At 38.5% G+C, this 242,726-nt stretch overlaps 1 protein-coding gene and 1 long non-coding RNA gene across 9 annotated transcripts in view; both read left to right on the forward strand.

The window, feature by feature from the left end:
• LOC144312938 (uncharacterized) overlaps positions 1–713 on the forward strand; it is a 6,115-nt gene extending 5,402 nt beyond the window's left edge. Inside the window, exon 2 of the long non-coding RNA XR_013378594.1 lies at positions 104–713. This is a non-coding gene — a long non-coding RNA (uncharacterized LOC144312938). The remainder of the gene's footprint in view (positions 1–103) is intronic.
• A 41,606-nt stretch (positions 714–42,319) lies between these two features.
• Positions 42,320–226,719, forward strand: PLCXD3 (phosphatidylinositol specific phospholipase C X domain containing 3). 8 transcript variants are annotated; one of them, XR_013378592.1, is made up of 6 exons: positions 125,042–125,136; positions 141,008–141,193; positions 147,443–148,151; positions 201,853–202,029; positions 204,277–204,383; positions 226,549–226,719. XR_013378592.1 is itself a non-coding variant. In XM_077896109.1 (4 exons), the coding sequence occupies exons 1-3, from the start codon at positions 42,572–42,574 to the stop codon at positions 202,004–202,006; spliced, it is 966 nt and encodes a 321-aa protein (XP_077752235.1). In that variant the 5' UTR covers positions 42,327–42,571; the 3' UTR covers positions 202,007–202,029; positions 226,549–226,719. The 8 variants fall into 8 exon arrangements, 4 of the variants coding, with proteins under 4 accessions (XP_077752237.1, XP_077752235.1, XP_077752234.1 ...); XR_013378589.1 differs by lacking the exons at positions 125,042–125,136; positions 141,008–141,193 and adding an exon at positions 42,328–42,674; XR_013378591.1 differs by lacking the exons at positions 125,042–125,136; positions 141,008–141,193 and adding an exon at positions 99,872–99,911.
• Positions 226,720–242,726: the final 16,007 nt, after the last annotated feature.

The raw sequence follows: 242,726 nt of genomic DNA on the forward strand, positions 1-242,726 counted from the left end.
TAGATTTTTATGGCAGCCCTGGCAAACTAATAGAGTACATATCATGCCATATAATACATATTTTGCATGTTTGTTGTGTTTATCACCTGTCTCTCTAATACAGTAATGTTAACTCCATGGAGGACACACCAGTTCTGGTTCTCTTCCATGCTGCCCTGATCTCTGCTGGGTTCCACCCAGTTTGACTTCTGCCTAGGATTAATTGGTCCTAATGCTTCTGAATGAACCTGCAGAGGAATTTCATGAAGATAAGAACTGAGCTCAAAGAAAGAAGTGGAAATTCTATCTTCTAAGGATAGTAGAAGAATAATTTGGAATTGGATAAATTTGGAGACTACAATATAGGAAGTCATCCATTTGGACTCCCAGATAATGCTGACCATGTGCCCAGACCACAAAATGAAAAAGGTTAGGCAAGTGCCTACGTATTAGATGAAGAAAGTGCTGATGGATTGATTGGGCACAGAAGGACACATACACAGAAAATTCCTGACAGTTATGAAGATACTTTGTCAAAAATTTACTTGTTTTGGGGATGCCTGGGTGGCTCAGTGGTTGAGCATCTGCCTTTGGCTCAGGGCATGATCCCGCAGTCCCGGGATCCAGTTGCACATTGGACTCCCTGCATGGAGCCTGCTTCTCCCTCTGCCTCTGTCTCTGCCTCTCTCTCTCTATGTCTCTCATAAATAAGTAAATAAAATCTTTTTTAAAAATTTACTTGTTTTTAATTTCTTCTCAGTATTGGTTTTAATAGCTTTTAATTTTTTCATAGCAATGAAAGTGTCTAACACTTTGCCCCAAAGGAAAATGTATTATCTTTGTAACACAATAGGATATGTATTATTGAATTCTGAAGCTAAACATGTTAGAAGAGCAATGCATGATGTACAAAGCATTCTCTAGAATGCTTTAGAGCATTTCAAATAACACCAAAAAGGAATGTCTATCCAGAGGATGCCCTATTCCTTATTCCTGGTTTGTAAATACAAACAGAAAGTTATAAAGGGGAGAAAATAAAAAAAAACTGAAAAATGAAGTGAGAACTCAGGGAAAAATGTAGTACAAAGTTTGGGGGAACAGACTATGGAGTGAGAGCTGGGTCTGAGTTCTGGTTCCAAGACTGATAGCTGTGGATAGTCACTAATAAAGAGTTGTTGTAAATTAATTACAGATAGAAAATACTTAGCTCAGTCCTCAGAAAGTGATACCCATTATTGTTACCTCTCCTGATGCAATTCTGCTCTGTAGGTGAGATTTATTTTAACCTCTTATAAAAGAACATTAAGAGAGAGAGAGACTTGGCTTACAGATGTAGAGCTGCTCAGGATCTCCTTTCAGGCAATGATCTGAATGTGCTTGTTGACAGTAACTATGATTGGGAGAAAGGAATCATGCACAGCCTTCCTCATTAACTACTGTATCACTTCCCATCATTATCCTTTTCATCTTACTTGAGATAAATATGTAATCTAATGATCCTTTCACTTAAATGGCTCCTTTGATGATGGGATTTTCAAAGTGCTTTTCAGCCATTCTTTAATTAGGCAAGTCCATCCATTTTTCTAGAGCTTGCTGAGACACTTGAAGAACTTCAGGGAAGAGGAAATTCCCCCTCATTTTGCAGAGGAAACAGAGAGACAGCTTCACAGATTTCAAAATATATCATGTAGGGGAGGGAAAGGCTATTCTAGGAGTTAATCTTATTACTGTTTCCTTATTAATGTTTATTTGCAAGTTCCCTTGAAAAGCCTTCACCATGTGGATGAATTGACCACAGTCTGTCACATGACAATTACAACTTCCTGGAAACTGTGCCTCCCTATTTTATCTTCCTCTTAAGGCTTGGTATCATGGATTCTGATTTCCCAGCATTACTTTTACCTCTCTGATTTCATACCATGGCTAAGTAATTACCCAGCTGAGGGTTCAATTTTCCCTGTAACTATGTGGGACTGGCTATTAAATAACTGAATTTAAAACTACTCAGCTAAAGGAAAACACGAGCTTGCAGATGATCCAGGAACTTTACTGGACCTGAGCTGTGACTGGTAATCTGACCAGGGAGTTTGGCTGTCAACAAATGAAGCATGTTTTAATTAAGAAATTGTGTTACATCATTACAGGGAGTAAAGAGATCATGGGCTAGATGCTTAAGAAGATTCTCCTGCCATGAGACCCTTATCAAAATCTGACCTTTGCCATTCTGGAAGATGATAAGAAAAAAAATGTACTATGTTCCTTGGTTTGCACAATGGTCAAGAAAATAATCAGATTTTTTGAAATTGCAGTAAAAGCACCCTTCTTCAGAATTATTTTGAAAGAAGTGTGAGATTATCACTGTGCTCTATCCAAGGACTCCACACCCTAAGATTGTGTGGCAAGCTCCTCACTTTGCTTAGATCTATCTACTCAAATATCTCCTGTTTTATCTTTCTTTGTGGAACACATCACAACCTTCTTATTACATTTTATATTTGTATGGTTATTTATTATCTTAGTGCCTGTACAGGAACGTGAATTCTATGACAGCACAGACTTGAGATGGTCACCACTCCATTGCCAGTCAATAATTGTTGAATGAAAATTGAAAGACTCGAAAGAGGTGGTGGAGAGATGAGTAAGATGCATCATATACAATAATGAAGTGGATACAACTAGCTGGTCTGGGAGCTATTAGGCCTAGTCTGAAAAAATTTCTATGAAAACCTAACTCTTCTTGTAAGAGCCTAGTTTCTGTCACTATGATACTGAGTAGGAAGAATTATAATCACAAATAATCTTAAGACACTCTTGAATTTTAGCCAATAGTTTAACCTCTCTGCCAGACTGACCTACCTCCTATTTTCTGCATCCTTTGTCCTCACCCCAGGCAAGAGAGAGAAGAGTTGAGCTAGGGAAAACCATCAGAGAGTAAGAGAAGGTTGGATACTGGATATGTTGGAGGTGGTAGGAATTTGGCATGAATGGTAGGTGTTGAGGCTTTCTCTCTCAGGTGACTGGTGACAACAGTAGGATACGTGGGCAACTAGATTACTCTCCTGTTTCTCCCTAGCTCTCCCCTTCCTCCCTCATTGCTAAGCCTTATTTGAACTTTCCTCCTTTGCTTCCTTCCTTATTAGTATCTTTCTTTTCATCCTGCCTTCATGACTGGGCAGCAGAGACCCAAGCTTCCTCTGTGAGAAGTCAAGGTATAAGATTTGGAACTAAATAACAGGGACACCAAAATAGTATCTGTTCTTTTAGCTATTGGCTGACCTGTCCAGACTCTGGGGAAAGGGTTAGGTATAAATCATTTGTTTATCTAGTTTGACTTTTATCCAGGGTGTGTTAAGGGTAGAATAATTCTTAAAAAAATTTTAACAAGTCTACTTATGCTCTTCACTGTGTGTCTGCTTTGAATAAATTTATTGTCTACTTTAGTGACTTTAGTGAAAAATATCAGATGATGATGGTGGTGGTGAGAGCTACCATTTTTCAACATGAATGTTTCAGGTCTTGTACTAAGTGCTATATTTGCCTTATTTATTTAATATTCTCAATCAAGGTAGGCATTAATATTAGATCCATTTTACAAATAAGGAAATTAAAAAAAATAAAAAAATAAAATAAATTAAAAAAACAAATAAGGAAATTAAAATTAGGATAAGAAATTTGCTCAAAGCCAATAGTTAGTAAAAAGCAAAGTCTGTGGTTCAACATTTGTAATACATCACATTAATAGAATGGAGTATAAAAAACAAATTATTTCAATTGGTGCAGAAAAAGCATTTGAAAAATTCAATACCCTTTCATGATAGAAACACTCAGCAAACTAGGAATGAAGGAAACAACTTGAAAATATTGGCAAGTATGTAGAGAAACTGGAACACATGTAAGTCATTGGAGGGGATATAAAAGGGTAAAGCTACTATGGAAAACCATACATCAGTTCCTCAAAAAATTATAAATTGAATTAACCTTTGATCCACCAATCCGAATTCTGGGCTTACACAAAAGAATTGAAAGCAATGTCCCAAAGAGCTGTTTGCATACCCACATTTATAGTGGTACTATTCACAATAGACAAAAGATAGGAAGCAACCCAAACGTCCATCAATGGGTGAATGAATAAACAAAATCTCATATATACAGATAGTATAATATTATTCAGCCTTAAAAAGAAAGGATGATCTGACACATGGTATAACATAGATGAACCTTAAGGAGATTATTCTTAAGTAAAATAAGCTAGTCACAAAAGAACAAGTACTGTAGGATTCCACTTTTATGAGGTACCCATATTAGTCCAATTAAAAAAAAAACCACAAAGTAAGTAGTTTACAGGCACTGGGGGAAGGGAGAATGAGGAGTTAATATTTAATGGGTATATAATTTCAGTTTGGGAAGATGAAAAAAGTTCTGGAGATGGATTTATCATGACTTGCACAGTAATGTGAATGTACTTAATGTCACAGAACTATGTACTTACAAATGGTTAAAACATTTAGTTTTAAGCTATGTAAATTTCATCACTTTTACTTATTTAAAAAAAAAATTAGGACTTACACCTAAATTTGTTTTAAAAAATGCCTTGAGAACCCGACATGTCCAGAGCACTTGGGAGAATTACAAAGGAGCGACTCTGCTGTTAAGCCCATGGATTTCCAGTGGCAGCCTTCTGTGTTTTGGTCCAAGATGCCTGACCAACGTGATACAGAAGCCAGTATGATTAAGACTTCCATTTCACAGTCAGAAGGCCTGATTTTAAGTCCTATAGCACATGTGTGAGATTGTGCCCTCTGTTTTTTTTTTTTAATTTTTATTTATTTATGATAGTCACACACAGAGAGAGAGAGAGAGAGAGAGAGAGAGAGGCAGAGACACAGGCAGAGGGAGAAGCAGGCTCCATGCACCGGGAGCCCGATGTGGGATTCGATCCTGGGTCTCCAGGATCGCGCCCTGGGCCAAAGGCAGGCACTAAACCACTGCGCCACCCAGGGATCCCTGTGCCCTCTGTTAATCTGGTACCATCCTTCTCATGCCCTGACATGAGTGGTAATTTCAGAAACTTGCCCGGAAAAGCATACTTCTTCTGGGGCAAGTATCAGTTGCACTGCTTATTTGGACTTCATTTGGGTATGATCTGTACCATAAACTTATGAGTGACGCTTTGAGGCAACAGCTCTGCACTAACACCTTATGCCCTGGCACTTAAACAAACCTTGTTGACCAATTTAGTAGGTAATGGGGCGGATGTAGATGTGGTACAGTCTAGCCTTTCAAAGTCTAGACTTAGCAATATGTGGTAATTCTCAGTAGGGTATTGTGAAAGAGTTTTTTATCAATCTGCTTAACAGAAACTAAATATCTAACACCATCTTCAGCCTCTGCTTTAATGACTTCAGTCACCAATATGGAAAAAAGGCATCCAGATATTAGGACATTAGGAAAATTAAAATTTATTCAGTGCATGGAGAGGACCATATACACAACTCCAAATTATGGCCCTCTATACTATTTGTTGGCTGTGTGACATTAAGTAAGTTATGTAATTTTCTTGCAGCTCAGTTTCTTCATCTAAGGTGGGTTTTATAGTAGTATCTACTGCACAGGGTGGTGGTGAGGATCGAATGACATGATCCTAAATGGCCTTTCTATTTCTATTCTTGTTCTCTTAAAACTATTTCAGTACAGCAGTTGTAGTTACAGGCATACTTTCAGGTCAGACTATGTCACATCTTGGCTTGATACTAGAATGGCTTGCCATTTTGCTCAGAGTGGAAACCAAAGTCTGCAAAGTGGCCTACAGGGCCATATGTGACCTGGCCCTTCTAATTTCTCTGCTATCCACTTTTACTATTTTCCCCTTTCTCCTTGTTAGCAGCATGTTAGGGATATTCCTGCCGGGAGGCCTTTTGGGGGCTCCTTATCTATGGGACATTCTTTACCCATAGAGCTCATTCTTGCTTTAAAACTTTATTACATGTCACCTTTCAGTGAGGCCTAGACTAACTACTGTAGTCAAAATATAATGCTGCCTCCCTGGCATTATCTGTCCCCTTTGCCTATTAGGATCTTTTGTTGGCACCTATCATCTTCTAATACACTAAGTGATAAACCTATGGATTGTGTATTTGTCTGTAGCCACTAGTAGAATTTAAGAAAATGAGGACAGGGATGTTGATCTATTTTTTCACTATTGAATCCCCAGTGCCTAGAACAGTGCCTGGTACATGGTAGTCATTTAATAGCTTTGAATGAATAAGTGGTTCCATATAAAGCACTTAGCACAGCTACTGATACATAGTAAGTGCTTAATATATAGTAGCTATTTTAAGGACTATAGGTGTCAAATTTGAGACCAGGTGTGGTGCTTTATACTTCTGTTGCAATGGATTTGAGGAAAGCAAATTTATCAAACACAGATCTAGGAAAAGTCCCATGATGCCAAGGTCCTGAGCATATTTTGTCCTATTCCCTAAATTTAGGAAACTAGGGCATTTTTTTTCTTTTTAAAGATTTATTTATTTATTCATGAGAGACACAGAGGCATAGACACAGGCAGAGGGAGAAGCAGGCTCCATGCAGGGAGCCCAACGTGGGACTCGACCCCCGGACCCCGGGATCACGACCTGAGCCAAAGGCAGGCACTCAACCGCTGAGCCACCCAGGCGTCCCCTAGGGCATGTTTTTGAATGTTGTATAATTTTAAAAAAGCAAGGATTTCATAAAGTATATTATTACTACCAGGCAACCAAATTCTTGGAAAGAAACTTAATATATTTTTACATTAATCTCTTAAAGAACAACTTTTGGTTAACTGTATGACTTTGGGCAAGTCATTAATGTCACTGACCCTCAGTGTCATGTCTGTTAGTGTCAGGTGACTGGGGATTGATGTCCTACCAGACTGGGATGCAGTTCTGGGGGTGGTCCCTCCAGGACCATAAATTGTACCATCCAGTATTTTCATGGGGTAAGAAGGCTGAAGGTTTTCATTCATATCCACTCTTGATGGGACTAATACTAAGAAAATAAATTAATATTCAGCACTAGGTAAGGTGTAACTACCAAGCCATACTTTGTTTGAGTTCAAATTAGCCTAAGAAATTGGCTGTCTGTAAACTTGTTGCTATGGTTTTGTGCTTCACCTTTTGTTAGTTCTTTCTCTCCATGTTTTTTCTCCCTTGGTCCTCCTCTCTCTTCTCATTCTTCCTTCCTAAGATGTTATCTTTCTTCTCTGTGGCTGCTCTGCTTTTTGGGGACTTTGATGCCTACTCCCAAGATGAGGAAGTCTGCATCTTTATCTAGCACTAAAGATTTTCCTAAACACAATAAAATAATAAGAACATTATGAATAATTTTATGCAAAGAACATACATGACAACTTACATGAAATAGAAAAATTCTTTAAAAGCACAACTTGTCAAAACTGACACAAAAGAGAAGATTGGAATAAGGTTTATATCTGCCAAAGAAATTGAAGTCATAATCAAAATCCTTCCCATGAGGAAAAATCTAGGCCTAAATGGCTTCACTAGTTCATTCCTCCAAAATTTCAGGAAATAATACCATTTTTTTTCACATATTCTTTCAGAAAATAAAGAAAGAGAACTCACACAATTCATTTTGTGAGGTCAGTACAACCTTGAAACTGAAACATGACAAGGATATTATAGCGGAAAAAATTACATACCTTTATCTATCATGAACATAGAATTCCTAAACACAGTATTAGCAAATAGAGTGCAATATAGGAATGACATAATACTCTGTGACCAAGTAAAGTTTATTTCAGGAATACAATAACAGTTTAATATTTAAAAACTAGTTAAAATAATTTTAAAAGTAACTTTATTTTTATTTTTATTTTTTTTAACTTTTATTTATTTATGATAGTCATACAGAGAGAGAGACAGAGACAGAGGCAGAGGGAGAAGCAGGCTCCATGCACCGGGAGCCCGACGTGGGATTCGATCCCGGGTCTCCAGGATCGCGCCCTGGGCCAAAGGCAGGGCCAAACCGCTGCGCCACCCAGGGATCCCTAAAAGTAACTTTAAAACAGAGAAAATCATAGTGTCATCTCAATAGATACAAAAAAGGCATGTGACAAAATTTAATCCCATTCATGACTAACACAAAACAATGGCGAGAAAATTAAGAATAGAAGAGAGCTTTCTTTTTCTTTTTCTTTTTTTAGAGAAAATCTTTTTTTATTTTTAATTTTATTTATTTGACAGAGAAAGAGAGCACTCATGAGCACAAGCAGGGGGAGCTGCAGTGGAAGAGGAAGAAGCAGGCTCCCTACTGAAAAGGGAGCCTGATGTAGGGTTCTATCCCAGGACCATGATTCAAGCTGAAAGCAGATGCTTAACCGACTGAGCCACCCAGGCACCCCAGAAGAGAACTTTCTTAATGTGACAAAAGGCATCTACAAAATTCTACAGCTGATACCATATTTAATGGTGTAATATTGAACTCTTTTCCATTAAATTTGGGAATGTCCAATGATACCATGTATATTCAACATACTTTTGAAGGTTAAAGTCAGAAGGAAAAAGAAATCAAATCATGAAAATATTATATAATAAAAGGAATAAAATTGTCTCTATTTACAAATGATATAATTATACAAGAAATTCAAAAGAAGTTATAAGCTACTAGAATTAAGTTATTTAGTAAATCTGCTGAATGGGAAAATCCATATATAAAAAGTACTTTATTTCTACATAGGCAAAAATAAAACAATAAAAAGAGGAAAGTAATACCATTTGAAACAGCACCTAGGGACACCTGAGTGGCTTAGTGGTTGAGCTTCTGCTTTTGGCTCAGGGCAAGATCCCGGAGTCCTGGGATCCAGTCCCAAGTCGGGCTCCCTGCATGGAGCCTGCTTCTCTCTCTGCCTGTGTCTCTGTCTCTGTCACTCTCTCTCGTGTGTCTCTCATGAATAAATAAATAAAAATCTTTAAATACATAGTATCTGTGGGTTAAATTTAACAAAAGATTTATAGGATGTCTATAATTAAAACTACAAAATGTTGCTAAAAGAAAGAATACTTACATGGGGAAATATATCAAGTTTGTGGATTGGAGGACTCAATATTTTTAAGATATTATTTTTCCTAAATTGATCTATAAATTCAATCTGACCCCAATCAAAATTCTAGCAGGATTTTGTGTAGAAATTGACAAATTGATTCCAAAATTTTTGTGGAAATGAAAGGACCTAAAAAAGCTTAGATAATGTTGAAGAAGAACAAAGCTGGAGGGCTTATACTACCAGACCTCCAGACTTAGTATAAAGCTCTAGTAATTAAGACAGTGTGCTATTATGCAAGGAGAGACAAATAGACCAACTGGACAGAATTATGAGTCCAGAAATAGACTCACACGTATAGAGTCTCTTAATTTATTATAAAGGTGCCACTGCAGTTCAGTGGGAGAAAGTTGGTTTTGCATTAAACTGTGCTATAGCATTAAGTATTCATATGAAAAAAAATGAACCTCTTATATTACAGCATACAATGAAATTAATTTGAGATGGAATATAGATCTCAATGTACAAGATAGAAAAATAAAGCTTCAAGAAGAAAACAGAAGATACATTTATTTATTTTTATTTTTTTATAAATTTATTTTTTATTGGTGTTCAATTTGCCAACATACAGAATAACACCCAGTGCTCATCCCATCAAGTGCCCCCCTCAGTGCCCGTCACCCAGTCACCCCCACCCCCCACCCACCTCCCTTTCTACCACCCCTAGTTCATTTCCCAGAGTTAGGAGTCTCTCATGTTCTGTCTCCCTTTCTGATATTTCCCACTCATTTTTTCTCCTTTCCCCTTTATTCCCTTTCACTATTTTTTATATTCCCCAAATGAATGAGAACATATAATGTTTGTCCTTCTCCGATTGACTTACTTCACTCAGCATAATACCCTCCAGTTCCATCCACGTCGAAGCAAATGGTGGGTATTTGTCGTTGCTAATGGCTGAGTAATATTCCATTGTATACATAGACCACATCTTCTTTATCCATTCATCTTTCGATAGACACCGAGGCTCCTTCCACAGTTTGGCTATTGTGGACATTGCCTCTAGAAACATCGGGGTGCAGGTGTCCCAGCGTTTCACTGCATCTGTAAGAAGATACATTTATGACCTTAGGGTAGGCATGGATTTCTTAAGATACATAAAGCATTACCAATAATAAAAGCCTGATAAACTGGACTTCAATAAAATCATAACTATTGATTCATCAAAAGATATTAATCATTATATAATGAAAAGACAAGCCATATCCTGGAGAAAATATTTGTAATTTATGTCAGGCAAAGATCTAGTATCTTGAATATATAGAGTTCATGCAAATTAATGTGATATAAACCATACAATTTTTTTTAATTTCAGGCATTTAATAAATGGGATATCCAAGTAATAAACATATAAAAATCTAATCAATATTATTATTTATCAAGAAAACAAAAAGCAGAATCAGACCTATAAATATTGAGAACAAACTGATGGTTCTCGGGGAAGTGGGTCATGGGCAAAACGGGTGAAGGGGAGTGGGAGATACAGGCTTCCAATTATGAATGAATAAGTCATGAAAATAAAAAGTACAATATAGAGAATATAGTCATGGTGATTATAATAGTGTTGTTTGGTAGCTACACTGCAGTGAGCATAGCATAATATATAGACTTGTCTAATCACTGTTGTATACCTGAAACTAATGTGACATCATATGTCAACTATACTCAAAAAAAAAGCTAAGAAAATGTAAACTAAAACCACAATAAAAGAACACTTTACATCACTAAAGTGGCAAAAAGCTAAAGTATTTACAGTATAAAGGCATATTCTCATACATTGCTTCTGGGGAGGGTACCTGATATACTAACTTCAGAAAACTGACAATATCTACTAAAACTGCATCTTATAATTCAGGAATTTTACTCTTAGTTATATAAGCAATAGAAATATATATATGTACTCACCAAAACCTCTAGCAAGAGTGTTAATAGAACTATTATTCATAATACCGAAAAAAAAAGAAACAACAAAATGTCTATCAACAGGAGAATAGATAGAAAGCCATGGTACGTTCACACAATGAGTGCTATAGGCAATGAAAAAGAATCTACTACTAATCAACAACATGGATGAATAACAAAATAATTATGCTTTAAGAAGCCAGACACAAAAAAGTATATCGTTTTGATTTTGTTTATATGAAGTTCAAACACGTAAAACCAATTTATTTGTGACAGAAGTCAGAATAGTGTTTATCTCAGGGGACTATAATTATTGGAAGGAGGCATGAAAGGAATTCCTTGGGTGCTGGTAATATTCTCTGCCTTGATTCAGTATTGGTTCCACAGGAATATACATATGTGAAGATACATCCAGCTTTCTGGCCAAGATTTGTGTATTCTATGCATTTTGCTGGATGGGCATTAAACTTCAAAAGTAAGCAAAATTAAGAATTGGATTTTAGTAAAAGTCAAAAGCATTAGTTAAAAGAACATAACCAAACGATAAAAAATATCCAATAGGAAAAAAATAGTCTCTTCAACAAATGGTGTTGGGGAAATTGGACAGCTACATGCAAAGGAATTAAACTAGGGGATCCCTGGGTGGCTCAGCAGTTAAGTGCCTGCCTTCGGCCCAGGGTGTGATCCTGGAGTCCCGGGATCAAGTCCCACATCGGGCTCCCTGAATGGAACCTACTTCTCCCTCTGCCTGTGTCTCTGCCTCTCTCTCTCTGTATGTGTCTCTCATGAATAAATAAAATCTTAAAAAAAAAAAGAACTAAACTAGACTACTTTGTTACATCATACACAAAAATGAATTCAAAACGCATTAACGAACTAAATATAAGACATGAAACCATAAATATCCTAGAGGAGAGCATATATATACAGTAACCTCTGATATTAGCCATAGTAACTTCTATCTAGATATGTCTCCTGAGGCAAAGGAAACAGAAGATAAACCACTGGGACTTCATCAAAATAAAAAGCTTCTGCACAGTGAAGGAAACAATCAATAAAACTAAAAGGCAGCCTACAGAAAGGGAGAAGATATTTGCAAATGACATCTCTGATAAAGGGTTAGTATCCAACATATTTTTTTTCATATTTTTAATTGGATTTAAATTTGCCAACATATAGCATAACACCCAGTGCTCATCCCATCAAGTGCCCTCGTCAGTGCCCTTCACCCAGTTACCCCAACCCCTCGCCCACCTCCCCTTCCACTACCACTTGTTCGTTTCCCAGAATTAGGAGCCTCTCATGTTCCGTCACCCTCACTGATATTTCCCACTCATAGTATCCAAAATCTACAAAGAACTTATAAAACTCAACACCCAGAAAACCAAATAATCCAATTTAAAAATGGGCAGAAGACACAAATAGACATTTCTCCAAGGAAGACATCCAGATGGCCAACAAAGATGCTCAACGTCACTCATCATTAGGGATATACACATCACAAATTCAGACAGGTATCACCTCATACCTGTCTGAATGGCTACAATCAACCACACAAGAAACAACAGGTATTGACAAGGAGTGGAGAAAGGGGAACCCTCTTGTGGTGTTGGCGGGAATGCAAACTGGTGCAGCCACTCTGGAAAACAGGATGGAGATGCCTCAAAAAACTAAAAATAGAATTAGCATACAATCTAGCAATTGCACTACTAGGTATTTGCCCAGAGAATACAAAAATACTGGGATGCCTGGGTGGCTCAGCAGTTGAGCGTCTGGCTTCGGTTCAGGACAATGATCCTGGAGTCCCTGGATCGAGTCCCACATCAGACTCCCTGCATGGAGCCTGAATCTCCCTCTGCCTATGTCTCTGCCTCTTTCTCTGTGTCTCTCATGAATAAATAAATAAAATCTAAAAAAAAAAAAAAAAAAGAATACAAACATACCAATTTGAAGGAATACATGCATCCCGATGTTTATAGTAACATTATCTACAATAGCCATATCACGGAAACCATATCTTTTGACTGGTGAACAGATAGAGAAGATGTGGTCTATATATACACACAATGGAATATTACTCAGTCATAGAAAAGAATAAAATCTTGCATTTGCAACAATGTGGATGGAGCTAGAGAGTATGATGCTAAGTGAAATAAGTCAATCAGAGAAAGACAAATAAAATATGATTTCACTCATATGCGGAATTTAAGAAAAAACAAATTAGCAAAGGGGAAAAAAGAGATAGAGGTAGATAGAGATAGACAGAGAGAGAAAGAGAGAGAGAGAGAGAGAGAGAGAAAGAGAGGCAAACCAAGAAACAGACCCTTGACTCTAGAGAACCAACTGTTGGTTACCAGAGGGAGGTGGGTGGGGCTGGGTGAAATAGGTGATGGGAATTAAGGAGGGCACTTGTTATGAGCACTGGGTGATGTATGGAAGTGTTCAATCATTACATTGTACACCTGAAACTAATATTACAGTGTATGCAAACTAATTGGAATTTAAATAAAAACTTTTAAAAGAACAAGATAAAATAATAAAAGATAAACCAACATGTGGAAGAAGACAAATCTCAAATTCTCACACCTCTGCATGGGCAGACCACCAGGTTACAGTTTTCTGAGGTAAACAGAAGGCAGTGTACACTGAGGTCTGGGCAGGATTGAAGTTCAGTAGGGGTCAGCTAGCCCCCTGAGCAGCAGACTTTAGAGCTAACAGCCCTTCAGCTTCTGTGGATGACTCAGCTGATACAAACAGGCACGAGTACCTCAAAGAGCAGAGAACTGAGCAGCCTCAGGCAGCCAGCTAGACTCTGCAGCCTCGTAGCCTGTAGCAAGCAGAAGGGGACTTTTGGACTTTTGTGGGACTCGACCCAGGGACTCCAGGATCATTGTCCTGAACCGAAGCCAGACATTTCCTTATCTCACCAGCAAATCCTGGAGGGTGCCCCTGGCATAGATTGACACTGGACCTTGGCTTTTTTGTTCATTTTCCATAAAAAAGCAGTTCCATTCTGGGCAAACATTTTTAAGGATGAGTTTTTAGGTATTGTCAATAAGATTGCCATTAGGTTATCCATTTTAGGACATTGGAAAACTATTTTAAATTCATTCAATGGACGAATTTGTTCAAGAAGTAAAAGTACTCTATATCTGGTTTTTGGATTTTATATCACATCCTCGAACTTTGCTGTGGCTGGAAGTAAGAGCCAAAAAGTTCTGTCTAAATCATTGCTTATTGTTGCCCTAAACTTGCTCAGTGTTGGACGCTGGCTTAGATGCCAAACTGAACCAAGAACATCGTAAAATTCTAGTCTTTGGTGTCATAAATTATAACGACTAAAACAATAGCCCTGTTTCATAAAGGCCATCTCAGACTCTAATCCATCTCAAGCTATAAAGGGAGGCACGTTAGTATTTGTGGTCACATATTGGCCAGTTGAAACCTCATAAATTGCTTTCAAAAACAAGAGAATAAGTGATTTTTAGGGACAAGGCACTGCAAAGAGCTATAAAACATTGTAATTGGTAGTTCTTTGTCCAGTACACATTCACCCTTGCTAATATTACCTTATATTTATATAAGACTTCACAATTTCAACATGCTTCTATATACATTATATATATATTGTTTCATTTGATCTTCATAAATTTCCATAAAATAAGGACCCTATGCATTGGAGGTCCATTCAAGGTCACCCAGTAAGTGGAGAAGCTGGGACTAGAAGTCATCTGATTTAGTCACTACATTCCATTTCAGTGGTTAGCAAGGCTAGACTTTCACATGAAATCCTTTGCTTTTGAGCTTTCAAATTAGAGAGTTTGAACTAGCAAGCAGCCTTTCCCTCTTCTATCTCATACCAAACCTTGCAATTCTTGATGTTATACAGGAGGTGTTCATTACAACATTCCAAGAAGTAGGAATCTCATGGAGATCTTGTTATATTGCCTCAAATTAATAGACACCCATGATAAATGTAGGAAGCTTATAAAAAATCATAAACAAAGCTCCGCATTTTGCTTTAGGTTTAGAAAGTATCAGACAAACTTTAGTTGAATCATTAGAGAAAGAAAACAAAAGCATAGCTGCCATCTCAAACACCTAAGTGACATTATTTTTTTAAAGTATAAAATACAGGACTTAACTCTAAGGAGGAAATAAAGTCTAAAAACTAAGTTGTCTATAAGTTCAGCATCTGAAGTGATTAATAATAGATATAATTCATGTACTATCAGAATTGCCTACATTGGGGGTATATTATTTTTCTTCCTTGTTTTTTTAAAGTATACTTTACATTCAGCAAAATTCCCCCTTTTTAGTTGTTCAGTTCTTTAAATTTTGGCTGACACATAAAGTTGTATAACCACCACCCAAATAAAGATCTGGAACAATCCTGTCACTCCCCCAAAATCTTACATCATTATGTTTTATGAGTTTTACTATTACCTACAATGTATTGAAAGACCAAGACATCCAGAAACAGAGAAGTTAAGATATGTATATATATACCAAATATGTGTATATTTGGCATTATTTCTCCTATACTTATAGATTCAGAAATTGGGGCCCAGAGAGGTCAATAATTTCTCTAAGTGGTGAAAATAAGGTTAAAACAATGTCTGTCAGACTCCCCAACTCTTATCACTATTCCAGGGTACACACTGTCGAGATATGGAGATATAAAGTTAAGGAATTATCCAACTAATGTAGACAGACCCAAGAAAGACCATCTGTCAGAAAAGTGAGACCTGTTGAGGTAGTTTCCAACTCCCTTGTCATAAAAAAAAAAAACAAAAAAAAAACCCAGCTTGTTCTTCCTTTGACAACACAAACCCACCTTCATCAATATTTTTTGACAGCCTAGTGTGAGGCTTTTCTCCCTGTATGAATACTGCTCTGATTTTTACAGTAGCAATTTGAAGAGAGCAGAATTTACAGACTGTGCTGTACTTGTACAAATGGTTAATTCCACAATTCTACCATGCTAGCCACAATTTGACCATAAAGTATGTGATGCCTAATTTTATCAATGGGCAAGCTATCCTGGACTGAAACCCCACAGTGGAAGAAGAGATGATTAATAGGACAAGTAAAAATTTTCTGCTTATAGTATCATCCAACTGTGTATAGAGCAAGCATCATTATGTTTTAACAGGCTGGGAACACTCGTCTTGATTGAATGTTAGTCAATAAAAATTCCCATTTAAAGGATTGCTGCTGTGGGGTCTGCCCTTGTTCCTAAAACTGCAGAGACATGCTGAGAATTCGAAGAAAAGCATACTGCACAATACCAAATAAAGTGCTATGAAGTACTAAAGAGGCACAGTCCCTTGTTCATTAAAAATGGAGCAAATTTTTCTGAAAATTAGATTTAATACTGTGCACTATTTTTTTCCTTCTTGAAACCATAGATTACTTAAATATTTCCATTAGAGCCAAGATAGAGTGATTTGATAAGAATGATGAAATGATTTGATAAAAATAATGAAATGAAAGATTGTGGCTGTTCACTGAATATCAGAAGCAAAAGATTGGGAGAATTATAATAAAAATAAAACTCAAAGGAATTCAAACTCATTGCATTTGCAATTAAAGCACACATTTAAGTCATAAGGTTATGCAGCTCTGGAAGAGGAGCTGTGCTAATTTATAGGTATTTAATTAACTCCACAGGGTAGAGTCTCTGTTGTTACTTTGTGAGTATAATATTTATATTGATAATTATAAAACTAATTTAAAATACTAAAAAAGACCTAAGTGAATACAGTAAAGCCCATTCTCTTTCACACTCCAAATGGCCCATATCAGATTATGAAAATGGACCCAATATTTAGTAAGATCTTTATTCAAAACTTCAGTAGTAGTTGGACAAGGATGAAGAAGGAGAAAAGGAAAATGTGGCAAGATTCCTTCTCTTTGTTCTTTGGATGAAGGAATCTAAAGAGTGTCTTGTTTGGACCGAAATGTGAAACCTGAAACTATAAATATCCTAAAGGAGAGCATAGACAGTAATTTTTAGGATATGGCCTTAGCAACATTTTTCTGCATATATCTCCTGAGGCAAGGGAAACAAAAGCAAAGATAAATTATTGGGACTACATCAAAGTAAAAAGCTTCTGTACAGCAAAGGAAACAATCAGCAAAACTAACAGAGAATCTAAGGAATGAGAGAAGATATTTGCAAATGACATCTCTGATAAAGAGTTAATATCCAGGAGTGAATGGGTGACGGGCACTGGGTGTTATTCTGTATGTTAGTAAATTGAACACCAATAAAAAAAAAAAAAAAAAAAAAAAAAAAAAGAGTTAATATCCACAATCTATAAAGAACTTATAAAACTCAACACTCAAAAAACGAAATAATCCAATTTAAAAATGGGCAGAAGACACGAATAGACATTTCTCCATGGAAGGCATCCAGATGGCCAACAAAAATGCTCAACATACTCATCATCAGGGAAATGCAAATCAAAACCACAATGAGATATCACCTCATACCTGTCAGAATGGCTAAATCAACAGCAAGAAACAACTTGCTGTTGGTAAGGATATGGAGAAAGAAGAACCCTTTTGTAGTGTTGGCAGGAATGCAAACTGGTGCAGCTACTCTGGAAAACGGTATGGAGGTTTCTCAAAAACTTAGAAATGAAATTACCATATTATCCAGTTATTCCACTACTGGGTATTTACCCAAAGGATGCAAAAACACTAATTTGAAAAGATACATACACCGCTATGTTTATTGCTACATTATTTATAATAGCCAAATTATAGAAGCAGCCCTAGTGTCCATCGATAGATGAGTGGATAAGGAAGAAGTAGTATGTATACACGATGGAATATTATTCAGCCATAAAAAGAATAAAATCTTGCCATTTGCAACAATATGGATGCAACTAATGAGTGAAGTAAGTCAGTGGGAGAAAGACAAATATCATATGATTTCACTCATATGTGGAATTTAAGAAACAAAACCAACAAAAAAGATACTAACCAAAAAAGGGAATCTTAACTTTAGAGAACAAACTGATGGTTACCAGAGGGAAGGTTGGTAACCATCAGTGGGGAAGGGGTGTGTGTGTATGAAATAGGTGAAAGGGATTAAGAATACATTTATCACGATGAGCACCTGGTAATGTAAAGAATTACCAAATCACTATATTGTACACCTGCAACTAATATAATACTGTATGTTAACTATATTGGAATAAAAACAATAAATAAGTAAATAAACGGATAGATAAATACTGTCCTGTTTGCTTTCCACCATCTTGGCTGAAATTAACATAAGGCCAACAGGAAATGCAATTTTTCTTTAAAAGACACACCTTCACAAACCAGTCAACCCCTCAAGTAGTATGTATTCAATGCAATTTTTAAAAATTTCTTTTGTATTTCCCCCATTCCCTCTAAGGCACTCCCGCCCCCCGCCCAAAGTCATCACATGACTGTTTTCTCCTTTTTGTTTAGGAACTTACAGTTCCTAGAGTTTGCTGGAGCATCAGCCAATAGGGCTATAGAACTCAGGGGACTGTGGGCACATCCATGTTCTCCCAACAGTGGGAGCAACATTATTGAGTTGAGAGGCAGAACTCTCCCGAAAAAAATCCATTAAACTCAAAGTTCTTAGAGGAAGTAATGGAACTGTAAAAAGAGGTATTAGTTGACAATATTTGCTGAGCATGTAACGGACAGTATTTATACAATTATCTCTAAGCTTCCTCCTGCCTGTCTTTGGAGGGAAGAGTAAAGTGTTATTTTCTAAATTGTCTCTAGTTGAAGTCTGATTGATTCCAAAAATATTAGAGAAATTTTTACTAGAGTAAATATATTTTTCAAATAATAGACTTTATTCATTACTCAGAATGGTATGTATACACTAGATCTATTACAGTGGTATTTAAATACAGAGATCTATTTAAATCTCCCTCTCCTCTGCTCTGTCTTCCCCATCTCCTTCTTGGACTCTGACTCTTCTGTCCTCATGCATCGCTCTTCTAAGGACACTTATAATTCCACTGGGCCTACCCTGATAACTCAGGATAATCTCCCCATCTCAAGATCCCTAACATATTTACATCTGCAAAGTTCCTTTTGCCATGTAAGGTAATGTATACAGAGTTTCCGGGGATTAGGATATGGATAACTTTGGGGGAGTCATCATTCTCTCTGCCATACACGCCAGTTGCTAGGCTGTTTTTCCTTGGTGACAAATCCTGCTTTCTCAATCTCTGATTTGAGATAATGGGACTCTGCAAACTATTTCTGGTTGCCTTGCTGACTCTCTCTTAGGTTCTGCCAATAGGGGGCATTAAAGGATACTGGAAGGCAGGAAGAGGAAGGGAATTTGTTTAGCTCTATGCTCTTATTGGCATTGCCCCAGAAATGGTCCTCCCTGGCAGCAACAGATGGTGTAGATCCTAGTTTTTCCCACATTCTCAGAATGGCCACATTTCCAGAAGCAGTCTCATTACCCTCAAACTACACACATAAAATGGACAATGGCTCTCTTCAGAAGTTCGAGTCTCTATTCAGCAGAGCCACTGCTCCAAGCATCTGGCTTCTAAAAACCTCAAATTATTTTCTTTTCTTTCTCCATCCATAGAGATGACAACAGCTTCTTGCAATAATTACTGCAGTGTGTGTTTTTAGGTTTTTTTAGTTCTCTAGCATCTGTTTAACTATTTCCCAACATTAAAATCTCTTGTTTGAAGTACCTAGTATACTTCTGTTTTCCTATTACATTTGTACTGTGATCAGTTTTTAAACTCCCCCGACAAATGGGTACAAAACTAAATGGTAATAGCCATAGGAGAAATGGCTAGAAAGAGCTGTGAGGGAAGCGAAATGATCTCAAACCTGTCTGATGCAGTTGTTTTGCAAGAGACATTTGATGTAGAAATAAAAATCTACCTTGCCAATAAAATCATTTCACAGGATTATAAGGTCAAACTTTTTTCTAAAGGTGAAGCAATAAAAATTCCAAAGACATTTACTTTTTAATAGAAAAATCATTTAAAAGAATACAACACAGGATTACTAGAAAATCTTAATCCAGTTAAAAGTTAAAACAATGCAAGAAATTGAATTTGTCCAGATTTAATTCAATACTTACGCAATTTTATTTATTTATTTATTTATTTATTTATTTATTTATTTATAATATTTTATTTATTTATTCATGAGAGAGAGAGAGGCAGAGACACAGGCAGAGGGAGAAGCAGGCTCCATGCAGGGAGCCTGCCGTGGAACTCGATCCCGGGACTCCAGGATCATGCCCTGGGCCAAAGGCAGGCACTAAACCACTGAGCCACCCAGGGACCCCCTGCAATTTTTTTTAATTTTTTTATTTTTTTATTTTTTTATTTTTTTTCACTGTTTTCAAATATTTACTTTTTTTAATTTATTTTTTATTGGTGTTCAATTTACTAACATACAGAATAACCCCCAGTGCCCGTCACCCATTCACTCCCACCCCCCGCCCTCCTCCCCTTCTACCACCCCTAGTTCGTTTCCCAGAGTTAGCAGTCTTTACATTCTGTCTCCCTTTCTGATATTTCCCACACATTTCTTCCCCCTTCCCTTATATTCCCTTTCACTATTATTTATATTCCCCAAATGAATGAGAACATATAATGTTTGTCCTTCTCCGACTGGCTTACTTCACTCAGCATAATACCCTCCAGTTCCATCCACGTTGAAGCAAATGGTGGGTATTTGTCATTTCTAATAGCTGAGTAATATTCCATTGTATACATAAACCACATCTTCTTTATCCATTCATCTTTCGTTGGACACCGAGGCTCCTTCCACAGTTTGGCTATCGTGGCCATTGCTGCTATAAACATCGGGGTGCAGGTGTCCCGGCGTTTCATTGCATTTGTATCTTTGGGGTAAATCCCCAACAGTGCAATTACTGGGTCGTAGGGCAGATCTATTTTTAACTGTTTGAGGAACCTCCACACAGTTTTCCAGAGTGGCTGCACCAGTTCACATTCCCACCAACAGTGTATGAGGGTTCCCTTTTCTCCGCATCCTCTCCAACATTTGTTGTTTCCTGCCTTGTTAATTTTCCCCATTCTCACTGGTGTGAGGTGGTATCTCATTGTGGTTTTGATTTGTATTTCCCTGATGGCAAGTGATGCAGAGCATTTTCTCATATGCATGTTGGCCATGTCTATGTCTTCCTCTGTGAGATTTCTGTTCATGTCTTTTGCCCATTTCATGATTGGATTGTTTGTTTCTTTGGTGTTGAGTTTAATAAGTTCTTTATAGATCTTGGAAACTAGCCCTTTATCTGATATGTCATTTGCAAATATCTTCTCCCATTCTGTAGGTTGTCTTTTAGTTTTGTTGACTGTATCCTTTGCTGTGCAAAAGCTTCTTATCTTGATGAAGTCCCAATAGTTCATTTTTGCTTTAGTTTCTTTTGCCTTCGTGGATGTATCTTGCAAGAAGTTACTATGGCCGAGTTCAAAAAGGGTGTTGCCTGTGTTCTTCTCTAGGATTTGGATGGAATCTTGTCTCACATTTAGATCTTTCATCCATTTTCAGTTTATCTTTGTGTATGGTGAAAGAGAGTGGTCTAGTTTCATTCTTCTGCATGTGGATGTCCAATTTTCCCAGCACCATTTGTTGAAGAGACTGTCTTTCTTCCAATGGATAGTCTTTCCTCCTTTATCGAATATTAGTTGACCATAAAGTTCAGGGTCCACTTCTGGATTCTCTATTCTGTTCCACTGATCTATGTGTCTGTTTTTGTGCCAGTACCACACTGTCTTGATGACCACAGCTTTGTAGTACAACCTGAAATCTGGCATTGTGATGCCCCCAGATATGGTTTTCTTTTTTAAAATTCCCCTGGCTATTTGGGGTCTTTTCTGATTCCACACAAATCTTAAAATAATTTGTTCTAACTCTCTGAAGAAAGTCCATGGTATTTTGATAGGGATTGCATTAAACGTGTATATTGCCCTGGGTAACATTGACATTTTCACAATATTAATTCTGCCAGTCCATGAGCATGGAATATTTTTCCATCTCTTTGTGTCTTCCTCAATTTCTTTCAGAAGTGTTCTATAGTTTTGAGGGTATAGATCCTTTACATCTTTGGTTAGGTTTATTCCTAGGTATCTTATGCTTTTGGGTGCAATTGTAAATGGGATTGACTCCTTAATTTCTCTTTCTTCAGTCTCATGGTTAGTGTATAGAAATGCCACTGACTTCTGGGCATTGATTTTGTATCCTGCCACGCTACCGAATTGCTGTATGAGTTCTAGCAATCTTGGGGTGGAGACTTTTGGGTTTTCTATGTAGAGTATCATGTCATCAGCGAAGAGGGAGAGTTTGACTTCTTCTTTGCCAATTTGAATGCCTTTAATGTCTTTTTGTTGTCTGATTGCTGAGGCTAGGACTTCCAGTACTATGTTGAACAGCAGTGGTGAGAGTGGACATCCCTGTCTTGTTCCTGATCTTAGGGGAAAGGCTCCCAGTGCTTCCCCATTGAGAATGATATTTGCTGTGGGCTTTTCATAGATGGCTTTTAAGATGTCGAGGAATGTTCCCTCTATCCCTACACTCTGAAGAGTTTTGATCAGGAATGGATGCTGTATTTTGTCAAATGCTTTCTCTGCATCTAATGAGAGGATCATATGGTTCTTGGTTTTTCTCTTGCTGATATGATGAATCACATTGATTGTTTTACGGGTGTTGAACCAGCCTTGTGTCCTAGGGATAAATCCTACTTGGTCATGGTGAATAATTTTCTTAATGTACTGTTGGATCCTACTGGCCAGTATCTTGTTGAGAATTTTTGCATCCATGTTCATCAGGGATATTGGTCTGTAATTCTCCTTTTTGGTGGGGTCTTTGTCTGGTTTTGGAATTAAGGTGATGCTGGCCTCATAGAACGAATTTGGAAGTACTCCATCTCTTTCTATCTTTCCAAACAGCTTTAGGAGAATAGGTATGGTTTCTTCTTTAAACGTTTGATAGAATTCCCCTGGGAAGCCATCTGGCCCTGGACTCTTGTGTCTTGGGAGGTTTTTGATGACTGCTTCAATTTCCTCCCTGGTTATTGGCCTGTTCAGGTTTTCTATTTCTTCCTGTTCCAGTTTTGGTAGTTTGTGGCTTTCCAGGAATGCATCCATTTCTTCTAGATTGCCTAATTTATTGGCGTATAGCTGTTCATAATATGTTTTTAAAATCGTTTGTATTTCCTTGGTGTTGGTAGTGATCTCTCCTTTCTCATTCATGATTTTATTAATTTGAGTCTTCTCTCTCTTCTTTTTAATAAGGCTGGCTAATGGTTTATCTATCTTGTTAATTCTTTCAAAGAACCAACTCCTGGTTTTGTTGATCTGTTCCACAGTTCTTCTGGTCTCGATTTCGTTGAGTTCTGCTCGAATCTTTATTAACTCCCTTCTTCTCTTGGGTGTAGGATCTATTTGCTGTTTTTTCTCTAGCTCCTTTATGTGTAAGGTTAGCTTTTGTATTTGAGTTCTTTCCAGTTTTTGAATGGATGCTTGTATTGCGATGTATTTCCCCCTTAGGACTGCTTTTGCTGCATCCCAAAGATTTTGGATGGTTGTATCTTCATTCTCATTAGTTTCCATGAATCTTTTTAATTCTTCCTTAATTTCCTGGTTGACCCTTTCATCTTTTAGCAGGATGGTCCTTAACCTCCACGTGTTTGAGGTCGTTCCAAACTTCTTGTTGTGATTTAGTTCTAATTTCAAGGCATTATGGTCTGAGAATATGCAGGGGACGATCCCAATCTTTTGGTATCGGTTCAGACCCGATTTGTGACCCAATATGTGGTCTATTCTGGAGAAAGTTCCATGTGCGCTTGAGAAGAATGTGTATTCAGTTGAGTTTGGATGTAAAGTTCTGTAGATATCTGTGAAATCCATCTGGTCCAGTGTATCATTTAAAGCTCTCGTTTCTTTGGAGATGTTGTGCTTAGAAGACCTATCGAGTATAGAAAGAGCTAGATTGAAGTCACCAAGTATAAGTGTATTATTATCTAAGTATTTCTTCACTTTGGTTAATAATTGATTTATATATTTGGCAGCTCCCACATTCGGGGCATATATATTGAGGATTGTTAAGTCCTCTTGTTGAATAGATCCTTTAAGTATGATATAGTGTCCCTCTTCATCTCTCACTACAGTCTTTGGGGTAAATTTTAGTTTATCTGATATAAGGATGGCTACCCCTGCTTTCTTTTGAGGACCATTTGAATGGTAAATGGTTCTCCAACCTTTTATTTTCAGGCTGTAGGTGTCCTTCTGTCTAAAATGAGTCTCTTGTAGACAGCAAATAGATGGGTCCTGCTTTTTTATCCAGTCTGAAACCCTGTGCCTTTTGATGGGGTCATTAAGCCCGTTCACATTCAGAGTTACTATTGAGAGATATGAGTTTAGTGTCATCATGATATCTATTCAGCCCTTGTTTTTGTGGACTGTTCCACTGAACTTCTTCTTAAAGGGGAATTTTAAGAGTCCCCCTTAAAATTTCTTGCAGAGCTGGTTTGGAGGTCACATATTCTTTCAGTTGCTGCCTGTCTTGGAAGCTCTTTATCTCTCCTTCCATTTTGAATGAGAGCCTTGCTGGATAAAGTATTCTTGGTTGCATGTTCTTCTCATTTAGGACCCTGAATATATCCTGCCAGCCCTTTCTGGCCTGCCAGGTCTCTGTGGAGAGGTCTGCTGTTACCCTAATACTCCTCCCCATAAAAGTCAGGGATTTCTTGTCTCTTGCTGCTTTAAGGATCTTCTCTTTATCTTTGGAATTTGCAAGCTTCACTATTAAATGTCGAGGTGTTGAACGGTTTTTATTGATTTTAGGGGGGGATCTCTCTATTTCCTGGATCTGAATGCCTGTTTCCCTTCCCAGGTTAGGAAAGTTTTCAGCTAGAATTTGTTCAAATACATATTCTGGACCTCTGTCCCTTTCGGCGCCCTCGGGAACCCCAATTAAACGTAGGTTTTTCTTTCTCAGGCTGTCGTTTATTTCCCTTAATCTATCCTCATGGTCTTTTAATTGTTTGTCTCTTTTTTCCTCAGTTTCCCTCTTTGCTATCAACTTGTCTTCTAGGTCACTCACTCGTTCTTCCACCTCGTTAACCCTCGTCGTTAGGACTTCTAGTTTGGATTGCATCTCATTCAATTGATTTTTAATTTCTGCCTGATTAGCTCTAAATTCTGCAGTCATGAAGTCTCTTGAGTCCTTTATACTTTTTTCTAGAGCCACCAGTAGCTGTATAATAGTGCTTCTGGATTGGCTTTCTGACATTGAACTGTAATCCAGATTTTGTAACTCTATGGGAGAGAGGACTGTTTCTGATTCTTTCTTTTGAGGTGAGGTTTTCCTTCTAGTCATTTTGCTCAGTGCAGAGTGGCCAAAAGCAAGTTGTATTGGGAAAAAGAGAAAAAGAGAGGAGAGAAAGAAGGAAAGAAAAGAGAAAGAGAAAATAAAGGGAAGAAAAAAAAACGAAAAAAAAAAAGAAGAAAAAGAGAAAGAAAAAGAAAGGAGAAAAAAAAGGGGGGTGGGGGAAGGAAACAAATCAAAAAGCAAAACAAAACAAAACAAACAAAAAAAAAAAGAACCACGGGGGAGTATCTTCTGATTCTGTGTACTTTAAGTCCCTTGGCTTCTCCTGGAAGTTGTCAGTCTAGCTGGTCTTCTGGGGGAGGGGCCTGCTGTGCTGATTTTCAGGTGTTAGCAGTTGGGGGAGCTGCTGTGCCCCTGCCTGGTGCAGGGCTCAGTGGGGGTTGTTTACCCCGTGAGGCCGCAGGAGGAACAGCCCCAGTGGCGGGGCAGCTCTGGAAACCTGGATTCAGCCCCCGTAGGAACTCCGTCTGCAGGGCCTGGAGGCTCCGGGGCGGGGCCGCTGATCTGCTCAGCTGGGGCAGGAGCGTCCTCGCTGTCCTGGGCCCTCCCGGCCTCTGCCTGTCCCGGGGGAGGCGGGATCCTGGGCTGTGTCCCGGCGCCCTGTGCTCCGGAGCCTGCGCTGGTGGATTCGCGCTCCCGGGCCGCGCAACCCCCTCCGCGGAGCCGCCGCCCGAGCCCCTCCGAGCTGCTCCTGGAACCGCGCAGCCCCCTCCGCACGGAGCCTCTTCTTCTGCCCGAGCCCCTCCGAGCTGCTCTGGGTCCTGCCGGGTCCCGCCGTGCGCGCTGCAGCCCTTAGGGAGCTCGGCGCACTCTCCTGGGCGCGCAGTTGCTCTGTTACTGTCCAGGGAACCCGAGGGCATCCTCGCCCTCCTGGGTCCTGCTCCAACTCCCCACGGGCCCCTTTCCGCCCGGGAAGGTCGGTGCAGCTCCTGCTCCTCCGGGACGGGGCTCTCCTGTCCTGGGGACACTCGCCCCGGCCTCAGCCCGGCTCCTCGCTGGCCCCTCCCCCTTGGAGGCCTTTGTTTCTTTACTTCTTTTTCCCCGTCTTCCTACCTTGGTAGAAGCGTGAACTCTTCTCACTGTTGCATTCCAGGTGTTCTCTCTTTAGTTCTCAGGCCGAATTCATAGATTTTCAGGATGATTGGAAGGTTTTCTAGGTAATTTGGTGGAGACAGGTGATTTGGAGACCCTGCTCATCCGCCATCTTGCTCCTCCCCCTGTTTTCTGCAATTTTTTTTTAAAGTAGGCTCCACACCCAGTGTGGAACCCAACATGGAGCTTGAACTCATGACCCTGAGATCAAGACCAGAAGTGAGATAAAGAGTCCTACAATAACCAACTGAGCCACCCAAGGGATCCAATACTTATGTAATTTTTGATGCCAATAGTTTAATAGTCTTCTCAGTGAAGAGCTTAATAAAATTTCATACATGTGTATATGTGTATGTGTAAGAGAGATTTATGTTGTAGAGTCTTATAGTCTTTAAGCTACCAAAAGAACGTATGCATTTGAATTTCTACATGTGTGCTATAATGCAACTATACTCAAAATTTGTGACCTCATTGCATGTTTGAACATCCTTTAGATTACACTCTTGCCAGAGATAAATGCACTCAACATAAAATAATAATGTTTCAATCATGGAAATGTGATCTTAATCATGTTTAAATCTGCTTTTTATACTCTGACATTAATTAGCAACGCAGAACCCCTTCTAAACCTCCACACCCAGTCTTTCAAGAGGTTATTCATCAGATACGAATGATGGTTGTCTAGGACTGCACTTCTCTTAATGGATTTAATATCATTATTTCTAAAATGTCCAGATCCTCATCCTCTCCTACTCCCCCACTTCCTACTCAAGTTCAACGGCCTACATAGGTCTTTGAGGTCATTGAGACACTGAGAGGAGATGATGTGATTTAAATCTACCAGAAGTCAAAACAATCAAGCACATGTGTATTAAAAAGATGACACCTTGGGGGCTGGTAGGAGGAGTTGGGGGCATGGAGCAAGTCACACTGAAGGCTACCAGATATATGAAATTCAGTTACATGAACAATGGAGTTTAAAGGGAAAAAAAAATTTACAAAAGGAAAAACGGAAGTGATGTGTGTGTGTCCGCATGTGTCTAGACTAGAACATAGATAATACTCTTATGTTCCAATCCGAGGTCTCGTGCTTGTAGTAAAGAATGTAGGGAATGTAGGGAATGTAATGGAGTTTCAGGTGTGTAGACTCTTTCTTGCTGGTTACTAGTTGCTTTCATCAGTCACTGCTCATCCTTGGCTACACTCTCCTCTGAGCACAGAGCTCAGAGTTATCACAGAGCTTTCCCATATCCTAAGATAGGCTTGTTTACTGAGAACTTAATGAGCTCTTAAGATGAGATTAGTTATGTCATTATCTAATAAGTCGACCTATCATAGAAATGACTTTAACAATATGAATTATTGTGTACTATAAGAGATTCATAATGCATGCTAGTTAGAAAAGAGAGAAGAGGCTCTGGGAAAATATTAATTTTGATTTTAAAATATAGATATAAGGACAAAAGCAAAGAAGAGTAAAACCTACCCATAAATTAATTTAGAGTTTTTAAAACCAGATTTATAATTCAAGTCCACAGGCAAAGGTTTAACTGACAACCTTAGTGCTATACCCAGACTCCTATATACCCTTCTCCTTAATATCACAGGAGAGTGATCATGGGAAAAGTGAAATTTTTAAGAAAACATACAGTAAGGGGTATAAAAAGACTATGATGGTAGAGAGAGGGTTTGAGGATTCTTAGCATATCAGCAAGGGAAACATTCACTGTGGCCTCAGTAAGCTAAGTGACAAATCAATTTGAGTGGCTTATATATTTAGTCATTAGGACTTTTGCATTTCTCTGATGACTCAACTGAAAAGTCAACCCTGGAGAGAGGATCTTGGGTACTAATGGGTTAATGGATCTTAATCCCCATGTGAGGTACTAACAGAATCATATATATGCTGTGCTATTTATCCTCATGCCTCCAGTAAGTACTAAGGACTCAGTAACTATACCTAATATTATTAGATGTGCCTGCCTTCTTCCCTGGTAGTGATTTGCAGGTAATCTATGGTAGAGAGCCTGGATCACTGAGTGAAATATGGCTGATTAATTTCTCTTTTAATTATTATGTCAGATGAAGGTATATTTTCTGACAATGTTTAAAAAATATTTTAGATTATGTTTTAGAATGTTATTTTTTTTAATTTTTATTTATTTATGATAGTCACACACAGAGAGAGAGGCAGAGACATAGGCAGAGAGAGAAGCAGGCTCCATGCACCAGGGCCCCGACGTGGGATTCGATTCCGGGTCTCTAGGATCACACCCTGGGCCAAAGGCAGGCGCTAAAACGCTGCGCCACCCAGGGATCCCTAGAATGTTATTTTCTCTCCTGGCAAATGTTCCTGGGGAATTACACAAAAATTTACCACTTGGGTCTAATTTCTCTTGAAATGATATATACTGCCAAAATATCTAAATGAAATAAGAAAAAAAATTCAAGCTTTACTGATAAAGGCAAAACATCTGAATAATTGAATGAATCACCCCATTTTCATCTGGGTGTTTTGTTAGAGGGTAGCTTTAGGCATAACTACACAATAGAAAGTGAAATGAAGAGGAACGAGCTAATTAGTGTTGTCAAATAAACAAGAGTGTAGAGGGGCCAAACTTGGTGTCTTGATCCAAATTAATCAGCGAAATTTTCTACAGTAACTGAATAATTTCCAAATTTCAATTTTTCTTTTTGTTGTAAAGAATGATCAAATAAATTCATGTATTTTTTGTCATCATTCTATTTTACTCTTGACCATGCTTTACATCCAACTTTTGTTTTTGTTCCTCTTCTTGGCTTCTTCTACTTTGATTCCATGATGGCTTCTGCTTTTCTTCTCCTCTGTTCATTGCTTGCAGTATAGATTATACAGATGGTCTATAATTCAATCTTAAAATTGTCAATAGTGATCAGTGACAGATACTCAAAATTATCCTTTGATAGTCTGAAACCATTATGTCATATTACTAATTAGCTGACCCGCCACTATGTGCCTCATATGAAATTTGTTCACATAATTTCTAAATTTTTTATAATATATTTTAATTGTTCCTATAACTGTTAAGTTCAACTGATGTCCTCACCATCAAACCACATCATTAAATACCTTTGTATGTGGAAATGTGCTTATTTCAAATAACCTTATTATTATTTCCAACAGCTATTTCGTATAGTTTATTTCAAAGTCATTTTTAACAAGGTGAAGGCTTCTCAATCCCCTTTAGAGCCATTGTAATCAGCCTAAGTCAATTCAAACCCATTCTTTTTACATGTTGGATTTTCCAAATGCCGCGTCTTTTTGGTACAAGCTAAGAGCCACATCTAAGCTTTTTCAGTGCTTGTGAAATAATAGTGGCATGAATAATCATAATAGATGTATTCTTTTTCAATCTCACTAATCAAAGTTAATAATGAGGTATAATGAGTAATATCTTTGTGGAAAATTATACCAACAATTGTCATGTATGAAAAATTCAAGTTTTATAATTACACAAAGGGTATGATAATGCTGGGTTATAATTTTCTTACTATAAATTATTTTAAATAGGAAATAACTTCCTTCTTATTAGCCAGTGGATACTGGGATATTCTTCTGTTGCTTAACCGCCTGCAGGTGGCCAGGTTACTCAACCATAACTTTCAGTATTGCATTTTTTAATTTCCATGCAAAATCCAGATTAGTCCTGTGACTCTTTTGGTCAGCACACCAGCATGATTCACTTTGAGAAATGTGTCACTCTTCAGTGCCCTGACCGCATGAGTTTTCTGCCAATTTCATTAAAATCTAGAGGTTGCATGCCTACTGATTTTTCTGTTTCTGGAAGGTAGCTCCATAACTGCTTTATCCCATAGTGATGTAGGAAGCAGGGGAGAAGGTCTCCTCTTGGATTATAGTTTCTCAGCTCCTCTCCTCTTCCAGGTGCCTTACAAATTAGAATCTCTCAGCCAGGGAAGTAAGCATCTAACCATTTGTACTATCCTTTTGGACCTTTTTGTCAGTTGCTATGGAATGCATTATGGACTTGGCACTCATGTCTTCCGGGTCTACAGTTATCTTTGCTGGGGGCAGGGAAGCTGCTCTTTAACTACCTTGTATTAATGACAGTTTGTTCTTATTTGATGTAGTATAAATTTCATAACCATAACCATTTTCTGCAGTGTGTATAAAGGCAAGTTTGTTTACAAGCTCTTTGTATAAACTTAAAGATACTTTGATTCCCAATATAGCCATTTAGCACTTAGAAGTGTGATTTCTCTATAACTGTGAAAGGGACTTTATATGTATCTTCAGAGACATGTGCAAATGTATTCTTAATTTGTCAAATGTTACTTCAAGCTATATGCGGTTATTAGCTTATATACATGTGATGCATAATAAAATGACTTAGTAATCATGTGGATGACTTGGTGTGTAGTGAACAAAATGAGGCCTAAACCTTACGATTGTTTTTTTTTTTAATTAAAAACTCAACACGCAAGACACAAATAATCCAATTAAAACTGGGCAGAAGACATGAGTAGATATTTTTCCAAAGATGACATACAGATGGCCAACAGACCCATGAAAAGATGCTCAACATCACTCATCATCAGGGAAGCACACAATACAACTACCATGAGTTGTCACCTCACAAAAGGCAGAATGACCAAAATTAACAGCACAAGAAACATCAGGTGTTGGCAAGGATGCAGAGAAAGGGAGCCCTCTTACATTGTTGGTGGGAATGAAAACTGGTGCCTCAACTCTGAAAAACAGTATGGAGGTTACTCAAAAACCTAAAACTAGAACTACCCTATAATCCAGCAATTGCACTACTAGGCATTTTACACAAGGAATACGAAAATACTAATTCAAAGGGATACATGCACCCTGATGTTTATAGCATCATTGTCTACAATAGTTGAATTATGGAAACAGCCCAAGAAGATGTGATACACACACACACACACACACACACACACACACACAGTGGAATATTAGCCATAAAAAGAATGAAATCTTGCCATTAGCAACATTGTGATGGAGATAGAGTGTATTACGCTAAGTAATAAGTCAGAGAAAGACAAATACTATGACTTCACTCATATGTGGAATTTAAGAAACAAGACAAAAGATCATAAGGGAAGAAAAGAGAGAGGCAAACCAAGAAATAGACTCTAAACTATAGAAAACAAACTGATGATTACCTGAGAGGAGGTAGGTGGGAAAATGAGTTAAACAAGTGATGGGGATTAAGGAGTACACTTGCTGTCATGAGCACCCCGTGTTGTATGGAAGCACTGAATTACTAAATTTTACACCTGAAATTAATATTATACTGTGTGTTAACCAACTGGAATTTAAATAGAAACTTTACAAAAAGAAATGCATGCATTTTTTTGCTTTAAAAAAACCAGACTTATAAAAATGCACAAAATGATAAAAATACATAAATTTCAATCATTTTAAAAGAGAAAGGTTTTAGATTACAAAGAATAAATGCAATGATTATGAAACACACATATTCAGGGAAATTAGTTATCTTTTTAATGGTATATGCCTACAGTAATTTTATAACCAGACGATGTGATTACTTTGAATTTATGATAGTCTATGTAAAGTTTTAATTTTGCATTTTATAATTTTCCTACAAGTTGTATTTAGGGAAATACAACATCCCCAAGTTGTATATGTATTATATGTATTTCTGCACATGCAGTTTGACTTTAACAAGAGAATTTAGAGCATCACATTTATATTTCATAGGTTAATAATAAATGCAGTCAGAAAAATTCTGTTCATTCAATCATTGGTAATTTTAAAAATATGAATTGACTGATTGCTTGACCCAATTAAATAATCAGCTCAATATGTCAAATGAAATTTTTTATAATAAAATGATATCAATAAGAAACCAGTTGTGGCTGTAAATTACACACACACACACACACACACACACACACAGAGTTTGGTGTTTAGCACCAGGACAGTGTAGTGACAGGTTTATGACAGCTAGCCATGATAAACACATGCCCAGGGCAAATTATGAATTTGTTTGTGTTCAAGACTAGAATTGTGTACAGCTGCTCCGAGTGTCTGTAGTTTATGGCTTGGATTAAAGATCTCCCAGGTTTATGCACTTACTAAGACAAATGCAGGATCTGGGCATTTTATTATATCTTTACTTATTTTTATGTTTTTGAAAAAATAAATAATTCACATAAGCTTTTTTAATGGAATGAAGAAAAAATTAAATGCCTTCTGCTTTGCTTTCCTCCATCCTACCCTCACTCTTGTAATCTCTGACAAGAGAGGTGTGGCCAAATATTACAATATTAATTTTAAAAAGTCAAGGCACTATAAATGATGTGGAATTCACCTTTCCAAATAAAAGGGATGTGGTAATATTTCTTCCTTCTTTTAATCTTAATTCAATTAGCCAACATATATTACATCACAAGCTTCAGATGTAGAGTTCAGTTATTCATCAGTGGCATGAAACACCCAGTGCTCGTTATATCACGTAGCATTTCTTTAATACATGGTTACATTTGAGCCATTAAGCACAAGCACGGAAAAGAGGAGTTTCAATCTTTAAATCATTTGTTATATAATGAAAGCAAAAAGAAAAAAATTCATATAGGGTCTAAGGGTTGCATAAAGTTGTAAGGAAAGATTTCGTATTGAATGAAGACGATGGTCTCATCATTAGAGTAAACCTCTATTAGGCCAAGGTGTATCTTAAATGATGCCAGACCGGTAATTGGAAAAATGAATAAGCACAAACAGTCATTGTCTGTAATTCCTTTGTTTCCCAGTGCTGCACTTTGCTCAGAGCTTCCCAGACAGCCAGAGACCTGTCCTTCCCTTCACACTGTGCCTGGATTTCTGACACACGCTTCCCCAGCAGTTCTAGGAACAGGGCTAGACTGAAGAGCTTGTAATCTGACTTTTCTCCCCAGAATCTTTCTCCAGGGTGTTAGTGGTGTCCCACAGTGTTACCTGTGCCTGTCAGACAGCCACAGATCTATGCGATTGCCTTTGGGGGTTGCAAATTGAGTGAGTTACCCTGCAGCAGGGATAATCTTTGTTTCTGTGTACCTGTACACAGAACCTGTACCTATTCAAGGTTGGCAAGAAGCTACAAAAGGTCTCACAGGCCATACTTGTGCAAGAACCCTCATGAGGTTCTATACACAGACATATAATTTGCTTTATGACATCAAGCTATTTGTGCCATAAAGTATAAATGAAAATCTTATCGATAAGGAGTACATATCAAGGCTGCCAATAACATCCATTGTTGACAAAGGCCTACTAGACGAGGACTCTTAGAACGCCAGATAAATTAGATTGGGCCATGTCCTTCTGCTTAGGGGTGAGGACGAGAAAAATAGTACCTGACATCCAAGTGCTCTTCTCCAGGTACTACTGTCAGCTTGGTCTTGGTGTTCACCTGTGGAATGTAATCACATTCACAGAACATCAACAATAGATGAGGCCACTCTGTAACCTTGACGAATAACAAAAAAGAATATGATTCCTCTGTAATCAGGTCTGTAAATAGACAAAACATTGGTAATATCTATGCTACAAAAATGATCCAATATCCCACACTCTCGTGAGTGACTCCTGCTTCTTTACTTACAGCTCTAGCCTTAGTCTAGTCTATCCTCCTAGATGAGACTTACCAAGATCCTCATTCAATTACCCCCTACACCATTTCCTGGCAGCATCCAAATCAGAGCAAACACCACTTCCTTAAATCCATCCCCCAAATCGCATAACAGAAGAGCAAATTTTATAATTTCGCTCCCCTTCTCGGGGAGATGTTCTAAGGTTCCCATGATGTGTGTTTTTCCTCACAACAAAAAGTAATAAACCCAATTTATATAATTTCAGGTATGTTCCTGGTAATCATTGGCTAGAAGATAAACTTACTAGATGATTATAATGGGAACTTTATAGGTGATGGAACAACTATGGTGCTTCTGATGACAGTCATTGGTCATAAGGGTTTTCTTGTTATGTTAAAATGTACATAACATAAAATTTACCATCTGGACTATTCGTAAGTATATAGTTCAGCGGCATTAAGTACATTTACATTGTTGTATAGCTACATCACTATAGCTACATCACTATCTATCCATCTCCAGAACTTTTTCATGATGCTAAACTGAATCTGTATACCCATTAAATCATAATCTTCATTCTCCATTTCCCTAGCCCCTGCCTGATACCACAGTTCTGCTTTCTTTCTCTACATATTTTACTATTTTAGGTAGCTGATATAAGTGGAATCACATAATAGTTGTTCCTTTTGGGTCTGGCTTATATCATTTAGCATAATGTCTTCAAAGTTTATCCATATTGTAGCAGGGGTCAGAATTTCTTTTTTAAGGCTGAATAATATTCCATCGTGTGATTATACCACATTTTAAGTATTTATCTGTCTATAGACATTCATCTGTCAATGCCTTTTAGCAATTGTGAATAATGTTGCTATAAACACTGGTGTGATTATAGTCATCATTTTTTTTTTTTTTTAAGCAAGGATGAGTGAAAATGTTTTGGAATTTTTTTTTTTTTTTTTTTGATTCTGCGCATGAACCTACAGGAATCTCTTCCTTCCCAGGCTACCCTCCACCTCTAGCAACTCCCATGCCATAAAGAAATCAAACGTTTTGCTAGTGATAGTCCTTCAAAATCTACATCATGTTATTTCTAAGTGTCATCACTGACTTTACCGAAATAGTACTAGGGATGGGACAGATTAGGGGAAATGATAGAGATGCAGAACAATTTTGAACCAATTTTTCTTTCAAAATGTATTTTCAAAACTAAGTTATAAGTCTTTTGGTACTCAATGGGGTGCTAAAAGATAGGCATGCTAAGGGAGGTTTATTGACATCAAGGCGAGAGATACAGCCTTGTCATTTCTTTATTCAGCCATTAAGCTGTCACTTGCCACTATCTGCTGGAAACAAGTTCAGGGACTTGCTGCTCTATCTTCTCTCTCTAGGACAGAGCACATAAGAGATACTCACGAAATATTTATGAAGTGAGTAAATGAATAATTATTACAAGCCCTTATGCCTTAGTACTGTGAGAGGCATTACAGGATATCAGCACCATCCCTGTCTGCATAATGCTTTAAGACTAAATGCAGAATTAGAACACACAAGATAGCTATAAACAAACTGCAGTGGGCGTGCAGAAAAAGAGATTACCTCTACTATGGATAGGAAGGGGAGTAGCAAAGATGAGTTTGAATGGGAAGAATTTTGCCAGAAAAAAGCAAGAAGTGCATTCCACAGGGGTGGTAAGAGGCATAACTATAAACTACACTTTACTGAGTTCCCATTCTGTTCAATAAACTTTAAATTCTCCACTTCATTTAAGCTTCATAATGCCTTCCGTCTTCCCACTTTCTCTTCACACTTGAGTTCAGGAAATACTTTCTCTTCACACTTGAGTCAGGAAACCAAGAAGCAGGAAAACATGGATTTGAATCCAGGCCTTCAGATGCCAGAGCCTGTGATTCCAGCCTCTAGATTACATTCAGTGGGTGCTAATTAGCTGCTTCTGGGCTGGCACATAAGGTGCAGACATGGGCAAAGAGAGAAGAGAAAAGACTGAATACTGTAGGGTTAAGATGGTGGAGGGAAGTGGGGGACACTGCTTTTTACCTACTTTGAACTAAGTACAGAGAGCATTTTTATACTCAAAATACAATAAAGTTCTTTGAATGGAATATTGTAGAGAATAGTAAAGCAGCACTGATTATTAATAGTTACTTTTACAAAGGTTCTTCCTTGCCCTTTTATACTCCTTTTCTTCAAGTTTGACTCTATACACATATATTTCCAAACACTGTGTTTTTTAATGATCCGGCTGAGATCATTAAACAGAGTTCGTCTTTTAAAATATTGTACAGCTCAAATGTGTCCTAATGTTTCCTGGCTGAGAAGAATCTTTGTTTTTCAGAACATAATTTGAGGACAATTTAATTGTAAAAATAAAATACATATATCTCCAGCAATTAGGAAATACTGTGAACTACCGAGAGAAAACACATAGCAAAGAGCCATGTATATTTTTTCCTCTAATATATTTTACTTTTTCAATTGAAATATGATTAACATAGAATGTTATGTGAGTTTCAGGTGTACAGCACCTTGATTCTATAATTCTATATATTGCTGAGTGCTCACCATGATAAGTGTAGTCACTACCTGTCACCAAACAGCATTGTTACAATATTATTTATTATATTCTCTATGCTGTACTTTTCACCCCCTTATTTATTTATTTATTTTAGAACTGGAATTTTGTATCTTTTAATTTCCTTCACCTATTTCACCCACTCTCTACCTACCTCCCTTCTGGCAACCATCAGTTTGTTCTCTGTATTTAAGAGTCTGCTTTTTTGTTTGTTTGTTCATTTGTTTTGTTTTTTAGATCACACTATAAGTTAAATCACATTGTATTTTTCTTTCTCTGACTTATTTCACTTAGCATAATATCCTCTAGTTCCATTCATGTTGTCACAAATGGCAAAATCTCATTTGTTAACTATGAAATAATCTATTATACTATATATATGGTTTAATATACATGCGGTATATTACATTATACCACAAATTCTTTATCCACTTATCTATCAGTGGGCACTTGGGTTGCTTCATTATTTGGCTACCAAAAATAATGCTGCAGTAAACATAGGGGTGCATATATCTTTTTGGATTAATGTTTTCATTTTCTTTGGATAAATACCCAGTAGTGGAATTACTGAATCATATGGTATTTCTATGTTTAATTTTTTTAAGGCTCCTCCATACTGATTTCCACAGTGGTTGTACCAACATACATTCTCACCAACAGTTGGATGAGGGTTCCTTTTTCTCCACCTCCTTGTCAATACTTGTTATTTCTTGTCGTTTTGATAACAAGTGTAAGGTGATCTCTCTTTGTGTTTTTTTTTTAAATTTTTATTTATTTATGATAGTCACACACAGAGAGAGAGAGAGGCAGAGACACAGGCAGAGGGAGAAGCAGGCTCCATGCACCGGGAGCCTGACGTGGGATTCAATCCCGAGTCTCCAGGATCGCGCCCTGGGCCAAAGGCAGGCGCCAAACCGCTGCGCCACCCAGGGATCCCCTCTTTGTGGTTTTGATTTGCATTTTCCTGATGATGAGTGATGTTGAGCATCTTTTCATGTGTCCGTTTCTATATCTTCTTTGGAAAAATGTCTCTATTCAGGTCTTCTGCCCAGTTTTTGATTGGCTTTTTTTATGGTGCTGAGTTGTATAAATTTTTTATGCATTTTGGATATTAACCCCTTGTCAAACGTACCATCTATAAATATCTTCTCCCATTTGGTATGTTGCCTTTTTGTTTTGTTGATGGTTTCCTTCACTGTGAAAAAGCTTTTTTATTTTAGTGTGGTTCCCATGAGTTTACTTTTGCTTTTGTTCCCCTTGCCCAAGGAGATATATCTAGAAAAATGTTGCCAAGGCCAATGTCAAAGAAATTATCTATATTTTCCTCTAGGAGTTTTATGGTTTCAGGTCTCACATTTAGGTCTTTAATTTTGAGTTTATTTCTGTGTATGGTGTAAGAAAGTGGTCCAGTTTCATTCTTTTGCTTGTAGCTATCCAGTTTTGCTAGCACCATTTACTGAAGAGACTGTCTTTTCCCCAGCGTATATTCTTGCTTCCTTTGTCATAGATTAACTGACCATATAAGTATGGGGTTATTTCTAGGAAGAAAGAGCCATTTATGTTTAAGAGTGGAAGTGGCTATGAAGTAAGGAAATGTTCCAAACAAACAAGTAGTAATGTTTATAAACTGGGCACAGTGTGATTTTGATGAAGAGCTAAGGATTATACACATGAAAGTTTTAAAAGTAGCATGAAAGCACTGCAACAAGTCATTTTGCTCTTTCCACTTATGCTTAAAACATTTTTTTAAGATTAGCTATTATTGACACCACAATTAAAAATCTTTGGTATTTTCTCACTTCTGTTGTAGACATGAAAATCTTTTTTTTTTTGGCTCATTATGTATTTATTGGCTCATTGTACGTATTGACTTATTATATATTATATTGGCACATTAATTTTTCCTATTTTTTTATTATGGTGAAATATACATAATGTAAAATTTACTATCTTACCCACTTCTCTTTTTTAAAGATTTATTTATATGAGAGAGAGTGTGTGTGAAAGAGAGAGCCAGGGGAGGGGCAGAAGGAGAGAAAGAATCTTGAGCAGGCTCCCTGCTGAGCATGGAGCCCAATATGGGACTCGATCTCACAACCCTGAGATCATGACTTGAGCAGAAACCAAGAATTGGATGCTCAACCAACTGAGACACCCAGGCGCCCTTTAACCATTTCAAAGTGTATATATCAAGGGTATTTAAGCCATTCATAATGTGCAATCATCACCAACCATCCATCTCTAGAACTCCTTTCATCTTGTAAAACTGAAACTCCATACTCATTAAACAATAACTCCCTATTCCTTCCTCTCTCCCAAGACCCTGGAAACCACCATTTTACCTTCTGTCTTTATGATTTTGACTACTTCTAAATATCTCAGATAAGTGTACACATTCTTTTGTGACCGGAGCATGTCTCTCCACATAATGGCCTCAAGGCTCATTCATGCTGTAGCATGTAGACATGAAAATCTTATTCCACACCTTGAGTTGTCTGGATAGAGTAAAAACAAACAAACAAAACAAAACAAAAACAAGGGAAATATTTTCATTCCTCCTCTTGCTATTTCCAGCAACTATACACAGGAGAAAGAATCCCAAAGGAAACAGAGCTGTAGAATAATAGAGTCACAGGGGGCCCTAGAAGTCAGTAACAACTTCTAGTTTAGTTTATCAGTTGATTGTGATGGTTAATTTTATGCATCAACTGGTTAGGCTATGATGCCCAGTAGCTTAGTCAAACACTAGTCTAGATGTTGCTGTGAAGGTCTTTGTGGATGTGGTTAGCATATATAGTTATTTGACTTTGGTTAAAGCAGATTATTTTCTATAATGTGGTGGGCCTCGTCTAATCAGTTAAAGGTCTTAAGAACTGGGACAGGTTTCCTAAGAATTCCTCTTCAAGGCTGCAACATAGAAATCCTATCTGAGTTCCCAGCCTACTGGCCTGCCTTTCAGGTTTTCTAGCCCTCACAATCACATGAGCCAGTTCCTTAAGGTAAATCTGTCTCTTCCTTCTCCTTCTATCTTTTCCTCTCTTTCCTTCCCTTGCTCCCTCTCTCTCTCTCTCATAAATAAATAAATATATATAATATGTATATTTCTCTAGAGAATCATAACTAATACAGTGGGATAACTAAAGTCCAGTGAAATTACATGATCTTCTTAATGTCATTTAGTAAGTGATGGCAGAGCTGGTAATAGAGAGATGGGGAAACTGGGTCATAAAATTGCCTACAATATTGATTATAAGGCTGGGAAAGAAATCCAGAATTATCAACTTCCAGCCCTGTCTTTTCTGGTGGGTTGCATGCTGAGAAATGTGAAATTTCATGCAAAACCAATATATTAGAAATTCTGAAACTTAAAGCAGATAAAACAGGGGAGGGATTGTTGCTTCACCAAAAGGCAAGTGTACAATTCTTTATAGAGACAACGTTCCTCAACATTTAAAGTAGTTTCATTAAAAAAAAGCTTCACAAACCTTTTAGAGACACATAAGTTCAACACACTTGAACAGGGCACTTTTTTTTTTAATAGTAAATGGAGCCTAAAGCCAAAAGAAGGAAGTAAATAATATATTTATTTTTTATTGGTGTTCAATTTGCCAACATATAGAATAACACTCAGTGCTCATCCCATCAAGTGTCTCCCTCAGTGCCCATCACCCAGTCACCCCTCATCCCCTGCCCACCTCCCTTTCTACCACCCCTAGTTCGTTTCCCAGAGTTAGGAGTCTCTCATGTTCTGTCTCCCTTTCTGATATTTCCCACTCATTTTTTTTTATCCTTCCCCTTTATTCCCTTTCACTATTTTTTATATTCCCCAAATGAATGAGACCATATAATGTTTGTCCTTCTCCGACTGACTAATTTCACCCAGGCCACGTTTTTAAAGTGTATTTTGTTTTAAAATATCCCCAAAATCCAATAATTATTTCATTCTTTTGAAGATGAATGCTCTGTGAGGATAGAAACGGCAATGAGGGAAATAAACATATGTTATCTTAATAGACATACATCTCACATTTTGTGTGATGCTTTGCTGATAACAAAGTTTTTTCAGATACACTCCTTCCTGGAAGCTTCACCACGAATCTCTGAGTTATTATCACCATTTTATAATGGAGATAACCAGGGCTGGCAGACACAAGAAGACTTGCCCCAACTATTCTGAGACAGAGCAACTGATTCCCAGATCTGAGCTCTCTCCTCATGCACGGCCCTCCCACGATGCCAGCAGAACACCAATATTAGTCAGAAGAGTGGTATTTGTAGGTCTCTTGACCTAGAATCTTACAGCAAGCTAAATTCTCATTCTAATCAGAAGGTTTTGCGGGCTCCTACTGGGCTAGCAAGAATATGAAGATTTACCCCAGGGAAAAAAAAAATCCTAGGACATTTCTTAAAGATAACCCTACCATGTTCTCTCGAAGCTATGAATTGATTCTAGGAAGCAATGGAAATTTTGATCACAAGGATGAGGAATGATCTCTTCTCCCCATCTTTTGCATAGTGCATCCCATTTGGAGTAAATACTCTGTGAACCCCAAATCCTCATACAATAAGCAACCTTTAGTTGTGGTTTTTAGTACTGTAGGGTTTGCTGAAACGAAATGATCATTCCCAGGTTTTATAGCTCTCTCCTACCTTGTTCTCATCGCCCCAACCCAACAGCATTTACTTAGGAACAGGATCTACACACCACTGCCTCTACATTCTTTGGGTTGCAAAGACCTAGCCTGTTTTCACTGTACTGCTTATACATTCCTCAGGCCACCGCTGGCCTCATCACATTTGTAAAACACGATTTCCCTTCTCTCTCTCATCTGAAAGCAGGTGGACCAAGACAGTTCTTTGGAGGCTCAATGAGTGATTTCTCCTGAGAGAGACACAATCTCTCCAGTCTGCCAAGAAATGAAAAAAAAAAAAAAAATCAGACAATGGCATAAATCATTTTGAATGTTGCCAAATAAATTCCACCAAATGCTACTGGCAATAATTACAGTATGTCGCTGGGAAATGTGATTTGCTTCTAGCATCGGGCCCTAGCCTTGTCCGGAGTGCCACGAAAAAAAAAAAAAAAAACCGACACGGAGAGGACACAGGCAGCTCTCTCCATAGCAGGCACAGGTTTTGCACCGTCCAGGAAACGAAGGGGTTGAAGTGCTTCTTCACCTTGCAGAGTCTGGAACAGGGTGCCAGGGATCAAGCAGGGATCACTAGGATTGCCTGCTCTTTGCACACTTGCCAACTACTCCAAAGATCGAGGGGTGATTCAGGACCCCCATTTTGCCACGAGCAGCGCAGTGGCCCCGGCTGAGCAGGGGCGCAACCTGTTGTAGCGGACGGAAAGCAAAGCTCTCGGCTGAGGATGCGAAGTCCTGAGAGCCCAGGATGCCGCACCGCGTCCCGAGGCATTTTAGGTCCACCCCCGAGGCGGCCTTCCCCCAGGCGGGACCGGGGAGTGACCCCAGAGGGCCGAGCAACCCCCGTCTGGGTGAACCAAGTTAGAGGCGAGGCGAGGCGAGGCGCGGGCCGCTGCGGAACGGCGGGGCGGGGCGGGGCGGGGCGGGGCGGGGCGGGGCGGAGACGCGGGGGGCGGGGGGGGCGGGAGGAGGGCGCGCACCGCGGGGAGCGAGCGCGGACGCCGGGAACAAAAGCTCCGGCGGAGTCTGGCGGAGGCTCCGGGGGAGCAGGGGGTGTTTTGAATAATTATTAAAATTAGCATGTGTCTGCGCCATCCTGTGGGTGTGGCGCCGCGCCGGGGGTAACTCGGCGGGGCCCGAGCGCGGCGGGGACTCGCGGCCGCAGCTGCCAGCCTGCCCGGGAGCCGGGAGCCGGGAGCCGGGAGCCGGGAGCCGGGAGCCGGGCGCCAGCGCGCCACGCCGACCCGCACCATGGCCTCGTCCCAGGGGAAGAACGAGCTCCGACTCGCCGACTGGATGGCCGCCCTGCCCGCGAGCATCCACAGCATCCCGCTCACCAATCTGGCCATCCCAGGTAGGCGCGCCGAGCCGGCGGGGCGCTCCCCCTCCGCGCCCTGTGCCCTGCGCCCTCCGCCGCGGAGCCCCAACTTGCCTGGCGGCCCCCGGGGAGGGAAAGCGGCCCCCAGGGGAGGGTGTCCGGCCCGGCCGCCCTCGGGCCTCGGCGCCCGGCGAACCTCTGGGGCCCGCGGCGCGGCCAGTCAAGGTGACTGCTGTGCGCTGGGCTCTGGAAGCTGCCAGGCTGCGCGGCAGGGCTGGGGCGGGGGGGGGGGGGGCAGCTCCCCGCGCCCCTCCCGCCGTGGCCCTCGCAGACTTGGGGGCGAGGGCGGCTGCCGGGTCTGCGGGGCGACAGGGCGCGGGCAGCGCGAGCCGCTGTCCCGAGGGCCCGGCTGCCGCCGCGGGACCTCCGACCCCTCCATCCCGGTGGCGGAGTCGAGCGTCTTCGGGAGGTTTCGCGGTCAGACCGCGCCGAGGCGTTCACACTCGCCCCGAGTCTCCGTGAAAGGCACAAAGCGCTTCGCGAAGAGCGAGGAAAGTTCAGGGACCCGCGGCGGCGGGATCGCTGCCCTTGACCGGCCGCCGGAGGGACGGGGCGGGGGCGGGGGCGCCGCTTCCCGGCCGGGCCGGGCCGGGCCGGGCGCTCGCCGTCTGGGTCCCGGCCAAGTGCTGGAGGCGCCGGGGTCGGGAGGGCGCAGCCTTGCAGTGGCTCGGGACCCTGCGGGGGCAGCGGCGGAGGGCTGCGGTTGGCGGGCCGACCCGGGGGGAGACGGGGTCGTGCGAGCGTCCCGACAGCCCAGGAGGAGGTCGGGACAAGGCGGGGCAAGGCCGCCCGGATCCGGAGGCTGCAGCCCGGCGCGCGCGGCTGGCATCGGGGGACCCGGCAGGTGTCTGGGGCGGGAGCGCGCACCGGCCCCCAGCTCAGGTGTGCCCGAGACCGGGAGCGGTGCTGGGTGACAGCCGGGGACACGGCCGCACGTCCCTACCGGTTTGGCTTTTCACCTGGGCTGAGGGTGCAGACGGCCGGTTCTCCCAGGACCCGGCTAGGCTAGAGGGCGGTTGACCCACAGGTAGTCCACCCCCCGCCCCGAGCCCAGCGGGTTATCAAGTTCGACCTTCTGGTCTGTCTCCTCGTCATCTACCACCCCATCCAGCGCCCCCTCTCAGCCACTGGAGGAAGACAGGATAAGGGGGGGGGGGGCGGGGGGAGAAGGATTCCTTTGAAAAATCCCAACAGGCTCCCAACCAGCAGCGCTGGAATTGATCAGTAACTCAAATCACTGGTCTAGTCAAGTGATGTTTGGCTGCGAGGACAGGCACAGGCTGCACTCTGAGCGCCAACCCCTGAAGGAAGGATTTGTCTCCTTTTGCCCTTTTCATTTCTCAAAAGGTAGCTTCCCGAGAGCCCAAGTATCTCCAAGGGAAAGAACCGCCCAGCCTCCCCACTTTGCACTTACTCTGCTACCTGGGTGAGCCTGGGGATTGGCCTTTGGAAGGAGACAGTAGGAAGTACCCAACTTTGTTGGCGAAATTTCACTCTCCCTTCCACAGGCGCTCCTATCCTCTTCCTTTTTACTTGGTCTTTAGGCAGTTGTTTTCATAGGATCTCACCTGAGCATTTCCGTACACATCAAAGGTAATACAGGCAAGGATTCTGATGCCAGCCTTCTGAGGGGTGACTTGCCAGATACCTAGGGAGTTTAAAAGCCCGCGTTCACAATGCTAGTTCTGAGGGATGGTATGATGCTATGTCAGAATCTATATAATATTTCTGTAATTCTTCAGTTTTCAGATCACCAAACCCCTCCCCAAACCTCATGAAGGAGGCAGTGCTGGTACTACGAACTCCATTTCATAGATATAAAAATTGCAGCTTAGTAAAGGCAAATGATTTACCCTCAGATCAGTGATCTGACCCCTTACATGGTCCTTAGGGAAAGTCTCCTAGGGATTTTCTTTTTTTTTTTTTTTAAGTTTCTCGTTTTTTAAAGATTTTATTTATTTATTCATGAGAGACAGAGAGAGACAGAGACAGAGAGACAGAGAAAGGCAGAGACACAGACAGAGGGAGAAGCAGGCCCCATGCAGGGAGCCTGACATGGGACTCGATCCCTGGTCTTCAGGATCACGTCCTGGGCCAAAGGCAGGTGCCAAACCGCTGAGCCACCCAGGCCGCCCCTCCTAGGGATTTTCGAGGGAAATGCATTGCGGTTTGTATCTGGGTAGCTCAGTAGCAACAGCTACTAACCAGGGTGAGGGGACAAGGAACTAGGCATTAGCAGGATACAGGGCAATTTTCCTTTTCTTTCCTGAGGTCAGAGACTTTGATATTCTGCGTGTCTCCCAGTAGAGGCGTTGGGGGTAAGAATGGAAGCCTTTGCATGGGATTCATTTTGAGTATAATACTAAGAGGGGTTGTGGCATTGATTGCAGTGGGAACTTTCACTGCTTTCCCAGCCCTTCTTAATATGAATCTCCTGCAAGGCCTCCCATTCTTAGCCCCAGTACTTCTGAGAAGAAAAAAAAAATCATTTCACCAAATCTACATCCCTGAATTTCCCCATGATTTTGTAAAGTTGGTTTGGTAAATTCATATATATAAATCTAGGTGTAAAAATGGGTTTGGTACTTTTCTGCATTATTCAACTGTGAGAATTTTTGGAGGAAAAGAGACATTCAAACTTTGATAGAGAAGGCTAATTGGAGACTATTAAACACTAATGGAATAATTGCCTTAAAATCATGCTAATAGCTTCCTGGCTGCTACATGTTTACTTGGCCAGTTGCTACAGCTTGAATTAAGTAATTATCTCCACCATTTAAAACCACTCCTGATGCACCATGCAAGTGTTTTTGTGGAAGGGAATGACTGCTCGGTCATCCTCAAAGTTCAGGTTTTCTTAGGTGAAGCAACCAGAGAGAGAAGAGCTGCTTAATTAAGAGGCCACCCACCTGGGGCAGCTGACCCAGATTACCCGGGGCTAGTGCAAAGAACAATCTGCAGGTGTGGGATATTCCCCACCATGCGTACTGTTCTGGCTTCTCGAAACATTTCTCAAGTGTCTGCAGTCTGCATCTTGAATGCTACCAGAAATGTTGTTTATTTTATTTCTTTTAAAGATTTTTAATTAATTTATTCATAGACACACACGCACAGAGGCAGAGACACAGGCAGAGGGAGAAGCAAGCACCATGCAGAGAGCCCATCGTGGCACTCGATCCAGGGTCTCCAGGATCATGCCTTAGGCTGCAGGGGGTGCTAAACCGCTGCGCCACCCCACTGGGGCTGCCCAGCTGTTTTGCATTTAAATGGCCTCATGATTTGGTATTGACTGGCCTAAGGGATTAAGTTAGTAATCTGTATTAGTAGTTTTACTTCCAGTTTATCTTTCAAAGTCATGGTGCTGTCAGAATACATAGACAGTTACTCAGATTTTAATGTCATTCGTCATTTCTTCCAGTCTCTGATGACACCAAACCAAATTTTCATTCATATATGTTTTTTAAACAATATCCTGGCATTTGGGTTATGCGTGATGCTTCCTGTCACGACAGGCAGGTGAGAGAGAATAGACAGAAATGGAGGCGGGAAGACAAATGGTAAAATTCAGGTGAAAGTGAGGCTGATCAATTTCTGGCATCTTTGCAGGAGAGTTCTAACCCTATAATCCTGGCACCTCCAGAACCGTGGTAAAGAGATCCATCATGGGAGGAAGCAAGCTTTTTGCTTGGTGTGGGTAAGGTGTTGGTGATCTGGGTATACGGTAGGGAATCGTTCTATCCAAAATCTGAAAGACCAGGAAGGATTTTTTATTCCATGGGAGGGCTTCTCCATACCTTTTCTGATAGGCGATGAAAATCTTCACAGAAGACAGCAAACTGACCCTATGATAATGAAAGATTGGCCAAGCTATTGTGGTATTGGGACTCAGAGAGAGTGTATGTTTCCTCGGTATTGGAGTTCATGGAGGGGCCGAGACCTCCAGTTGACCCTAAAGATGGACCCCCAGCAATCAGAAGCTCCTCACACCCTCCCTACCCTTGGCACTGTGATCACCCACTGTTCCCACAGTTGGAGCTCTTTCCAAGGACACCGCCTTAAGAGAGTAAGTTGTTATTGAGACCATCTGGCAGTACTACACGTGACCAAGCCCAGGCACTGCCTCTATATAAACTCTTAAGATTCCTCCGGTCGGTGGGTGTGAAGATGGACTCTTCCTGTGGCCACCCAAGACAAGCCTTGTATGTAGGTTCCCTTGCTTATTAAGCCTGCCACATGCCACTCTGGGGTGGCCTGCTTCCTTCTTTGGTCCCCTGTTTGTCCTCTGTGGTCAGGGGTCAGTTTTCGAACTGCCACTTAAACAGGAATTGTTGATTGTACTTTAGATAAGGAACACAGAAATGCTTTGGAAATCAATAGTTACACTTGGCGATTTTGTTCATTTCTTCCAGAAAATGCCAATGGCAATGAAAAAGAGCAGTTTCACTTAGAGAAACTAGATGTTTATTACAGTTCTGATTTCTGTGTTCTTGTGTCTCTTATTACTTTTTCGTTTCTTTCCTCCCAACAATCTTTTCATGTTCCAGTATTTCTGGAGCCAGCTGTCTTCCTTTTCCTTGTAACTTACTATTTCTATTTTGATTGGGATGAGACCATCTACAGGACAAATCTAGGATTGGGTCTAATTGTACAAATTTCTTTTAAAAAGCAGGGTTGGAAAAAAAAATAAAAAGCAGGGTTGGGGTTTTTTCCTCATCATTTCAGTCAGGACGGTGATGCTGAAGTTAATCTTTAAAAGCAACCAAAAAGCAGCAAAGTTGTTTAGGATGAATACCTTTTTTGTGTTGTCTTTCCCATTCCCTGTTTTGTTTTTGATTTTGCTAAAAAAGGAAAAATTAAAATATGTGGAACATCATTTATTCTAGGATTTTTTTCTTGATGAGTTGAACTGAATCACCACCTATTAATATAAAGTGATACTGATGCCATTTTACAGCTTACAAAATGTTTTCCCATGTACACACACTTTTTTCTACATGTTCTATCAATAAACCTCCGAGGCCTTGCCACTCAAAGTTGGTCCAGGGACCAGGGGAGGTAGAAATGTACCTCAGACTCCACCCCTCAGGCCAGTTTAATCAGGATAGGCATCTAACGAGATCCCTAGGTGACTTTTATGCACATTTAAAGTTGGAAAAACACTGCTTTAGGGTAGCTCTATGGGGAACCTTTATGTAAGCGACAGAGCCAAATTTAAATATACATCTTTGACTAAGCTCTTTCTTTTGGACCATGCAGTCTATTTATGAGTGTTCAAATTTATAATCAGGCTTAGAGCCAGAATGTGAGTATTTGACTCAAGGCTAATGGCCCAGGTTGGGAACATACTGATAACTCATATTATAGTTCATCATGCACCTTGAACATAAATGTGACTTAATTGCTACCTAAGTGTTCAAATTAGGTCGCTGTGATAAATGTAAAACCTTTCCCCTCATATCCTTAAAGTACTGCTATCAGCCATCAACAGCACTTAAAATCAGCCTATTTGGTGATGCTAGTGGTCGGTCACTAATGGCAATTTAGGAAACATTCCTGTGTTGGTTTTTTGTCCATTTGGTCTCATTCTTTGTTGTACAGGCCCAGTTAGTATTGTTGTATTTATAGGCTATAGAGTCATTCAATTTATCTAGAAGCTAAACTTCAATATTGCTCTTGAGCAACAGTGGTATTATGAAGGCAAATGTGTTAATAATCAGCATCAGAAAGCCATCAAAAACAAAGGTAAACAGTAAGTTGATTTTTTTATTAAAAAGGAAATGATCAATCTTGTATTTGCAAACTATACCTCATTTATTTGAAGCACCATTGACGTAGAATGGAATAGAAACATAAATGTGGTCATAACTCACTTACTTGAATTGTAGTTATTGAGTGTAATCAGTATCCCAAACATTAAAAAACCCCTCAATTTGCTAAAATGGATAACACAATGTTTGTATGTTAAGGCTTACACACCCTTAAGAAAATTTCTCATGTCTTTACTTAGAGTTTCTCATATTTAGTTCCAACTCCACCCAATCAAAATGGAAAGCGTGGTTACAAAGAAGAGGAATGAGACTGTTGGGTGCCATACATCATTAGTAACATAGGGAATATTCATGAGCAAAGGCTAAGAAATGAAGACGCACGGACACAGAAGGTAGGTGTTCCTAAACCCTGCCCAGAGTAAAATCAGAATCATGTTAAATTGTCCATTTTGGCCTTTCCCAAGCACCTCTTCAATGGATTTCCAAGTAGTTCTAGAAATCTCTGGACAAATTCTTTTTTTTTTTTTTTTATTTTATTTACTTATTCATGAGAGACAGAGAGAGGCAGAGACACAGGCAGAGGGAGAAGCAGGTTCCATGCAGGGAGCCCAATGTAGGACTCGATCCTGGGTCTCCAGGATCAGGCCCTGGGCCAAAGGCAGCGCTAAACTGCTGAACCACCTGGGCTGCCCACAAATTCTTAAGTATGCATTATAAGCCAATTTTGGGGACTACCATATACATGGTATCTGCCATTTTTCTTCCTTCCTATTTCAGGGAAGCCTTGAAAAGTTGTCACTTTTGCTGATGGGACATCTAGAGGAAGTGTGCTTCCATAATTTGTATACCTAAAATACCACTGCTGTTGGCAGTCCCACCAGGGCCCGTGCTACATCTGCAGAGACCCAACAATGAGGATGTTAGTGTGTAACAAGGTCCCTGGATTCTGCTGTGGTCAAAGGTTCCCAGAGCTGGGTTCTCCTTTGTGGAAGCTGTGGATACCCACTTCTGATCTTGTCTGCCGTCACTGCTAGAGCTGTGAGTGCCAACACTCATAGAACCCTTCAATCTTGGTGCCTAGTATGGATCTCAGCCAAAGAGCTTTTTGAATTTATATGGATTCTTTTGTTGTTGTGCCCTAACTGAGGTATGAGTTTATGAGGACTGGAGAGAGGATAATATGTGGGATAGACTTTGTTCTGTACTCTGCATTATTCTCAATTTTAGCCCACTCTCTGTGTGCGCCTATTTGTGTGTGTGTACACATATGTAGTGTGTATTGGCTTTACTACTTTTCCAAGAAACTTGTCCCCCCCCCCCCCCCCCCCGCACTATAAGTAGACCTCTGGTGGATGCTACCTAATTAATCCTATCTCCAGACAGGTCCAGAGTCGGAATATGGGTGGGATCCATATTATTATTCCTGGTGAGCAGCCTGGGACAACACAGAGCCAAATAAACTGACAGACCTAAAGTAATCGCTAACACCTCCATTGTTTAAAAGCAGAATAGTAGGGTAATAGATGAACTCTGAGCCTTAAAGAAAATGTTAAATCTCATGCATACATGCCTATATATGCACACATTTTAACTAATGTTGATCAAAGGGGTCAGCTCTGTTAATCTAGAAATTTTTACCTATTATGATCAACAATGCTGTCTCTTACCTTAAAGCGTTAGTTTTGGAAAACCCTAATGGGTATTCAAGGAACTTCTAGATGCAGCATTTGAACCCACAAGAAACTTATATATTCTCTTATTTCTCTTTCTCTGGGTGGGGTTAGGATCTGTCTTAGAAGACTGAAGGCCAGAAAAATATCAAAATTATATATTCCAGAAGGCAGGGAAGAGTGAAGAGAGAAATTTACCATGTTTCAGATGGAATTCTGCTTCCAGAAGCTTTCTCCAGAGCCATATGCTTTTATTATGCTCTATTAAGAGAGGAAGATAGGTCAGGAAGAGGGGCAGGAGGAGATGGTTAAACATTTTTGAGAAGCAGCCAGGATTAGTCACCTCCGGAGACCAGGTACTGAAGCAGATGGCACATTGATTCCTTAGATGTGCTCTTGTAATGTTCCTATATTTCATCACAAACCCGGGAATGGACAGCTCTGTTACCACTTTATCTTAAATGCCAGCTAACACTATGTTTCACGTAGAATTCTTCCTGTGAATTAATTTTTAGGAAGCAGCCATGTTTATCCTTAGTCAATGTTATAAATGATGGTTATGTTTCTTGATTCACTTGGAGAATTAATTTCATGAAGAAAAGTGGACTATGATGAATGGCAATTTTAGTTGCCTGCTAGGCTTTCCTGGAAGTTCCCTCTGGCTTGTTGGGTGGTGAAGAGGAAGATGTGCTCAAAGACATTCTAATGGGCAAATGGGAACTTACTTCAACGTTACGTCTCAAGCCACACTCCTCTGTGGAGGAAGGAGGAAGAGAAGGATACCAGGGCCGCCTTTAGCAGAGTTAGCTCTAAACACACTCCTGCCATATCCTGCCCTGGGCTTTTCTCCAGGGGAAGGGGTGGGAAGTAGGGGGTGGGGTGGGGGTGGGGGGGAGGTAGTCAAGAGGATGATTGACTTGAAAGTTGCTAGAAGGGAAGGCTACAGGACTGTTTTGTTTAGTTCTTATCACTCCCTCGTGTCCTTATTTCTCTTTGTATCTGCTCAATTTCTTTGGGTCTGATATTAGAGTCCCAGTCTTGAAAATGTCCTTAATTCTTTTATCTCACTCCTTTTTGTTTTGCTTACCTGGAAAAAATTTAACTTCATTAACCTCTATTTTTTACCTATTACAATCCCAGAAAACTTCAGTGGCTAAACATTACTGAGCCTGGATGCCTCAATTCACTAGAAATTTCTGACCATATATCTTCTTGCATATCCCCTGTAAATTCATTTTTCTGTTCTCTGAGACGATAGTTTAATATATCTTCTTGCTCCTCAAACCAATATTCCTTCCCACCTCACTAAACTTAGGACCTCACCTTATATTTTACATAAAAAAATACAGAGAAGAACTTTCTCAGTTTCCCACCATTAACCCAGCAACCTACCTGCATCTGTTTGTGCATATTCTGTATTTTCTTTATGTAAGACAAATTCCTGAATCTACTCCTTCCTAAGTCCACCTTCTCTATTTGTGGTCTGGATCCTACCGACTCAGATCTCCTCAGAGTTTACTCCCAAACTCATCCCCTCTCTCTTCTATGTCCCTATTTTTCTCTACCTCTGCGGGATCACTCTAGTCAGTACACAAACATATTATTATTGCCCCTGTTTAAAAAAAAAGAAAAAGCCCTCTGTCTCCATACCAGTCTTTCTTTCCATACCAACCTTTCTCTCCATGGTACTAGTTCTCCCTGATATTTGTAAAAACATGCCCTCTGTCTTGAAATTATTTCCTTCTCTCTCTCTCTCTCTCTCTCTCTCTCTCCCCCATGCTAATCTCATTATTTCCCTACCACTGCACTAAAATTGTTTTTATCAAGGTTGCCAGTGACCTGTATTTTGCCAAAGCTAATGGTTAATCCTTTATCATCATCTTTGATCTTTCAGCATCATTTGATGTGTTTGACTACACTTCTTTTTTTTTAAGATAAACTTTTTTTTAAAAGATTATTTATTTATTTATTCATAGAGACACACAGAGAAAGAGAGAGAGAGAGAAGCAGAGACACAGGCAGAGGGAGAAGCAGGCTCCGTGCAGGGAGCCTGACGTGGGACTCAATCCTGGGTCTCCAGGATCACACTCCCAGCTGCAGGCGGCACTAAACTGCTGCGCCACCGGGGCTGCCCTATGCTTCTGGTCTTAAGCATGTTCTTCCTTTGGCTTATGACACTTTAAAAAAAAATTGTGCTAAAAAAACATGTAACATGAGATTTACCCAGGTTTTTATAGTATTATTAGCTATAAGTATAGGGGTGTATAGTATATCTCTAGAATGTTTTCATCTTGCATGACTGAAGCTTTATATCCATCAAGTAACAGCTCTTCATTTCCTCCTCCCACCAGTCCTTGGCAACTACCATTCTATTTTTTGCTTTCATGAGTTTGACTACTTTAGATACTATTGAATGTAATATATTTTCCTTCTGTAACTGGCTTATTTCACTCACCATAATGTCCTCAAGGTTCATTCATGTTATAGCATATGACAGTAGTTACTTCTTCATGGCGGAGTAATATTCCATCGTATGTATATTCCATATTATGTTTATCTGTTCATCCACTGATGGACATTTAGGTTGTTTCTAGATCTTGGCTGTTGTGAATAATGGTACAATGAAAATGGGAGTGCTAATAGCTCTTTGATATCTTTTTTTTCCCCATTTGTTTGGATAAATATTCAAATATGGAATTGTAAGGTTGTAAAGTAGTTCTGTTTTAATTTTTTTGAGGGACTTCTGTATTATTTTCTTTAGCACCTGCTTCATTTTACAATCCCACCAGAAGTAAACAAGGGTTCCAATTTCTCCATATCTTCACCAGCACTTGTTTTCTGTTTTGTCTTTGATAATGACTGACCTAACAGGTATGAGGTGATATCTCATGGTAGTGATTTGAATTACCATGATGATTACTGATGTTGAACATCTTTTCATATACCTACCTGTTTGCTATTTGTAGATCTTTTTTTGGAAAAATGTTTATTCGAGTCTTTTGCCATTTTTAAATTGAGTTACTTGGTATTTTACTATTTGGTTGTAGGAGTTAATTATATGTGTGGGAAATTAATTCCTTACAGATATAAGGTTTGAAAATATTTTCTCCCACTTTATAGGTTGCCTTTTCACTCTATTTCTTGCTTGATTGCTTTCTTGCTGTGTGGAAGTTTTTTTTGTTTGTGGTCCCACTTTTCTGTTTTCCTTCTGTTGTCTGTGCTCTTGGTCTCCTATACCGGAATTTATTGCCAAGACCAATGTCCAGAAAACTTTCCCCCATGTTTTCTTCTAAGAGCTTTACTGTTTCAGGTCTTATGTTTAAATCTTTAATTCACCTTGAGTTAATTTTTGTGTATGGTGTAAGATAAGGGTCCAATTTCATTCTTTTGAATGTAGGTACATAGTTTTCCCAACACATTTATTGAGGAGTTTATCCTTTCATCATTGTGTATTTTTGGCAATCTTATCAAAGGTGAGTTGACTTTATATGTGTAGGCTTATTGCGAAGAATCTATGGATCAGTTTGTGTAGTCTGGGTGTTATAATATGGTCTTCCATCGAGGAATAGGGGATGTTTTTTCATTTATGTGAATCTTCAGTCTGTTTCACAAATGTTTCACAGTTTTCGGAGTACAGATCTTTTCCCTCCTTGGTTAAGTTTATTACTAAATATCTTATTCCTTTTAATGTTGTTATATAGGATTGTTTTCTTAATTTCCTTTGTGGATAGTTTGTTTTTAGTAAGTAGAGATGAGATTGATTTTGGTATATTAATTTTTGTATCCTGCAACTTTCCTAACTGCAATGTATTCAAACAGTGTTTTTTGTGTATTATCTTTAGGGTTTTCTGCATATCAGATCATATCATCTGTAAGCTGAAATCATTTTAGTTCTTTCTTTCCTATTTGAATGTCTTATTTTTCTTGCTTAATTGCTGTGTCTAGGTCCAGTACTATGTTGAATAGAAATGGTAAGAGTGGGCATACTGGCTTTGTTCCTAAGAGCTTTTAGTTTTGAGTATGATATTATCATGGACATTTCATATATAGCCTTTTTAACATTAGAGTCATTTCCTTCTATTCCCAGTTTGTTGAGTGTTTTTAACATGAAAGGTTGTTGAGTTTTTGTCAAGCAGTTTTTCTGTATCTGTGAAGATGATCATGTACTTTTTATCTTTTATTCTGTTAATGTGATGTATCACCTTGATTTTTTTTTTTAATATTAAACTATCCTCACACTCTTCACTTAAATCCCACTTGGTTATAGTGTATGATTCTTTTAATGTGCTGTTGAGTTTGGTTTGCTACTATTTTGTTGAGGAGTTTTGCATCTTTAACTCATCAGGGATATTGGCCTATAGTTTTATTATCTTGTAGTATTTTTGTCTGGCTTTGGAATCAGAGTGATGCTGGCCTCACAAAATGAGTTTGGAAGTGTTACTTCCTCTAATTTTTTGGAAGAGTTTAAGAAAGATTGGTATTAATTCTTTAAATGTTTTGTAGAATTCAGTAGTGAAGCAATCTGATCTCTGGCTTTTCTTTGTTCAGAGGTTTGAGACTACTGATTTAACCTTATTAATTATAGATTTATTCAGATTTTCTGTTTATTCATGATTCAGTCTTGGTCAGCTGTGTGTTTCTAGGAATTTATCTATTCTAGGTTATACAGTTTGGCATATAATTGTCCATATTAGTCTTTTAAAATCCTTTTTATTTCATGGCCTCAATTGTAATGTCTCCTTTCTCATTTCTGATTTCATTTGTTTAAGTCTTCTCTTTTTTCTTATTTAGTCTTGCTAAAGGCTTGTCAATTTTGTTTACATTTTCAAAAAACCAACTCTTAGTTTTATTTTCTATTTTTCTATTCTCAATTTCATTGATTTTACTCTCTAATCTTTATTATTTCCTTTCTCCTACTAACTTTGGGCTTAATTTGTTCTTTTCTTAATTTCTTGAGTGTCTAGAATTAGGTTGTTTGAGACTTTCTTCTTCTTTTTTTTAACATTTTATTTATTTATTTGAGAAAGAGAAAGATTAAGAAAGAGAGAAAGAGAGCATATGCATGTGGGGGGAAGGGGCAGGGGGAGAAAGAGACTCTTAAGTAGGCTCCATGCCCAGGAAATGAGCCTGATGTGGGGCTCGATCTCAGTGCTGAGATCATGACCAGAGCTGGAATCAAGAATCAGATGCTTAACCAACTGAGCCACCTAGTTACCCCCAAGACTTCCTTCTTTATTAATGAAGGAATTTGTTGCTATAAATCTTTCTTAATGCTTTTGATGTATCCCATATGTTTTGGTGTGGTGACTTCATTTTCCTTTGTCCCATGATATTTTCTAATTTTCCTTTAATTTCTTATTTGACCTAAATTAATCAAATTTCTTATTGGTTATTAAAGAATATATTGTTTTCACATATTTGAGAATTTTTCAGTTTCATTCTACTGATTTCTAGTTTTATTCCATTATGGACATTAAAAACATTTGATGTGATTCTCATCTTTTAAATTCCTTGAGATCTGTTTTGTGGCCTAACTTGCGATCTATCCTGGAGAATGTTTCATGTGTGCTTGGTAAAAATGTGTATTCTGCTGCATTTGGATGGAATATTCTGTATATGTCTGCTAGGTACATTTGGTCTATAGTGTTCAAGTTCTCTATGTCCTTACTGATCTTCTGTTTGGATATTCTATCCATTATTCAAAGTAGAGTATTGAAATTTCAAAGTAGAGTATTTCTCCTTTCAGCTTTGTCAATGTTTATTTCATATATTTAGGTACTCTGGTGTTAGGTACATGTATATTTATAATTTGTATATTTTCCTTGTGAATTGACCCTTTGTGGTTATATAATGTCCTTCTTTGTCTCTCATGAGTTTTTGACTAAAAGTCTATTTTCACTGTTATTGGTATGGCTACCTCTGTTCTCTTTTGGCTACCATTTTATGGAATATCTTTTTCTATCCTGTCATTTTGAACTTATCTGTGTTCTTAAATCTAAAGTAAGTTTCTTTTTTCCACAGCACATTAAACGGATCATGCACCATTATCAAGTGAGTTTTATCCCTGGGATGCAAAGATAATTTAATATCTACAAATCAGTAAATGTGATATACTACATTAATAGAATCAAGGATAAAAATCATCACCTGATCATCTCCATAGATGGAGATAAAGCTTTCACAAACTCAACGCCATTTCATGATAAATTCTCTCACCAAATTGGGCATGCAAGGAACATATTTCAACATAAAATAAAGATTATAAATGACAAACCCAGAGCTAACTTCATACTCCTTGGTGAAAGCTGTAAGCTTTTCCTCTAAAATGAAGAATAAGACAAGGGTGCCAACACTAACCATTCCTTATTGATTCAGGTATGGAAGCACTACTTACAGCAATTAGACAGTAAAAAGAAATAAAAGGTATACAAATCAGAAAGGAAGAGGGAAAACTGTCTGTTTGCAGAATACCTGATCTTATATGTAGGAAACACTAAAGGCTCAACTAAAAACCTGTTAGAACTAATAAATGAGGGATCCCTGGGTGGCGCAGCGGTTTAGCGCCTGACTTTGGCCCAGGGCGCGATCCTGGAGACCCGGGATGGAATCCCACGTTGGGCTCCCAGTGCATGGAGCCTGCTTCTCCCTCTGCCTATGTCTCTGCCTCTCTCTCTCTGTGTGTGTGTGACTATCATAAATTAAAAAAAAAAAAAGAACTAATAAATGAATTCAATAAAATTGCAGCTTACAAAATCAACATATAAAAATAAGTTGCTTTTCTATACACTAACAACAAAATTTCTGAAAGAAATAAAACAATCCCATTTACAATAGTACAAAAAAACCCCAATAAAATACTTAGGAATAAATCTAACCAAGGAAATGAAAGATTTGTACATTGAAAACTGTAAGACATTGATGAAAGAAATTGAAAACGACAGATGAATGGAAAGGATAGTCTTTTCAATAAATGATGTTGGGAAAACTGATATTTGCATGCAAAAAGAATGAAACTGGACCTCTATCTTAACCATACACAAAAACTAGCTCAAAATGGATTAAAGACCGAAACTGTGACACTTATAGAAAAAAACATATGGGAAAAAGTTTCTTGACAGTAGTCTCGGTAACGCCTTTTTTGGATGTGACACCACAAGTATAAGAAATAAAAGCAAAAATGAATAAATGCAGGACTACATCAAACTAAAAAGCTTCTACACAGCAGAAGAAATAATCAACAAAATGAAGCAATCTATGAGATGGTAAAAAATATTTGCAAACTGTATCTGTGATAAGGGGTGAATTTCCAAAATATGAAGAACTCCTCACAATCCAATAGTCAAAAAAAAAAAAAATCTGATTAAAAAATGGACCTGCATAGACATTTTCCAAAACATATAAATGGCCAACAGGTACATGAAAACATGCACAAATTTACTAATCATCAGGGAAATGCAAATCAAAGCCACAACGAGGTATCACCTAATACCTATTAGGATGGCCATTATCAAAAATACAATTAACCTGGCTAGAGATTCTGGAGAGCCTCTTAAAACTTTTTTGTGGATAGGTCTTCCCTGGGCTTATGTCTGTAGATTCTTCATTAGAAGGATTTGCTGGTCCCCCACCTCCACCCTGCCAGCATCTTATAATCTCTCATTCCCTCATGTCTGTTATCATGCCACTTAGCTCTTTTTTGTTCTCAACAGTTCTTGGACATCTATAGAATGTGCCAGGTCCCATCAAGAGGCAGGCAAGGCAGCAATCCATTCCTTGGGTAGCCCCTTGAAAAGCCAAAACATTGGACACATGCTCTACTCTTCTTACCTCCTCAGGGCGAGTCTCCCAAGCTGTATTGGCCTCTGTGGAGCAGTAACAAGCCACCCAGCTTTCTTGCTCTCAGTGGCCCCCAGGCATTTCAAATGTGCTGGGTTTTCCATTAGGGCTATGAGACAGGTGAGGCAGAAGGTAGTCGCTGGGGAAGCCCTTCCCTTGCGAAAGCCAGAACATTGGAAGTGTCGTCCAAGCTTATGTTTCCCTCTTTAGAGAGAACCTGGGAGTTCACTCTCAATCATGTGGCACTGTGCCAGGGAAGGGACTAAGGCAAGAGTGTGTCACAAAGTTTCCTACTGGCTTCAGTAGTCGGTATGACATTTGTGTGGGGTACAGGAGCCTCTGTACTGGTGTCTGGATCATTTACAAAGGGAATTAATTCATGTATTGCTGAATTAGTGTCTCCATGGGGGGAAGAAGGGTTTGGGGGTTCCAATTCTGCCATCTTGCTGATGTCACTCATTACTACCTTATTTTTTCAACTTTACTGCCTATTTCCCTTAGGTCACCTTTGCTGGCTATGCCTCCTTTTCTTTACATCTAAGGAACTGTTGGGGTATCCAGGGCTCAGGCCTTGATCACTTTCTTTTTTTTTCCTATAGCTATACTTTTCCCTAAGGTGATACCATATAAACCAATGGCTTGAGATAATATGTGCTGATGACTCCTAAGTTTCTATTATTAGCCAGACATCTCTGCTGAACTCTATCCTCAGATATCTCACTGCCTTCCCATCATTTGCATTTGAAACCTCAAATTTAACATGACCTAAAAACTTTTGAGTTTATCATCCATCGCCCAGTTTGTTCCTAATGAAGTTTTCCTCATCCAAGTGTTTTGCATCATTGTTCATCAGTTTCTCAAACCTTGGAATGATTCTTCACTTTCCCCCCTCAAACCCTAAAATCATCCTAACAGTAATTCCTGTTGAATCTTTCTCCAAATGTATCCCAAATCTTTTCATTTCTCGCTGTTTCCATACTACAATCCTAATTTGGTTACTGTCCCCTCCCACATGAACTACTCCAAAGGCCACTAACCCGTATCACTGTCCTCAGGGATTTGTTCCTCTACACAGAGTAGCTTTCAAAAGTATAAATGCAGTCAGTACTATTATTCACCTGTTAAAAATCCTCTGCATGTACTTACTAAAATTACTGATCCCTATCAATCTGACCTCAACTCCTGCCACCTTTTCCTTACGCACTGATCCTAGCCATTTTCTTTTTCTTTTCTTTCTTTTCCTTTTTTTTTTTTTTGGCCCTCATGTCCTCCAGATTTCCTCTTGTTTTAGAGATCTGAATCATCCTCCAGATTGTCACCAGTCTGCCTTCTTCCTCTTCTAATGATATCCTCTCTTCAGGAGACATTCCCTGACCATGCTAGCCATGCAGTTTACCTCTATATTCATAATTTTTCCAACAATTCCTTAATCTATCCTCTTCGTAGTGCTTAAATAGTAACAACAACTTTAGTTACATATTTATTATGTCAACTTCAAATAATATAAGCTCCTAAGAATAGGAACTTGTCATTCTTTCCAGGTACCCAGAATATGTCTGGGCTGCAGTCAGTGTGCAATAAATATTTGTTGACTAATAAATGACAATGTAGGGGGAGTCTGATCTTGCACAAAGACCTTTGTTCAGTTAATTTGAAAATAAGGCAACCCGACTAAAGTATTCAAGGCAAATCCATTATTTGAATTCTTTATAAAGTCCTAACCCAAAATAGGTTAATTTCAGCAAAGGAATGGTTTCCATGAACACTACTTAAGATTATACTTGGCCTAATATCCAATATTTTTGTGAATAAGACACATGACAATTGAACAAAGTAAAATAAGAATTTGTTTTATATAGCAGTTTTTAGCCATTATGGCACTACATGTTCAGCCAGTTTTCTTCTACGTTTACATACTAAGTTGATTGGTCATACTAAAGACTTTGAAGAAATATTAGATTGGACTGTGATTTTTGGAAACAAAAAACTGCTATCTTTAATACAGCTCAGGTTTCTAAGTTCTGTATTCTAATTGTAAGTTGGTCACTTAAATGTGATCAGCATAGTGGCTTATTTAACCAACACATAGTGATAATACTAGATTCCACAATTACTTTGGAAGTTTTATTATATACTAGCCTCCATAAGAAATTTGTGATAGGGGACGCCTGGGTGGCTCAGCGGTTGAGCGTCTGCCTTTGGCTCCGGGCGTGATCCCAGGATCCTGGATCGAGTCCCACATCGGGTTCCTTGTGGGAAGCCTGCTTCTCCCTCTGTCTGTGTCTCTACCTCTCTCTTTCTCTCTCTCTCCCCTCGTGTCTCTCATGGATAAATAAATTAAAAAAAAATCTTTTAAAAAAGAGAAATTTGTGATAGACTACAACAAAAGTATACAGGATAACCACAGGCAAAAAAAGAGGATCCAAATAGGAGCCAATATAACAGATTTTAAATGGCATGTACAAAAGATGTCAGAGCTGGTATTTAATTGCAGAAATGTGTCAGTATGACTAAAGTCCAGAAAAGGCAGAGATTGAAACAAGACAATACCAACACCTCTCCTCGCTGGCTGGAGCCAGGTGTAGTACCAGAGGGCTGGAGCACTGTTTGGGGTAGATCATGTGACATTAACAAATGATGACAAGAAATAACCATTCCCTGATGCAGGCAGGAGACACATAGTTTAAAAATTCAGGTTCTTATTTCAAATATCTTTGTTTGCAGCATGGCTTTGCCATTTATTAGCTCCAGGAATTTGGGAAAATTACTTCATCTCTCCATGCTTCAGTTTCAGCAACTAAAAAGTAGCTAATAGGTTGAGTACTTCATAGGAATAGTAATTCATGGGCTGTTGCAAGGACTAAATGAGGATACATGGAAAGTGCCTAACAGTGCCTGGCATATGTGATGCTACCTATTCATATTTTATTTGTGATTTTCAATCAGGATGAATAATCTTCAGAAGCAAAGTGAAAAAAGAGGAAATGTTTTCAAGTGTATTCAAGCTTTTGTGCCAAGGCAATATGTATCTCCAGGTCCTAAGGAAACTGCAACATCAAAAAAACCTGACAAAATATTAGAGAAATAAACAGTCATTTCTAGAGATTGTAAAAACCGAAGCATAAAGATATACAAATGTCACAATTTTCAAAAGAGAAAAAAAAAGTGGGTCCCAGCAACTTTACATAGTAAAGATGAATGGTTTGCGAGTAATTAAAAAAGAAGTGATGATAATCTACGTCCTGGGTGGATCAGGGATCACCTTCCATTGAGAAAAGTGAACTGCCTGGGAAATACGAGCTCCTGACTGCAGGCTTGATTTGCAACCAAGTCTTGGGGAAGTCACTTATCTCCACTGGGTCTCTGCTGTTACTTCTGTGGAACTACATAACAGTTGACGTCATGCACCACCTCAGTCCCGACTTGTCTCTACCATTTACCAGCTCACTCAGGGAAGCTACTAAAAACTCTATGGGTTACAGTTTCTCTAGCTCTAGAATGGAAATAATGGCAGTACCAACCTCACATTCTTCATTGCAAGGATCAATATGTGTGTGTGTATATGTAGTATACCTATCACAGAGTAAGTGGAGTGCTTTTTATCATTCCATCATATCTAAAGAATCTCCTAAATAACCTCCTTTACTTTGCTAGCAGGGTACCTGGCCAGGCCTTCCTGGTTCTCTGCCTCTCCAAGCTCCCCTTTACTTGCCTCCCCTGAGTTAAAGCTTCTTGACTTTTCTCTCTTCCCTGTTCAAGCTCAGCATTGCCTTGGGCTCCAGAACCAGTCCAACCATAAACAAGGGAATGTGAAAAGGGCTATTTCCATGCTTACCTTGCTATGTCCAGCAATCAGGTTCCTGATGCAGCTGAGTACAGAAAATGGGCAGCTGTGGGAGGGGCAATGTGAGTGATGCGGAGGGAGATTGGATCTCACATTGGTGGAAATGGTGACATGGTAGACAGAGTGAACAGGTGGTTGTGAGAATGTCCATATTCAGAGAGGACAGTGACCAGTGATAGTTCTGGTGTGGCAGAGGGAATGGGTTCCAATATATGGACAGAGATAATAGGAAATCTACAAGCAGATTTTCCAGAAACACAGGGAAGCTTTTAGTCAGATTAGACTTCCTCGTATGAAGCTTACTTGTCTGCATTGGAACTTCAGACACCACCTAGATAACTAGATTTTTCTAAGATTAAGCTCTTCAGCCCCAGATTGTACCCATATCATAGTATAGAAAGAGTTCTGTATGATTCTTTCTACCCAGTTTAGACAGCTGCGCTCTCTCACTGTGATTTATGACTAAATGCTCTCAGTTGTTACAATTTGATCCACTAGGTAACAGAGCCTAAATTTTAAAAAGACTTCCAAACTTGAAGATTAATTGAAGTTATTCTGATGAGCTTTAATAAGAATCAAACTAAAAAATAAAAGCAAATTAAAATACAAAATATATAATAGCCAGTGAACAGAAACCTGTGGTTTATGAGAAAAAGACCCAGGACATATGACCACTGGAAGCTGATTATGAATTAGTAGTGTGACCTGGCAACGAAAATGTATATACATGCTTGGGCTGCATAGCTAGCTACAGTTTACAGAGCAATGGGTGTGATAACCTGGCTGGCCCTGACTCAACTGCGCCATCTGCAGCACGGTGCTCAGTTCTGAGCTCCAAACTTCTGGAGATTTTGGAAAGTGGCAGTGTTTTGGGGTAGCAAGGGAGTGGGGATTGTGGGGAGGGCTTTACCAAGCCATTGACTGACATTTCTGAAAGCCAAACCATATGGGAATCTAGCCACCTTTCTTCAAACACATGAAGGAGTCGTCTCTAGAATTCTAAATGAAAGCAACCATAAATAGAATTTCAAGGTATGAAGGTTTTGGCAAGCTGAAAGGAAAGGAGAAAGGAAGCCTTTATTAATGTGACTTTCAAGTAGTGAATTCACCCTCTCTGGTAGAAGTGTGTAAAGAGAGGCTGCATGGTCATCTTCCAAACATCTGCATTGACACTAGGAGTTTGAGCCAGATGACCCCTAAGGCCTTTCCTGGCTCTAAGATGCTGTGTGGTTTGGGGTATGTTACAGTGTTTTGGAACATCAGTTTCTTATATGAAAATAGGAATAGAAGTAGGACCCATCATCCTGTGGCTGTTATGCAAATTAAATGGATTAGTTGATGTGAAACATTCAGCATAGTGCTTGACCCCTAGTAAGTTCTCAGTGCAGGAGTTGTGAGTTATATAAAGTTACCTAACGAGTTCTTCACAGACAGAATAAATCAAACCTTCTTATAATCACTATTTCTACCTTACCTGTCCTTCAGATGTAGCGTATTTTTGGTCTATCACCTTCATTTTTTATAGTTTTACTTATTGTTTAATTGCCTAGAAGGATTTAGCAATCTCTTTTAACAGGCAGGATATGAACTGAAAATTGAATATAGCAGGAACAAAGCCTATTTTAATTTAGGACCTGAATATTATTTCCAAGGCTATTAGATTAAGAAAAATATTTTGGCATATCAGTAGTTGGAACTTATTTTTCTCCTGTGTCAATATAATTATTGGGACTGACCTCCTATGATAGAAGATGTGCAGACTCCAAGCTGCCATCATTCCATTACCCATACACAGACTGGGATCCCCTGGGCCTTTCCTGAAGTCAGGCTGCTAGAATGACCCTCAGGGCCTGACTTCGAGCAAAGTACTTGAAGGCGAAAGCAACAACCCTGACTTCAAAATTTTTGAAGAATGTTTTCCTCTCTAAAGCCAGCTTATTCTTCATTTCATTATGTCAGTGGACAATTCATCGAAGGGCCATTTAAACAGTTTTAATGGGGGCACATTACAGTATTTGGCAACAGTATTTGTTTATTCAATGTTGCTAAAATGAAAGATTGACAATAGAAAAAACTGCTGGACTTGAGAGCTTGCAAAAAGTTGTAAAAAGTAAAGGTGTGTGGGCACCTAGGTGGGTCAGTGGGTTAAGCATCCAACTTCTTTTAAATTTATTTATTTATTTTTTTTATTTATGATAGAGAGAGAGAGAGAGAGAGAGAGAGGCAGAGACATAAGCAGAGGGAGAAGCAGGCTCCATGCACCAGACGCCTGACGTGGGATTCGATCCCGGGTCTCCAGGATCGCGCCCTGGGCCAAAGGCAGGCGCTAAACCGCTGCGCCACCCAGGGATCCCCACCATCCAACTTTTGATTTTGGCTCAGGTCATGATCTCAGGATTGTGATACTGCACCTCACTTGGGGCGGGCTCTGTGCTGGGTGTGGAAGATTCTCTCTTCTCCACCCATCCCCCAAAACTCGTGTGTGTATGTGTGTGTGTGTGTTAGGATCTTAAATCACACATTTTATAGGCATAAATATTACCAAGTCAACCTAATTAAACATTGGAAATCAAACATATAAAACCAGCTTTCCGTCCTCCCCCCAGCATCCCATGCACCTGATAAAATGCGCATTACTTTTTTGGTGACTGCTGGCAGTCTGGCCTCCTGGGATGGAGCAAGTCACTCAACCTCTTTGTGTTTGCTTTTCCACCTACTTAGATGGTAATATCAATAACTGGATGGTGATTCTAAGTTAATGCATTTGAAGCCTTTACAAAATGTGTATGACAATACCAAGATGAGTAAAATTAGACTATGTGTGCATTTGTGATGCTGAGAATATTTTGGATAGAGGAGGCCATAAAAATGGCAATTCAATGGGATCCCTGGGTGGTGCAGCGGTTTAGCGCCTGCCTTTGGCCCAGGGTGTGATCCTGGAGACCCGGAATCGAATCCCACATCGGGCTCCCGGTGCATGGAGCCTGCTTCTCCCTCTGCCTGTGTCTCTGCCTCTCTCTCTCTCTCTCTCTCTCTGTGTGACTATCATGAATAAATAAAAATTAAAAAAAAAATGGCAATTCAAAAATCTAAACATACATGACTGAATTTACATAGGAAAATAATGTGATTTTTTTTACCTCCAAAATATATAATCTGATTGACCAATCATTTTTCAAGATGTAAACTGTTTTATACATATATAAATTCAAAGATTCATACTTTAAAAATAGTGGTAAAATACACATAAGACAAGATTCACCATTTTAACTATTTGTAAGTGTGTGGGTCTATGACATTAAGCACGTTCACGTTGTGCAACCATCACTGCCATTTATCCACAGGACATTTCCATGTTCTAAAAGTGAAACTTATTAAACAATAAGATTTAAAAATTACTTTAAAAATAATTTTATCTTTTACCTATAAAGCACTTTTGATACTGCAAAAACATCATATATATTTTATCATACTTGCATCAACAATCTTTTAAGAAAAATGGGGGCTCAAGGCTCAGAAACACTTGGTAGCTTGCTAGCTCTCTGTCTTTCAATTATTTGGAAAGTCAGAACTGAAGCTCAGGACATCTGGCTTCCAGTGCCTATTTTTTCCTGTTTAATCCATTAATAATGCAAAATGAACTAACTGCTGTTTTCACCTGTGCTCAAGTAACTGGGATTTTTTTTTCTTTGATTGTGCTAACTATTGTAAACTTTGTATTGCTCTCCAGGATCTCTTTTGATCCCTAGTATTTGAGGTTTGTGTTTTTTTCTGATGAGATCATATGAGGTTCACTTTAATTGAGACCCTTTTTGCTTTCGATGATCTATGTAGAAACTGATGTTAAAATGAATCTGCAGAGTGGATGGATCTTGAGAACATTATCGTAAGTGAAATAAGCCAGTCACGAAAAGACAAATACTGCACGATTCCACTTGCATGTGTTATATCTAAAATAGTCAAACTCATAGGAATCAGGGAGTCGTTGCCAGGGGCCTCTGTTGGCAAAAGGAACTGGGGAAATGGGTATGACTAGAGTTCCAGTTTTGCAACATGAAGTAGTTCAGGAGATCCATTGCGTAACAATGTGAATAGACTTAACACTATTGAACTAACTGTATGCTTAGAAGTGGCTAACACATGGTGAGTCTTATGCTGTGTGTGCATGTATTTGTTGTTGTCATTACCATAATTGGTGGAGGGGACAGAACTTGCCCAATCAGATCATGCTTTATGGGCTTTATGGGTTTTGACATAAGCACCTGGAAGTTTGCTCTACAGGTTCCTGTGGTGTTTTAATTCTTCAAGGTTCTAACACCAAGAAACAGCATTTTCTTTAGCTTTGCTTCTGGCTATGAGACTAAATAATCTTCTTTTTCCCTCTTATTTCACTCATGATTTCACTGATTGGATATGGCCAAGTCACATTACCTTCTTAGGTCTCTGTTTTAGTGTGATATCAGACTAATGTACTTTGGCATCTTAAGTATCCTGCTGGTAAGGATTAACAAAACAATATTTGACAAGCTTTCAAATTCTTTGTATTGGAAACATCTTCCTGGGTTTGTAAAACACATTAGGATTCACATTGCCCAGAGTTACCTACCAAGGACAATTTACCTTCTTGGATGGAGTGAGTGGCTGCCATATTACAACTTGGACGAGATCAGGATTCAGGATTGGTTCATTTAGAAATTATTTACCAAACAATGTATCTGGAGCTGTTCTTAGAGCTGGAAATGGAAGTCAACAAGCTAGAACAGGGAGTTCCATTCAGTAGTAAGAAGGAGACCATAAACAGAGAAGAAGAGCCTTTGAAAGAATTGTCAAACAACTGTAAGTTGCAAAATAAAATATATGTGTTTACCTGGGGTCTTAGAGACTGCAATCCAGCAGACAGAGTTGATGGAAATAAAAATTGAGCTGAGGAGAGACAGAGGTTAGAGGTTTTAAAGACAAAGAGGTTTTACAAAAATTGTTTTGAAGAGAAGATATTTGGTGCTGGCTTATCTACAGTTACATTAATCTGTGTGTGATTGGTTGCTGGGGCTAGTGGTAGGCAGAAAGTCCATTTATGTCCATTATAATCATAAGTAGATGCCTTGGCTTTTAGCTGAATTCGGAAAAACAAAATCCAAGAGAATTTGAAACAAAAGATGTGCATAAGTCTTACTTCCTCAATGTCCTGTTGGCTCCGTTTTAAATAATTCTATTAGCGATGGTTACTCCATCTTATTTTCTTCATTGTCAGAATTCACCTAAATCAGAGGATCATGTTGATTTTTATTGATATATCTAAGCTCTAGGTGAGAACAAGTCCTCTTGGAAGATTTCACTCATATTCACATTAAAATATAGAACATGGTAACAATGGTTGGGGCCCCATCCTATGCTTCCATAAGCACTCTTAGGTCATTAGCTGGGGCCCTGAGTAGCCGATTAAAGACTGAAATTTTCACTTAGATAGTTTCAACTATCCAGATGAAGGCCTGAACGTTTTACCTTTCTCAGGGGTGTTTTCGTGGACTCATTCTCTGATCTTTGTGCTGGAAAGTTTAGGAAAGGGAGGGAGGCCATGGCTGAGGTGCTCATCCCAGAAGACTCTCTGCCTGACTTTAACCTCATTCCCCACTGGGTCTCAGTTTCTTTTAGTCTCCTTGCAGGCTAGGGACAGCTGCTTGCAATTATATTTCACTCTTTATTTACCTGCAAATACAGTTCCAGGCCCTGACCACAGTAATATCAAAAGACAACATCTGTTCTTTCAGACTGTCCATCTGACTCAAGAACACTTGCTGAGTTCTGGGGTCACCCTGCACAAAGAAGTTGTTTCAGAGGTGATGGAAAGGCAGTTGTTGGTTTTGTTCCCTGTGTGCGAATCCAGAAGTGTGACGTGACTCATCTTCAGTAGGCTGGAAAGCTCTCAGGCAGGCAGAGTTTAGTTCTGGGAGGTCTAGGTGGAAGTCCTATAGAAGTATGTTCATACGAAGAGCTGGGAGTAATAACTGCCATTTATCGAAGACTTGCCTTCTGGCAGTCACAGGTATGAACTCTAATCTTTATAACAACCCTGTATGGTCAGTATTACTCCCATTTTACAGAGGTGCAATCAAAGATTAAATACTTGGGCTCACAGAGGTATTAAGTGATGGAGACACTGCTGTCAAGTTTCCATGTTCAAGTATTTGTTTTCTTTTCTTTTCCCAAATTAGGTCTTTTATCCTGAATAAAACTCCTAGGTCTTGTGTAGCAGTCCTCATTATTCATCCAGAATTATTTTCATTGACTATTATGAATTATATTTGTCTGTGTTATTCTAAGTAAAGAGCTTATTTGAACTCTTTTTAAAACAATCACTATTCATGCGTTTTAATGTTTTGACTTACTTTCCAGTTGTCCTATAACTTTAAAAATGGACCTAGATATTTTCTAAAATCCTTAAACAAGGAAAGCACCAAACCTAATGGAATTAAATTCAGCAAGAGTAAGATGAAAAGTTTGCTTCATGCCCAAATTGTGTTTTTTCTTTATGCCCTATCCCTGGCTGCAAATGTCATCATACCATTTTCTATCAGATGAGAAACAGCAAATGTTATAAATGAGAAAAATGTTCAGTGCAGCTACATCAACCTCACAAGTGCCTAAGTGGAACTTTAAATCCCAGTGTTACATTCACAAGGACATTGCTGTGTAGTGCAGCTCAGAGAGCCTCTCAATGGGTGATGCATTGGTCCTTGACCCGGAGAGATGGCATTTTGATTTTGATTGCTTTTTTATGGAGAGTTTAGAACCTTTTCCAGAATATTGCTTTTAGGGGATTTTTCTTGGCTAATGTTTGGGCAAAAATCATTTCTCTTCCAGCTGAAAGTCATCTTTTTTATTTTAAAATCAGAATTCAGAATAGAATATGGCAAAGCGTTGGCTCCCAGCTATTTAAAATTATTTCATTTCGTTGTCACATTTGCTGATGGTCATAACAAATATATTTTCCCAAACTTTAAGACAATATTTTCATCGAAAATTAAATGAAAGAAATGCATTTTGCCAGATTTTTTTTCCTCCATTAAAAAAAGAGAAGCCTATGGAAACAACATTTAATGATTGCTTTTTATGTTCTACGCCATGTGTTAGATACTTAGCCAAATATTGGCTAACATTTCTATGTAATGAATTTGTGTGTTTTTTTTTTAATTAGAGAATTTCTCCCCTCAAGGCTGATACCATGATTAATATCAACTCTTTGAACAAAATTTTTAAAAAAGGACCATACTCTCTTTTTTCTTTTTTGTCTTGTATTAAAAACCAATATAATTTAATCATTTTTATGATACAGGATAATTATTAGCATCAATTACTGAGCTGTGTAACACACAAAGATATTTGGAAGAAGATATCGGTATGTGCACAGCTGTTTGCACACACTCACTGGACTAGACATCTGTTTTTTTCTTGCATTTGAGTATTACAGTTTTTAAAAATTGTGGTGAATATATAAAATGTAAAATTTACCCTTTCAACCATTTTCAAATGTAGAGTTCTATAGCATTAAGTACATTCACAGTGTTGTGCAACTATCACCACCATTCATCTCCAGAGCTTTCTCATCTTCCTAAAACCCATTAAACACTACTCTCTACCACCACCCCCATTCCTTAGAAATCACCATTCATCTTATACTCTCTCTGAATTTAACAATGCTAGGAAGCTCATATATGTGGACTCATGTTATATTTGGCCTTCTGTGATGGCTCATTTCACTTAGCGTACTGCTTAAGACTCATCCGTATTGTAGTCGAAGTTTCTTTCTCTTTTAAGGCTGAACAACACTGCATTGGCTGTATATATCACATTTTGTTTATCCATTCCTTCGTCGATCGACACAGTGTGTCTACCTTTTAGCTATTGTGACTAATGCTGCTATGAATGTGGTTGCACAAGTATCTGCTCAAGTTCCTGCTTTTCCTGGTTTTGTGTACATTTCCAGAAGTGTAATTCCCAGGTCACACGATAGTTCTACGTGTAATTTTTTGAGGACTATGATTGCTATAGTTTTGGTCTCTTTTCTTGCTGCCGTTTCTTTGTAATGCTAGCGTGCTTGTCTTTAGAAACCTCTTCCTACCTAATTACACCTCTTTATTTGCTGTTTATTTTCTCTTAGTTGAAGAGGGATTTAACTAAATTGATTACAATTGTGCTTAGAATAGAAGTAAATAGGCTCTGAGGGACATTTAATTAAGTAAAGTTCATCAGCTTTAGCGTATAAATGTTATCATATCTACTTTAACACTGAAAGGTCCTTTTATACACTTTCAATGTATATAATTGAAAGTGTTATTGATGGTGTCTTAAATAATTAAGACATATGAATTGTGACTTATAGATAAGCAAGATATTACAGTTATTTGAATTAAGATTCCTTAATCTAGATATTAACTATGTATATTCTCATGATGAACCAAACACTGGATACTACCCATGGCAGAATTTTTTTTTTGGAAATTCATGAATTATTATTATAGATGCTTATTATGTATCTATGTCAGTTTCTAAGCACAATTTCAGATTAGCTATGTGGAAGTAGTCTAGATTTTGAGTATAAAATGCAAACTTAAGCCATTGTGCATCTGCCAAAACAAAACAAGACATAGTTTACTGGTGGTACAAATAATTTTAATAATAGCCAATGATTTCACTAAAAATAAATAAATACCAATACATAACATGGCCACATGGAAAGGGGATTTGTTATGACTATTAAATATTAGATCTTTAGGTATGATATATGTAAGTCATTCTAGGATAATTTGTCAATTGTGTGTGTGTGTGTGTGTGTGTGTGTGTTTTTAAGGATTACCATTACTACTGAAGCATTTTGGCAAATTGTCTTCCCTGACTTTTTTCCTTTTTTAGGCAAGCCAGGCTACCCAGCTGGCACTAGGCACCTCACACCCTAGCACTAATCAAGACCTTTATTTTGGACCCTGTTTTTTTGTCATCATTCCCACTTGTGCTCTGGGTCTATATTTCTATTCAAAGTCTATTTGAATTCTGACCCATTTGGCTTTTCTCCTATTTCTACTTGTCTCTCACACTTGATGACAGGGGAAAAAATAGACCTCTAGAAAATAAAATAGAAAGAATTATCTACATTAGAAACTTCATCAACACCAAAACCAAAATGGAAAAGACTTTTTTTCTCCAGAAATGGAGAAGCTACTTTATTGAGGATTAGTAGGAGGAAATCAGTATATTCTTACTCCTCCTCTCTCCCTCCCTCCCTCTCTCCCTCCCTGTCTTTTATTTACCCAATGACCATTTATCTTAAAGAACTTATCAAACACTACTAGGTTCTATGCCCTTCAGTAGTTCATAGCTTTCTGGAGGAAGCACATGCGTCAAAAAATAAAGATAATATGGTATGATCAGAACCAAAGTAGGGTTCGGCCTTGCTTCTCTGCAATGTATAAGCTGTAGGGGGAGTGGACAGAGATTTACCATAAAAAGTAATGCTAAGGTTGAGTCTTAAGGAATTGGTTTTCTTGGCAGAAAAGGAAACCCAGGGCAATTCCAGGCAAAAGGTAAATATGTGGAAAAAGCATCAAGGTGTCAAGTAATATGGCCCATTTAGAAAATCATTAGTTGTTTGACACAAGGAGACATATTTGAAGATGAGAACAGAATGGAGAAGGAATGGATAAGAACTAGAGAAGCATGGGACATTTTTAGCTAGAGCTGGTAAGAAACATCCTGGTATCGATGCTTAGGGAATGATTCTAAGATAGTATGTAAATATGACATAATGAAAAGAACTGCCAAATAAGACTTCATATTAGAACAGCTATAAGTCTGGGGAATCTCATATCACCGCATTCCTTGATCTTTGGAACTAGGACCATTAAGGTTTCATTTTATAGGGTTTCCACCTCTAGGAAATTCATCTAAAACTTCCACCTCTAGGAAATTCATCTAAAACAAACTTGTCTTTGGGCAATGGCGATATCTCTCCCAATGGATTACTTAACATTTATTTACCTGTACGTTGATTTCTCAATATAAAAGAGGCCTTGGATTGGCTTCTCCATCAAACTGGTGATCTCACTCTAACTTTTTGTACAAAGTGCAAATGGGCTTTTCTTTTTTAAAGATTTTATTCATTTATTCATAAGAGACACACACACAGAGAAGCAGAGACATAGGCAGAGGGAGATAAGCAGGCCCCCTGCAGGGAACCCAATGGGGGTGGGTACTCGATTCCAGGATCCTGGGATCACTACCTAAGCCAAAGGTAGATGATGCTCAACCACTGAGCCACCCAGGCACCTCAGCAAATGGGCTTCTTAATACAGAATCTAGAGTTAGCTTGGCTAACTCTTCAGGACTCTAATTGTCATAACCTGACAGAGAAGGAAGTATAACACATTTTCTGGTAGGACAGGATGTCTAGCAAGAGAACGGGAAGTGCTATATGTGATGGAGTTATTCTTGTGCCCTTATAGGGAAAAACCGATAAGTAGGCATAAAGAGGATGAAGGAATTGCTCAGGTTTCCATAAGACTTGAGTTTTGTCATTCCACAGAATCTTCCAGAAGACTTAAGTTATGCTTGCAATCATGGTTTCCATATCAGTCCTGTCATCCAATTGAACACTAAGGAGACTGCCTTCATCTTGACTTTCTTTCCTTGCCTCTTGTTTAAATTTCCCCTGATTGCCTTCTAGGTTTGTCTCAGTTTTATAACCTGTCAACAAAGCCTAACAGCAAGTATTGTTTTTAATGGGTGATTTTATTCAGTCTTTCCAAGCTCTTATTCCTTTAGAGGGCTGATCATGGTATGTGTGATTCACTGTGTGCAAAAAAAATGGTTTCCTATGGCTAGCTATCACTTAACTTTTCTGGTATTCAGAGTTCTTGTTTTTAAAATCTGAGGATTGGACTAGATGATCCTAGGATCCAGGAGGCTACTTATCCTACAACTTCATAGTAAATTGAAATTTTGATCCCTTTTCTTCATGTCTCCATTCAACCACTTGACATAGCCTCATTATGAGCAGAGGTACTTCCCTACACCTTAACTTTGCAATCAGCCATGTGACTTGCTGCAAACAGAAGGCACAGTTTGCTAGTTCTGAGCCTATGCCGTAAAGATGCCTCTCTCCTGCAATTTTGCCATGATTATGAAACTGGCTTCTCTGGGCAGCCTGCCAGTCCCAAGAGGAGGATGAGAGACAAGTGGAGCAGAGCCACACAAGCCACTGCTCCCTCAGGTCAGGCCATCTTGGCTACTTCAAACTTGTGAACAAGAAGTGAATATTTCTTGTTGTGTGCCACTGAGATTTTGAAGTTTTTTATTATAAGAATTATTCTGATAACACCTAACTGATTCAGTCTGTATGGCTATAGTATTTTGTATATAGTAGACTTGATAAATAGAGGATTGTTTTTTGTTTTTGCATGAAGCATTATGGTCAAAATAAAATATCCCCTTTGTTATAGGTGTTATCAATGCAAACTGCAATGATTAGGGATTCTTACAAAACTTTTTTGTAAGAGGAAGTGGAGTAGTGGTTATCGAGCACTCTACTTTTCTTTTCTTTTTTTTTTTTTAAAGATTTTATTTATTCATGAGACACACACAGAGAGAGAGAGAGAGAGAGAGAGAGAGGCAGAGACACAGGCAGAAGGAGTAGCAGGCTCCATGCAGGGAGCCCGACGTGGGACTTGATCCTGGGTCTCCAAGATCACACCCTGGGATGAAGACAACGCTAAACCGCTGAGCCACCTGGGCTGCCACCCCCCCTTTTTTTTTCACTCTACTTTTCAGATGTTTCTGGAAGTACTTTTACCCTTGCATCTACACCCAATTGCACTCCCATTACTACATGTCTGTCATCAGTCCTTAGAGACACCACTCCCTGCACACTCCCTTCAGAAGGTTCTCAAGTGACTATGTAATTTCTCCAGCTGGTTGGATTGGGCCATGCTGACCTAGATCATTTGGGGGAGAAAAGAGAAGCTGCTTGAAGAGATGAAGGTTTTTAATGAGACTCTTTTCACTGGAGTTTTTACAAATTAGGTCAGTTATAATCTGATAAAAGCAGGAGAGAGTCTAGTGGATAATTAGGAAATTGCACAGAGATATAGGACAGCCTCTTAGAAATGACTTCGAATGCCTTGACAAGTTTTTCTGGAGCACACTACAATGCTGAGAAATTTGGAGGTTGGAAGTTACTGTGGTGTAAGGGTGCTGGATCTTAGGTATCATGGGGAGACCTCTTGATTCTGAGTACCATCTGAGACCAAGTATCTGAGAAAAGAGGTATCTGATCCTTTGAAGGACCCTTCAGAGAGAACCAGGCAGTGTCCCTGGCCTTTTAGCCATGAGGATGCAGAAACTCAATCTAGGAAATTCACCCAAATTCTTCCTACTACCTAGTGATACTCTTAATTATTTTGTATAATGCCATGCTAATTATGTTTTTAAAAACTGACCATCCGGGAAGCCTGGGTAGCTCAGTGGTTTAGTGCCACCTTCAGCCCTGGGTGTGATCTGGAGACCAGGGATCAAGTCCCACATCAGGCTCCCTGCATGGAGCCTGCTTCCCCCTCTGCTTGTGTCTCTGCCTCTCTCTCTCTCTCTCTCTCTCTGTCTCTGTCTCTCTGTCTCTCATGAATAAATAAACAAAATCTTAAAAAAAAACCTGATCATCCACAATAACCTCTGCATGGTACTAAGAGATGAAAAGATTGTTGGGTATTATAAAAACTACAACTGTCACTCGTAGCAAATACCATTTCTTGAGTTCTTACTTTGAGCTAGATGATTATATCTGTATTATTTCATTTATTTTTCACAATTTTATTGTAAGGATGATGGTATTATTACGATTTTCAGATGAGGAAATGAAACCCAGAGAAAAGAAGTGATTTTTCTTTAAGTTCACAGGACCAGAAATATAAAACGTTGGCGCTCTGGCTTTTAGGAGATTGAGGGAGTTTTCTCAGGATAACAGGGCTAGAAAAATTATATGTGGGGGATGATAGCAATACAAGTGGTGTACGATTGGCTGGGAGAGAAAGGCCTTGACATGAAGGGTCTAGAGGAGGGAGCTCAATCTTTTTCTATAAAGGGCTTTGAGGGCCATATGGTTTCTGTTGCAATTTCTCTGCCAGTAACATGCAGGCAGCCATAGAAATATGTAAACTAATGGGCATGAATGTGTTCTAATAAAACCATATATGAAAAAGAAAAAACCATATATGAATACTCAAATTTGGATTTCTCAATTTTAATGTCACCTTATATTATTCTTCTTTTGCCTTTTATTAACCATTTAAAGATATAAAGCCATTCTTAGCATGAAGGCTATACAAACACAGGTGGTAGGCTAGATTTGTCCTGTGATCTATAGTTTGCTGACCTCTGGTCTGGTGTTCAGCAGTACGTATTTATCAATATGTATATGTTTTTATTATTTATTATAGCAGGAAATGAGAACAACACTGTTACTGAATACTGGTAAAACAGGGAAATCTGTGGAAATCTCGTTCTGTAACCATCTCAAAAGCAGTGGAAGATTGGAAGGTTCAGCATTGTTATATCCCCTAGCATCATCTTTGAACTTTACTTAAAGCCTTGATGAGAACTTTGGGATTTCCTTAACCTTTCTGCACTTCAATTTTCTCCTCTGTATGATGTGGGTAATAAGAATACACCTGTATGTCAGGTTCCCTGAAACCAACCCCAAGTTCTGGGGAGGAGGAATCATAGAACTCAGCATTTGGTCATATTCACAGCTGTGATGTACTATGGTTGAAAGGATACAGGCCAAAATCAGGAAAGGGAGAAGGCACATGGGGCATAGCTAGGAAAACCAGGTGCAATCTTCCAGTGGTTCTCTCTCAGTGGAGTCACATGAGACATGCATAATTCTTTCAGCAATGAGTTGAGACAACACCTGTGAGGTATTGCCAATGAGGAAAGAGCACTAGAGATTCAATAGGGTTTTTACTGGGGGCTGATCTTGTAGGCATCTTCTGTCTGGCATGTGTCAAATTCCAAAACAGGTGTTTAATGTAAACTATATCATTTGCAATAGTTAGGCGTAGTGAACAACTATTATTTCTGGGAATGTGAAACCCCTCCTGAAGCCCAAGTTCCTAGATGCCAGCCAAGTGAAACTTGTAGATAGGCCTTTCAAAGGGTAGCAGTCAAACCTGTTAGGTTAACTCTTTTCTGTCCATTTTCCCAAAGTGGTGAGGATTAAATGAGTTAATATATTGTGCTTAAATAATGCTTGGCAGAGAGTGAGCCCACAAAACTGTACATTTCATTCACAGAAGATTACCCAGGAGGCAAGAAGGCATCATGAGAAAGTCTCATAGGATTGCAGATAAGGCACATTCTTTCATTAATATATTTTTGTGGTATGAATCATTATACATACATATAAACACGTGGGAGAGTGTCATTAATTTTACCTTTTAAACTGTAGCAATTAAGAATATGCCTCCCCTGCCAATAATTTATTCAGTGTTATGCCTTATAGGTCAAGCAAATACTCAGAGGGGTTCACACACAAGAGACAATGTCATCCTGCTGTTCAGAACTCCATTGATAGTGGAGGACACTCATGCTCATGGACTCTCGAAGATTCAAAGATTTGTTTGAAATTAACAAAGAAAAGGGGGCATTTTGATGTAAGTTTCCACTGAAGGACTGGAGGGGGCATCCATGTCATTGTACAATAGTAACTGACAAGGTTACCTCTATGGACTGTTCTACTACATCCCTTTCTCTCTACTAAGGAAGCCTGGATGCAGAATGGTTCTTCTACTGGTTCAGTCATTGTGTTGCTTAAAATTGGTACCAAGGAGGGATGATAAATGCGCTATCAGTTTGTATGAGGGAGCAAGTCATTACTTTGTTTTGTGCAGCAGAAATCCTAGTGATCATAAATTGATTCATTAAAGGCCTAAGATGTCAGAGTTCCCCTTTTATTCTGTTGAGATACTGTTAATCCTCAATTACCCGCCAATGCATTTTCCACTTTATGGCTAATTTAGATGCTAATTTTTAATACTGGGCAGTTTCCCTTGCCATCCAGAATATTTTCCTTTATGTGAAGATATTTTTTTAGACAATAAAAATACTTTAGAAAGTAAAGCATTTAAATATCTTCTGCATAATGGTATCATATAAATTAAGGAAATAGACATATTCTTTACACATAATAAAACAATTCTTTTTATAATGGAGATGTTACTTAAGAAACATATTATTATCTACAATGAACAGTTCTTCCCTTTTTTTTTTTTTAATTTCCTAAGTATTGAGCAATTGATACCAAGCTAAAGATAATCAATTCTCTAATAATCCAGTGCTTTTCTGACAAAACCATAATAACTTTCAGGCCATCGTCACTTTTTAGAAAGCAGAGCATTAAGCCACGGCAGTGTCATCTCTGAAAGAGAACAATATGGCCTGTCTACTCTGGGATGAGAGTTCATGTTATTTTATTATATAGAAATGATGGTCTAGATTGTTTTCTTTTTAAGAGCCTGCTTTAATTACTGAAGGACTTTAAACAAACAAACAAAAACAACCCTTGGGTGAAAACTAAAAATGTAGCCATTTCTAATTCTATCATGTACAATTTAGTACAATTTATGGGTTTCTTCATCACCTTAAATATCTTCTTTAGTTTTGTAGGACAGGGACTCCTAAATCATGAAAAAATGGTATTTAGTCAGATAATGAAGAGAATGAATAATTTACCCAAATTTCAGGCCATACTGTATTTACCAAATGGTTCAGAAACTAGGCAGGGCAGATCGAATGCAACTGCTGATGCTTACAGATTAACTGCCTGTTCCTGAAACGTATGGAATGGCAGAAGCATTACAGTTAGAAAAATGAAAACAGAAACTGCCTCAACAATATATCTTTTATAACCAGATAGGGTACACTTTATGCCATAGGCCTCTTTGAAACTTTAAATTGTGGACTCATTACATTTAGCAACTTAAGTGGGAAATAGATCCAGATTTTAGTTCTGTGGCATTGTTCTGAGATTGAGCCAAAGGTTTAGAATCTTGGTTATGAATGTCTAAATCCAATGAGCAATTCGAAGCTGGATCTCAATACCAGAACATTGGTTAGTGAAGTAGGGGGGCCGGTTCATTTACCTTTAAAGATGGGCTTATTTAAAAATAAACAAATAAATAAAGATGGGCTTAAGGAAATGTTCTGGCTTTGTTGATTCAACTAGACTCAAGGTCAAAATGCTTGTTTTATTAAAATTTATATAGGTTTGTTGCAGGTGTTCACTTAAGTTATCCAGTCAAAATCCGACATTAGGTTAACTGTAACTTTCAGTATGAACACACTTTGAAACTTGCTTTTACCTAGAAAGTCCACTTCTAGGAATATATCCTGTATGTGTACCTTTGCAGTGTTGTATGTACTAAGATATTTCCACATTATTTGTGGTAGTAAAACATTGGAAACCAAAATATCCACTAGCAGAGGTCTGTTTAAATAACTTGTGAACAATAAAATACTTTTCCAGCATTAAAAAAAAATACTGAGACAGCTCTCTATGTTCAATGTGGAATGATCTTCATGAAATTTTAAATGAAAATCATCATGCAGAAATCTATATTATGTGCAACCATTTGTATACAAATATGTTTTTAATGCTTATTTGTGAATATATATTTATATTCATGCACAAAATGCATAGAACATATTTGAAGGGTACATAATAATTGGTAATAATCATTGCCTCTTGGAAGTTGTAAAGATGACCAGGATAAGAGAAAAATTTAGATTTCACCATATGTACTATTTTCTATCTTTTGACTTTTGCAGTGTGTATGTATTATCTAGGCAAAATGTTGTCTTAAAAAACTTACCTACTTGAGAAGAGAAAATGGATTTGTCCCATGTTCTCCAGAATACTTTGTTCATATTACTATTATCACATTTATCAAATTGTCTCCTGTTAAGAATTTTCTGTTGAATTCTCTTGCTAATTTGTAAGCTCCTGAAGCTTAAAACTGTTTTATGCATTTTAACATCAGATCTAACACATCTGGCATATGGCAGGCGTTCAATAATGTTTTAATGAATAAATGTACTTTTATATGACATGATTTACTCTAGTTACCTTAGTTTTAACTTTGTTATTTTGTGGTAAATTGTAAACAAAATAACAATTAAATTATATAGTACCAAAGGCTTCTGTTTTGAGAAGCAGAAGTCCCCTATCCCCATCCAGTTTTTCTCCCATAGAGAAAACTACTCAACTTCCTTTTTACTGCCTTTTCTGATATTTACCTCCATACCTCTAAATAATAATCTTATATTGATGCTTGCTGATTTGTCCTTTTTAGGCACCATCTATTGACTTCTTGGATGTCCACTCATATGTAAGAGAGAGACCAGATAAAAGTTCATAGGAAGTTTGATAATAATGGTGATGATGATTTGCATGTGTGTTGGAGGGATGCAGTTTATGGACTCTTAGGATTCATTCTAAGGTGATCAGATGGTAAGCATGTCTACTCACTGAGGTAGGCACCTCTCCAGGTTGTTCTGTGGAAGTATTTTAAGAAAATTCTAGATTTTTTTTTTTTTTTGCCCCTTAGGCTTCTAGCATTAGGGAAAGTAGGCCAGTAAGGGAGCTGGGATTTTCCTTGTTGAATGGCATTTACCCACCTTCGATTTCCACAATATACATGCCCCTCCTGGATCAATTCCTCTTGAGCAAAATTTTTGTTCTTCCAGTTTGTGGGAGAAGAAATCCTTGTGTAGTTGTATGGTATGGAGGAAGAGACCTATGGGTCTAACTTCTCTGATTCATAGAGTTTTAATTAATACTTCCCTCATTTCTACCTTCTCTCATTGCATCGTCCATGATACTTGGTGCTTCTAAATCCTATGCATTTTAGGCTTCTAGAAATGTCATTTTTTCCATAAGTATCCTCTCTTCAAGCCCTGGGTTTCTGCATCCTCTGCTCTTCTAAGTCATTCATTCATCCACCTTTTATCTTCCAGATATTTGTTGATGTCTGTTTCTTTTTAAATTTTCATTATTCTTGTAATTTTTAAATCTCTTGATAAATACATATTTAGTTTGCCATAATTCCTAAGTTTATTCTGTTGTCCATTTTTTAAAAAATTGAAGTATAGCTGACATACAATGCTATATAGGTTTCAGGTATAGAACACAGTGATTCAACAAATCTTTACATTATGCTATGTTCACCACACATCATGTCTTTTTTAAAAATATTTTCATGTATTTGTTTGGCAGAGAGAGAGAGCATATGAGCACAAGCAGGGGGAAAGGGAGAAGCAGGCTCCCTGTGGAGAGGGAGCTCTGAGAGGGGTTCCATGCGGGGCTCGATCCCAGGACTCTGGAATCATGACCTGAACTGTCGGCAGTTGCTTAACTGACTGAAAGCCACCCAGGTGCCCCCACATCATGTATTTTTAATTGATATCTTGGTTAGCAAAATTACTGGACAGAGCTGCTGGTCCAGATCATACCAAAGAGGCTTTGTTGAGTGTTTTCTAAACTAGCTCCTTTTAGCGCATAATCACCTAGGTCCCACCATTCTTATTTTTCATCTCCCTGAAGGGGAGCAGAGATATTTAAGATAGAGACTATGAATAAGGCTGTTGGTGCCTAAGACCTTTCACCATTAGGGTGAAAGAATATGGTAGATAAATTTGTGACTCATACCACTAAGAAAAGTAATAAAAACAGCATATGGTCTGATACAGAAGGAACATTTTCCTACTGAGATAATATATAAGTATCAAGATGAAAATATACCCTAATTCTTTTCTCACTCATTATTTCAGTGATGGTAAGTTTTTAAAAACATAATTACTGCTGTTTTGTAAAAATTTAAGTATGATACCTTTTATAGTACCTATGCTACTTCTTCCCACATTGCTAGATCCAATTATTAAATCTATATCCATTTTTAGATCTGCTTTTTCTGTCCAGTGCTCAATTTTCTTACACATTTGAAAATATTTTTCTTTTCTTTCTTCAGTTTTTTTTTAAATTTACTTTTTAAAGTAATCTGTACACCCAATGTGAGGCTCAAACTCACAATCCCGAAATCAAGAGTCACATCCTCTACTACCTGAGCCAACCAGGCACCCCTGAAAGCACTTTTCAGTGAAATCTTTTAAAAAGTATTTTCTGACCCTCAAGATCTGTTTTTATTAAACAATTATAGAGCATTTTAATGTCATATTCTTATTAGAATTTTAATTCTATTTGGAGACTACGACTCTTTAGGAGATTAGAAAAAGAGGGCATGAAAGAGAGTAATACTTTTTTTAAGTGTTGGTTAATGAGATCCAGGGAGAAAGATGAAAGAAGTGGGTTTCCTTTTGTGTTTGCAAGGAGGATAGGGGAGAAAAGGAAGAACAGACTTAATTGGGTAGTCTTTTTTCTTACTCAAGATCCTGTTTTCATGGGTTAGGAAAATTTGGGTCTTAAGAAACTCTTAGCCAATCTCATAGCAGAGGTGTATTTTCAAATTGAATTGAGGGGAAAGGTCTTTTGAGGTTAGTAAGAAGCATCAATAGGGAGCTGAGACAGCAGCTTTTGCCCTAGGCTATTTCAAAAGTCAGGAGCAGAGCTAAGAATAGATGTTTGTAATGGCCTGTCCAGTTTTCAGACCACAGACACATGTTCCCTGATTCCCCCTCCTGCTTAAAAGATCATTTTAGAATATGCAGTGGTTGGATATCTCAAAAGAGAGTGAGTCACTTGCCTACTCAACCTCAATTTTTCTTTTATGCCCTGGGTTGGTTATGGGACTGAAAGCAAAGCCGAGGCAAGGACCAAGAGCAAGACTTCTGTATCAAGAGAGTGAATTGAGAATTGAGCACATGCTGACTCCTCTCTCATCTGCTTCAAGCTCATAAAAAATATTGGGTACTTATAAAAATTAAGAAAAAGCATAAATTTTAAATGTTAGAAAAAGGAAATCTCTGGAGACTCTAAGCAGAAATACTTAAAAATGGGGTGTTTGGGTGGCTCAGTCTGTTAAGCACTTGCCTTTGACTCAGGTCATGATCCCAGGGTCCTGGGATCAGAGCCCTGAAGATCAGGGAGCCTGCTTCTCCCTCTCCCTCTGATGTTCCCTCTGCCGTGCTCTCTTGCTCTCTGTCAGAAAAATAAATAAAATCTTTAAAAAAAGAAGAAGAAGAAGAAAAAAAAAGAAGAAATGCTTTAAAAAAGAAAAAGACAAGCATCTATGGGGATAAGTAGACACGGAAGCTTAGGAATGTAAAATGCTTTTCTTTATTTAGTTCAGTTTCCCTAAGAGGACCTGAATGGCGGGCACTACACCATCAACACTGGGGACTTCATGAAGCTATAATGGGTTTATACAGAGGACAGCCTCCCTGCGTACAGAGAAGTTCAATGCAATGAAAAGCACACAATAAATTTAACAAGTTTAGAAATCTATATTTCCCAAATGGGGAGCATTAAAAAACCTGAAAAAAACTTAAGTAAATGATTTCTATGTCCCTTAAAAGATAAATAATGGAAGAGGGACATAAAAAGGTATCAGTAATAATAAAACAAGAACGAGTAACTATGAAACAAGCAGATGTATTGAAATTAACATTATGATTCCTAGAACTTTGTAAAATTGTTATAGGAATAAAAGGAAAACAGATACAGTGAACAGAAGACTGGAAACAGCTGAAGAGAGAAGGATAAAGTAGGAGAACACTGCACAAAGATACAGAAATGGAAAGTAGAAGGTAGTGAGGAGACATAGAAAATTTAGAAAGTCCAATGTACATCTGCCACAAATTGAGAAAGGAGAAAATAAAAAGAGCAGTGTAGAAATAATATTTCAAGAGATAATAGTTGAGAATTCCCCAGAACAAACATGAAAGTATTTGGATTAGAAATACCTTCTGAGTACTGAGCAAGATAAACAATGACCAGGGGAAAATAAAGGAGTGATTTTTGAAAGTGGACCCTGAAGACAAAATTTTTACTCATATTTATTATACCTCATCTCCTCTCTTTTTACTATATGCATTATACTGTTCACAGTATACAAAGCAATGGTATACACAAATATTATTATTTTTCTTTTTTGTTGATTGTGGTACAGAGTCAGTAAAGTTTGGAACTCACTGATATTTGTATCTCTTTAAGTATAATCTTAGAATTTTTAAAATAAATAGGTAATTAAGTTCAACCAAAACTGTGGGAACTTGATAAATGGGTCCTTGCATCTCCTGAAACTAGACCACAAAGTTCTTCATATTAAAGCTGACAGATAAGTCAAAACAGTGTAGACTGAGGGATCCTGTCAGACTAGAAAGATAGAATAGTGATCATTTTGCAGTCAGTACTGAGCATGATGTTGGACTGGTCTGTAAGGGGCAATTGGATGGCTTAATTATGGAACCCCAGGTGATTGGCAAGAACCTGACCAAAAATGTCTAGAGCAATGCTTATAGCATAATTACTAATAAAACATTTACATTAAAAAGTGTTGTCACTGATTTTGTTGAGCTCCAAAGGATTCCGGAAGCCTAATCCTCCTGGAGAGGGTAAGTATTTAAAGAGGAAAGGTAGTCCTGAAAGCAAATGCTGTGACTGGTAGAATCAAGGAAGCTCAAGGAAAACCAAGCCAGTGATCAATGCCAATGCCCAATACAGAGAGGAATGGAAATAATAGTGCAGCAGCAGGCAGAGACACCTGCCATGATCAAGAATGCAAACCTTATGTTATGGTCACTTAATTCTGGGGAAAATTTAACTCATGGAACATTTGCATCCAGATAGCAAGATCTGGGAAAATCCCTAAAAAGTTGCAAATAGGGATTGGAGGTAGAAAGCAAACATTCAGACAAAGACCAGAGATGTGAATCTCTTATCAGTAGAAGCAAGTACACATGACAAATTCTTCTTGAGGTAGGATTTGTGTTTAGGTGAAACCACAGTTGTTTTATACAATTGGCTGTAAAACACACAATTTATAAATGTTTCTCAAAGTCAAATTTGCTCAGAGTTCTACATGTGCTGTTTCCAGTTTCTTACTTTCCATTCATTTTCTCACTCAAACGAATCTGGTTGCTGCCCTCACTATCCTACTAAAAATGCTTTTTATAATTCATGGGTAACTTTTGGTTGGCAAAGCAAATGTACACTTCTTAATCATCTCAGCATCATTTCACAAAGGTGACCATATTCTCTTCTTTTTTTTTTAAAGCTTTTATTTATTTATTCATGAGAGACATAGAGAGAGAGGCAGAGAAACAGGCAGAGGGAGAAGCAGGCTCCATGGAGGGAGCCCGATGTAGGACTCGATCCCGGGACTCCAGGATGACGCCCTGGGCCGAAGGCAGATGCTCAACTGCTGAGCCACCCAGGCATCCCCCATACTCTCTTTCTTTTAAGAAGACCCTTATTCCATAGGCTTCTGCTATAGGCACTCTCATGGATTTTCCTCATGCCTACGAAGCCACTCCTCCTCAGCCATCCTCTCCTATCAGATTTCTAAATATCAGATTTCGGCTTTATCCTGGACCTTCTCACCGCTCACTCTAGATGAGATCACTGAACACCACCTATATACAAATAACTCCTGAATTTCTCTGTCCAGTCAAGATCTATCATCTGTATTCCAGGACTATCCAATCCCCACATGCCGTCTCCATTGGATTGTCTCACAGGTATTGCAAATATGTTCGAAACTGCGCTTCTCAAACCCCATTTCCCCTGCAATGTCAGAATCTGACCTTTGGGTAACTTGCTAGCTCTGTTCCCCTGGTAACCTGATCAGAGCAAAATGTCAACCATATTTTTAGGCAGAATTGCTTATGAGAAAATGACCTTGAATTTCTAAACTGAATCTTGGCTAAGAGCAATGCCATATACTCAGTGTGGTCATCAGGGCTTCAGGCTTTCCTGAATATGGCACCTCTTATAACTGGATGTGTCCCTTGCAGAAATATGACAGTGACTTGCCTGGGCTGCTAAATGGCTTGCTAAAGAATGAGCCTGAAATCACATGTGACCCTGAGGCTCTCAAAGGCTGCTCGATGCAGTGTTAATATTGTTAGTTTCTCAGGGCTGTGGGTAAAACAAAGTTATCGATTGTGAGGCATGTACTTCTTCAGTGGATTTGATACCTAAATTAAAATAGACTCTGTTAATGTAAAACAGAAATATGGACCCAATTTATCACAGTTCAATTTCTGAAGCATTGTCCCTGAGATGGGAGGGTGACATGTTGGTGTGGAGCCCACTTGTGTTCTGACCATGACAATGAATTTGTCTGCTGCTGCTGATTTGGAAGTAGAACAAGCCACTTCATCCTCTCTCTTCTGAGTGTTCTGAGCAACACTGTGGCTGATGTCACCACCCCTTCCTCTCTTGACAGTCTTTTCACTTAATCATTTGAAAGATGATCAGACACCTGTGAAATACTGTAGAAATAAAGCTAAAGTAGAAATATCAGTGTAGGTGATCTCTGGGTGGCTCAGTGGTTTAGTGCCTGCCTTTGGCCTGGGGCATGATCCTGGAGTCCTGGGATCGAGTCCCACATTGGGCTCCCTGCATGGAGCCTGTTTCTCCCTCTGCCTGTGTCTCTGCCTCTCTCTCTCTCTCTCTCTCTCTCTCTTTCTCTCTGTCTCTCATGAATAAATTAAAAAAATATTAAAAAAAAGAAAAATATCAGTGTAGGTTAACAAGTAAGGCAGTGATGAAAAATGTTTTTTGTAATCCAGTGTCTTAGAAAGAAACAGAAGAAAGAAAGAAAGAAAGAGAAAGAGAAAAGAGAGAAAGAAAAAAGAGAAAGAAGAAAGAGAGAAACCACCACAATTTTGCAGCACACTGTATAGAGGAGAGAAAACTAAATTCTCAAGTGTGTGTGTGTGTGTGTGTGTGTGTGTGTGTAAAACCAATCTCAGTGACTTAGAAGAGAGTCATTATTTCAAGATAACCATATTATTCCTCCTCCTCTCCTCTTTTACAGATTTTAAGGGTAGGAGGAACAATTTCCTGATCCTTTGTAGGATACCAAAAAAAAAAAAAAAAGGGGGAAATTATTTCAGTCATGCATTATACTTGCTAGCTTCTTAGCATTACACTTCCTATAGGCTTCCCTAGCTTAGAATCCTCTGGCCTTCATTCGTAATTCATAACACACTAAGGTACCCCTTTTGGTTTTATCTGTTGAGTCAATTTATTGATTATATAGAAAAGTCTGCTCCAGTTTCTAAAAGAAATGTTTTGCTTTAGTTATTTGTAAATAAACCAATATAATGCCAAACTGTATTATATAATTTGATTATCTAATTCAATTTTTAGATGTAGTCTGGATAACTATTGGTCCTTTCAGAAAATAACAAACCAATTGTTAGAGGGCAAAAATGTGACGCCACTGAGAATGTATTTGCTGATAAAATATTAAAAGATTAACCTGTTACTGAATTTAGAAGCCAGACTTAATATAATCCCTTTGATCAAAGACAAAATAGGCAACAACAATAATTGCGCCAAGAATAAAAACTTGGCAATTCCGAAACACTGAAAGAATAGTTTCAATAACTTTATACATTCCTAATAAGAGTTTTAAATAACTTGCGGAATGCAGACTGTAAGCCACTTGTTAATGATAATACATGAAATCAAATTATCAAAGATTTCAAATGAAATTTCATTTTATAAATACATTTTTAAAAACCTGTCATAAATAAAGCAAGGAATCTTTCAATTCTTCCAGGGTAAAGAGGACTCACTAGGTAAAACTATTTGTTTGAAAACACATTTAATTTCTCAGTTACACATAGTTCAGTGGCACTAAAATAGAAGCATATGTAAAGCACCTCATTTCTTTCAGTGCACCAGGCACTCTATTCTAATCGTTGATGAGCTCCAGTAAACCCTAGAGTTTCCAAGCTGGGATTTGGTACTTTGTGTTCAAACGTTTCTTCAATTTAAGAAAAAAAAAAAAAGTGATTCTGATGATGCCCATGCCTTAGTCCATTAGGGCTGCTATACCAAAATTACAGACAAGGCAGTTTGTGAAGCACACAGAAATTTATCTCTCACAGTTCTGTAGGCTGAGAAATCCAAGATTAAGGTGTCTGGTGAGAGCCTGCTTCCTGGTTTATAGATTGTTATTATTATTATTTTTTTTTTAGTATCCTCGCATGCAGAATGGGAAGGGAGCTTTGGGGCCTCATTTATAAGGTCACTGATCCCAATCGCATGACCTAACACCTCCCAAAGCCCCACCTCCAAAGGCCATCACATTGGAGATTAGCTTTCAACAAACAAATTTTGGGAGTACATGTTCAGTTTATAGCAGCACATATTCTAACAGAAGATGAGCACCTCTATTTAGCCACATTCTGAAATATTTAAGTACAGTTCAGCGGGAGCAAAGGTGAAGTGTATTAAAATTCAGCCAACATTACTGAGAACTAGCAGTGGGATCCCCACTGTGGTAGCCACTGGTGTGCTGAAATAAAAATTCCTTGTCTCTGAAAGGCTTATGATGTAGATGGGGAAAGAAAGCACCTGTAAAAGCACCTTTTAGAGGAGACTGGGAATTATTATGTTATATTTTATATACACATACCTTTCTTGGAAAATATAGCTGAGTTAACTCCTTTAAATTGGAGTTCCTTTTCTCTCTGCACTGTATAATTAAGCCTTTGTTGCATATGAACTTGACCTGGGATTGTTTCTGGAAACTGTACTTTGACCTTCATCATTAGTTCCTTGGTAAGATTTGTATTTATGTATCTAATCATTTCTCCCTCCCTTCTTCTCCATGACATCTTAGCTCATGCAGAATAGATGCCCCGTCAGTTACCTGTCACTCACCTGATTCTATGTTTAATGGAGGTAAGCCTTAAGTTGGTAAGGAGAAGTCAGAATCTGACAGGTAGTTGAGAGTGCGATATTGGCAGAGAACATAATGGAAAACTGAGAAATTGTAGGGAAGTGTCTTAAGGAATGGAGTGGGATGTGTTAGGAAGCAATAAGAGGTAAATGCCATTGACTGCCATTGGCAGTCTTGAAACCAGGGCTATGAAGTCTTGTTATTGACTTTATAAACATGATATTTTAGGAATATTAACTGGACGTTGATGTGTTAAAGGGACTTAAGTAGTGTGATGCTAGTTGGACATGTCCCATTCATTCATATGAATATACCATTCTTTCAAAATTACTGAGATTAAACTGGATTTGTAGTATGTATTCATTGTGTGGTGTTTTTTGTTTTTTTTTTTTTTTTGTCTTGGGTTGTGTTGACCAATTTCTCCCCTCCATTTATAGTAATGGAATCTAATTGAAGGACTTTTAAGCAAGAAACTCTGCCACACTGATGTGGGTGATTTGTTATAACATTTTTGAATTTTTTTTTCCCTTTTATCTAGTCTGAATGCCATTTACATTTGGAAGAATCAAGACATGAAATCCTCCTAACCTCTTCAAACATGAAAGTGGCTGTGAATGTATTTTTGTTATTTGTCTTCTTAAGCTGTATTTTTCTCTACAGCCTTGAGCCTAAGTGAGGAGACTTAGAAAAAGAAGAGAATGTTTAATCAATAACTTTACTGTTCTTTTATTTAGTCATTTGAAGAGTACTTGGCATTTAAGGGAAATATTTTTCTTTGAAAAAAATAGGTAAGAAAAAAAAAACCTCAAGCAATGCTCTGTGGAAATGTCTAAACAAAAGATGCTTTTATAGGGAAATAAATTGTAGAAACAGACACTGAAAAAATAGAAATATGTCTTTTTTAATTTGAAAATATATGCTAACATGTAGCATGGGTTGCATATGTGTGCATAACATCACTGTGTTTCTTCATAAATTATTTTACATTCTGATAAGGAAGTTGCCCTGTGAAATGTGTATGTAGCTCCTGAAATAAATGCAATTTATGTAGGTGTCTTTGAATGTCTTCCCTCTGGACCCTTGTTTTTCACTTCAGCCCATTTTTCCTGCTTTAGTTTTCTCTGGCCTCACAGCCTAAAGAACAGCATTTGGATTTCCAGGGGAACTCAGCATTACTGTGAAAGGACCTGAACCTCTACCCTGGCCACTTGCTTTTAAATCCTACTGCTTTGCCCACTATCAGACCCCAGTAATTAGCACACTTCTGGCACAAGATTGGCATTAAGTTAACACTTATCGGATGAAACTTATTAAAGTTCCTATTATTTACCCCAATTTGCCTCATCACTGATAAACGTCTGCTCCTTTTTTTTTTTTTTTAAGATTTTATTTATTTATTTGAGAGTGAGAGATGGCAAGAGAGAGAGCCCAGGCAGAGTGGGGAGAGGGAGAAGCAGGCTCCCCATTGAGCAGGGGGCCCAACGTGGGGCTCGATCCCAGGACCTTGGGATTGTGACCTGAGCCGAACGCAGATGCTTAACTGACTGAGCTACCCAGGTGCCCTGATAAGCTTCTGCTCTTCAAGGTAAATGACTCTAATTCCTTATTCATTCTGGTCACATTTCTTCTTCCCTCTTACTAGGCAGAATTACTTTTTCATTACTTTTGGTTTTATTTTCAACTTTATGGTTTCAGTGTCTAACCTTTTATTTCCACTGGGGATTCTCAGGCTGTTCACTATGTCCTTTATTCCTTCTATATTCAGTTCTTTAAATATGGAATCCCTAAAGCTTCATCCGGTTGGATTGCATCTAAATCTGTTTTCTAAAATACTGCACTGACCATCCTCTACCCTTTCATCTATGGTCTAATTAACTTTTTAAGAATTGAAGTATAATTGGCATATGATCTATTAGTTTCAAGTGTATATAATTGGCATAAGATATATTAGTTTCAAGTGTACAACATAATGATCCGATATTTGTATTTATTTGGCCTAGCTAACTTTTACCACCATGGATTTTATCTAGAATGGGGAGAGAGAGAAGGAAAAGCAACTGATACCTGATGGTTCAACATTGTTCCAGTGACAACACACATTTGTTCTCTCTCTTTGAAAGTTGTCCTGTTTCGTTGTGCATAACGATGGTTCATTCTTCCCTAAAGTTGCTGCCTCTGTTGGTTCTGTCCACTCATATATACACAATTTTTGTTTGTAACCACCCACAAACAGCATTCTATTTCTGTGATTTATGAACTGTTTTTCTTTCTTGGAACTATAGAACATCACTTTTTTGGAAGAATGAGCTAAAAACAATGGTCTATGAAGATAGGTCAGACCAAGTCTTTTTGAGTTCCTCGAAGAAACATATGACAGAGTCCCAGAAATATGATACTGGTCTCAAGAATACCAGGGACTAGCTGAATGATGCTGAGTGATTCCCTCTGGGGAAAAGTGATTGAGACATAAATCTCCTACATGAGAATATGTTCATATGAACTTATTCTCATGTTAAGGATTGGAGTCTGGTTGTCACACAACCTTGTGCAGAGAAAGCATCTATGTTCCATTAAGGAAATTTGGGCCTACTATATTAGTGCCTACTACATGCCTGGAGCTATACTAGCCTCTTTATAAAGCATAAGTAATTCATCTATCTCTCAAGACAATCCTGTAAGATATTTATTAGCTCCATTTTACAGAGGAGGCAAAGGTATTATTAAGAAAGTTAAAAACATTTTTCCCAAGATAAATAGTCCTAATGAATCACTGGACTAGGATTTGTACCTACATTTGTCTATAGTTATGCTGTACGACAGAAGCAAAACAAAGCAGACAAACTCCAGGTGAGTGGCTAAATGAGAGAATGTACCTGTGAAAGAATACAGACCTCTAGGAAACCAGTTCCCATGTGACAGGAAAAAGGAGATAGAAAATAGTGGGCTTGATAGCAAAAAACACTCAGGCAAGAGTCTGTGATGCTTGTATCAGTTCTTTGGCAGAAGAATATTGAGAGACTCTCTGGCAGGTGGGAGCCTCAAAAATGTGTTGCTTTAACTATAAATACTTTTAAATTTCTGATATTTGCTGGGAGTGCCAATATCCCTCAAGAGAATCACTAACCATTGTTTAAATAAATATGTCTCTACCCACACTGATCTTGAAGCAAGACTACACAGAGATGCCTGTGAGGAGGGCAGCTCACCGTATTGTGTGTCTCGTCTTGAGATTTTTCATTTGGAGGCCATATTTAACACTATCTTTGTTGTTTTGTTAATTTTTTCTCTGTTATCTGTGGCATTGTCTCCTTATCAAGAGTTACACAGGGCTTGTGGACTGAATTTCACCTGCTCTGGGAGATCATGAACTACTCATTTTAGGTGCTGCCCTGGATGAAAGCCTTATAAACCTCAATTTACAAAGTTTAGACTTCTCAAACATGCCTGATAAGTCTGGTGAAAATCTTACCAGCTTCTTTTCATGTATGAAGATTTTTCTTAAATAATATCCCCTTTCTTTGCCTTTAATATTTAGTAAGGCTCCAGACTTGTGAAAGTCTTGTGGCATAGTATGAAAGAGAACCAAAGGAAGTCTTGTCCAAACTCTGACAAGCAATTTAACAGGAGACAATGCCAGCAGAATTGGGAAGAAGAGAATACTGTGGGAAGGGCAAAGTTGGGAACCCAAATCAGAGCAGCTCAGTCTGCTTTTCCCATCAAACTCCTTCAGGCTCCAGTACCTTGGGCATTGGTTTTACTTCAATAAAGAATGTGATACCAATGAGAGGAAAGAAAAAACTAGGCTGACGGTACAGCCCCCGAAACATCAGTGTTTCTCAACATAGCCACAAAATTCTCCTCATCTGAGAGTTGGGTAAATATTCCACTTTGTGTGTCAGGCAGGTCTTGGGAAGCCTCTACACCAACAAGAAAATGATATTTTATCTTACTGTTCAGTGAATCAGTTGATTATATTGTTTAAAGAAAATTGCTAGCTGAAAGCTCTAGAATAAAGTAATAAATGTGAAAAAAAGGAAAAAAAAAAAAAAAAAACAAGGAGAGCCAATTCGTAGGGTACAGCCTCTCTTCAGTGTCTTCATTCAGTGAGTTCATCTGGTCCTTTGCTGATAACAAGGATTAGAAGCTGATGCCCAGTGGAAAATAAAAGGAGCCCAGCTTTACCGGACAAAATAATCACTCTAGTCCTTTTCTGAGGGGCTTCTCCAATGTTCTTGACAAAGCAGTGCTTCTTCATCTCTGCATTAAGTGTTCAAGGTACATCACCTTTATTATTACAGTGGTCTATACCCAGCTTTTCTGTTAGACTTTGACCTTGTTGACACCAGGGACAGTTTGTGCTCATTTTTGTAATGATAGGCACATAAAAATGTCTATCAAATTGAATTGTAAATATAATCCTACCATTTTCCTCCTCAAGGAGAGATCATTCATATAATATCCCAATGATCATCAGACGGTGAATATTCTATACATTTCTTCTGGCATGAAATTTCGCTGGCTTACAAGATATTCTGTATGTGTATCTCAGGACCCCAAAAATAATAAAACAGATTTAGATGTGCACTTCTTTTTCATTGAGATCTTAGGATACCTTGAAGTATCTGGAACCTTTGAGCCTTCAGTATCTTAGGAAGAGTTTGCCCTAGAGTAAAACTCTTTTTTCATCATGTATCAGAAGAATATTATTTTCCCAGATTCCACTTATTTCATCTGAAGCTTACACCTGAAGAACATTCTCTTGACTCAGAGACTTTCACTAGAAACAAGGACACAGAATTATATTCCAGGGTCATACTACTTTGGTATAGAGACAGCAGGAGGCTCCACTTCCAGTTTTGCTAAACTGCCTCCTATTCTTCCTCCATGTTTCTGCTTCTGCCCTCCCCAGGATAGGTGGGTCTGTGCTGCAAACTCTCTCCTTCTGTACCCCCTTTCTATTTGCCTCTCTTCTCTCTATCCATCTGAGGAAACCTTTGAACAGAGAGGAGGGAACGAGTTGATGCCACCCGTCTTTCTCTGCATTCCTCACAGAGAAGGATGTGTATCCATGCATCAGAGGCAGCCCAAGGATTCAGGAGACTTGCATTTAGAAAATGTGCCACTGATAAGGAACTTCTATAGAAACTCTCATCTCCCCTTAATGAGTAAAGCATTCCTGGGAGATGAGAATTAAATGGGATGACAGTAAATTTGCCTCTTTGCCAATGGGGAGACCTGAAGTCAGATGTGTCTTTGCAAGAAAATTTCAACCTGTTTCTATCAGTGCTGTCAACTAGTAAAGTCTGAGTAAACTGACAGCAGCTCTCTTGACAGCCACCTTTTCCAGGGGGTGCCCAGTGAACTTCATCTTTAAGCTATTGAGGAATAGAAGGTTAATTTTTAATTTTCTGCCAACTGAAACTTGCCAATTAAAATTTCATGTTCCTTTCCCTAAAAGACCGTTGAAAAATGGAGTATAGAAGCTTGTCTAGAGTTAGCATAACTACTATCTGGGTTGAAGCTTTTGTACCTAAGATGCTATAAATGTTAATTTCCTACCAATTGCAACTTGCAAGAAAATCCACAGCTTTCCTGTTTTCTTTGCATCAGTCTTTTATATGACATCTTCTCAGGCCTGTCCTTTATCCCTATATTCACCAAGCTCCTCAACATCTTGATCCTAGGAAAATCAAATTAAAACCAAGGGCAGCTTTGCAGATTAAAGAAGGGATGAAGTTCATTGTATAGAGTCACTTTTGGTTTGTTTGTTTTCAGGGTACCACTGCTCTATGTAGGCATATTTTTTTAAAGATTTTTATTTATTTATTCATGAGAGACACAGAGTGAGAGAGGGAGAGGCAGAGACACAGGCAGAGGAGGAAGCAGGCTCCATGCAGGGAGCCTGATGTGGGACTCGTCCAAGATCAGGCCCTGGGCTGAAGGCGGCACTAAACCACTGAGCCACCCGGGCTGCCCCTATGTAGGCATATTTACTACATTGTTGCTGTCTTGAATACTTCTCCAAAGAATGCCATGGACATCTCCTTTAGGATGAAAATTATAAAAGTGTTTGGTGTCAGTATCATTTCTCTGCTAATAGTTATACTTAGGCTTTAAGATACACGGTATAGCAGACACTATTGTTGTCTTGCATAGATATCCCCTGGCACTCCCCATTCCTGTGCCTGCCAATGGCTTCAAATTGCAAATTTTAATCAAGTTTGGAGCCTCGGTGTCCATCGAAAGATGAGTGGATAAAGAAGATGTGGTTTATGTATACAATGGAATATTACTCAGCCATTAGGAACGACAAATACCCACCATTTGCTTCAAGTGGATGGAACTGGAGGGTATTATGCTGAGTGAAGTAAGTCCATCGGAGAAGGACAAACAGTGTATGTTCTCATTCATTTGGGGAATATAAATAATAGTGAAAGGGAATATAAGGAAAGGGAGAAGAAATGTGTGGGAAATATCAGAAAGGGAGACAGAACATAAAGACTCCTAACTTTGGGAAACGAACTAGGGGTGGTGGAAGGGGAGGAGGGCGGGGGGTGGGGGTGAATGGGTGACGGGCACTGGGGGTTATTCTGTATGTTGGTAAATTGAACACCAATAAAAAATAAATAAAAAAAAAGTTTGATTAGTGGGGGTGGGATGCCAGCAGAGATTTAACCCAATGACAAAAGGAAGTTGGTAGATAAATATCCCAGTTTCTTCTACCACCACCACCCTTGCCCCAGGCGAGACAGCTCTGAGGCATGTTCTCATGGCCCTTGTCTCCACTGAATCCTGCTCATGACTGCACCTTGTATTGGCTTCTTTCCCTTTCCGGTCTCAATTCCCCACTCTCCTGGGGCTTCTGCAGTCGCCTCCCAAATAAACTACTTGAGTTAAAATCTTAAGCTCCGCATCTGCTTTCGGGCAATCTAAACTCAGCTACAAGCAAAGAAAATACATTTTATTCTTTGAAAATGAAAATGTACAGTGTCGTTGATAAAGGTAGAGAAATCTGTGTATAATTTAGAAAATTAGAAAGTTATCTTGAAAATAGACTGGGATCTATGCTCTAAGATTTCTGCTTTATAATCTCAGCAAAATCTTGTTTAGTCACTCGTTTAAAAATCTTTTCCTGAGCTTTGATATAAAAGATACTAATGCAAATTGCTATGAGGATATCAAGAAATATAATATCTTTTTGTGTTTATAAGAATAGTAGATTATACATAAGAAGAAGTTAGGGAAAACATGAAAAGTAACAAGATAATAGATAAAATAATATGCAGAATGTCAAGGAGTAAATGTTAAAATAGAACAGGAAAATGAAGACAATATATACCAGAAAAAGGATGTGTATATGGAAAGTGTCCTGGAAAATACTATGGAAGAGAATTCCTGACAGGCTAAAGGAAGTTTTACGGGTAAGAGAGGAAAAAGTGTGTGTGGCATTCTGGATCTGGTTGAAATGGAAGATTCTTTTAGAGAAGTGTTAAAGTTAAAAATATGTAGGTACATTGTCCCAATTAAGAAGAACCTGAATATGTCCAAGGAGTTTGGAAAGTGAATACAATTTTTCTTTTCTTTTTTTTTTAAATAAAGTGTTAACATTTATTCATTTTATCCTCTGTTCTTTACACACATACTGAACTTCTCTATTTAAGGCATATACTTGGTTTTGTTACCTGGTGAAAAGAAAACAGAAGAAAAGGATGACTCAGATGGTATAAGAAGTTAGGCAACTTAAGAGAGAATTGAGTTTGGTTTGCGACAAATTATGTATTTATTTAGTTATTCACTAACTTTTCCAGAAACATTTAGGGCAGTCCACACTTAACCCATGTACCAGCCCTGTGTGGTTTTTACAACATGAGAAGTCTTTACAAATTCATCTTGCTCTGATTCTATCCATTTTTTCAGTCACTTTTTGAAAACCTCATTGGCACCAATTCTTAAGGCATTTTTCAAAGGATTGCAGTATTGGTCAGTGGCCAGATTGGGATGTGGGATGCAAGAAGGCTCCAGCCAAAATAAATTTGCTTGAAGCTTGGCCCTTGACCTCTCCTCAAGGGCAGGTGGCATTTTCATCCTGCTGGGTTTGTTGAAGTCCACAGGGCTTCTGGCTTGGGTCAGCTCTGAGGCTCCAGGAGTGATGGGAGAAATGGTCTCCAGGTGCCAGTCAAGAGCTCCTTGTTAGATGCATTGATTTTTACAAAATCTCTGATATAGATTTGGTCTTGGAGATCTGGGGAAATAGCATCTGTAGAGTTGGTGTTTCAACACTTTCTGGCATGTTAAGAGCTACTATGAGGCCTTCAGTTACACTTGCACTGATGTCTGAGGTAGGTTTCTCTCTCGCCTCCTCCTCTCTCCCTCATAATTTTGGCATGTGAATGATTGGTGGTGTTTGTATTTTTACACTGCACGTCAACCAACAACAGCCAGAATGTTTCTGAATCCTTATTTAATTTATTCACAGCACTGTGTACAGCCAGATGATGATAGCAAGTTAAATGGGCTTTGCCTTAATGAAATAACTGCCTCCCAGGTTTGGAGGTTTTTGTGTTAGTTGTATGTGTCAGCATTACCTAAGTGGATACAAGCAGAAATTGTGGCTTTATGCTGACATATTATCAGGTCCATTTGCAGAGAAAGACAGATGTTATGGCTCCTACTGCTGCTCTGTTCTTTGAGCCATTTCAAGTTTTATCCTCCTTCATTCCTGGCAATTAAATGCAACATCCCTGGGGGCTCACCTCTGTGGCTCAGATGAAGAGGCTATTCAAGTTACATATTCCAGGGAATTGCATCTTAATTCCAATATGCTGTTACCAAGCAGAGTCTACTAAGTGTACTGGCTCTGTTTCTCTGTTTCTCTCTCCCCCATCCCCTTCTCCCTCTCCTTTCTTCTCTTTTAAACTATCAGCATTTACTATCCTGAAAATAACATGACAAAAAAACCAGTGCTTCCCAAAGAACAGGAAATTGACCAAAGGCTTGGCCTTAGCTTTTTATATATATTTTGACTTTGTCCTTTTTCTCTCAAATTCTTTTTTCTCCATTCACTTCAATTACTACTGAGTCTTTAAACCCAGCTAATGACTATGCCTTTCCAAGTCTGCCTTTCTGGTAACTTATTAATGCTTAGCATTGAGAAGAAAAGGGCAACAGCTCTATTAACACAACCAAATTGATTCATAATCAGACCTGAACCAGGAATGGGTAAGAGTTTTACAAGCACTAAAGGTTAATAGAACCATTCTTCAGCTCATTTTCCAAACCAATCTTCATGAGGTTTCCTGACCTCTACCCCTAGATATACAGCCATTGCATAAGAGCTTTTGGCAAGGGTAGCATGTAGGTGGAAGTTATTTATGAACATTAATAGCTTTTTCAACTATTGTACAATTATTAGAGCACCCCTACATGTAGCCCTCGCCAGGATCAGAATAAAGCAATTATATAGTTAATTTAGCATTTATCTGGAAGACTGGGTTCCAAATTAAAAAGCTTGTTCAGTTGAAACTAGCACTTATTCATTTCATGGGGATTTTTACACAGGCTCTATTGCCAGTATGAAATACCCATATGAAGCTCTTTTTTGGAGTTGACTAGTTGAGTCAGATCACAGTCCAATCAATCTCAGAATGAACAGCCAGCTGGATAGAAGCCATACTTTCCATTACTGGTTAATTGTCTCAGTATGAATGTGATTTGCTAATCCATCCTCCAAAGCCAAGAAGACTCTAAAATTGTATGTAGTAATTCACTGGTAAGAAGGAACCAAACATTGACATTCCACCTCAGCCACCCCACATACGTTATTTTCTGATTTTTCTGAAGAATAGTTTCACTTTCTCCCCTCCCCCCTCCACATAGTTTCTCTTGCATTTTCATTTTTGGGGATATTATTTCATTGCTCTTTTTCTCAAGAAAGATGCAGCCACAGTATCAGTAAGGAACTCAAAGAAGTCTTTGCCCTTTGAATTCAAGCCTTGCTTCCTAGTGAGAATCCGTGGTAATATTGCCATATTCCCATTGAAGGAGTTTTAAAGACTTTAATAATCCTCTAGCTGCTGAATGGCTCACTGTCGCGCATTTGAGGTGTGATATTAGTTTTCTTTTGACTCTGGATAAAATGTGGCATAATAAGAACACCCCAATCAGCATAATTCCTGTGTTTGGAGCCAGGATGATCTGATTTATGTGCCCTTCCTTAATAAGAGACCCTGAACACTGGATATAAATAAATTGGTACTTGAAAATAGTCTGTCACCAAGAATTATTCCCCGCAATGCAATAAACCAGCCTTGTTATGAATTCAGTTGGCAGGATCCTAGCGTCACAAATCAAAATTGACCTTACCCCTGTCAAGTGTGCTCAGCACATTAATATAAAGAAACAGGTTTCTCTTCAGGGCCATGGACTTAGATCCTCATCAATGGAGAGTTTTTTCTGGAGCTATGTCCAGGGAGAGCAGGTTACATATTTGCATGTTATTACTAGCTGTCTCTGTGACAAAAGGTTATTGGATAAGCTCTTTCTCTTCCTTTCACTTTAGGAATATAAACCATTTATTACTACCTTCTCTCTTGTTTTATTCTTTAAAATATACCACTCAAATAATACACAAAAGTATTCTACTAATTCCACTGCCAAAATTAATACCTGCACCAAAAGGAGAATCTTACATAGAGGTTACTATATGCTACCATAGTCAAAATGCCTACCAGGTGCCAATAAAATAACTGTGGCACAGATTTGCTCTGAGTAATTTGTTTGTGACTGTTTGCTTTGATGCACAGTTAATGGGCTTCAGGCCATGATACCTATTTAATATAGAATTAGCCATTTGATTATTCATTTTTATTAATATCATTATCTGCCATTATAAAACCACTGCTTAAAACGTGTCCTCTTTTATTAATTCATGTATTATTAACCTTCCAGCATAGTATTGTGGCTTAACTGGTATTATAGGACCCAAGTCATTTGTTTAGGTAATGAGGACAAAATAAGAAGAGTTGGGCTTCTATTCCAGCAGGAGGAATTTAGTTCAATTATAGGTAAACAGGCTGTTCTTGGCAGACAAAGTTGATATTGCTGCCCAGGTGGAAGATACTGGCTAATGCTATCTGAGAAGCACTGAATGAGTCCTTGTAACCCCAACCAAAAATGTGACTCTACCTATTTCTGCGGGTGTCTGAGGTGATATCGTTAGGATTTCTTTCCTTTGAATATAACTGCCATTCTCAGACAGAAGCGTTATAGGATCAGATTCCTAAGAAAGCCTGAGGAGTCTTGGGGACATATATGATGAAAGCCTAATCAAAGGGAGATAGCCCTGGGTCCACTAGGAGACTGAAGTAGCAGACAACCAAATGATTGTTATGAGACATGGCTGTCACCGCTGTTCACTTGGAATTAAGGCCACCAAATTACAGAGGGAAACTTAATACTGGCTGAGAGATGAGTGGTAAAACATGAGAAGGAAATATATACACAGATTGATTTACACTTCACTATTTTTCTTGTTTAAAAGAAGGCCTACAATAATTAGGAAAAAAAAAAAAGAGAGAGTAGATTCTAACCTCTTACCAACCAAATAACTCAGGAAAAGTACCAAGGCAGAAAAAGGTTAAAAAAACAAAAACAGATCCTCCTACTCACATGAAGGAGCATTCTGTCTCTGCTGACTTTGTTTTTGTGACTTGTGCAGGTTGGAGCAAAGGGAAGGATTAAAACAAGCCATGGTGAGCTGAGTCACACTGGAAGATAGAGAAGAAGGGACAAGAAAGACAACAGAGGTCTTTGAGGGGTTTACTGGAGGGCAGGGGATATAGGAGCAGCTAAGGAGCTAGGGAAAGAAGACAGTGAAGTTTTCTTCTGTGCAGTGAATGGAAGTCCTCTTTGGCTTTGTTTTGCCACTACGACACATTTTTTTTTTTTTAAGCTTGCTTAGTTTCATTATTTTTGGATGTCGGAAAAGTATTATTTCTCAATGGTACTGTGTGCTCAGGCAAAGCATAAAACACCCCAATGATACATTATGTACAGTTTACACATTCATATCTCATTTATTCCTATTAATCTTCACAATGTTAACTTTTATTTTTCTTCTATTTTACAGAAAAGTGTGGCTTAGAAACATGGAGATATGGGCAGGTTGACAGCAGCCTCAGGTACATTATGACATTAATGTGTGTCAGGATACATAATAGGCTTGGGATGCACCGACCTACCAAAATGTTTTAGAGAACTTTGTCAGCATTAGAAAGTGTCAGTGAACATGGAAGGCTGTAGAACATTATCAGCTAAGTCAGACAATGAGTCTACTGTGTGCATCCACTTCCCGGTGGGCTGATACCTGAGTTGTTTATTCATTATTACATAGGGACTTAGAAGGGAAATTCACTATTATTCTGGCAGATGAGAGGTTTACTCTTTTTAAAGGTATGAAATTATTAAAATTGCAATATGATTATCTAAATAAGACTCTGGTAGCCTTGCTGATCTGCATAATGTTCTTTAAAAATTTATTTTTTTAAATTTTTATTTATTTATGATAGTCACAGAGAGAGAGAGAGAGAGAGAGAGGCAGAGACACAGGCAGAGGGAGAAGCAGGCTCCATGCAGGGAGCCCCATGTGGGATTCAATCCCGGGTCTCCAGGATCGCGCCCTGGGCCAAAGGCAGGCGCCAAACCGCTGCGCCACCCAGGGATCCCCATAATGTTCTTTAATGGACATCAACAATAGAGTTGACTTGGGGCAAAATCTGAAGTTGTCTGTGACTCAAATCTATATTTTAATTTCACAAACATGGTATAAGTTTTCAAAAAGAATAATTTAAATCCAGATACTGAGAACTCCACAAAAATTAGGCCTCATATAGATTTAAACAAGATTTTAGAGGTGGTCAAAGCAAGCATCCGTGTCTTGTATGTGGAGACACTCCTGGTTTTTACATTTATATCATGGACTGCATATGTATTTCATTTTCTAGGCAGGGAGCTTGAAACATAAGGAAGTGAGATCATTTCTCATGTTCGTTTGGCAGAACTGAGATTATCCCTAAGGCCTATCCAGGACTTCTCCTACAGGTGATACATAGGACATGCAGAGAAACAAAAGAATTAAGAAACTACCTTAAAAGTATATGGTGAAGTCCAGATTATGTAAATGTACACCATGCATGGTGATGCCTTTGGGCAAATGAGGATGTCCTGGAAAAGTCTCTTGGACCCTCAGAGAAGGTCCCTGGGAGAATGTTTAGAGAAGTTATCTCAGATGAGGAATATCTCTTGGCCATTTAAAGAAAAACCAGCTTTCCATAAGAATGGGGAGAAGGGTGAAAATCAGAGCAGAACTGTTGGGTTCTGATGCATTTGTACTTTTCCTTGTGAGAAATAGTGATCTTGCAAACAGTGGCAGAGATGCCTCATCTCAGCTACACATTTAATGATTGGTGACACTGACATTGCATAAATGGGTTTTCTAAATCACTTCTCTTCTGGGGCTTGGCTCGTGCTCTTCCTTTTTGCCAAGTATCCACTCTTCTTCCCCGCAACTTTCTTTAAGGCTATTTTTTGGTCTATCATCATTTTGGGTACCAAAAGTCCAGTTTGAACTATCTCAAGTAAAAATGAATGAATGAATGAATGAACGAGTGGACAAATGGATAAAAACTTAGTGGCAAGATGTTGGAATAGTTCATAAAACTAAAGGAAGGGCTTCAATAATCAGGCACCTCTGATTCTGTGGGCCTGAACTATCACTAGAATTGTCTCTGTTTTTGTCTCTACATCTCCCTGTATATTGCCTGATCTTATGTATTCCTGGAAAAGAGACCACACTGGGAAGAAGTAACATGAAGGCAGGGCCTGGGCCTTGGGATGACCATGTAGATACAAATACTGATCAGATGCTCAAGCCTATGTGCAAGGATAGTGGACTGAGAGCATTCCAGATGGAAGAGACAGGGAACAGGTACACATGTATCTACATCCAGGCTCAGGGCTCACCCAGATGACCCTGCTAAACCCAACTGGTCTCAGACTCCATAGGGGCCTTAAACATGTCCAGGAGGCACTCCAAAGTGTAGGGTCCTGAGGCACATAGCCTGGGGCAGCGACCCTGCTTGCTCAGGACTATCAGCTTTTTCCTCTTAAAATAGTTTCTTCAGTAAGTTTGGAACCATAGCTTCTAGGTTCATCTCTAACTAGTCTCCCTAAAAGAGGAGAATCCTTCCTTCTCGGCTTCAGTTCTAAAAGTCCTAGAGAATACCCTTTCTGCCTCAGGTTAGGTCACATGTTTACTTCTTGGAATAATCAAAGTGACCAGAAGGTGAAGTATTCTTTGGCCCAGTTTGCATCCTCTTATTCACCTGTGAAATGGTCCAGGAGAGAAGTACTATGATTACCCTGAAGTATGAACAGTTTCCGAAAACCAGGAGAGTGATGTTACTAGAAAAAGTGTCCAAATCAGAATCATTACAGCTAAAACCTACAGAATATTTATGGTATGTCACTCTATGTACTTACATATATTAACTAATAGAATCATTACAATTCTCTATAAGGTAGGTATTACTTCCTCTATATAATCTATATAATAGATTAGAAAACGGAGGCATAAGAGATTACATAATTTGCTCAAGGCCACATAGCTAATAAGTGGTGGAGCTAGGATCTGAACACAGGTGGTCCGGCTCCTGAATCCATGGACCTAATCACTATATTCCACTGCTTTTTAAAATTCAAGCCTGCCTGTCTATGAATTTTTCCCTTATTACCCTTGTCCCAGTTAGCTTATTCGTTTCCACTTTTTAAAAGTCATAGTCACTTTCCAATTTAGCACTAGTTACTATTATTTTTTACTCTTTATTCTCTGAATTTGTCCTGTTCACCTAGCCTGAGCAAATGTATGAATAAAGACAATGTATATGATTCTTTTGTGTCTCTGGAGAATCCAGTACTTAAAAAGGGACCAATATACAACTCAATGGAATCTTAAGATACTGGAAGTTTTAGAAATTAGGTTTGGAACACCTGGGTGGCTCAGTCTGTTAAACATCCGACTTTTGACTTCAGCTCAGATCCTGATCTCAGAGTCCTAAGGTTGGCTCAGCTCTGAGTGGGCAGTCTGCTTCTCCCTCTCCTTTTGACCCTCCAGGCTTGCACACACACACATTCACATGTGCATGCTCTCTCTTTCAATAAATAAATGAATGAATCTTTAAAAAAATAAAAGAAATTAAGTTTGAACATGGGATATTGTCAATCTAAGACTAAGTTTCACTACACGAAATAGAAAAAAATTTCAAATAATAGTAGCTTAAACAAGATTTTTTTTCTTCTTGCCTGAAGGAAGCTTGGAGGGAGTTAGCACAGGGCTGAGATGAGAGTTTTATGATTCTTCAGGTACCCAAGTTCCTATCTTTGTATTCTGTCATTCTTAGTACTTGGTGTCCACCCTTAAGGTCACTTCTGGGTCAGATATTACATCTGCATTACAGACAGCAGTGAAGAGGAAGGGCACCCCCTAATGGGAAAACTTTTTTTAAGAAGACTTCCTGAAGGTCTCAAATAATACTTCAGTTTTACATCTCACTGGATAGAAATCTTTATATGGCTACTCCTAGCTGCAAGGGTGGAGTAGGAATGTAGTCTTTAATTTAGCCTATCAATGTGCCCACTTAAAAATCAAGGTCTTAGTAATAAATTGGGACGAATGGATGTTAGATAAGCAGCTAGTAAGTTTTGCTGCAAGAAGAATGAAAATAGTCTTCTATCAATTTCTTCTCAGCTACCTGTTATATTTTATGAAAAGATTTTCCATTCATGACCCATGCAAGAAATTAGAATGCATTCTGGATAGGTCCTGGGAGGTGCCTAGACACCTGCAGAGCAGCCTGGTCCTCTTTCTATGGAAACAGGTATCAGCCAGTCACTAATGGTGCTGCTTTTGTTTGCTTAGATTATTAAAGATGAGGGTTTATTTGCATTCAAACAAGCAAAAAGCCTTGAAATTTACCTTGATAAATGTATTTTTATGGTTATAGGGATGAACACAAGTAGAACTTTTGCTTTCTTTGGCTGTTTTCCAAGAAGGAAAACATTTGGCTGATTACTTAGATTTTTTTTTGATGCTCCGATTTTAGTTGATATAAATAGCTTGTAAAGTTGCTTTTCTAATCTGAAGTTCAGTACTAAATAATTTCCAAAGGACACTCCCCAAGTTAACAACCTTGTGCATTTCTAATGGAGAGACTTGCACATGTGTTTGCATGCTGCTCTTATTGCCTTGTGTATTTATTAAGGTAATGATAAAGCAACAGAAATAAGAAGCCCAACAATACTTTCAGTTAAAAAATGAGGAATTTAATTTCCCTCTCATGTAAAATTCTGATGTGGGTATAAGTTGGCAGCAAAGTAGCTGCCGACTTACAAGTCCACATTGTCATTCAAGGACTCAGGAATTATTTGTCTAGTGATCACCTTTCCAGGCAACTTAAGGCAGAAGAAACCAAAGTAACCAAAGTTACTTTTCTCACATTCCAGTGATAAGCACTACACATGGCTACAAGAAGCGCTAGGAAATGTCTTGTAGCTTTGTGTCCAAGAAGAAAAAACTAGGTTTGAGTGAATGGCTAGCAGTATTTATCTCACATTGATGGACAGTAGTCTCCCTTCTTTCAAGTCTCTCTCCACATCATAATCCAGTCTCCCCCAATACCAAAGAGGTCTTTTGGGGTTTGTTTGTTTATTTTTGTTTTTAATTTAAATTCAGTAGCCAACATATAGTACATCATTAGTGTCAGATGTAGTGTTCAACAATATATCAGTTGTGCATAACACCCAGTGCTTATCACATCACATGCCCTCCTTCATGCCCATCACCCAATTACCCCATCCTCCCACCCGCCTCCCCTCCAGCAACCCTCAGTTTGTTTCCATAGTTAAGAGTCTCTCATGGTTTTTCTCCCTCTCTGATGATTTCCCATTCAGTTTTCCCTGCCTTACCATATGATCCTCTGTGCTGTTTCTTAGATTCCACATAGGAGTGAAACCATATGATAATTGTCTTTCTCTGATTATTTAACTCAGCATAGTATCTTCTAGTTCCATCCATGTCAATGTAAATGGTAAGATGGTCATCCTTTCTATTGGCTGAGTGATATTCCACTGTGTATATATATTCCACATCTTCTTTATCCACTCATCTTGATGGACTGCTCAAATCCTTCCACAGTTTGGCTATTGTGGATATTGCTGCTATGAACATTGGGGTACAGGTGCACATTATTCCACTACATTTGTATCTTTGGGGTAAATACCTAGTAGTGCAAAGAGGTCTTTTGAAAAAGTAAATTAGATCATACAGTTCTTCTGATCCAGTCTCTTGGATGGCTGCCCCTAATACTTGAATAAAGTGTAAACTTTTTGCTGCTATCTGCCAGACAGGGCATCATCTAGCTTCTAGCTCTTCTTCACCCCACCCTGTCCATTCTTGCATTGTTTGGGTTCTGCCACATTGGCTTCTTTCTCTTTTTTTGACCTCAACAAATGTTTTTCAGCTTTAAAGCTCATGAATTTGTTATCATGAGTCTGGACTACAGTATGTTGACATGATCACATTGCTCTTCCTTTTCATGAGTTCATTTTCTCTTCAAATGTCACCTCTGCAAGAAGGCCTTCCCCAGTCATTTCCCACTGTCACCAAGTACTATCATGAGACTTTGTCATTATGGTCTTCTTTAATACTTAATATTTTCTGAAATTGCCCTTTTAAATATCCATTTACTTATTTATCGTGTTTGCTTATTTACTATGTGTTTACCACCACTTGGAATGAAAGTTTATTGTGACTAGAGCCTCTCTAAAATTGGCTCCTGGCCCTTTCTAATGGGCCTGATATCTCAGTAGTTCATATTTCTATTTGTTTCATGTGTGTTGCTTTTTCCTGTTTTTAGATTACAAGCTCCACGAAGACAGAAGTGATGTCTTCCAACTTAATTATATATTTAAATTTCCAGTAGGGTGAGTTTATTAAACAAAAGATAAAAGGGAAAAATATAGAAGGTTTTAAAGAGAAAATGGCCTAAGGGGCTAACATTTCAATCAGAAGATCAGATTACATACCACTTCTCTTTCTAGTCTCATGAAATTCTGGTGACAAGGCTTGTACCTATGATGCTTAAGTAAAAGAACTTTCAGAAAGAATTAAGGTGACATTTCCTATTAAATTCATACTTTTTCCTTGGCTATACCTACTAAATATTCCAAAGTATAGAATCCACACAATAAAATAACTGAACTTTAGTCAAATTATATAGATATATTATTTTGGCTTTCAATACTTTAAGTTTGGTTTTCAAAAATCTGTTCTGAAGTAGGTTTATATCTTTTGTCCAGTACAGCTCACAGAAATGTGTAGTAGTTTTTTGCTTTTGCAAGATCTGGATTTAGCCCTCTATACCTTCTTTCTGTGTGTCTGCTGAATAATACTGGATTGAATTGAAAGATGTCATGTCTGCCTGTCACAATGGGCAGTAGAGGGTCCCAACCTTTGATTGTTGGGATTTCTTAGTAGAATACCTGCTGATGCTATTGCCAAGAGATGCCTAATAAGAACCTTTCAAATAATGCAGCAATAGTAACAGCTAATATTTATTGAACTCTGATAAAAAATAGTGAAAGGAAATAAAGGGGAAAGGAGAGAAAATGAGTGGGAAATATCAGTGAGGGTGACGGAACATGAGCGACACCTAACTCTGGGAAATGAACAAGGGGTAGTGGAAAGGGAGGTGGGCCTGGGTGACTGGGTGATGGGCACTGAGGGGGGCACTTGGTGGGATGAGCACTGGTCACTGCTATATGTTGGCAAATTGAACTCCAATAAAAAAAATAAGTAGCAAACTCTGAATTTGTGTGTAATGTAAATCTTTAACCAAGTCTCTGGTTGGAGATGAGTCAACCAAGGGTTAGAAACATTAAGTCACTTGCAAATGATCACATGGCTGGTGAGAAATGAAGTCAGAATTTGAACCCAGCTTGGGTTTATGACTGAGTTTTAAACAATGCTAAATTGCCTTGTATTAGTGGGCATTTACAGGGATGGTGCTCAGATATCTTAAAAAATGTTGTATTAGATAATTGCTAAGATAGTTTTCAGGGTTGACATTTATGGATTCAACCAGTTGCAATATTTATTTATTTATTTTAATTTTTATTTATTTATGATAGGCACACAGTGAGAGAGAGAGAGAGAGAGGGAGAGACACAGGCAGAGGGAGAAGCAGGCTCCATGCACCGGGAGCCCGATGTGGGATTCGATCCCAGGTCTCCAGGATCGCGCCCTGGGCCAAAGGCAGACGCCAAACCGCTGCGCCACCCAGGGATCCCCCAGTTGCAATATTTAAATGATGTATCAGGCATTCAGTTAGAATGGATACTGAACTAATCTAAATGGATGCCAGCACATCTTACCTGATTCATGTTTCCTGAATATCATTCTTATTTCAACTACTCTTTCAGTATCTGCCACTTCCTCGGAAAATACACCAAGCACCTCTCACCCACAACTAATGTGTTGGAATTGAGTGGTATCTGCAGGGTGAGCCAAGTTGTAAGGTACAGGGATGCCATTTATAAGGTAGTATAGAATGACTTCTATGGTCCTATAGAGGGTTCTGTATAGTATGATGCTGAATAATGCTTCTGTTTCTTCATGGTAGAAACAGAGTCTCCTTTCTCTGCTAAATTCCAAATAAGAACCTCTGTTCCTTTAATATTTCTTTCCATTATGTCTCCATAAATAATTTTTCCAAAATTTATCCAGTGTTTTAAAACTTATTTTGCAACAGAACCATTATGTTTACCAAAGAATACTTATTAATTTTGCTCTGAATTAGTGTTTTGGGAAGTGCTATGTAATCTGAGTGTCTTTCCCTTCTGTATATGACCACCCTACTCTCCCCGTCTGTCTCAGTTACATCTGAGAAAATTCAGATTCAGATAGGCTTGGTGACTTTTCTAAATTTATCAGGCAAAAGCTGAGAGTCTTGAGTTTTCAGAATCTTTACCATCTTAGCCTAGTGCACTTTCTACTACATCCCCCTGCTTGTACACTACAGCTGACCAGTGTCCATGTGAATAGTACCCAGTGAACCTCAACCAGACACTAATTTTTATGTGTCAATGGCAAGTTGACATTTTTTGCATACCCTGGTTTCTCTAAAGATGTTATCAGAAAGTTAGTAATAGGAGTCAAAACTTGAAAAATAATATCCATCAACATGGGACCGCTTATATAAATTGTGGTGCAACCATATAGTAGCATCCACTAACTTCATAGAAATGATGACAACATTGTACACTTGTTGAATTGAAGAGATGCCCAGAGCATATCAAAAAGGGAAAAAGGCAGTTTACAAAATAATATTCTCAATATGACATAATTTAAAGTCATATTGTATGTCTTTGTGGACACATATCTGTGTGCCAAAGAAATCTAAAATCTGTATGCCAAAATATTAATAGATAATTATTTGAATAGTGACATATTTTTTTTTTATTTTCTTCATTTACCTTTTACAGTGCTGGAAGTGTTTTATGAAGAGTGTGTACTACCATTAAAGCTAAGAGGAAAAAGCTATGAATCTATTTTCATTTAGAGAAACAAAACATGAGCTGCTTTTCATTCCCTCTTTACCAATTCTAAACCCACACACTGTCCTCGGGTCCTTCAACATTACAGGCTAATGCTAGCTAGCTCCAGGCATAACCCCAGGAGCCCTCTAGAGACAATTCCTCCTGCTCCCTCTCTCACTGGCCTCTCTTTCCCCAGGTCTGCAATGGTTGGTTTCCTTCTTATCTACACAATGTCTGCCTCTTCACCTTTCACCATATTATCTCCATCCATCGATAATCTCTACCTTTCAAGATCCATTCCAAGATTCACCTCTAAATAAACAGATGCTTGGTGCCTTTGAAATCATCCCATCTGTTGTATTTTTATGCTGCTTTTACAAGATTCCATATAGCAGGATTGGATACAGGGCTCTGTGCTTTTCATGCCCTGCATAAAGGCACGTGATGAAGGGAGTGAGTGGAGAATGAAATCCGGGCTGCAATCTGATCACCAGCCTGAGGCCCCCCGACCTAGGTCAGATCTCCCTGTTATTAGCCACTGTGCCACCTGCAATTATGCATTATCAATAATCATCTCTTCATAACCCAAAAAGGAGAGGGTTTGGGTCTGCTTTTCCTCACCATCATATCCCCAGCACCTAGTACAGTGTCTGGCATGCAGAAGGTACTCAATAAATATTCACTGTGTGAATAAAAGGTCAAGTGACTCATCCAAAATCACACACAGAAATCAAGCCTGGGCTGCTTTCTAATATAGTAACTTGGGTAGCTGCCATCAGGGCAAATAGAGGTAAGCAGTGATATGTAGAAGAATCACGAGGGTTTCTAGCTTTGAGCAAGTACCCCCAGGGGCTTTTTTTAGTGCCACCTCCCTGCGCAGTGGGAGAGGAGTGAATGGCTCTGGCGCTGCTACTGGAAGTGTTTGCAAGGTGTGGGCTGCCCTTGCTCAAACTGGAGCCATCCCATTGGCTCCAGTCACATCAGATGACCTCACAGCTACACAAGTGACCCATTCATTTTCTTTTCCCACCTCTAGGCTCTTGAAGGAAACAGATTAGAGGAGGGAAAAAACCAGATCACCTCAAGGGACATGGCTCATTTTATGTTTTTGTTTCTGTGCATTAAAGAATTGATTCATGAGGTTTTAATGTATTACTGGATATTGCAGAAATTTTCTTTTCCTACTGTGAGAGTGCTGATTAGATCAACTGACATGAGCAAGGCTGCATTCACACCACTTTAATCATTCTTGAGATGAGCATTTTTTTTCCCCCGATTTCTACTGTGATCCTTATGAGTCAGTAATAGAAGAAACACTTTGGCTCCAAGAGCTCAGATCTTGTATCTTCTGTTTCTAAGCAAATATGGAAAAAAACCTATAAAATTGCTCTCAGAGGTTACTGAGAAATTAATCTAGCTGCCTCCAGCTTGAGACTGAAGAAAGGGGTGTTTTAGCAATTATTGAGTGGGATACTTTACTACAGGGAGGTCCGGGGAGTCAGTAGCAGTCCTTTTCTTTTTTGGCTTTCTCGTTAGCACTACTGAGAAATGTAATAGGTGGGTAAAGGGGCAAAAGAGAAAGAGAAAAGCATCATTTAATGGTCATGGGGCATATTCCAGGTTATAAGTACGAAATATTTATTGTCATATAATTCTTCCTCAAACGGAGGGATGAATGAGGTGGATGTGGTTATCTTCACTTAGGGTCTGGGTTCTGAAGCTTGGAGAAGCAAAGATTTGCCCAAGGTTACTTGGTTGGTAAGTAGCAGAGTCCAGATTCTCATGCTGGCCTGACTCTGGCAGGGAAGCAGTGACAAAGGCATAGAAGAGAGGCTGGTGCTGTGCATGGTGCCCCTGAACTCTTTGATGCCATAGTGAGAGCCCAGCAGGCAGGCTGGCAGAACGGAGCTTCAGGTGTGCAGCCTGACCTCACTAGCAGCACTGGCTTGCTGCTCTGGGACCTTGGAAATAAGGTCGAGTTCTTTGTGAAATAAAAAAATGATTCTGGGCTCAAAGAAAACTTCAGGCAAGACAGAATGAGATGAGGACAGGGTCAGCAGCCCTTTTTGTCCTTTCACGGGAAAAGAAAAAAAATGCATCAGTCAATGCAACCTGTAAGCAGGTCAGCTCAACAAACATATCAAGACAGTCGCTGGGTTGTGGCTATTTAAGGTATAACAACTGGTTGGTTACATTTTTTTCTTTTCATCTGTTGGTTGTGTTATTATATTAAATAGAACCTTGGTTGTGCTATCATATTAAATAGAATCTTCTTGCTCTCATTTATTTACTCAACAAATTTCCATTATGCACAGAATGGGAAGATTTTTCTGGGTGCTCAGATGTTACACACATCATGTCTTTCCACTTGGAACTTGGTTCTCTTACCTGCTTTTCTTTGGCAGGTTGTGCTTTGGGAAGTCCAATTTTAAAGTCCTTTCTGGAGAAGTAGGCATTGAAAGAATGCCATGCCACTCATCACTGAAATTTCTAAGCCCTGACAAAAGAAATCAGGAATAAACAACATCGGTTCAGTACATCTTCCTTCCTCTTCCCTCCACTTCCTCCCCTCCTCTTTTTTTCCCTTCTTCTTCCTCTATCTTTTGAATAAATGCATGCTGGCCACCAGAAAAGCAGAAGTAGTTAAAGAAATGAGAGCTTTTCAGCTTTGATAATCTTACCCAAATTACACAGTTGAAATATTCAGATAGAAACTCTACTTTTGGCACCAGTGTAAGAATTGCAATTTCTGCATTAGAATTGCTTTTATTTTGAATTACATAAGAGGGTGAGGAGGCTTGTAACAATATCCATGGTGGGGGCCTCCTGCAAGTCTTCATCGCGCTGGATCATAAAGTCAGTTGAAACACTTTCATAGCATCCAACAGCAAGAAACCAGGGAAAGTTGAGTCCTCTGTGGGGAGGTACAGGGTAGTTAGAAAAAGTCTGTCTTGTCTCCTGGAAAGAGCTCTCACTTCATCTTCCTGTCTCCTGTATTCTCTGCTGGTCCCTGACCGGCTGCTGCTTCTCATTCCTCTCGTTCAAGGTCTCATATGGTTGACTTGGGCTCTTTATGTACCAACCAATCTCAGGGGCTTAGCACCCATCCTGGACCAGTTGTAAAGAGATAGCCTTGACATTGGAGGTAATCACATTACTGTTTCCCTCTTGAATTTCTGAAAACAAAGTTACATCTGAATCCTGCCAAAATGATCTGCTTCTCACCTCCAAATCTAGTGCCTATTAAAGATTTGTGAATAATGGCTTACCAAGACAGCCAGGTCAATGAGACCTCCTTTTGTGGGTTTTAATGTGGGACTTTTCATATATATTTTTTTTAATTTTATTTATTTATGATAGTCACATAGAGAGAGAGAGAGAGAGGCAGAGACACAGGCAGAGGGAGAAGCAGGCTCCATGCACCGGGAGCCCGATGTGGGATTCGATCCCGGGTCTCCAGGATCGCGCCCTGGGCCAAAGGCAGGCGCCAAACCGCTGCGCCACCCAGGGATCCCATTGTGGGACTTTTCAGATTCCACATTTAGTCTGCACACAAACAAAAAGGATGATTGAATCCTGTTCTGCTAGTTTTCCTTTAGAGTGAAGAACAGAGAGGTAACATATAGACAGGCAGACAGCCTCTTAATGTAGTATCTAGTGACAACTTCCCTCCCAATTCATGTTGTATAATTTCTAGAACCTCTATATCTATAAAGTTATCTACTTTGACAGGAAAATTTAGGATGAATTTCTTATGAAAATGATTGTGTTATATGAATAAATCTATAACCTAATACTAAAGTTACCACCAAGCAATGTGTAAGAATTGGTAACTCTAAATATTGGGATTTTATGGATATATATATTTTAAAGATTTTACTTATTTATTCATGAGAGACACACAGAGAGAGGAAGAGGCATAGGCAGAAGGGAGATGCAGGCTCTGTGGTGAGCCCAGTGCGGGACTTGATCCCATGACCCTGGGATCATGACCTGAGCCGAAGGCAGACACTCAACCACTGAGCCACCCAGGGGCCTCAATTTTATGGATATGTTTATGGCAAGAGTTGTGATAATGGTTTCACAGATGTATATTAATCTTCAAACTCATCAGTTGTTTTTATTACATGTGAAAGCATAGCTTTATGTAGGTAAATCATACTTCAATAAGGTGGTTTAAAATGTAAATATAAAAAATAAACATCAACAATTTTATATACTCAGTGTGCATTTTGCTTTTGCATGATCTTAGCACAGTCTCTTGTACATTCAGAGAAGCATATATAATAATATAATATAATATAATATAATATAATATAATATATATATATATATAACTTTTTCTGAATCCTATTCAAACCAAAGAATGGGCCAATAGTTCTATCTATGACCATTCTTTAGTTAATAAAAGTGCTTGGAATTCAGCACATCATTAGTGAGAGATAAAAGCTCTACATGGAAATGGATTAATGATCTCCAGCCTGGGGATTTGGCATGGATCTTCTCTTAACTGACATTCTGTGCATCTGTTTGGTGACTCTTGCCCACGGTATAATGAGATCTCAGTAGAGAATTCCTTTCTTGCTTATTTCCAAGTGAAGACAGTTTGGTCAAACCCCCAGTAGAGGACCACCAATTGGTTAGCCAAAGCAGGGGGCAGTAGTTGTTCCCAGAGCCAGTTTGGATAAGCAACACATGGAAACGTTGTAATGGGCTAGAGTGACAGCTTTGGGGTAGCAGCATTTCCTCTTTCATGGTCACTTTCCTTTCCTATTTCCCTTACACCTGACAATAAGTTTTTAAGGCTTTAAATATTTCATTCCTCTTTCAAAATCTCATAGGTAATTTATATCTTCAAATTATGTGAGTGTCAAGTATGACGCCGACCCCCTTAAAGGTGTCCTGGAGAGAAACTGGGGAAGGTCACCCGCTAAACAAATTAGTGAGTACTTAGCACACATCAGGTCAGAGAATTCTCTTGTAGGCTTGCCAAATTAATTTTAGAAAGCCAAAGGCCCAAGCAGAGAGGCTGGTGAAAAGCTAACCACACTTGTGAAACATTTCGTGTCTTTCCTAAATATTCCTGCCTCATTAAACTCCGTTATCGCAGGAAGATGTGGAAATGTTTGCTACTTCAAGCTGCAGTTATTTTCAATGAATTGAAGTAGTGCTGTTTTCATACTTAACCTGGGAAAACTATAAACAGGTCTCTCTATGAGACCTTCTCTATGAGTTCACTATTTTGATTTTATAATCTAAACTTATCAGAATTCCAAGCAACTGTTTGATTCAATTCAGACTTTCCTTGGATTTATTCCTTTCTTGTGCAAAGCAAATTAATTAAACATATGTATTTACTTTATTGACAAACATATAGCGTTTGCTAAGTACTAAATACCTGTTAAAAGTGCTTCATAAATGTTAACTCATTTAATTTACAATAACCTAATGAGGTAAGTACTATTATTATTCCTATGCTATATGTGAAGCAACTAGGGCACAGAGAGGTTAAGTAATCTGTTCAAGGCTGCACAGCTGGCAAATAGCAAAGCTAGGATTCAAACTCCGTCTTGCTCTAGAATTTGCTCTCCTGCTTTAGATCACTAGGAGATGCCTTGCCAAGTTGGCATTAGGTCCTGTCTTTGACATTTGCTTTCTTCTGATATATAAAACAGTATTTACAGAGGTATCAAGGTTGATGAGAAGCTGAATATTTTTCTAACATTACGATACTGGTGATTAACTGGTGCTGAACAAGACCATTAAACATAAGTTAAGGGGCACCTGAGTGGCTCAGTTGGTTAAGCATCTGCCTTTGGCTCAGGTCATGATCTCAAGGGTCCTGGGATTGAGCCCCATATTGGGCTCTCTGCTCAGCGGGGAGCCTTCTCCTCTCTCTACCCTTCTCCCTACTTGTGTGCTCTCTCTTTCTCTCTCTCTCTCAAATAAATCAACTCTTATTAAAAAGTTAAAACTTGGGATCCCTGGGTGGCGCAGCAGTTTGGCGCCTGCCTTTGGCCCAGGGCGCGATCCTGGAGACCCGGGATCGAATCCCACGTCAGGCTCCCGGTGCATGGAGCCTGCTTCTCCCTCTGCCTGTGTCTCTGCCTCTCTCTCTCTCTCTGTGTGACTATCATAAATAAATAAAAATTAAAAAAAAAAAAATTAAAAAATAAAAAAATAAAAAATAAAAAGTTAAAACTTTAGCTTATGTGACTCCTAAAATGGCTTTCATAGATTTTTGGGTTAATTTGGATGTGAAGAGATGTTGTCTCTTACAGAAAAAGTCTCAGATCTGAATTTCTTCCTTCCTCATCCTTTTTTCTCTCTTCCATTCTCCTTCCTTATCAGGTTTGCTTGTTTGTCTTTTTTGAGGACATTTATTTCCTAAAGCATCCACATATTCACAGCATCCACTCCCAATAAACCGAACCGTGCTTTTTTTTTTTTTCTTGTGTGAAATCATATGAACACATTCAACTTCCAGGTGATTTGGATCCCAAAGTCAGTGACACAAAAATCCCAATCCAGTAAGATACAAATCCACACATTTCCTTTCTATCACTTGGCATATACCCATGTTTAATCAGTCTTTACAATTCAATTTGACCAGGTAGTTGCTAAGACAACACAAGATAACATCTCTAATGATCTCTTTCTTTCTCCTTTTTTCTTTTCCTCCTCCTACCCAGTATAATTTCCAGATATTAAATCTATCCATTTCTCCCCAGTAACAATGTTGGCTTTGTCCTATTCCATTCAGTGTTCAGTCTCATCCATTCCTGATGTCATCAGAGGATCACTTGGTCACTAAGTAAATCCTAGCAGAGAACAGGTCATGCATGCATGAGTCCAGTGGCTTTTCTGAATGGTGAAAGATTTTTTAGGTTATATTGCATGTTTGTTTTGGTGATTGCTAGTATGATGTGATACTGATACTGATGTGATAGATAGAATGAATGATTTCTGTGTTGAGGGACATTCCAAAGTCTGGGCTGTTTGGGTACATTCTGAGTGGTATAGATACAGAGACTTTCTAGGAAGCTGGAATAACTCAGTACTTCTCCAAGGTAGAAATGCTTTCTCCCAGCTCTCCCAAGTCAGTCTGTAGTCTGACAAGTCCAGTTTCTGGAAATAGTCTGAACTCAGAGAGTCTTTGAAATACTGTGTGGATAAAACTGGCAGTTCTTTTACCCTCCCCATGTATCTTACTGAGATACCTTTAAAAAAAAAAAAAAACTACCTTTGTCACCGTTTATTTGCTTTTTTTTTTTTTTTTTTTTTGCTTTTTAATAGCATTGGAAGCTCCTGTAAAGCGTTTTCTTTGTGTGGAAAAGTGCACTAAATATTATGGAATGGAAGTCAGGAGGATGAGGGTATTGATTTTAAAAATTAAGCAATTTCTGAAAAAAAATCAGAGTAAACTAGGATGGAGATAAATGTGTTAAAACACTATAATTGTCTGCCAGAACCGTCAAAACAAAATAGTATAAATGAGTGGCCATATAAAATAAATTTATTTTCCTGTAGTTCTGGAGAGTAGAAATCCAAGATTAAAGTGTCAGCAGATTTGGATTCTTCTGTAGCCTCTTTCTGTGGCTTGCAGATGGCCACCTTCTTGCTGTGTCCTCATATGATCTTTACTCTGTGTGTTCACACCCCTGGTGTCTCTCTTTGTATGTCCAAATTTCCTCTTCTTATAAGGGCACCAGTCAGATTGGATGGGGCTCACCTTGAATGGCCTCATTTTTACTTAAGGACCCCTATGAAGGCCCTGTCTCCAATTACATCTGCATTCTGAGGTTAAACTTAAAGGGTTAGGGCTTCAACACATGAATTTTGCAGGACCACAGTTCAATCTATTATAAACATCGAGGTTTACTGGTTGAAATATAATTTTTAAAATATATGTCCAAGCTTAGGAGAAAGATGTGGAAATTCCTTTAAGCCAGAGATAGGAGGGCGCTAACAGCTAGAGGAATTATATTGCATTTAAGCCATGGCAGAGTGGAGTGCAATGTGTGGGGGGAGGGATAAAGCTTAGGTTTGAATGTCTTCCCAGGGATAGAAGATAAGACATCTGACCCAAAGAGATCCCACAGAAGGTGTGAAATGGGTGCTGAGACTCCCAACGAAAGATGGGAAACTGAAGCATTTCTGCCCAAAGGGGGACTACATGGATTCACTGCTTAGCTTGGGAAAAAATACAAGATATGTGTTTCTTTTTCTGGTTTTGAGTAGAATAAAAACATATGTCCATCTGTCTTTAATGAGTTTGGAACCCAAATTTATCCTACCTAAGAAGTACTTCAAGCCCTACCCTGAAAAGTAAGCTTAAAGGTTTTCCCCATGTGAATGATACTCACGGGGTGAATGGAAGAAGAAAATCCCAAAATATTTGAGAGCAACACTTCAACTATCCAGACTCCCTTACGGATGAGAGTCAAGATTCCCTTAGGAAAAACAATGCTTAAAATGACCTCCCAATAAAAGTTTCAAAACGCACCTGGAAATTATCTACCATGAACATGAAGCAGCAGATAATTAATTTGTAAGGCTGGCTGAAGGATTAGAAACCAAAAAACTTGATAATAATAGACAAACTATCTGAAAGAGATATTCATATAAGAGAGCTAAAATTATTTAAAAGATTAAAATAAGATTTAGGAGCAAAAAAAGAACAAGGTGTTATTTACCAGAATAAGAAAAATGTGAACAAAAAACTCCGATATATAGAATATTCTTCACTGAACTTAAAACCTAATATACTGGGTAAATAGTAGATTTATTTTATTTTTTTAAGATTGTATTTATTTATTCACGAGAGACACAGAGACAGAGAGAGGCAGAGACACAGGCAGAGGGAGAAGCCATCTCCATGCTGGGAGCCCAACATGGGACTTGATCCTGGGTCTCCAGGATCAGGACGTGGGCTGAAGGTGGCGCTAAACCTCTGAGCCACCCAGGCTGCCCCTAAATAGTGGATTTATATAGAGCTAAAGAAACTTAATGAACTAGAAAACAGAGCTGAGAATATCAACAAGACTGCAACACTGAGGGAAATAAATGGATACACAAATGATAGGGTAAGAGTCATAGAGGATAGAATGAGAAAATCCAAAATAAAGGTAATAGGATTTCTGAAAGAAATGGAATAGAGAATTCTCAATATTCAAAGAAACCATGACTGAGAATTTTCCAGATTTGATTAGCAACATGAATCCTCATAATGAAAAACGCTATGAGTGGAAAAACAAAAAGCAAATCTACATGTAAACGTATTGCAGTGTCATTGCAAAACAACAAAGAGAAAAGTCTTAATAACAAGAGAGAAAAGATCAATGTGTTACAAATAATAAAATCAATTAGCAAAATCCTTAATAATTTCATTAATGATCAGAAAAGAGTGAAATAAGACCTTCAAAATACAAATACCAATAATAGCCATTTTAGAATTTTCTATTCAGATAAATTATTTAAATAAGAACAAAATAAAGCCATTTTCAGAAAAACAAAGACTGCAAGAACTAATCACTCAAAGACCCTTGCCAAATGAATTACACTAAAAACGATACTTTAAGTAACAATGGGATGCAAAAAGTAATGTGGAGCAAAGAAATTAACATACATATGTAAATCTAAATGAACATTAGATGCAAAATTTAATAACAACAATGGTAATTTGGGCAGAGGATTAAAAGCAAGATAGAACTAGGATTGTTGACAATAATAACTGAAAGGATAATCAGTTTTCTAATATGTTTTTCTAGAGAGGGATAGAAGCATTAATGTTAGATTGTTGAATTAAGTATGCTTGTTAAAATTTGAAGGATAAGGACTAAAATAGAAATAGAACAATTTTCAAACCAGTAGAAGGACGAGAGGGAAATAAACTTGATTAATACAAAAGAAAGCGGAAAATAATTAGAAAAAGTAAGGCAAATAGAAGGCACAGATAAGATGGTAAGAATAAATCCAAATTCATTGCTACAATGAATACAAACAAATTAAAGGACAATTAAGAACCCAATTAAAAAATGGTTCTAAAACCTTAACAGATACTTCACTAAAGATGATATATAGATGGCAAGTAAGCATATTAAAAGATGCTCCACGTTATAGGTCATTGGGGAATTGCAAATTAAAACAACAGTGAGAGGCCCCTGCACACCTATTAGAATGGCTAAAATCCTAAACCAACATTTGACAGCAGCAACTGCTGGTGAGGATAAGGAACAACACGAATTCTCATTCATTGGTGGTGGGAATGCAAAAATAGTACAGCCTCTTAGGAAGACACTTTGGCAGTTTCTTATAAAACTGAGCATACTCTTAAACCACACAATCCAGCAGTTGTGCTCTTTGGTATTTACCGAAAGGAATTGAAAACTATGTCCACACAAAAACCTACACATGTTTGTTTATAGCAGCTTTATTCATAATTGCCCAAACTTGGAAGCAACAATGACGTCCTTGGGGAGAATGGATAAATAAACTGTGATACATCCAGACGGTGGAATATTATTCAGCACTCTAAAGAAATGAGCTATCAAGCCATAAAAAGCCATGACAAAGTCTTAGATGCATATTACTAACTGAAAGAAGCCAATCTGAAAAGGCTACATACCATATGATTCCAGCTGTAGGACAGTCTGGAAAAGGCAAAGCTCTGGAGAAGTAAAATGATCAGAGGTTGCCAGACATTAGGCAGAGGGGAGGAAGGGTTTAGATTGATGGATAGAGTATGTTTAGGTCAGTGGAAACTTTCTGTGTGATTCTATAATGGTGGATACATGTCATTATATATTTATCTAAACCTATAGATGATCACACCGAGAATGAACCCTAATGTAAACTAGGGACTCTGGGTGATAATGCCATGTCACTGTAAGTTCATCAGTTATAACAAATTTTCCACTCTGGTGGGGAATGTTAATAGTGTGGGAGGCTCTGAGTGTGTGAATATAGGGAATATATGGGAAATCTCTGTACCTTCAGTTCAATCAATTTTGCTGCAAACCTAAAACCTCTTTAAATATAAGGTCTATTTTTAAATAGACTTAAAAAAAAGACTATTAAAAGGCAATTTCAGAGAGTCCTGTTTTGATGATCTTATGGGAGACACACCTGAGACATAAGGACACAGGAAAGTAAAAGGATGGAAAAAATATGCTAAGTGAATATTAACAAAGAAAGTTGATTTTTTAAAAATTTTATTTATTTATTCATGAAAGACACAGAGAAAGAGAGAGGCACAGACACAGGCAGAGGGAGAAGCAGGCTCCATGCAGGGAGCCTGACGTGGGACTCGATCCCTGGTCTCCAGGATCACACCCTGGGCTGAAGGCAGCACTAAACCGCTGAGCCACCTGGGCTGCCCAACAAAGAAAGTTGATACAGCTATGTTGATATCACAAATTAGACTATAAAGCAAACAGCATTACTAGAAGAGAAAGTTACTACACAATGATTGAAAGAGCAATTCACCAAGAAAAATTTTGAACAGCCCTAAGGATGACATACCCCTAACAAAACAGCCTCCAAATATATAAATAAAAGCTTATTGTACATACTTCAATAATTAAAATCACAATTTTAGGTGAATAATTTTAGTAAATTTTCATATTATGTGCTAGATAATGCAGTTAAGAAATTAGTAAGGGTATGTGTGACTTGACAATACAATAGAAAAGCTTGATATAATGGGTATATAGAATCATGTTCCCCTCAAATTAAAGGATACTCATTCTTTTCAAGCACATATGGAATATATTTAAATATTAACTACATATTAGGTCACATAGCAGGTCTCAGCAAAAGCAAGATTACTTACCAGTTTCCTCATTTTCAATGCAAAAAAGGAGAAGGAAATAACAAAAACATAGAAAAAGAGATTTTTAAAAAAACATTAAGTCACTAAAAAAATCAAAATATTTCCTGTGTTGAAGAAAAAAGTAATGGACAGTAAAAATAGGTATAAAAACTTGCATAGAAAAGTTAAACTGGTCATAAGAATGAAATTCAGAGCCCTTTATGCATACATTAGAAAAGAAAAAATGCAAATTAATAAGTAATCATCTAACTCAAGAAGTTAGACAAATAAAGGGAAATTAAACCCAAACAAAGGAGGGGGAAACAATAATGGTAGATATTATTGAGAATACAGAGAAAATATTGAGAATACAGAGAAACAACAAAATAAAAATCTTTTTTTTTTTTTTAAAGAGAGAGAGAGAAGCAGAGTCATAGGCAGAGGGAGAAGCAGGCTCCATGCAGGGAGCCTGGGGCTCGGGGATCACACCCTGAGCCAAAGGTAAACACTCAACCCCTGAGCCACCCAGGGCGTCTCAACAAAATAAAAATCTATTTCTTCTAATAGAATAGATTGTCCTCTGGAAAAAATAATCAAGAAAAAAATAACATAGAAATAAATAATTCTCGGGATCCCTGGGTGGCGCAGCGGTTTGGCGCCTGCCTTTGGCCCAGAGCACGATCCTGGAGACCCGGGATCGAATCCCACATCGGGCTCCCGGTGCATGGAGCCTGCTTCTCCCTCTGCCTGTGTCTCTGCCTCTCTCTCTTTCTCTCTCTGTGACTATCATAAATAAATAAAAATTAAAAAAAAAATTCTCAAAATGAGAAGTCATAACAGTGCAGTAGAATTTTAAAAGAAGTTCATGAATTACTTTATGCCAATACATTTGAAAAACTTCCTGTTTTAGAAAAATATAATAACCAAAAATAACTCATTAGAAATAGAAAACCTGAAAGGTTTTTAAATGATTAAGCATTAAAAAAAAAAAAAAAAAAAACTTGGAAAAGAAGTCTATCCTGACAGATAAAACATTTGGACCAGACTATGTTCCAATTATAATCTTCCAAACCAACAAAGAATATATAACCCCTATTTCATATAAACTGTTTTGGAGAAAGAAAGCTTGAAATAATAAATCAAAGCCAGATAGTGCTTATGTCAAGAATGCAAGGATATTTTCAAATTAGAAAATCTGTAAGTGATATTTATCACCTTAACAAATTTGAAAGGGAAAAAAATTTGATCAACTCACAAATACAGAGAATGTATTTGATAAAATTAAACAGCTATTCATAATTTTCAAAATATATGTACTTATTAGCAAACTATAATAGAAAAGAGATTCCTTAACGTGATTGTGTTATCTACTAAATATGTAAATTTATCACACTAATTAGCAATAAAGAGATTATCTTTAATTTTAGAAACAAAGCAAAGATGCCCACTGTCGTTACTGCTATCCAGCAATGTGTTGGAGATCCAGCTAGTATATTAAGAAATAATAACACCTATTGGGAAGAAAGAAAACTACTTTTTGTAGCAAATCAAGTTATAACATAACTGAAAATAAGTTTAACAAAAGAAGCATAGATACTTCATGAACAAATTATAAAGCCTTAAGGACATAAAAGAAGAATTGAAGAGTTCAAAATGATGAAGATGACCATTCTCTCAAAATTGTTCTATCAATCAATGTAATCCCAATCAAAATTTCAACAAAAGCAAATGAGTTTACCAACAAGTTTTGTCAATTACATTTCTAATATAATCTAAAGTTCATAGGAAAGAATGAAACTCCAAGATTAGCCAAAGCAGTTTTGACCAAGAAAGGGAAGTGGGAGAGGTGAGACCCAACCTATCTAGATATGAAGAAACAGTGGTTGATAAATTTCCCAAGACTAGAGTTTATTAAAAGTCAGAGCTAAGATTGAATCTTGGTTCATATTGCTGCCAAACCTACATTCTCACATATCATGTTCCTCGACAACATTTAAGGCATAATTTAAAGTTATTTCTAGGATTGATAAAATGGATAAGGTACATGTAAAATAACAATCAGGGATAAGGAAATTATTAATAAGAATGAACAAGCTAATTAATTTAGCTGACCAAACTTAAAAGCTTGGACCACACTGAAACTACATTCTGGAAACTATTCAGAAGTATAGAATTCTAAGTCTTTACACAATAATACACGCTTTCCGTTATCTATCAAGATCCAGAATAAGAATAAAAAATACAATAAGCATGTTAAAAAGAATACATATATAAGTAATTCTTAAAGCAAAGATGACAACTTTTTATATGCATTAGAAAAAATACATAAAATATATATTTGGAAGAAATGAGGTCATTTATCCTTTTATGAGTGATATTGAGAATTATAATAAATATGTGAAGAACAGCATATCGTTACATCAGACTTGTTTTTTTTAATGGATAACTAGGACATGAGAGCTCACTGCTCAGGACACTGGAGATGACTTAAATCTGAATTTTTGTTAAAATCAGCTGAAATTAGAATGTGCATATATTTAAGTTTTCCCTTCATCAGGTTTCTGCCAACTAGGTTTTTTTTTTTTTTTTAGATCTGTTAAACATCCAATGCTATAATACTCTGTAGGCTCTTAAAAGAAATATAATTCATGGACTCTACCTACCTTCAAATTCCTTATCTTTTAATTAGAGAAGTAGAGTCTAGAACACAATTAAAAAGGAATTAAGGATTGAGCAATGTGAATCTGGTCATAAATGTTATGACAGAGATGCACAAGCATACATATTAGTAGGGAAGAATTTAATACATTCTGGTTTTATTATTTGGAGCCCTGATACTAAACATATTTTTCTATTTTTATGTTACTGAAAACTCTCTGGGATATCACAGCAGATACTGTTACTGGAAAGGGGTCTGCTTGGTGGTTAGGACTCAACTGAAAGAACCAGAGAATGCGAGAGAAAATGTCCTAGTCTGTGAGCTTCGTAAGATAGTAGGGTTTGATTATCTGGAGGCTGGCATAATGGAGTTAACTGGCCACATGATTGTAGAGAAGCTGCCTGAAAACAACCAGTAACTTGTTACAATGCAGAGGTGATATGACAAAATTCAGGGGTGGGGGAAAGACTAGAAATGCAGGAATAATGTCATTTTTTATCTGTGTCCCATGGCCTGGCCTATTGCCTGTTGATTATCCTGCTGGGAAAAGATAAATTCTCTTCTGAGCCTTGGAGGTACCACTTGCCACAGAGGAGTGGAAGGACTTGCCATGCCAAACATTGGCAGAAGCCCAGCCCAAGAGATGTAACCTATTTGCAGACTAGCAGGGGAAGGAGGTTGGTAGGTAGGTACAGACAGTTAAGCTTCTTTGCATCTTTTCTTGTTACCCTTTACATTCCTAATAGAAAATGTGATTATTATAATCTTGTTTCATGTGGCATCTGAAGTTGACTCTTTTGGTGGATGCGGACCACTGAGTTTGTGCCAGTACATCTTTGGGTTGTTACATAGCTCGGGCTAAGATTTCCCTAACAGCCGTATGACTCGGAAAGATGTGTTCTTCTGGGCTGAGCAATAGAGACAAACAGATATAGTGGATTCATTTCAAACACTTAATGACACCTATGTGTTTTCTTTTTTTTTCTCTTTTGTCATATTCTCTAATTGATATAAATCCAGAAATTCCTTTCTGTTCTATGGATAATAATTAGATATAAAAAGAAGTCCATTTAAGCACTCATAGATGAGGTATTTGATACGGGTACAATCATGGTCTTCATTTTTACTTGTAATTTACGCCCCACATATTTTTTGAAAAGATTTGAGCAAATTATAGCAACAACATATCTGACACTAAATAATCAAAATAAGAAAGAAGAGATTAGTAATTAAAGGAAAGAGAAAAAAAGGAAGTACCGTGCATCTCTTGCTTTGAACTATTTAGCTATCAAAGGAACTTGCTACAAGACATATTTTCTGACAATAATCATAATCAAAATCATAATATTAATTCTTAGGCATTTAAGCACTGTGCTGAGTGCTTTAATGCATTACATAATTTAATTCTGCTGATGGCCCATTGGTATTTTCTCCATATCACAGCTACAGAAACTGAGGCACAATGAGATTAAGTCATTTAACTTGTCACATAGCTAAGAAGTAGTGGAACTGGGTAATCTAATTCTAGAATCCATGTCCTTCTTTCCAGCATGATCATTGATGTGAAATGATTTAGTGGAAATAGGATAATACTATTCAAAAAACTAAGGATTTTGCCCTGGCTACCTGGGGTTCAGTCTCAGAATTTTTTAAATTGCTTCATGGTAAACATAGAACAAAATGCTATTTACCATTTTCCCCAAATTCCAACTATGTCTTGGCATTATGGAGATCTGTCTGATTTGCCATATATGTTGTTCTCTATTGAAAAAAAATATCATGTCCTAGGAAACCTCTTAAAATCCTCCCCCAGCTCTTTGATTCCATCGTTCCAGGAAATTATTCTAAATAATGCATGCACAGTATAGAATATAGGCTCTAATTTTCTGTGAGATCCTTTTTTGAATCATGAAATCTGAGGATAGGGAGTTTTCAATGATTTAGAGGAAACTTGTGGCTGTACTATCTTCAGCAGAACTGGGTAGGGAAAGACTCTTGCTGCTGGCTGCATTTGCCTGGTTTCTTCTCCCTGGAAATCCCATCAGAGGATATTTTTTCTCAAAATGACTAATTTCCAACTCCTTCTCCGCCCAACTTCCAACTTTGATGTTTTTAATCTACACAGTAGGAGAAAAGGGAGCTAATTATGACATAAAGTAGGATCCATTACCCAACAATCAAGGGTTGTGGCCTCAGTCACTCCTCCAAGATGGCAGAACCTTGAACTCTGTGGCCAAGTCTCAGCTTTGGCCCCTTGCTGACTCTACTTCTCTCTACACCCAAGGTGATTTTATAAGGCACAGAGTAACCGTGTGGGGTGTAATGGTTCATTTCATTGTGAATCGGAGGACATAACAAAATATTTGAGAGTCATATTCTTTCAAAAAAAAGATGAATGATTTAATGTCACTGTTGGAATAACAAATGGCTCAGGTACTTTATGAGTAAATATGTTTTCATTGGGAAGCTGGGGTGGAAGGTGTGGGGAGGGGGTGGGGCAGGAAGAAGAGAAGGAACAAGAAGATATTACTTCCATTTTAGGAACACTTCATCTAGTCTAATTTATAAACTGGAAGACTTGTGAATGAGGTGATTGTAGTATTCAACTTTGTGTTTGGTTCAGTGTCTGGGATATTGCCAGGCATATGTCAAATATTAAGTAAAGCTTACCAAAAAACTAATATAACTCTTATGTATTTCTTTTTGTATTCAGCTTCTTGGTTTATAAAAGATTGTGAGGGCTATTTCTACTCTCTGTCCCTCTGTTTTCACGTAGGGCTGTACATTTCCAGAATTTCTTGGAATTTTCTACCCCAAAACTTCTACTGACTCTTTATGAACAGCAGCCCCCAAACAGTAGTGGGGGGAGTGTGTTGTTCAGGGTAGCTGTCACAAAACAAAAAGTCTTTGAAGCCTCATGTTTTATCTTAAAAACAAAAGCAAATTTTGTCCTCATCTTGGTGTGTGTGTGTATATGTGGGTGCATTTGATGAAAACAATCTGATTCTCCTTAAAAAATCAGACAGAACTGGAGGCCCCTGAGTCTCTGTCAGTTAAGGACCCAACTCTTGGTTTCAGCTCAGGTCATGATCTCAGGGTAGTGGGATCCAGCCCGGTGCTGGGTTCTGCACTCTGTGCTCAGCACTCAGAGCAGAGTCAGCTTAAGATTCTTTCCCCACCCCCTCCCCCTGCTCGCATGCATGCATGCTCTCTCTCTCTAAAACGGATAAAATCTTTAAAAATTTTTCAGGTAACATGGATGTTCTAGAAACATATGCCATGCTTATGCATTGGCTTCTAGAACACCACACTGTCATACCTATATTGTCATTTGAAAAGACCATCTCAAGCCATCCTGGACAATGTTTTCCCCTAATAATGAAGGAACAATTATATTTTTTAAAGATTTTATTTATTTATTCATGAGAGACACAGAGAGAAAGGCAGAGACAGGCAGAGGGAGAAGCAGACTTCTCGCAGGGAGCCGGATGTGGGACTCTACCCCCAGACCCCAGGGATCACGCCCCGAGCAGTTAAGGCAGACGCTTAACCACTGAGCCACCGGGGGTCCCACAATTATATATTTTGTCTGATTATTTGATAGGGCTTAAGTTCGGACACTTTAACATATCATTTGAATTCCAAACACCAATATATAGATAATTCCAAACCGTTAGCAAGTAATGAGATGAAACCGCACCTGAGGGTATCTTCTCTTCTCTATCCCATATATCCTGCGCTCCAAAAACCTGCTTGGTCTGTTCAGCCAGTCTGACATGTGCATCAGATCTGACTCCACTTTAGGCAGGTTTCCCTGGCCACCCCGCCCGGGTGTCTATGGCCCTCTCACGGGAGTCCAGTCATTGCAAGCTTATGTAGCACAGATCTATGCCATGGCTTGACAGCTTTGTAATGGCAGCACTCTCCTAATTGTCAGGGGAAAGGTCTGTAAACTCATTTGCAACAATTAGCTGCCAATCAGAGAGTAGTTAATATTAATGTGTTATTCTGTTATAGGATTTTTTTTCTTCTCATGGGATTTCTCTAAGGATTTTCAGAGGCCTGATTGCCCCCGTCTTGTTGATTGTTCAATCACCAGCTCTGTCTTCTTGCCTTGCTAGCTAGAACAAGAGACAAGGAAGTACTTTCTCACAGTCTGATCAAATAGCACCCTGAGTCCTTTTCTTAGTATCAAGCCAAGTGTTATCATCTGCTTCTAGCTCTTAGTTCCTGGGGTGGGAAGAAGGAAGCTGACCCATGAATTCAGCTGGGGCTTCTAAGAAGACATGTTCCATCAACTGCCATCCAACCACAGGGGGGAAACTCTCTGTAATGCAGGCAATAGTAATGGAACCATCTTTCAGGATAGAAGCCATGCTAAAGTATAGAAATGAGTATTCCTTCCTGGGACCATTAGGCAGTCCACAGTGGGTAATAATAACAATTGTCATATGTAGAGAGCCCTACAATTTACAAAGTGCTATTTCATTGTTTCATTTAATTATCATAATAGCCCAATGAGGAATATCTACAAAGGACTAATGGGCACCATTAGTGTTAACTACATATTTGAGAAGGAAAGAGAGAGGTCTAGTAGACATCTACTAGATCATCCTGAAATGTCCCCACCATTGTTCTTGTCATGCCTATGCATTATCAGTGTTCTCAGCCTGATGATTGGTCCTAGAAAACGTTTTTGTTCGTGTGTAGGATTAATTGTTATCCCTAGGACTCTATAGTAGTACAGTTTGAGAAGAGCTGCCTTCAAGCCCACACATAAGTGTAAGTCTATTCCTGTCTTCCAGAGTTCAGTTCCACCTCTGACTGGAGCAGTGTTCTTAGGTGTGGGCAAAAGGACACCAATGGTTCTTGAACTCTTACCTCCTGCCAGATCCCTTCTCACATAGAAAGACACCTCACAGAGTTAACTCAAATTCTGAAATTTAGCATGTCTCTTTCAAATCCAACCAGATCTATCTTTGGCTATGGTCCCATGCTTCACAGAGTGTCCGGCCTGCCATATGCTGGGTTGTGTCACTGTTTAGCAAAAGGGGATGCTGAATGGATCTGGTTGTTTGGAACATTCCACTCACTTGGCCCTGGGCACTACACTGGCTTCCCATCTGCTTCTGAGTACAGCTCTTGGATCTGATTCTAATTCTGAAAGTAAGAGATGGTCTGAGACCCACCCTCACTGGGCTCTGACTCAACCTTATGTGCACAGAGCTTCCTTCTTTGGGGAGAGTTTTTATTCAATTTGGTCAAACTCAAAGCCATTATGCATTTTGAGCAGTATGAGAAGAATTATGTTCTAACTGGTAGTAGACTCGGGGTTAGGAGAACTCCATTCCAACCAAAGCTATATGTCCTACATATTGGTTTTTTTTTCCCCTTCAGATCTCTCTACCCATTCACTTGTCCTTGGCTCCTATTATGGAATTCATCAATCAGCTCCTGTGTTCTCAAGTTTTCATTGTTTGACTAATGGAGGTAACTTGAGTGGATATAGGAAAGTGATGTTGGGGTCTGGGGTATTTATTGCTCTGGATCCCTTTCTGAGCTTGCTTTGAGATGGATGAATTCCTTAACTAAAGATTCCTCCCAAGGAGCCTTTAGAGCCCTCTTCTACCAGTTTTTTGTAGTATTCTTCATCCTTACCCTTTGCTGCCTAGCAGTAATAGCAAAGTATTCAACTGTTACTAGCCTTGAGACACTACATTATAGTCTGTGGTTTCTCTAAACCTCATTTACATGGTCCCATCATATATAAACTTCCCCTGAATTATCCTAATTGGATTGTGCCATCTGTTTTCTGTTGATATTCTGACAAATGCATTGTGTGATTTGGGGCAAGCCCCTTCACAGAACTAGTTAACCTCAAATGTTATATGAGAAATTTAAAGCAGATAGCATCCCTTCCAGCTCAAAATTTGCTTGGTAATGTAGGGACTGAAAAGTAAATCTCTTCTTTAGGAGCTTCAGATCTCATTAAGGAGATAATCTATAGACCTCTGAAGTACAGAATAAAACAGAGTATCCAAGTGATTAGGATACACAGTAAACACTCTAAGAATTTGGAAATGGGCAAGGTCACTAGGAGCTGACTGGCCAAAGGAAACATATGGATCTGCCAGTAAATTCTGCCCCAACACCAAAGAAGGTGTTAGAGGATTTTCTAATCTAGATCCAATTTGGATGTTGTATTCAAGGCTGTACCAAGCAAAAAGCCTATTTTGGAGCTATTCCAAAGAGCCCACACAATATTAATTAACCTTAGACGAGGCCTTTTGCAAATGATTTACTCAATTACATCCCACAACAAAATTTAAAACTTCTAGGATTTCTTGAATTGAAATATGCTTTTTCCAAAAAAGTGTAGAAAAAAGCAGATTAGGAGTCGAGAGGCTAGAGTTCTAATTTCAGTTGTCTTTTGTTAGCTCTACCTTAAATGTTTTTTGATCCAAAAATAATTCTCTTTTATTTGATTTGTCATAGGCTACTTTTTTCTTTGATTCAGCTATATTAAAGACATACACACTGATGTAAGAATAATATAACAATCACCATCATATCTATCATATAAGTTAAAAAATAAAGTATTATCAATACGTTTGAAGTCTACAGTATATCCTCCCCACTTAGATACTACTTTTTTTTTCCCACCAAAGATAATCCCTACTCCGTCTCCACCCACCCACCCTAGCCAAGGTCAAGATGGACACAATGCTTTCCAAAATCCCTTTGAGTAGTGAAGCCTCACTTTCTTTGAAGCTATAGGGATAAACTTTTACCCTCAAAAGATTTTAGCTTTATGTGAACACTACTTGCTCTGGCCCAGGCCTTTCTGCTGTGTATCTATAGAAACCCAAAGCCTTATCAATTTATTTATTTATTTTTATTTTTATTTTTTTTAGCCTTATCAATTTAAAACAGTAATATTTTCATGACATCCAAAGTTTCAGGACGGGCTCCCCCTATCAGATTCTCTCTGCTTTTTGCTTCTGTTTTGATCATTGGAGATTTTCCTTATTTTCTTACTGGTTCAGCAGCACATTTTAAAAATAAAATGGTTTAAAAATATATCTTCACATATTTCTCTTGTAGTAAAGACTGTTAAAAATATCTGGTTTACCACATTCTGCACCAGGGTGGAGAAGTGAGACCCTCTATTGAGAATCAAAGACCACTCATACCGAAAGTTTGAAAACCCTTCTCCCATTTCATAGGCAAGATGACCATTGCCTAACCTAATTATGAAACTAGAAAAACTTTCATAGCCAAGAAGCTAATTTGGCTTAGCCAAATTCAAATACACTATTAGAAATGAATAATATAAAGTAAAATAATAGTCTCTTCAGCAGTATTCTGTAGAACCTCTCACTTAAAATTCCTTAAAGGCAGGGACCTTTGTTTTAAAAACCATTTATTTGAATTCATTAGAGGCAGAAATAGTCTGATTTATTTTTAGATATGGTGCTTAGCACCTTTCTTTCATATTGCAGGTATTCAATATGTATTTACTCATCTGATTTGAATGACTCAAGTTCAATGTGAAAACAAAACAACCCTCATGGTTTCTCTTGTTTTGCTTGTCCTGACACTAAGATGGAGCCAGCTCACAGCAATCCCTTCTGTATGTTCCAGAAAATTTGTGACTTTCATGATCTAATATTGGGCTCATTCAGTTGCAAAGTATTTGCTTGGCTTGTACAAAAATAAATAACTTTTAACTAGGGAGTTGTTTTTTAATTATTTGCAATCCTGTGTGGTTGACTGTTAACTCCCAAATTAAACATTTAACAAGTGTAATACAATAAGTGGCAGGGTTTATTATGATTACGTTTCTTTTGTTCTCATCTGAGCCTGGGATCATTAGAAATGACTGGTTGGTGTGGGATCATTCCATCTATTGTTAAGTCTTTTTTTTTCCTGAGGAGACCAAAAGTGAGTAAGAACATGGAATGCACATTTGACCACAATTTAAATCCAGTCTGAACAGTTCCTACCTGAAGATGACACAAATGGTCTGGTACAATAAGAAGGGTTTAAAAAAATTTTTTTTTCCTTAAGAAGTAAAACAATTGGTTGAGATTCACTTATTTTTGTGTGTGCTCTACAGAGTACATGTCCAAGTCCAGAAGCCTTGAGGTAGGGCCTTGAGTAACTAGACATAGGAAGTAAGGACTAGCAGAAAGAAGATAAATGAAAGAATAGAGATATGAGGCATTGAGACTGAAACAAGAAATGTGTGTCTTGCAGGGGAACAAATGGAGAAAGGTATGAGATCAGAAGAAGCGTGTGGCAGGAGCAAGTGGCAGAGGAGCTGTAACTTTCCCCACTCACAGCTCCCATGACTGCCACAGTCAGCTTTTAGTGTCCTTTACTTCTCTTATAATAGTGACAAAACCTCAAGAGGAGACAGGAAGAATAAAGTAGAGGAGGACGAGGAGAGAGTGTGTGAAGTCACCAAAAAAAAAAGAGACTACTGACTTTCTGAGAACTTATTGTTAAAAAAAAAAAAAAAATAGGGGCACCTGGGTGGTTCAGTGGTTGAATGTCTGCCTTCAGCTCAGGTCATGATCCCGGGGCTCCAGGATCAAGTCCCACATTAGGCTCCCCGCAGGAAGCCTGCTTCTCCCTCTGCCTATGTCTCTGCCTCTCTCTGTGTCTCTCATGAACACATAAAATAAATCTAAAAAAAATAGGAGGAGGTTCCTTTCCATATAATTTATATGAGAGTAAATTCAGTAATGCATGCTAACAATAAAGGAATTACTAAATATATGTTAGCACATGCAATATTATGCAATCATTTAAACAACGCGTGAAGACTATGCCATAGCGATGGAAAAAGACTATGGAAAAACTTTGATGATACAACCTAATGTGTTTGGTACACACTGATCCAACTATGTAAACTATGGAAGTGTATGGATGCATACTAAAAGGATATATGGGTAAATGAATGGTTTTCTCTAGGGTAGCTCCCTTAAGGTAGGATAATTTTGCATCTTCTATATTTTTAAATTATCAATGTTGTCGCATTTGCTTTGTAGCCAGTAGCAACACTGTATGTATGCTGGGGTGTAGAAGAGGAAGTGGGGGTGAAGTGATTTGGGAATATTTGTATTGGGTGTAGTATGTATGTGTGTTCTTGGATTTATGAGACAAAATAGCATGTCACACTAGTTTTTAGCAACCAGTCCCTGTATGTGTACAAGATCTACAAGACACCACTTATTACCTTAGCTCTGTCATGAGTTTGGAAAGCAGGAGGAGATATGCTGTTCTCTACATACCCAGATTTCAAATCCCAAGGCTGGAGGAAGGGAAAGGGAGTTTAGAGGAAGGACCAAAGGAATAAAAACTCTCATACCTCAAACACTTCTTAAATAAGAAAGGATTCAGCTGTTGACAAAAAGTGGTGTTTTGTGAGGGCATCATAGAATCAAAGGCTTAAATATCAAGGAGATGTTCTCTCTGTAGCACAAACATGATTAAGGGTAATGTTATGTTATTTCAGATTTTCATTATTCATAAAAGGAAAACCAATAGTGCCAGATATGCAAGAACAAAGCCAAATAGGCTTCAGAGGCCTTCTGGCTCTCAAATCCAAGAGAATATAATAATTGGACTGTTTATTTGCCATGTTTCATATTTGTTTTCTTCTTAGAGGGAAAACACAATAGAGATTCTTTTCATTCAGAACAGTTGGTGTTAGTGATAGGGATTCAGTTTTACATAATCTGTCCCCTCCCTTTCCCCAGGCCATTCATTCTGTCTGCCCAGGTGACCAGAGCTGTTCCAGTGCTTATAGATATTCAGGGCTGTCCCAAACTCTGGAATCTGCCAGGATAGTGAAGAAACCAAAGGGGGAGGTAGCATTAGAAACACATCAGCATCATAACCAACTAGCTCCTAGAGAGGAGTGGGCCATACTGGATTGAGGTCTGGCAACCACCTCTCCCTTACCTACTTCTTTGCCTTTTTGATGCATGTTACCAGAGTGTGACTGGATTTCCTTAGCTTCTCCTTCAGTTTTAGGTACTGTCCCAAGGATAAAACTCCTGGGGAAAGAGATGGTCATGGAATAAGCTGCCCTACAGATGGTCTGGGTTGAGGGAAAGCTGAAAGCTCTGGATATCAGGGGGAGGACTTACACTTGTGGTAAGAATCTGGAATGGTGTGTACATAAGGAGCAGAGCCTTCCAGTGAAGACAGGTCTTGGCAATGCTGCATCTAGTACAGGAAAGGAAACTTATGGTCCAGGGAATCAAAAAGAGAGAGGACTTTAAAACACACTTATCTATCTCTAGCATCCCTAGATGTTGTGGCAATATTTTCAAGGAGTAGTTCTAAGAACTTATGACAGCTGTAGTGTTTATAACTTTTTGGTTCAATTCTCATTGATTCATTTTTTTCCACCTACGTTTGGTGAGGATCTACGGTGTGCTAAGCCATTAGTGCTCAGAATTAACAATGCAGAAATAATAGCTAATATTAATAATAAAAGCTAACATTTATTGAGTATTTTCTGTGATCAATGTTTAGTGTTTATCATTTAATTTATAAACTTCATTTGCAGATAGCATTATCAGTCCTATGTACAGATTAGGATATCGAGGTTTAGAGAGATGGAGAGATATTATTTCATACAACAAATATTTATTGAATATCTCTTTTTTAAAAGATTTTATTTATTTGAGAGAGAGCACGAGGTGGGGAAGGGACAGAGAGAGAGAGAGAGAGAGAGAGAGAGAAGCAAACTCCTTGCCGAGCAGGGAGCCCAGATTTGGGGCTGGATCCCAGGACCTGGTGATCATGATCCGAGCCAAAGGCAGATGCCCAACCAACTGAGCCACACAGTTGTGTGTCAGTTGCTGTGCCTTTTAATGGGGATATAGTAGTGAGCAAGACAGATTAGATTCTGATTCTCATAGAATTAAATTTTAGTGAGGGGAGATAGACAATAAGGAAATAAGCAATTAAATGAAGTGAAACTTGCAGCTAGTGATAAATACTATGAAGAAAATAAAAGTTGATCATGTGATAGAGACTGACAGGCAGCAGGGCAGGGTTGGATGAGTTACACACTTTAGATGCAGGAAGGTTTACTTAAAAAGATGGCAGTTGAGCTGAGACTTGAACAAAAAAGTGCCAGCCCTAAAAACAACTAGGGGCAGAGCACTGCAAGCAGTGGGAATAGTGAGCACAAGGGCTAAGCTGGAAAGGTATTCAATAAGCAGGAAGTTGGTATTCAATAAGCAGCAATGATCCTAGTGTCCCTGGAGTCCAGTCAGCAGAGGAAGAGTGACCCACCTTTGTGACCATGGGACCCTGGGCTACATACTACTAAAGATTCCCAGGAGTCCAGTTTCCTTTGACTTCATGGAACATCTTCAGGGGCAGTGAATGGGGAAAGAGCCATACGGTGTGCTGTGCAAAACAGATTTTCTTGTTGCCTCTTAGATAAAATGTGTCTCTCTCAGGTCCAGAATGTCTGGTCCCTCTTGAGCTGTCCAGGCCCTTTAGGAGTCAAGGCAGAGCAGATTGCCAAAAGGGGCATGATTTTTTTTCTGGCTCTTTCCTAGATTATTTGCCAACACATATGTCCCTTTTGAGTTCCCCTCTAGACTGCTAAGAAACACAAGGCCAACACTATTGACAAATATACCATTTTTCTTCCTAATGTTTGCCACATTTCTTTCTTTGACATCACCTCCCATCTTTCTTATTCAGTCATCCTTGATTCGTCTTTTTCCCTGAATCACAGCCTCTGGTAGAGTGGCCATTATAAATCTGGAAATACAAACATTTGAAGAAATTGCAGCTTGGTGGCCTCAGGGATAAGAGGAATGAGACTTACTTATGCCCAGATCTGCTCCCACCTTTTTCTTATGGCCAGGAACTTGTGTTTGATTATTGAGTAAGATATGCAGATTGATTTTCAGTGTTCATATGAGTACTACTAAGCAAATGACCTCCATTTATTGAAATACATGTTTTATTATTTTTCTACTAATAAATTTATTTTTTATTGGTGTTCAATTTGCCAATATACAGAATAACACCCAGTGCTCATCCCGTCAAGTGCCCCCCTCAGTGCCCGTCACCCATTCACCCCCACCTCCCACCCTTCTCCCCTTCCACCACCCCTAGTTTGTTTCCCAGAATTAGGAGTCTTTATGTTCTGTTTTATTATAAAAATTATTGATAAATGTTTTATTAATAAATAAAAAGAAGATTAGTTCATATTTTCTTCTTCATGACACAGGAAAGTATTCAATCAATAACCCACAACACAGGCATTATGACATCTCCCCAAACTTCAAAAGCACACAAGCAGAAGTGTATGCATCAGTGTGTGCTCGCGCGCGCGCGTGCACGCACGTGCATGTGTGTGAAGATAAGGGAACTGGGGAATGGGGAAGCATAGAAAAATGGAGAGAGAAGGCAATATAATGGCAGTTGTTGAGCAAGAAGAGGCCAGCATTACCTTAATACCTCGCTATTCAAAATGTGGTCCTTGAAACATCAATAATACCTTAGAAGTTTGTTAGAAATGCAGAAGCTCGTGCCCCATCCCAGACCAACATAATTAGATTTTAACAAGATACCTAAGTGATCCCTATGCATTTTAACATTGAAAAAGTATAACCCTAATGATTGCATGTATTTGGGGTTTCGTTTTTACCCTTTAACTTTGTTTATTAATTATTCTAAAAGATCACATTGAGCTCAGGACTGAACTACTGTTTTATCAAAAGGTATCATATATGGTTTATCATAGCATTTATCATACTTTATAGTATTTATAATAGTGCTTTTCTAGCTTATTTCTGCCAGCTATGATCTGAACTCCACAAGGACAGAACCCAGATGAATCTCGTGTCTGTTTTACTTTCATATCCCTGACCCAATGCATGGCATATAATAAGCAATAAATGTCTACCAAAAGCTTGGCCTGGCAAAGCAGAAGATGAAGCATAGGAAAATAGAGGACAAAGAAGATGTGGCATATATATGTATGCCACATAGTAGAGAGTATCATGTTAAGTGAAATAAATCAGAGAAAGAAAAATACCATATGATTTTACTCATATATGGAGTTTAAGAAACAAAACAAATAAATATATGGGGGATAAAAGAAAGAAAAACCAAGAAACAGACTCTTAACTATAGAGAACAAACTATGGCTACCAGAGGGGAAGGGGATGAAAGGTTGGGATGAATGGGTGATGAGGATCAAGGAGGGCACTTGTGATGAGCACCAGGTGTTGTATGTAAATGTTGAATCACTAAATTCTACACCTGAAACTAATATTACAGTGTGTATTAACTAGAATTTAGATTAAAAATTGAAAAAAAAATTCTAAAAAAAGAGAAATAGAGGGAACCCACTTTCCCTTCTTTGACTTATTAGTAAGGGCTGTTATTTTAATCTCTCCAACTCCCCACCCCTACCTCTTTACAGCCATACATAGAACTTCCATACTGTCTTGCACACAGCAGGTGCTTGATTTATTTAATACATCAAATAAAATCTAGACAAATTTTGTCCCCATAACACTCATGCCACGAAGAAACTTCTGGAGTGTTGATGGAGATCAACAATTAAAGGTACCTGTCTGCATGGGTTTAATTTTAGTCTAAAAGAGCTACTGATTACCTTGAGAACTTGTCAGAACAGTTGAAAGAAATTTTGAAGCAAAAATCAAGAGATTAGTAGAAGTGCCAAAGCCACATATTCTGTTGGGTTTTAAAGAAACTCAAGGGGATCCCTGGGTGGCGCAGCGGTTTGGCGCCTGCCTTTGGCCCAGGGCGCGATCCTGGGGACCCGGGATCGAGTCCCACATCGGGCTCCCGGTGCATGGAGCCTGCTTCTCCCTCTGCCTGTGTCTCTGCCTCTCTCTCTCTCTCTGTGACTATCATAAATAAATAAAAATTAAAAAAAATAAAAAAATAAAAATAAAAATAAAGAAACTCAAAAACAATGCCTCATGTGTGACAGTTTTCAGATGCAGTATGTATTTAGACAGTTCAAAGTAGAATGAGAAAAGGAGAAGTGTGCAAGAGATGAGCTATAGGTGTGGGGAAATGTGTGTATAGATGAAGCAGAGAAATTCAGTGTTGGTTTCTACCTCTGGAAATCACTCTATCTGCCTATATGGTTTCCATTGGAGTAGATTTCTCAACTTTGTTACTACTGACATTTTGAGCTGGTTGATTCTTTGTTGTGGGAACAGTTGGTGTATGTGCAGAAGCATTCCTGACCTTCTACCCATTAGGTGCCAGTAGCCACTCCCGTCAGTTGTAGCAATGCAAAGTATTTCCACATGTTGTCAAATATTTCTAGGGTCGTGGTGCCTGAGTGGCTCAGTTGGTTAAGCATCTGCCTTCAGCTCAGGTCATGGTCCCTGAGTCCTCAGATCGAGTCCCACATCGGGCTCTCTGCTCAGTAGGGAGTCTGCTTCACCCTCTCCCTCTGCCTGCAGCTCCCCCTGCTTGTGTGCTCTCTTTCTCTCAAATAAATAAAAATCTTAAAAAAAAAAAAGTCTCTGGGGTCAAAATGACCATTGGTTGAGTACCATGCTTTAGGAAAGCAGATGGGTCTATTGTTCTTTCAAATTACCCAACAAATACTCCTGATCTACTGTTTTGTTTTTTTTTTTTCTTAAATCTTTATATTCAACTTATAAATCCTTCCTGGTCTCAGGACCTTCCCCTTCTGGAAGCTGCCCTCACAGCAAAACCTTGAAGAATGATTTCATGTGACTGGCTGTTGAGAAGCACCCATATAGATGCAGTGCAAGGGAGAATGCGCGGCTGAGCTGGCGTAGACAGTGATTTCGAACTTCTCTGTTTCTTGGGGTCTCTTTTAATTATTTTTCTGGCAGCTCTATTGATAGTCCTTAAAAAGAAATTCATATGAAAAGCAGGTTTAATAGTTTTACCAAAATAAAAATAAAAAAAAATAAAAAAATAGTTTTACCAAGGGTGGCAATTAGAACAAGCTGTCTTTCCTGCCCCTTGACTGGAACACTGCTGCTCTTAAACTATTCGCTGTTGGCTCATCTATTGGTTTAAGGAAACAGCCCAGCAATTTTAAAGAAATTGTGATGAATATTGAGCTTCTGTACCCCTGGGAAGCATCAATGTAATGGGGCTTCTCAAATTTCACATCTGGGATCCTGGATCAAAAGACTTATGTGAGGAAACCAACTTCCTTTACTTCTGCTTACTGTCTCTGAGGTGTGCTGGTGGGGGGCGGGGGGGAGGCATTACATGATATGAAAGATACAGATTTAGCCAAAGATAAATCACAGCACGACTATTTTCATCACTCTTTTATAAAAGGATTCATCTCAGTGTTCTGCAAGATATGTCAGATTTATTATTTGAAAATTTATTTTCTATACATGTATTATATCAAGTGAAGTGTACATATTACCAGTGTGTGGTTTTTAATTATCTGTTCAATTCTAGAAGTGTTTTGGTTTCTGATACATATTGTACATTATCTCTGATGATGCAAAATCTCTTATATTGTCCAAAAAGACTTGATCATGTGCTGGAGGACTGAGGCAAGATTATGTGCTGAGAGTAAGGAGTGACTCCTATTCTTCAAGGTGTGGTCCTTGTCTCCAAAAAAATCCTATAACTGATCAGTTTAATTAATGTGGTAAACAAAAATTAATGAGATTTATTATAGGTTGTCAGGTAAGAACCAACTAATTAATTTTAAAGGATTTTTTTTTCTGTCCAATTGAGCATCATGCATTTACAGTGGAGAGAATTGATTCACTTCCAAACCAAGTAAAAATGACTTGAGAATTAATATTATTTTCATAATCTGTACATTTTTTCTCCTCCATTATAGTTAGAGGCCAAGAGTGAATTTTGTTTACTTTAAATACTGTCAGGGACAGGGCAATACACTTCTACCTGCAGAGAGGATCGTGTGCTGATGTGAAAGTCCTATATGCCCTCAGCCAGGTTTGCAACCTCTCAAGGTCAGAGTCCGCACAAAAGCTTGTGTTTAGGGATTTAGTTGTGTTTAGGGAATGGAGCTGGCTAATTAGTACTCTGGAGACAGTAATGAAGGGTATTAAAGGCATACCAACAGGCAGACAGACTCAGCAGATAACCAGGTTCTAGTTACCATTCTAGCATCTAGTGATGAGATTTCAGTCTCAAAGAGGTGGCAGGGAGTCATAAGAGCAGATGATTCCCCTAGAAGAGTTGGCTACTAGATATAAGTTACCGACTCAAAATTCATATTGATTAAAATAGGACAGAAGGCAAGAGGAACTTGTTGATGAATGCCAGTGTATTTAGCTGGAATCAATTATATCTTTTCTCTAAGATTAAATCCATTCAACTGGCTGACACAGGATAAAACCTTTGAGGAGTGTGGAAGGGAAGTGGCAGCTGGGATGAATGGAATAGTACCTGAAAGCTATTTCAGTGGTCCCAACAGGAAACCAGGCCACTGGAACAGAAAAGGAGAAAGAACATTTGAGAGAGGATTTGAAGGTCAATACAGTGGGACCTTAAGACCGATTAAATGGGAGGCTCCCGAGGCAGGTAAGAATGGAAGGTGAACCCAAGGATGAGATAGGAGGATTAGAAGAAAATTAAGTGTGTTAGAGGGCACATGAAAAGGAGCAGTTTAGAAGGGGAAGATGCTAAGGTTCATCTAGGACATTTAAAGTTTAAGATTCCCATGGAGTGATGAAATTGAGTTACCTGGTAGGCAGATAGGGGGTGTAGAATGCAGGTCAGGTGAGGTGGTATCAGTTCATGGTGCATCTAATAAAGGCATGAGGCTAAAGAAGTGGATGAGATTACCTGTGGAAAAAGCAGGGTGCCACCGGAAGTCTTGAATAGAGCTTCGGATAACACCCTCATTTTGGAGCTGGAAGAACAAGAAAAGGTCACCAAGAAGACTGAGAAAGGACAATCACAGAGAGTGTAGGAAAACCAGGAAGAGCCATATCCCAAAAGCCAAAGGGGGAAAACATTTCGAGAAGGGAGCACAGCAGTGTCAAATGTTCCAGAAAGGCTGAGCAGGATTCACTCTTATCCAACAACTGAATTGTTGCTGAGTTACAACAATTTAACTGAATGCCTGCTGAGTTCTGTGGGAAGACTTAGGAATGAGGTGACAGAAATGGCTCATGAGTCCTCTGTAATGGTCATCAATGATATTTCACAGATGACTGATATGAGTGGCAATAGTGATGGTCTGATCACAGTGGATGAGAGATGGAACTGAAGTTAGGGAGAGAGAGCCAGGCTGCATAGACTAATTTCCTGAGAAATTTGAGACGAGATGTAAAGAAAAATGGGCTAAGCTATAAAACTGATTATTAGAAGTAGTTATTTCACCTTTGCAGCATATCCCATTTGAACAATTTTGACCCATTGACTTCAAATAGTTTTATATTAATAAAACCGGGTGCAGTCGTTGACACAGAATTATAAGGCATAGGGTTGTTTTTTTTTTTGTTTTTTTTTTTTTTAGGAAGCTTACAGTCTGCTTATCATGTGTGCATATATGTGTGTGTGGAGAGAGGAGGGTCTGCAGGCAGAGAGCCAGATACAAAGAGAAAATATTTAAAACATGGTAAGTGTTAGTAACGACATCTAGTAAGTTCCTAGTTGATGAGAGGGGACTGCATTCAGGAGAAGGGAAGACCACCATCAATGAAAAAAATTCTTCACCACAGATAAGGGAATACATGTGGGTCATAAAAGAAGACTAGGATTAAGAATTTCATAAAGCAGGGGCTCCTGGGTAGCTCAGTTGGTTAAGCGGCTACCTTCTGCTCAGGTCATGATCTCAGGGTCCTGGAATGGAGCCCTGCATTGGGCTCCCGGCTCAGTGAGGAGTCTGCTTCTTCCTCTCTCTCTGCACCCACCCCCCGGCTTGTGTATGACTGCTCTTTCTCTTTCTCTCAAATAAAATCTTAAAAAAAAGAAAAAAGAAAAAAGAAATTTCAAAAAGGGAAGACAAGAGGGTAAACTTCACTCCAGAGCTGCATCTCTTCCTATGGAAGGTAGAAATTGTGCCACCAGCCTATCTCTACCCTAGAAAAGGGCCTCAAAAACCCTTTCAGTTCCTCATCCATCAATTTTCTTTTGGTTCACAGGTGGAGGGTACCTATGCTTCCCTGTTTCTGGGGTGTTGGCCCTATTATCATAAAAGCTATCAAAGTATCAAATATGCTAGAAACCTGCCACCAGACAGCAAGAGTCTTAAAAACCTCAGCACTATGCCAATAGACAGGAATGAAACAGGCAGGAAGAGGGAAGCATGGCACTCCACACGTCAACTGGTAAGCAAGCTCAGTACTCTGTAGAGCAAGGAAGGGAGCAGTTCTGATTTTGATGGAGTCAGAACCTGAATTCCGAGGTCAACATAGAGATATTGGAATCATACAGGCATGGGCATGGCAAGCCCTGGCCTACTAGGCCTTTTATTCGGAAGGTTCACAGATGAAATTGATTTAATACATTCTCTTTGATGTTTATTAAACCCATAGTTTTGTAGAATTTGAAATGGAACTGTAGCCAAATCAAGAGATCAACCAGAAGTTCATCCCAAAGAACTTTTATAGATAATACTGGAAAGATACTGAATGAAAGAGGGTCAGTATCTAGTCTAAGTGCACAGCAGAATATAAATATTTAGTTGCTATTTAGAGCAACAAAGAATGGGGTAAATTTGATTGCTCAATATTGGCTAAAATCTTAGACAAATGGTAGATAAGAATCTTGTTTTCCAAAAACTATTTACAAACCTAAATCCTACAACTTAAATCATTTCCCTTCTTGTCCTCCCTCCCATGTGAGCTTACACAACCATCCCAAGTGTATTAATCTAGGTGATGTTTTCTTGGTCACAAATGAATCTATATTTTGTGGCTAGGTATCCCACCATAAGAAAATAACAGTAATTTAAGGCTTATAGTCCTTATAGGGAACTTTTGTGAACAAGGTTTCATTTATTCTTTATAAAAATCCTGTGAAGTAGGTATGCAGAGTATTTTAATTGAGCAAATTGGGTAACCCAAAGCCAGAATGATTAACAACCTGATGATCCACCAGTATTAAATTGTGCATTAGTCATTGAGCTTGAGTTTGAGGCTCATCTCCCAACACCCATTTCCGTGCTGCTTTTAATGTACTGCATTACTCAATTTAATCTGAAGGCCAGACTACACCAGACTGAAATCAAGGTGTTGGCCAAGGCTGTAATCTCATCATCTGAGGCTGAGGCTCCTCTTGCAAGTTTGCTGCTTATTGGCAGGATCTAGTTCCTTAAGTTGTGGGGCTGTGGTCGTTAGGCTCCTTGAATCTGCCCACTATTCCACAGAGTTGGAAGGACAACTTTTCCTCTCCCAGCTTGGGTCCTGTGATCAGCAGTCTGCAAATTAATTGATGATAGATTAACGGGAGCAAAAATGAGGTTTATCTATGTGTGCACAGTGTACATGCAGGATCACTCAGACATGAGTATCTCACTGAATAACCAGGAAGAAAAGGCTTGTATGTTAAATTTAGCCAAAAGGAGGCAGGTAGGGCTTCATGGGAGAGCACGGAAGGTTATATTGGGCTTTTTTAATCTAATGAGTAGGTGAATTTATACTTCCTGGTGCTAAGGGTCAGTATTTTCCCAATTAAGAAACTCCCTGGGAGTGAAGTCAATGGCACCTGTATTTTTAGAAGCTCTGCTTAAATTTAGATGAATGTTTCTTTTTTTGTGGTTCCTTATGGTTCAGATGTTTTCACCTTAAAGGAATTTTCTTTTTTTTAAAGGAATATTCATACTACTCTAGTATTAATCCCTTCAAATACCATACAGTCCTCTCTATGACATTGCATTTTGCCTGTTGTCTCTTTTATGGGTTTTTGGGTCAGTCCCCCTCAGAATAGGATAATTTCTCTTTAGTTAACTCAAAGCCTACTGATTAGAGACCTTAATTACATCTGGGGGAAAAAAATTCCTTTCTGTATACTAGAACATAATCATGAGAATGCTATCGCATCATACTCACCACACTCAAGAAGAGAGGAATTATACAGGGCATCTGTACTTAGGGTGTGGATGCTTTGAGACCATCTTAGAATTTTTCCTATCACATCACACAATAGGTTGGGAAACTAAGTCCAGTGCTACCAGAGACCATAAAATTAGATTATCAGACATATTTCTTATACTTTTGGGTAAATAAAATGGATGTTGCATGCTAGTTAGTTAGGCCAGATGACATCTAAGATCATCCACGACAGTACACAGAATGGAATAACTCTGTTTGTACATTCAAGAAGACCCTTTAAACTAATTTTTTTCTTTCATTCTTTTACCTGATGCATTATTCTCAAGTATAGAAAGATGCACGAACATTTTTTTTTTTTTTTTTGAGGAAGCATACATAAGCAGGGTTAGGGGCATAGGGAGAAAGAGAATCCCAAGCAGGCTCCATGCTCAGTGTGGAGCCTGACATGGGGCTTGATCCCATGACCCTGAGACCATGACCTAAGCCAAAACCAAAAGTTGGATGCTTAACTGACTGAGCCACCCAGATGTCCCTGCACATAAACATTTTTAATTAATTTATTTGCATTAAAATTTCAAGTATTTATTTATTTATTTATTTATTTATTTATTTATTTATTTATTTTAAGTATAGTTGACACACAATGTTACATTGGTTTCAGGTGTACAACATAGTGACTTAACTGTATGTTATGCTACACTCACCACATACGTAGTAAATTCCAAATTCTTATATTAGGCAATTGGGTCTATAGACCTCAAATCCCTTTGTTAATACAAAAGTTGTTATAGCATGTATTAACTGTTGCTGTATAACAAATTATCCAAAAACTAAAATAACACACAGTTTCTATGGGTCAGAAATCCAGGCAAGACTTAACTGGATTCTTTGCTTCAGGGTCCCTTACAAGGCTACAAATCAAGATCCTTCTGGGTCAGGATGCACTTCCAAGCTTACCCACCAGCCATTGACAGGATTCAGATCCTTGAGGGCTGTTAGGTTGAAGGCCTGGTTTCCTAGCTTGCTGTTGGCTAGAGGCCATTCCCAATTCTTTGTCACATGGGCTTCTCCAACATGGCATTTTGCTTCATCAATGTCAGTATGGAGAGAGTAGCAAGATGGAAGTCACAGTCTTTGTAATCTAATCTGAGAAGTGGTATCATACCATCATGTTTTTGTTATTAATTTGTTAGAAACAAGTCACCTGATTGGGCCCATACTGGAGGACTGTGGGAAGGGGCAATGAATGCCAGAGGGCAGGGAGTGTTGGAGTCTATTTTAGAAGCATTCCTCAAAAAAAAAAAAATTTAAAAAAAAAAAAAAAAAAAAAAAGAAGCATTCCTCAATGAAGGAATGATTTAGCAGACTGAGGAGAAACTAATAAAAAGTTCTGGTTTCAGAGAAATGGAAAAAAATTACCTCTTCTGTTCCATTCACTTATTCAGAGCCAGAGCAAATGAACTTGAATGTGGGTTCATAATGGGAGTAGCCAACTCTCCTCTGAGTAGAGAAGGCAAATCAGACCCAAAATTGTGAGTCTAAGCTCAGAACCAGGGGAGCAACATTAAGTATCAAATTTGAGATAGGAGCTTGGGTTGTAGATAAGAGAATGATAAGAAGTGAGCCCAGGAATACTGGGCCAATGTAGAAGCAAAATATCGGACCAGATAAGGCAGAAAGGTAGAAGATATAGCCAAGAACAAAGACATATGCTTAGCAGTCTTGTGGGGCAGGGTTCTGATTTTAAAGAACCAGGGAAGAGCCAGACTTTTCCTCTGTTATTGAAAGGGCATAAAATACTGTTGTGTTTTTGTTTTAAGTTCAAACCAATAGAAAACTTAATGGCGGGATCCCTGGGTGGCGCAGCGGTTTAGCGCCTGCCTTTGGTCCAGGGCATGATCGAGGAGGCCCGGGATCGAATCCCACATCAGGCTCCCGGGATGGAATCTGCTTCTCCCTCTGCCTGTGTCTCTGCTTCTCTCTCTCTGTCTATCATAAATAAATAAATAAATCTTTAAAAAAAAAAAAAAAAGAAAACTTAATGGCTTAGTGAAAACGTTGAGTTTGGGGAGGAAGTACTATTCCAAATGAAATCAAAGCCATGAAGATATTCCTTTTTTGGCCAACATTAGATTATGTTTTTTCTCCCCAAATGCAAAGATAGTGTTTTGTATTGATTGATGATTTAATTCTCCTCTCCAAATAATGTTTGCATCTGGTGCATCATTCTGCACCAAATGCTGTGCATGTACTTCAGAGTCATCTAGCTTAGAATAAATATTGGTAGGGGTATGAATGGTTTTTTCTTCTGACGGCTGTTTTTAATTTTTATTTTAACATTACCTTATTCTGATCTTATATTTTCCTGAAATGTCAACAAATAATTTAATCTAGAGACTAATATTATTTTATAGGCTTTTCAAAATTGGTAACTTTCCTAGGCTTTTTTCTTTTTTTTTTTAATTTGCCAGATAGCCACATGACAGAATGGTGAAACTAAATTCATATTGAGAGTAAAGAACCACTCATTTCTGGAAAAAGAAATCTAGTCATATTTGATTCCCTTTCTGCTTACTTTCAATTATGTCTTCTACTATGTTATAGAGGTAACCGATTATTTTCCTCCATATTTTTTCACATGCCTTTAAGTCAACTTTAAATTATTTTTAAAAATTTTATTAATTAACCCTTATTTTGAAGGTTTACTTATTCATTTGTACCTATCCTAATCCTAGAACATTTGATTATAGTTCTTCTTAAACTCATCTTTTTCTTTCTTTCTTTCAATATATTCTCTCTGTATATTGATCCACAGTACAGTTTGTTTAGCTTTTTCATTTATATTAGCAATTGGCTGAACAGCCACTAATAAATCAATATGCAGCAACTTAAATCCCTGTTAAAATTTGCCAATGCCAGAATCAAACTGCCAGTTCTGCTTATTCAGAAAGTGCTGACATTTTCTTCCCATACCATGTACTAAAGATAAATAGATCAGACAGTTCCAGATTAAATTAAACATGGCATTTCTGTATTTTGGGGTTACTTTTCATTGTTTAAAAAAAAATCCAATAATTCTGAGGAGTTAGCTGTTCTAAATCTTAAAGGTTATCATTTTTAAGGTATTAAAGTATTTTTCAAAATATTTTCCCTAACAACTTACAGAAGTGTCTGAAGTTCATACTTCTGTGATTCCTCTGGGCTGTTTAATGCTTGACAGAGATAGATGTACAGGGAGAGAGATAGATTGATGTAGCTTTGGAATATAGACAAAGATAAATATTTGCTCCAAAAAGCTTATCAGGCAAAGGCCCTGGGGTGATGGGTGATAAACATAAAGGGGAGTGTTGTATGTCTTGGTTGGGAGGAGTATAAGAACTAGAACAAGATGTGTATTTTTTAGTTTCGAGAGAACTAATCAGGAGTGGGGCAACATGGCCTGAGGAAGCCTGAATAACGGATAGGAAATGACGACATCTCCCCTTTGTAATGTGTAAAAATTCAGTGTACGTTAATTTCATTTTACCTGTTTGGTAAGTTATGCCCAAGAGTTGAAGGAGACTTTGAAAAATCAAATTAAAACTGAAACCATTTTGTTCATTGGGTCCAATAATATTTTATATGGCCCTCTATACTTACAGGCAAATCATGCACATGTTCATTGCCACATTTCTGGAGTTCTGATATTTTTAACAGACTAATAATAATAATAATAATAACCATAATTAAATAGGTTGCCCTTGTTCTTCCTAGAAAGAAATTCTTTCAAATTTGGAAGCCATCTCCAAAGAGAGCTTTCACTGTTGAGAGGAAATATTTGTGAAGAAAATAGTCTATTAGTTAATTTTTAAATGCTGTTAGTTTTGTTAACTTGTAAGAAAAATTGTTTATTCAATATTTGAAAAGTACTTGACCTCATCTACCTTCATAGTTGCTCAAACACGGCATCAGGAATGATGTTAAATATATCAACATTGTACTGTCCTCTTATTTATTTCTCCCTTCCTCTATAGGGATCTCTTGTGCTTTCCAAAGTATATGAGGTACCAGTTCATATGCTGATCATCTGCCCTTGAAAAAGTCTCCTTTATTCATTGAAACAAGCTCTCTACTGGTAAAATCAACTCACGGTGAAAGGAAAGAGCAAGATCATAGACAAAGTACTTGGGAACCAGTGAATTCCACTTTATGGACAGTCATTTATGCCACCTACATGGAAAGCCAATGCTAATGCATGCATTAAGTTCTTTGTTTACAGAAGTAAAATATGATCTTTTTTTTAATAATATAGATCAGAAGGGATTTTTAAAATCATTTCATTATCAGTTTGATCTGTTGAAAGCCATGTGTACTATTTAGGCTATAGTAAGGACCTACCTAAGACACAAGATTGAACTAAGTAAATGTTGCTTATCATTTTCTTTTGTTCATTTGAGGGAGAGATATGGACATTGTAAGGAGGAAAGAAATTGGGAAGAGCAAAGGACTGAATTGTAACCGCATTGTGCCTTGTTATTTTTCTAGGATCTCATGATTCCTTCAGCTTCTACATTGATGAAGCCTCACCTGTAGGACCTGAACAGCCAGAAACCGTCCAGAATTTTGTCTCTGTGTTTGGAACTGTAGCCAAAAAGCTGATGCGGAAATGGTTAGCCACTCAAACAATGAACTTTACTGGTCAGCTAGGAGCTGGGATCCGTTATTTTGATCTTCGAATTTCCACCAAGCCCAGAGACCCTGACAATGAACTCTACTTTGCTCATGGTTTGTTCAGTGCCAAAGTCAATGAAGGCCTTGAGGAGATTAATGCATTCCTCACAGATCACCATAAGGAGGTAGTATTCTTGGACTTCAACCATTTTTATGGGATGCAGAAATATCACCATGAAAAACTGGTCCAAATGCTGAAAGACATCTATGGAAACAAGATGTGCCCAGCAATTTTTGCCCAGGAAGTTAGCCTAACATACCTGTGGGAGAAAGACTATCAAGTGCTAGTCTTCTACCATAGTCCAGTGGCTTTGGAAGTGCCCTTTCTCTGGCCTGGGCAGATGATGCCAGCACCCTGGGCCAACACCACAGACCCAGAAAAACTGATCCAGTTTCTTCAGGCATCCATCACTGAGAGAAGAAAGAAGGGTTCGTTTTTTATATCTCAGGTGGTGCTGACCCCCAAAGCTAGCACTGTGGTCAAAGGAGTGGCCAGTGGCCTCAGAGAAACTATCACAGAAAGGTAAGTGTCCTTAAGATATCAGAGAAAAAGCTTAAGGAATTTCACACGAATCCATAGAGCCATTAACTGATAGACCTAAACTTTATACTTATGTATATTAGTTTCCTCGGGCTGCACACAGCATACCACAAACTGGGTGCCTTAAAACAGAAGAAACTTACTGTCTCCCAGCTCCAGAGGCTAGAAGTCTGAAATCAAGGTGTCAGCAAGGTCACCTCCTTCTGATGGTTTTGAGGGAGAATCTTTTCCATGGCTCCCCACTAACTCTGGTGACAGTTGACAATCCTGGGTATTCCTTGGCTTGTAGATGCATCATTCCAGTCTCTGCCTCCATCTTCACATGGTGTTCTCCCCATGTGTCTTTGTTTTCTCTTCTTATAAAGACACCAGTCATATTGGATTAGGGACCACCCTAATGATATCATCTTAACTTAATTATGTCTGCAAGCACCCTACTTCCAAATGGGCCACAGTTATGGGTACAGGGGATTAAGACTTCAACTTTTTTCCTAGAACACAGATCAACATATAGAACCATGTGTTTTGACTCCATGTCCAGATATTTTTTCTTTTTTCTTTTTTTTTGTATCTTTGTTTTGTTTTGTTTTGTTTTGTTTTTCAGATATCTTTTCATAGCACTCTTTTACACATTTGCATAGCGCTTTATAGATTACAAAGCCTTCTCTCTATTGTTCGCAATAGAGAATATATGTATTTTTTACCTAATTCTATTTGATCTGCACAACCCTGGGAAGTAGATATTGTCTTACAAATAAAAATTGAGGTTCAGAGAAGTGAAATGTTTTGCTTAAGGCCAGTTGGACTATGAACAAGGACACAAAGACCCAAATTCCATTCTTCTCAAGCTATGTTCTATTCCTTACACTATGCCATAAGCAAGAATCACCCTCCAGAGTGTGGGTATTCCATGTGTCAAACCCAGCCATATATGTTGGAGTGGTGATTACTTGTGAGGTATATAATTTGAGCTCTTTCCCATGAGTGTGATACAATGTCTAGAATTGTATGCATTATTTATTCTTTTGAGTTAAAGTATTAAACAATGCAAATATTGTCTGAAGAGAAAATGTAACTCTTATCATATGTTTATCTTTAACTTTAATTGATATTTTGAATTATGGTAAGGAGATAGAGCGCACATGTTTTGCTCAAGGTCATTGTAGGGAAAGACCAGAAGATGAGAAAAGATGAGATGAATTGGTATGGATGGCTTCATAGCACAGCATGTAGAGTATGGAATGGCAGGAGATAGGCTTGCAGTGAGACAGGAACAGATTTGCAAGAAAGCCTTTAGCCAGGCTAAAGAAAGGATTTCATCTTGTGGGGAACTAGTGGCATAGGAGCTTGACCAGATAGATAAATGGTGTAGCATGGAGGCAGAGGATTGGAGAGAAGGGACAATGAAGAGGTGCTTGGAATGGTTTTGGCACAATAATGCAAACCAGAGGAAGGGAGAAAAAACAGAAGGGAATGGTATGCCACGGCAAAAATTAGGATTATTTGATAACAATTTACCTCTGTGGTCTGAATGGAGAAAAGAGTTGGAGATAAAGTTTCCTCTTGAGAAGTAGAATGAGTGATGCAGACATTTGTGGAATCAGGAAACAAAGGCACAGGGACTTAGAAGGTGGGGAAGCTATAGTCAGGTCTATGGATCCAGTAGATGTGTCCAACTGGTCATTGGGAATATAAGCCAACTCAAGTAGCAGTTATTGTCATTTTCTGGCAGTGAAAGCCACACGCCATTGGAGTTGAAGGGTTCCTCCATACAGAGTTAAAATGATACTGATAATTTAAAATTGATTTTTAGAATTGTCTGTAAGTACAAATATTCTGGCCTGGGATATCTTACCACAATGACATCTATATCATTTTAACCCCATCCTCAAGTCTCCTGGCTGAAACGTCTCTTCCACCTCCTTCTTCTGGTATTTTTTTTTCATCTCTTTTCTTACCCTACCCCCACATTGTCTTGGAGATTCCATATTCTCCTTTAGATTATTATGCTAAATTATTCACCTCTCTTCTGGCCCTAAGGCTCAGTTAGTCCCATCAAAGTATTCATCAGACCTAGAAGGCTTTCTATTTAATAGGACCACATTCTACAAAAGGTCATTGTTTTGGTAAATAACTTATCACCTCTCTTACACCCTTAAAAATGAGGGAGTTATAGTATATATACATAAAAATGTGTGTTCTCCACCATACCCCACAAAGGCCTCAGATTTTGAGGAATCCCTGAGAACCCATAGAAGTGGGGAAGAGACAGGAGGGGTCTGAGAATCAGCCAATCCAAATATTCTTTATTCTCACTACATCTTTAATGAAGGAAGCTTCCATTTCTAAATTTTACACATTGGGCATTAAAGGAGCCTTCCCATAGCCTTCCAGCTCTACCTTCTGTTGCCTAGTTCTATATTTAGGAAAAACACTTTTCCATATAATATTCCTGCTTTGGATTGGCCAAGAGCCATACCCAGATTTTACCTGTGTAGGGAATAGCCTTTGGGTAGTTGAGAAGAAAAATCTACTCGAGGAATAGATGACTTTCATTTTTCTCTCTTAAGGCATTTGAAGCAGCTAGGTCTTTGCACATTTTAAGCTGAACTGCTTTTTGGTTACTTATGCTATATAGTACAGTATTAGTAAAGTAGCATTTGTGAGTAAAAGATCAAATCAGATAGTGCTGAAAATTATATATCTACACAACTCTCAAAAGATTCACAATCTTTAGCATACAAAAGGCACTAACAAGCATTTTAGTGAAGAATCCTATTTAAATTGAACGAATGCAATATTGTACAAGCACTTAATTTTTTTTTCAGATACCACTTATTAACAGCCCACGGAATTCATTTTGAAAAAGTGTCCTCAGTCATCTGCTCTAATTCAGAACTTTTTACTTGCTTCTGACTTACTTATCTGGAATAGTAGAATTGTGTCATTGAAAAGAGAAAGAGAAGTTGAGGGGGCACAGGGGTGGGAGGAAAAAATTTAAAAAGTTGAAGACACAATAGGTAGAATCAACACTTTTTTTCTCTCTAGGATTATGCAAATTACTTGCAAATGATTTGCAAATATATCTGAACCTGGCCAGATGACAGAGTTTCCCTAAGAAGTTCTAGAAAGACCTCCTTGTAAACAAATTGCAATGCCTATATTCTGCATATAGTGTTCTTGTGGAACTCGGGTTTTGTTTTGATTTGATTTGACATATTTCAGCCTTCTGAGTAAGGGTTATAGGAGAAGGTCATTGGATAATGGTCCTTGGATAGTGCCTTGCAAAGATAATTGACTTACCTCTGAAAGAGTCGGTGAAAGAACATTTGATTCCCCAAGGACCTATTGCTTCTCTTTCTCATCAAATGATAAAGCCCACAAAGACGACTTTTTACCATTTTCCTCTTGCTATGTGCACAAAGCTACTCATTCAGAAAGGCCTATATTAGCACCAGAAGATATAATGAGACTCTCCTTTGCCACCAAAGGAGAAGTCACTAGGTGATTTTAAGACCTCTCTGGGCCTTAAGTATTTTTAACTGCAAAATTCGGAGTTTGAACTAGACTATCTCCAAGATACTTTCCAGTTCTAAAATCCTACAGTTCTAAGATCCTGTATTTGACTAGTTTCTCTATAATTTTTTATTATGCTTAATATTTGTGCTAACAAAACTGTGAGCACGTGCATTTAGAAAACAGTGTTTGAAGGTATGAGTGGATTTCAGGGAAACCAAAGCCAGCCTGGATTCAGGTAGTGTAGCTTTCAATCTGGTCACTGGTTCCAAATACTGCAGATGCATTTTCCACGTTTCAGCAATGCCAAAAGACACAGATTTTTATTTCTTAAAGACCTATTTTTAATTTATTTCTCAAACACGAGCTTTTGCACCTCACCCCCACGGAATTCACACATTCTTAAAAAGAAGGTGTGCAACTTGAGTTGAGTCCTTTCCTAATTTGTGGAGGTTTATTAAATTATAGGTTTTGTTAGTTTAAAAAAAAAATCAGACCACCTGTCAGAATATTCAAGGAACAATGCATCTTGGCAAGTCAATTGGTGCTGAATTAATTTAGATAATGTTTATACAGGCCAACAATTTAGGTGATGAAAATGATGACTATCACCATCATCATCATCATCATCATCATCATCATCATCATCTATTTTAAGTGTTCCATGTCTGTTTAATACAGTGCTAACTACCTGGCCCATTTTCTCTCATCATCACAGTCATTGCCTTAAGGATAAGGTTAGAATTTTCAGGGTGTAATGGGTTGTTGGTTGGTTGTTAATACGCACCAATATGACCCAGCTGGGAAAATGTAGGCAGTTAGATTTGTTGAGCCCACATCATGTGCCAGGCACAGTAGGAAGTGCTTTATGTGAATCGTATCCATTTAATCCTCCCTCCAATAAGGTAGGTATTATTAGATCCATTAGAGATGAAGAACTGAGCCTCAGAAATGTCTAGTACCCTGCTTAAAATTCTTATATTAATTGAGCAAAATCAGGATTATTTTGGGGTTTGTTTGACCAAGTTCTATCCTTACTCCTGCAAACTAGGTAAAATTCACATTTCTTAGCAGTGGATACATATAACATATAATATGTTATCTGTCCTCTTGGAGGACAGAGTCAGGTTCAGAGGTCAAGTTTGCCACAGTTTGGGTGGGCAAGGCTACAGATGTGAAGTTGTGGCTCTTCCTCAATAAAGCAAACCCAGGTAGAATGGTGTCATGGGGGCCCTTACAGAAGCACCACTGAGGAATAATAGAAAGGAAAGGAACTTAAAGGTGACTCAGCTTAATCCTCTAGCCTTGTGCCTACTGCTTATTGGACTATTTCCACTGAGTAAAGAAATTGAGGCCAGAGGAATGCTATGATTGCCCAAAGTAACAGAGGTAACTGACAGCAAAGATGGGATTAGAATCCAGGTCTCTCAGTTTATAGGCTGAATTCTATCCTCTATACCTTCGGGAGGGGTGAGCACAGAGGATGGATAGGAAAACTGGAGAGGGCCAGAGGACATCCGGCCCTCTAGGCTTTGAACCACTAGGCTGCAGGGATCAACATGGAAGGACAAGCTGGCTCTCAGTCTGCACTGCATGCAACATAACAAGCTGCCCTAGAACCTTGCCTGGAGGAGTCAGAGGTCAGGGCTGGAGATGGGCCATGGATTTTGTGCAGGGCTGGCCTTCCCTGGGCTCTCTTTCAACCTCACAAATACAATAAGCTCTAATATTGCCATCTAATGGGGACATACCCCAGTTCACAACCACACTTCAAACAGCACACCTGCTGCTCAATTTACCCTGTCACTGCCTGGACCCAGCAGGTCTGGGGAGTTGTTCATCTGCAACACCAGTTCTCTTAGGAGCTTTAGGGAACTCGTGAAGGATGGAGATTCACAATGGTTCAAAGGCAGCTCAGGGTGACATGAGAGAGCACCAGTCTCCATGAAGAGTAACTTTCTGGCTCTGCTCCCTGGGATGTGTCCCTAGATAAGTCAGTGTACCAGTAGAACAGCTGATATTGGATCAGTCTGTTCAGTGAAGAGAAAGCCGCCTCCCCAGGTTACATATGCCTACAGAGAAAAAATATCAAGGACCTATGGAAAATTGGTATTAGAATAACCATTGTTTGTGAGATGCTTCCATCATAAGATTTCATGTCTTCAATATGTACTTATTGGAGGCCTCATTTGTTCAAGGTATTATTCTCAAATTCTAATTTAAGAAACTGAAGGTCAGAAAAACTGACCTTCAATTCAGAATCTAGGTCTTTTGAACCACTAGAAAGAGGAGCCTGGTTTGTAAATCAGAAGGAAGCTCCAGAAAGCAGCCTTTTTTGAGCACAAGGCTTGGCAAACAGAGCTGTACTTTTGGAGAGTTTGTCCAAATACAAATTTCTGGGTGTTGCCCCACGGACTCTGATTCATGAGTCTGTGGCTCACAGTTTTAAACTTCTTTTTTCCCCCCAAGATTTTATATACAAGTTAGTTAACATATAGTATAGTATTAGTTTCAGGAGTAGAATTTAGTGATTCATCACTTAGATATAAATACCCAGTGGTCATCACAAATGCCCTCCTAAATACCCATCCCCCACCCTTCCCCCTCCAGAGCAAACCTCAGTTTATTCTCTGTAGTCAAGAGTCTCTTATGGTATGCCTCCCTCTCTGTTTTCATTTTATTTAAGTTTTCTTTCTCTTCCCCTGTATTCATCTGTTTTATTTCTTAAATTCCACATGTGAGTGAGATCGTATAGTATTTGTCTTTCTTTGACTGAGTTACTTCGCTTAGCATAATACACTCAAGCACTATCCGCATCATTGCAAATGGCAAGATTTCATTCTTTTGATGGCTGAATAATATTCCATTGTCTATATATATCACCTCTTCTTTATCCATTCACCAGTTGATGGACACTTGGGCTCTTTCCATAATCTGGCTATTGTGGACAATCCTGTTATGGGGGCACATGCACCCCAGCGTTTACAGGAGCACTATCAGAGTTTTAAATTTCTAATGGACTCCAAGTGGGCCCTTCTTTGAGTAGCATTGCTCCTCTTGCCAGCAAGCTGCACCTCCACATCCCTCCCTCCCAGCAACAGATAAACTTAGTTTTTGGAAACCTGGAAAGGGTTAAGATTTATCAGTCCCCTTCCAAAATCAGGTTCAGGTAGTTCTTCCTTAAATCTAAGCCATGATCTCTCTACCCCCAGACCCTGCCAGATTTGTTCTATCACTAAAGCAGAGCTGCCCATCGCTGATTTCCAAAAGATGATTCTCTGCTCTTCTCTCTCATGCTTCTTCTCTCCCATGTCACATAGCTCCACCCTAGGATTATTGTGCTGCAGGAGCATGAGCAAGGCTTTGGGGACCGAAGCCTTCCTTCCCCTGGGCTCAAAAGCACATACCTTTGCAAGAAGCCTTAGTAACTTTGAGACTCATGTCTTCTACCAAAACCAATTAATATTGCAGCACTTTGCAACCCAGTGGCCTCCTAGTCCTGATTTCAAACAGTAAAAAAGAAGATTCTGTAACAACTTCCAACCATGAGGCCATGTGACACGAGAGCAACTTCAGCCTGGGTCCTGCTGGGGTATGGCAGGAGGGAGGGCTGTCTGTTACTCTCTCTGTTTTAAAAACTTTTGACCCAAGAACTTTTAAATAAGGAGTACACATAAAAGCTCTCTCTCTCCCTCATTCTGTTGATGTTGTATGATTAAAGTACAGGTGAATACAGGCAGGCACCTTTCATTATTTGTGTCAGAACAGTCAAAGACGAGAGAGAATGCCAAGCTGTTGGGAAGTCCGATGCTCATTCAGTGCCTGATGAGGGGGTGTGTGTGTGTGTATGTGAGAGAGAGAGAGGAAGGGAGCGTGAGTATGTGTAAGGGAGAGAGAGAGGGTGTATGTGTGCAGGTATATGTGTGTGTGTGAGAGAGAGAGGTAGTGTGTGTGGGAGACAGGGAGGAAAAATACATATACTTTTCTAAAAAGCGTGGCATAGGATAGAGGTTCACCCACTTTAGTCTCACTGGATCTCAGTTTCCTTCTGGGGAATTGCTGGAAAGATTGAGTTTATCATCTGAAAAGGAACTAGCCTAGTATGTAGTGGGACTCACAAAAAGCAGATAAGTTGACGGTGGACAGAGTAAAGAAGGAGGGTCCAGGCAGCAGGAGTGTTTAGTCAACAAGTTATGGCACAAAAATTTGTAGACCTCAGCCAGCAACTAGGGGGATAGGGAGGCTTATTTGGGATTTGAAATGGACCATAACATGTACTGTCAGTAGATGAGCCCGTAAGTGGTGTCAAAGTAAAGTACTTTACTCGAAGTAAAGCACCAGATCTGATCAGCACAGGGTACTGAGATACAAGGACAAGGACTTAAGGCCAGCTCTGCCTTCTTGCCCTGGGCACGCAGGGCTCCCGATGTGGAGCTCAAGTCTACTCCGCTGAAAGCTCATCTAAGGGAAACAGCTATACTCTGGAGAGACCTTATTTAAGACTGGGGGAAGAGGAAATTGCCAAATCACTAGACCCAAATATATAGTTGAGCATGCTGAGCTTACTTGCTGCAGCAAAGGAGAACACGCACCATTGGGAACCATGAGACACCCCAGGGAGAGACTGTTGTTAGGAGGTACTTCTAAGCCCCATATATTTGGGGCTTAGGCTGAGTGGCTGGGGAGAGGGTTTAAGGAAGCAGAGGTCCCCTCTAGATTGGATGCTGTTAGAAAGCAAGGGTAATTTTATAAATGGTACCACCCTAAGTCTTATCTCTAGGGCCAGAGTGAGGATAAACTATAATTGGTAAAAGAGTTGCAGTCGCATTTATTTCAGTGTAGAGAGGTAGATGTTTTGTTACTTAATGGGTGATCTTGTTTTTGTGCTTAGACAAAATTACAAAGTATTTTTTTACATCTCACTGCCTCATGAGCTCGAGTAACCTTGTCTGAGACTGGTATTCTGGGAAAGTAATATGGCCTAGTTACGAGTGTCAGGCCAGCTTCCTAACATCAGGGGTTGCTTTTAAATTTTTTTTCACCCTTTTCAGGTGCAATGCAAGGAAAAAATATCACTTATTTCCATTTGCTTTGAAAGCCTCTGGTGTGAATTAGACTTTCCCGTGCTCTTTCTTTGTTGTTACTTTTCTCACTGAAACAAATGTGGGCTGTATCTATGCGGAAGCCCAGACCATTTCGATAATGAAGTCAATCAAAGAGTTGGTGATACCTTTGCTTGTCTACTGAAAATGCAAACTCTTCGCATTGAGCCATATTGACAACCAACTTGGTATTCTTTCCCTGCAGTCTTAAGTTTCTGCCTGTCTCATTGGGCAAGGGTTGGAATCCCAGGTGGTAGATACCAAAGAGGTTGGGGGTGAGAAAGAAATGTGAGAACACAGCATTTTGAAAAGGGAATTGCTGGCTCTTTAATATTTGTGAACATTCCAACTTCCTTCCCAAAATTTCACAACTTATTCAGGGCACAAAGAGGCAGGAGGTGAGAGTCAACTGTCACATTTACAGTTGAACTATTTTCTTGCCCTTTTTGGCAGGGGGAGGCATATTTGTCTTGGCCTTGTTTGGATGGGTCCCCCCGAAGGCTTATTTGTGTTGACTATACATGGTAGACACAGCTTTGGGTGACTGATCTACTCATTACCAAGGGTACTCCAACAAGTAGGAATACTTATTTAAGTGAGATGTATAAGCTAAATCCTCTTTGTCAAAGGATAAAAGAATGAGTTACTTTATCTGCACCCCACCTAACAAATTGTTACATAAATCTCAAATAAGTTACTAACACTACTCTAGGCAATGACATTGCAGCTTTTAATCTATCACACTCTGTTGATAAAATATTTTCTTCCAGAATGTTTTTCAATACAAGAACAACAATTTAAAGAGCTGGAATTTCCTTAGACTCTCTGGCTTTGGCATTTCAGAAGAAAATACTACTTCCATCAACTGCAGACTAAACTTGGCTTCATAGTATAGAGCACAAATCTTCCGGCTCTTGATCTGTATGTCTGAGATTGTAGCCTTGCTAATTAACTTATTTTAAAGTATTAAAAATAATTAGACAAGAATAGATAAAAACTTGCTTGTCATAATTAATTTTTTTTTTCAGAAATCACAAGTATGGCTTGCATTTTTGCTTTAAACTATTCCTTCCTCCCACCCCCTCATCACTTATTTCCCTGTGGTCTCAGCTGTTAAAAGAAAAGAAGCTTATGAGTTGTTTCTGGAGCTGTGACATCCTTTCTTGAAGGAGTGGTATGTGGCAGTGAGACAGTAATGTGTGATTTCATTAGTGAATGCTAAAAGCACAGGCTGCCCTTTAAAAATGTATGGGATATTTGGCCAATTCAAGACTGAGTGAATTCACCATGTAGCTGCCTCTTATCTGTATACTAAGCAGAAAAGCTATTGCCAACATCACTTAACTAAGGTTCGAAAATGAACCAGTCAGGAGAATAAGTAACACAATTACAAGTTACTCATGAATGTACATTTTTAAGATTTTTTTAATTCATTTTTGAAGAGTTTAATTTAGATAGCCTGTTTCTCCAAATAAAATAATTGTAAGAAGTAGTTTGTAGTGAGTCGATTGTGGGGAAACTTGGTTAGACCATTCAGTCTAAGTTCAATCTGCTAACAGACACCATATGCTTATTTGGGGGAGGTATGATGAATCTATAGCTAAAGAATAACCTGGAAACTTAGTTTTATTCCCGTCTTGGTTTTACATTTACTGGTTAGCTGTTGAAGGTTTATTTAATGAATTTGACTCTTACTGCCATTCATAAGCAGGTTGCCATGTGCATTACTACCTGGTTTGATAGAACAGAAGGAGAATTTCACACCTTTGTACATACGCACATCATTGCCACTGTATGCTTACACTTACCCATGTGTCTAAGCAGCCCCCAAACAGGATATGGCCAAGGACTCTTGTATCTGATCAAGACTTAGAGCCTCCTTAACGCCATAAACATGAATGGGGACATTTTGATGTCTCCATGACACGGGCTATGCAATTAAAGTCTTATTCAATGGTCCACCATTTTCTGCTCCAACTAGCATCAGGTAGCCAGCTTTAGATTGAAAACATGGTGTGTATGTGTGTGTGTGTGTGTGTGTGTGTTGAAACTGGTAAGAAAGGCTCCCCCCCCCCCTTTTTTTTAAATTTTATTTATTCATGAGAGACACACAGAGAGAGAATCAGAGACATAGGCAGAGGGCGAAGCAGGCTCCATGCAGGGAGCCTGATGTGGGACTCGATCCCAGGACTCCAGGATCACTCCCTGAGCTGAAGGCAGATGCCCAACCGCTGAGCCACCCAGGTGTCCCTAAACCTTACATTTTCTTTAGTGTTTTTCTTGAGGTACTTCTTTGGCAGTTTAGTTAGGGGAAAAAAAATTCCTGTCCCAACATTGCATAGCTTATATTTGTGATATTTTGAGGTTTTTCTGTCTATGACTCTTGCTAAAAATTCAAATAGAATATAGCTGTGGTGGGATAGAGAGCAGAAGGAAACAGTATAATCTACTTAGTGAATAGGATGTTTTTTATGCTGTGGATTTAGAGAATTTTAATTCCTATTTTTCAGAGTGGACCAAATAGTTTTTCCCAGAGTCTCAGTTCAAGAATTCATCTGTTCTTTGAATCAGGCAGTCACTCAACCAACAAGAACATATTAAGACCATGCTGTGGGCTTGGAGTACAGATAAAAGAGGCATGGTATAGTATTTTAAAAAATAGTGCCTCCTGATCCTTGGATTACAGGGCAATCATTTTGGAATTTGAGGTTTATATAAGAAGCAGAACTAGAGAATGGCACATGACAGCATTTGCAACTGAATACTGACATTTTGGCCTGTAGATTTCATATGCCATAGGAGCTCAAAAGAAGAAAAGATGACTAACGTGACTTACCTAATATCTCAGGACAACAATACACTAGTGTTTCCTGCCCTTTATCTTTCCCCTAAATATTATAATACACTTAAATATCAAAAGCATATCTACTTTCTTTACTCAAATGTGATCTACTTTTGCCAATCGTTGCCAGTATTCGTTGTCTAATCGTTGACCATTGACAATGGTAAAAAGCATCTTTTCTAAGGTAGAAAATTTTGCTTGGTTTTGGGAACATTTCCAGACAATAAGGTTCAGACTAGGCCAACAAGTGAGAGTTCCATGATGTTCTGAAAGACCCAGTCACAGAATTCAACACTTTGTGTTGTCGATTGGTGTTAGTGATGACTGTTTTTGAGAGAAGGGAAGACAAAACCACTATGGGAAAGGATTTTTTTTTTTGACCACAAAATTCAGCAAGTCCCCTGAGAAAGTTCAGTAACTATACATTATATATCTTATTTTAAAAATTTGAGGTAGAAAAATATGCTTTTATGCTTGACATTCTGTCCTGCCCACTGTATGTGCCAAGATATATTCCTTTGTTATCAGAAGCACATATCAATGAAGTACATTCCTTCACTTATTGAATTAACTTGACAAGGGAGCAGCCTTTGGAACCCCGAAAAGACAGCTGAGAAGCAACTTTTGACAAATATGGTTGGTCTTTGCACTATTTTTTCCTCTCTTCCTTCTCAGCTTTGCAGTGAAAAGGGACAATTTTATAGCAACTTGGCAAAACGGTAGTGCAGGAAGTCCCAGCTGTTCTTGCCCCAGCTGCCTGCGAGATCTAATAACATAGGGTGGGAATAGCACATCTCCCAGAAGAGTGCACACATTTTAGGTTGCTTTAATTTTCCTGCCAATTAGACTTTTAAGATGCCAAATGTATCTCCAGGCAACCTCTGTGACAATTTAGTACCCTTTGGTAAAGGAGCCCAAGGCAAAGAAAGATTTTCAAGTGGCAAATAGCAGAGAAAACATTTACTCTTTCGTCACCAAAGAAAGCTCATGTATATACTTGTGGAGATCTGAGGACACAGGGATATTAACACTAGCAGTATTGAAGGCTGCTAAAGAGCCTGGGACTCAGAATTCTCAGTCAAGGGCAGCAGATCTTAACTCAGCTGAATTGACATTTTAGACAGGGTAATTCTTTGTTGGGAGGGACTGACTGTCCTGTGCATTGTATGATGTTCAACAGCATCCCTAGCCTCTACCACAGGACTCTACCTTGCCCCCCCAGTCAGAACAGGCTAAAATGTCTCCAGATATTGCCAAATACCACCCCCACCCAGTGTGTGTGTGTGTGTGTGTATGTGTGCACGAAAATTCTCTCTAGTTGAAAACCACTGGCCTACAACAGCCACTGCACACACAAAAAAAAATCTGTGACAGTTATTTTTCCTGGAGCTCAATTCCTTTCCTTGTTAAACAAATGATACCAACTGCTCAGGGATTAGGGAAACATAAAATATTTAGTTATATGACTTGTGTTTTTTTTTTTTTTTTTGTCTAAATGACTATGCCAAAATTTATACATTTTCAGTGTCTGCTGCCTTCAGATTAGTCACCTTGGGAATTTACTTATCCATCCAAGTGATACTGAAGCAATTTTAAGACTAGAGTTAGTGGGGGTAAAGCTTCTTCTTTTCAGGGTGAGTAGGTTCTTGAAACAACCTAACCTCAGCCAAGTTTAGTAAATAAGGTGGGTGAGCGAAGCTGATGAATGCTGTTTGGAGTCAAAATCCAAGTGGTACAATAATGAGATGGATTTTTCTTATGTGCCTCATGAACATACTCTGAAGGCAATTTCAATAGAGGAGTTATAAAAAGACTTTGAGTCATCCTACCATTGATGGGATAAGTGAACAATCATCTCCACAGGTAACAATTCTGAATGATAGCTCACTTTCAGCTTGTAAGTTTTGGGATGTGTGTTATAAAAAGAACATCCCACGTCTTTAGAGTCATACCTCATAGAATAAAGTAGTATAAGAGAAAATATTCTTGATTCTTGAAAATAATGTCTGTCTCTAAATATGTTTATTATTATTTGTATTATGTCAATTAAACCATAGATATTTACAGAACATTTACTGAGTCTGTCCTAAGTGCCTGTCTTTCAGAATCACTAATATATAGTCCCTGGTCCTCAAGGGGGTACTTTCTAGTGGAGAGATATATTCATGAACAGTTTATTTCAACAGTGTGGTAAGTGCCAAGATAAATCAGAAGCAGATGTTGACTGATTTCTGAACCCAGCACTGCCATTTACTAACTAATTATGTAAACTGGAGGAAGTTAATTTCATCTGCCTTCAGGTTCCTGATCTTATAAAGTAAATACTAGTTTTGTCCCCTCTTCTGGCATCAATACTCTAATTCTCTGGTAATAGTGACAATTTCCAAGGGCATATGTATTACAATGTTTGGTAGGGGAAATATAATCATATGGTATCTAAATACTAACCTTTAGTTTCATTTGAATTATTACCAAAACAAGAAGAAATGGCCAATTAAATAAATGTTCATGAACACCACCTCTTGAGAAACCTGACCTGTTACTGGTAGTTCATTATTAAAGAGTATTTGTAAAGCAAATGAATTCTGCTGACTTTATTTTTCCTGGACTATGTAGCGTTATAATGAGTTTATGTAGCATTGGTTGACCAGAAGGTCAAACAGTGGAAAGTGGCAAAGTAAAGTGGAAAGTAAAGTGCTTATCTTTAAAAACTAACTAGTAAATCCTTTGTTACTCAAATCAATGCACTGTTAGAAAAAAAAATGAGTGACATCCATAAACCTAGGTTCAACTTTATGAGTTTAAGGGTGTTGGTTTTTGACCTCAACCTTCTCAACTGTAAGATGAAGTAATTGGAATGAGAAGTTATATTTTTGAATAACTATAGTAGATATGTCTATTCTCATTTTAAACCTCCTAATGTTGAATGATACCGATATTTTCATTTCTGTTTTATATGTGGAAAAAAGGAAGTTTAGCAAAGTAAACCAACTCACCCAGCCTTACACAGCATCTATGTCAGAGCTGGATATAAACATATGTCTGCTTGATTTCAGAGTCTGTGTTTCTTTTTTAAGCCCCTACACATCACTCCACATTCTAAATTGTTTCTGATTGAGTTCTTAAATTGTATGATTTTTTTTTTCACAAGTAAACCAAAGCAGTAATATGGAAGTACCATATTTACCAACAAGTGCAAAATGAAAGAGAAGAAAATGTTTCCATCTACTTCCAAAATCAGGAATTTTAAGTAACAAACAACTTAAAAGTCCTGTCAGAAGAGTAGCTTTTTCCAATATGTTAAAATGGCTTCTGATAAGTGTCATTGATTCTTATCCAGAATACTTTAAATTTCCAATGCTTCAGGGATAGAGGAAAGGCAATCCAATTTTCAGATTATCTCCTTTGGCTAGTGTACTAACTGACGTGCTAACATAAAAATAAGTGTGGGATTCTGTTTGATGGCCTGCTCAACAAACAGCCACTTCCATCTCTAGTTTTAAACTTTCATTTGTGAGGAGCCTTGGTGATTCAAAGGTTTGTGTATTACAGTTGTGATAGTTCAAGATTAAAACAGTCAATTAAGTGAAATATCCCTTTTAACTATAATCATTTTTTTTAGGTTGTAGATTTAAAAATAAAGTTGCAGTGAATTATAGAGCTAAGGATTAGCAAGAGCCCTCTGCTTTGGCTTCCAGCAGAGTGGCCAAATAGTCTATCCATTCATTTCTTTATTCCTTCCCTTTATTCTCATCCAAGGAGGGAGTGAGGTAGATTCTCTTGTTCATTCTATTAGGCATCTTGTTTAAGTTTCCCGTATAGTAGCTTAGAGAATTCACTCTGGACACAGATCTCATCTTGACTCTGCCACTTTCCATGTGTGATCTTGGGCAAGTTTTTAAAACTCTCACCCTCATTTCCTCCTCCGTAAGATAGAAGCATAAATACACCTGTATCGAAAGCCTACTATAGAGCATAAACATGGTAATTATGCAATGTGTTCACCTCAGAGCCTGGCACATAGTGAGAGAGAAATAAATGTTGGCTATTATTATTATTATTATTATTATTATTATTATTAACAACAACAGTTTTATAAGGACACTCAATCTGCTGAATTAAAAAAGTAAGTAATTCTCTTTGAGAACCTAGTTTCCTATGAAGAGATTTCATTATTGAGATTAATTAAGTTGACTTTAAATAGAACCTTATTGAAATAGAGCTTATTATTGTGATTTGGATTTTCCAGTAGATATGATACACAGGGCAATTCCATACACTAAGTGTCAGATTTTATATGGTCATCTTGCAGCATGTATCTTGGGGTTTTGTTTTTCTCTAACACTCATATTACAGATTTCTATTATGTTTCTCATTTTTATTTTCTTATATAATCATTTTTAAAACTAAACTTAAATCTTTTACAGTGATTCTGTACATCAGAATTATCAGTGTAATTACCATCAGACTTTATAATCTACATGTGTTCAAACCCCTTCTCTGGAGATTCTGCAAAGAGCCTGGATCTCAGTGTCTTTTTGGTGTTGGGTCAGGTTTGGGAACCACTGATTGACAGTACCATGAGCTCCTCAAAGATAAGGACCACCCCTTTTCAGTTTTGTATCCCCTAAAATGGCTTATAATAGCTATTAAATATTTTCTGGAGTTTTGGAAGTCAGATATCATAGAAGATAATGAAAGAAAAATTGAGTTACATATTCCAAAGAAACCAAGCCTTGCAAGTTTTTAGAAGTGAATTAATATGTAACAAATTCATAGTTGACCAAAACCACCTAAAGTTATTACAATAACAATTTTTAATTGATGTCATTATTTTCTAAAATTCAATATGTAGTAGTATTCTGATATCTATATTGGTTTATACCAAGGAGTAAAGACTAGCCACAATTAACAAATAGCTTAAATACCTGTCCTTCAGTGATCTATTGACAGGTTGGGCTGGCTAGATAATGTTGACAAGGAATTGTTCTGAGAAACACATATCGTTGCCATTAATCACATTTCCATCACATAAATAGGTCAACCAATGCAGCAGATTCTGTTGCAAGTAAGCATATATCCATCTCAGGGTGAGGTCAAGCATGTCTGCACACACATGGTTGTTATGGTAAAACTGAAAATAATTCATTCCGTCTCTTCTAGGATCTCATCACCCTTGGTGATAATTTGATGTGAATGGGTAATTGTGCAGCTAATTCTGGGAGCTAATGGTGGCCCCTGGGATGTATAAGTTTTCCACACCCTTAGGCTGCCCTCCCTGTTTGCCATGTAGCTCTCAAAAACATCATGTGACCCTCCAGATGTTATGGCTTAGTGAGCCTTCCTCACTTTGGCCCCATCAGCAGAAAGACAGGGAGGGAGAAAGATTCCTTCTATGTCTGGGTGTCGCTTCCTCACAAAGTTTTGGAAAGGGTTCATAGCATGTGATCCAGAATATATTAATATCAGAAAGACATGATACTCTATAAACTGGATTAAAGTGAGAGGCCATTTTTTAACAGTGATCCACAGAGTTTGATAATTGTTGATACCCCCAATAATATAAAGCTTAATATTTGTGTTAATGAAAGAACAATCTAAAAATAGTGACCCAAAAGTCAGTCTATAATAATAGCATCTTAACAATTGCTGATGTCTGTGATCTTTGATCCACACAACTGAAATGATTTGCCCAGTCACTTGCTCATTTTTAATTAGGTGAAAATCTCCTGTAATCACATCTAGCCATAGCACAAGGTCATCGGTTGGTAGTAATGCCCACCATTGTAGTAAATTTCTCAGAGACATCAAGATGCTCAGTTTTCTTGGAGAAGTGATTGGGTAGTAAAGATAGGTGGCCTGGCCTGGTTTTGCAAACAATTATTTCACATATGTTAAAAATTGAAGCCAAAGGAAATCATTGGATGTCCAAAAGCAAAAGATAAACTAGTGGGACAAGAAAGAAGGATGGAGGTATGATGAGCAGGAGTTACTTTCTTCTTCTTCTAGTATTGTCCTCACCTATTCCAATCCAAACTTTAGCCTGGCCAGCACCTTCACCCCCATTTTCAGATCTTACATGCAATACATTCTTGTGATTAGGACAGCATGGATTGGGAGAGAGATACATTTGGTGAATGAAAACTATGCAAATATGCTCATTTCCTTTAAATGTGTATAATCTGTGTCAATCGATTACAGAAAAACTCCTAGGCACAATCTTCCAGCACCCTGAGAAGATATGGAAGTCTTTTTTAGGAGTAGTGGGGAGAGAATTTGGATGGAGTATGAATGAACACTGACTGTACATGGTATGACTCTGCTCTGTTAAGAGCTCAGAAGAAGGTGGGGCTTTAGGCTGAAACTGGAGCATGGAATTTGGAGTAGATGTGGATTGTGATTTTAGCATTTCAGACAAGTGCTTTATTGCTTTGGAAAGGTCATTATTCAAGCTGTGAAGTGTTCTAGAGTGTGTTGTCCCTGCTCCTGTTGAAAAGGTAATGCTAAAAAAAAAAGAAAAGAAAAGAAAAGAAAAGGTAATGCTCCAGGTGTTAAATGGTTCTTTGTAGCTCTGTGTATCTTAAAATATGATCTCTAAAGACATAGTAATCATTTACATTACATAATAAAATGTTAAGTTAGGAGTTATGGTACCTAGAACCCAAAGAGTACATTCTGTCACAGTAGAAGAGGTTGCCTGCTTCTACACTCGTAGTAGACTGATGCTTGGTGTCAGGCTCATGCTAGGGGAGGGAAGAAATGGTAATACAGTGAAGTGTCTTGGCATAAACATGGATACATTGGGGTTTCAAAAGTTTGGTGTGTATCTGTATTTTGTTAGGGGCTTTGTCTTTAGACATATAGAACGATAAGTGCTTAGGGGTAAGAGAAAGCATACAATTTATTAGGGAAATTACAAGGGCTTCTGTATTCTGTAACATAGCATTTGGGATTAGAGCAAAAGATAGTTCTAGTGAAAGAGAAATGGTGCACATTACAAAGAGTCTTCCTTGGATTTCATGTTAAAAGAAATGTGAGGTTTCTGTGAGAACTTACTAGAGGGTTTTATGCAGGGAAGGAGTATGATTGGATTTGGATTTAGGCAAATCATGCCATTTACAGTAGAAGGAATGGGTTCAAGTGGGCCAGTACAAGGGGACTGGAGAGGAGTACTAGACCAAAATTCCCAGTGGAGCAGGAATTTTGTCTATGTTTACAGCTCAAGATCTAGGTACATAATAGGTAGTCAATAAATGTTTGTTGTTGCTGCATAAGGATGTGGTTATAATTTAGATACCATACGGTGGTGGACTAACTAATATGGTGGTCACAGTAGACAGAGATTCTGAAGATATTAGTGAGGTAGAATTTATAAGAGTTGACTACTGACTTGTTATAGGAAAAGGTGAGGGGAAGGAGCTGTAGGAGTCAAAATAAAAACAGGTTTTTGGCTTGGCTCCCAGGGCCATTCACTAAAGTCAGAAATACTGGATGTGGAGCAAAACAGAGAGAGAGAGAGAAAAGATGATAGTTTGCTTCCAGTATGCTGTCTTTGAGAGGTTTGTAGGACATCCAAGTCCTGGTGACCATAAAGCCTTGGGTAGAAGGATCTGAAGGTCTCAAGAGAGATCTGGGCTGTGAAATTATCTGGAGAGGTTACAATCCTGTAGATGGAATTAAAGCTATGGAAATGAGATGATTGACAGGTTAGGGGGGCATAAAAAAGAAGTGGACATAGTTCGAGGCATCTGAGTAGCTCAGTGGCTGAGCATCTGCCTTTGGCTCAGGTCATGATCCCGGGGTCCTGGGATCAAGTCCCACATCAGGGTCCCCACAGGGAGCCCCAACATTTTAGGTTTGGGCAGAAGAAAAGTGATTGTAGAAATGTTCAGAATATGTGTAGAAAAAGGAGCACATATTCTAGCACTGACAATATCAAGATAAAAGAAACAGTCTTTCTCAGAAGAAGTTTGAATTCTTGTGAGGGAGGAGACCATTAAAGTAGATAATTCAGAGCAATTAATGATCATAGTAGAAAAGGAAAGTATTGCTGGAGCTCAGAGAATCAGTGTCCCTATCAATCCTTTTACTCCTGTCCTCAACCAAAACAAACTCAGGAGTAGAACCTGAGCAATTGCTTAGCTAGTGAATGATTTCATAACACAGCATGACTCTGTGTTTTCCCTGATAATTTGTTTATTATGTCTCCCTTTAATAAAATTGAAACTACAAAGGCATAGTTTTTTTTTGTCTCTTTTGCTCACTTCTGTGTTCCTAGTGCCTAAAACAGTGACCAACAGATAGCAGATATTCAATAAATATTTGTTAAATGAATACAATGAAACTCATACATCTGGACCAGATATATACTGACCTCAGACCATATCTAGGAAATCTAGATAGACCAATCTACTTATATATAACTCCCCAAATAAATTTATTTTCTTGTGTTTGGCTCTTTCTCTTAAAAGCTGAATGCCTGGGGGGCCTGGGCGACTCAGTCAGTTAAGTGTCCTGACGCTTGGTTTTGGCTCAGGTCGTGATCCCATAGGATCAAGCCCCACTTGGGGCTGCAAGCTCCTGAGGGAAATCTGCTTAAGGATTATCTCCCTCTGTCCCTCTCCCTACTCGCATGCATTCTGTCTATCTCTATCTAAAAAATAAATAAATAAATTGTTTAAAAAAAAAACAAAAACCTGAGAGCTCAAAATACTGGTTTGGACTCCAGGTTACAGTATGCAGTGTTTTAGTGAAATAAGAGTTCAAAGTGTCATCAGGATATTTAATGCCTCTAGTAAACCTCCTTAGCAATGGTATACACTGTCTCTAGATCATATGATAAAATCTTCATATTTTCTTTCTCCTTAAAACTTTTCACTAAGGGGATTCTCCTTCAAATAGGCCCACCTCTGGGAAGTATGATGCAGTGAAGGGTCTTTCTTCAAATTAACTTTTCTCATTTAGAATTCTCCTAGAAAATTACCTGGAACTTAAAAAAAAACAAAAAACAAAAAACAAAACAAAACAAAACAAAAAAAAACTAAAACAACTCTAGAAGAATAACTTGTTATAAAATGATTTGTTTCATTTTAAGTTCTCTAACAAAGCATTTTTCAGCTGTCAAGAATTATTCAGATGTATGTTTGTTTTTCGCTTAAATAACTCAAAGATATCTGAGTCTTAAAATATCAGACTTATTAGTGCAGAGTTCTGAATAGTTTGGGCATATGTAGTTTGTGCAATGGATTGCTACCTTTATTGTAACCAAGTACATTAAGAAAAACAGGCAGAGATTTAAGACAAGGCTAATTATCATTAATTCATAGCTTAAGCACCTCCTTTTGCCAGCATTTGCTAGATGTTGTCCATTTAAAGAAGATACTGTCCCTGTGCTCATAAATCCAAAGATTTCTAGGAAAACTTCACAGAAAAAGTAGTTTTTGATCTTAAAATTATAGTCAGTGGGAATTCTTCAGATGAATCTGGGAAAAAAGAACTATTAAGGCAGAAGGAATACTGCATGCAGGTTGCAGGAGGTGTTTAATAGGCAAGGATGTTCATGTTCAAGATGCACAAGGTAGGGGTGCCTGGGTGGCTCAGTTGGTTAAGCATCTGACTTCAGATGAGGTATGATCTCAGGATCCTGGAATTGAGCCCTGCATTGGCTCTGCACTCAAGAGAGAGTCTGCTTCTCCTTTCCTCTCTCTCCTCTGCACCCCTATCTCTGCTCATGTGTGCTCTCTCTCTTTCAAATAAATAAATAAATAAATAAATAAATAAATAAATAAATAAATAAATAAGTAAGTAATAAAGATGCACAAGGTGTTTAATGAGGTTTGAACAAGTTCATGTGGCAGAGAGCCACACAAAATAACCAGAAGTTTAAAAGAGGTCAGATAATGGGGTGGGTCCTTTGTGTGAAGCCTTTCAATTGATGGGAGACATAGTTCTTTATTTTATATTTTTAAGTACATGTAAACATCAGGAGAATGTATCTATGGCTACTATTCATACTGTAACCAGTTTTATCATCAGGCGGATTCATCGATTAAAATTCTCAGGATCTGGCCACTCATGGAAATAGACATTTCTGGCCTCATTAAGCCTGCACGATTTAATGTTGCAGTAGGTAAATTAGATAAAAGTGACCTAGTTCTTAAATGTAATATTCACCATGAAATTTAATATTCACCATACCAGAACATTGCAATTATTTTGCTCCTTTTTTCAAATGTTCCCTCAAAAAATAGTAAATGACATATTTCTCACATATTTCAAAGAAGTAAAGTGAGGCATGGAATTGAAGGATATGACTTAATTGCAAAATGATATACACTGGATTTAACATCATAAGACCAAGATCTGTAGATCCTTAAAGTGTAATGGGCTGTGGTAATATCATTAACATTGCTTATTCATTGAATGAATGAATAAAAAATTTACTACATTGACAACAGTGAGAAACCTGGAATTTGCAAACTGGAAAGGATCTTAAGCTCTCCTTATAGGAATTTCACTTAAATATATGAAAACTGAGGGCTGTAAGTCAAAAAGCTGTTTAGCAGAGTTGGTCATAAAATTCAGGCCTTCCGACTCCCAGGCCCATGGTTCCTTCCTGCTATACGTCTCCTGTCATCACTAAGATAATGTTTGAACTTCCTCTGTTCTGCAAGGAGCCCAGGAAGGGAGGAGAGTGAGAACTTCACTTTACTTATATACATTGTGTGCTCAGACCTCCCACCACATTCTGGAAATATAATGATGGATAAAACAGAAAAGAGTCCTTACTAGCCTGAAGCTCATCCTTCAATGAGAATAGATTTTAGTGTGATGCTAAATAAAATCACTCTGATGTGAAATGTCAAGCTGTAGGGAATGATAAGTGGGAAGATGTATGCTCCAACAGTAGGGGGGAACCTTGTGAGTGAGTGAAGCTATTTACCTTGATTTTTAAATTTTCTTAAAAATCCAAGAAATCTGAAGACTAGAGCAAGTATGCCTCAAAAAAAGTAAATGCTATAGCACTTGGGATTTCCTTGATAGTTTATGGAACACATCACCACCTAACTCAAACTTTTTCCAATCCTTGCCAAAAATGATATTATAAAAGATGATTTGGTGAATTTTGCCCACTGTAAGAGCAAGGAACAATTCTTCACAAAGTTTTCACTTCCAGGTGGTATAAAGGCATGAAGTCGTAAAAAGTAGTAAAGGCATAAGGTTGTAAAAAGTAGTTACCAGTCTCAAATTCTAAAATAATAATAAAAACATCAAGATCTAAAAAGGAATTTAAAAAATAGATTTTGATTTGTTTATGCAAATCTTAGTTTATCAGACTAAGAGGCAATTTTCTGCAGAAAATTATGTTATTTATAATTGCTCTACTTCATAGACCTCTGTGGGACTTTTCTCATACTAAGTCTTCTAGAATGGATAGCCAGGAAAATTTTCTTAATCTTATCTTTGGACAGAATTGTCCCTGATTTTTCTGATTCGTTTTACTCTCAGATCACTCCTATTGTTGTATTCTTTTAGGTTATGACTTAAGAAAGATGAAATTTGTATTTAATTACTCAGTTCTCCGCTGCTGTGACAGCCTTTTTAATGGAATGTATTTAAGCCCTAAAAAGAAAGAATCCCATGAAAATTTATAGTATCCTCTGCATAAAGGAGATAGGACCTGATATGCTAAGATTATTTACCCTATTCTTATAGCTTCAGGTGGAGGAAAAGGAGAAAATGAAGGGCAAGGGCAAGTGAAGAGAAAGTCTCAAAGAGATGGGGCATGTGGTAGATGTGGGGTCAGGTAGTAGAAACCGCAGCAGAACACTCCCAGTGCCTCCCTCATGGGGTATGCTGTGCAATTGGTTAAAACCAACATACCTCATTCATTTTCAGTAAGTAAACAGAGGAGAAATGAAAAGAATGAGAGAACCGGGTCCTTCAAGAGAGAGAAGTAGAGGAGAGCCTCAACCAAGAGCATGATGTTTCAAGCCTAGTCGTTCCTAGGAATCTGACTGTGGAAATGACCTTGAGTAATTTAAAGCAAGGGCACCCAGCCAGTGTGTTATAAAACTGCACACTGAGCTGTCAACTTTTGATCAATGTGTAGAATTTACTTAGGTTTTGTTGTGAAAATAAAGAAAGCAGACAGCAAACTGCCCCCTGAAGTTTACAACATGAGGAAGAAAAGACTTAGCAGATACTCTGCCCAGAGGGGAATGATTTGGCTTTTGAAGTTTCTTGGGACCTTGAAATTAAAAATGTTCTATGCAGAACTGCTTAAAAACATGAGCAAGGGATCCCTGGGTGGCGCCTCGGTTTGGCGCCTGCCTTTGGCCCAGGGCGCGATCCTGGAGACCCGGGATCGAGTCCCACATCGGGCTCTCGGTGCATGGGGCCTGCTTCTCCCTCTGCCTGTGTCTCTGCCTTTCTCTGTGACTATCATAAATAAATAAAAATTAAAAAAAAAAAAAAAAAAACATGAGCAAGAGGGAGTTGTGTGAGGATTGTGACACAGGGGATGGTGGAAACTTCTGGCATGGGAAGTATGATTGGAATCTTCACCAGCCTCAACCAGTGATATGAGCTCAACTGAACAGGCTGCGCAACACAAGATAGTACTGGGTGTACTTCTCTGCAACAAAATGGAGCAGAGTCCTAAGAAAAAAAATCTGCGTGTTTCCTGGCACATTCTAGGACTTTGCCTTCATAGTTTATGGGTACAGTTACAGGATTAAGTGGGTAGAATAAACACAAAGCTAAAGGACAACCAACAGAGACAGCCATTAATGTAGGGTGATTCATACTCACTGTGGTACATGTGACTGTGTTGTAATAATTATTTGTTTAGTGCTTTTTTTAAGTCAAGTGTGCAACAAAATATTCTATAGCATTTTATTTTATTTTATATTTATTTAATATTTTATTTATTTAATATTTTATTTATTTATCCATGAGAGACACAGAGAAAGAGGCAGAGACACAGGCAGAGGGAGAAGCAGGCTCCATGACATGGGACTAGATCCTGGGTCTCTAGGATCACGCCCTGGGTGGAAGGCGGCACTAAACCACTGAGCTACCTGGGCTGCCCTCTATAGCATTTTAAAGTATCATTTGAATCTCCAAAGTATAAGAACCATTGCTTTAAACTCTTGACTCCTTCCCCAGGGAAAGTGTGAGATGTGTTGGACAAACCATCACCTCTAATTCTCCTCTCCTCCATGAAGCCAGATGTCCTCTGGTTGTGGTTTAAAGGAATATTGATTTCTTGGGGATAATATCCTTTTGTCACTTTCTGGCAGAATTTAGTATAACAAAATGTTAAAGAACTCCGTACACTTTTCTGAAAAAGAATACCTGACATCTCTGAATTTGGGAGAAGTTATTTTCCTGAGAATGTCAGCCCTGTTTAGGAGCTATTTGATTATCAAAATGACTTTTTTCATCCAAGCATAATACTTTGAACTTGTGATCACTTCTTTGTTCCTAAAGTTATATGTAGTATCCTAACTGCCTCTAACGAGTCCAGTCGTCCTTTTTTTTTTAAGTGTTTATTTAAATTTCCATTAGTTAACATACTGTGTAATATTAGTTGTGGGTATGGAATATAATGATTCAACAGTTGTATACAACATCTGGTGCTTGTCTCAAGTGCACTCCTTAATCCCCATCATCTATTTAATCCATTCTCTACTTACCACCCCTCTGGTAACCATCAGTTTGTTCTCTATAGTTGAGTCTGTTTCTTGGTTTGCCCCCCCCTTTTTTCTCTTCGTTCATTTAATTTTTTAAATTCCACATATGAGTAAAATCATGTGGTATTTGTCTTTCTCCATCTGACTTATTTTGCTTACCATTATACTCTCTAGCTTCATCCATGTCATTACAAATGGCAAGATTTCATTCTTTTTTATGGCTGAGTAATATTACAGTGTGTAGGTGTATGTGTGTACTACATTTTCTTTATCCATTCATCAGCTGATGGACACTTGGGCTGTTTCCATAATTTGGCTATTGTAGATAATGCTGCTATAAACATTGGGGTGCATGTATTCCTTTGAATTAGTGTTTTTGTATTCTTTGGGTGAATACCTAGTAGTGTGATTGCTAGATCATAGAGTAGTTCTATTTTTAATTTTTTGAGAAACCTCCAAACTGTTTTTCCAGAATGACTGCACCAGTTTGCATGCCCACCAAAAGTGCAAGAAGGTTCCTTTTGGGCGGCTTGGGTGGCTCAGCGGTTTAGTGCCTCCTTCAACCCGGGGCGTGATCCTGGAGACCCAGGATCGAGTCCCATGTCAGGCTCCCTGCATGGAGCCTGCTTCTCCCTCTGCCTGTGTCTCTGCCTCTCTCTCTCTCATTCTTTCTCTCTCTCTCTCTTTCTCTCTCTCTCTGTGTCTCTCATGAATAAATAAATAAAATTTTTTAAATGTTCCTTTTTCTCCACATCCTCACCAACAGCTGTTGTTTCTTGTGTTGTTGATTTTAGCCTTTTTGACAATTGTGAAGCAATATCTCATTGTAGTTTTGTTTGTATTTCCTTGATAGTCAGTGAAGTTGAGCATCTTTTCATGTGTCTGTTGGCCATCTGTATGTCTTCTTTGGAAAAAAATATCTATTCATTTTTTTCTGCCCATTTTTTAAAAGATTTGATTGATTGACTTTTATATATATATATTTAAATATTTTTTAAAAGATTTTATTTATTTATTCATGAGAGACACACACAGAGCGGGGGAGAGAGAGAGAGAGAGAGAGAGAGAGTCAGAGAGAGAGTCAGGGACACAGGCAGAGGGAGGCTGATGCAGGAAGCCTGATATGGGACTCGATCCCGGGACTCCAAGATCATGCCCTGGGCCGAAGGCAGGCACTAAACTGCTAAGCCACCCAGGGATCCCCTGATTGATTGATTTTAGAGTGAGAAAGAGCTTGAGTGGGGGAGCAGCAGAAGTGGGGAGAGGGAGGAGGGGAAAGAATCTCAAGCTGACCCTGCACTCTGTAGATTCCAAGTTGGGGCTTGATCTCATGACCCTGAAATGATGACCTGAGCTGAAACCAAGAGTCAGATGCTTAACCCACTGAGCCACCCAGAAGCCCCTTCTGCCCATTTTTCAACTGGATTATTATAAGTTGTGTAAGTTCTTTATATATTTTGGATACTAACCCTTTATCAAATATGTCATTTGTAAATATCTTCTCTCATTCTGTTGGTTGTCTTTCAGTTTTGTTGATTGTTTCCTTCACTCTTCAGAAGCTTCTCATTTTGATGAAGTCCCAGTATTGTATTTTTGCCTTTGTTTCCTTTGGCCCTGGAGACCTATCTAGAAGGAAGTTACAGCCTAATACAAAAATATTACTGACTTTGTTCTCCTCTGGGACTTTTATGGTTTCAGGTCTCACATTTAAGTCTTTAATCCAGTTTATTTTTGTGTTTGGTGTAAGAAAGTGGTCTGGTTTCATTCTTTTCCATGTTGCTGTCTGGTTTTCCCAACACTATTTGTTGAAGAGACAGTTTTTTTCCCCCCATTGGATATTCTTTCCTATTTTGTTGAAGAGTAACTGACCAGCTACCCTTTTAAAAAGTAAATCTGGGCAGCCCTGGTGGCGCAGCCGTTTAGCGCAGCCTGCAGCCCAGGGCATGATCCTGGAGACCCGGGATCGAGTCCCACGTCGGGCTCCCTGCATGGAGCCTGCTTCTCTCTCTGCCTGTGTCTCTGTCTCTCTCTCTCTCTCTCTCTCTCTCTCATTCTGTGTGTGTGTGTGTGTGTGTCTATGAATGAATAAATAAAATCTTTAAAAAAAAAAGTAAATCTTTCTTTGGAAACAGAGGATCAAGCACAAAAACAATTTTCTGGCCACTTAAACAACTACTGGATGGAATTAGGAGTTTTCACCTTGCATATGTAGAACTGGTAACCTGTAGGTATGCGGAATCTTTCTATTACTTTTACCCTAATAGCCATTATCTGTTGATGGATATTGCCAGTAAATCATAGGAAAGATCAGTAGGTGACATTACAATCATCTAGGGATTTTGAATTATGTTTTAGATCCAGTTGCCAGATAATTAATACAAGTATTTGGACATGTGATTATTTGACCTTGTTAGTTCCTATCATTCTTCACTACCGTTGGCAGACTTTCCAGAGCTCGGTATTTTTATACTTTAAAAGCATAGAAGGCAGTTTAAAAGTCACTGTTCATTGCCAAGCACTCATGGATCAATTGCAGATCTTAGTCTCTCCCAATGCCTTTTCCTTAGTGATCCTGCATTTTAGGAACTGCCAAGCTTGTAGTGTGCTCACCACCACCTCTGGCCCAGTGCTGTTTGGGGTAGAAAACAAAAGCAGATCAAAAGCCCCAATAATTTGCTCTATTTGTAAATCATCGTTTTATGTGGTGGTATGGAATTTCTGGGGAAAAAAATCTGTTTCAATGTCAGAAAGACCTTTTTTCCTTTTATTTGCAAAAGCCACTTTATCTTGTTAATTAAGTAGTTAAGTTAGACTAGTAGATACTGACATTGCAAAGAATGGCTGGCTTTTTTTTTTCCAGTTTCCATTCTTGTGACATTAGATATAAAGATACAAAAAAAATTAGTTCCTGACAGGATTTCTCAGCTATACTGTGATTACTTATTTTTATACTCCTACCTGCACTTTAAGATAACTGTGTGTTGGGGTCCATTTTGAACTTCCATTAGACCATAATATCATACAAATAATCATGCCTTTGTTTTGAAAATGGCATCCAGAACAGCTGCTCCCCTAACTCATTTTGGAAACAAGGCTCATACCTTACAAAGCGAGAAACACTTTACAATAGAGAATCCCATGAAGTGCTAAATAATCATTTGAAAACAGTGTTTGTTTCTCCAAATACTCGCTAAAGCTGCCAGAGAACATCTCTAAAAAAAATCTCCATTGAACCATCTTTACATAATCCTTTGGAGAAGCACTGAATAGTACTTACAGGATCCCCACCACCCCTGAAAGAGCAGCAGCTGTGACTGAGAAGCCGGTGTCACTGCCTGGAGAGGTGGGGAAGCAAAGAAGAGACTGGTGAAGCCAGCATCTTTCACATCTCTGGCCTTGTTAGCCCTTTGGGGGATGAATGTGGCTTTCTTTTCTCTGTCTTTTCTTTCCTGCCCCTGCTTGGTGACGCTTTGAGTAACGGTGCCTCCACCTGATGTAGCGTTGGAACAGGGAAAGCCTGGGTCAATGCAACTCAGGGCAAACTTGTCAGAGAGAATATCATGATGCTGAAGGCCAGCAGGAGTTTGAGTTGGTTTCATATGTCCCTTACTAGGATCTGTCATAATCAGGAACAACTCTAAGCTGATAACTGCCACATACAGACTGTGCTCCGCCCAGAGATGCAGACCCAGAAACATTGAGCTTCCTGCCTTTTGGACCTCAAAGTCCAACAAGAAAGGCTGGCATAGTGATAAACTGTCACAGTGTAGTATGATAAGCAAGTAATAGAAGTATGAACAATGTGCTGTAAGAGTTCAGAGAAGAAATCAATCAATGAGATACCACTACACACCTACTAGAAGGGCTACACTGACAGCACCAAATGCCTCACCAGACGTGGAGAAACAGGAACTCTCATTCTTTCTGGGTGGGAATGCAAATGAAGCAGCTACTTTGGACCACTGTTTGGCAATTTCTTACAAAGCTAAACCTAATCTTATCCATCAACCTTACTCCTAGGTCTTTATTAAGATGAGATGAAGCCTTATGTCCACACAGAAACCTGCATGTGGATATTTATAGCAGCTTCATTCATAATTACCAAAATTTGGTGGGAACTAAGATGTTGTTCAATAGGCATGTGGATAAACTGTGATATATCCATTCGAGGGAATATTATTTAGTATTAAAAAGAAATGAGGCATGAAAAAAGCATAGATGAAACTTAAATGCATATTGATAAGTAAAAGAAGCTGACCTGAAAAGGCTGCATATTGTGTTTCCAACAAAATGACATTCTGGTAAAGGAAAAGCTACAGTCTGATAGACTGAATAGAGACAGTCTGGTGGTGGTGATGGTTGCACAACAATGTGAATGTATTTAATGACCACTGAATTGTACACTTAAAAATGGTTACGATTGTAAATTTTATGTTATGTGTATTTTAACACACACACACACACACACACACACACTATAGGAACAGTAAAAGATTGGGGTTGCCAAGAGTTTAGGGGAAGGGAGGATGAGTTGAATGGAGGGAACACAGCTTTTTTAAAGCAGCAAAACTATGGCACTGTACTGGTAGATTCAGGACATTTTACATCATTCAAAATCCATAGAACTATACAACACAAAGAATGAATCCTAATAAAAATTATGGGATTTAGTTAATAATGATATATCAATATTGTAACAAGTTGTAACAAATATAACACTCTCCTGCAAGATGTTAGTAACAGAAGAAACTGTATATGTGGGGAGGTGAGAGAGAGTATATAAGGGAGCTTACTCTATATTCTATGTAAGTTTTCTGTAAACTTAAAATTTCTCTTAAAAATAGAGTCTATTAAAAATATCCATTTACCATAAGTATATTACAAAAATTAAACATGGGTTGGCCATGACTTAATGTCAGTTTTGATTTGAGCAAAAGAATAGAAATCTACAAAAGTTAATAGCTTTAAACCTGAAAATTCACATATACACATACACACACACACATGCATGCATGTACACTAGTGTACATGTACATGCATGTACACTATGTGCACAATTTAGGGGAAAAGATGAAACATAAGTAATTGGAAACTTACCAAGATATTTGATTGTGTGCATTAGCTATATTTTTCTTTCACCAGTGGCTTGAGCTTAATAAGAGGTTGTGTTCAGAAAATAATTGTTCCTTCATGAATATTCTCATTCTCTAGCCTCTCTTATCACATTTGCTATTTCAGTTATTGCCTTAGTGCATCAGAGTAGATCACATTAGATAAGCCACACCCAGAGTGGTATGGATGAGAGAGATGCACTCTGGATGAGATTTTAGCATAATGGGGTTCCAATTTCAGCTCTGGTGCTAAATGAAAACAACACAAGGACAAGCTACTTACCCTTTCTCATGCATAGTTTCTACATCTAATAAGAGGGTTGGACTACATACTCCCTGAACTCCATTCTTGCTTTCAAGTTCTTTTGTATTGTCTGGTTAAATAGAGCCAAAACATGATTTGGAGAATCTCAAAGAAAACCCATGTCTACAGAGATAATTTCATTTTGAAACAAATCTAATGTTGATTTACTTCATCAATTACTGTTTAGACTTTGAAAAAGAAAATACTCAGGGGCCTTGGTGGCTCAGTCAGTTAAGCATCTGCCTTCGGCCCAGGTCATGGTCCCGGGGTCCTGGGATTGAGCTCTGTGTCTGTCTCCCTGTTTGGCAGGTACTCTGCTTCACCCTCTCATTCTCCCTCTCCTCCGCCCTCCTTCTTGTGTGTTCTCCCTATCTCTCTCTCTCTCTAAGTAAATAAATAAAATCTTAAAAAGAAAAAAGAAAAGAAAATACTCAAGTTGCTTTCCTGACTTCCCTGACTAGGTTAGGCTTGCCTTATTACATGCCTTAATAGAACCATTCAATTTCCTTACATATCTCTCTCCAGAGTTTGTAATTACACTATTATTTTTGTGATCATTTTGTTAATGCCTACACACACACACACACACACACACACACACACAACACTAAACTGTGAGCTATGTGAGAGCAAGGAATAAATGGATTGTATTTATCATTAACTTCCCAGCATCTAGAGCCCAGAATAGGTGGGCAATACATATGTACCGAATCAATCAATAAATGAATCAGTATTAGTATTAGTTTAGGGCAACGAAATATAAGATTTAATTATATGAAGTAAAAGAGAATTATGATATTTAAAACATGATTTAGTCTACACAAATTAAGAAGCTTTTCTTAAATCAAACCAAACATAGTTGCAGATTTGAGCTGAAAGTTTTCCAATAGAAACTTTGGAATTTTAATTTTTAGTACTCAGTGGTAATTTCTTTTTTATATAAGTGATCTTCTGTTAATTGATAGAAACCACACGCATCAGTTGCATTTATGTATTTCTTATCTAGAACAATTTCTAGGGGCACCTGGGTGACTCAGTTGGGTGAGAATCTGTCTCTTGATTTTGGCTCAGGTCATGATCTTAGAGTTGTGGTCAGCTCCAGTCCTGACTCCACACTGGATATGGAGCCTGCTTGTCCCTCTCCCTCTGCTCCTCACCACAGTCACTCTCTCTGTCTCTCAAATGAATAAATAAATAATGTCTTTTAAAAAATAAAGTAATTTCTAGGCAAACTAATGAATTAAAGTTATAAGAGCAAATCAATGGGAACTATGCTGAACACAAAACATAAGAAAAATAATTATTTCTGCATGTGACAAAATGGAAGTACATTTTTATTTAAATGCAAATATTTCTTCAACTGATGACTTGATTATTTGGAAATGTAAAAAGTCCTATCCTATATCTGAATGAGAGCTAAAGAAATCTGAAACCTTAATTATTGAGTCTACTCTTTCTAAAAATAAGTTGCATTTCTAGATGGTTGACTTAGTGCTTGGTCTTTTGGCCAAATATGTCAATAAAATATTGGATGGGCTATCTTTTGCCTTCTTCTATCCTGTGTTCATGGAAGTAATTTTAAATGCCAGCTTAATGCTTGCCTTTGTGTCCAATTTATTATTCATGTTTTAGAAGCCCATCTGAAATCATTTCTTTTAAACATGCCCATTAATTCAGAACATCAACTTGGAAAGATTATTTCTTCAGTCCAAGATAATGGTTTTTTTTGGTGAATGGAGAATCATAGATGACATTTAAAACTTAGGGCTAATACAAGATGGGAAAGAGCAATATAGTTTGTTGTTACTTATCTGAAATTGAAATAGATGCCTGAAGTGTAAGGACGATTTTTTCTTTTCAAACAAATGAATCATCCAATTCAGCTTAAGCCAGTAAATAACAATTCATGGAAATGCTTGCCTTGTATATAGCAAATATATGCTTAGGCTTTAGGGGGAAATGTTTTAATATGACTTGACACTGAAAAACATTTTCATTAAGATCAGAAAAATGTCAGAATACACTATTAGTCGATGCCATTCTTTATTTTCTCCAGGTTCAAGCATTTTGGATTTTCATTTTTATATTCTCAGTCTAGACATGTGTTATGGTTTTAAATTATTTCATTCCAATGCTCAGGATATAGATACATGCTGAGTTTAGTGATTTCTGTGACTGTGCAACATAGAACCACCTACTGAGGTTAAAACTTTTGACTTCAGAATTGAATTGACCATTTACTTTAGACAAAAGAAAGACACTTTGGATATAAACAAAGTTAATTTTCCTTTTGCCTAACAGTAATTCATTTTCAAAATGTTCATTGGATAATTAAAGATATTTTGTTTGGGTTGTGGATTTTTTTTTCTGTTTATGGAAAAGATTTTTGAAGCAAAACAAACTAGATTTCAAGTAAACATAAAATCTTCAGGTTGAGTAATAAAAGATAGTCACTCCATTTAAAGGAAAGAATATGCTTTTAGTATCTTTAGTCCAGTTTCCCTATATTATTGAGGTGTATTAAATGGTCACCAGGTATCCAAGCCCTTAAGGCCCAGTCAGTGGGTAAAGACTCAGAGCAGGAAAGTTGGAGCTATCTCGGTTTAACTCTGAGGATCCCCACAGCCTGTGTGAAGTTGGAGCAGTTTTGACAGCACAGGTGTATATACCATGATGAATTAATTATCATTAAGTTTTTACATACTTCAGATGAAAGGAAACTTTATAGTCATACTACTCACATTCAGGTAAGAACAGATTTTTGAAGCTGCCAATTTGACACTTTTGAGAATGTGAAGACTTCTAGGACACATCCAGATAGCCACCAGTCCAGATACTGGACTTATTTTTACTTTTGTCCAGATACTATCCTTAGATAAAATACAAAAAAAGAGGGGGAAAAGGTGACACCATTGCTCATGTTTCTTGATATGTGAAGCAACAATATGAACTTACTGAAATAACTAAGTACATTACAAAAATTATATATATTTCAGTTTTAGAATGAACCAGCTCCTTTTCCATTGACTGTGTTTACTTTTATGCTGCACTTGGGAGTTTTACTTCAATTTTGAAATTTTTCTACAAATTCAATTGCTGTTGACTTGATGTATTACAAAGAGATGAAGGATGAAATGTTGAAGCTGATAATTGAATATCAACACAAAATTTACAAAGTATTCTGGGCATCTTATTTTGTATATTCAATAAGAAATATTTATGAGCCTTCATCTTAATCATCAAACTATCTTGTGACTCACGCTCTTTGAGGCCCAAATTTTTCTGAACCATTGTTAAAGAGATTGGTGGACAGAATCAATAACATCTAACTAATGCATGAATGTTGAAACTAGGGCCATTTCCTGAGTATATGTTTTCTGGTTTAAACTAGAAACTTTAGGGGATCCCTGGGTGGCTCAGCGGTTTAGCGCTTGCCTTTGGGCCGGGGCATGGTCCTGGAGTCCCGGGATCGAGTCCCACATTGGGCTCCTGGCATGGAGCCTGCTTATCCCTCTGCCTGTGTCTCTGCCTCTCTCTCTCTCCCTCTCTCTCTCTCTCTCCCCCTCTAACATGAATATAAAAATAAAAAAATCTTTAAAAAATAAAATAAACTAGAAACTTTAAAGTCTCATCTCCATATACTCTTCTGAGTTCACTTTTCAGCACCTAGAACAGAGCCTCCATTACCTAGCAAAGTACCAGACAAAGCAGTAGCATTTGGTTTAATTGAGAACCACAGCATCACTAGCCAGAAAGATCTAAGAGTGTGAGTTAATGTTACCATGACTTGATCAATTAAAGGATATATCGATCACCCTATAAGGGACAGTGCCCTCACAATCATATCTGCTTGCTGCTGTGCTCATTTCCAAAAGGGAATGATCCTTTACTGTCTACCTAGATTTACTTTTTTAATAGATAAATAAGAAGACAGGGGCTCACTAAGCTTCAGTCCCATAATCAAGTCTCATTTTTTAAATAATGAATAGAACAAAGTTTTCTTGTGCACAGTAGAAACCCCAACAGATGGGATGTGGTCTTGTATCTTAAATAAGAAAATGTTACTATAAATGAGCACCTTTGGAACCCAAATGAGTTATTTGGTCCCAAAACAGTATTCTAGAATCTCGGTTTATAGCCTCTATGTACCTAACTAGAAGACTCCAACTTCATTTTTATTCAAGTTATTTGATGTTAGCAACATAAAGAAGATTCTAAATACAAAAAGACTGAACTGATAGAAACTCTCTTCTCTTCTCTAGCCTTGACTAGTTCCCCACCTCCTTTATGGCCTCCAATAAGGTGAGAGGAATGATGCCTAGCCAAGGTTGAGCAAACAAACATTGAAAACCCAATGTCAAGCCGACCCATTTATAAGTGAAAAGTTCAGCTGAAGGCAAGGAGTTTGCAGAATTCAAAGTAATTCATTTAAGTGGAATAACTTAAATTTGTAGAGCTCTTTGCAATTTTCAAGGGTGTTCAGGTCATGATTGTATCTAAGCTTCCCAATAACTCAGATGTGGAATGGTATTATTTCTATCCTGCACATTGCACAGACAGAGATGGTCATTGGCAGACATGGCTCAAGTCAAGTTGGTTTTAAGAAATACTTTTTCATAGGAAGGAAGCTGGTCATTCTGGACATTAATGTAGCAGTGTAGAAATGTGATACTGGTGGTGTTATCTTCTTTAGGTTGCCCATTAGTGGTAGAGCCAGGTTCAGATTCAAGGATTCATAATTCTCAAGTCATTCTTACTGATTTTGTTTTCCACTCACTTCCTTTAGATATAATAGTATGACATAGCTAAGAAAAGTAAATCAGCATTATGGACCTTCTTTATTTCCTCAAAAATAGTAACGAAGAGCATTTAAAAATGGCAAGCATTTTATGAGTAATGATTTTATATTTGTTCTAAACACTTCAATAAGATATTAAGAAAATTTTCTGTTTCTTTTTTTAAGTATCAACTCTTCCCCTCTCTTTTTTTAAAGATGTTTATTTGACAGAAAGAGAGACAGAGAGCACAAGTGGGTTGGGCAGGGAGGTGGAGATCAGCAGAGGGAGAAGCAGGCTCCCTGCCCTGGGACCATGACCTGAGCCGAAGGCAGATGCTTAACCAACTGAGCCACCCAGGTGCCCCAAATATCAACCCCTTTTTATTCCCTAAAGTGGAATGGAATACCAGGAATAAAACCTGTTATAAAATACATCTTATTAGTAGTAGCTAAGAAAGTCACACATTTGAAGATATTTTCAAATGATTTCCACTTAATGACTTCCAGTGGGACATGAGTTCCTAATAAAATTAGCAGAATTATTCTTTAGGTTCTTTCCTGCTGATTTGAACTTTTAGTTGAAAAGTATTCATTAATTCTTTCACTCGAAAATAGCACTGTCCTTGTGAAACAGTTCCCTGTCAGACTATTCCACCTTGAAGAAGAAGGCTCTTCCATGGCCTTGTATCTCCCCAGGGGAGGGCTGGGTAAAAGTGAGGAACAGCTGGCCCGTAAGTCATCACAGACAATGCCTGTCACTAGTGCAGCTGTCTCATTCACCACCAACTTCCCCTTTTAAGTTCCTTTTCAAATTTGAACTTGGGTTGTTTGAAAGAAAAGTTTCCATCCTATAATGGTGAAGATATATAGGATTTTTATAATTGTACTTCTTGCCTAGAGCAGAGAAACTAAGACACCTAGCATTATTTTCCTACTTTTGGTTAATTGATAAATCAGTTAATTGATGTTTCAGTTGTATATAAAATATATTTCGTTGTCTCTAAGGCAGTCTTGATATTTTAATATGTTAGTTATTTAATTTCACAGCATCATGTTAACTGTTTTCAAAGACACTGTGTGCAGTCAAGTTCAAAATTCAGTTGAAAGCAAATGCACTGGTATAAGGCAGGTTGGGGTACACGTCGGTTACTTCATTCCCTAAATGAAACTGCTTCTTCATTATTTCACAGAAGTACTGCTGATGGAAAGACCCAGGAGAGCAGCATCTATATAAAAACATGTGGTTAATGCAGTTGTAGGAGTGACTATAGAATTTTGGAAGTTAATTGAGATTCACACACACACACACACACACACAGCAGCCCCTTTTCTGAATTTTCAACAACTCCACGCCCCCAGCAGAAAGCTCCTCTTACCTCTGTGTGCCAGTGTCTTTCCTTCTACTCCAGCCTGAATCAATCCTATAACAATGTTTAAAGTCTTATCCCTGCAGACCTCCCCTGAGATAACGCAGGACTGGTCTGCCATGAAGGAGCATTTTATTTCACTGATGAGGGGAGAGGGAACATTTTACTATCATTATATATTAATATAAAGGAAGATTTTAGTTAAGGAAAAAGTGTAGCGATTGTTCTTTTAGGACCACATTTCCAAACTCTTCCCTAAAATTCAACCAGACACTGTTGCTAACAATGTTCATCTTTCATATAGCACATTCTATGTTCATTGACTCTTAGAATCAATAGCTAGTTAATTAATTACTTAATTAAGGCTAGAGTGAACACCAGCCCTAAGGAAAGCAGCATTATTGTCACCATGTCACCTTGCCATACCCCACCTCTGTATTTGCTAAGTGCAGACTCAATCAGGCAGGCAGATCATTTACATGGCCAAATATTCACAATGCATACTGATTCCTAATTTCAAAAAAAAATTACATTATTTCAAATTTCTCTGTCTCTGTACAAGTTCTTCTGATGTTGACATCTTAACTCTAAAGCAACCCAGAGGAAACTTACCTGGATGGCTAACATTCCCTGACAACACCATTGCTACTGCCAACTGGAGTTATCTCTGAGAAGATCAAAACTTCCATTTCTCATCTTCTCCGACTCCTTAGTCTCCAGCCACCATCCAGCCTCATACCATTCTTGAGGGCTTTCCTACAGTTCTAGTGGGAATTCAGCTGCTTCATCCTTTATATCTTCCTTGGCAGCAGAGAGGAGATTCCCTGAGTTAAACTGGGAGAAGAATGTGGAAGGTATCAAGTTTGTGTTGACTCTTCTAAAAGCAGAGCTCCTTCCCCTCTACTAGCACTGCCTAATACCTTCCTGCTTCCTTCAGAAGAAGCTGCTAATTGCAGGGAAAATATGAAAATTCAAAGATCTTGGAAGCATTAAAAGAGAAATAGTCAAAATGATCTTTGACCAAGATAAGAAAACAATCGTAATCCAGAATGAAGGTGGAAATACTCTGTTCTACTCTACACCCAAGTAAGAAAGTTGTATTATTTTCCGTGTACCTCTTTCCGAGCAAGTATAGGCAAAGTGGGGTGTTCAGAAGAGACAGAACAATAAGAATTTTCTAAACTGAATTATATCAGGGAAGGAAATGGGATATTTCAAAAAAAATTTTTTAATTATTTATGCATGAGAGACACAGAGAGAGAAATGGGATATTTCAGATGGAGAAGGGAAGATACAGATGGAGGAGCAGGAGAGTCCCAGTTATTTTCAAATATTTAAATGAGTATCATGTGGAAGAGGAATAGACTTGTTCTGGATGAACCTAAGAGAGACTAGTGGGTGGTCAGAAAGAACCTTCTAATAGCAGGAGTAGTCCAAATATGTCTGACTCAGGAGACTGTGAGAATTTCAAGTCCCTGAAACATATGGCAGAGTTGAGCCCTTGAAGATGATGCTGTAGTGCAATAATTCCAGAACAGTGTTCTATAAAAGATGAGACCCACTAGATGTCCATTGGCAGTTTATAGGAAGAAAGAAAAAGGGTGTGTGTGTGTGCACTCATATTGGTAGTTGTGGGACTGTCCTTGGGTCAAATAAGTTTGGAAACAGGGAAAGACCTTTTTAACTTATTCAATAACATCTCAATGCTTTTAATATGAAAATATGCTTAGTATACTACTACGTGTATTGTGAACATGAAAGAGGCTTCAACATTACCTATATGTATTTGACCCTAGGAGTATTTGTTTGTCTTAGGAATATCTTTCAATATTTCATGAAGCTCTGTCCCATAGAACTCCATTTATAAAAATTCTCTATATTTTTATGGAGAATATGGTCACTGTTTATAAATCTTTTTTTTAAGATTTTATTTACGTATTCATGAGATAGAGAGAGAGGCAGAGACATAGGCATAGGGAGAAGCAGGCTCTCCCTAGGGTACCTGATTTGAGACTTGATCCCAGGACCCCAGGATCATGACCTGAGTCAAAGACAGACACTTAACCAGCAAACCACCCAGGTGCCTCTGTTTATAAATGTCTTAAGGGTATTTTCAAACCTGATACCCTCTGTCACTTTTCTAAACGTTTCAAGGAAAAAATGTTCAAGGAATAGGGAGAATGTATTAACAAATTATATATATATATATATATATGGCACCTGTTTAGTTTAGCAATATTTAGCAATCTAAGTGTCTAGGAACAAAGAATACTAAAGTGGACAATTTAAAAAGTGTCAGGTAACATGATTTCCTAAAGATGTAATGAACAGATAACACAATGGAAAACACTCTTCTTAGGCTAATTGACCTAAAACTTTGCACTCTTTGGTGCTATTAAAAGACTCTGAGGGATACGTGAGTGGCTCAGTCAGTTAAGCCTCCGCTGTTGATTTCGGCTGAGATCATGATCTGAGGGTCTTGAGCCCCTCCTAGGGCTTCCCACTCAGTGGGGAGTCTGTTTGAGGATTCTCTCCCTCCCTCTTCCTCTACCCCTTCCTCCCCTTCCCCACTCTTGCATGAGTGCATTCTCTCTCTCTCAAATAAATAATTAAATCTTTTTTAAAAAGACTGACTTTGTAAGACCACTGTCAGGAGGAAACTATAGAATTAATAGCATAATGGATTATTCTCTTGCGGAATAGATGGCATATCCTCTTCCCCCTTGCACCTGCAGTTGTTGCTGCTTAAGGAGAAAAGGCCAAAGAAATCACCCCTGATAATTATGCATGATTACATGGACCCACAGACTCATGAAAACATTAGCACCTGGGATATTATGATGAAATTAAGTTCTGTGTTTGTTCATTCTACCTGTTAGCATTTTCTCTAAAGAATGTGAAATTTTTGGATTTGGCCTTTTAAAAAATTGAACATTTGATTTGGATGCTATAACCACATTTATCTTTGAAAGAATGTGTCAGGGACATGGAGTTGCACAAAGTACTATACACAAAAGGCTGTGATGATGTAATAAATACCCTCCTCCCAGCTTCTGCTGAGCAATTTGGATTGGAAAAAGCTTCCATTAGAGTGACCATGACAAACATTTTCTTTAGAAGTGGGTTTAGATTTTCTGAGCCTGATATATTATTCATAGCATAATGACATCCAGAGGAAAATTCTAACAGATGATTAAAGTAAGACTGTGTGGTAGCTATTTCTAAGTAGTCTAATTTTGGTGGCCTTCCCGCTTTGCTGAGGAAGTAGAGGTACCCATGTGAGTCTGCACTGTGCTTGGCACTAAGCATAAATTCAGTTTTCCCCAAGTGATCCCCTGCCACCCTCCCTCCAAAAAATACCTCAAACCAGCCTAAGACCCACTCTGTTTGTATTTGGAAATGGAAATAGTTTTAATTTCTCTGTCTCATTAAGGTTTCCAAAGACCACTCTTGATTCCTACTTGGGTTGAAAGAAAAAGTCTTCTTATCACAGAATTTCTTGCCATCTAAACTGAGGGTTTCCCAAGAAAGACACTCTGAGATGCTGAGATTTGTATGCAGAGATTTTGTTCTGGGAGCTCCCTTGGGATCCATGCCTAGAAAAGGGTGAAGAAAACAAGATTGGGCAGAGGGAGAAGCTAGGCTGTTCTCAACAAAGGCCTCAGCCAAGCCCACTGAAGCTCTGGAGCTGGGCTGAACCTTCAGAATTGTCCCACTTTGAGGCAAGTGCCTCTATATAACCCCAGAGATGATTCAAGTTGTCCCCAGAGAGGGTCTGTCATCTTGAGTAAGGTGGCCTTCTTTGGCTGAGGGCAGTTCTTGGACAGAAACTCAACTGAGAGCTGACTGCCAACAACACTCAGAGCAGCTCGGAGAATGAGCGCCCTCAACCTGGAACGGGGAATCTGGGCACTCTTCACAGCGGTCACTATACATTTATATAGAGAGTAACTTTTTCAGTCACTTGCTTTAAAATAACTTAAAACTAGGAAAAATGAAAAAATTAAGGTAACTAACATTTATTCATTCACTGTCTACTGTGTACTGGGTACTCTATTAACACTAAAAATGAGGTCACAGCTAACATTTATGGAGTTCTTATCTCTCATGCATTATTTTAAATTTTATATGTGTGTTATTCCATTTACTCTTCACATTAATTCCCTCTTTTCATTCTGTTTCATGAGGGAGGAAACTAAAACTAGAAAAGTTTAAGTGACTTGCCTAAAGTAACACAAGAAAAAATGAGAGTTCAAGGTGTGAATTCAGAATCTGCTCCAAAGTCCTCACTCGTCACCTCTATGCTACAGCACCTCTCCATGTAGTGCTGTTTAATCTTATTCTTACAAAAACACTATGAAGCCTATTACCCCCAATTTACAATGAGGAAACTTCACATTTAGGAGGTTATATAACCTTTCTTGAGGTCACACTTTGTTAGTATCTCTAATATGGCTCTGCCTGATTCTAAGGCTTTTGCTCTTTCTACTGCCCCATATTGATTGTCGGCAGTCCATTAAAACTCGATAAATACTCACTTAACTTATGAGTCCTCAGAGAGTAGTTTTTATTTAGCCTCATGAATTTATAAGAGTCCATGGAATGTTTCCATTGGAATTAGAGTGTATGTCAAAAAAGAGGCCAGCAGCTACTTCGTGAGGCCAAAAGAAGCTTCACGGACATCTCCATTGGTTTCCATGGAAGGCTGTTCAGGGCAGTTATGCAATTTCTGTTTGTAACAGTTCAGGTAATTCCAGAATTAGTTCCATAATTAAGACAAGGACCATGTATCCATCCCTGTATCTGTCCCCAAAACTGTCACATGATAGGTACCTAATAAGCATTTATTGATGGTAGGAGGGAATAAATGAATGTGATGGAGACCAGCGGTTTCCAGGCTTTCATCCTGAAGGACATTTTACCACATTTTCCCCCACAGAGCCCATCTCCTCTTAATAAGTGTATATTTGATAAGTAATAACTTATCTTCCCGTTGCTAAAATGAAATGCATACGGAATTCCACCAGAACTCCCAATAAACAATAGGTCCTCAATACTAAAGCTGAATTGATGAAATGATCCTGCCAGCAGTAAAGAAAAGTGACATTTCAGGTAACTCGTGCAACCACAATTCATGGGTGACTGATTTCTGTCACTGCTTGTATTACAACCTCTGGTATCCCTAGTCCAGGACCCCCCAAGTGGGGAATCATTGAGAGCCAAGGGATCAACCTGGAGATTCCTTGAGATGTTTGTTCCAAGCAAAACCAGAAATGTCAAATTTAGTTTCAGTGCAAGTTCAACTGCAGCTCTTTCTTAGCAAATGGAAATCTTTCCAAAGAGCAGAAAGGCCGGGCAGGTGCCCGAAGATAGAAACTGTATTGAATAAAGTAAATTGCTTCTGAACTTTGAATACCCCATTCCCCAAACATTGCCCTGAGTGAGGGGCCATTTGGTGTGGACGAACAAACTGAGGGGAGAACACTTGACCCCACATGGAAGTGTTCATCATCTTGAGACTCTACCCTTCAAAGAAAACCCATTGTGTGCCTCCTGGCAATCTAAATTGCAATAGATGGAAGGGTCTTTATGTTTAGAATTTGCAATGCTTTCTTGCTTGCTCCCTTAGAAAATTAGCAGACAGGAGAGTCCCTGCTCGGCTGGAGGCTGACCCGTTCACCTTCAGTGCTCCTGGCAGGGTTATGGCTTCTGCTGAAACACTGGCTGAGAGCAAATGATGAGCCTGCAGACACAATACATTTTATGAACTCTAAACACCATCCTTCTTGTCCTTTCTATGATCTTATTTTAATTGAAAATGGATTTTTAACGGTTTTCTTTCACGCCACAATAAAGAGGGCTGCTGTTGCCAACATCAAAGGAAACCAATGGCGTCCTTTGCTTTGATTTGACTGCATTGCTTTTTGCTCAACAAATACAAAAATAAACTAAACACCTGCCTGGCACGGGAAGGAGATGAAATAGCTTTTGTGTACTCCTGGGGACTTGGAATGTGTCCCTTTGAAAACTTAAAGCACCAAGTAAGGTTGGTCAGTCTCCTGCACATATGCCTGGTGTGACAGCATGACAAGGAAGGTTGGTCAGTCTCCTGCACATATGCCTGGTGTGACAGCAGCTCTTGTGTCCTTATCCTGCGGCTCCCAGAACATGTCTGCTTTCGTGGCTGCACCAAGTCACATTAGAAACAATCCTGGACCTTACATTTGAATGGTAGCCTCATAGATATCATCACTTTGGGTGTGACTGTGCCTACCTCGGAGTGCTATTATTCCTAATTTTACAATTAGGGAAAATGGGAATGCAGAGGGTTTGCATGATTTATGCAAGATTATAAATAAAACACATTAGTATAGCCAGGACCAGAACTGACATTTTTCTTTTAATACCAGTCCAGTTTGTTGGTTTTATTGTTATTTGTTTGTTCATTCGTTCGTTTTTTAAGAAATCTCTTTCCCCTACTAGATGCTGTGGACCAGAGGAGCTAGGACAGTGCTGGTTTATGAGCACCAACTGTGTCCTCAGCACAAAGAATAATATGTAGCTCATGAGAGATGCTTTATAAATATTTGTTGAACCAATGTCTTTATCCAGCTACAAGTGAAGTTTAAGTAGAGCATCTGGGAAAGTCAAGGAAAGAAAGATCTTTCTTTTACTGCCACAGAGGGAAAAATTCAGACCAACTATGTATGTAGTCATGCCTTTAATTATTTTCTGTTTTACACCTAATAGTTGAAGTAATTTAGTTCTGCAAGTTTATAGTGCAGGACATAGGAAGATGTGGGAAGGCTTTAGTCTTCTATTTAGGAAAGCTCAGAACCTTTAAAATTTCTAGAGTTGTTTGTGAGGCCATTTGTTTTACAGATAATTCATACGACCTCATTCTTTCTCTGCTGCCCGATTTTAGGGGGAAAAGATTTTTTGAAAAATGAGCGATTTTCATCAGCTGTAAATCAGATATGCTGTTTCCTGAATAGAAACAGGTTTAGCAAAAAAATGATAAGCCTTGTATTTTAGGAAATTATGATTTTGAGATAACCTGTCTGTCTACCTGAGATTATTTTGAAACCCCTCCCAGGGTTTAAACCTACAAAGGCAAAGGCCCTGCCTTTTATTACGATATGCTTTGGCAAATGAAATGCCAACCTTTTCAGCAAGGGCTTCTTTTTATTTTGTCTTTCTCTTCCTTACATTTTCAAGTGAAATTTCTAAGCTTTCAGAAATGACCAGCCTGACAGGAAATCACATTTAAAAATATATCAGGCTTGATTTTAATTAGTTGGTCCTGGGTGACTCAGTTGCTCAGGGAAAGAAAGACCTGTGATTATAATTTTAAATTTTGCTGATCAACAAAAATTCTTTTTTTAGGAGCGGCTGGGTCTGGGACAGGGAGTAACAAGGCTCTGACATTTTCATTTGTAATCTTTATCCCCAAGGGCATCAGTGAGTTCTGTAAAAACTAATGAATTGAATTTGCGGATTCTATTTCATTCAATAAAAGAAACATGTCATTGTTTAAATTAAATACATTCAAATAAAATTCACTGCAAGATGCAAGTGTTTTATCATTCATTCGTAACTGCAAAACAACAACAACACAGCACAGTTTGAGAGGTAAGACAAGTAGCATATAAAAATGCATTTGTAGTAGAAGAATTATGTATATACACACACTTGAATATGACTTTGACATGGATTCCTAATAAATGTAAATCTAATTAAAGGATACATAATTATAATTAAAACTAATAAGAAATTGATAGTAAATAAAGAAATCTGATGAAGTTTAATTCTGATAAACTTTCTTCTTATAAAGATAATGGCCACTGCTATCATTATTATAACATAGACTCTCCTGACACTCTATGCATAATGCAGGAGAAGTCATTTTGCAAATTGAGTGGTCAAGTTAATTAAAAAAAAAAAGAAAAAAACAAGACACCACTTTTATTTAACAAAATAATAGTGAATTCACAAACTAAAATCTGTGGTTGTAGCCACAGTGAGAAAAACTGGGCAGTCCTTTCACGGATTATGTTACTGCATACATCTCTCTTCTAAAAGTAATTCAGGGGCGCCTGGGTGGCTCAGTGGGTTGAGGTTGAGCCTCCAACTCTTGATGTTGGCTCAGGTCCTGATCTCATGGGTTGTGGGTGGAACCCCCAGACAGGCTTCTCACTCAGCGAGGGAGTGTGCTTTTCTCCTTCTCTCTTTCTCTCTGCCCCTCTGCTCTCTCCCTCTCTGTCTCATAAATAAGTAAATAATTTTTAAAAAATTTTAGGGACACCTGGGTGGCTCAGCAGTTGAGCATCTGCCTTTGACTTAGGGTGTGATCCCAGAGTCCCAGGATCAGTCCAGAATCAGGCTCCCTGCAGAGAGTCTGCTTCTCCCTCTGCCTATGTCTCTGCCTCTCTCTGTGTCTCTCATGAATAAATAAATAAATTTGTAAAATAAAATCTGTTTATTTACCCAGTAAATATTTATTGGATACTTAGTCTATGCCAGGCACTATGCTAAGCACTGGGGATACAACAATGGGAAAACAGTCCTTGTCTTCAAAGTGATTGCAGTCCAGCTGGGGAGACAGATATTGATCACATATGTAGGTATAATTACAATTCTGACTAGTGTTTTTAAAGCAGTGACATTTAAACTATCACCTGAAAGATGGGTGAGCTGGCCAAGTGAAGGGGCATAAAAGATAAGACATTCTTGCTAAAACAAAACAAAACAAAACAAGCAAACAACATTTACAAAGTTTCCTGAGCAAATTGAGCAAATAGGCTGGTCAAGGTGCGCAAGACTGAGGATGTGACTAGAATTCAGTAAGGGGACGGGGCAGCTGGGTGGCTCAGTCGGTGAAGTGGTGAAGCGTCTGCCTTCAACTCGGATCATGATCCCCTGGTCCTGGGATCGAGCCCTGCCTTGGGCAGTGGGGAGCCCGCTTCTCCTTCTACTCCCCACTAGTGCTCTCTCTCACTATCTCTGTGTGTCTCTTTCTCTCTCTCAAATAAATAAATAAAATCTTAAAAAAGAAAAAATAAAAGAATTCAGTGAGGGGAAGAGTGACCAGAGATAAAATGAAATGGAACAGGAGAAGCCGTGGATGAGACCTTGTTCAAGGCCCCAAAGGCCAGTTAAGGATTTTTCCCTCTGTGCTAGGAGCACAGAGAAGTGATTGAAGCATCCAACGTAGGAGATGGATGTGAGTTAATAAGTCAAGGTGAGCACACTGAGGGTTACTGAACTCTGTGCTTTCAACTCCTAAGTCTTTTCCTTTCAATCTTTTCAAAACCAGTTCTCAAAGCCAGCAGCCAACACATCAGAAGACCTCTGGCTCCCATATCTTTCCCTTCCCGTTGTTCCTTAGAGGCAGGTTTTCTGATTCCTGCAGATGTGCCTGCTTCTCTCCTAAGAAGCCTGAATCTGTTTGAAGATGCCTTTCCTCAGGAGAGCTCCACAGTCCAGAGAAGGGCTTTGAGGTTTCCTGTACCAAGTTTTGGTTTGGAACCTGCTTGCTCTTTTGCCACCTTCATTTAGCAACCCTGATGGGAGAAGCGTATCAGATGTTTGCCACAACTGTGTGCCTAGAAACAAAACCCTTCCAAGAACATTTCCCTAAGAACATCATCACCAGTCTTGTCCTTCTAGTACCAGGACATCCCTCCTCCTTTCTGTCTTTGATTGGATTTGTGAAAGTTGGAAAGACATCCTGTGGGCTCATTTTTACATCACAACGTAGTATGGCTGGATGCTGCTCTCAGAATTTCCTACTGCCTACCTTCTTGGAGACTCTGGAGAAGGGAGGAGGGCATAACACAGGCTGGCACTCAGCAGATGTTCAGTACAGTCCCACTGAGAGCTGGACACTCATCTGAGCCCTTTACACATGCTATTTTCACCCTTGTTATTGTGCCCATTTTCTAGATGGCAAAACCAAGGCTTAGAGTATTAACTAACTAACTTGCTTATAATAAACACTGGTGCAGAGACTTGAGTAGAAACATCCTGGTTTCAGATTTGACACTAATACTATGATTTTATTTAAATTTTTATTTATTTTGAAGTGATTCTCCTGGTTGTCAGGGTGGTCTTATGAATAAACTGTCTAAATCTACACTATAAATCCAACATCTAATGAAAAAGAGAGATTAAGGGAAAGGGTGGCATTTATAAGACAACCTTGCAGTGTTTGTATAGTCACATCCCTCTGTACCAAAAGAGAGTATTCCGTAAATAAATACTAAAATATTAATACACAGATTCAAAGGGAATTTAGTCATCTCTTCAGAATACATAACTTCACTATGAAATAGAAATATTTCAAAAAAAAAAAAAAAGAAATATTTCATATTATGAAATTTTCCTTCATAATATTAGTGAAAGTTATTCAAATTTCCATTAGCAACTTTTTGACTGTATGGTGGAAGTAATATGAAAGAAAGAAGGAATGAATGAATCAATGTTCTCAGATTGTTACAAGATCCTAACATTCGATCTGAGAATTTTCAAAGGGAGACAATGTGTTCTTTATATATATGTGACAAGAATACAAGTTTCAGTGTCATTAGATGGCAGACGTTGTATGAAATTCATATTAGATTCTTCTTTACATGGGAGAATCAGAGAACTCTTCTTTAATTGGACAAAATGAATAACAAACCTTTAAGTGCATATAGAGTGAGGTTCAGACTCCACAGGCTTTTATTTTTTTTATTTTATTTTATTTTATTTTATTTTATTTTATTTTATTTTATTTTATTTTATTTTATTAAGATTTTATTCATTTATCCATGAGAGACACACACAGAGAGAGAGAGAGAGAGGCAGAGACACAGGCAGAGGGAGAAGCAGGCCCTGTACGGGGTGGAGGGGGGAGGGGGGGCACTCTATCCCAGGAACCTGGGATCAAGACCTGAGCCAAAGGCAGCCACTCAACCACTGAGCCACCCAGGCGCCCTCCACAGGCTTTTAAAGGAGGCTCTTAACAATCTGGCCAAACACCTTCCTGTTCCTCCCTTGCAGATGTGCAATACAGGTGTCCCCCTACTGTCCCCACACCTACATGGCCCCCACTTTCTGGTCAACTTGTCTTTCCTAATCATGTCATCTTTCATGCCCATATGCTTTTTTCTAAACCACTTCATTTAGTTCTGATTAACATTTTAAAATGTGTGCATATTAATGTATACAAGTCAGTGGGTTTAGGGATAAGTATATACCCATGAAACCATCACCATTAAGGCCATAAACACATTCATTACCTCCCAAAGTTTGCTTCTGCCCCCTTTATTATTGTTATTACTTTTGCATGTGTGTGTAGCAAAGAATACTTAACATAGGATCTTCCCTCTTAGCAAATCTTAGTATACAATACTAGAGGAGGGCATTATGCCAGGTGAAATAAGCCAGACAGAGAAAGACAAATAATGGATGATCTCACTTATATATGGAAATGAAAATAGTTAAAATCCTAGAAGCAGAGGATAAAATAGTGGTTGGCAGGAGCTGGGAAGAAAGGAAGAATGGGAAAAGTGATGAGTAAATGGTATAAAATATCAGTTATGCAGAATAAGTAAATTTTGGGGATCTACTAGACCGCCCCTATGCTTTCATGTATGTACTATTCCCTTTTCTTCAAATGCCTTCCTTCTTTGTCTAATGAGTCATGACCAAGTTCAAGATGTCATGTTTTGTGATATAGTCCTTAAATATATCACAAATTCCTCCTTTATTTCTCCAAAGTGACATAAATTATCTCATCCAACATACTCCCACAGAATCCTATGCCCATGACCATTCTACCATATTGTATTGTCACAGTTGTGTCACACCCATTTTGCTTGTTAGACTTTGTGACATCTGAGACCGAGATTTTTAGTTCAACATTTAAATTCAACAAATATGTTGTTTTCCTTTTGGGTTTCAGGAATTCTGGTAAGCACAGAGGATATATTGGTGACTGTGATATGATTTTTGTTCTTGGAAAAATGTGTAGGCACGACAGAAATAGGAATGGAAATGGATCAATTCAGTGCTGTTTGCAATGCACAGTCACAGAATTATGCTTAAGAAGTATAATAAAGCATAAGGAAAAGAAACAGTTCTTTTCCTTACATGGGAGGGATCAAGATCATGGCTGAGCCAAATCTTGGAGGGCAAGTAAAAATTAGTCAGACCAAGAAAGGTGCTCAAGAAGGAATGGTATTTCATAGAAAAGGAAGGCCTGAAAAAGTACTGGGCTTGAAACTACAGGGTATGGTTAGGGGAAAATACAAGCCTCTAAGTATTGCTGGAGAACAAATTAGCATGTAGGAAGTAGTAACAAATGAGGCCGGAGAGGGGTATGTGTGGTAGATGGTGTGAGGGAGGTATGGACAGATTCATCGATACCGCTAAAGAACTAGGTGTATCTTGTGGGTAAGAGAAGTCTTTGTGGTTGTTTTTGTAAAGGAATAAAGCACACAGATGAAAAAGAGATTGCCTGACTATAGTGTAGAAAAAGTACAAAAAAGGAGTGCATGGACAAGGCTATGGCAACATTTCTCCAAGAGAGATGAAGAAGGTTTGAACTCCAGGGTGGCTCTAGGGAGCCACAGTTAGAACACCATCCTCCACAGGTGTGCAATATATCTTTGTTGAATGAATGAATAAATGAATGAATACTTTTTTAAAAACTAAAGCTTAACTAGTTTATACCATGAAAATTGTTACATTGAGGCAATATTTTATTATCACCAGAGTAATTCACTCTATCAATTCAATTCAGTCTATCCAACACCAAATGTAATAAAAACTTGGCAATTAGCTATTACCTTGCATTGTCAAATCAATATGGCCCCCAAAGTGGCAAAACTTGGTTCCTGGGAGGGTGAATAAAAAATTTACTTTTTCTGTGTATAAAACATAGACATATAAACAGTGTATCAGCAGAAACAGTCTATCTGTGGTATATCATGGAACAGGAGGAAAGTAGAAAAAAATATTTTTAAAGGCTCCGTAGGGGGGCAATAAAGAAAATGGGTTAAGAAATGTACCCTAAGTAATTATTAGAACTTCAGTAGCATCAGCTTGTTTTAATCCAGGATATTTGTTGAACATAATTCTACTTAAGACCATCTGAGTATTTGAAATTCAACCTGGCAGTATTGCTTCCTTTGTCTTTGGTATCAGTATGATAGGTATGATATCCTTTTTCCTATATTTAGGAAAGTATATCTGGACAGAAAAATAAAAATATTCCCATGACTCAGATAAATGGCATGTTAAATGTAAAACTCAATTTTTTTTTAACATTTCATTTATTTATTCATGAGAGACAGAGAGAGAGAGAGAGAGGCAGAGACAGAGGCAGAGGGAGAGAAGCAGGGTCCATGCAGGGAGCCCGATGTGAGACTCGATCCCAGGGATCCCCGTAAAACCCAGTTTTCACCTGAGTCCCACAAACTATTCCAAAAGGATGTCTCATTGATCCTCAGTCTATTTTATAGGGAACCAGAGCAGAGCACCCTTATGTTCTCCTAACATCTCCTTATGGGGATGATAATTAGTTACTCTAAATTCAGGCCCAGGATTTTTCATCTTAGAGTAGCCAAAGGCATCGGAGGAGGTGTTTCTATGATGGTTATGGTTCTAAGATGGGAACTGGTTGCCCTGGAAACTTAGTGACCCTAGTACCTCAAGGTGTCTGGTGAACCAGCCACTCGGTTAAGGACAATACAGAGTCAACACTGGCCTCAGGGTGTTCCTATCCATGCCACCTCCCACCGCCCCCCCTTTCTTCCCAGGAAATGCCCCATTCTGATACTTTTTTCCACAGTGTCTCCCTTTTCCAAAATGCCAAGGTGATACTGCATTCACAACAGAGAGATATCATCTGCTGTAGCAAGTCCAGAAGAAAAAGTAAGGGAATTTGAACTGAGTGACGGCACACACATTGCCACAGCATCTGTCTTCCTAATAAACTTGAACACACTTGTGTGTGTGCTGAGGGATCTAGATTTTTTCATTGTAAGGTAGAATTATCTTCTGAAATGGTTACTGTGAAGACCAGATCTCCAGATCTTCAGTCTATTCTCTGAAGGCACTGGCCATTTAGATCCATGCTATCCTCTTTTAGAAGCAGTTGTTGGATCCTTCTCTTTTGCCTTTGGGAAAGTCAAAGACAAAGGCTTTGTCTAATGGGAAAATATATGTGCTGAAAAACATTGGATAAGAATTTTTAAGATATGACCCACCAGATTACTGTAGTCCAAGTCAGAGAAGCCAGTTTTGCCTGGATGGGTTGAGCTTTTTTAGACTAGATATGCTTTCTGAATCTGGAGAAATGCACATGCATTACATTCCACACTTTGGCTTCACAAACCAAAAGAGGCATGGCTTCCTTTTTGTGCTATTTTTCATGAAAATTACATGCTCCTGACTTACCTTCTACTTCTATGCCTAGTTCTTTTTTTTCTTTTCTTGAATCGAGTTTTCCACTCAGCCCTTAGATGCTGCTGAGCTTCACATTTTCTCTTCTTCTATAAAATCAGATAATCTTATCCACTCCCACAGTTCTAACTATGCTAGATGATGGCTCTTGACAGCTCTGTCCTGAATATCAGATCTGTACTCACCTACCAACTGAGATCTCAATTCGTGTGTCCCAAAGTCACCTCAAAATCAACATCTCATTCCAAATTTAGCATGTCCACTTGAAAGTCTTCCCTCCTGCCTTTCCAAGATTAGTGAATGACCCACCAGAATACTGCTAGCAATCTAGGCATCCATTCATGGCCTCTTTCCCTCTCTTCATGTCCATCCGACCTGCACTAACCAAACATCACTTTATTGCCTCAGTTCCTTTCAAATATATCTATTGCTACTGGTGCAGCTTAAGCTCCCTCATCTCTGGTCTGGATTATTTGACAGCTCCGTGATTGTTATTCCTGCCCTTACTCCAGTTCTGTCTCATTCATTCACCCACACTGAAGGCAAGCCACTCTCTCCAAACCACAAATCTAAGTATATGATTTCCCTAGTTAGCAGCTGACAGTTGTTCTACATTTTGAAAGCCCTCTTTCATCTGGTTCCTTCTTATCTCGCCAACTGAAGACTTCCTTAAATCTTATGATGTAACTATTCTGAGATTCCTACCCACCACATCATTCTCTCTTCCCTTTCTCCCCTCTCTCCTTCCCTCTCCCTCTCACTCAAGAATTCAAAGTCAACATCAATTTCCTCACACTTTTCTTTGTTGTCACACTGTCTGCTCTCAGGACTGCTTGTTTATCCATTTCCCATGTAAACTTCCCTTCCAGACACTTGGAGTCATAGTAGGTGTCACTTCAATGTGCTTCAGAGGATAAGGCACAGCATTATTAACATCACCTGTGTCTGTCGGTCCCCATGCCCTGCTCCTATGCACACATCATACAGTCAAGTAAAGAAATGGCATTTCCTATGCATGAAATGCACTCCTCATCCTCCATCCCCTATTCATACTTTGGCCTGGCCAATCTTCTTAATCTTCAGCATTTGGGGAGCAGGCTTCTGAGAAGTTTTCCCTGACTACTAGGTTCTAAATTAGGTGACTCTCCTTTATGCTTTCATGGTAATGAGTCATCTTTTTATTTTTAAGATTTATTTACTTATCTCAGAGAGTGAGAGAGCGCAATGGGAGGGGCAGAGAGAGAGGGAGACAGAATCTCAAGAAGGGGCTGCCTACTTAGTGCAGAGCCCAATACCAGGCTCGATCTCAGAACCCCAAGATCATGACCTGAGTCATGAAACCAAGAGTCTGGACACCTAACTGACTGAGCCACCAGGCACCCCTGTAATGAGTCATCTTTTATGATGAAAGTCAGTAGGCACTACACTTTGCTGAAAGATCTTCCAAAGCCTCCTTGTATCACTCAGAATAACCCTCAAAGCCCTTAAAATGGCCAACAGTGCCCTACAGGATCTGCCCTCTTATTTTCATCTTTTACTACTCTCCCTTTTCATTTTCCAAGTAGGCATGCTACCCCTTGGCCATGGTGCTAACTGAAATACTTCCCTAGATATTAACACAACTAACTCCCTTGTCTCCTTTAACTTTTGCACAAATGTCCCCTTATCTAAGAGGCCTATCAACCCATCCTATTTTATGTTATTTATTTATTTATTTTAAAATTTTTAATTTATTTATTCATGAGAGAGAGAGAGAGAAAGAGGCAAAGACACAGGCAGAGGGAGAAGCAGGCTCCATGCAGGGAGCCCGGTATGGGACTCGATCCTGGGTCTTCAGGATCAGGCCCTGGGCTGAAGGCAGTGCTAAACCTCTGAGCCACCCGGGCTGCCCAACCCATCCTATTTTAAGTGGTAATCTATACCACCCCTCTCTACCTGTAAACTCCAAATCCTTTTTTGTCCCCATTTTTATAGCACTTATTCCCTCCTATGAAATGATATAATTTATTTATGATTATTATTATTTGTCCCTCTTTGTCCTGATTGTGTCATTTTAAAAGTTTTTCTTTATGCACCTGCCCACCACCAAATCATGCATTCTTTGGATGCAGGAGTTTTTGCTGTCGTATCTATTTACAGTATCTAGCATATTTCTTGAAAGTAGCCAGCTCATAATAAATGTTTGTTAAGTGCATGTATTCAGTTCTGACCTCACCACCCCCATTAGCTTTGCAGGGTTTGCAATCACACCATGACAAACTGGAATATGAGTACAAGAATGTCATTCACTTAGTGGAAAAGCTGCACTATAAACTCTCACACGTCTAAGATTGCCAAAGATGAAAAGTCCAATATGGACCACTATGGTGAATATTTCTCCTGCAGAGTCCCTTCAGAGGTCTATAACTGAGGCATTTATTTTAATATGTTAGAAAACTAAAGGAAAGCCTGGCTATTGTAAGCTTGAAAAATAGTGTCCTGCCTTCTGTGACTTCTCTTTTTCTTTCCTTTCTCAGAGCTCTTCCTGCCATGATGCAGTGGGTCCGCACACAGAAGCCAGGAGAGAGTGGCATCAATATTGTCACTGCCGATTTTGTAGAACTTGGTGATTTCATCAGCACTGTCATAAAGCTCAACTATGTCTTTGATGAAGGAGAAGCCAACACTTGATTGTACCATTGGAGCATCCATGAGTAAGATAGAGAAGACTCATTGTATTAGACATATTATCTATAAACACTCTAATCTTCCTATTCCACTGGTCTCTGAGGGGATTAGGCTGATAGTGGGTGGGAAAAAGGGGAAACCATTTCTTCAGTGACTATTATCGTACTCTGCATTACTATAAATATTTCATTTCCCATTTGATGAGCAAAATCTGCTTCTAGTGTTAGAGATAAAAAAAGACCAGTGAGTTTTGTTTTTCAGAATTAGTCTTTGTAACGTATTAACTCATGAGTGTTTACTTGATTGCATTTCTGATTTCAGCGTAGGGCTCCTACAATGATTCCTCTAAGTGAACCTTTCCATTCCCTCTCTCGCGCGCTCTTTTTAATCAGATGCTGTATGGGACTCAAAATAATTGAATGCCCAACGTAATGTGTATTACACTGTTGTACTGAAATTTGTTTTTGTGAGACTTGGTATAATATAATATTCTGTAGCCATCTGCAATTGGTCAATCATTGCTAACTTTTGGTCATAGAAAATATGCATCAAGTCAGTTTCCCTGCATCAGTAATATTGGAAGACATAATCAGTAATTTTTGTGTTATATGAAAATAACAGCGTTTCACAGTATTTCTATTTAAGGCAGCTATAAATATAGTGTAAAAACTTTTTTGGAAGAACTATTTGTGCCAACTCTGTAGTGAAAAATGGGAGAGGGGGAAAGAGATGGATGCCATTTTAATTCAGGAATGTCTTAAATAATATTGCCCTGCAAATGCTCAGTAAATGAAAAATTATGACAAATGTGTTAAAATCAGGAAACTCTGAAAAGAACTCTTACAAAATCTCTCCTAACAATTCTCTTGATTAAAAAAGACAAGGTAGGAAAAAAAGAAGACAGAAGTCAAAGATTGTGCAAGCTTTCCTATGAAATTGGGATCTCCAAACATGTAATTCTAAATCCCAGGTTTTGCAGAACATATTTTGAGAGGCTTTGACTCAAATTCTTACTTGAAGTTGAGGAAAAAGGAAGGATGGCAGAAAGAACTAGAGCAGTTTTTGAAACTATACCCATAATGTGTCAAAGATCCATGAAATGTCTTTATGAGATTTCTAAATACATATGATCTGGGCAGATGCACTGAAAATTCACAGTGATCCATCACTTCTGGGTTCTATCCTACCCCAGAATCAAGACTATGGCAGAGGCAAAAGTTTTATGGAACCTTTCTGTATTCCAACGTTTGATAGTCCTGGTCTACAGGAAAATAAAAATGGTAACATGACTTTGCCTCGATTCCTCTTTGGTGTCCTTGTAATATTTGACAGCTCTAAGATAACTTTAAAAGAGCACAATAGCCTTCACCTATGTGCCTCACAAGAATATTGTGAGGCACTTCTACAAATCTCTAAATTGCTGAAATTCTTGTGATTATGAATTATTTTATGTTTGTGTTTAGAAATATTTGCATTTCAATAGTTTCTTGGGAAAATGCAGTCCATACAAAGTAGGGCCACAGAAAAAAAAAAAAAAAAAGCATGCCCTCAGTTTCTAATTAATTTAAACATAGGGCATGTGATTTAATCTCCTAGATCTAGGTCAGGAGGTTGATCCCACGGTTATGTCAAGATTATGAAGAATCAAGAGCTGGTTATAAGATTATAAATATTCATTGTCAGAAAATAGTATTTATTAGCAGTTGCAGGGAAGCAAGAGAAATTGTTTATACCGAAGAGAATGCTTATGCAGCGTGTATAGGTCTGCTTGGTAGACCTATAGCAGGCATATACACACAACAGTTCCACATTACAGTTGTGTGTCTTATGTCTCGCTACACACAGTATGCCAACATCCACCCACTCCCACCAGCAGACAGATACAGATGTGCACAGACACACACAGAGCTGGCCAGACACACAGTTCTTTTCAAGTGAAAACATTGTTAATATTAAATAATTTAATTTTAGACTGAAGCCCTTAACAAGGGATGAAAAGAGCAGAAGTAAGACCTTTGAAAGTAGAGTAGCCAATCATATTCAAATATTTTTGTAAAATATTCTAGCTTGGGACTTAATTATTTTACAAATATGGTTTTCTGTCCACCTTTCCTCCTCTTGTGGTTTATTATCTTTTTATCTCTTTAACCTGTTATTCATGTGCAATTGAATATAAATCCTTTTTAAAAGACTATGGATTATTGAAATTTTCATCCTGTAAATTTGCTTTGTGAGCAGATTTTCTCTCTGATGATTCATTATTCATCCCTCAGGAGGATCTTTAGCCAAGCACACTTGCAATGACACAAGGATTTGACTTATAAATATGACAGAAAACAAATCTTTCAACATATTAATGAAGAATGAATAAAATATAGAGGTAACTATGTTGTATTTTCTTGCACTTAGATGCTTTCTTATAATGTTTGCTTAGAATTAGCTTTGTCACATTTGTCATTTAGGTGCTGGGAAAAAACAAACATACTGAAGCTTTAGACTAATTGTGCAGTTTTTTAACTGGAGAAAGCTTTTTATTGCTATTAATGATATGCACACAGAAACCTTGTTTGACAGAAGGTATTTTCAAGTCAATGTTATGATTTCCATGTGGACTTATAGTCCCTATGTAGCAGGCACCAAGAATAAATGGACTTGCCTTAATTTCTAAAGGAGGGAACAGATAGAAGTGAACCAGGGGTCCTCCAGCTAGAGGGAGATCACCGGGAGGGAGTCCTTGGAAAGGAGAATGGAGAGAAGGCATCTTTGGCTGTCTTCTGTCCATTGGCCCTGCCCTGGAGCACACTTAGGGAACAGATTGTGGGCCTTAAATAAACAGTGAGGGTGAGGACTAGTATTATGCAATCAGAGCTTACCCTCAGCCTATGCTCCTTTGTCTTAGCAGGGCATTGTCTTTCCAGAGAGCTAGGAGCACAAGGGCTACAAATAGGCCCCAAGATAGTAGGAGATACATCTTGGTGCACTTTTTTGTTTTGGATCGGTTTCTTTCTTCTTTTTTTTTTTTTTTTTCTTAAGACTTTATGCCACAAGTCCTGCAAGGCAAAAAAACAGAAACAAAATCCAACTTTTAGTCAATCTGCTGCAGGAAATCAAAGGTGTGGGTGGGATGAGGGAAAATATGCAAGAAATATCATTTATTTGGTTTGCTTTCCTGTCTATAATTTTGAAGGACCAAAATAATGAACACTCCTGCCATTATCATTCATGTCTCCCTTATTACTACACAATCATATGAGTGCAGAGAATGAGGAGGCATCTTTGAAAAGCCTTAGGATATGCTATATGACCTCAATATTCACTTTCAGCCATACTGGGAAAACTCACTTTTCATGGAGCGCCACCTAACAGTGAATGTACTAGAGCATGAAGTGTTTGGCATGTATGCACCTGTATGTATACACACATGCAAACACACACAGGATGCACATGTCACACACACACACACACATTATTCAAGTTAAAACTGCACTCTCCAATCACTCAACTTGATTCTATTGCCATTTTAATTCTTAAAATCAACATTTCTTACATTAATGGGCACAAACATAATTCAAATATTTAAGAGGGGAAAAAATCTCTAGAAAATCAGTGAAAAATAAGACCTTCATAAACAAGAAATGCCTAGCAGTAATAGTCTAAATACATTGTCAATACACTTCAAGGCTGGAGAACTGAAGATGGACTTGAATATAAATCACAAGCAGACACTCATCTTTACTAAAAGCTGTTTTAAGTTCTTTGAGGTCCTGACATGTTTTAGCCAGAGTTACCTGTTCAGGACTGGAAAGTTGGAAGTCTCAGGAAATGCATGTTCTCATGAGTCTCCAGTTCTAGAGTTTTACAGATCCAGTGACACAATCTCCTACCTTTTGGCCACTCATCCAAATGAGAGTTCCATAGAGAGAGTGCTCGAGTTTTGAGTTGCTAACAGAAAACAATGCACAGTGTCCTTCAGGATATGCTAAGCAAGGTTTTTAAAGGTATTTTTATTTTACAGCACTTTAGTCTTTTCAACTAGATTTCAGTGACACAATGGTGTAAATGCTATATTTGCCATAACTTCTTGGTGGCTCCTGTGTTACATACAGTTTTAAATAATGCTCTAAATTGTTTGTTTTCCCAATGACATCAATAAAATGTTCTGTAGAATTTGTAAAATGTATTGATTGAATCTGTTGAAAATTGTGCAGTTTTTATTTCATTTGTGATACTATTTCATAGGTATTAGTTCTAAATGTATATTTGTATGAGTCAAAAATATGTGCTTGTATGTGGTTTGTGTGTTAATATATTGTATCTTATCAAAAATCAAACTTATCCTAAAGAAAAAGGGCACATTATGACCAGCCTTAAATCATTGCCATTTTTTGTTGTAATCTGGGATTAAAATTTCAAGAGAAATAATGTTTTTGTTTAAAATGGCCTTTAAAAAAAAAAATCACATGAGGAATGTGCTTTAGAAATTACCTGAGTTCCCTCAAGCAAATAGTTAAGCTTGTGGAGCACCTGAAGCTTCTCAAAAGTGTCCAATGTCAATCATTTATTAACTTAATTATCATGCAGAAAATTAGATTCACATTTGTTTCCATCAGCAACAGAACCAGTGCACTTCAAAAGCTGTTCTTCCAAACACGGAACCATTCTGCATGTAAGCATAAGTTTTCCATAAAAAATCCTTTCTTCAAAACCATTGCTTTTTAAAGATTGGATCTTCTCAGTTAAGATGAACTCCCTAGGCTCTGTGAGAGTTGCTAAAGACCCATCAACATTGGATGGTTCCAACATGGTTCCCTTCTCAAAACACAGGCATGCAACATCCTTTTACACTTTTGCTTTCTGCCTACGTGTAGTCTAGCAATAGAAAACGCGTGACTAATTCAAGGATCTGCATGAGTTGTCATGCTCAAAGCAAAAACTTTGTCATCTTCCTTGAGCCTAGGATCTGGGTGTGGAATATTAATCAATCCTCTTATGACCTCTTCTTTCTCCATCTTCAATTATTTCTTTTCCATATTTAGGCTTGTCAGTTAAAACACAGGACACCCAGTAAAATTCTAATTTCAGATAAATAATATTTTTAGTATAAGAATTTTCAAAACATTTCATGAGACATACTAAAAACTTACTCATTGTTTATCTTAAGTTCAAATTTAATTGGATGTGTCCTGTATTTTTCTTTAATCTGGCAGCCCTATCTGTCTTGCCTTTCTCTTTTTCAGATGAGCTATATATATAATGGATGGTGAGCTCCTACCTCCTTCTAAACCCCTATACTAAGATATCTCATGGAAATCTATAGTCCTAATACCCCTCGTGAAGGAAAGTGTTGGTCAATCCCAAGTTCCATGAATGCTTTACAAAGGACCAACTCAAATATAGATGGCATAATCAAGCAAGTGCCTCTATAAGATTAATGCCACCACATTGAAAATTTTCCTTTATCATTCCAGAGTCTCCCCCATTAATCCCATAAATGACATTCCCCAGTAACTGGGATACCCCCAAACACACTCCATGTTAAAAATGCCCCTAGAAAGTGGTAGTACTTTCCAACTCAACTTAAAATTCAATTTCTTTTTCACTCACAGAGGTAACAGTCTAATCCATTACTCCCTTCTTTACACCCTACCACAAATTATTTTTATCAGTTTAGAACTGATCATCTATGGAATTATAGAACATTGATACAGAAAAAAAAAACTCTCTTGATTGCTGAAAAAAAGAAAGGTAAAAAGAGTCTGGGATATAGGCACAACTTTGTCAGAACTTTCTCAGGAAACTTGGTTGTTCAAGGGATAGAACATGGACCCTGACAATGAACCAGTACCTGACAGGGAGATTTGGCAAAGCAGATTATAACAACCAGCATTTTTTTTTAGAGGAATTGAAAACTCAAGATACCCCAGGGTAAGAACAAAGATATCTAGGGCCAGTTTCTAGAACAGTTTGCAGAGAATAGAATTATGATGGAATTCCTAAAATAGAGTTTTCAAAGACTGTTGTATCCAACAGTGAATCCTTGATGTGGTCTGAATGTGGATAGAGTTTTGGAACATTTTTGGTACCTACCTCCTTTCTTGAAATTCCTATAAGTGACAATAAAATCCAAATTCCTTATTACAACGTTTCCATCTCATGGTCCCTGCTTACAGATATTCTTATTTGATTTGCTTAATTTCTAAAGGATGGAAGTTTGCAAAGCTGGTGACATTTCCTTCATTAGACACCAGAAATTCACCAGAGGGAGACAGATCTGTGCCTTCTCTTTTTAGGATCTGGTCATTGATAATTTAATGTGGTGTAAAGAAAATACATACCTGCCACTGTTCTGTTTAGCAAATGTGAATTTTTTGGATAAGATTATTGTTCTTAATGTAAAAAAAGTTTCTTTGTATCCAGTGAAATGCTAATAAAGTCCTGGTACCAGTTATCTTTATTATTCTTATCTCATATTCATCAATGCTTTATTATAAGTCCAAAAGTAGATCTCTTACATGGAACATGATTCAGAGCATGAGAAAATATAATTCTTTTTTAAAAATATGAATCACAATATAAGGATTTCCTCTGTGAAAAGATATGTTCTCCACCAATAAAGGCAATGCCACGAGTACTTCCATTACATCAAAGTTAGGTATCTCCAAAGTCTGATGCTCTGAGCTTCTGATATTACCACAAAGAAGACCAATATCAATACAGAAATATTACATTAATTTAGTGTTATTATTATAAAATGCCATCCTGGGGCTAAAAGCTTAGGGTGAAGGAAATCTACTTTTGCTGAGCCTTCACTATGCCCAATGCATGAAACACTATTTCAAAAAGGAAATTGCCTTTGTATTTCACCAAATAAAGTCTATGGATTGGGGTTCAAGTCAGCCTTCAAACAAAATTTAAGTATTGTAATAGTACTTTAAATACCATTCAGCAAAACAAAACAAAACAAAAAATAAACAAAAAACACACAGTCCAAGATTATTTGGGGGACTGAACTTGGACATAAGTCCCCCCAAAAAACCTCTGCTTGTTAGATACATTCATGGGTTCATGACATTGAGGATTTCTATTTATAAAGCTGTAGTGATTTCTACATTTGTAAAACAGTGTGTACCTGTGAAGAATGCTCCACATAATCATATCTTTGTCCTTAACATTGCCATAGTTTATGGGAGCCATTGTTCATTTAGTCAGTTATTTAGCAAACATTTGCCAAATACGTGCTCTATGGTAGGCTCCCTGCTAAGTACTACAAGACATTTCTAAAATGTCCCTTAGGAAAATGGATGAAGCACATCTTTGGTACTTTCTCCATGGAGCTAACAGGTGGCGTCATTTTGTCCTTTAATAAATAAACAACAAACAAACATGCATTTGTTCTCAATGACCTTTTCAAAGTAATATCCCCAGAGAGTAAAGCTGTTTGAACACAGTTGTTCCTGAAAACCTAAGAAGAAAAAGACAATTTCTGCAGCAAGTACAACTGGGAATAGGTTGGTAAGGGCCGAGCATTAATGAACAGTGGATTCCCCATCTCTCCCTGCCATATTCCCCGTCCTCATGCATGGGAACGCTGTGTTCAAGCTCGGCTGCCACATTCTATCCATGACTCTAAAACAGCCGAAGTGGAGACTCCATCTCTTCTCGCTCCTCTCCTTGCCTCCAGCACTTCAGATGAAACTTTTTCCTTCCCACGAGAGGCTGACTTCATAAGGTAAAACAGACTCCATAAAGAAGTGTCTCTTCCACACAGGGTAAAAATGGTGATGCTTTCTAGATCAAAAGAGTGAAAACATCACCTGAAATTGGAGGAAATACCTCTTTTAAAGTAGAAAGTAAGGCTGAGGCTTACTAATCCTGGGATGGATGGTTTCAGCATTGGCTCTCTCAACATGTGCTTCACCATAGTCCTTAATAATAAACCATAATAAAGGCTGCCCTGGAATCAAGTTCAAGAAGCAAACCTGAATATAGCGAGGCACCTTCTACCACATATATCCTTCAGTTCAGTGGATAGACATATTCCTGGAACCATCTGCAGCTAGCTATTAAGTAAAGGTGAACCACATTAAAACCACATTGAATTCTAGAAAGGGGGATTTAGTGCCCTCAGTGACAGGCAGAGGAGGATGGTGAAGAATGCCAATGCTGACAGTTCCTGAAGAACTCCTTGTCAGAATACTTACTCTCCTCTCACACTTTTTAACCTCATGGAAATGTGTAAACTTGACCTCCTGGGGTTTTACCGAGAAATAATTGAGAGAAAATCTTTTGCCTCAACACAAGTGCTCAGCTATTATTAAATTGTGCTTCTTTCATTTTGCGGGGAAAGTATGTCTGCAGACTGGTTTTCATTTTGGCATGAGGAAAAAGCAGAAAATATTAATATAGAACCAATAATCCTTTTCTCATTGGACTATAAGATTTTGAGTCTTTGACTTAAACTTTGACAAGAGGAGGCACATCTTAGCTATTTCTGCATTCCCAGGGCATGGCAGTTATTAAAACATGTTTGGACACAATGAAATTAAATTGTGAGTAGATGTGACCCAATCAAATGGTAGACAAGTGCTTGAGAAGGGCCATGCACATGCTGAGCACTGTGGTGAGGAGGATTCAAAAAAATATAAGTCAGTATCCTCCACGTCTTGTATTCCTTGGAGAAATACTAACATTGGAGGAATTTAGGGGAAAATATACTGCATGGTGTTCACTCCAAATGCAGAAAAACGCCATCTCTTAGCCATAAAGTCAACTCAGTCATTGCGAAGAATATCTACCCAGGGAAACTGGCTTATGATGCAGCTATTTAAAAAGAGCTGAGAAAGGGTGAGGAAAGGGATTACATTTTGTTTTATTTTGTTTTTTGTCTGGGGGTTTGTCAGGTTTTTTTACATTTTGAATTTCCACAAAATCTCTTGCAAACTTTTCCATGCTGCTTCTGCATGTAGACACAAGTGGGATTTGCTGAATACATTAACTAGAATTCCACAGCTCCTGCTTCTAACAAGACTGCTCCCTTCCCCACACTCTCCTGGGTTCCCAGAAGAGGTTTCCTGTATGCTTAGTTAAACAAACAAACAAACACATTTTCCAGCTCTTGGCTGTTTTGGCTGTTGTTACTTCCTCATCTCGATGCTCCCTTCAGCCTCCAATCTTGGCCTCTTTTCCACCAGAGCCAAGAATCTGTCCAGTAGGCACTGCTTATCCCCAGCTGGGCATCACAGCAAAGGTAAAGCCCTCAGGTGCCAAAGGGGTGAGCAATCAAAGCTGAACAAAGGCAAATGTGAAATACTTCTCCTTCCTTTATGTTAGACTCTAATAGACAGACTCTACTACCCTAATAGTAGTTACCCCAAAATCAGTTCTCTCTCTTTCTCTCCCCTCCTCCCCCATTATCTATGGGCTTGGGACAGAAATTAATTCCAGTGGAAGCCCCCATGATGTTCCCAAAGTCAACTACTTCCCTCTAAAGACCAAACTTTCTTCCTGGTCGAATTTATCTTCATGGCTACACCTTCTCTTAAGAAATTATCCTACGAGGTTTCCTGGTTCTTATACCTATAGGCCTCTGATAGACCCACCCTCTCAATTCTGTTATTTAGAGCCATTCTAGGACCCCAGGTGCTCGTACTCTAAAAGAATCAGCAGCTTCTCCCAGCAGCCATCTCCATGCAAATGACAGAATTGGGTAGAGGACTTTAATGTTTAGGTTCATAGCTTCTCTTTAGTAGGATCCTACCTTTATTCGCTGCAAACAAAACCTATTCTCTCACAATTCAACGAGCTCATTCACAATGAAGTATTAAATTAAAGAAGCATTTACATAGAGTAAAAAGTAAAACTCACAAAATAATATATCACAAGATGGATTTCATAAGGGAAAGGCCAATAGCCGTGTGTCCCCTTGCCCACCTGGGAGTTTTCTTGGAAAGCCCTATGAAAACATTCCGGACTCCCTGAGGTTGCACTTCTCAAACTTTATGATGCACACAACAACCAGAATCTTAATGAAATACAGACTCTGATTCAGCAAGTTAGGGCTGGGGCACCAGATTCTGCCTTTCAAACAGCCCCCCCAAAACGATGCCGATGCTCCTGGTACAGGCATCCCACTCTGAGTAACTACTATGGAGCTCAACTTTAAAACAACTAGTCGAATTTATCTTCATGGCTATGCCTTCTCTTAAGAAATTATCCTACGATAAATGTTTAGTCCAAATGAGATACTCTGAAGTCTTGAGTTTTCCAGGAGATCTACTTTGGGGGAGAATTACATGACCAGATCTTTAATTTTAAAACCAATTTGGGGGGCACATGGGGAGCCTGCTTCTCCCTCTGCCCATGTCTCTGCCTCTCGCTCTGTGTTTCTCAGGAATACACAAATAAAATCTTTAAAGGTAAATAAATAAAGCCAATTTGGGTGGAGGAATTATTATTGGAAAAAGGCTATAATAATTAAAACCCTTTTGTTTCTTACATTTAGTTAACCTGAAGCCACCTGTAACTACTTGTTACTGGTTCAGATCAGTTTTATATGTTTAATCAGTTTAAAAATCAGATTAATTTGCCCATTATTATGAGGGAGACCACACAGAAGATGAAACATGGGTCATCTTACAAAACAAAGGAAAGGAGAGGGTTACAGATTTCTGTGAAAGGGTGAAGTTTAGATGACATTTCAATGCAACACTATTTTAATACATTCGAAGCTGAGTAAAGCTGTATAGAGTCTGGACTACAAAGTGGACCCAGTGTTTGGCCCTACAAAGAAGATAGCTATGTGAGAAAACCCCTTCTCCAAAGCTCTGCTCTTGGGTTGTGAGTAGAGGTTGTTCACCTGCATCAGAGTGACTTAGATCCTGCATGCAGGAGTGGGATGTCTCATTCTTACTGTTGGATTTTCAGGTAGCCACTGTCATTCAAGAAGGGCATTCTTAGGACACTTTAGAGCCACAGTATGCCCTTGGGAGAAAGAGCATTTCCTGTTCACTTTGCCAAACTGGCTTTATCTCTGCCTGCTATTCCAGCCTGATGAATGGCCAAGCAGATTTTACATTCTCAGTCCAAGCTAATTCTTACTTTCTCAGTTTGTGATAGAAATCCAACTCAAGTTAATTTAAGCACCCTCCCCCCTGCCCCCAAAAAAGAGGGGGCTACTTCTCAGTCTATTTGAAACTGAAACAAGCAGCTTTGGGATAAACTGGGTCTGGGATCTCACACAGTCTCATGAAAGCTTGAATTTTCTCCATCTCTCAGTTTTACTTTCCTTTGCACTGACTATATTTAAGTAGAGTTTTCTACATTGAGTCAAGATGACCAAGGAGCACTTCTTTTTCCCAATAACTTCCACCAAGAAACAGAATTGAGTGTGACTGGTCTGATTTGGAGCTGAAGTCAATTTCCCAATTGAGCACTGCACAAATGAGAATGGAGTGGGATGGGAGGTGGTCACTTACAAGGAAAATCGAAGCTCTGCTACAAGGTGTGAGAAGGTGCTCCCGTCAGGCACAAATACCAATGTCCTCTACCAAGGTTTTCCAATCACCTCTGAGATCATGCACTGGATGGGGGCACTGCCTTTCTTTACTCATCAGATTGGACTTGATGGCTTTGACTTCAGTTCTAAGTCGCAAAGGAGATAAGAAAGCAAAAACTAGCATTAAGTAGATTTTTAATGTTTATGTTTTAGAGGGTTTCTGTTTGTTTTACTTTTTTATTTTAAATAATTTCAATGAATTTACAGAAAAGTTGCAAAGTTATTAGAGAAAACTTTCACATATACTTTCCTTGGAGTCATTTTTAATTAATTTCTTTTTCATGTTAGGCTCTTACCATCTGGGAAATAGTATGTTTTAAGGTGTTATTCACATTCCAGAGGCAATTAAGATGTCAGTATTGAAAACTTTAAAAATCTATATCCCTAAAGCCATTCATATAAAGAAGTAAGTCTTCATTCAAAATGCACAATATAAAAAAAAATGCACAATATGCTAAGAGCACCACGGAGAATATAAGAATAAAGTCAGTGATTCATATAAAAAGAGGAGAAAGGAAAATCCTTAAGATGTAGAATATACAAGAAGATGTTAGGTGTGCTGTTTAGTCCAAACGAGATACAGGCTAGGATTCGTGCTGTAGGGAAGTAACAGGCAATTCTGAGCAAGACCATTTCCAGAAGAAAGTAATAAAGTGAAATTAACGGTTTTATAATGGGAGAAATTATAGCCTTGGTAGCACTAAATCATTTCTCCCTAATCAATACTAATCGCAGGAGGTTCAGAAGTCATCAACTCTGTCCTCTTGGGGTCACTGTTGAAATTATGGGCTGAGTCGAATCTACCTAATACCTGAGATAAAGCATTTCTGAATTTAGGAAGTGAATGAACTAGTGTGCGGTGTCTATCTCTGTGTGTATGTTAATGTTTAGGAGCTCCGTAGGATTTTCTGCAGGATTTCCTCAAAAGTTATTTAGTAATAACTGAACTGAAGCCTTATTAGATGACCCCATCTAACAAGATTCCTCACAAGGCCACATTACCAAATTTTGGCTGCCATTTCAGCAGCTACAATTTCTTATGATGCTGCAAACATAAAAGGGCCTTCCAAATAAAAATATTATATAAAAACAGGTTTTTAAACTACCAGTGAAAATGTCAAAAGATGACCAGCAGCCATGAGGACATGAATGGTTTTTGTTTTATTTACCAGTGAACTCCCAATACGTACTACAATAACTGTGTATTAGTGTCCCAGAGCTGCTATAACAAACTGGGTGGCTCAAAATAACAAATTTATTCTCTCACAGTTCTGGAGACTGTAAGTCTGAAATCAAGGTGTCAGCACATTTGGTTGGTTAGTGCTGGAAGATTAGGGGTGAAGGGAGCCATCCTATGCTTCTTTCCTAACTTCTAATAGTTGTAGGAAACCCTTGGTGTTCCCTGGCTTATGGATGAGTCACTGCCTCCCTCCCCATATTGCTTTGTCCTCCACGCTTATGTGTGTACTCTCCTCTTCTTATAAAGACACCACTTATGGACAACTCTAATCCAGTATGACTTCATCTTAACTACATCTGCAAAGACCCTATTTCCAAAGTAGATCGCGTTGGCAGACACTCTTCAAATTACTATCAATTAGTAAATGTCTTAAATGCTGGAATAACCACAGTGTGTTCAAACATAATATCAATGTATCATCCATCTTTCTTTTGATAGATTTCCCCTACGGTTCAGTGGTTGGTTTGGTTGTTTAATAAATTTAAATCAAAACAGGGTCGAAATTCAAATTACCATTGTGTAAAGACTCATTTGGAACTTCTTTTTCTTATAGACTGACAATACAGGAAGACCTGAACACCAAAAACAACATTCTCACATTGTTACTATGTAACTCTAAAAAATAATGTTCTAGCACACTCTGCTCAAATAATGTGTCTTTTTCCTACAACCTCACCCCATTACATGTCTCTGTAGATGCCTTCCCCAGTAGAAGGAGTACAGGATTAATAATTCCTTTATCCTTTTTTATTTACCACTTTTGGTTGCACTTCAAGAGATATAATAGACTTGTGTTAACAAGTTAACAGAACGGCATCTAGGTAGAACAGATTTGTTATCTCGTGGTCCCATATAGATAATAATAAACTCTAGTGTACCCATGAGGATCAAACAAGGAAACAGAAACCACATAGTCACTTGAATAGGGAAAGATTAACATAAATAATTATTAACTATAACAAAATATTGAAGTACTAGAGAATTGGTTAGCCTGAAGTAAGAAGAATTAGAACTCTAAAGAATATAGAAATAACAGGAATAATGAGCAGTCTCAACTTCCAGGTCTGAGATAGAGCCTCCAAAAAAGAAGTCCTCCCAGAGAAAGATCCATTTCTTATTGTGCATTTGCTGAGATGCTTTGTCACTGAAACTTGATGGTAACCTGCCCTCTGGAGGAAGCCATCCAGAGGGAGCTGTAATGCCTCAGAATTCATTGCATGTTGCTCAAGTAGGTATAGGAGAAACCATGGATGGAGGTGTGCTATACACAAGAGTCTCTGTTACAGAGCCATCCCTGGGAGAAGCTGCTAGCTGATGGTGTTTCTGAGCATTGTGCACTGCAGGAACCCAGCCCTAGAGCAATCATTTGGCAGGAGGCTGGCAAGAGGTTCAAACTGAGGCCAGAAGACAATAACACTTTCTTCCTTTAGCTTCTATGATATTGTGATTGAAAAGAAATATATATATTTGGTTTTCATCCATAATTACCTGCTCATAGCTCCCAAAATCCATGACATTTCCTTAGCATTGACACTGATAAAAAGTGTCTTTTGTTATGTTGATGTGATGACTTTTGGACCCCACCTAAGAGTGGGGGGAAGATTGCCAATGGACCCAATCATGTGATTAAAGGGTAGGAATTTTTAGTCCCACTCTCAGACCTCCAGGGAGGAGAGAAGGATCAGAAGTTGAATTAATCACCAATGGCCAATGATTTAATCAATTGTGCCTATGTAATAAAGCTTCTGGCTTGGAGGGAATATGGAAGCTCCCACGCCTTTCCCTCATGATTTTCCCTCTGCACCTCTTCCATCTGACTATTCCTGAGTTATGTCCTTTTATAATAAACCAGTAATCTAGTAAAGAAAATGTTTTTCTGAGTCCTGTGGGCTGCTGTAGCAAATTAATTGAACTCAAGGAGGGGGACTTGGGAGCCTCTGATTTGTAGCCAGTTTGACAGAAGTGCAGGTAACAACATGAACTTGCTGCTGGCATCTGGAGTGTGGAGGAAGACAGTCTGTGTAGGACTGAACCTTCAACCTATGCAACCTAATGCTATTTCTGGGGAGATAGGGTTAGAATTGAGATGAGTTTGTGGACATCCTGTTGGTTTGGGCGAGAAGTGTTTGATGTTATATAGGAAGTCCTGCCAACACCCATGTTGGAGTTGGGTCCAGGAACCCAAAAAGAGTTTCCCTCCAATATGCTCTAACCCTTAAAACTTAACATTGTGACAGCTGACAAAGGAGATCTATTTAAAGGACCCAGCTATATTTTCACAACACAGGCAATGAAGTGTTGATTTGGAGCTATAAATTCGTAACTGGCACATCTGGACATCAACTTCCTTAGTTTGCAAACTGAATTTAATTATCTCTCTATGGCTTAATGCAATATTCTAGACTGTTAACTTTAAGCAGACTTTTGTTGCTTAATGAGATATTCTAGACAGCAAATGAACTTTTACGGGGAAGAGAAAGTTTCTCTAAATTATACAAGTGCTAAGAGAACACCATAATCCTGGAGCTCAAATATCTGAGGTGTCCTATCTGTGACATTTCAACAGAGTGATCTTCAATGCTGGGCCAATTACAATGCTTTTTATCTTTGATACGAATAGAATTGAAATCATCACATAAAATTATTATTTTTAATTCAAAAGTCTAATTACTTTAAGTTATTTATGTCTCACTTCATGCTTTTATTTTACACTCTATGACAACATTGTTGTTTCTTGATAACCGTTAACATAGGAGGATCTAGCCTGCACTAAACATCTTTTATGAACTAGTACTTTCTTTATCCGTTCTTAATTGTTGAATATTAACCTTGGGGACACCTGGGTGGCTCACCAGTTTAGCACCTGCCTTTGGCCCAGGGCGTGATCTTGGAATACTAGGGATCCAATCCCATGTCAGGCTCCCTGTATGGAGCCTGTTTCTCTCTCTCTGCCTGTGTCTCTGTCTCTGTCTCTGTCTCTCTCTCTCTCTCTCTCTCTCATGAATAAAGAAATAAAATCTTTTTAAAAAAGAATATTAACCTTGAAGTTTAAGTACTATCATCTCAACTTTCTTTAAAGAAAACAAGACTTGTTTAACAGCTACCCCAAGCCACATAAGCTAATAATTGATTGAACCAGGATGTAGATGCAGGCATATCTGGATCAATGACTCACCAGGCCCCCACATAGCAAGCACCCAGAAGAAAATAATACTGTTAAGAAAAAAGTTTTACCATTGCTACTGACTATTTGGCTCTTTTTCCCCTTCAATTATAATGATAGAAAATAGTATTGCTTCTTCAGAGTTAAACCAAATAAAGCAGATCTCGATGATTATTTTTTAATAACATTCATAACTTATGATGTTTATTATGTATGCTTATAGGAACTAACTTAGGTCATTTTTTTTCCACTTCACCTTTTTGTTTCAACATTCCATTTCATTCAGAACCTTGTGTTCATAGGTCTTCTGTTATTACTGTCTGACTCACAGGGATTCACTATTAACATCCAGGGACAGGTGGAACAAAGAATGAGCTTATCACCAATCCTTGTAGTTATTTCTATAGAGATTTAATGGAAAAGATCAACAAAGAAAATTATTAAAAGGTAACTTAGAAGAATAAAGAAGCTTGCAAACTAGCGTCCTATAGATCAGTGGACACTAACAAATCTTCTCCTTCATCTATTTGCTTTAGGACCTACATAGGAAATACTCCACCTTATCTTTGAATGTTTAAGATATTTGATTATTTGACAAAATAAACATATGATCTACACATTAATTAGAATGTTCCATGTATTTAATTCAAATGTTTGTAAAAGCTTACAGTACCAGTCAAGAATTTTTATAAGTAATTTACTCACTACTTGTTGAATACATACTACATGCTAGTCTGGTAATTCAACAATGAACAAAACAGACAAAACTCACAGCTATCCCAGAGCTTAAAGTCTAGTGAGGAAGGCTAACAATAAAAATTAATAAGTAATTTTTAAAAACAAAGCAGGAAATGTGTATTAGGAATATGTAGGTGACTACATTTTAAATAAGAAGCTGAGAAAACGTCTTACTGAGAAGATGGCATTTGAGTAAAGACCATCTTTGTATGAAGGTGAAGTGAGCTATGTCAACATTGAAGAAGAACACTTCAGGCAGAGATTATTGGGCATCTCATGCATCCCCGAAGTCATCTTAGCCTCATCTGTGTCTTGCTCCAGTTCTGTGTGGACTCTGATGGATATAACTTCTTTCCTTCTGCCCCAGGACTTCTTGTTGATACTACTGCAGACCCCCAGGCACCTAAACCCATACTTGCACAAGTTGGAAGTGCCAAGCAATTAATACCCATGTGGATAAACTTTAACAAATACAAAAGATGAGCCTGTGGATGAATTCTCCTCCCTTAATATTTCCCAGGAATATTGCTTCTTAAAAGTGCAGTCTACTGAATCAAACAACTAATTGCACTAAATGGAAGCCAGCTCAATGTGTGTCAAAGTTCTTGACATGATCTGATTTATGATTTAACAGGAATACTCTGGGCACTGTGTTAACAAGAGAGTCAGGGGAGTTAGGGTAGACATGAAAAACCACTTAAAAGTCTTCTGTAATAATTCTGGTTAAAAAATGATGGTGGTTTGGGATAGTAGCAGTAGAGGTGAAGAGATGTGGTAGGTTCTGGTTATAGTTTGAAGGTAAATATATCAAATATATCAAGACTTTCTTTTTGGACTGAAAAGGGAAGAGGAAGTAAAGATGACTCCAAGGAAACTTGATTTGACATAAACTGCAAGGAAGAAGACAAGGAAAGAGTAGGTGTGAGAGGAAAGCTCAAAAATTCAGTTTTGGACATGCTAAATTTAATAAACTCATTAAACTCCAAGTACAGATGCCAACAAAACAGTTGCATATATATGTCTGGATTTTAAGGGTTTATGTTTCAAGTTTCACAATGGTAATCATCAAGGTGTTGTTAGGATTTAAAGGCATGAGACTGAATGAAATTACCATTGAAAAAGAAGGAGTGCAAATACTGAGCCCCCAGGATACACCAATGTTCATCATTAAGGTGAGGGAGATAGAGAGGAATCAGCTAAGAAGCCTGAGGAGTGGTTAATGAGGATGATGAAAACCAGAAAAGAGTGGCATCCTGGAAGTCCAGTTAAAAAAATAATAAATAAATAAACCAAACTAAAGAAATTTAAAAACACTTCAAAAAAAAGGATAAAATCAAAGAAAAGAAATAAATGATTTATTGTGTCTAATAGTGCTGAAAGGACAACTATGATGAGCATTGATATTTGACCTTTGGGTTTAGCTACTGGAACTTGTTGACCACAGTACTTTTATTGGAATAATAGAGGCAAAAGCATGATTTGAATGAATTCAAGAGAGAATGGCAGAGACAAAATAGAGGTAGTGAGTAAAGACTGCACTTTGAAGAGTTTCGCTTTTAAGAAGAGTAAAGGAATTGAATGATTACTAAAAGGAAAGTGAGGGGAAAGGTTTAGTTGAGATTGTGAAAATAAGAGCTTATAAGTAGATAATGAGACTAATCCACCAGGAGGGAAAATTACTGATGCAGGAGAGGAGTATTACTGGGGAAATAGCCCTGAGAATGTGAGAATGGCATCTGATGGACAACTGAACATGTTGCCCTACTAGGAACATAGACACCTCATCTGCAGTAGCAAGAGGGAAAACAGAATATAAGGATTCAGGGGCGCCTGGGTAATTCAGTCAATTAAGTGCCAGACTCTTGATTCCGGCATAGGCCATGATCTCAGGGTTGTGAGATCCAGCCCCACATTGGGCTTTGCACTCAGCGTGGAGTGTGCTTGAGATTCTCTCTCCCTCTGCCTCTCTCCTTTTTCCCTTGCTCCCTTCCCCACACCCACTCACTCATGCTCTCTCTCTTTTGTTCTCTCTCTCTCTCTCTCAAAAGATAATATAAGGGTGTAGATGCAGGCCAGTGAATAGATATAATGTGGAAACTTGTGGACCCTTTCCTGTGATTGCCATGGTGTATTCTGTAAAACTGAAAGCACATTCATCAGCTGAGAGTAAGGATGGTTGAGTAGGAGTTGAAGTTAAAAAAAGAGAGGAGAGAGCACGAAATAGTAATCTGTCAACTTTTCAGTTTGAGAATTCTAGGTTTCTTTCATTCTAAGCTATCCACTCTCATCTCACGTCTCCCAATTACCAATGCCAAATGGTAACCAAAATAGAAGAATTCAAGAAGGGGTTTCATAGTGAGCAGGTAAACAATTTTGCCCATTCAACTCCTCTAATTATCCCTGGGCCACTTGATATGGGCACTAGAGCGGGCTCTTTTTTTAAAAAAAAAGATTTTATTTATTTATTCATGAGAGACACAGAAGGAGAGGCAGAGACATAGGCAGAGGGAGAAGTAGGCTCCCTGCAGGGAGCCGGATGTGGGACTTGTTCCCAGGACCCTGGGATCACACCCTAAGTGGAAGGCAGATGTTCAACCACTGAACCACCCAGGCATTCCAGGGGCTTTGTTTTTAATCTCTTAGAATATTTTTAGCAACTACTAATCCATCTTCAAGTCCCATCCCAATAGTTTAATAGATATCAGATTAGTTCCGTGGGTGAGGAGTCAGGCTGAGTGTTTTTTCTTGCATGGAACAACTTCTTGAGAAAAAGCTGAACCAACTTTCTCTGGTAGGCATCTAGGGGATTCTGGATATTGTGATGAGGCAAGATGAAGCCAAAGTTTCTTTCCTTTCCTCTAGGGCATCTACCAGAGAAGTATGAGTTAGAATTTCTGTGCCCCAGGAAATTCTAAGAACTGAACAAATATTGATCTCCTTCCTTCTGGTCTGCTTCCATTTAGCTAACCTTCATTACATTTTTTTCCAAATACATAGTCAGGCCCTCTTTTGTCACGTCTGGATTGGGAACTAGCCTTTGCCTTATCTTATAAAAAATTAAATTACAACATTTAGAATGCTTTTCTTTTTAAAATAAACTTTATACATGCACTATGTCTTTCAAATTCACAAAAACCCTGTCAGAAAAGTATCCAATTCTGTAAATAAAGAAACTGAGTTTTTAAATGGCCTATTTTAATTTATTTAGCTAACAAGTAAAGGATGATTTTTAGCAATGTCCTTTTACTACAGATCTCATAATTTTTCACTAGGCTACATTATATTTACCCATCTTTTCTCTGCCTTCTATTATAACTATAGCCCAATCTCAACCCAATAAAATTCTAGATTAACTCAGTTAATCTAAGCTTACAATATCCAACTAGAAATTGGTTAGCTGTAGACATGTAGCATACTGAAGAAAGATTCTAAACTCTTCAGTCAAAGGAAACAGATAAAAATAAAGAAATAGGCACACCTGGGTGGCTCAGCGGTTGAGCATCTGACTTCAGCTCAGGTTGTGATCTCCAGTTCCTGGAATCAAGTCCCACATCTGGCTCCCCACAGGAAGCCTGCTTCTCCCTCTGCCTAAGTCTTTGCCTCTCTCCATGGGTCTCTCACGATTAAAAAAAAACAAAATCTTTAAAAAAAATAAAAAACAGAATTTTCACTAGTTACTGATATGCTTAGGGAAGGCTCAAATTTTCCTAAATTACAGAACTCTGGAGAATCTCTAGGCTAACATTTTAGCCAACCAATACCTTGGAAATTAAAGAAAATCATCAAGAGTTTCACAGACTGGGAAGACTGTGACAAAGGAGTTGGGGTAAGGAAAACAAAGAAAGAAAAAATCAAGGGATAATGTGTAGGAAGAGAACACTGACATTTATCCAGCTTCAGTAATTTGCCAGGCATTTTATACATATTGTTTATTTCAACCTTGACATCCACGATGTTGAAGAAGCAGGACCTCTCAAAGGCTAATAATGTTCAAAACATTGCAATATTTGTAAGTAGTATTTCAACCCAGGACTCCCTGACTCCCAATCTCATGCTGTTTGCACTAAAATAGAAAGTACAAGAAAGAAAAAGGAAAGATAATTTTATTTCCAAGGGTCCTAAAAACCTTGCCGATAACAACATGGTTTACAATAAATGTATTTTAAGCCAAAAACACATTCCAAGTGGACTGAAACAGGCCAGACAGTATTAAGTCTAACTACATCATCTCTTCCTGTAATTCATCTTTACTATCTTTATTGATTTGATTTGATTGCTCTGTATTTTTCATTGATAGTTGCTTAGTGGTGGCTCTCAGTCATTAACTACAACCTGCATCTGTCCAACAAGTTATAAACACCTATGTAATGAAGCACTTAAACAAAAGGACAAAGTCCTACTCCTCAATGATGTGCCAACCTAGGCAATTAACTAACCCAAGTCCAGAATCACAGGTTATCTTATCTTGAGAAGCTTGTGATATAGCCTGCTAGCTTCCTATACATTCTGTTTTCAAATGTGAATATCTTCTTACCAACACAGTTAAAAGGAAGGGAATTTTGCCAAAAAGAATAACACATAATCCAATGTTCCACCTGTAGTCATCATTTCAGCCATTAGAGATGTTAATTGTATGCCCAAGCCTAAATTAAGATTCATAATCTCAATAAATAATTGAACTCTAAGGAAGAGACATTCGTGTATTGAATGAATATGAAAAACTCCTATTTTTCAGGTATTCTCCTATTTCCTATAGATACAAAAGTGAACAATATATAAACATACTTGCTCTCATGGAATAAACTTACATTATAAAAGAGAAAGCTAAAACCAATTATCATACAGATAATTACATAATCACAAATGTAATACAATATCTGAAGTAAAAGTAATGAGTTGTGAGTGTACAAAAAAAAAATTGCACTTGCTGAGGAACCATAATTTGGCAGACCCTGTATTGTATCTATATCTTTAGATATAGAAAAGAATAAAATATTAGCTTCTTACATTGTGGAAAGTCAAGTTTTAGGAAAAAAGAAACAGATATCCATCAGTTACAAAACATAAGTACTTAACATAAATATGCATTTCCATGGGAACATGTAAATAGGATCAATTAAATTGGTGGGGGTAACTATGGTGGAGGGGCTTCATAAACTTAAGGCATAGTTTGATGGAAGAATGAAAGATTGTGATGGGCCCAGTGGCTGTTATAAGGTGTATGGTGGAACTGGTGGAAGAACAGTCTGAAACCACAGATTCAGGTTCTGTGTAGTGTGCCACAGGTTTTATCCTGCAGTAATAAGGGAGCATCTGGTCTATTCCCAAAAGGAAGTTGAGCTATGTTCCACAAGGAACCTAGTATGGATATTGGTTGAGTAGCACGGTTCCCTAAGTAGTCATAGCACTATTACAAACCTAGTTCAAAAAAGAACACAACTGTTCAACATTAAGAGAGCCAAATCTGTCAAGTGTGAAGGGCGAGCACTATAGATGAAGTATATCACAAGGGAAATGGTTGCAGGAATGGGCTGATGATAAAAATGCAAGGATAGAGTAAAATAAAGGGTCCCAAGAGCTGGAGAACAACAGATTCATTTAATTGGCCTCTGGCTAGAACATGAATGAGTTCATCTGATTAAAAGGCATGAAGCTTGGTGAGCTCTCACATAGGGAGACACTGATGGTGTTAAATAAGGAGCTAACATAATCAGACTGATATGTTAGAAGAATTGCTCTAGGGTATGGTAAAAGAGGGAGTGAACAGAAACAGGTCAGGAAAGCATTCTTTTGTGAAAGTGAAAAGAGACTTTGATGAAGGTCTAAACTAGTTTATGGACTGGAGTAGTTTGATCAGGAAAGGGAAATATAATATGATGGCAGAGTGATTGGGCAAGACTTGAGGGTGATTTTCAGGATGGCTAGGATTTATCTTGATAGTGAGGAATGGGGAAGGGGACTCCATGTTGGAGGGAAAGGCAGTCAAACTTCTAACAGGATAGCAGATTTGGAAAACTCCTGAGCCAGACCCCATCTGGCATTTTGGTATTTGTATCTGGTTCTTGGTATGAGCTCCACCTTTTGGAAAGAATTTATAAGTGTCTTCAGTCACCTTCAAAAGTTTCAGCACAAATCCTGTGGTGGGAAACCAATACAATACTAATTAATCTGTGGGCTCACATTTATTTAGAAGTCTACGAGAAATTTCCAAAGGTCCTCAACTGTCCATTCCCACTATCTCCACAGGATATGAACCCTCTCAAATGTGGCTGAATTTTTACATCAGATTATGTGCCATGGAAGAGTAGGAAGAACTTGAGCTTTAACCACATATTAGCTAAATGACTGATGAAAATTACCTTACAGTAAGGAAAGATAGCTGTCTGTCAAAATCAAAAATGATGTGGCTTAAGTATCTGCACATTGAGCTGCAATCAGAGACATTCTGCAGACTGGTCACTGCTTTTTAATGATTTCATTGACGTCAGACAGTGTCTAGTGCAACCAGCTATTTTTATATATCAGTTGAAAATGCCGCAGCTATCTCTCCTCTGAATTAGATCACAGAGCAGCAATGAAACACATGCCTCTGCCATAAGGTAGATGAACAGGCACTTCTGGGTTGTGTTAAAGAGAATATGAGTTTTTCTCAATCTGCCCTGGAGCAATGGTTGCAGTTGTCAGTTGTACAAATCACTGGGTACCTTTTCTTGAAGTATTTGTATGAAGCGAAGAAAGGGAATATTTTGTTTCTCTCATCTGAAAGTAACTACAAGAAAGCTGAGCATAGTGCACAGAGCAAACCAGTCTTTAGGAAAGCAGCAAGATTATCAATGCCAGACCAGAAATCTCCATCTTAATGCTGATTCCGTTAATGAAAAGGAAATTGGAAGATCAGTTTCAGGTCCAAGGAGATAACCTGGGCCCCAGGACGCTGAGGGGCTGGGGTTCCTGTAGAATTTCTCCAAATGGATATATTCTAATGCAGCTGTTTCTGAAAATACTTCCTGATGTTGTCAGATCGGAATCTCTGGACTAGAAAACCTTGTGCATAAGCACACAATAGCACAACGGTGATTGGTATTCTCAGCAGTATCCTAGAGTAGCTCCAAATATATTTTCATGTGCTATCATACTTCGATTAGAAATAAAGCAAACAAATGATCAACAAACATCACATGATACATGGTCAAGAAAAGACTCATAACCATGATGAAAGAGGTCTCCATATATAAAATCAGTTTCTTGTGCATACAATTTTGCCGATTGCAGAAGGTAGAAATTCATTATTTTATAAAATTTGAGGGGTGAGGTGGCGAGGAATAAACATTCAAATTCAAAAGCATCGGCTTTTTGTGACTCTATGTTATTTCCCAGATAAGTATAGACATTTCAGCAAGACCTTTGTTTGCTGGGAAGTATTATATGACTGCACTTTATAAATTCTGAATTTTAAATTACAGATGATAATATCAGCTCCCAAATGTCAGACATCATGATGAATTGGCTTTTCAACTTCTTAAGCTATTCGCTTTCCTTGCTTCTGAAATGTCAAATGTAAAGGCTCCTGATAACAAAGCTGTGCAAAACATGTTATTATTATTTTTTGCAACAATCATAATAGTTAATGGAGAATTCTCCCAAAGCTTGTTTCATATGTGTTCTTTGCTTGATATTCTAATTGTTCAGACTGAGTCAGCTTTTGAGTAAACTAATCAATAAAATCTACCTCCCCCAAATAACACATTTGAAATGATTGTTTTCACCACTTCTATAGCACTAAAATTGTGTTTAAAATGTCAATTTAATGCCTAATTAACCTCTTATTTTTAATTTGTCTTTTGTTCCAGACACACAGATGTTCATTTTGCCCTTTTGGAAAGTGAAGGTAGAACAGCTAAAAAAAGAATGCCAAGGCTCATGAATTTTTCTTCATTAACATCTTAATCTAGCAAAACTGACATAAGAATTTTACCTCGTAGTTCATGGAATGTTGTTATAAAGTAATATTAAAAACTGGACTGTGATGCCTTTTTTTCTATTTTCGTCAAAGCTAAAAGGGAAATCTCATTGTTGAAAAGTCCAGAAATTAAATTGTAGGTTGTTTGATGGGTTGATCCATTTATAAATATATTAGTTTACTCATTCATTCAACACATCTTTATAAAGTATCTATCAGGTTCTAAGCACTAAGTGAGGTAAGAAATACAAGGGTAAATAAAACACAGTTTCTGAGTTTGAGGAGTTGGAATTCATAGCGGGCATAAGCTATACTATAGCCATAGATAACAAGAACTCAATAGGTCAAAGACTATTCATCTCTTCTTTCTGGACATGACTTTGAAATTAAGTTCCTGAAATTCTGGAAATGACTACTACACAATAATTCTTTTTTAAAAACTCACCTAAACTCTAATCTAACGTAGCTCTAAAGAATCCTGCTCCTGTGCTTATTTCCCATTGCCATTCAGTTTTTATCCTCTTATTCAGTTATGTCTCCTTGAGAACATGAGGCAGGTCGCAGTGCCCTTATACATCCCATAATACAAACAAATCCAGGTTTCTAGCAGTGACCCTCATCAAAATAATGGTATGTATTGCTCCATTTTCAGCAAATTATTTCTCTGTTTTCTTTTGTATCTCTCAGGAAAATGAATTGGCACTCTAATCAGTTCTCATGATCGCAACCTTATTTTTTATTACAAAGGAAGCACATAACTTTCAGATAGTTTTATTGATAAACAAAACTGTTGACATGTGGACTCAAACAGACTTTCTGTGTATTAGCAATGGAAGAAAATAAATACAGTCACATGATATAAGCACCAAGCATCTCTGGAAGGGTACACAGATTCTGGAGGCCTCTATATCCAAATTAGGATTATTCTGCACCCCAAGAGTAGGAAGACTCAGCACTTTTTATCCTTGAGAAAAGCATTATCAGTGGAAGACTGTCATGCTAATAATAGCACCTAAGATTTATTGAATGACCACCATGTACTTACTCCCAGTACTGTTATTCACTGTTCACATGCCTCATCTCAGTTTATCATGACAAGGGCTCTCACTTCCACAGCTATAATCCTACAAACAGGCCATGGGTAGGCCAGCGCAGGTGTGATACCTTCAAAACTTTGCTGCGTGTGATCACAACTGCCAACCAGCTGTGCCGTTCAATGGAACTTGAATATGCCAAGGTAACTTGGGGGTAATGACCAAAGAGAGCTTTATTACTTTATATATGAGAACAGAGAAATAAGCAAAGCACGAGCTGAGAAAAGGTCAGAGGGAGAGGAAACGAGAATGAAGCTCCCTATGGTATATGGTGGCTAAAGGACTTTTCATTCCAAAGACGTCTACAGTTTAATTTTAATTTGTTCATGTTTATGCAATGTCACATTTGTATTCTGATATACTTCAGGAGAGTCTTCTACTCACACAAAATTACCTCATATAGGTAGGCGTCTGCTTATTTTTGTTGGTTAATTTTGGGGGTGGGAGGTTGCATTTTTTTGTGCATGTGAAAAGAAAGGAAAAGAACCAAGTCCTACCTCAAGGCTGACACAATATGAGAGAAACAAGATGAGCAGGACAGCAAATCAATTCATAAAATCAGAGCCAATGGCTGGAAGCAGGTGTCCAAAGCCAGAGGTGACCATGAGAACACAAGTCCCTCTGGAGCTCATGGCAATCTGGGAAAGGGCTCTGGTCTTCCACATTCCAGGGAATGGGGCTCCCGCCAATCCTCTTTAGATCTGAAGAACTAGGGAGAACTCCAAATACCCAGAATACAGAAGTATTTGCTTTGAAAAAAGCACTTTCCCCACGGTTGTTATAGAGGCTGCAAATGAAAGATCTGTGTTATTTATTGCCTATTAGAAGGCTAAAGGAATATAAGACTCTGCAATGATTAAATCTCCTAAAAACTAGATTTCTGTCTTCACTATAAGAACTGCATTTTTTTAAAAGTAGATTGGTCCCTAGAGAAGTGATTACTTAAACTAGAGCCAACATGTTAAACATGTGATTATTTCTCTGGAGCTCTAGCATTCATTTCTTTTGAGAAAGTCTGGAGACCTGGGCTAAAATGGTGTAGATGCATCAATATTTTGAGGTCGTTACACTTTGTTCCCTTGTCTCTTATAACGTATTTCTTTAAAGGCCACATTTAAATTTTATGTAAAATGGCTATTGAAATACTCTCCATTTTGTCATTTCCCCTCTGTGACAGAGACTACCAGTTGCTCATCAGCTATTTTTAGTGGAGTATACTTACCCAGAAGAAAACTACACCTCCCAGGCAATCCTGCATCCTTATATGATGTGATTTTTTTTAAAGATTTTATTTATTTATTCATGACAGACACAGAGAAAGAGAGAGAGAGGCAGAGACACAGGCAAAGGGAAAAGCAGGCTCCATGCAGGGAGCCCGACGCAGGACTTGATCCCGGGTCTCCAGAATCATACCCTGGGCTGAAGGCGGTGCCAAACCACTGGGCCATCAGGGCTGCCCTATGATGTGATTAAATTGGAGCCAATAAAATAAGTGCAGAAGTGGGTATGTGAGAGTTCTGGAAAATTCTCTTAAATAGGAAGATACAAATAATTTGGGGGGCTTACCCCTTCTTGCTGACAGCTTGAAACTCAGATGTGATAACTGAAGCACCAGTAGTCACGTTGGATCAAAAGATACTTTGAGGATGGAAAGCACAAATATTGAGGATGATGCAACAGAAAATAAGAGCCCAAGTCCTTGGTGACACCTTGAAGATTCTCCAAAAAGCTTGGGACTCCATCTTTCACAAGAGAAAGAAATAGCGGCTCATTTGTTTAAAGCATTTTTATTTGGGGTTTGTTTGCTATCTTATGCAGCAAATTTAACCATCTGTCTCTTGCATAAGGATTTGAATTGTAAGTTTCTTGTGGAGTTTATTACCAGGAAAGGCTTCTTCTTTCATAATAGATTTACTTTATATCTCAATGCCTTTGCTTCTTATGTCTTTGTCTACCATGAAGAGCAGAGTTAAATTCTGTGATTGTTGGCAGGATTGATTCATATCCTAGACTGATGGTAAAATGATTTCCATCCCTCCCCATGCCCCCAACCTGACCCATTCCCACATCTTCTGGTGGTTTACCTCCATCTGAATTAGTTCAGCTGTATATCTTTATAAACTTTCTGAAAAATGTTTTTGAGAATATATAATCACAGGATTTAGTATGATCTGCTGATTAGGTGACATTACATTTTAGGAAGGAATGATACAGGAAAAGGGAACTGTGGCTTGAATCACTGATATTTAAATCCTAAACTGCTTAGTCTCCCTTAGCTAAAGGTTATTCTCTCTTTGCTCACCAAACAAATCAAAGACAAACAAGACCTATGTATATTTACAAAAACAATTCAGATTATAAATATAGTTCTTACACTGTTGCTTCCTTTGTATACACAAAGCACAGGAACCCAAGACATGGCTATTTTTGAGTACTAAATTAATCGATGTTAGATAATGAGTTTTAATGCTAACAGCTAGTTAGTTAGTGGTAGAGTCAGAATTGAAACCCAGGTCTCTGTCCTCTGTCCATAGTACTGATTCTCACTTGTGGAAAACAAGTATATGGTATAGTCTCAGGGGGAAAAAAATAAAGCTAATGTGCTAACAGCCACCATCTCCTCTCCTCCTCAAAGGTTTTTTTTTTTTTTTTTTTTTTTTTTTATAATTAGAAAGGACAGATAAATAACAGAAAATAAACTTCTACAGATTACACAGTTACAACTCTGCCCCCAGTTTGAGGTGCTAGCATTTTGAAATCAGTGACCTGATGCTGACACACATCCTGCCCCTCCCCGACGTATACTCTTGCTTCTTCCAAGACTGTGGAAAATTCTCAGATCTGCAGGGAGTTGCTACAGGTATAAGCATATCAGAGAGAAGTGTGGGGTAATTTTCACCACACTGTATAAATAAATGCAGAAAATAGAAGCCTTGTTTTCATTAGAACATAGTTCTGACTGCAATCTCTTTTGTGGGTGGATAAAGTTGTGCACACAGTAAATGATTTTGCTAAACTTACTGTCAACAAAAGAATAAAGTTAAATTTCCTTCAGGCAATTTCTTACTCAAACACAAAGATTTTCTTAAGCAGATTATGTGGAAAGCATAACTCAATAGAGCAAAATAAACGTATTTCCAGCCTCCCCCTCCTCCCCCCAAAAAACCTCTTAAAAGCCCAGAGAGAGAAATGGCTTAACCGCTTGTTGACATAAGTTCAAGTTTCTAGATTCTACTTGGGCCGCTATCCACTCTTCCATCAGCACTTGCCTTAGGATACTGATGTTATGTTTGTTTCTGTCAGAATCCCCCACAGCTGACTCTTCTAGAGCAGGGACCACAGCACAGGGACAGGAAAACATATAGTAGGAACTCAATGCCAAAATGAAACGAATTTTGAATTTAAATCCCTCTTGCCAATGCCCTGTTCTTCACAGAAAGAAATCTGCTCATACTCACACTTAATCTGCTCTTCTTATTTGAAGTCTTACCTCCCCCTTTACACCCTCCCCTTCAAGCCACTCGTGTTTGTCATTCTTCCCTAGTTAAATGTGGTTCTTGGACTTTTGACTGCTCCATTCTCTTTGAATGAGGAAGGAACTAACTCATTCCTTCATTGATAAACTAAGAGTAGCTCCAACAGCAATGAAAATAGGGCATACTAATTAAATTGTCAAAGAAGATTTAGCATCTGTCCTGGATGCCTATCTCCCAGAAGACCTGGTCTTATTGCTGAGTGCTCAGAGCCTAAAGTCAGACTCCACAATACACTTGTCATCCTCTTAACATGATATGCATAAGGCATGGTTTGTTTGTGGTTTTTTTAAAGATTATTGATTATTTATTTATTTGAGAGAGAGAGCAAGAATGCAAGAATAGGAGGAATAGCACAGGGAGAGGGAGAGGATCTTAAGTAGACTCCCAGCTGAGCATGGAGCCTGACACAGGGCTCTATCCCCCAACACAGAGACCACTATCAGAGCCAAAACCAAGTCAGACGTCCAACAGACTGAGATACCCAGGCACCCAAATATGGGTTCCTGTTACTAATCAGTTATTCTAATTAAGAAAAATAGTCTAATTAGTTTTTAAATGGATTGTCAATTTCCAAAGAATTTAAATACAATAAAATATAATAAAATTTAAAAATACATCATGCAGATATTTTTTCAAAATCCAGAAAGATTTCAAGATTGCATGTAGAGCATTTTGCCCAGTCCCTTGAACATACTAAGTCCTCAACTTTAACTGGAATCAGTTTTATATTATAATGGAAATCGTTATGTTCAGACATGTCAGCAAACAAAAAGGATTAAAGAAGTCTATATTTAACCAGTCTTGAGAAGTAGTTTTGATAACATCTTAAAATCAGATTGGGTGCCCAAAAAAAAAAAAAAAAGTTCTACATAGGAGGACTAAGCTGAGGAATAAATGACTAAGTAGATATCTATTTTTAAAGAGCTTCACTCAATAACAATTTATTAATATTAAGCTATTAGGATATCCAAGACATTGAGCTAGAAACTCTGTAGGAATATCCAGATATGATACCTGTATTCTTTTAAAAAAAAATCTGTATTCTACTGGTAGAAATCTGTATTTCTACCTAGAAAGGCTTGAGTGAAAATAGAATAGTAAGCTAACAGTGTAAGGCAAATCACAAAAGCAAAATTATGTAGAACAGCTACATACTCTCTATAGGTCAGAGGCAGAAGAGGTTTCCTCTCAGAGCAAAACTTAAAGGCCACCTAGGAAGGTTAAGTAATTCTACCTAACTGAAGCTAAAGTTTCTAGGAGTTAACCTGTCTTTTGCTGCATGCTCCTGTTACCACTTTTATCCCCAAACCCAATCTTATTCCCTCGTGGCTCTCATTGAACAAACCGTATCTAATCTCCCAAGGATAACACCCAGAACTCAGAGTAAGCAAATTCATAACTGGGACTAAACTTCCAGCCTAATATAAAGGGCTTGTGTCACAAACTTGACATGGAAGTTTATTAGTGCTCCTTGGTTCAATAGTGAGGAAAGAGCAGGAGTCAATATTGGAGAGAGAGAACTGGGGAAGTGATACATTCACATTAAACCCTTAGCCAACTCCACCAGAAGCTCCAAATTTAACTAGGATTCCTTCAGAGTTATTTCAAGTTGGGTCAATAGGCCCAGGCTTTTACTTCCCCAAGTAAACCAGTTAGCGGAGCAAGTAGCCCTAGGAAAAGATTGTGCTATTTGGCAAAGCTGGCTCTCTTTAAGGCAATCCTGAAAGAGGGCAGATAGCTGTCCACAGCTCTGGGAATAAATCTTTCAGTGCTGGAGGGGGATCAGAGTGGCACAGACCAACATCCACACAGGCTACACATTTTTTTTTTTCAATTTAAGTTTTCAAAAGTCAAAGTTGTCTTTACTCATTTTATGCATATATGCAATACACTATTGTCCTCTAATTAGTATTATAATTTCCAATTCTTTTTTTTTAAAGATTTTATTTATCCATTCATGAGAGACACAGAGAGGCAGAGACAGGATTTGATACTAAAATCTTGGGATTACAACCTGAGCCAAAGGCAGATGCTCAACCACTGAGCCACCCAGGTGCCCCAATTTCTGATTCTAAGTAATAAAAAAATACTATAACTTTATAAATGACTGTGATATTGTGGCTTATACTAAGAAATATATATTTGGTCTTTGTCTTGTTTCTGGCACAGAGCTCCTAGAACCCTTGGAATATCCTAAGAGATAAAAGTCTTTCATTATGTTAATGCTGTGACTTTTGAATCCCACCTAGGGATAGGGCTGGTTGCCAGGAGAACCAATCTTATGATTAGAGGGTTAGAAATTTTCAGTTCCACCCCCAGACCTTTGGTAAGGGCAGAAGGGGCTAGAGATCATGGGGATTAATTTCCAAAACCATGACTCCCTGAGCAGAGGTGAACAGATTCTTTTTTTTTTTTTTTTTTTTCAGATTCTTTTTATTTAGGTTTAGGGTAAATATTCAGAAGGGAAACTTTGTCATCATACGCAGAGGTGGGTAAAATGTCTCGAGTGTGTCTTAAGGAAACATGCTCAGACATACATTGCCTGTTATGTTAATGAGGTTTGTGCTTCTCCTTGGAAGGAAATTTTAACATTGCAGTGAGAAACAGATAACTGTGGGATGCTTCATGGTCCATCTGCTCAGGGGCCAGCCAGTGGTCAAGCTCAAACTGATCTAAGCCAGCTGTTGTTCATCTCTAAAAGATAAAGTTAACATTTCTGAAAAAAGGAGGGGGGCCAATAGGGGTCTTGTCAGTGGCACTTCCAGGTTGGTGAACACATGGAGGTGCTGGGAGAATGGTGTCTCTGGAGTGAGCATTGAAGCTCCATGCCCTTTCCCCATGCCTTGCCCTGTGCACCTCTTCCATCTGGTTATTCCTGAGTTATAGCCTTTTATAATAAACCAATAGTCTGGTAAGTAAAATGCTTCCCTGAGTTTTGTGAGCTGCTCTAGAAAATTAGTCAGACCCAAAGAGGAGGTTGTTGGAACCTCTGATTTATTTTTTTTTAATTTTTATTTATTCATGATAGTCACACACAGAGAGAGAGAGGCAGAGACACAGGCAGAGGGAGAAGCAGGCTCCATGCACCAGGAGCCCGACGTGGGATTCGATCCCAGGTCTCCAGGATCACGCCCTGGGCCAAAGGCAGGTGCTAAACCTCTGCACCACCCAGGGTTCCCTGGAACCTCTGATTTATAACTGGTTAGTCAGAAGTACAGGTAACAACCTAGGCTTATGACTCACATTTGAAGTGAGGGCAGGAAAGGGGATTTGTGGTCTTATAGGAATGAACCCTTAACCTGTGGAACTTGGTACTATCTCTCCATAGATAACATCAGAATTGAGTTGATTTTTCTGACATCCTGCTGGGGTCCAAGATTTGCTTGTTGGTGGTATGGGAAACACCCCCTTCACACTTCGAAACTGGGTCTAGGAACTCAAGGAATGATAAAGTTTCAAAGCACTGAGTTGGTTATTGGATTCATACCTTCTTTCTCAAATAGAATAGTTCTCCTTCCTCTCTTGCCCAGCTGTTGCCAAGTAATTTACAACTCTAGAAAGGATTATGGAGGTATAAACAATGCACAGATGTCTCTGATTTCCTTTATTGTGGTTCCTCTGGGAGGTATTAGGGAAATCATTCCTTGGCTTTGCCAGAGTTTGTTGAGATGTTGATAATAATGGGAATGAATAAAGGCATGCAAACAAAGAGTAGCCCTGTTCTTCTCATAAGAGAATGTGATTGGAGATGCTAGGTCAAGATGCCATCAAAAGTTGGAACTTCCGGAAAATTGTTTCACAGAGAATTTAACTATGATATATAAGTAGCCATTTGTATCATAGAATTTGTAGAAATATGACAGAAGCTGGTGAAGTTTCTCACTTAATAACTTTATTCATTTACCAACAAATTTCCTAATGGGACTGCCCACCTAGATAGAACTTTGGAGATAACAGTAGTAAACACAATAGATACAGGTATTACTTTCATAAGGACTGCAGAAAAATGGAGTAAATAACATTTTAACCAAGAAAATATAATAAGATCCTAGGTGTCACAGGAGTATAAGCAGGACTTCTTTTTTTTTTTTTTAATTTTTATTTACTTATGATAGTCAGAGAGAGAGAGAGAGAGAGAGAGAGGCAGAGACATAGGCAGAGGGAGAAGCAGGCTCCATGTACTGGGAACCTAAGCAGGACTTCTAATCTAAACTAAGGAGTTACTGTAGATATCTAAAAGGAAGTGACATTTTTAGCTGAGACCTGAAAAATGAGTTGGCCTTAGACTTTGAAAGGGGTCAAGAAAAAGTGTTCTTAAATGAAAGGAGCAACATGGTCCCAAGGAAAAAGAATGACATATCTTAGAAAATAGCCAAAAGAAAATTGGATGTTCAAGGGAAAGAGTGAGGGGGAAGGAGCAGGAGGTCAAGGGAGGGAATGGAACTAAATTATGAAAGACACCATAAACCATGTTAAAGGGCTTCGACTTTATTGTCCAAAGGACATAAGGAAACCATTGAAAGATTTAAAGCAGAGAAAATATATAACCATAGTTCAAGTTTATAAAAATGGCTTTGATGGCAGTGTGCAGAGTAGATTGGGGAGAACAGGACTGTGACTAGAAACCAGGAAGGAGAAACACACACACACACACACACACACACACACACACACTTTATCAAGATATTGGAGATGGAGATGGAGAGAAATGACAGGATTTAAGAGATAATTAGCAACTAGAATCCTGAAGGTTAATGATTGATTAGATGACGTGAGGAAGCATAGGGGAGTCAGGGAGCACTCCCAAGCTTCTGACTTGGGCATTTTGGTGGAGATTAGTGCCAATTACTATGTCAAGGGAGGCTGGAAGGGGAAATGATGGAACTGACAAGGTCACTTTTGCACATTTGAGGCTGAGGTACCTCTGAGACATTGATGGGTAGAGTTTCAGTAGTGATTGGACTTTGCTCTGGGGGCTCCCTGGGCTAGAGACATCCATTAAAGCCATGTGAAAGAATGGCATTGGCCAGGGGAAGTTTGGGGACCAAAAAGAGTAGCAGACTTAGAACAACACCATGAGGTAAATCAACTTTTTAGGATTAGGAAAGAACAGAGTTACAAATGAATCTGAGAAAAAATATATGCAAAGAGGTAGGGAAAAAGTGAGAAGAGTTTGTTTGGCAAAACTTGTTATCTGAGCACCCATCTGCCTCCTCTTCCTTCTAGAGTGTTTTCCCCAGCCTCCAGGGAAGTTCAATGTTGCCATATGATTGAGCTCTAACTAATGGAATGGGAACAGAAATTGATGAAGGACACTTTTAAAGCTGGTGCATAAAAATCTCCCATAGGGATCTCTCTCTTCTCCATCTAATGGCTCAATGTAAACCCCAAGAGGAAGTCAGAAACCTTCCTCATCCCTTAGGGGAAAACACTATTGGACTTTACATGAGTGAGAAAGAAACTTCTCTTGTGTTAAGCCATCAACATTTAAGTGTTTACTGTAAAGAAGCATCACCTTCACTCACACTGTGTGGACTCACAGAAGCCAAGGGATGAGACTATTTCAAAAAGGAAGTAATCAGCAACGTCAAATGGCTGCTGAAAAGTCAAGGAAATTAGGTACTGAAAGATTCTCTTAGATTTAGCAACATATAGGTTCCGGGTGACCTGCATCATTATTTGAAACTGAAGATTTTTAAGATAAATGCAAACATATCTATGATATTAGGGATGGTGGTTGTTTAAGGCAGCTATTGCACTCATAAATCAATTCAACTGTTTTAGTAAACATTTTGTATAGATGTTTCAAATGCCATTTTTAAAAAATTTTTATTTATTTATGATAGTCACGGAGAGAGAGAGAGAGGCAGAGACACAGGCAGAGGGAGAAGCAGGCTCCATGCACCGGGAGCCCGATGTGGGATTCGATCCCGGGTCTCCAGGATCGCGCCCTGGGCCAAAGACAGGCGCTAAACCGCTGCGCCACCCAGGGATCCCTCAAATGCCATTTTTTCAGTCAAATAAGACTTTTTGGATTTTGATTTATTGACTTGGTCCTTAGTTTTCAGTTGACCGAGTGGATTATTTAATTCTCTTGACTCAGTTTGGATGAAGAAACAAAGGCTGTCCACAAAATGCCAGAGAAAAACTTGAGATTTCTAATAACCAATTAATCAATCAATGGGTATTTTGCTTGGCTGAAACAATTACACCTATTTTGAATTCTCTGAATTTTCTAAATCAGTGATTGCATACTAAACATTAGTATATGTAAAAGACATAAGGTCCTTGTTAAAATGTAGAGGCCTAGAACCCCACTCAGAGTTCTCTAATTCAGAATAGATCTTGGCACCAAGATTTCATATTGTTTTAGCAAGCAGTTCAGGTGATTCTGATAGGAGTGGTCCTTAGCTCCTGCTTTGCTAAACACTGATCTGCATCTACTGGGATTTTTTAAAATCCAGATTTGTTCTCAAAAGAAGAACTGTAACTAAGCCTCAGGTACTTGGTATCAGAAAGAAAAAATAGAAGAGCATTTCACTACAAAAGAATGAAAAGGAAATTGTAAAAGGCAATGTCACATCTTTCTTTCTTTATAAATTTACAGGCATTATCTTCTCCATTTTTATACATTCTTGCCTTGTTGTGATATTCCAAATAAATGGTAATTCAATGATGAAATTTTCTCCTTTCAGAGCCCCAGCATACAATTAGCAGGGGATGCGGCAAGCTCCTATAGTACTTCGCTGCATTATGAACTCATTATGCAAACGAAAAGGGTTTTTACTAATCTTCAGATGGACAGAAAGGCAGCTGTGGATAATATCACCTATTACATTCTGCTAGTGACTGCATCCCGTGCCTTAGGCAGCTTATGCAATGCCTGTTTACCATTAAAATTTCATTTACTCTCATTAAATCAATTTCCGAAAGAATTTCTCTATCAGTGGCAATTTCACATGTAGAAAAAAGTAAGTAACTGAGCCTTTTAAAGCTTGTATACAGGAGGTTTGTGGGGTCTCCATTTTCCATGTCTGGCCTGATTTTGTGCTGGCCTAATCTCAGAGGAACGAAGGAGGGAGGGAGGGAGGAAGGAAAGAAAGAGGGAGGGAGGAAGGAAGGAAACAAGAAAGGAAGTTGCAGTTAATCAACTCCTACCAGAATAACCAGTGCAATAACTATAGTCCATTGCAAACAGCATTGAATTGCTTCATATGGAATATCTATTGACAACTTGAATAAAAGCTTGAAAAGAGTAATATTGAGTTAAAGGGGAAATTGGTTATGTATATTACCGTGTATGGCAAAGCTTGAAAGCTGGTTCTCATCAAGTCAGGTTATCCGCTACCTGTATATAATAGTCTCATTCTAACAGAATCTGACTTCCCATCAAACTCACCTTTATTTTTTTAAAGATTTTATTTATTTATTATGAAAGACAGAGTGAGAGAGAGAGAGAGGCAGAGACACAGGCAGAGGGAAAAGCAGGCTCCATGCAGGGAACCCAACATGGGACTTGAACGTGGGTCTCCAGGATCATATCCCGGGCTGAAGGTGGCGCTAAACCCCTGGGCCACCGGGGCTGCCCCAAACTCACCTTTTAAGATAGCTCTCCAACTGGTATAACTTAAAGAATAGGACCTCTCCCTCCTACCCCCTTCAGATGCCTAGCCACTTGAAACACGCTTTATTCTGCTCTCCATTTATTCTCTGGTTCTCAGTTTCCTTGTTTGTAAAGATAGGATAGTAATAGCACCAACCTCATTAAGTTGTGAGAATTAAATGACATAATGTATGTAAAATGTGTAGAAAATGTCTGGTGTTATGAGTCTTACATGAATGTTGTTCGAGAAAAATACTGGTGCGGGTGTTTCAGCCACACCACTGCATATATGTGTCCTTCACTTTTTGCAAAATCACACCCTAAACATAACAGCGCTCACTGAGAAAAAATAGGGTGAGGAGCAGACCCTCAAAAGCCATGGCACTTTTTAATGAGGGCACTAACAAAAATGACAAGAATCCTGAAGATAGTAAGATTGAGCTGAATCCCCACTAGCCTTTGCCCTGAAAATCTATCAGTCTGCCTTCCATGTCTCAAAGCTTCCCCCGTGGAGACACAGGTCTTCAGCAACAGTCACTTAGATAAAGGACAGTTATATCCAAACTCAAAATGCGACTTGGAAGTTTGTTCTTTTTTATGTAGCTTTGTTTTTTGTTGTTGTCTTGTTTTAACACGGGAAAATATCTTCCCAAATTCTCAATCTTCCATTTGCAGTTTCTTCAGGGAGTTTAGCCTGGTGGCCAATAGAGCGGGTACTTTCGGCCACTAAGTCAGCCCCTTTCTTCAACTATGAGAAGGTATTTAAAGACTTCTTAGCTTTTCTTTTTGTTTTCAAAAGCTTCAAATACCATTAAAGTTTTGTTTTATTTAACTGTGGAAACGCTTACATGGTTGATTGCTTCAGACAAGAACACACTGGGAAAAACCATGTTTGGTCCAATTTGTTTTCTATGTCATGCTGATATCACTTCCCTAATTACTGATTGCATTTGAGTTGATTTGCATTTAAAAACACATATGTAGCAGAACAGACTATAGATGTGATAAAAAGAAATCCAGAGGATTTGAGAACTGCGCTATAATAAACAGAGCCTTAGTGATCCAACTCCCCAGCATTCTTTTCAAAAGTGACTTGAGCCCAACTATTAAGTGCTAAAAATGCTGATCTTGTTAGAAGTTTGGAATAGTGCGTGCATTGGTGCGCCCTGGCGGTAAGCAAAGACGATCAGACTTGATGGATTTGGCTAATATATTAACCAGAGAAGGCAGCTCTACCCTTTAAACTCCCTTTATATCTCAGCCAGTAATAAACAAACAAATAAAACTCAGCTTTGAGCTTTCTCATAGGACATTCTTCTGTTGGTGGTTTTTTCCCTTCCTTTGGTCATTACTCATTGCCTATTTTTTTTCCTTTTCTCATTTCTCCTTCAAAACAGGTGAAAGTAAGCCTATTGTTGTTCTAAATGCAAGAGCTGTTTTCCTGAAAGATTTTAGGTGCTAGCCCCTTTGCAGGGGAGAGGAGGGGAAGGGTGAGTAATGGGAATGTCATATTACCACCAGCAGTGGTCCTCCAAGAGCCACTGGAGGACATAACTCATGTCCCTACAGACCGCTTGGCATACCCGCTCTCCCTGCTTTTTGTTGAAAGACAGTATCACCAGACAAAAGAGAAACCACAAACAGTTGTGGATAAGGCATCAACTGCTATGTCAGCAGCAAGATAATGAGCCTTGAAATGTTGTCGACATTTGTTCTACTATCTACGTGGCACGTAATCACACTCTAAAGATCCCAGTGGTAGAAAAAACAATACAAAACCTATTTCACTTTGCTCCATCTCTTTGCAGCCCCAGGCTGCACAGGTTTCCCTAAAAGGTAACATTTTCTGAAGTCCTGCATCCAGTCTTTGAACACACGAATAGTTATTAGACAAAGTGGGGACTAGCTGAGTTGTACATTGGTGAAGTCGATGGAACATAAGCAATGTTGGTTATGATCATTAATGAATGAGAACGCAGCTGATCTCAGAAGAACACAGAGTTGGATTCCTCCTCCAGTTAGGAAAATATGAGAGAGGTGGCCCATGTGGATGTGTCTTGAATCCCCTCATGCTTGCAGCCATCTCCCACAGCCTTACTGGTTGATAGGGTAAGTCATCAGTGTCTGTCTCATTTCATTCACCTTATTTCGTACACTCTGTAGCCTCAGAACTCCTAATAATAGTGTCTAGACTCTGGCCATAGGTCCTCTGAGACCGTTTTCTTTCTGAATTCAGTAACAACTGTCAAGTCCAATGGATAAAACCAGGTTCCCATGTGGCTGACGTCTCTACTACATGGCCTAATTATGCAATCCCATGCTCTTCTCTCAGAAATGACCTCTCGGTGGCTATTTTCATGGGTCTCTCTCTCTCTCTCTCTCTTTCTCACTCTCACTTTCATTCTGACTGCCTGCCCCTTCATTTCGGCCTCTCTCAGTATGACAGCTCTATTTTCTTACCTGCAGACTCTACGAGGCCTGTAGCTTTGCTGATGCCCTGAAGCATTAACTTGCTTCTGGCTCTGGCTTGCCATGAGGTCAGAGCTGACCCCATGTCTTCATGGCTTTTGATCCAGTATTCACTACCGTATGATCAGAGTAGTCTCCAATCATATCCCTTGAGGCAAAAGTCTGAGATAGAGAGTCTGCTTGATTACAATCAAACCAAAGGATGAACTGACTTTGGGCCGGGTATATGCTTCTGGTTTAATCAGTTGTGGATGGTGATGGTGGTGGGCATGCTCTCCATCCGGTCGGCCTCATGGAGAGCATTGAGTAAAGGCCATTGACTGTGAGTTCCTGGCATAAGAGTTCTTCACTCTGTGCCCTCCACCCATCTCTACTGTAGTCCATTATTTATCTCTTGTTAGTCCCCTGTTCTCCCCCATCAATCCTTTGCTACATCCACAGCAGAAGTTTTGTCATCTTTGCCTTACTTTTTCCTCCCTTTGCAAATATTATTTTCTCTGCCTGAAATATCCTTTACTATTTCTTTATCTGTACATTTTTTTCTTTGTCTGCAAAATTTGTCTTTTAAATGTAACTTCACCTTCTCTGGAACTTTCATCTGACTTTTTTAGGCATTGCTGCTCATCTCTGAGTTCCCAGTCTCCTGGGTGCTTACTGCCATTTTAGCACTATACCCATGGGCCCTGTTTAGTAGCACACTTGTCTTCCCTGATAGAATGCTTGCCCCTTGACTACCTCTTAGTTATCATAGTTTCTTCACCAATGCTTAGGATCATGTCAGGAATGCAGTAGGGACTCAGTAAAAGTTTTCTGAAAGAATCCATATATAAGTGAATGAGGTATTTGAAGCAAATGTGGAAATAGTAAATCAGGGATTAGTAAAAAAGAAAGAAAAGGAATGCTACTACTCATTTTACAAATGACAGCTATTCTCTCAAGATGCTTTTTTTGTTAAACACATACACCTATGTTAGGCAAATTTTTATTGTTTCAATTGATTTTTTCTATAAAAATTAAGGCTACATTTATGGGAAAAGAAATTGATGCTATAGCTTATATACCATGGATCCCATTAAAATGAACCTCTTTGCTGTAAAATAAACTGTAGCTTTTCTTAATGTTGATATCCTTAGGGAAATTCTTACCATAGCAAAACTTGAAATTGGTTGACACTATTCAATCTTTCTAAACTGTGTTAATCTGAGGTCAGAGTAGGAGATAAGAAAAGAGTTTCATTTATAGAAAATGTAGAATTATACAACTTTTAAACAAAGAATTCTGTTACTTATCACTGCAAATAAATGGCCCCAAAATTAAGTGGCCTAAAACAAGTTTTTTATATATCTCAATATTTTATTTTTTTTAA

This window comes from Canis aureus, chromosome 4, assembly GCF_053574225.1.
Source record: "Canis aureus isolate CA01 chromosome 4, VMU_Caureus_v.1.0, whole genome shotgun sequence".
Classification (NCBI taxonomy): Eukaryota; Metazoa; Chordata; class Mammalia; order Carnivora; family Canidae; genus Canis; species Canis aureus.

Coding starts and splice junctions, on each gene's coding strand:
- PLCXD3 (XM_077896109.1), top strand. CDS start 42,572: ATGGCCTCGTCCCAGGGGAAGAACGAGCTCCGACTCGCCGACTGGATG. Junction 42,675..147,442: donor CACCAATCTGGCCATCCCAG/GTAGGCGCGCCG, acceptor TTATTTTTCTAG/GATCTCATGATTCCTTCAGC. Junction 148,152..201,852: donor AGAGAAACTATCACAGAAAG/GTAAGTGTCCTT, acceptor TTCCTTTCTCAG/AGCTCTTCCTGCCATGATGC.